The sequence below is a fragment of the Ranitomeya imitator genome, chromosome 1, assembly GCF_032444005.1.
Source record: "Ranitomeya imitator isolate aRanImi1 chromosome 1, aRanImi1.pri, whole genome shotgun sequence".
In the NCBI taxonomy this organism is placed as follows: domain Eukaryota; kingdom Metazoa; phylum Chordata; class Amphibia; order Anura; family Dendrobatidae; genus Ranitomeya; species Ranitomeya imitator.
The window spans coordinates 435309794-435554438 of NC_091282.1; the positions used below are offsets into that span (position 1 = coordinate 435309794).

At 43.8% G+C, this 244645-nt stretch overlaps 1 protein-coding gene and 1 long non-coding RNA gene across 4 annotated transcripts; one reads left to right on the plus strand and one right to left on the minus strand.

Annotated features, from left to right (window-relative positions):
• Positions 1 to 35716: 35716 nt before the first annotated feature.
• On the minus strand, positions 35717 to 216067 carry TJP2 (tight junction protein 2). 3 transcript variants are annotated; one of them, XM_069763654.1, is made up of 24 exons: positions 215860 to 216067; positions 174043 to 174163; positions 120314 to 120367; positions 108965 to 109089; positions 103197 to 103299; positions 99277 to 99877; positions 96420 to 96523; positions 93668 to 93821; positions 91293 to 91398; positions 79532 to 79683; positions 78815 to 78881; positions 77288 to 77438; positions 76848 to 76956; positions 68614 to 68824; positions 57923 to 58113; positions 55373 to 55468; positions 55214 to 55293; positions 53213 to 53423; positions 47454 to 47554; positions 43148 to 43357; positions 41326 to 41433; positions 39571 to 39903; positions 36486 to 36571; positions 35717 to 36387 (listed from the first exon to the last, which is right to left on the minus strand). In XM_069763654.1, the coding sequence occupies exons 3-24, from the start codon at positions 120356 to 120358 to the stop codon at positions 36222 to 36224; spliced, it is 3510 nt and encodes a 1169-aa protein (XP_069619755.1). In that variant the 5' UTR covers positions 120359 to 120367; positions 174043 to 174163; positions 215860 to 216067; the 3' UTR covers positions 35717 to 36221. The 3 variants fall into 3 exon arrangements, with proteins under 3 accessions (XP_069619755.1, XP_069619766.1, XP_069619744.1); XM_069763665.1 differs by lacking the exons at positions 174043 to 174163; positions 215860 to 216067 and adding an exon at positions 166240 to 166409; XM_069763643.1 differs by lacking the exons at positions 174043 to 174163; positions 215860 to 216067 and adding an exon at positions 132076 to 132201.
• A 16334-nt stretch (positions 216068 to 232401) lies between these two features.
• LOC138657856 (uncharacterized) lies at positions 232402 to 240919 on the plus strand. The gene is made up of 3 exons (XR_011317226.1): positions 232402 to 232457; positions 237008 to 237031; positions 240721 to 240919. It is a non-coding gene; the product is annotated as an uncharacterized lncRNA (long non-coding RNA).
• Positions 240920 to 244645: the final 3726 nt, after the last annotated feature.

Here is a 244645-nt window from a genome sequence, read left to right on the forward strand (position 1 = left end):
ATATAAATCCTTCACATTGCATTACGTACCGTAGAGTCACCAGCAGACGTTCCTCGGGGAAATCGATTTACGGAGCTGCGTGTCCTGCCTGGAAATGGTTCCTTCCACCAGACGCAGAAGATATCGGAAGCTGTTTTGTGACATCCTGGTGTATTCAAAGTATTTCTCCAGGTTCTCATTTAATTCGCCAAACAGACAATGGTAGGCTCCACGACTCTCTCGGACTTCCACTATAGGGTGTAGCCAAAAACGCCGACGACTCCTTCTCCGTAGTTTGTCTCTTTTCCTCTGTTCATGACAGGCAATAGCATAAGCAATAGCAAGGGCTAATTCCAGCTCAAAATTGAGGTAGATACTCTCCATGGGACGATCCATCTTGATGCTGTATGGTTGGAAATAATCTATGCCGGGGTATATATACCACTATTACATTAATACCCACCCTCATCTACCCATTGGTGGCATTATCTATTGTCTAGACACTAGACCCACCCTCTTCTATTCATTGGTGGTGTTATCTAGTGTCTAGACACTAAATTGTGTGTAAAGATATAATCATTGTTTGACAACGCATGCGTCGTAAAATGCTGCGTTTTTTGTAAAAACGCAACAAAAACGCACAAAAAACACTGCGTTTTACGACGCATCCGTCCGACGCTTGCGTCAAAAAAGGTGCGTTTTTGCGTGCGTTTCCGATCCGTCGTGCGTTGCGTCGGCGACGCAGCGTCGCATGACGCTAATGTGAACGTAGCCTTACTGCCTCCATCTTCAGTGCCTCTCCCTCACTGTACTGCTTCCGTATTGTACCTACACAATGTCCCTCTTTTTGTATACTGCCTCCCATATTGAGTCTTAAACTCCAGTAAGGAGCCCTTCCCTCTCGTTGTTGCGATCTATCGAACACAAGCTGCACCCCTATGTCCCCACCACACACAGCCAACAGCCCCATGTACACACCATATACAACCTGCACCCCCCACATACAGCCTGCACCCCCATGTATCCACTATGTACAGCTTGCACCTCATGTACTCCCCATATGCAATCTGCACCCCATGTACAGCTTGCACATATGTACCCTCATATACAACCTGCACCCCTATATACAGCCTGCACCACATGTACTCCAATATACAGCATGCACCCCCCATATGCAGAATGCACCACATACCCCTATTAGGGCTGCCACTAGGAATTTCAGGGCCCTATACTGGCAAAATTTTCGGGCCTCCTTGAGATTCTGCCCAGGCTCCACCACCGCCCCCCTCCACCCCTCAAACCTTCCACTGACCCACCACCCACTCTTGGAAAAATCCAACTATTGGAAACTGCAACAATCTGAAGAATGGGGAACTTTTATCCCCATTTTAAAATGCAGCAGCAGGTTTGATATCAGTCTGTAGCTGCATTCATGCTCTTTCAAAATAAAACAATAAATTAAAAATACACATATTTGGTATCGCCGCGTTCAAAATCCCAAAGAATAAAACTGCCTTATCAATTTTACCACACGTGGAACAGAGAAAAAATCCTGAATTGCTGGTTTTTGTTCATTCTGCCTGCCAAAACTCGAAATAGAAAGCGATCAAAAAATGTCATGTGACCAAAAATGGTACCAATAAAAACTTCAACTCGTTTCCCAAAAAACAAGCCCTCACATAACTGTCAGCAGAAATATGGAAAAATTACAGCTCTCAAAATATAATGATGCAAAAACTAGTTTTTGCAATTAAGAGTCTTTAGTGTGTGACAGCAGCCAAACATAAAACTTGATACAAATCTGGTATCGCTGTAATCGCACCGACCTGAAGAATAAAGTCACCTAATTGCTTATACTGCACTAGAAGTGGCACAACAAATAAATAAACCAATTCTTCACCTGCTGCTTCATTCATTCTGCCTCCCAAAGATCGCAGTAAGGCTCGGCGCACATCTATCCTGCCCTCTGCGCTGAACGCTTGCACTGGGGTTTCCAAGTAAATCTCTGAATATATATGACATGAACTGGGGGTGTTTGGTTGCCTCAGTTCTTTCTTCAGTGATTTATTTATATCCCACTTCCCAGTTGGAATTTGCCACTCTCTGGCACCCCCCTTACCCTCAGGTCAGTCAGGGAACCTTTGCTTTGCTGCCTCTGGCACTGGACTGCTTGACCGTGTGCAAGGCATGCAGAAGTGATGGACCCGTACATATTTGTTAAGCTGTTTTAAGTCTAGTATGGGCCGTACGCTGCCTCCTTTCTTGGGAACTACGAATAGATTGGAGTAGAACCCTCGGCCATGGGGACTGGTACTGTGACTCCTGCTTGAAAAAGCAAGGAGACCGCTTGGTGGAAGGCCCGAGCCTTGGCTGGTGGTTTTGGGGGGACAGAGAGGAAGAATCGGTCCGGTGGGTTGGAGGTGAATTCCATCTTGTATCCGGAAGACACTAGTTCCCTTACCAACCTGTCTTATGTAATAGGCAGCCAGACTTGATGAAAAAGCAAAAGTCGGCCGCCTACGGGTGTGGTGTCTTCCGGAGTCCGTGAGTCATGATGAGGAGAAAGTCTGAGATTTTCCTCCTCTGGGCTTAGCCTGGCCTGCTTTTCACTGCCAGGTCTTGTCCGACCTTTACAAAACAGCACGCCCTCATATCCGATGACAGGATCCCTTCATGAACAAATGTATACACACCAATAGAGGACTATGAAGACACTGGATCAGAAGTGTAAATGCTAAAAGCCATACATTTTATTACAAACAGTTAAAAATTCGTACAAACCATATAAACAAACTGGTGAGGTGTTACAATCTACAAGTACAGGGTCAAAACAGAAGCTACAGACTGATGGGACTCCCCTACAGAAACCATATGTAAGGTAATTCACATATGCTGATAGCTCCCTTGTTGTGCTGATAATACAGCTGACACACAGAGTATGTAACAATGAATAGCCTACAGCTTGTAAACATGGGCACAATGATAGATAACTCTATAATGATAGATACAAGCTAAGAGTCATATATACCTGTAGTCATTCTTGAACAAGGGAGAGAGGAGTCATAAAGACTGAGCGCACCTCGACGCGCGTTTCACTGCAAAAGCAGCTTCGTCAGGAGGTACGGTGGCGTTGCTGCTGGAGCCCTTATATAGTGGACCCTGATCCTTAAATGCCCGGCACCTGTACAGCGGTGCCCCGGCGCCATGTTGCGGCGTCACCGAGGGGACCGCGCTCAGTGTGCGCGTCATCCGGTCACATGCTCCGGTCATGTGACCGGGCATGTAACCAAGACGACGGGACACATCGAGAGAGCGCTTCCCCACAGCGGCACCACAGCGCATGCGCGCCATGTGCACACAAGTACCTGCAGGAAACGGTATGTATACAAACAAAATATGAAACTTAAAACAAATCAGGACAGAAACGCTCAACACAATAAAACCCACAACCAAATAGTGAGCCCGCTACCCACACTCCCTATATATGATGCATACCCAGACTAAAACTGGCAATGATAAATACCCCGATCACTATTAACCCCTAGATACCCAACAACAGAACAGAGTAGAGGTATGTTGTATACTGAACATAATGATCCGAGCACATAATATAAAAATACCATTAACTATACAATGTTCGTACAATATATGGACATGGAGTGCTGGGACTATAGATGGCTTAATTCTTTCTTGACATGCCTCCTAGATAGTAGTCGCATCGTCAACATTTTCAAGGTGACCCATAATAAGGCTGGATTTCACAATAACCACCGAGAGATGTTGAGCAAAGCTATGGATGGAGTGGGGAAAAAGAGTGTAATTATTCAAAACATGTATGCATATTCTACCACTAGACACAGTGGTGATGCTTGATTTCCCAGTGTAGAGGAAGGAAGAGGGGGGGGGGGGGGAAGGGGGAGGGGGGAAAAAGAAAGGAGCAAGGATAAGGGCCTAAAAAGTGAAAATAAAAAACTAAAGACTAAAGACTAATATGCAAATAAAATGTTAAAAAAGCAGACAATGTGATTTTCTGGATTTTTTTTTCTCAGTTTGTCTCCCATAGTTGAGGTCTACCTATGATGTAAATTACAGACGCCTCTCATCTTTTTAAGTGGTGGAACTTGCACTATTGCTGACTGACTAAATACTTTTTTGCCCCACTGTATATAAAACATGCATATAAACAACAACAAACGTTATATAAAATTCGCGCTAGCCTAGGAAGGATTTGAAGCTAACATACTCTTTGGGGGCCATCGTGTCCAGATCCACCGTCCATCTCGTTTCTTTTTTCAATAATTCCTTCTTATAATTACCACCCCTAATGCCTAACTGTACCCAATCAATCCCTCTTACTTTAAATGTTTTAGGGTTGCTATTGTGATATTTTCTAAAGTGCTTAGGTATGGTTTTTAAAGCATCTACATCCAATGCCATGGCCCCATTCTTGATATCCCGTACATGCTCCAAAACACGCACACGTAATTCACGTGTGGTCATGCCGATATAGATTAGGTTACATGCGCATTTGGCATAGTATATCACGTTGTCTGTCCTACAGTTAATAAAGTGGGTGATGGAGAAGACCCTGTTGCCACTGCGGTTTTCAAATGTGGAGGTTCTCTCCATAAATTGACATGCAGAACAATCTCCACATTGAAACGATCCCCATCTAGGACCAGTCTCTTCAGAAAAGAATGTTTTTCGGGGTGCCACATAGTGACTGTTGGTCAACATATCTTTCAGATTCCTTGACCTGCGCCACGTCACAGACGGATGGGTAGAGATGTGTGGTGCCACATCCTCGTCTGCCAATAACACAGCCCAATATTTCCTCAAGATACCCGATACTTCTCTCCACTCAGAGTTAAAGGAGGTGATAAAGCGAACAGGTAAATTATCCTGATATTTATTTGAGGTCTTATGTCCAGGTTGGGCTAGGAGTGTGTCCCGTGACGCAAATTTGGCCCTCCTATACCCTGCGCGTATCGCCTTATGGTTGTATCCTCTCTGTTGAAGATTACTCTTGAGGATCTTAGCCTGTTGTTCCAATGTGTGGTCATCAGAACAAATGCGCTTAATTGACTGATAGGTACTGATCTAAATGTCTGGGGATGATGTGATGATGTTGCATGTAGCAAGGTATTAGTGGCGGTAGACTTACGGAATACATTGGTTGAGATGAATCCTTCACTATTCTTCACAAGAGTCACATCCAAAACTTCCACTTTTTCTCTACTGTACTTCCACGTCAGATTAATATTCAATTGATTATCGTTCAGCCTTTTGAGAAAGGAATTAAGAGAGACCTCAGAACCTGGAGCTGTAGGAAGTAGCGGTCCTTAAAAACGAAAAAATGGTGGGTAAGGGAAAAATGTAATAAGTCCAAAATAAAACTACAAAGACGGTCGTCGGTATGGGCCATACTAAGAAAAAATCTGGACGCCGCGATCCCATGGTCATGCCATATTATTATTATTATTATTATTATTATTATTATTTATTGTTATGGCTATTGCACTGTTGGAAATAGAGATCAAAAGATGGGGCAAAGTTTCGTTGGCTTCATAGCTCAGTGGTTAGAGCACTGGACTTGTAAACCGGGGGTCGTGAGTTCAATTCTCACTGGAGCCTTTGTGTTATTTTGAAACTGAATAGTTTAATTCTGGAGCTTATCTATAAAAAATACCTGCTAAGGTGAAGCTTTATTATACTGAGCAAAAAAATGTCCAGATGTAATAATTACATTACTTGGAGAGTTTTCATCCATTTCAGGTTTTCAAAAAAACATGGTGGCAAAGAAAAAAAAAACTTGTTGCTTCTGTGAAGCAGATCCTGAGGAAAACTACTCCAAACTAGGCACATTCAAATCAAAAATCTGCAAAAAAGGCTTTAAGAATGAAAATCTCATTGCAAACTCTGCAAAAAATCCCCAGGAAACACATCATGAACATAAAAACTCTTCCCAGAAGTACCTAATAAAGTGGTGATTTCCTAAGTGGTTTCTGCTTGCAAAACTCATTGTTTTTAAATACCTTAATAAAATTCCATCTGCAAATAACCTAAAGATTCACACTGAGGTTTTCTCAGGAACTTTTGATCAAAACTTTTCCAAACACCACTGGGAGTTCAAAAACCACAAGTTTTGTGCACATAGCCACCTAGTTGAAACTGAGTGGAAACTCTACAAATGCACCTGCAAATCTCATAGCTCCTCAAAAATTTGGAGTTTCTGCCCAGATTCTGCTCTGAAAACTCAGCTAAAAACCTCTGTGCGCACATAGTCTTGTAGAGTTTCTGCCCCGAAAATGCAGGAAAAATAGAACTTAGTGTGAACACACACTCATAGCTATTTTGAGTGATTTATTCCACTTCAGGGTTTGAAAAATGCCAGGTGAAAATAAAAGGGGATATTGCATCTTTGAAGCAGATCCTGAAGGAATTTGCTCCAAAGTAGACACTGTAAATCAAAAGGCTGCAAAGAAAAAGCTTTAGAAAAAAAACTCTTCAAAAACACTTCAAGAACTCTTAAAAAGTGCTTTAGGAGCCACTTTATAAAGCTAAAACTCCTTTAAAAGCTCCCCAATGAAAGGGTGTTTTTGCTTTAAAAAGTCTTCATTTTTGAATGCCTCAATAAATCTCCATCTGCATATTTCCTAATACTGACACAAAAAAAATTCAGACATCATTCTTAAATTTGGCACGATTGAAAATATAAATGAAAATCATGGCCAGAGATCTAATGCCATGTGGAGACAAAAACTTTAGAGCAGATTTGCTTTAAAATTTGCTTTCATAAAAAGTTTCCACTTGAAAAACTCATCTTGTTTGAATGGCTCCATAAAACTCCATTTGCACACAGATTAATACTGAACTGAAAAAAATTTATGAAATCATTCTTAAATTTGGTACAATTATTATTATTATTATTATTATAGATGTGTATATATATATATAGATGTGTAGAGTGACTCAACGTCACATGTCACTAAATACATATTGTCTTCAAGTTGTATACCATTGAGGCGGTTGAGGATGTCTGTTGTGTCTCTTATGAAAGATGGCAATGTCTCCACACATTGTTTGGAGATAAAAGTCAATGTATCTACAGATCCTCTCAGTAAGACTCCCTATGCCTGACACTATAGGACGGCCAGACGGATTGGTTGTATTTTTGTGAATCTTTGGTGTAAGATAGAATGTAGGAACTATGGGAAATTCCACCATCATCTTAGTTGAAATAACACCAGTATCTTTAGCCGACTTGAGTATTAGGTCAAGTTCCATTTTATAACACTCAGAAATGACATGAGAAGCGTTGCCACAATAATAACACAACCTATTTTGACGTCTGAAACCTTGTCGTTCCGTTCTAGACAGAATTCTATCACACTGCATAGGCTCAGGAATTTGCTCTGAGGATAACGCCACAGCGCGCACAGTTCTGCGCTCCCGCAAGCGGCGGTCAATCTGAATGGCCAGAGACATAGAATCACTCAGATTGGAGGGTGTGGGAAACCCCACCATAACATCTTTAACGGATTCAGAAAGCCCCCTTCTGAAAATTGCCGCCAAAGCATCATTATTCCATTTAGTCAACACAGACCATTTTCTGAATTTCTGACAATACAATTCTGCCGCCTCTTGACCCTGAGACAGGGCCAACAAGGTCTTCTCAGCTTGATCCACAGAATTAGGTTCATCATATAATAACCCCAAAGCCTGAAAAAAGGAGTCAATATTAAAGGGAAGGTGCCGCGTTTTAATATTGTAAAAAAAAAAAAACCTCTTTAATTCCTTATTTTCATAAGTTATTTTCAAGTGCATAGTATTTATTGTTTTTTTTTTATTCATTTTTTTTTCTGCCACTGGGCGCCGCCATTTTCATTTGCAGGACTGTAAGTGTAGCTGCACGACACTTACAGTCTTCACATACGGCTGCCCTGGACATAGAGATCAGTAGTCGGGAGTCGACCCCATTGCTAGCATTGTCTTCTCTCTGCTCTGATGTGGCCACGCCCCCTGGGCTGTCTCCACATCACAGCAGAGGCAGGAGATCGGCGCCATCTTGCTTCAGCCTACAGTGGAGTGTACCTGTGAGCTCCACTGTAGAGCCGTGCTGTTGGAGGGGCAGCTCCATCTGTCTCCCCTCACACTCAGCGGCCATTCCCTGTCCTCTGCTGCCTGGTGTGTGGCTGAATCTCTAGAATCGCTAGAGAGTCTGAAGTGCTGGGGTCTGATGTTCTCTTATCAGGAGCTGCAGAGAGGTAACAGAGGGGGATGGGGGAGGCTCTGTGCTGCACGACCTCTCACTGCAGCTCCTCACAGGACATCAGACCCTGCATCTATCACTATACTGTGCTGAGCCATGTATCTAATCCTCTCCTGTGCTGACCTGTGTATCTAATCCTCTCCTGTGTGATACTGTCTGCTGAGCCGTGTATCTAATCCTCTCCTGTGTGATACTGTCTGCTGAGCCGTGTATCTAATCCTATACTGTGTGCTGAGCCGTGTATCTAATCCTCTCCTGTGTGATACTGTCTGCTGAGCCGTGTATCTAATCCTATACTGTGTGCTGAGCCGTGTATCTAATCCTATCCTGTGCTGACCTGTGTATCTAATCCTCTCCTGTGTGATAGTGACTGCTGAGCCGTGTATCTAATCCTATACTGTGTGCTGAGCCGTGTATCTAATCCTCTCCTGTGTGATACTGTCTGCTGAGCCATGTATCTAATCCTCTCCTGTGTGATACTGTCTGCTGAGCCGTGTATCTAATCCTCTGCTGTGTGCTGAGCCGTGTATCTAATCCTCTCCTGTGTGATACTGTCTGCTGAGCCGTGTATCTAATCCTCTGCTGTGTGTTGAGCCGTGTATCTAATCCTCTGCTGTGTGATACTGTCTGCTGAGCCGTGTATCTAATCCTATACTGTGTGCTGAGCCGTGTATCTAATCCTCTCCTGTGTGATACTGTCTGCTGAGCCGTGTATCTAATCCTATACTGTGTGCTGAGCCGTGTATCTAATCCTATCCTGTGCTGACCTGTGTATCTAATCCTCTCCTGTGTGATACTGTCTGCTGAGCCGTATCTAATCCTATACTGTGTGCTGAGCCGTGTATCTAATCCTATCCTGTGCTGACCTGTGTATCTAATCCTCTCCTGTGTGATAGTGACTGCTGAGCCATGTATCTAATCCTATACTGTGTGCTGAGCCGTGTATCTAATCCTATCCTGTGCTGACCTGTGTATCTAATCCTCCTGTGTGATACTGTCTGCTGAGCCGTGTATCTAATCCTCTCCTGTGTAATACTGTCTGCTGAGCCGTGTATCTAATCCTATCCTGTGCTGAGCTGTGTATCTAATCCTCCTGTGGAATACTGACTGCTGAGCCGTGTATCTAATCCTCTCCAGTGTGATACTGTCTGGTGAGCCATGTATCTAATCCTCTCCTGTGTGATACTGTCTGCTGAGCCGTGTATCTAATCCTCTCCTGTGTGATACTGTCTGGTGAACCGTGTATCTAATCCTATCCTGTGCTGACCTGTGTATCTAAGGCTATGTGCACACGTCCGGATTTTTAGCGGTTTTTTTTTTGCGGAATTTCGCCATAAAAACGCTATAAATCCACTTAAAAAACGCTAACATTATGCATCCTATCATTTAGAATGCATTCCGCATTTTTTTGTGCAGATGTTAGCGTTTTTTTCCGCAAAAAAAAACGCATACCGCAAAAAATCCGGACATGCTCTATCTTTTTGCGGATTTCCTATCAAAAAGGACATTCCGGAAAATTAACAAAAAAAAGCAAAAAATCCGCAAAAAATCCGCGCAAATTCCGCAAGAAATCCGCGCAAAAAAAGCACGCGGATTTCTGGCAGAATTCTCAGGATTATGTCAGGAAAAAATCCTGACGTGTGCACATAGCCTAATCCTGTGAAATACTGACTGCTGAGCCGTGTATCTAATCCTCTCCTGTGATATTGTCTGCTGAGCCGTGTATCTAATCCACTTCTATGCACTCCTCTCCCCCCTGCATATCTTTCCCCATTGCACACGCAACTCAATGTGTACGATAACAGGAGCTGCGAGCGTCATGCTGTATTATGGCATTATGTGAGATCTATATGACGGTATTATGTGATCTGTATGGTGGTATGCTTGATCAGTATTGTGAGAATTATATGGTGGTATTGTGTGTGATCTATATGGCGGTATTATGTGAGAACACTGGCAGCATTATGTGTGATCTATATGGCGGTATTATGTGAGAACAATATGGCAGTATTATGTGTGATCTATATGGTGGTATGTGAGAACACTGGCAGTATTATGTGTGATCTATATGGTGGTATGTGAGAACACTGGCGGTATTATGTGTGATCTATATGGTGGTATGTGAGAACACTGGCGGTATTATGTGTGATCTATATGGCGGTATTATGTGAGAACACTATGGCAGTATTATGTGTGATCTATATGGCGGTATGTGAGAACACTGGCGGTATGTGAGAACACTGGCGGTATTATGTGTGATCTATATGGCGGTATGTGAGAACACTGGCGGTATTATGTGTGATCTATATGGTGGTATTATGTGAGAACTGTATGACAGTATTGTGTGATCTATTTGATAGTATTGTGTGTGATCTATATGGCGGTATTATGTGAGAACACTATGGCAGTATTATGTGTGATCTATATGGCGGTATGTGAGAACACTGGCGGTATTATGTTTGATCTATATGGTGGTATTATGTGAGAACTGTATGACAGTATTGTGTGATCTATTTGATAGTATTGTGTATGATCTATATGGCGGTATTATGTGAGAACACTATGGCAGTATTATCTTCAGAAAGCGGACCCATTCTATGCTGGTTCTGGCTGAGCACCTGCACGCGGGTCTGGGGTAATAGAGGGGGCAGCATGACCTCCAGTTAGCTGTAGTCAGGGGAAGGCTGGTGAGGCAGCTGAAGAGAGGGGTCTCATTTTTATTGTTACTATATGGCTACATTTCCTTCCCAGCGTCACCCCGGACTTCGCCTGTCACCTCGCTTTCACATATTGCCAGGACAGGATGGAGAAGACAGGATCTGAGGAGGGGAATGGGGTCTGTATGCAAAGTCTGGATCAGACCAGGCCATCAATCCGCAGAAATGTTTCCTGGATTTCTGTGGAGCAAACAAGCAGACTGCCCATCCATGTGTATAAAAGATAGCTCTCTATGTACAATCCCTGGCTGCTCCGCGCACCAAACAGGGGGCCCCTATAGACCAGCACACTGCTCTCCTGAAATACTCTGTGCTGCTGTCACCCTGCTCCCTCCACCACATATCTCCCAGAATCCTTGCTGCCTGCCATCCTCGGTGACTGTCTACTTGTCAGTATAAGGCTGCTTTCACACTAGCGTCGGTACGAGCCTTTCGCAGTGCGTCGTACCGACGTATGCTGTGAAAGAAATGTCCGATGTGGGCAGCAGAAGCAGTCTTACGACGCTTCCGCTGCCCCATTGTTAGGTCTGGGCATGAGGGGGCGGAGTTTCGGCCGTGCATGCGCGGTCGAAAATGGTGGACTCAACGCACAAATGTTACATGTAACTTTTTTTGTGGCGGCGGTCCACCAAAACATGACGCAACCGTCGCACGACAGTTGTGACGTGTGGCAATACGTCGCAATGCGTCGGTAATGTTAGTCTATGGGGAAAAAACGCATCCTGCAGACAACTTTGCAGGATGCGTTTTTTCTCCTGAATGACTCATTGCAACGTACAGCCAACAACACTAGTGTGAAAGTAGCCTAAGGCTGCCGTCACACTATCAGTATTTGGTCAGTATTTTACCTCAGTATTTGTAAGCCAAAACCAGGAGTGGGTGATAAATACAGAAGTGGTGACGTGTTTCTATTATACTTTTCCTCTAATTGTTCCACTCCTGGTTTTGGCTTACAAATACTGAGGTAAAATACTGACCAAATACTGATAGTGTGACGGCAGCCATACTCTGCAGTCACCAACAAAATGGCTGCTCACTGGGTTCCTGAATATCATCCTCTCTAATCCCTTAGCAAACACCCAGAAGGGAAGGAGAGGAGACATCACACGTCAGCAGACTCCGCCCATAATTACTGCAGTGCTGTAATGTGAGCTATTTCTACACTAGGTTTTTCTGAAATTTCAGCAGCTGCTCCCCCTAGTGTTGAAAAGTGGAAATTCCAAAACTTTTCAAATTATTTTTCATATTTTGCTAAATTATAAACAAATGATAATATTTTTTAAGAAAATGTAATCATTAATTCTTTACATTTTTACAATTTCTGAAAAAATTTTTTTTTTGATGGCACCTTCCCTTTAAGCAAAGCCGGATTCCCAGATTCCAGGGAAAACGCCCAATCCTGCGGGTTGCCACCCAGCAGAGAGATTACGATTTTTACCTGCTGAATGGAGTCACCAGAGGATCGAGGTCTCAGATCAAAAAACAGTTTACAGTTGTTTTTAAAACTCAAAAATTTGGACCTGTCACCAGAAAACAAATCAGGAGTAGGAATCTTCGGTTCTAAAGCAGGAGTCTGAACAATATAATCAGAAATACCCTGCACCCTAGCAGCAAGCTGGTGTACTCGAGAAGCTAATTCCTGAACATTCATGCTTGCACCAGCCACCCAGATATTAAGAGGGAAGAGAACACAAAACAGACTGGAGAAAAAAAATGGCTCAAGAGCTTCCTTCCCTTCTTCTGAGATGCATTTAACTCATAGTTGGCCAGTTGTACTGTTATGATCCAGTGACCTTTGAGCAGCATGAGAACTTTCGCTGGAGAAGGTGGTCACTATACTGACCGCAATCCTGAACTTAATACTGCAACTAGAAGTAGCCGTGGAGTGTACCTAACACACCTAGACACCTCGTCACAGCCGGAGGACTAAATACCCCTAAAGATGGAAATAGGAATACTATCTTGCCTCAGAGAAAAACCCCAAAGGATAGACAGCCCCCCACAAATATTGGCGGCGAGTCGGAGAGGAAAAAACATACACAGGCAGAAAAACAGGATTTAGCACAGGAGGCCACTCTAGCTAGATAGGACAGGATAGGACAGAGTTCTGTGCGATCAGTGTTAAAACCCTTCAAAAACATCCACAGCAGAAAATACAAAAACTTACTACATCTAACTAAAGATGTAGGAGCGTATATCTGCAACTCCAGCGAATCCTACAAACAGAGCAGGAATACAAACAAAAACAAGCACACAGCAGTGTGCCACAGAAACCAAAACCAAACACTTATCTTTGCTGAATTTGGCAGCTAAGCAGGAGAAGCCAGAAAGTGATCCAACACTTCACAAGGAACATTGACAACTGGCAAGGGCTAATGAATCCTGCACACCTAAATATCCCAGTCAGAATTGTAATCAGCAGATACACCTGGCCAGGACTGCGACTCAGAGACAACTGCATTCCCATCTACAACCACTGGAGGGAACCCAAGAGCAGAATTCACAACAGCCCCTGCAGCCTCAAAAATTGAACGAGCCATGCGTTCTACCTGCCGGTCTGCTGCGTCCCTGAGGGTTTAGGTATCTGGCAGTGAAAGGAGGGACTATGCTGCTAGCCTAGAAACTGGGGGGTCCACTTCAGATGGATCTGTCCATTCCTTGGTGTCCTTCTGTGGGAAGGGGTACCTTGCCTCCAGATATTTGCGATTAGCAAATTTTTTCTCAGGCTGTGAGAGCTGATTTTTAAGGATCGCCTTAAACTCTGGGTTGTTAGAGAAAACCTTAGGCAGCTTCAGAGCTCCTTCAAAGGAAATCTTGTGTTCTGGGGCCTCTGGTGGTTGATCAGAAATGTCCAGCACCCGATGGATGGAAAAGATTATGTCCTCAACTAGCGCTGTATTGCTAGGGGGGATTGGAATCAGGGACCCCTCCGTTTCCTTGTATGAGTCAGAGTCACAGATGCCTTCTGAATCCTGTGTATCACTGAGGCATCCCCTGCTGGGTGAGCTGGGGTGGAGGCCTTCTCTGGTCGGGGATTGCGGAAATCTGCATTGTCTGCCCCTGGAAGGGGACAGTCGATGACCTGGAACTACGGTGTCTCTCCCTATATGGGAATGACCGTGTGCTATGGGATGACGCAGATGTCGTCCTCACCTAGACATGGATGTGCCAGGGTCGTCCTGTCCCTGAGTCAAGCTCTCCCTTTGCTGGGTAGCGGTCATAGCGGAGGCATGACTCTGCAGAGCCTGAAGCAATGTGGAGGTTAGGTTATCTATAGACTGCGTCATAGATTGTGACATCTGAGTGACCCATTACGGCGTGGCATCAGACACCGAAGGATTGGTAGGGGCTTGTTGGGGCTGACACAGTAGTCTGGATGCAGTTCCGGCAGTGCGGGTACGTGCTGCCACTGGGGAGATCGGTCCTGCAGGCTGTGCAGAATGCATAATAGCAGTCTTGCCTGGTTCTCTTGGACCTTGAGCCCGACATAGTGCACAGAGTGCAGAAGGGCTGGCTATGCAGAGGACCCTATAGGGGTGGCTATGCAGAGGAACCTACAGGGGAGCCTTATAGGGAACTAGCTATTGAACCCGTTCTACGCCCGGGTGGCGAGCATTTATATTGGTATATGGTCTCCATCCTGGTATGTGCTGCTCCATCCTGCGTCCCCATCCTCTCATGTGCTGCACCCATCCTGCGTCCCCATCCTGTCATGTGCTGCACCCATCCTGCGTCCCCATCCTGTCATGTGCTGCACCCATCCTGCGTCCCCATCCTGTCATGTGCTGCTCCATCCTGCATTCCCATCCTGTCATGTGCTGCACCCATCCTGCGTCCCCATCCTGTCATGTGCTGCACCCATCCTGCGTCCCCATCCTGGTATGTGCTGCACCCATCCTGCGTCCCCATCCTGTCATGTGCTGCACCCATCCTGCGTCCCCAACCTGTCATGTGCTGCACCCATCCTGCGTCCCCATCCTGTCATGTGCTGCACCCATCCTGCGTCCCCATCCTGTCATGTGCTGCACGCATCCTGCGCCCCCATCCTGTCATGTGCTGCACCCATCCTGCGTCCCCATCCTGGTATGTGCTGCACCCATCCTGCGTCCCTATCCTGCGTCCCCATCCTGTCATGTGCTGCACCCATCCTGCGTCCCCATCCTGTCATGTGCTGCACCCATCCTCCGTCCCCATCCTGTCATGTGCTGCACCCATCCGGGGGCCTGAGCAGGCGGGGACACCGGCGCGCTGTGGGGGTCAGGTGCCGGTATCGCCGCCAGCACTTACTATATTCACCTGTCCTCCGTTCCACCGCTGGGTGCCGCCATCTTCCCGGTCTCCTGGCTGTGACTGTTCAGTCAGAGGGCAGCGCCGGCGCGCATTAAGCGCGTCATCGCGCCCTCTGAACCGAAGGTCACAGGCCGAAGACCGGGAAGATGGCAGCGCTCAGCGGTGGAACGGAGGACAGGTGAATATAGGCGATACTCACCCTCCTGGCGGTCCCTGCTTCTCTGTTGGAGATCGCGGTGTGCGTTCAGTGTGAACGCTGTTATGACCTGGTGGTTAGGACAATAATGGACCTGGTGGTTAAGAGCACACGGAAAGACCTGATAGCTACAATAAAACAAGACAAGCTCTGGGAAGTGCTGACCGCAATCCCTAATCCTATCACACACTCTAGAAATAGCCGTGGATTGCTCCTAACGCTCCCTATGCAACTCGTCACAGCCTCAGAACTAGCTAGCCCTAAAGATAGAAAAATAAAGCCTACCTTGCCTCAGAAAAATTCCCCAAAGGAAAAGGCAGCCCCCCACATATAATGACTGTGAGTTAAGATGAAAATCACAAACACAGAGATGAAATAGATTTTAGCAAAGAGAGGCCCGACTTACTGAACAGACAGAGGATAGGAAAGGTAACTTTGCGGTCAGCACAAAAAACTACAAAAAACCACGCAGAGTGCACAAAAAGACCCTCTGCACCGACTCACGGTGCGGAGGCGCCACTCTGCATCCCAGAGCTTCCAGCAAGCAAGACAAAAATCAAAATAGCACGCTGGACAGAAAAATAGCAAACAAGTGAAAAATAAACAGGAACTTAGCTTCTGCTGGAGAAGACAGGTCACCAGAACGATCCAGGAGCGAACTAGACCAATACTAGAACATTGACAGCTGGCATGGAGCAATGATCTAAGTGGAGTTAAATAGAGCAGCCAGCTAACGAATTAACCTCGTCACCTGTGAAAGGAAACTCAGAAGCAGCAGCTCCACTCACAGCCACCAAAGGAAGTCCATGGACAGAACCAGCCGAAGTACCATTCATGACCACAGGAGGGAGCTTGACAACAGAATTCACAACAGAACGCATACCGCGATCTCCCGGGAGCGTCACTCTGTTAGGCCCAGACTGCGCCGGCGCTTGCGCCTGCGCAGTCTATAAAGGCTTCGGACAGAGTGACGCTCCCAGCGTTATATTATAGATATGGATTCACAGCCGAGTAAAACAACCCAGCTGTGATCTTACCCCACCAGTTTGTCCCTAGGTCCAGCGCCGAAGATGCACAGTCCTGTGCCCCCCAGAAACTGGCTGGCCTGGTCCTGCTGACCAGGAAATACAGCGTTAATCCTTGTCCTGCAGCAGAAATGGCCGCCGAGAAAAAGAGGAAGGGGGAGAGGGGGCGGAGAGCTGAAAAAGGGCATCAGAGCTGTGAAAAAACGCACCCTTTCTGTCTCGATCCGCCCCCTCTATGGCACTGTAGAGTGTCATACTTGTCATCCAGGGGGCGGAGGCTTCAGATAGGCTGAAGCTGCGGCCTAAATTAGATGCCTGATGCCCAGGAAGGCTGGCGCGGAAGTCCGGGGGGGAAGTGGATCTGAACCGGACCACCCCAGATTTAAAGGCAGGATAGCGGTGGGGCTATAAGCGGAAGGAGGCCCTGTGAGGGGTCCCCCTGAAGCACTATAGAGCTGTGCTGCCGCAGAAACAGGGGGCGCAGAGAGCCCTGTGTCTCTATTGTGCCATGCCTGCATGCACTCCCCCCGGCCCCGACAGGAGCCCGCAGCTGGGTTGGGGTCCCTGGATGCAGCCACAGTGTGCTGGCTCATGCTGCTGTGAGCTGCAGAGTGCTGCCTATACAGGCCCTACCTGAGGCGTCTCAACCTAATGCCACCAGAGATGGATTAGGGAGGGTGCTGCTGTCACCATCAGGGGGCTTTATCCTCGCCTTGACCTCAACCCAGAAACCAAAAGGAATTGGGGAAGGAGGGGGGTCTCGACTTCGAACCAGCACCCGAGGGACTGGGGAAGGAGCGACATGGGGAATAGCCATCTCAACTTCAACCGGGCACCCCGTAATAGGGGGCCAAGGAAGGAGCCATGCCGGGAGTCTCACAGGAGACCCACTTTTCTTAATCTGTAATCCCGTCGGAAAAAAACGGAGTAAAAAAAACATTCCTATGCGACAGTAAGCGAAAACTGGAGAAGGCTGATGCCGTCCAGGGGTGTATACTGCAGAGGAGGAGCCATGGTTAATCTTTTTCAGATTATGCATAGTGTCGCCTCCTAGTGGACAGCAGCATAACACCCATGGTCCTGTGTCCCCCAATGAGGCGACAGAGTAAACTTGTCAAAAGCCTGTCATCAGCTTTAGATAACAGAACCGACTAAGTCTGTAAGGGATATAGTATTTTAAGAAAATAAATCATTTTTGTCAAATGGGCCTTACCTGCAAAGGACAATTTAAGATATTTTCAAGATTATATTTCCTGCACAACCGCTGAAATGAGGAGTCTAACATTTAGTTTATAAATATCATGGGGGTTTGAGGGGAGACATACCCCAAGATACCGCAAGGATTCCCTCATCCACTGAAAAGCGGAAAGGGAACGGCCAATGTTTTTGGGCAGTTTTGAAGATAGCCAAAGTGTGACATTTGTCATAATTTATACGAAATCCCGAAACTGCTCCAAACTCGTTAAAGGTATCCATTATAGAGGGAATTGATTCCTTAGGATTGGTTATCATGAGTAAAATATCATCAAATGCTAGTGTTTTAAGCATGTGGTGACCGATCTCAATACCCCCCAAAGAAAGGGATCGTCTCCAGATATCTCAGGAGAGGATCAACAGCGATATTAAATAACAAATGTGATAGGAGACATCCCTGCTTCGAACCCCCGAAAATGGAAAGTGAAGATGATTGAATACCATTAGCCAAATAAGTTTGCGGGTTAGTATAAATTGTCCTTAAAAGATTAAAAAAGTGAAGCCAAATAATCTATACTTGAGGGTTCGAATTAGGTGAGACCAAAAAACTCGGTCAAAAGCCTGATCAGCATCAAGGCTGACTAATATATGCTGTTTGGCTTTGGCCTGGTGACTATGTATAATGGCAGCTAGTGCCATCCTAATATTATAAGTGATAGACCGGAAATGGACAAAACCCATTTGAGGTGAGAATATCAGGGAGCATAGACTGAAGTCTATTAGCCAAGATTTTAGTAAGCTGTTTAAAATCGACATTAAGGAGGGGGATCGGACGGTACAAGGCAGGGAGAACCGGGTCCTTGCCTGGCTTAAGCAACAAAGATAAACATGCCTCATTAAATCGGACAAGTATAGAACCCAAATCAAGAATAATGATTAAAAAGAGAAGTTAAGTGGGAAGTGAGTAAAGGTTGTAACATTTTATAGAATTCTACCGAGAACCCCTCCAGGCCAGGTGCTTTGAGCAGCTTTGAGGACTTAATGACTGATCCCACCTCCTCAGAAGAGACCAGCTTATTTAAAGTTTCCCTTTGGGATGTAGAGAGTTTCGGTAGATTAACTTTGGTAGAAATTTGTATCCGTCCTGGGAGTCTAGGGATGGGCCAAAAAGATCTGAATAAAAGTCTCTAAAAACAGCACAGATTTGAGTTGGGTCATGAGTAATAGAACCATCGGGTAGTGTATTATTAGGGATTCTAGTGGACGCATTGAATGGTTTTGTTAGTAACACCAAAAGACAGCCTGGTATTTCCCCACCGAAAATAACGGTTACGTTGATGAGCTGATTGTGTGCCTGTTCGTGACGTAGAATATCCAAGTTTTGTTTAGCTGTAAGATGAGCTTCTCTGAGGAAGGGAGTTTTATGTAACTTAAAATCCCTACATGCCTGAGTAAGTCGGTCTAAGGCTACTTTCACACTAGCGTCGTTCGACGCACGTCACAATGCGTAGTTTTGAAGAAAAACGCATCCTGCAAAGTTGCCTGCAGGATGCATTTTTTCTCCATAGACTTTAATTAGCGATGCACTGCGACGGATTGCCACACAATGCATTCATCGTGCGACGGATGCAACGTGTTTTTCCAGTCCATTGGGACAAAAAAAAACGTTGCTTGCAACTTTTTCTTGTCCGTCGGGTCCGCTTTTTCCGACCGCGCATGTGCGGCCGGAACTCCGCCCCCTCCTCCCCAGACCTTACAATGGGGCAGCAGATGCATTGTAAAACTGCATCCACTGCCCCCGTTGTGATTTTACTTCACAGCATGCATCGGTACGTCGGCCTGACGCACTGCGACGGGCCCGTACCGACGCTAGTGTGAAAGTAACCTAACAGAGGACAATTTTTTTATGAGATAGATGAGATATGTCCCCAAAGCACAGTCTTAGCACTGGCCCAAAATAAATTGATATCTTCCAAGTGTTCTAAGTTGTCCTCCATGAAAGCCTCCCACCAACCGACTAAAGAATGTTTAAAGTCATCTGAAGTGTAGATATATGAAGGGAAGCGCCAACAAAAAGAAATCGTTCTACTAGTGGAGAGTTCTAGAGTAAGTAAAGCTGGAGAGTGATCTGAAATAACCGATGGGAGAATATCAGATGTTTTTAAGAAGGGAAGAAGAGTGGCAGAGAACAACCAATAATCAATACGAGTATGAACATCATGCACTATAGAATAGAAGGTGTATTCTCTCTCCGTGGGGTGGCAGCACCTCCAAACATGAAATAAGTCAAGCCTATCTAGTAGGTTAGAAATCGCTCCAGTTGCAGAATGAGCTACCTGCATGGGTGTAGATCTATCAAGGAATGTGTCATGAACGGTATTTAAATCTCCACCTTATATATTAGTGGTATGCCAGCCATGGACAACTTCAGCCATGGCCAGCCTTAGGTGCATAAACATTAATGAGAGTATTCATGCTGTTTGATAAGAACTCTGACTAGTAAGTATTGTCCCGCCTTATCCCTAACCACATCTTGTATAGAGTAATCAAGATTTTTATGAAACAAAATAGCCACCCCACGCTTCTTCCATGAAAAAGAAGCCTCCAAGCACTCCAAATAATGTCTATTACAGAGCGCTGGGTGACCCCTGCAACGCCAGTGAGTTTCTTGTAGGAAGACGATATGCGGGTATAGGCAGGTAATATAATCTAACACCTTCCTGTGTTTACCGGAGAGTTTAGACCAGCTACATTCCAAGATAAAAGTTTGAGAGAGTCAATATTAATGAGAATTTACATCATTAAATGTGGTCATATTAGCCTAATCCACATGGAGGCCAAAAAGTAGAAATAGTAAGAAGAAAACATATGGGCAAAGGTCCGTCCCAACGAACGAACTCCAATACCAAAATTGACCAAAAAAATTGAATGCAGACTGTGCGCCAGGAAATAAAACCCACCCCCCATTCCCAAACCCCAATTAAACTGAGAAATATCATATATAATATCAGGTTAAATTATCCCTGCCAATAGTATCCCTTTAAAAGGAATTTTACATAATAAAAGCAAACACTGTGAAAGCAAATAAAGGAAAACCTAGGTAATTCTTGTACAACAAAATCACATCACCCAGATCCCAATACTTAAAAGGAAAAAGAACATTTGACCAGGAATCCGTTAAGTAACTGGAGAAGGTGCCCGGGAGGAACGTTCCACCTCCCTTAAGGCTACATCAGGGTTATAAAAAAAAAATCTACTTTCCGTGGAGCATTACCCAAAGGCATGTAGAGTATTAGAAGGGTAAAAGGAATGCTCCTATCATGTAACATTTTACAAACCGGTGAAAAAGCACGGCGCTTGGCTGCTACTAAAGCGGAAAAATCTTGAAACATAAGAAGGGAATGCCCCTTATACTTCAACGTGGAGATGGCTCGAAATGCCCAAAGCAGTTGCAATTCATCTTCGTAATTGAGCAACTTAAAAAGAACAGGGCGTGGGTGAGCTTTTGGGTTGGAACGTTCGGGTTCAGTCCTGTGAGCTCATTCTACTACCGTCAAGCCAGGCAGGTCAGGCAAATTTAGTGCCCGTGGGAGTCATGAGGAGGTAAAGTAATGAAGGTCTTTCACTGTCTCAGGGACGCCAATGATCCAAAGATTGTTTTGGCAACTCCGATTTTCCAAGTCGAGTTTTTCCTGAAGCTGCTCTATTGCATGATCCTTGTCCTTTATTTCAGCAGTGTAGGATTGTACAGTATCCTCCAGATTGAAAATCCGCTGCTTTGCCGCTGAGATTTTATTAGTGTGATCAGTTAACTGAGATGTGATTGTTTCCAAAGAGGATTGAAAAGATTGAAGTCTGGCGTCGATTGCCAGCATAAGATTAGATGTGATAGAAGCGGCGATAGCTTGTAAAGAGTCTTCGGACATGGCGATAGAAGAGTCCGATGTTTTAGGAGGAAATTTAGCAATCTGTGCTCTGGTTTTAATATTTAGAACTACCAGTGTTCACAAATGTTTCCATGGGTGACGATGCGAAGTATGCCGCCACAAGGTATGCATGTAATGGAAGAGTGAGACAATATAGCAGTGATTCAGCTGAAACAACTTACATGACAGTAAGTATGGTTAAGTAACAAGTAGGCACCAAATTGTTCCAAAGAGGGCCGGGGTCAACCGCAATACTGTTGACGAGCCCCAAAAAGAAGAGGGCTTTATCAGTTATCTATCCCAGCATGTATAGGTGGGCGCCATAATAAAAGCACAATAATCATTGCGTAGCATTGACCTCCGGAAAGAGCAAGTAGAAAGCTCACTTCAGTATTTGGAGGGAGAGGTGAAGGCCAGGCTGAAACCAGTAGATGGCGCTGAAAGGATGCAGTATTGAATCTTGTAAAATTCTGGAGATGGTTGCGGGGACAGTAATAGTAACAGTCGCTGCCTAAGTTCTGTATTAATATCTCCAGCAAAGGGGTTGCAAAGCTTTGTAGAAAGATGGGTAGGCTGTGAGTTCCCTGGGTCTTCACAGGTTAATCTTCCCCATACAGGGATCCTCCACGAAGCCTTTCACCTCACCCCCTCCTCATACCTTAGTAGTCCTCCGATTCCTTAACTCCTAGGCAGCTTCTGCTCTCCAGCCTCGTCGCCAGTGAAGCGCAGGGTGGGTCTCCAGAGGGAGATCTGAAATTTCTGCTTCTTGTAGCCTGCCAGCAACTGATAAAGGTGAGTGCGGGGGAGTCCCCCCACCCCAGGAGCCACAGCCAGGCAACAGTGAGGACTACTCCTTCGGGCATCCGGAAGGGGTCGGCGGCAAGGACACAGGCCAAGGATGGGGCTCGCGGACAGAGGGAACCTCCGGGAAAAGCACCTCCACCCCACCTCTCGCAGGTTTAGAGACGCTCAGAGTAGGTGCAGGAGTGCATCTCCAGGCCAGGTAAGGGGTCTTCAGGGTGTGGGGAAGTCCCAGGGGTGTCCGTCCAGCATATTTGAGCTCTGCGATGCATCTCCTGACATTGGCGTGTCCGCGTCATTTGCTACTTTAGGCAGCGGTCGCACTGGAAGTGTAGGCCGCGACGCAGCACAGAGCCCACAGAACTCACCAGCAGCTCCGAGGACGGTCACTGTAGCACCCGGGATGGAGAGCAGGAGAGGTATGTGTCAAGCCTCTCTCTGTCCTGGGTCTACACCGCAGGAGGAAGGCATCCGGAGGTAGGTGAGGAAGCAAGGCCTCGGCAGGCCTCAGGCCCATGTGAAGGCCTCTAACCCAGTCTCCATCAAGCAGGCCAGGCTAAATAAAAAGGAGGCCGGTATCCGCCGCTAGAACCATCCAAGGGTCTTCAAGCTACGCGGGATGTGTGGATGGACCCTCCAGGGTCAGATATAAGCCAGATTGCAGACTCAGTCCCAGGAGCTCCAGATCGTGAGTCCTCCTCATTCAGCAGCTGGCCACGCAACCCCCCCCCACTATCCGATTTTTAGCGCTCCAGGATTTAAATTTTCATGTCGAGCATAGGCCAGGGAAGCTGCAAAGTAATGCAGATGCCCTGTCCAGACTTCTCTGTTTAGCGAGTGAAGGTGCCAAAAAACCCCGGCTATGGTAAAGTGCTGGAGGTGGAGATATGTATTGCTGTAGTTATTGGCTTCAGTGACATAAAAACCCAGAAGTTTTCCTCCAGCACATTAAAGGGAACCTGTCACCCCCGTTTTTTGAGATTGAGCTATAAATACTGTTAAATAGGGCCTGCGCTGTGCGTTACTATAGTGTATGTAGTGTACCCTGATTCCCCATGTATGCTGAGAAATACATTACCAAAGTCGACGTTTTCGCCTGTCAATCAGGCTGGTCTGGTCAGGTGGGCGTGTTCACAGCGCTCTTTTCTTCCCCAGCTTTCCGTTGGTGGTGTAGTGGTGTGCGCATGTCCAGAGTTCCGACTTCCCTGCGCCCACGTGAAGACACAGCGCGCGATCTGCGCTGTAATCCCTTGCATCGGTGGGGGCGGCCATCTTCCTGGGGCCGCGCGTGCGCAGATGGAGTGCTCTGCTGCACGGGGCTTCAGGAAAATGGCCGCGGGATGCCGCGCGTGCGCATTAGAGATCGCGGCGGCCATTTTCCCAAAGCCGAGATGCAAACTCGGCTTTGGGAAAATGGCCGCCGCGATCTCTAATGCGCACGCGCGGCATCCCGCGGCCATTTTCCTGAAGCCCCGTGCAGCAGAGCACTCCATCTGCGCACGCGCGGCCCCAGGAAGATGGCCGCCCCCACCGATGCAAGGGATTACAGCGCAGATCGCGCGCTGTGTCTTCACGTGGGCGCAGGGAAGTCGGAACTCTGGACATGCGCACACCACTACGCCACCAACGGAAAGCTGGGGAAGAAAAGAGCGCTGTGAACACGCCCACCTGACCAGACCAGCCTGATTGACAGGCGAAAACGTCGACTTTGGTAATGTATTTCTCAGCATACATGGGGAATCAGGGTACACTACATACACTATAGTAACACACAGCGCAGGCCCTATTTAACAGTATTTATAGCTCAATCTCAAAAAACGGGGTGACAGGTTCCCTTTAAGTGCTGCAAGTGGTTAACAATTAGTTTAAAAGGTTGGGTTTTGTGGACAACCATAGAGACTGGGAGGTTGTCCAGCTTATCTCCACCCCAGGGAGTGGTCTGGGGCTTAAATACCTGGCCACCAGAGGCAGTCATTGTTCAGTACAGCTGGAGGACCTCCAGTGTTTTGTTTCCCGAGAAGGAAAAACAAACATTTTATGGTTGTCATCCTGAGCAGGTGGGATCCCTGCAGATGCAGAGACTGTACCCAGTTTTGGTTTGCCAGAAGGGATGTGTTTATTTTCACTTCAGGTTTATGCCACCTGTAAATGGCAAAACAGAAGATTTAAAGCAGTGTTTCTCAACTCCAGTCCTCAAAACCCACCAGCAGGTCATGTTTTCAGGATTTCCTTAGTATTGCATAGCCTATGGAATTAATGCTTGAGCAGGTGATGAAATTATCACCTGCGCAATAGTAAGAAAATCCTGAAAATGTGACCTGTTGGTGGATCTTGAGGACTGGAGTTGAGAAACACTGATTTAAAGAGAGTGTACCTGTGTCTACCTCTGTGTGCAGCCAAGTGAGCTGATCTACCGCAATATATATTTCACACAGTCACCATCAATCTTTGATCATACCTATACTGGACATCTTTCTCTTCAGTTTTTAATTTCTCATATATTTCAATATATGCATATTATGTATCTATTCTGTTTGTTTCCATTTTTACATAGGATTTATACTCCTTGTTTAATGATGGGTATATTGTATCAATCTACAAACCTGGATACATTATGCTTTGATATTTTATTTTACTTTGTATACATTATACTCATCTTTTTCAGGCCACAGTCTGCAGACGACCGAAACATTGTCCATTGTTCATTTTGGAGCTTTATTCCGACACTTCGGTAATATATACAGTCATGGCAGAAAATATTGCAACCCTTGAAATTCTTCCAGAAAATGTTTGCAATTACAAATTTTTTGTTATACACAAAGTTCTTGGCAACTTTCAAAATTGTGGGTAAACAACTTTGTTTCAAGCATGTGATGCTCATTCAAACTCACTTGTGGCAAGCAATAGCTGTGGGCACCATTAAAATAACACCTCAACCAGATAAAAAGGTGACAAGCTGACTCAATCTTTGCACTGTGTAACTAAGTGTCGCTCTAAGCACAGAGAACATAAAAAGGAGAAGAGAACTATCTGAAGACTTGAGAACCAAAATTGTTTAAAAATATAAACAATCTCAAGATTACAAGTCCATTTCCAGAGATCTTGATATTCCTTGGAGATGATCAACTCATGGCACAGGAGCTAATCTGCCTGGACTTGGAAGGCAGAGAAAAATAGTTGAAATGTTGCAACTCAAGATCGTCCGGATTGTAGATAAGCAGCCCCAAAGAAATCAAGCTGTTGTGCAGTCTTAGAGTGGATTAGTGTCAGCGCAAACTATTCATCGACATTTGAGTGAAATGAAACGCTATGGCAGGACCTGAGTAGTTGGTGGATCTGACTCACTCTGGGTAGTGGTCAGAATACTAGGAGTAGTGGAGATGAGCACAAACACCACAATGATGACCAAAGGTCTGGCACACCTTGATCCATTCAGCCATAAATTGGGACAAAAACAGCCTCTACAGGAAGGAAGGGGGGCAGCAGAGGAACACTATGTAGGTCATGGGTGAATATGGGCAAGTACAAGCAGCACAGGGCACAAATTGTTGGCTCAACAGAAATTTGCGCTTACATGACGTGCAGGTAACATGTTCCTGGATGGACTGCCATTCTTTGTACTCTCTGGGGGGACAGACATAAAGGAGATAGGGACAGTGTGATAGAGGAAGGATTAGGCACAAGCTGTAGCCCAGAAAGAGAGCATATGTGGGAGCTTAATTGGCTGGGGGAACAGAAGCCAGGGCTAAATTGGAGTCCTGGCTCCAGCAGGAAGTTTTTGCGTTTTTTGTCTGAACCAACGTCAGACTACAGGATTACCAGAGAAGCCAAATTGTAGGACTAGGCCCTCTCAGGAGCACTCAAATATGAGAAAGCACACAGGTTGCGAGCATATGCAATTCTGTTTATTGCCCTGTATGCAGTTTTCTTATACCATTTACAGACAAAAGTAACACTGCATGCAAAGTTCCCATTGGAAGTTGCACCAGCTGCCCTCTTCGCTAAAAGTTATCATGACCTACTTCTGAGATCTTGCTTTTCCCAGTATACTACCCATGTAAAGGAGTACCACCCCCGCCCTGATTTCATAGACCATACTTCATTAACATTTCCTACCCTGCTTCTGGTGGGGGACATTGTGTTCCTTTGTTGCTCTCTGCAGGGGGCTTCTCAGACTGGCTGGGACTGAACATTTGGAGCCTCTTTTGTACTTTCAGCTCCAGGTTACAAATGTTTGAGGGTGGGTGTGAGCCCCTCCACCCATCCAAGGGGCTGATCCCTAGAGGGTGGAACAATAAGCCCATGGATATACTATCATTCTTCTGGGACCTGTGTGGTGTGAGGAGCTAGGATCTGCTGCTGCGGCCAGATCCTGGTTTCTGTCTATGAACTAGTGTTTTGTTTTCCCTGGAGTCGGATTATCGGGTGTCGCCCTGGATTTGTTATTTTGTTGCGGCCTTATTGTAAGTTGAAGAACCTGATCACTGTTTGCCGGAATATTCTCAGTTGGAATAAAGGCTTCTTGGATTATTCATCGGTCTGCTGTCCCTGCTTGCTCTGTAGCACACCCTGTCACAACCCATAGCACACAGACTCCACATTAATGATCTGCATGTTTTTGAGTCTGTGTATTACAGTAATCAATTGAAAGGAGATATGTTCATTATAATAGCAGTGTGGAGTTCAATTAAATGAAGTCAATTATTCTGTGAAGAAACAGGTGAATCAGCTGTTTTGAATAGCTTACGTGTGCCTCTAGCAGCTGCGGGTGAAATCACGCTCCACCAGCAGCTTTTAATTAGTTAAATGCTGCCGCCAATCTCCCACCCATCGGTGATCCTGACACATGATCTGATTATTGTCTGTATGTAGCAGATCAGATTGGATTATGGCAGCTTCTAGTCTCCCACGTAGACTATCAAAAGTTTAAAAAAAAAAAAAGTTTGAAATATTTTTAAAAAAACTAAATAAAAATATATAAAATGTTCAAATCACCCCCTTTTCTCCCCCCCATTCAAAATAAAAAAAATCAAACATGCACATATTTGGTATTGCCGCGTTCAGAATCAACCGATATATTAATATAAATTAGAAAAAAAATAAAAATAACCCGATCGCTAAACCGCGTAACGAGAACAAAAGTCACCAGAATTACGCTTTTTTGGTCGCCACAATATTGCATTAAAATGCAATAACGGGTGATCAAAAGATAGTATTTGCACCAAAATATTAAAAATGTCAGCTCAGCATGCAAAAAAAAACTAGCCCTCACCCAACCCCAGATTACGAAAAATGGAGACGCTATGGGTATCAAAAATGGCACAAATTGTTGTTGTTTTTTTTAACAAACTTTGTTTTTTATTTAAATGGTGAAAAAAAATTCCAAACATGTTTGGTGTCTATGAACTAGTAATGACTGGGAGAATCATAACAGCTGGTCACTTTGACCATTTAGTGGACATAGGAGAAAAAAAAATGTGGGACAGCACTTTTTTTTTTTTGCAATTTCACCACACTTGGAATGTTTTTCCTGTTTTCCAGTAGGCGATATGTAGGGTCGGACTGGGGCACCGGAAAATCCTCTGGTGGGCCCCGCCCCTGCCTCCTTCATTTGTGCCTGCCCTGCATGCTCATAGCTGCGCGGAGCAGTGCACACTTTATTGTATAGCCGGCATCAGCTGGCAGACTGCACAGGTGATGGGAAGTGCAGGCGCAGCTCCTTCACATCACCTGCTGCCGCTGCCATTACTCTGCCAGGAGAGCTGTGTGTGCAGAGTGCCGACCCTCACTCCAGCCAGCAGTCAGAGGAACAGCTGACTGAGGCGGAGTCTGAGAGGAGACGCACACAACAGCTGACCCACAGTCACCTGTTTCCTGTCCCTCTGCAACAAAGCACTGGACAGCAGTGTAAACGCTGATTGGCTGCAATTCAGCCAATCAGCGTTAGATTTGTGTGACCTCACAGCACAGCTCAAGCAAGGAGCTGTGCTGTGATTGGTCAGCAGTCCTGCCCAAGCAGCACACAGCACTGCCAAATATTGTACAGAGGAGCTGAGGGATGGCTGCAGTGTAACTGTAAGTACATAACTATATGATGCCTGCACCCCGAGTAGATCTCCAGCCAGAGGCAGTTAGGGGAGGGGGTCCCGTGTAACCTAAACGTGACACAGGGGAGGGGGCCCACAGTAATATTCTAGTTTTCTTGTGGGCCCCCTTCCCTATTGTGTCAACTGTGGCTCCCCTTTCCCTCTCTGAGCATGCCCATAGGAAATTAGAGGTGAAGTAGTGGGGGAGGGGGCTCACAGAATATTAGGTGACACAGTGGTGAAGGGGGTCCTCAGGTAATTAACACCTTTACGACATCAGCCTTACATGTATGCGCGTGTTAAATGCCAGTGTCAATCTCTGACAGCATATAACACATGCCAGCATGCGTGCGCATCATTCTCTCACCCACTGGCACCCATGATGTGATCGTGGGTCACCTATGGGTTGTCATGACAGCCAGGGGTCTTCTTCCTGTGGCCAGGCTTTAAAGAAGACTGTGATTTCTTCTATATGCAGGGATGCTGTGGCATCACTGTATATAATAGCATATGTGATCGGATGATCACATCTTCATGTCCTTTAAGGGGCCTAACTGTACCAGTGAAAGGTAACAAAAAAATTAATTCCTAAAAGTTCAAATCACCCCTTTTTATCCCATTGAAAATATATATATTTATAAAATAAAAAACAACACATATTTGGTATTGCTGGGTTCAGAAAAGTCCAATCTATCAAACTATAAAAACAATTCACCCGATCAGTAAACACCGTAAACAGAAACAACTCAAGAACGCCAAATGTCCTTCTTTTTCTGTTCGCCACAATTCCACAAAAAAAGCCTCATCTATCCCAAAATCGTACTAATAAAAACAATGTCTCGCCCAAAACAAAAAGCTAACATACAGCTTCCCTGTGTGTAATAAAATACGCAGCAGTCGCCGTCTTCTGCCGCTGTGTCATTGCTTCTTTCTTCTTCATTGCAGTGGAATATGGCCACCGGTAAGTATTTTACTACACACACTGGACCTATATTTCTGCTCTCCTGTGTGGTGTAGTATATAGAGGATCTGTCAGCTCTCCTGTGTGGTGTAGTATATAGAGGATCTGTCAGCTCTCCTGTGTGGTGTAGTATATAGAGGATCTGTCAGCTCTCCTGTGTGGTGTAGTATATAGAGGATCTGTCAGCTCTCCTGTGTGGTGTAGTATATAGAGGATCTGTCAGCTCTCCTGTGTGGTGTAGTATATAGAGGATCTGTCAGCTCTCCTGTGTGGTGCAGTATATAGAGGATCTGTCAGCTCTCCTGTGTGGTGTAGTATATAGAGGATCTGTCGGCTCTCCTGTGTGGTGTAGTATATAGAGGATCTGTCGGCTCTCCTGTGTGGTGTAGTATATAGAGGATCTGTCGGCTCTCCTGTGTGGTGTAGTATATAGAGGATCTGTCAGCTCTCCCGTGTGGTGTAGTATATAGAGGATCTGTCAGCTCTCCCGTGTGGTGCAGTATATAGAGGATCTGTCAGCTCTCCCGTGTGGTGCAGTATATAGAGGATCTGTCAGCTCTCCCGTGTGGTGCAGTATATAGAGGATCTGTCAGCTCTCCCGTGTGGTGTAGTATATAGAGGATCTGTCAGCTCTCCCGTGTGGTGTAGTATATAGAGGATCTGTCAGCTCTCCCGTGTGGTGTAGTATATAGAGGATCTGTCAGCTCTCTTGTGTGGTGTAGTATATAGAGGATCTGTCAGCTCTCCTGTGTGGTGTAGTATATAGAGGATCTGTCAGCTCTCCTGTGTGGTGTAGTATATAGAGGATCTGTCAGCTCTCCTGTGTGGTGTAGTATATAGAGGATCTGTCAGCTCTCCTGTGTGGTGTAGTATATAGAGGATCTGTCAGCTCTCCTGTGTGGTGTAGTATATAGAGGATCTGTCAGCTCTCCTGTGTGGTGTAGTATATAGAGGATCTGTTAGCTCTCCTGTGTGGTGTAGTATATAGAGGATCTGTCAGCTCTCTTGTGTGGTGTAGTATATAGAGGATCTGTCAGCTCTCCTGTGTGGTGTAGTATATAGAGGATCTGTTAGCTCTCCTGTGTGGTGTAGTATATAGAGGATGTGTCAGCTCTCCTGTGTGGTGTAGTATATAGAGGATGTGTCAGCTCTCCTGTGTGGTGTAGTATATAGAGGATGTGTCAGCTCTCCTGTGTGGTGTAGTGTATAGAGGATGTGTCAGCTCTCCTGTGTGGTGTGGTGTGGTAAGATAGTAAAATAGTAACATAGTTAGTAAGGCCGAAAAAAAAAAATTTGTCCATCCAGTTCAGCCTATATTCCATCATAATAAATCCCCAGATCTACGTCCTTCTACAGAACCTAATAATTGTATGATACAATATTGTTCTGCTCCAGGAAGACATCCAGGCCTCTCGAACCCCTCGACTGAGTTCGCCATCACCACCTCCTCAGGCAAGCAATTCCAGATTCTCACTGCTTTAACAGTAAAGAATCCTCTTCTATGTTTGTGGAAAAACCTTCTCTCCTCCAGACGCAAAGAATGCCCCCTTGTGCCCGTCACCTTCCTTGGTATAAACAGATCCTCAGCGAGATATTTGTATTGTCCCCTTATATACTTATACATGGTTATTAGATCGCCCCTCAGTCGTCTTTTTTCTAGACTAAATAATCCTAATTTCGCTAATCTATCTGGGTATTGTAGTTCTCCCATCCCCTTTATTAATTTTGTTGCCCTCCTTTGTACTCTCTCTAGTTCCATTATATCCTTCCTGAGCACCGGTGCCCAAAACTGGACACAGTACTCCATGTGCGGTCTATCTAGGGATTTGTACAGAGGCAGTATAATGCTCTCATCATGTGTATCCAGACCTCTTTTAACCCCTTCAAGTCGCAGTCCTTTTTCATTTTTGCGTTTTCGTTTTTCACTTCCCTCCTTCCCTGAGCCATAACTTTTTTATTTTTCCATCAATATGGTCATGTGAGGGCTTATTTTTTGCGGGACAAGTTGTACTTTTGAACGACACCATTGGTTTTACTATGTCTTTTACTAGAAAACGGGAAAAAAATTCCAAGTGCGGTGAAATTGCAAAAAAAGTGCAATCCCACACTTGTTTTTTGTTTGGCTTTTTTGCTAGGTTCACTAAATGCTAAAACTAACCTGCAATTATGATTCTCTAGGTCATTACGAGTTCATAGACACCTAACATGACTAGGTTATTTTTTATCTCAGTGGTGAAAAAAAATTCCAAACTTTGCTAAAAAAAAAAGAAAAAAAAAAGTGCCATTTTCCGATACCCGTAGCGTCTCCATTTTTCGTGATCTGGGGTCGGGTGAGGGCTTATTTTTTGCGTGCCGAGCTGATGTTTTTAATGATACCATTTTTGCGCAGATACGTTCTTTTGATCGCCCGTTATTGCATTTTAATGCAATGTCGCGGCGACCAAAAAACGTAATTCTGGCGTTTCGGATTTTTTTCTCGCTACAGCGTTTAGTACGGCGCATGTCGTGAAGGGGTTAATGCACCCCATGATCCTGTTTGCCTTGGCAGCTGCTGCCTGGCACTGGCTGCTCCAGGTAAGTTGATCATTAACTAGGATCCCCAAGTCCTTCTCCCTGTCAGATTTACCCAGTGGTTTCCCATTCAGTGTGTAATGGTGATATTGATTCCTTCTTCCCATGTGTATAACCTTACATTTATCATTGTTAAACCTCATCTGCCACCTTTCAGCCCAAGTTTCCAACTTATCCAGATCCATCTGTAGCAGAATACTATCTTCTCTTGTATTAACTGCTTTACATAGTTTTGTATCATCTGCAAATATCGATATTTTACTGTGTAAACCTTCTACCAGATCATTAATGAATATGTTGAAGAGAACAGGTCCCAATACTGACCCCTGCGGTACCCCACTGGTCACAGCGACCCAGTTAGAGACTATACCATTTATAACCACCCTCTGCTTTCTATCACTAAGCCAGTTACTAACCCATTTACACACATTTTCCCCCAGACCAAGCGTTCTCATTTTGTGTACCAACCTCTTGTGCGGCACGGTATCAAACGCTTTGGAAAAATCGAGATATACCACGTCCAATGACTCACCGTGGTCCAGCCTATAGCTTACCTCTTTATAAAAACTGATTAGATTGGTTTGACAGGAGCGATTTCTCATAAACCCATGCTGATATCGAGTTAAACAGTTATTCTCTTTGAGATAATCCAGAATAACATCCCTCAGAAACCCTTCAAATATTTTACCAACAATAGAGGTTAGACTTACTGGCCTATAATTTCCAGGTTCACTTTTAGAGCCCTTTTTGAATATTGGCACCACATTTGCTATGCGCCAGTCCTGCGGAACAGACCCTGTCGCTATAGAGTCCCTACAAATAAGAAATAATGGTTTATCTATTACATTACTTAGTTCTCTTAGTACTCGTAGGTGTATGCCATCCGGACCCGGAGATTTATCTATTTTAATCTTATTTAGCCGGTTTCGCACCTCTTCTTGGGTTAGATTGGTGACCCTTAATATAGGGTTTTCATTGTTTCTTGGGATTTCACCTAGCATTTCCTTTTCCACCGTGAATACCGTGGAGAAGAAGGTGTTTAATATGTTAGCTTTTTCCTCGTCATCTACAATCATTCTTTCCTCACTATTTTTTAAGGGGCCTACATTTTCAGTTTTTATTCTTTTACTATTGATATAGTTGAAGAACAGTTTGGGATTAGTTTTACTCTCCTTAGCAATGTGCTTCTCGGTTTCCTTTTTGGCAGCTTTAATTAGTTTTTTAGATAAAGTATTTTTCTCCCTATAGTTTTTTAGATCTTCAATGGTGCCATCCTGCTTTAGTAGTGCAAATGCTTTCTTTTTACTGTTAATTGCCTGTCTTACTTCTTTGTTTAGCCACATTGGGTTTTTCCTATTTCTAGTCCTTTTATTCCCACAAGGTATAAACCGCTTACACTGCCTATTTAGGATGTTCTTAAACATTTCCCATTTATTATCTGTATTCTTATTTCTGAGAATATTGTCCCAGTCTACCAGATTAAGGGCATCTCTAAGCTGGTCAAACTTTGCCTTCCTAAATTTCAGTGTTTTTGTGACTCCCTGACAAGTCCCCCTAGTGAAAGACAGGTGAAACTGTACAATATTGTGGTAGCCATTTCCTAGATGCCCAACCACCTGCAGATTTGTTATTCTGTCAGGTCTATTAGATAGTTTTAGGTTTAAAAGTGCTGCTCCTCTGGTTGGATTCTGCACCAATTGTGAAAGATAATTTTTCTTGGTTATTAGCAGAAACCTGTTGCCTTTATGGGTTTCACAGGTTTCTGTTTCCCAGTTAATATCCGGGTAGTTAAAGTCCCCCATAACCAGGACCTCATTATGGGTTGCAGCTTCATCTATCTGCTTTAGAAGTAGACTTTCCATGGTTTCTGTTATATTTGGGGGTTTGTAACAGACCCCAATGAGAATTTTGTTACCATTTTTCCCTTCATGAATTTCGACCCATATGGACTCGACATCCTCATTCCCTTGGCTAATATCCTCCCTTAAAGTGGACTTTAGACAAGACTTTACATAGAGACAAACCCCTCCTCCTCTCCGATTTTTACGATCCTTTCTAAACAGACTGTAACCCTGTAAGTTAACTGCCCAGTCATAGCTTTCATCTAACCATGTCTCGGTTATTCCCACTATGTCAAAGTTACCTGTAGATATTTCTGCTTCTAGTTCTTCCATCTTGTTTGTCAGGCTTCTGGCGTTTGCGAGCATGCAGTTTAGAGGATTTTGTTTTGTTCCAATCTCCTCGCTGTGGATTGTTTTAGAAATGTTCTTACCTCCCATCTGAGTATGTTTTCCTGGGTCTTCTTTGTTCAAGTCTAATGTTTTTCTTCCCGTCCCCTTTTCTTCTAGTTTAACGCCCTCCTGATGAGTGTAGCGAGTCTTCTGGCGAGCTAGTGGGTCCCGCCTTGGTGATGCCGGGGTCAGCTTCCAATTCCAATGACATCAGAGGAGATCAGAGGTTGATGCAGACAGGCGTCATGTCAATGGGATGAACAGACAGCAATAGTGCCGCTCACAGGCACATTTGGAAACTCAAGGTATTTGATTTAAAGCTTGGAAATTAGGCTTTCAATCTGCCCTCTACACAATGCAGTGGACAACCTCTAAGTAAAAAAGGAAATGGCAGTAGAGATCGGCAATGTAAATTCTAGGCTTACAATCTTATTTCTCCAAGATAGCTGCTCCCAAACAATTAATTTTCATTTCAGTTGTTCCCATACAATTAATTTTTTCTCAATTCAGACTTCTACCACCAAAAATCTGGTCCTAATATGGGAACCAAGTTTGTACCCAGCTATTTATAAGTGGCATATTGGGAAAACAAGTTTCCTATTGAAAAGTTATGTTGATTAAAGGTCTCAGAACAGGGAGTTCTATCCTAGTTTCATAGCTGTACAGTCATCCAACAAAAATTTCTAGTCTATGGGCAATGAACTAATTTTAAAATTAATTTGTTACCAAGCCTTGCCAATGCCCATGTGCCACTGTACAAATAAAAAGTACATTATAGACTACATTTCCATAATCACAATTATGAAAAACTAGTGTGATCAAATAAAATTCAGGATATATTTGACAGTTGTGCAACCCAGTTCGAATGGACCACTTGTAGGTAGGTGCATCTATTACCATTGTGTATATAAGAGAAGATCAGTAAAAGAAAAACATGTAAAATAATTGAATTGGAAATATTACACTCTATTCATGAGTTTACAACTCAAACAGCTGCAATTTAAATAGTTTATTAATGACAATAAGAGAGAAATAAGGAAAAACAATACACAGGCTAAGCATGTCCAAGCCTGGATGTAACAGGCAAAATTGCCAGCTTTAAGGGTATGTGCCCACGATCAGGAACAGCAGCGCTTTGGATGCAGATGACAAAACGCTGCGTTCTAGTTTACAAGCACAGTGGATGGGATTTATAGAAATTCCATACCCACTGTGCTTCTATTTGACGCTGTGTAAACTCACCCACTGTGTTTCTTCACAAGCTGCAGCATGCCAATTATTTACAGCAAAGACACTGCATAGTCTTACCCATAGCCATTGATTAGATGGTTCAATAAACACATGCGGATGTACCTGCGGGATTAGAACACGTTTTGAAAGCAGTGAATATACGCTGCGTCCAAAACGCTGCTATATCCTGATCGTGGGCATATAGCCTTAGAAGCCCAATCAGTTGAGAAAAGTAACTTTCTTAGTAAGTCCGAATTTTAAGGTGATTTTAAATTAATGTAACAAAAGACATTCTCAAAAAAGGCACTTGTTAAAATTCTTTGTTGAAATGTTGTTATAAAGCAGGATATTTGTGGTCATCCCTCACAAGGACAGGCAAGCCTGACAATGCCTGTCATATACATTTAGTTTTACGAATGCAAATTAGTACAAATTAACAGAAAAAGGAAACTTTGCACCATAATATAACATTTTCTGATATTTGCACTGTACCAAAAACACACAATATAGTTGATTGTGGTTCACTAATACAACAGTCTGCAAATGGAAGGGTCTTTAATATATGACAAACATAGAAACCAAGTAGAACAAAGAGTGCAAAAAAAATCAAACCTGTTTCTACTGAAAAAAAAAAAAACATCAAATTTAATGTAAAAAGATATCTATATTCTTCTATTTACTTAAAAATGGACTGTACATTAACCCGATGGATACACTGTATCGCCAGTTTTGGAGAAGAAGTTCACAATTCAGTATCTCTGTATTTTGTTGGCTGGGCATAAAACCCTCGCCTTGACTGGTCGGACAACTGGCGTCGATATTCTTCTTCCTCTTCGTCACTGCCATAACTTCCTTTCTTGTCCAAGTATGACCAAGCAGGTGGTCTCTGGGGCTCTGGAGTACGGGAACTTTAAGGAAAAAAATATATATATTGATCTTCTACTAAAATACAGAACAGACTTGATACTAAATGCATCTGTTTTGCATTGAATTAAAACTCAGTTACCTCGTTGGTTGAGGTCGATTCTGTTCAGGTTTCTGCGGCTTTATAGGCACAGCATAGATCTCGGGAAGTTTCTGTGCCAGTTCCAGCTGCAGAACCAGAAAAACAATGTTTTAGCTGTCGCACAATAATGGCACTATTACAAAGTCTGCACAAAAGGTTGTTAAAGTACCAGTAATGGAAACAATGACACTGATTAAAAGACATGCATTTATCTATAAAACCTGCAAAAGAATGTACAGGGAGGCCACCAGGTATATATGCTCTGCACTGCCCACCTAAAATTTTAACCCCTTTCTGTCCTTGAATGGAATAGTACGTCCGAGGACAGAACCCCCACTTTGATGTGGGCTCCGGCGGTGAGCCCGCATCAAAGCCGGGACATGTCAGCTGTTTTGTACAGCTGACATGTGCCCGCAATAGCGGACAGTGGAATCGCCGCTGTCAAACGTGGACAATAGGTCACCTGACGACCTCTATGGTTGTTGATGCCAGATTGCTGTGAGCGCCACCCTGTGGTCGGCCCTCAAAGCAATGCTGTAATTCAGCTACATAGGAGCGATCGAGCATCGCTCCTATGTAGCAGAGCTGATCAGGCTATGCCAGCTTCTAGCCTCCCATGGAGGCTATTGAAGCATGGTAAAAGTAAAAAAAAAAAAAAATGTTTTAAAATCTGAAAAAAAATAAATATAAAAAGTTCAAATCACCCCCCTTTCACCCCATTCAAAATAAAACAATAAAAAAAAAAAAAAAAATCAAACACATATTTGGTATCGAGGTATTCAGAGTCGCACGATCAATTAAAAAAAATGATTTACCTGATTGGTAAGTGGCATAGCGAGAAAAAAATTCAAAACGCCAGAATTACGTTTAAAATGGTATCATTAAAAACGTCAGCTCGGCACGCAAAAAATAAGCCCTCAGCCAACCCCAGATCACGAAAAATTGAGATGCTACGGGTATCAGAAAATTGCAAAAAAAATTAATAATTGTGGCAAGTTTGGAATTGTTTTTTTACTTCGATAAAAAGAACCAAGACATGTTTGGTGTCTATGAATTCGTAATGACGTTGAGAATCAAAATAGCAGGTCGGTTTTAGTATTTAGTGAACCTAGCAAAAAAGGAAAACAAAAAACAAGTGTGGGAATGCACTTTTTGCAATTTCACCGCACTTGGAATTTTTCCCCGTTTCTAGTACACAACATGGTGAAACCAATGGTATTGTTCAAAAGCACAACTCGACCTGCAAAAATAAGCCCTCACAAAGGGTGACATGGCCATACTGACGGAAAAATAAGAGTTATGGCTCTGGGAAGAAAGGGAGCGAGAAATGAAAACGCAAAACCGAAAAAGCTCTGGGGGTTAAGGGGTTAATGTAAAATTGGAAGGTGGCTTTAAATAGTGTCAATTATTAACAGGAGCTGCCACTGCTAAAAGGCTATGTCAGGTAGGTAGGTAAGTATACCACACATGCATGCTTTGGCCCCACAGAGAAAAATAAAGAATCTAGTAGTGTCTTGCAAACATCAGGGTGTCAAACATATTAATTAAGACAACTGAATAGAGATGACCAAATGTGAAAAGATTCAAATATGCCATATTGTGCAAATTTTAAAGGGAAATTCAATTCGCAGGGAAGTTAATTTATGCGAGTTCAAAGTTCCTCATTATGCTTTGGGGTCAGAGTATAATAAAATTAAAAAATTAAAAAAAAAAAAAATACGGTAATTCAACGCTAACTTGTCCTGGTAGCCCACCATCCGGTCTTCTGCACCTCTATTTTCTCCTTCCCAAGGATACTCTTTGGCCCCTTCACTCCATGAAGTTGCTTCTGGCTCAAATAGGGTTTGGACGTCACTGAATCACGCGAGTGATGGCAAGGCGCAGAGTGACATCAGTGGTCCGGAGCAAATAGGTCAAAGAGTATGAACATAAGAGGGAAGAAGAGGGAATGAAGAGTTCAGCGGACTGCAGGACAGGCAAGTAATTTTTTTTTTTAATTTAACCATTTGCTTGGCATTCTACAGTACAGCAAAATGGTAACCGCAGCAATTTGTGCGTAGTGAACTGCAAAAAAGAGGTATTCTGTAAAACACAAATTTTACAGAATACCTCATACTACAACACGTACTCTTCATCCAATTTAAATGTAAATTCGCATAGTATTAAAGCTATTAAAGTCTTTCGTTTTTACTGCAATATACTGTGACAAATAATAGAATGGGATTTTATGAAACTGATCGGCTTAGACTCCAAATGTCAAGCTGTTTTAAGGTGGTTGTCCTCTTTAGACACTGGGCAAACACTTACACCTTTTACAGAATGCCTTAAAAAAAATTTTTTTAACACCGAATGATTTGTGAAAATAAGCCATTAAAGTATGAAATAACTATTAATATGGTCATAAAAATACTAGATTTAATTATGTATTAATAATAATATAAAGCTCTGGCAAAAATTAAGAGACCACTGCAAAATGTTCAGATTGTCTGATTTTTCTCTTTATAGGTATATTTGAGTAAAATGTAAATTGTTCTTTTATTCTATAAACTTCTGACAACATGTCTCCGAATTTCCAAGCAATCATTTTTGTATTTTGTTTCTGACAAAGAAAAATGGTCAAAATTAAAAAAACAAACAAACCCAAGTGCTTTCAGACCTCAAATAATGCTAAGAAAACAAGTTCATAATCCATTTAGAAACAACAATACTAATGTTTTAACTCGGGAAGAGTTCAGAAATCAATATTTTGTGGAATAACCATGATTTTTAAATCACAACTTTCATGCGTCTTGACATGCTTTCCACCAGTCTTTCACACTGCTTTTGGTGCAAAAATTTAAGCAGTTCTTTGTTTGCTGGCTTGTGACTATCCATCATCCTGTTGATTACATCCCAGAGGCTTTCAATGGGGTTCAGGTCTGGAGATTGGGCGGCCCATGACAGGGTTTTGATGTGGCGGTCTCTTAATTTTTGCCAGAGCTGTATATATACATAACTAATATTAATATGTTAATTATATATGGAATAACTGTGAATGTGGTCATAAAAATACTATAATTATGTGCTTGTGATAGGCATTACTTACTCGTGCATTTTGTGCCTCATGTAGTTCTTGTATTCTTTGCTGCCTTGCAGAGTGATCCATTTTTTCAAATATTTTCACTTTTCCCAAAACAGACTTGGGCGGATTTAACATTTCATTTTCTTGCGCATCATCTTCAATGCCAGTTGAAGTGGTAACTGTAACAGGAAGTTTCAGTATGGGCTTCCCACCAATTACAGGCTTTACAGCAACAGGAGGAGGAACAGCCTTGGCTGATCCACCTGAAGTTTCACTGCTGGCTACACTGGAACTGCTTCGCTTAGCATCATAATAACGAGGAGAATCGTAAAGCTCATCCTTCCCTTGTGGCTTAACCTGTAAGCAACAATGTTAAAGTGTGGGCTATTACATTACCTCATACATTGTTAGAAGACGGTCAGTGCAGGTCCATGATCTAATACATGTTAGATGACAATTAGTGATGAGCGCAAGTGCTAGTTACTTGAGCTTGCCTAAGGTACTCTGTTATGCACCGACTATCGCGAGTGCTCGGGTGACATGCTCTAGTCCCTGCGCCCACATGTTTTGCGGCTGTTAGACAGCCACAAAACATATGGGGACTGCCAGTATTTGTTATGCAATCCCATCAGGTCCATTATGTCATACCGGCAGCAACTCCTCAAATGAACAAGCTTCAGAATTCTGTATGGAAAGTAGTCAAGAGGTATAAAGAATTGTTTCCACAATGTAATGTTGTGACATTAGAAAGATCCAATTAGAGGAGGAATCTGCCCCTACATCATGCTGCTCTCCGATGGGATAGTAAAACCCTGGTGACAGACCACCCGGATTCCAGTGACGTATCACTTAGGGTATGAGCACACAGAATTTTCCCAGACGAAGCTGCTTAAGGAACACATAAATGGTAATTTTCTGGAAGTGGCTTCACCAGAGGCTTTGCCGTCATTCTTGCGGCAGCTCTACAGCTTGCAGCTTTCGCATTGTTGTCTAGGCGGAATCCACTTGAAAAAGCCTTGTACATGTAACCTTACTGAGCTGCTTGCTTAAGTTTTGATACAAATCACAGTTTTCTCTGCTGCAGACCTACCAGTTCCCTGAAAGCGGAATTCTGCATATCATGGCCCACACCACTTATTGACAACTTTCTGCCTATACACAGTATACACAGAAAGTTGTCAATCAGCGGTGTGGGCATGGTTATAAAGAATTTGGCATTCAAAGAACTGGTAGGGCTGCAGCAGATAAAACTGTGATTTTATCAAAACTGCAGCACCCAGTAAAGGAAGTGGTGCATCAATGGAATCAGAGTCCCTGTCTGTCCCTATAGAATACTCCTCCTTTATACAATAGCAAAAACCTGGAGACAGATTTCCTTTATTATTCAAGAAAAGGGGGCGGCGGGAACCTTTGCAACCTTTTTACCTTTTCCTAAACAAAAATAGTGGAGGTCCACTTGACATTTCGCTCTACAATGCAGCACTCCTGGCTACTAAAGTGAATAGAGCAATGCTGTATTTCCCGATGCAACAAGTGGCCACAAGCCACTAACCAGTGCTGCGGTCCTTTCATTCTCAAGGCTATAGGATGGTGGTGGGGGGAGAGGTTACAGCTGAATGCCTATTGAACATAAAGGGAAGGCTACACTGTAAATATTTGCTTCTGTGTTTATTTTACTTGCAAATGAAAGTGGGCTCGGGAGAAAATTAAGCTTTAAAAATATTTAGATAACCTGAATATTGTGTCTGCTACACTGAACAATACTCTGACTGAATATACCTTTGGAGGTTCTGGTTTAAATGGAGGTGGACTTGACTCTCGCTGAACTTCTCTGCTTCCAGCCGTTTTCATTTGACTTCTTGGTTCAGGAACTGGTTTAACTAGAGGCTAAAAAGTGATTTACAACAAAACTGTTATTTGTTGAAAACTGAGCAGTGTTTCTTAACATTCTAAGCCAAGTATCTCCCTACTCAAAGTACATTACCCCAAGGCTATATTTAGTCATTGTGATCCTTGGTCTTATGAAGATTTTGCCTTCCCCTGCATCAAGCCACACACCAACACATTTCACACACATGAATTCAATGGAACAGTCTTCTGCTGTACTCTACAGTACACTTTAACCTCTTCAAGACATATGACGTATATATTTACATCATATGTTTCCCTGACTTTGATGCGGACTCAAGCTGAGCCCGCATCTTTCTCCGTACAAGATGGCTGATGTAATCAGCCATCATGTGGCTTTAACAGCCATGGGTGGAGCGGTGCGCCGCCTGCAGCTGTTAGCCTGTTAAATGCCGTTGTCAATCTCTGACACAAGCCGACAGGGGCATGCGTGTCATTCCATGTTACATGATCGTGGGGTGCCGATAACGCTCAGGCCTGTCATTACGACCACCATGTGATTTCTGCTATACATTGCAGTGCTGATGCCCCGCTATGTATAGCACAAGTGATTGGACGATCACAGATTTAAGTCCCCTAAGGAAACTATTAAATACAGTAAAAAGTTAAAAGAATAAAAAAGTTTAAAAATATAACCAAAAAGGAAAAAGACAGCAAAACAAGGTAAAAAAAAAAAAATTTAAAAAAAATGGAAAAGCCAAAAGAACGTCTTTTTGGCCACAATGCATTGTATATAGTCCAAAATGGTATTAAGAAAAATTTCAGCTCAGGGCTCAAAAAATAAGTACTCACACATCCCTATATCCCGAAAAATGAAAATGCTAAGAGTCTCGGAAAATGGGGACAAAAGAAAAAAAAATTTAAACCAAAAAAAAAACAACCTATGCATGTTTGGTATCTGCGTACTCATACTGACCAGGAGAAAACACATTACCAGGTCAGTTTTCAAATATAGTGAACATGGTAAATATGGTTTTTCTTTTTCACTGTACTTGGATTTTTTTCCCCATTTTCCAGTACACTATTGGGTAAACTGAATGGTGTCATTCTAAAGTACAACTTGTTCTTCAGAAAAAACAAGCTCTCTTGACTTTGAGAGAAAAATAAAAAATGTTATGGCCCTTGGAAAAAGGAGTGAAAAACGAAAAAACAAAACCGGAAATGGCTGTGGTTGAAGGGGTTAAGACTACAAATGATGCTATCGTAATTGCATTATAGCTTAGAAACCTTATATCCCGACTTACTATGTAAAATTAACCATTAAAGAGTAAAATCTGAGTAAATTGTAATGATGTGCAGCCAGACCAACAAACGAGGTATGCAAATACAGATTGTCGGGTATGATGCACTCCTTAATAATACGGATGATTATCGGAATGCTGCTTTAAGTATTAGCCCATAATTGAGCAGTGGCAATAAAACCATTATCTATACGTACATTAGTATACCAGTTAATAATACAGTTAAAATATCTTAAAAAATATAAAGTGGTCATGTTTTCTATACATAATTGTCCGTTACATTTTTTAAGAGTAAAAACCTACAATAGCTTAAAATTGCTCTCTTCTGGGTAACTGGACCGATTCCCATTTGACACATTTGTAGAAAAAAAAAAATACGTGGAAGATATAAAATACAAATGTTTTCAACAGGGTACTATTATGTCTGTTTCCATTTACATTTACAAATGTACCTCTTCAAGCACAGGCTCAGAAGAGCGGCTGATGGCTGACACTGGTACTGGATCATCTGGAATCTCATCCAGCTCATTGTCTGTGTAAGCCCCACCTTCACCGTCTGTGTCTTCAAAGTCACTTATTAATCTGCTGTCGCAACTCAAGTAGTCAGCTCCCATTGCGGTCAGATATGACATTCGGTCGTCGTCTTCATCAATTCCATCTGTCTATGGGTTTCATAGAAAAAGTTCAAAATTAAAATTTACGGTTTTACGAAGAGAAAAACTTTGTACAGTCTACAACTTAAACATTAAGAGCAGAGTTTAAGCCATAACAGAGAGCCACTTTGCAAGAGTGGCTGCATATGCTAAGGATAAGCCCATCCGTGCATGAAATGGTTGGCCATCATTTGAATACTTCGCATAAAATGATACATTGTGGCCACTGAATGAGAAATGTATGGTTATAATCACACGTAAATATCAAATTATTTAGTTTCGCATTACAGCAAAATACCCAATAAGAAAACATCCTTCAGACACAGGCAATTTAATATTCTGGACATTATTTTAGCTAAACAATCGTTAGGCCAACAGCCATTCCCCTCAACCGCCCCAGACATTTCACAGTTTTTAAGATCCAAAGTAAACACAAGGACATCAGGTTCAACTTCTAACCTAACACTAGGGTTGAGCGACTTTTACTTTTTTAGGGTCGAGTCAGGTTTCGCGAAACCCGACTATCTCTAAAGTCGAGTGAAATCAGCCGATTATGGCGAAAAGTCGGGGATCGACCGAAACACGAAACCCAATGCAAAGTCAATGGGATTTCTCATTCTCTCTCTCTCTCATGAGCTTTATTGGCAGGACTAAGTACATGTTAGCATTGCCAAAGCATATGGTAAAAATACGGGGGTGGGGGTGGGGGGGCATATAGAGGTCGGGGAGGGGGGGCATATAGAGGTCCAGGGAATATCAAATTCCTTTTAGAGGATAGGGGATGTTTCCAGGGTGGGGTATAGGAGTCCATGACATATCAGGCTCTTTAGTCGGGGGATAGGGATTTGTCCAGTGTTGGGATACAGGAGTCCATGACATATCAGGCTCCTCTTAGTCTGTGGCAGGCACTGACATATTCCGCTGCTACGGCCACTGCACTTTCCTCTTCCCCCAGTATTATCGGCAGTTTCTCTTCCTCCTCCTTGGAGGTGAAGTCTGGGAGGAGATCAGACAGTCTCTTGAAGTGAGTGTCCCTCACTGCGGAGTATTTGGGGCACCTCAGCAGGAAGTGGGCCTCATCCTCCACGGCCTCCTGGGGGCACTGCTGGCAGAGTCTGCTCTCTCGGGGCTTGTAGTTCTGTCGGTGCCGCCCGGATTCGATGAGTAGGCTGTGGGCGCTCAGTCTGTACCGGCTCAGGATCTGTCGATCTTTGGGGTTTTCTAGTTTCTCTAGATATGGGGCCAGTTTGTACTCCCTCTGTAGATTCCGGTATATTGTCAGTTTCTGGGATTTGTTTATGTCATTCCTCCAGATGCTGAGATATTCCTCTTTGACTTTGTGTACCATTTTCTGGATTTCACCTTTTGTCAGGCCATGGAGGTTGATGGCTTGGTCAGACTGGCTTTGGGTACTTTTTCTTGGGAGGCTTCCTGGTGTAGGAAGGCTTTGTGATGGTAGGAGCTGGGACTGCTACTTTGTAGATGAGCCTTGAATGACAGCGCCTTCTTCTTTATTGCGATGTGTAGTGGGAATCTGCCCAGCTCTGCTCGGCAGGCGCTATTTGATGTGCTCTGATGGACTTGGAGAAGATGCTTGCAGAACTCTAGGTGGAATATTTCTGTCGGCCCAGCGTCCCACTTTGACCTGTTTGGGTATGAGACTAGGCCCCAGACCTCACTACCGTATAGAAGAATTGGGGCAATGGAGTCAAAATGTTTTAGCTATACGGTTACTGGTGCCTTGAGGTGGTACAGACGCATTCTGATGGCATAGAAGGCTTTAGATGCCTTGTCTTTTAGTGACTCTATGGCTTGCTTGAAGCTCCCTGACTGGCTGAGTTCTAGGCCCAGGTAGGTGTACCTGTTGGTTTCAGTAAGTGGACGGTTGTCTATCATAAAGGTAGGATTGCCAGTGGGTTTCTGCTTTCTTTTCTGGAACACCATGATATTAGTTTTTTTCTCGTTGATTGGCAGTGCCCATGTGCTGCTGAAGGTCTCTAGGATTTTCAGATGATCTTGGAGGCCTTTCTCAGTTGGTGATAACAGCACGAGGTCATCTGCATACAGCAGAAATTTCACCTGGGTGTCATGGAGGGTGAGTCCTGGTGCTGAGGAGGACTCTAGGGCCACTGCCAGCTCATTGATGTAGATGTTAAAGAGCGTTGGACTGAGGCTGCAGCCCTGTCTCACTCCTCGACTCTGTTGGAAATAGGCCGTCCTCCTTCCGTTGACCTTAACACTGCAACTGTTCTCAGTGTAGGAGCTTCGGATGACGTCATATGTTTTGCCTCCTATTCCGCTCCCCAGCAATTTTAGGAATAGTCCTGGGTGCCACACTGAGTCGAAGGCCTTCTTGAAGTCCACAAAACAAGCGTATATCTTCCCGTTCTTTGTATTGTGGACGTGGCTCTTGATGAGGCTGTGCAGAGTGTAGATGTGGTCAGTGGTGCGGTGGTTTGGCATGAACCCTGCTTGGCTCTTGCTGAGGACGTTGTGCTCGGTGAGGAAGGTGAGGATCCTCTTGTCCAGGATGCAGTTGAAGAGTTTACCCAGGTTGCTGCTGACACATATCCCTCGGTAGTTTGCTGGGTCGTACTTGTCCCCATTTTTGTGTATAGGGGTTATGAGGCCTTGGTTCCAGTTTTTGGGGAAGCAGCCGGCCTGCAGTACAATATTAAATAGTTTTGTTATCGCAGCCTGGATGTCTGGAGGGCTGTATTTCAGCATTTCTGGGAGGATCCCATCTGGACCACTGGCTTTTTTACGTTTTATCTGTGTGATCCTTTCTGTTATTTCTGTCAGTGTGATTGGTGTATCCAGAGGATTTTGGAAATCTTTGAACTTTTCCTCCATATCTTTCAGTTTTTTCACAAGCTCTTTTTGTGCCAGGTTCAGGTCTTCACTTGGGATGTCATTGTAGAGGTCCTTGAAGTACTGGAGCCAGATGTTGCCGCTCTGGATGTGGAGGCTGTTGCTTTTCTGGTTGGATCCAAGGCGATTCCACAGTTACCAAAATTTGTTGTCTTCAAGGGCATCTTGGAGTTGGAGGAGTTTGGTAGAGATGTCGTTTTGCTTTTTCTTTCTGAGGATGGCTTTGTAATTTCGTTGTACGATGTGGTAGGCTTCTCTTAGAGTGGGGTTATTGGGGTCTCTGTGTTTTTTATTTGAGGCCATTCTTAGGGCCTTCCGTATGGTTTTGCATTCTTTGTCAAACCAGTTGTTGGGATTTTGTTTACTCGGTCTCTTGTTGATGCTTCTTTTCAGGTCAGACATTTCTGCCATGACATATAGAATGTCGTTAAGGTCTCTTATCGCTAGGTGTACTCCTTCTAGGTTGAGTTCATACACGTTATTATGGAAACATTGGAGCTTCTCCTTGATCTCTGGTATGTTGATGGCATCTTTGTATTTTGGGGCCGACATCTTGGACCATTTGAAGGATGGTGGCAGGCTAAAGAGGCCGGTCTTTTGCGGGGTTTGTGAGGGTGATTTCTTTGTGGATTTGATGTATAGGAGCAGTTGGTTATGGTCTGACAGATGTCTCTCTCTCTCTCTCTCTCTCTCTCTCAGAAAAGCTGGTGTTACACATTTCAAATCGCTACAGCGCACAAGCGACAAGATGACGATAGGCGTCCACGCCCCTAAGACCTATGTCATCACTCTGCCCACGCTCCTTCATTGGCTGAAAAAATGGCGCCAAGCGCGTCATACGAAACGCGACTTTGGCGCAAAAGTCGCGTACCGCATGGCCGACCCCACACAGTCATGAAACCCGACTTTGCCAAAAGTCGGCAACTTTTGAAAATGAACGATCCGTTTCGCTCAACCCTACCTAACACTATGACCCAGCGGAACCTCTGCCAAGCATGGATGTAATCTTATAGCAAGAGAGCCACTGCCTATATCTTGTATGAACAAAAGGACTAGGCATGCTAAAACTCAACAAGCCCAAACCTCTTCCCTGAGATCATTCATCAAGAGTCAGGACACCAACAGGCGACACTCAAATCATCAGATTCGGCCAATATTCAATCTAAAGCGTATAGTCCCCATTAATTAAATCTCCTATACAGAATGCCACCAAAAAAATATTTAAAATAAGTACCTTTCCTTCCGATACCCAAACTGCCTCGGTCTGTTGACCTTTGATCACATCCTTTATGCTTCCATACCAGCTGTCATTTGCGGAATTTAAATTAATAGTGGCTGCGTGGAAATCCAAGAAAACAGTAAGCAAAAAAGTAATAAAACAAAAAAAAAAAAAATAAAGAAGCTTTTATAAGGAAAACATTATACATTTAAAGACCTGTTGGGGAGACATTAACAGTTTGGAAATAAGTTTGAATGAAGGCTGAAGTAAATGTTTTATTTTTCTATCTCTAATATTCACATGAATACTTTTGATATTTCAAAACCCACAAGTACAAATGAAAAAAAATCAAAATCATTTTGGCAGATGACAAGGATTCCTCAAAACTAAAGGACCTTGTGTTTCTCAAAAATCAGCTAGCAGGACTGCAAAGTAAACTGGAGAACGAAGTACAGGCCGGAGTATCTCAGAAGTCTTAGAACTTTGAAAAACGTTGAATGAATAAAACCCACAATTTATATTGATTATACGCCCGGACTTCCAGTTATTCAGCAGCGCAGAGTGAATCCACGTTTGCCCATTTTTTTCCCCCTTCAGATGGTCACCATTGGGGGCCTGTAGATCTGCTGCAGTGAATACTTTAATAAGCTAAATTTTAGCTCCATCTGGTGAGTACAATTCAATCATATGACACCATTTGTAACTCGGATAAGACCCTATTTGCGCTATTTTCTCCAGCAGCACCCATTAAAATAATTTTTATGAAACACTTCTCAATTAAAGGGAACCTGTCACCCCCCAGGGTCTATTAAGGTAAAAGCCACCTTCTGCAGCACTAAGGCTGCATTCTGTGAAGGTGGCTGTTATGTTTTTTTATACCCATTGTCGCAGAAATAATGACTTTTATAAATTTGAATCTGGGGCATGCGCTACACGCAGGCGCGATCTCCGTACATCAGTTGATGCAAGTTCCAGGGCAGCGCGCATTGCACATGCCCGAAAAGTGATTACACAGCTCAGGCGCCGGTTACATGAGGAGCCACAGAGGAGGCGGCGCACGGAGGCAAGACGAGGGATGATGGACGGATGCGAGGCGCTTGAGTCAGGGGGAGAAAACGTACCCCTCGGACTCATTACAGGTATGGAGCCAAATTTATAAAAGTCATTTCTACGGTAATCGGGATAAAAAAAACATAACAGCCACCTTCACAGAATGCAGTCTTAGTGCTGCAGAAGATGGCTCTTTTACCTTAATAAGCCTTGGGGGGGGGGGGGGGGGGGGGTGACAAGTTCCCTTTAAACAAGTCATAATTCACATATATTACTCACGGCAATGCCATGGTTATTTCAGCATCATCTTTAATTCTATACTATACATACATACATACATACATACATACACAGTATATATTAGGTATATTAAAGGATTATTTCCACCATAGTGTAGAATGGGTGATTGCTTAGTGATCACTGGTGGCTCCACTGCTGGGGAATTCCAGAGAACGTGGCTCTCGAATGTCATTGAAATCACTGTGTATGGGACTGCTGGAGAAAGATGAGCACAGTGTTGTTGGGATTGATGGGGGACTCTGCAGTCAGATGCACTGTGATCAGTGATCAGTGATTCATATGGTGAAATCAACAGATCATACCATATGTCGAGGAAGAGTAACACGAAGAAACAGAGGGCAAAGCTCCCAGCTTCAGCTCCTCACTGTGACAACCATATGCTAGCTTCAAACAACTACAAAAAAAAAAAATAAAATAAATCGGAGTCCATAGGACCACTAGTCTCCGCACAGATGGATCCCCATCTTTCGATACACATACATACATACATACAGTGTTTGGACAAAATAATGGAAAAACCTAGCGTTTTAGCATCATAATCTTCGAACATGTGATAAACATGCAAACCGTGACATATGGTAATGTTTTGTAGTTGATTATTTGTGTTATGTGATATGTGTATGTAAATTAACGGTTTGTTTTGCATAATTGTAAGAACATTGACGAGAACATGATACCAATGGCAGACCTCTCGGATTTTCAAAGAGGCCAAATTGTTGGTGCTCGTATGGCAGGCGCTAGTGTAACGGAAAGTGCCCGAATGCTTGGCGTGTCAAGCGGTACTGTCTCCAAAGTAATGACTGCGATTGAAAGAGAAGGAAAAATGTCCGCAGCAAAGCACAGGTCCGGCCGAAAGTCGAAGTTGACTGAGAGACACCGTTGGACTCTAAAGCGAATTGTGAGAGGATCGCAAGACCACGGCTCCGAAAATCACTGCTGAGCTCAATGAACACCTACAGAACCCAGTTTCCACGAAAACGGTTCGTCGGGAGCTGCACAAATCTGGATTTCACGGAAGAGCTGCAATTAGAAAACCGCTGCTCTCAATGACAAATGTTTCCAAGCGTTTAGAGTGGTGTAGAAACCTCCAGAATTGGTCCCTCGAGCAGTGGAAACATGTGATATTCTCAGACAAATCATCGTTTACCCTATTTATTCCATCCAGACTGCCTTCTCCCAACCGTAAAACATGGTGGAAGTTCTGTGATGATTTTGGGTGCTATTTCGTGGAGATCCGCCGGGCCAATGATATCCCTTCATGGAAGAATTAACAGCCGAGATTTAGGCATTTTGGGCAACCAAGTGCATCCAATGGATCAAGCACTGTTCCCGGAGGGGAACGCCATCTTTCAGGATGATAATGCACCAATTCATACAGCTAGAATCGTTGAAGTTGAGCATCTCATCTGGCCCCCATAATCCCCAGACCTCAACATTATTGAGCATTTATGGTCGATTTCAGAGATTCAAGTCAGACGTCGATTTCCGCCGCCATCGTCGCTCAAAGACCTGGAGGATGTTTTAACTGCAGAATGGGCTAAAATTCGTTTGGAAACAATTCACACCTTGTATGAATCCATACCTTGAAGAATTAAGGCTGTAATCACCGCAAAAGGTGGAACTACATCATATTAAACTAACTTTTGTTGAGGTTTCCATTATTTTGTCCAACCCCTGTATACGTACATACACACAGTTGTGCCCAAAAGTTTACATACCCAGGCAGAATTTTTGTTTTCTTAGCCTTTTTTCAGAGAAAAAAAATAACACCAAAACTTTTTCTCCACTCATGAGTAGTGGTTGGGTGAAGCAATTTATTGTCCAACTACTGTGTTTTCTCTTTTTAAATCAGAATGACAACCCAAAACATCCAAATAACCATGAACAAAAGTTCACATACCCTGGAGATTTCGACCTGATAACACATACAGAAGTTGACACATATGGGCTTGAATGGCTACTAAAGGTAACATCCTCACCTGTGACCTGTTTGCTTTTATGCACACACACTGATTACAAGCAGAGTGAGTTTCTGGGATCCAGACAGACTCTTGCATCTTTCATCCAGCCACTGACAAGTTGTGAGTCATGGGGAAAGCAAAAGAATTGTCAACACATCTACGGGAAAGGGTAGTTGAACTGTATAAAACAGTTAAGGGATATAAAAAGATATCCAAGGAATTGATAATGCCAGTCAGCAGCGTTCAAACTGTGATTAACAAATGGAAAATCAGGGGCTCTGTAAAAACCAAACCACAGGTAGACCAACAAAAATTTCGTCCACAACTGCCAGGAAAATTGTTTGGGTTGCAAAGAAATACCCACAAATAACATCAGCTGAAATATAGGACTCTCTGAAAACTAGCCGTGTGGCTGTTTCAAGAAGCACAATAAGGAAATAAGGAGGCACTTAAAGGGAAGATGCCACCAGTTTTCTTGCATTTTGTTTTTTTGTGAAATTAAGCTTAAAATAGTAATTTAAACGTATTAATGCAATGTTTGCACTGTTTGCAAACATTTCTATATGAAAAATATTATATATTTTTCTACAAATATACATATTTATCACTAGGGGGAGCATTTTCCGTTTTAGACCTCAAGCAGCTATAGTAAGATTTAGCAGCTCTGCCCCAGGGATATTAGACCACCCAAAAGGGGAGGGAAATGGTGATGTCAGCAGTTACTGCCCCAATTTTTCTGCTAACAGTAAGAATGAAGAGCAGCATCACAGGGCAGCACTATTTTGTGTGTGATTGCCCTGTGATCTGCTATCACCAGCCGTTACTGCATCAGAGGCACAGCTTGTTTACAGAGGAGCAGAACACAGTGGGCTCAGCAGCATTTTTTGTGAATAACATTCTTGCCATCCCCCTTCCCCCACCTTAATCCCTGTCCTGTCAGCTGCCTTGCTCTCTCTCCAGGTGTCACCTTCCTCTCTGCAGGCTGTGAGTGCAGCTTACTGGAGATCACAGGGACTGTGTGTGAGGGGGAGGGGGAGACATGGCAGGAGAAACACACAGGGCAACCTGTGAGGAGCAGAGGATGTGTGCCTGCTTGGAGTACAGAGGAGCAGTGAGGGCTTCTTCTGTCCTGTGATAGAGAGCACAGGGCTATAATAAAATGGCAGCTAGTCACACCTACAGCAGTGAGTTGTGCAGCCCACAGAGGCGTGCCCAGCTCACTGCTAATGCTGCTGCAATGTTACAGATAGGGTCCGTGCTGGTCTATTATCTCCTATGTCCATGGGGTGCCGTAATCTGACACTGATAGGGCCCTGCTACTGCTGCAAAACCAAGATGTCAGCCCCCAGTGCATTCTTTAAACTCATAACACATGAAATCTGTTTCACATGCATTTCAAACTTGCTTATAGCAGCATGTTATGCTACATTACAGTGATTTATTAATGACCTACAAACGCGGTACCTTCCCTCTAAAGATAAATGGGCTGTATGGTTGAGTCGCCAGAAGTAAGCCATTACTGCGCAAATGCCACAAAGTATCTCGCTTACAATACGCAAAACAACCCAGAGACAAGCCTCAAAACTTCTGGAACAAGGTAATTTGGAGTGATGAGACCAAAATTGAATTTTTTGGCCACAACCATAAACGTTACATTTGGAGAGAGGTCAAGAAGGCCTATGATGAAAGGAACACCATTCCTACTGTAAAGCACAGAGATGGATCGCTGATGTTTTGGGATGTGTGAGCTACAAAGGCACAGGAAACTTGGTCAAAGCACGTTATCAGCAAATACTAGCGGCAAATTTGCAATCATCAGACCAGAATCTGAGCATGCGACGTACTTGGATGATCCAATGTGACAACGATCCAAAACACAAGCCCACGTCGACCTGTCATTGGCTACAGCAGAACAAAGTAAAGGTTCTGGAGTAGCAATCTCAGTCTCCTGACCTCAACATCATTGAGCCACTCTGGGGAGATCTCAAGCGCGCAGTTCATGCTAGACAGCCCAGGAATTTACAGGAACTTGAGGCCTTTTGCTATATATAAAAAAAAAAAAAAAAAAAAGTGGGCACCTTTACCATCTGAGAAAATAAAGAACCTCATCCACAACTACCACAAAAGACTTCAAGCCATCATGGATATTAGAGGGGGCAATACAATGTATTAAGAAATGGGGTATGTGAACTTTTGATCAGGGTCATTTGGATGTTTTGGGTTGTTATTATGATTTAAAAAGACAAAACAAAGTAGTTTGGCAATAAATGGCTTCACGCAACCACTAATCTTGAGTGGAGAAAAATGTTTGGTGTTATCATACATATTCTCTGAAAAAAGGCAAAGAAAGCAAAAATTCTGCCGGGGTATGTAAACTTTTGAGTGTATATAGATAGATAGAGTTGTGTTGTCAACTTCTAAAACTAGGATACATGATATAAAAAGCGATAATGTCCTGCTTACCTGTAATGAGATGACCACAGGTCTTTTTCAGCTTATTTGCCTGGTCGTATAGCTTTCGAGAACTTTTGTTTGATGTTGGGCACAATCTTTGCCTCATAGTTTTTACACCTTGCTTGCTGTCTGGATTAAACAACACCACTATAGGAAACCACTGAGTGTAGTTGAGCAAGTCCACTGCTTTAGGAGTAACATCCATAAGAGCATGTTTATCCTAAACAAAAGTGAAGAGCACAAGCAAGGGAGTTATAACTAGACAGAAAAAAAATGGTTCATTTATTTATCTGTCCGTTAAAGGGAACTTTCACCTGAATAAACTATATTAAACTGCAGATATGGGATTTATCTGCAGGTTAACAGCGTTGTGAACCCGCCCAGCGCCTGAATTCAGACCCACTATGCAGGGGAGGAAATTAACTTTATCCCTCCCACTCTCCTCCTGCCTTGACTGACAGCAGCTCAGGATTAGAGCCGGCTCTCAGTCAGTGTAGGAGGCCTGGGGGGATAAAGTTAATTTGCTCGTGACAGCGTGGGTCTATGTGCGGGCGCCGGTTGATTGGTGGAGACTGCACTACTGGGGACCACGGAAACATTGAGTTCTACAGTTTAGCTTCTGTATGCAAAGCAACTTTGCTATTCATACACTGCAGGTTCAACAACTGGAAACCTCCACAAAGAGGAAGTGATACATTATCCAGGTAATTCGAAATCTTTATCCTTTCAAATTATTTTTCTAACAAAATACAATATTTTGTCTACCGAAAGTATAAAAGAACTGTTACATTAGTGGAGGCCGCTGAAACCAAAAAATATTGATAGCTAAAATAGGCAACTACATAGAGTGGATTGTTATCACCCAGGGCAAGACAGATATTTTGCACCCTCAAACTAATGGACTCCCTGCCACCAGACCAATATTGAGCCTATAATCCCTCTAGCATATATACTCTATTTTAGGAAAATACTGATGTAATTAGAGTTTGATCTTTGATACCCCCTTTTTCTCTGCCGAAATCCACCAATTAAAGTACCTCAAAGAGAGTAGACCATGTCTAGATTCATGGCACTTCCAAACATTACATAAATCAAAGAAATAGACGGGAAGCTAAATGCCATAAAATTACATGAACATTTTTATTGATACAATACTAAAAGATTCAACGTAAAACCAGTTAGTATGGGGACAGCAACATGCAAAAAACAGCCAAAAAAAAGGGGGCATGATAGTAAGGAACAGGGATAGGAAACCTTAGGGATGGAAGTAAAGATAGTGAGTACTGTACCTTTACATGACTGTGGCACCCCTGACGCGCGTTTCGCGTTTAAGCTTTTTCCAAGAGAGAGTGCACACTTTTTTGCTGTATACACCATAATTAGGCACTAATTGAAAACTTTTTCATACTTTTTCTGTGGCTGAATCACGTGGAGGCAATTACCATTATAGGGATTGACAATGGAATATATCTAAGGATATTGCAAACACTGTCATGGGGCTTGTTATATTAGGACTACTTCACTATGTATGATATATAAAAAAGATTTTTGGAAGCTTCATTACTCCACAAATTTATAAATATTTAATCTTCACTCCAATTCTAATAGCCGCTCCATTCTTAAAGATGATGATTCACCTGTAATTTGTGTACCTTTTTTTTTTTTTTTGCATATTGCTGTCCCCATACTAACTGGTTTTACGTTGAATCTTAATATTGTATCAATAAAAATGTTCATGTAATTTTATGGCATATAGCTTCCCGTCTATTTTTTTGATTTATATAAATTATTAAAGTGTTAGTCTAATCTCAGACATTCTAATGACTAAAAAGGGAATAACCTGCATCCAAAATCCGGTTAGGCAAGAGTGTGGCTTCATGTGACTTGTACTTAGATGCTAGAATTCCTACCTCAGCTATGAATGGCCGAGACTGGAATACCCCTTATCTATGTAGGTTAATATAATTGAGGAGTAATGTTATATACTGACAAGCTTGCTGGTGTACTCACCTGTTCGATTATCTGTCGAACTGTATTTAATCGCACTATTCCATTTGACTTCTCAGAGCCAGCATCTTTAGGTTCAGTCTCTGTAAAAGTTAAGAGTATGGTAATATGTTCTAAACATTGGTAACATACACACATGGCTCTGCAAACAAACTAACTTACTGGCTATGTGAAATAAGTCTGGCATATCTGCTGCCAATTTTTCCATGGCTACATCGGCTATTGGACCAAATACCACAACAGGTCTTTTAAAGCCAGCTGTAACAAGAAGAAAACAATATTAGCAATGCCCCAGTAAAATTCCCACTTCTAGAGCAGTTACCTGCACCAACTGAAAAGGTATCTGAAGAACAACTCCCAATGTGCTATACTGTTTCCTTCCCCAAGTCACAGCCTGCTAGGAATATAAGCAAATTACTATCCAGCCATTTCTGCTTAAAGTTTTCACCATAGAAACTATGGCCACCAATTTTACAGCATACTAGAATGTGTATCTAATCATGTGTATGATGCGTCCTAAGTTATCCACACAGTGTCCACATTGCGTTCCTGTGCAGGCACACTTCTCTCTGCCCAGCCGACGGCAGACCAAAGTACCGTATTTTTCAGACTTTAAGACACACAAAGTTGGTGGTTTAATAGGCCTACCATGGGGATACAGCAGTGCTGTAGTACCGTCCCTTCCTCAAGGACCCGACGGCAGAAGTGTGGCGATGCTGAAGCTCGGTGTCAGCGGTGAGAAGTGCGGAACGCCTCATTGGTTTCCCTGCACCCATCTTCCTGAAGTCGTGGGCCGCCAGACGTGGCACGTGCGCGGATTGAGAACTCAGCTGGGTCTCCCGAGCGCCATTTTCCTGAGGCGGTGGGCTTCAGGAAAATGGCCGCCGAAGGCCGCGCTTGCGCCGATTACAGAAAATGGATGCCGAGAAACCAAAGATGCACTCAGCTCTGCTCACCGTTGGCACCGAGCCACAGCATCGCCACATTTCTGCCACCAGGATCCCGAGGAAGGGACCCTGCTCCATGCAACGCACTCTGCTCTGCCTCACCGCTGACACCGGACCTGCAGCATCACACCGCTGGGATACCTCGGGACTGCAGCACTGCCCCACTTCTGCCGCCGCTGGCTTCCTAAGGAAGGCACCATGCCTCCTGTGACCCTGCTCTACCACCGGCAGCCCTCAGGTAACATACCTTAAAATTCGGACGATAAGACAGACCCATATTATAAAACCGTTGTCTTTACTATTTTCCACCCCAAAATTTAGGGTGGGTCTTATAGTCCGAAAAATACAGTATTTTAAAGGGAACCCGTCACACCGTTTTTTGAGATTGAGATATAAATACTGTTAAATAGGGCCTGCGCTGTGTGTTACTATAGTGTATGTAGTGTACCCCGATTCCCCACCTATGCTGAGAAATAACTTACCAAAGTCGCCGTTTTCGCCTGTCAATCAGGCTGGTCAGGTCGGGAGGGCGTGTTCACAGCGCTGGTTCTGCCTCAGCTTTACGTTGGTGGCGTAGTGGTGTCCGCATGTTGAGGTGACTAATCCCCTGCGCCCACGTGAACAAGCAGCGCGCGATCTGCGCTGTCATCCCTTTCGTCGGTGGGGGCGGCCATCTTCCTGGGGCCGCGCGTGCGCAGATCGAGTGCTCTGCTGCACGGGGCTTCAGGAAAATGGCCGCGGGATGCCGCGCGTGCGCATTAGAGATCGCGGCGGCCATTTTCCCAAAGCCGAGTTTGCATCTCGGCTTTGGGAAAATGGCCGCCGCGATCTCTAATGCGCACGCGCGGCATCCCGCGGCCATTTTCCTGAAGCCCCGTGCAGCAGAGCACTCGATCTGCGCACGCGCGGCCCCAGGAAGATGGCCGCCCCCACCGACGAAAGGGATGACAGCGCAGATCGCGCGCTGCTTGTTCACGTGGGCGCAGGGGATTAGTCACCTCAACATGCGGACACCACTACGCCACCAACGTAAAGCTGAGGAAGAACCAGCGCTGTGAACACGCCCTCCCGACCTGACCAGCCTGATTGACAGGCGAAAACGGCGACTTTGGTAAGTTATTTCTCAGCATAGGTGGGGAATCGGGGTACACTACATACACTATAGTAACACACAGCGCAGGCCCTATTTAACAGTATTTATATCTCAAAAAACGGGGTGACAGGTTCCCTTTAATATGTATGTGCAGTTTTCATTTCCAGGTCAACAGCTCTCTTTGGCCTTTCCCTATGCATGCACACTACAGTACTTTGGTCTGCCCTCGGCAGAACAGAGAACTGCGCATGTGCAGGAATGCGATGGGGACACTGTGTGTGGATGATTTAGGACTAGTCATACACACAAAACAAGGAAGCAGGACAGCGATCATAAGAGAGGAGGCACCAGATCAAGACCAGAGACGCTCATCGGATAAGACATTGAGTATCATAAAAGGTCTTTTTTCAGCTCTGCAGAGGGGATTGTGGACTTTTTATTTTTCACATCATTCCAATATGCTGTAAAAGAGGACCTAATGGTGGTGGCCGTACTTTATATGGGGAAAACCTGATGACAGGTTTAATCTTTAAAGTGTTTTTTTTTTCTTCAATGTAAAATCTTGAAAAATAGCATTTAGTAAATTCTATTTAAAATACAAACTATGCTTCAATATGGTTTGACAAATTTATATGCAAAGATGAAGGATGACTAACTAAATACATTTTTTACCTTCTCTCAACATAACCTTTTCATAGGAAGGAAATCTGGTACTTGTCCATGTCACTGAGCTTAGATCATCACGACCCTTCTTGGCATTCTTCTTTGCACCAGCCCTTTGGGCCCGGTTCTTCCAAAAATCTGCACGGTCTCCAGCCGCTCCTGTTCTTTGTGCATTCTGTACACTGGCCAACTGATCCGCTCTGAAATAATATTTATATTCACACAAATCAAAAATTTTTCAAACATCTTATTTGCAAACAACAAATCTAAGTCATTGAGAGCCATATTTAAACAGTTATATGAAAGGCTGTGCTCCTGATAGAAAGACCTGCTGTGGACTCACTTGTCCTCCTCTGGTTTCTAGACTGCTCCACCGGTCTCTCTGCACTGGAAGCAGAGCTATCGTGCACTTTGGTGGTGTGACTACACACGATGGTGCCTCATGTGTGGACGTGGTGAGCGGTATAGAAACAAGGGATGCCGTGCTACCCACATATTTCGCAGCCCAGGAGACTTGGGACTGACTTAAATAGCCAGCGCAAATCTGCTTCAATCCAGTTCCGTGCTGTTTATTCAGATCCCGTGTATAGTGGTATAGTGAGAGCTTCCGGGTTGGGTTCTGCTTGCTTCTCAGTAGTTGCTATTACCGTTATTGGTTCTTCTTTATTAACTCTTGTCCTAGAGTTTTCATTTGGGTTTTATGCTGCTACCTTTGGATTTACTCTTGTACCAGACTTCACGTCGTCCGCGCTACCAGATGCCAGCTATCCTACGACAGTCTGGGAAGGGCTCTGTAAAGCCCTCATAACCTGTGGAAGTGGATGAAGAATATTCCGGCTCTTAAGGACTTGCCTAGCAGTGGTGGCTTGCAAAGATTGAGTCTGTGACTGCGCTTTTGCTTGGTTGATGCGAGTCACTACAGAGTAATTACGGTATTCCTGGACATAACAGCTCCAGAGTCTCACCAAGTTGTGACTTGCACTCTCTCACTCATTTATTCTTGTTAAATAGTGTTGTGCAAGGAAGTCTCACAAATTATTCATAGTTTTTTTCCTAAAAATAGTACTCCAAAAAACAGTTTGTAAAAAGTTTTATACATTAATTTTCATAATGGGGTAATTACCCTACCGTACCTTATGGTAAAAAGTATGAGGTAAAATAAGCTCCCACAATAAACATATAAAACTTATTGTATTTAGAAATGTAAGAAAAATCGAGTATGTATTGATGAGCTGCAGGATCTATTCCTCCTTTCGTCGTGAATATTTAAGTTCATACAAAATATAGATTTAATTTCCACTTGTGGGTCCAATTGTTAATAGGGATAGACATTTTCTAAGTATCTTGTGTTTATATCTGGTTTTCCAGAGTTCTAAATCAATGTAAGGAAATTGCCATGACCTGCCAGCATCATAAATAGCACCCACTCTCACAGTAGGCTTGAGCACTTTTTTTTCCCCTGCATGTAAAAAAAAAGACATTTGAGGAGTCTGGGATTTTTTTTTTATCTCCGTATGACAGTCAATTTTGTGATTAATTACCAGGCCAATTTTTACAATTCTGACCACTGTCAATTTATGAGGTTATAGCTCTAGAACGCTTCAACGTATCCCAATGATTCGGAGACTGTTTATTCGTGACATATTGTACTTCATGTTGGTGGTAAAATTTCTTTGATATTACCTGCCTTTATTTTTGAAAAAAATGGAAATTTGGCAAAAAATTAGAAAATTTGGCAATTTTACAACTTTTAATTTTTGTACCCTTAAATCAAAGTCATATCGCACAAAATTCTTAATAAATAACATTTCCCACATGTCTACATCAGCACAATTTTGGAGACAATTTTTTTTTTGTTAGGACATTATATGGGTTAAAAGTTCACCAGCGATTTCTAATTTTTCCAACAGAATTTAAAAAAATATTTTTTAGGGACCACCTCACATTTGAAGTGAGTTTGGGGGATCAATATAACAAAAAATACCCAAAAGTGACACCATTTCAAAAACTGCACCCCTCAAGGTGTGCAAAATAACATTCAAGAAGTTTATTAACCCTCCAGGTGCTTCACGAGAACTAAAGCAATGTGGAAGGAAACATTTTTCACTTTTTTCACAAAAAATTTACTTTAGAACCAATTTTTTTTTTATTTTCACAAGGGTAACAGGAGGAATTGCACAACAAATTTTGTGGTCCATTTTCTCCCGAGTATGGCAATGTCCCATATGTGGGGGAAAGCCAATGGGCGCATAGCAGGGCTCTGAAGGGAGGGTGTACCGTTTTGACTTTTTGAACGAAAAATTGCCTGGAATCAATAGTGGTGTCGCCATGTCGCGTTTGGAGACCCCCTGATGTACCTAAACAGTGGAGCCTCCCCACTTCTAACTCCAACCCCAACACACCCCTAACTCTAATCCCATTGCTAACCACAACGCTAACCCCAACACGCCCCTAGCCATAACCCTAACCACACCCCTAATCCGAACCATAACCACAACCCTAACTGAACCCTAACTTTAGCCCAACCCTAATTGAATAGGGATTTTTGTGTACTCACCGTAAAATCCTTTTCTCCGAGCCATTCATTGGGGGACACAGACCATGGGTGTATGCTGCTGCCACCAGGAGGCTGACACTAAGTAATACAAAAAAAGTTAGCTCCTCCCCTGCAGTATACACCCTCCTGCTGGCTCCCAGCTAACCAGTTCGGTGCAAAAGCAGTAGGAGATCAATAACGACATCTAAGCGTAAAGCATGTCACATTATATATAAGAGTATAACATATCAAAAGATAAAAACAAAGCATAAGCTAATAACCGGGTGGGAGCTGTGTCCCCCAATGAATGGCTCGGAGAAAAGGATTTTACGGTGAGTACACAAAAATCCCTATTTCTCCTTCGCCTCATTGGGGGACACAGACCATGGGACGTCCCAAAGCAGTCCCTGGGTGGGGACAACATCACCTCAGGCCGTGTAGCCGCTACTTACAAGTGCGCCACCGCGGCCTGCAAAGTCCGCCTGCCCAGACTCACATCTGTGGAAGTGAGTGAATTATAGTGCTTCAAGAATGCATGCGGCCTGGAGGAATTCGCAAGCTTGCGGTCGTGCTTGTCGACGTCTGGCGCCTAGAGCCCACAGACAGGGAGAAAGGCTGACATCTAGCACGGAAGGACTCCTGGATGGAGAAAAGAATCCACCAGGCTAACATGGCCGAAGAAAACGGCTAAACCCTTCCTGCGACCGTCAGGAAGCCTACTTACCATCGAAAAATTCGAGTAAAGTGTCCAACCTTTGGAAGGACGTCGTCCTCGATACGTACCCACTCGGAGCACTCGCTTCTTCCAGATTATGGAGAACCCATTCCGCTTTGTGGACTAGAGCCGAAGGAGATGAGAGGACGATGCCCCTGCAACAGTGGGAATATAATACCCCTTGGCAACGAGGGAAGGGGATGGCTAGAGGGCAACCTTGCCTTGATGGTAATAAGGAAAAAAGATAAAGGACAGAGCGTCGAGATCTGAAGACTCATCAGGAGGACAAGAACGCAGAGAAAGAAGGGGAGAGACCCTCCCTGATAGAAAAGTCTATCTGGATCAAAAAAGGAGTCCACTGTAAGATGCCCAGAACCATTAAGGTCCCACGGATTTAACGGTACGCGGTAGGGAAGAACTACAGGTTAAGGCTCCCTGCGAGATAGACCATATTTCCAGCTTGTCGCAATAAGACTGAAAAATACTAGTACCGTAAGCGAGAAAAACCTGACATGGTCAGTGCGGGTCTCCTGGGATCACTGGGGCCCTACCCGCTTCCGAAAAGATTTCAGACGTAGTGGAAGAGGGGTTATGGAAATTGGTACCATGGAAGAACAGAGCATGAACTGCGATGGACTTGGATCGCGAGGCCAAACCATGAACTGGAGTACATTGGCGTTCAGCTTGGACGCCATCCGAACTACCTCTGGAGTACTCCAGTGAAGGCAGGCCTGATGAAGACTTCCGAGTGAAGTTCCCACTCACTAGAGGAGAAACCCGGACGGCTGAAGATGTCTGCCGCCCAGTGTTCTACTCCAGGGAATGAACTGTTGAGATCACCTGAAGATAGATCTCGGCCCATCAGAGAGTGCGAGGTACCTTAGTCATCGCACTTGACTGTGGGTACTTGCTAGATGGTTAACTTGTGGCACAGCCGTGGCATTATCCAACTGAAGACCCGCCAGAAGGCAGAGGACCTGCTGAAGGAATAGCCGTACCGTTCGGATCTACAGAGAGATGATCGGGAGAAGAAAACTGGCAATGGTATTTCATAATAGCCATTGGGCCAGGAGAAGGCTCTGGAAGAGGAAGGAGCTCAGAGACTACCCTTTGAGAGCCTGATTGACTTGCAGAAAACGAGCGCAGCGAAGGAAACTGCTTCCGTTGACGTCCTTTCCCTCAGAACCCTCCTAGCGAATTGAATGAACCGAGGGAATGAGAGATCAAGTGCGCAAGCTCCCTGTAGAAGGGCCACGACCTAGACTCGAGAGAGAATAACCATCCTACTTGGGCAGGATCATCCTCAAAGAGGATCTGCTGGGCTGGGAATGAAGGAAAAAAACTTGTCTAAGTTTAGCTGCTAGCCCAGTAGAGAGGTAATTGCAAGTGATATAGACGACTCAGTGTAGTCCTAGGAGAGCGGCTACAAAGTCGACCAAATAGGGCAGGACGACCATGCTTCTAAGGTGCAAGAAGCACATGACAGCCGTCATGACCCTTGCGACCACTCTGGTGTGGTAGCCAGGCCGAAGGGCCAGGTCGTGAAAATGCTGTTCGCGAATGGAAAGGCGAAGAGATTAATGTAGAGAGGAGAAATAGGCATGTGAGGGTAAGAATCCCGAAAGACGATGAATGGAAAAAAAAACACCTTTTACTGTTGAAGTAATGGCTGAGCGGAGGAACTCCATCCGAAAAAAGAAAGGGCCTTGTCAAAGGTTGTTAGAAGTTTGAGGTCCAGGAATGGTGATACTTTTCATTCCCTCCATTTTGGAACCAAGATCCCTTAGATCTAGACTGTCCTGGACAATGCTTCCACTGCTGGTTGAGTCTGAAGAAGAGATACGATCCCTTGCTCAGAAGATTTGATTGGCCAGCTATACTGTGGAACGAAGAAGTTAAGGTCTGTGACCCGGAGACTTTCATTCCCTCCCTTTGGTCAAGCAACCCATGAGGTGGCTAAGGAAGGGTAGAGCGCTGTGCCCGAAACCAGAAGACGGAACGAACTAGATTTGCTATCCGACCGTCTGTGGTATATTAATTGATGATACACCGGCCAGGATACTGGTAGGAATACCACAAGAAATTCTGCCCGGTTAGTCTGCCAAGTGGCAGAATGCGGGACTGTAACCAGCAGGTCTCTGCCATCGTCGTGCAGAGAAGAAAATAAGGAAAAACCTCGATCCACCATCTTCTTAACAGGAACGTAGAGAGGAATCGTCCGCTTTCTTGCATCTGATACAAAGGGGGGAAAACCCTCCTTGTTGGGAGGCCACAAATGTGTGCCTCCGTACATCCCCAGAATTGAGGTTTCCGAGTGGACAGGGCAGGTTTTCTGGCGATAGGCCTGGGAGCAGAAGAAGATACATGGAGGCGACACTCCGTGTGCTCGTCTGTTGAAGGTGTGGGGGGAAATCGGAGCCCTTTAAGGGACCCGTCGCCCATAAAATTCCGACCAGGTATGGCATCCTACTTAGAGGTTTCTGTCCAGTGCATCACCCGTCAATTTGTTGATTTTCTAGAACCTGTACGTTTTTCTAGAATACTTGCGGCCCCTGCTGGCCGACGGCTCCCATTGTAGGAGAGGGAGCATGTTGAGTGCTCCAGAGCTCAGTTAGGGTGACCAGCTTAGGATAGATGATGTGCCCTTAAGACCAGTAAATACTGGTCATGCGCCTTTAAGACTAGGGGTTACTGGTCATATGCCTTTAAGACCAGGGAATGCTGGTCTTGTGCCTTTAGTAAGATGACACACTGTTCATGTGCCTTTAAAAGCAGGGCATGCTGGACAAGTGCCTTCAAGGACCAGGGCCTACTGGTCATGAGCCCTTAAGAACCAGGACATACTAGTCATGTACCTTTAAGTCCGGGAGATACTGGTCATGTGCCCTTAAAACCAGGGCATGCTGGTCATTTGCGTTTAAGACCAGGGCGTACTGGTCCTGAGCCTTTAAGTCCAGGGCATAATGGTCACGTGCCTTAAAGACCAGGGCATACTGGTCGTGTACCTTTAAGACCAGGGCATGCTGGTCATGTGCCTCTAAAAGCCAGGGGATACTGGACATGTGCCTTTAAGACCAGGGCATACTGGTCATGTGCCTTGAAAACCAGGACGTACTAGTCATGTGCGTTTAAGACCAGGGCATACTGGTTATTGCGTTTAAGACCAGGGCATACTGGGCACGTGCCTTTAAGACCAGGGCATACTGGTCATGTGAAAAAGGGGGGGTATGTTCCAGCTCCAAAGTTTAAAATTAAGTCCTTTATTGATACATGATAAAAGCGTAAGCTGAATAACTCTCCACAGCACAATAGGAAACGAGCTCGTTTCCTATTGTGCTGTGGAGAGTTATTCAGCTTACGCTTTTATCATGTATCAATAAAGGACTTAATTTTAAACTTTGGAGCTGGAACATACCCCCCTTTTTCGTCTTTCTATTTATACTACGTGGATCAACGTGGAAGTTCCGTGCACCTGCTGTAGCTGCCTGGTGAGCTGGCTTTTTGCTTTTCTTTACATACTGGTCATGTGCCTTTAAGACCAGGAAATACTGGTCGCGTGCCTTTAAGACCAGGGCATACTGGTCATGTGCCTTTAAGATCAGGGTATACTGGTCACGAGTCTTTAAGACCAGGGCATGCTGGTCACGTGCCTTTAAGACCAGGAATACTGGTCATGAGAGGAATGCTGGACATGTACCTTTAAGACCAGCAAGCTGGTCATGTGCCTTTAAGACCAGGAATGCTGGTCATGTGCCTTTAAGACGATGGCATACTTGCTATGTGCCTTTAAGACCAGGGCATACTGGCCATGTGCCTTTAAGACCAGGGCATACTGGCCTGATTAAGTACTAAGGAAAAGGTGACCGGCTTCTGGCAGAGCAGAGAATGCTGGGGATGTGACCCTTTTAAAACTAGGGGACCCTTAAAACCAGGGAATGCTGGTCCTGGGTTTATTAAAAAGGCATGGAAAGCTGGGGATGCACCTATGGGCCCAGCGACTACTGGGCAGAGTATCAAATACCAGGGAATGAGGTCATGAGACCGGAGGTTAAAAATTAACTTTCGTTGCTGGGAACTCACAGCTCTCTGTTTGCAAGCCTGCACACCTTACCACTGTACTATACACTCTGTAGATGCAGGAGCACCAGAGATTGCAGGCCTGAAGTATATAAAAAAACAGGGAAAGCTAGCCCTTAATGCTGCCGGGATGCGTGCCGGGGGGGGGGGGGGGGAGGGAGGGAGATATTGGGCGATTCACCTTACTCAGATTCTGAGTCCCCCGTCTGGAATAGCGCTGACTTCAGCGCTGAAAAACCGCCGGCCGCAGCCCCCTCCAGAAGAACTAGTGACCGGCAATGGAGGAGGAAGAAGATGGCCGCCGAGATCTCGTCTGGAACGAGAAGCGCCTGAATAGGGGGGCGGAGCCGCTAGAAGGCTGCTGGCGGTGGGCGGGGCTTCCCGGGATGCGGCCTAAACAGGACCGAAGCCGGGGACTAAATTTATGGCTTCGGCCGATGCGCACCCGCAGAGAGGGGGAAAAAGGCCGCGAAGTTCTGTGGAGACCCTGCCGCTATGGAGCCCTCCTCTGACCGCCGGAAAGAACGAAATCTCACAGCACTTACCCCAATATTGGCAGATGCTGCAGGTCAGAGCTGTGCCCAGGTAGATGGGACTGCAGGGTTGGGAAGCCTCCATCCACCATCCCTGCAAAAGGGGGGTGGAGAGGAACCGTCTCCCTCCTTCCATCATCCGCTTTTTCAGTGGTGATGCAGTGGGGGCTGCTCGGACGCCACGCTGGAAGGTGCCTCTGTACAGCCGAGGGTAAAACCTGGTGGACAGGGCTGAATGTCCGGCAATAGGCCTGGCTGCAGAAGAGGATACTGAAGGTGAAACTCCAGTGCTCGTCTGATAAGGGAGGGGGGGAGATCGGTGCCCTTGAAGGGGCCCGTCGCCCCTAAAATCAGCTCAGGCAGTGGCTTCCCACGTCGCAGGAGAGGATACGGAGAGGTAAAACTCCCGTGCTCGCCTGTTGTTGGTTCGAGGAGATCGGAACATGAAAGAATCCGTCGCCCCATTCGACCATAGTAAAAAGTAAAAAACGGTAAAAAAGAGTTCTTTGGGTCTGAATAGCAGACCCGTCCGTGTGCCTCCTACGGACACTAAGCAAGAACTGGGTAGCTGGGAGCCAGCAGGAGGGTGTATACTGCAGGGGAGGAGCTAACTTTTTTTGTATTACTTAGTGTCAGCCTCCTGGTGGCAGCAGCATACACCCATGGTCTGTGTCCCCCAATGAGGCGAAGGAGAAAATATTTTTTTTTATTTTATTATTTTTACCTAACTAAGGGGGTGAAAAGGGGGGTTTGCTTTTTTTTTTGATCACTGTGATCAAAATGAACCAATACGAAAAATGTCCCATTATTGCCAGATGCTGGCCGGCACATCTCGGCAGGCGCAATGCACATGCGCCCGCCATTTTCTCCCAATAGAAGACGCGAGGGGGGGAATCGGGAGACCCCATTTCTCTCTCTTATGATGTGCGATCACATCAGAGGAGGGAGAAATTAAATGAGAGATCGGACTCATTCTGCGGTCGCCGTTTTTCTGTTACCGACCCAAATCATGTTCTCTAGAGAATTTCCAACTCTGGAGGGCGCCATACACTTATTTCTCAGCGCCGTTAAAAAGCGGCACGGACACATAAGTACCCTTAACTGCCGCCGTTAAAAGGCGTATCGGTAGTCTTTAACGGGTAAAGCTAGGGAGACTTCTACACATTTTTACGACCATTTATAACCCTTTTACAGTTCACAGTGAATGCTGCTAACGTCTTCTTATATAATTTGTGGTATATAGATAAGCATCACGTATAATCCTAATTTAGTGTGATGGTAAAAAATGTCTATAATTTTTTGAGAAGACTCTACATATATTAAAAAATATATACCATATATACTAAGTCGACCAGAGTATAAGCTGAAGCACCTAATATTGCCTTGGAAAACGTATTGACTCGAGTATAAGCCAGTTATGCATCGTCCCCTAATGCCTATTTTGGTATGCATGGTTCCTCATCCTCATCTGCATGGCTCCTTATTCCCATCCTTGTATGCATGGCTCCGTATTCCCATTCTTGTATGCATGGCTCCTTGTTCCCATCCCATCCCCATCGTTGTATTTATGGACCCCATAAGAAAAGCATTTAAAAAAAAACACCCAAAAAACACATCCTACTTACCGACCCTGCGCACCCTCGCAGCATCTCGTTCCGGCTTCCACAGCTCCTGCGGCCGGACGATCACGTGTCCCTGCTCATTAACGTAATTAATATTCACCTCTCTCCAGCCTATGGGAGTGGAGAGAGGTGAATATTCATTACTGTAATGATCGGGCCCCCGTTAGAGCCCGGCAGCTGCTGGAAGCCGGTGGCTGCAGCTGTAACTGCGCGCGCGCCATAAGAAATTAATATTCATTGCCAGTGCAGTGAATATTCATTTCTCTTTAGCAGTGGGCACAAGCCTTAGCCGCAGCCATCGGCTCCTGCCTCCTGTGAGCCCCGGCTCCCCCTCACCCGCCATAAACTGAGACAATGACTTGTGTATAAGCCGAGGGGGAGCATTTTTAGCACAAAAGAGTGTGCTGAAAAACTCTGCTTATACACGAGTATACTGTATATGGTATATCTAGTTGCCAACCCTGTCTCACAGACTCATCCCTGGATCTCAGAGCCATTGGGAATCACTTGCAAAATCTTTACATTGGTAAACCCTGGAGAAAGAGCAGAAATAAATACTGGGAACAAGTGTAGTTAGTAAGTGATCTATGTACATGTAGTCAATCCCACTTGTTTAAAGAAAAAAAAACGAAAAAAGCTCCACATGACAAAAACAATGTATCGTCCCAATTATAGTTTTAGCCTTTCTATGAATTAAAAGTGTCTTTAATATAGCTTTCTAACCAATACAAATCAATGTGAGGCCCTAAAAGAATGCAGAGCTAACACTATCAACTGTCATCCAGGGTATAAATGGACAATCTGTCTGTGTATATGAGGTTAGCTTTGCTTTATGAAAATTTACTAAAATTTAAATGTTAAGTTACTTACTACTTAATGATTTGTTTAATTCACCTACCCAGGATACCCAATTATGTCCTACTGTCGGAAGCTGAGTGAGATGTTTGATTCAGGCAGGAAGGGAAGCCAAATGTATGTACATCAATGTCATAGGTGAGACAGAAAGCACTGAGTGGCTATGAACACCAGTACAGTTATCTCCATGAAAAGGCAATATGCCTTAATTACCACTTCCAAAGAGAAGTATTACCGTAATTCTAACACAAGAGCAACATAAAAGGGACTTAAAATAAGCTTAAGAAAAGAAATCAAAGATGTGGTGTAGATAAAAGTACAACTAAGATTCAAAAGTCAAACATTTAGGAAATGGAAAATACCTGCTTTTACTTGGTATAAGGCCTTTCTCCAGCTCATTCGCAATCCTAACAGACAGCCAGCTGCCCAGTTTCCCGTCATACAGTGTGTCAACCACCCGAAAAATCTCGCCTCTTGTGAACGCCAGGAACTGTGGCCCTTCCTTTTCATATTCAAAATGAGTTCGTATGAAGAATGAATCCCCTCGACCACAGGCAAGTATGTTTTTATATACTAAAAAAAAAAGAAAAAAAAGACAGAAATTAACATAGTAGCAAACAAAAAAAAACCTAATTGAGGATGTCAAGACTTGTGTAAGAAAGACCTAGACAGTCCCAGATTCATCGTTTGCGGGGGGTTTTAAGTCACTATACTTGTATTTACTGACATTTATTACACCAAATTCATCAAAATGTTGCATGTAGTTCATGAAATTGGTGCAAAGTTTTTTTTTGTTTTTTTTTCTTAAAGGCATCTTACCAGTCTAACCATTTTTGAGACTTTTTGAGCTTAAAGTTACATCATTTTCAAAAACAGATGTGACTTTTCGAAAAAAAAAAATGCATAAAATACTCAGGGAAACTATGGAGTAAAGTTGCACCTTACTTAGCAAATTTTTAAAAAGTCACAATTCATAAATCAAGTGAAACCATCTGGGAATCACCAGCTCTGTCCACAAAGCAGGGAAAAAACCAAAAAGCACATGTAAAACAGACTTCAAATAAGGTGCAACTACAATAATGAATGGCAATGCCAAACACAGATGTGTATATAAAAGAAGGAAGTTTCAGTCATTCCTTTATGCCTTTCCTTCCTTTTCACGAAAATGGTAGGTTTATTCTAATGTTCTTTCCATATTATGGCACCACGTGGAAAGTGGTGCCAATATATATATTTTTTTCTTCTTAAGTACTCCATGTGGATTTTAAGAGAAAAAAAAAAAAATCTACTGCATGGTAACTGTACAATATACAGTGGATATAGTCAACACACACCTGTTAAAAATGTATGTTTTTATTATGTAAAAATAAATAATCCTACGAACAAGAATCATTTCAGAACTTTTTCCACCTTTATCACCACCCATAATCTGATCAAATAATTGAGAAAAATAATTTTGAGCAGAAAAAAACAAAACTAATGTGGTTGCATAAGTGTGAACACCTCCTTGTAAGTTGGGATATGGCTGAGTTCAGAATCAGCTTATCACATTTAGGCCAGGATCACACGATCATATATTCTCTCTGCGCAAGAATTGGATGGCTGATGTTAATGACACTCTGCTCACACACTGCACAAAGTTTTAGCAGCGTCAGCTTAGTGTGAGCCGAGCACAGTTGCGGAGAAGATCGAGAACTTAATTTCTCGATCTTCTTAGTCCGAGTCTGCAGCAATCGGATACGACATCAGAGTACAGTACGGTGTTTAGCACGCACCCATAGACTACTTGTGTGGGTGCGTGTCATCCAATTAGCATATCTACTTGCAGCATGCTGCATTTTTTTTTCTCATGCCAAATCAGCATAAGAAAAAGACAAAAAAACGTTGATCAGCACTGACCCATAGAATACTATTGCTCCGAGTGCTAAACCATAAAACATCGGATAACACTCATCTGATCTACAGTGGGGAAAATAAGTATTTGATACACTGCTGATATTGCAAGCTCTATCACCTACAAAAAAATGGAGAGGTCTGTAATTTTTTATCATAGGTACACCAACTGTGAGACAATCTAAAAATAAACAAAAAGAAAACAAACAAAAAAACAGAAAATCACATTATACGATTATTTAACCCCTTCACCCCCAGAGCTTTTTTCGTTTTTTCTTTTTCTTTTTGCTCCACTTCTTTCTAGAGCCATAACTTTTTTAATTAATTTAATAATATGGCCATGTGAAGACTCATTTTTTGCGGAACAAGTTGTATTTTTGAAAGATACCATTGGTTTTAGCATGTCATGTACTAGAAAACTGGGAAAAAAATTCCAAGTGCAGTGAAATAGCAAAAAAAGTGCAATCCCACACTGTTCTTTTGCCGCAGAGTTCACTAAATGCTAAAACTGACCTGGCATTATGATTCTTCAGGTCATTACGAGTTCATAGACACCAAACATGACTAGGTTCTCTTTTATTAAGTAAAGGGGGGGGGGGGGGGGGGGGAGTGTGGAAACCACAAAAGACGACCAATACTGGGTAAATAATCAAAATAAACTATCTTTATTAACACAATACGAAATATAACAATCATAAAAACTTTGGACAGTAATGGTACACTGTGACTCACTGGTGGCGATAGACCCAACAAGCCGCCGCCATACAAAAAGACGTGCAGACCGGAGAAAACACGCAGGCTACCATAAAAAGGCACACATATACTGATAGATGGGTACACAAGAAAAGCTGGTTAAAGTGTGACTTGTGCATAGTACATTGACACGCTACCTCTGCTCTGAAATGCCAGAGTAAATTTGACCTAGAGTAACTCTCAGTGGAATACAATTATCAGGCGTTAGAGCAGTACTAACTACAATATACCAGCACTATTCCTGTAGAACCGCACTATAAGTGCGTACAAAATGAGCTGGCCCATATGTGTGTCCCTCCCCCATAGCCTCATAGAGCCGTCAGACCCCTGATAGAACTGCTCGGGAATAACACGGGCTAGCCGCCGCAAGTGCAGCTGGACTTTACCTGTCACAGGGGGGCACTCAAGGATAGCCTGGGTCCGGTCCCGCACGCCCACCCGACGCGCGTTTCGGAGCGGAAGCTCCTTCGTCAGGGGGCGTGTAGGTAAACTCCAAAAGCCGGGGTTTAAGAACAAGCAGGCTCATGACTGCCGGGACGATACCCGGAAGTGACGCAGGCGTAGCCATGACACCGGCAACGCTGGGCGGCGGCGGCATGCAGAGGCGTCGCCATATCCATGGCAACCAACACCACATAAAGACGCCACTAGCCGCCCAGGGTAGCCAGCCCAAAGCACGCATGCGTACAGGCAGCGCCGCAGCAGTCAGAGCTTTAGCCCAAAGTGAAACCAAAATGTTGAAAGTTCCGATACCCATCAAGGACAATAACTGACACATAAAAACGTAAGTAAATATATAACAAAACATAGCATTACGAGGGAAAAGGGAAAAGAGGAGGGGAGGGGAGAGAATACCAGACTGAAGAGTCCTAAGCTATATACAATATAAAAAATATATATATAAGCTATAGGGTCGTATCTGCCAACCCTAGAGTTGGCTGTCGCACTTGTGGCCGTTGCGTGGCTTGTCGTAATATATCTAGAGAGGATACATTTGTGGATTCGTCTGGACTAAGGAGCTTTAAAATTACAAAATCCATCACATGTACATCCAGGAACGTCGTGTACTATGCGGTCTGTCCTTGTCCCTTAATTTATATAGGGCTGACGACTCGACAGCTTAAGACAAGAGTGCGTGAGCATGTGCTTGGGATTGAAGCGGCAGCTAATGTCATGGATCCAAATATGCTTAAAACGATACCCAGGCTCTTTAAGTCCCACCATAGCTGTGATAGCAGTGTCTTGCGGGTCAAGGGGATTGACATGATTGAGCCAGGCATTAGGGGGGTAACATCTCCCAACGGTTGGCACGGCTCGAGACGAGGTGGATGTGGACCTTGAACACGGTCCACCCCCATGGATTAAATGAAACTATTAGTTTTGCGCCTTTTTTGTGATCCTTGGCTTTGGTGCGATTGGTGGCGGTCGGTCATCGAGCTGTTGCTATACTTGTTTTTAACTTATCTTTTTTATTTTTAGATTGTTACAGATTTGGTTGTGTCCTACGACTCTGTGATGGGGTTTAGTCCTTTCCTTTCATCGGATTCTCCAGCAGGATGTCAGAAGATGTGGATCCAATTAAGAGTGCGGCTTTACATTGTTATTATGCCCATTGTATTCATATATGTATGGTTATATGTTTTTGCTTTATATTTTCTTTTTTATTGTCTATATTTCTATTTTTTTCTACCTGTGTGTCATCTCTCCTGTATATAGTATATATCTGTGTGTCATCTCCCCTGTATATAGTATATACCTGTGTGTCATCTCCTCCTGTATTAGACCTCGTCCACACGTTATTTGCTCAGTATTTTTACCTCAGTATTTGTAAGCTAAATTGGCAGCCTGATAAATCCCCAGCCAACAGGAAGCCCTCCTCCTGGCAGTATATATTAGCTCACACATACACATAATAGACAGGTCATGTGACTGACAGCTGGTGTATTTCCTATATGGTACATTTGTTGCTCTTGTAGTTTGTCTGCTTATTAATCAGATTTTTATTTTTGAAGGATAATACCAGACTTGTGTGTGTTTTAGGGCGAGTTTCGTTTGTCAAGTTGTGTGTGTTGAGTTGCGTGTGGCAATATGCGTGTAGCAACTTTTTGTGTGTCGAGTTGCATGTGACAGGTTAGTGTAGCAAGTTGTGTGCAGCAAGTTTTGCGCATGGCGAGTTTTGCGCGTGGCGAGTTTTATGTGTGGTGCCTTTTGAGTATGTGCAAGTTTTGTGTGAGGCAACTTTTGCATGTGTTGCAACTTTTGTGCATGTGGCAATTTTTCCGCGTGTGCAAGTTTTGCGTGTGGCGAGTTTTCCATGAGGTGAGTTTTGCACTTGTGGCGAGTTTTGCGTGAGCCTAGTTTTTGCATGTGGCGAGTTTTGCACGTGGCGAGTTTTGAGCGGCGACTTTTGTGTTTCGACTTTTATGTGGCGAGGTTGGTGTATGTGTGGTGAAATGTGTGCTGAGGGTGGTATATGTGTTCAAGCACGTGGCAGTGTGTGGCGCCTTTTGTGTGTGTTCATATCCCCGTGTGTGGTGAGTATCCCATGTTGGGGCCCCACCTTAGCAACTGTACGGTATATACTCTTTGGCGCCATCGCTCTCACTCTTTAAGTCCCCCTTGTTCATATCAGGCAGCTGTCAATTTGCCTACAACACTTTTCCTTTCACTTTTCCCCATTATGTAGATAGGGGCAAAATTGTTTGAATTGGAAAGCGCGGGGTTAAAATTTCACCTCACAACATAGCCTATGACGCTCTCGGGGTCCAGACATGTGACTGTGCAAAATTTTGTGGCTGTAGCTGCGATGGTGCAGATGCCAATCCCGGACATACACACATACATACATACATACATACATACATACATACATACATACATATATATATATATACATACACACACACACACATTCAGCTTTATATATTAGATGGGTAACGTGTGAACCAATATGCAAATTCGTAGATCGTTTTTTACAATAGATTGCTGAGAGACTCCCTTCATACTTACAGGACACTAAATTCAAGGTAATGGACCACACTCAGCAAATCAGGTGGTGCAGGCTGTACTTGGGAAGAACCCAATACTAGTCAAATAAGCGAGAAAACAGCCGCACTCTCTCGGGTTATAGCTTGCAAAGTGGTGTATTTATTCACATGTGTTTGACATTCAAATATATGTACACATACAGCAGGATAAGAAAAAAAAAGTGACGTTTCGACCAAATTCCGGGTCTTTCTCAAATTGCAAGTAAACATAAAATACAATTAGTGTTTATGTACACAGAGCATGATGCGTGATATTAATATTTACAACTATATATACAACTGTAATCACTAATAAAAATACCCATTACTTTATTTCCATTCTTTTCACACAGTCTATGTATATTTATTCCCATTTTTCCATTTTTATTGTTTATTGTTATTTTTAATTTTAATTTTTTTATTTTAATATATTTTTTTAATTTTTTCAATATATATTTCCTATGGGTTTTCACATTAGCAGTTTACCCAGGTGGACTCCCGACATACTCTGGGCCTTTCTTATAAGTATGAGCAGCATTATGTAGGCAATCCAGCCATTGCATCACATCTGACTCCTAGACACAATCCATGCAGCTCGCACTCTGCGCTCCACATCTCGCCCTGACATGACCTCACTTTATGGCCAGCAGGCATTATAAATGGAGCTACAATGCTCACATTAGCCCACACACTTCCAGGAAGCAGGATACCCCAGCGCCACACCGAGAGGAGGTTGGTAACTTGCCCACAATCTACATTTCCTTCCATACCACACAGACCTCATTTCTCCTTACTTAGGATTCCCCCTTTTATTCCCTCTTTTTTCTACCCGCAGCCCTTTTTGGGACCTAATTTCAAATTTTCAAACAGTATCAGCTACTCAGGTCAGTGCACTATGTTTTCATCCATTTCATCCACTATATACCATTATACATTTAGTTCACCACTGGGCAACCTAGATTATTCATTTTGACCACACATACTCTCTCCAATATTGTGTCTCTGGTCCTAAATCTCGCGGTACAAAACCATCCATATACTGTGTATATCCACTGGCAACCAGGGAAAGGACTTGCAGTGCATCTATTGTACCTTCAAAATGATCCTTCACCTTAAGGGGACTCATGGAATTTTTATTAGTGATTACAGTCGTATATATAGTTGTAAATATTAATTTCACGCATTATGCTCTATGTACATAAACACTAATTGTACTTTACAGGACACTAAAGACATGCTTAGGAAAATGAAAGAACCCCACCTAGAATCCGACATCATTTTTGTTCATGTAGAATCCCTATATACACCAATACGCCATGAGGACGGACTACAGGCAATAAGCTCATTAATTTTACAACTTCTTGACTTCCTATTGACTTTATCCTTGCTCAGGAAAACATTACGTAGAGCTCCAGAGAACTGCAATGGGCACCACTTATACAGCTTCTTATGCCAATTTTTTCATGGGGCTGTGGGAGAGACAAGTGTTCCTGACGGATCACAAACATCTGGCCGACAAGGTCCACCAGATATATTGATGATGTCATATTTATACGTCAGGATGGCATGGAAAATCTCGATATCTTCATGAAGTCACTTAACCAGAACAAATTAAACCTTAAAGGGAACCTGTCACTCCCAAAATCGAAGGTGAGCTAAGCCCACCAGCATCAGGGGCTTATCTACAGCATTCTGTAATGCTGTAGATAAGCCCCCGATGTTACCTGAAAGAGGAGAAAAAGACGCTAGATTATACTCACCCACTGCGCTATAAAATCCTACTTGTATTGTTAATGAGCTTCCCCCTACTCTGGTTTATCCTCCCAGGTTCTGTGTATTTATATACGTCATTTGGCTATACTTCTTTATTGGTAATTTGTTTCCATGTCATCACCTATTATCATGCTATTTTACCAGTTTGTTTTTTCAATAAAGCTAATATTTTAAGTACAGCACAATCAATTCTTATGTAGGTTTCGTATTTAAATGCTATATAAGTTACTGGGCTTTCTCCTTTCTTATTACTATGATTACACTGGCCCTTTGGCTAGCTGCCATACCCTTGTAGATTTTATATATCAAGTATGCCAAAACCATGTGAGAAAACTGAAGGGACCAAGGTTGAACTTTCTGAACAAATTCCAAAAAGGTATGTTAAACGCAAATCCAACAATGTGCATCACCAGGAATACCATACCCACAGTGAAGCATGGCAAAACAAACATTATGCTTTGGGGCTGTTTTTGGCAGCTGGAACTGGGGCATTATCCATATTATGGAATTAGTCAAAGTGGAGGGAATTACTACCAGTTCAACATTTCCATCAATTTTTCAACAAAACCTTCAGGTCTCTGCTAAAAAGATGAAGACGGATTTCACATTTCAGCACAAGAAGGACCCTAAGAATACTTCTCAGTTAACAAAAGAAAGGCTTTGCCAAAAGAAAAAGTCTAAAGTTTTGGAATGGCTCATCCAGAGCCCAGACCTGAATCTAACTGAAAATCTGTGGGTTGACCTGAAGAGGGCTGTACACAAGAGGTATCCCCTCACAATCTGACAAATTTGGAGCAGTACTGCAAAGAAGAGTTGGCAAAAATTGCCCATTATAGATGTGCCGTGCTGATAGACTGCCTTTACAAATTCAAATTGTACTTCAACAAAGTATTAGTTTAAAGGTGTGCCTATTTATGCACCCGTTTTCATATTTTTTTTTTCCACCCAAAAAGTTTGTTTTTCCAATTGAATTCTGCAGATTATAGGTGGTAAAAGTGGAAAAAGTTCTGAAATGATTCTTCTAGGTTTATTTTTTTTACATGACAAATACCTGGCATTTTAACAGGTGTGTGTGGACTTTTTAAATATAAAAGACTAGTGTTACTTAGACAAGTTTAGGTTTTTATAAGCTATATTTAAATGACACTTACCATCATATTTACTCTGGACTAAAATGGTCACTTCTTCGCCTTTAGGGATTTCCAACAAATAAAGAACAGCATCTTCTCGAACAATGCAACGGAAATCTTGTGCGTTTACCTAACAGTTATGAAAAGTACAGCAAAAATGCCAAAGATTATGAACAAAATAAAGCTGTCTATCCAGACTTCCCTTCTTTGTACTACAATTATTAAATGTTAATCCAAGGCATGCTTTAAAATTTGAGGTTATCTTTTGTTTGTACCCCTCTGAACTTTACATAAAGCCTTAACACAAAAATGTAATAATGTCTCCACCTTTTAATCTTTCCTCATACAGTACATGATAAATTGGTCAATTCATCCAAGAGAAATCTTGTGTGTAAGATTTGGTCTTTGCTAACTATAAGGTTCCCTACACAAGAACAGCAGAGCCCATTGACTGTACATACCTTAAGCAGTTGATCACCTTCTTTAAGGCCTTCCTGCTCAGCAGCAGTTCCCTCCTGCACACCAGCAATAAATATACCTACGTCATTGCCACCTGCAAGACGCATGCCAACACTATCGCCTTTATGAAACCTGATCATTTTTGTATTGGGTCTGCGAAAAAGAAAATGCATTGTGTATGGTTAGGGTGAAAGTAAGTAATAGATTCTCATTCTACAGATCCTATAAAAAAGTTAAAAATTTCAATTTACCATTGTGCAGTAATCAAATATAAATTAACCACTTCACGGCCAATAAATTACAAGTACGTGATTGGTTACGACCCAGCCTTTGATGCGGGCTCACACATTGAGCCTCCATTTAATCAGCCATCAAGTGCCTCTAACAGCCGCGAATGGATTGGAGAACCACCCACGGCCGTTAATCAGTTAAAAGCTGCTGTCAATCACTGACAGCGGAATTTAAGAAGCACAGAAAGAAAATGCATCATTGGTCACGTGATTGCAGGCCGCAGATGAGTTGTCATGACAGCCAGGGGTCTGCTGAAGACACTCGTGCCTGTCATCACAATCTGTGTGTGGCCGGCGTTCATAGGAGATTGTGATGGAGCTCTGCTATGTGTGGCACAGGCAATCAGACGATCAAAGCTTCAAGTCTCCTAAGGGGACTAATAACTACAATAAAAAGTTAAATAAAATAAAAAAAAGTTCAAGTTACCTCCCTTTTGCTCCATTAAATATGAAACGATTAAAATAAAAATAAAAAATTATGCATGTTATTGCTGCATTCAGAAATGTCCAGTCTATCAAAATTATAAAATAAATTAATCCCATTGGTAAATGGTGTAACAAAAAAAAAAAAACCTGCTAGGATTAAGTTTATTGGTCACCACAACATTGAAATAAAATGCAATGGGGCAATCAAAACATTGTATCTATCTGAAAAAGGTATCTGGGTAAAAAAAAAATAAAAAAAATCTCATACAGCCCCAGATCTTGAAAAAAATAGAACGTTACAGGTCTCGGCAAACTGAAACAAACAAACCTTTTTATTTAATTATTTTTTTAACAAATGTCAATTTTTTTCACCACTTAAGGAACAACAAAAACTATATGTTTGGATTCTGCGCACTGACGTGCGGAATCATATTGCCAGGTCAGTTTTACCATATATTGAACATGGTAAATAATAAAAAAAATAAAAAAAACACTGTAATATTGCACTTTTTTTTTGCAGTTTTACTGCACTTTGAGGATTTTTTTTTTACCTTTTTTCCAGTACACTATGTGGCAAAATGAATGATGTCACTCAGAAGTACAATTCATCCATCAAAAAACAAGCCCTCATACGGCTGTAAAATTTAATAGTTATGGCTCAAAAACTAAAACAAAAATGGAAAGTCACCCGGGGGTGAAGATGTTAAGTTTAACACTATGCTCTTTTGCATGGCAATAATATGAGCACCTCATACTATCTGGTGTTATGCTATTGCTAGGTCTACTCACAGTCCTAATATTTTTTCTACTTACCCATAAGTCTCTAGATCTTCAGGACTTGGTTGCAAAAAAATCTTGGGGACTACTATTGGTTTTTCTTCTGTAGGAATTATAAACATTTACAAGTACAAATTATCAGTCAGTGTTCAGCCAAAAACCTCTAAAGAGGCTGTCAAATAAATGTAACAACTAAGCTAATTCGGGAATCCTTCTAAGCTCTACTTAGAAACAGGAAGTCTCTTTTCCCTGCATGAGTCATAATCAGAACTTCAATTCTACCTCCCTGTCAGGAGGAAAGAGCGGAGCAGCTGGGTCAGGAGTGGAAGATGGGGGGGGGGGGATGATTCATGCAGAGATAATATACCTGTTTCTACATAGATCTTAGAAGGATTCAGATAGTCAGTTTTTAATCAGGTGATGCTATAAGCCAATTGAAAAAGAGAAGAATTAGCTGGGTAGAAAGGCAAAATGAGCAATTGTAAGTACACAGTGCTGCTATACGATAGGATGACTGCAATATATTAAGTGGATAAAAACTTTGATGAGGGTACTTTTTTAAAAATTAAAAATAAGTTACATGTTCAAACATGTTGGTCAAAAATCATTGCATAAAGCAATAATTTCTGTGCACTAAAAGATAAAATAGCTATAAGTAAATGTAAACTGCAAAGATCAATTACAAATAAAAATAAATACGAATTTTACATTTGATAGAAATTAAGACAATGCATCTAATTAAATTGGGCTAACCTGGAACTTCTTGTAAATATACAGCCTCTGTGATGGGATCTGGCACTGGGCTTACAGAAACCGGAGCTGGCGTTTCAGCGGTATTCAACACCTTAAAAGGAGTGGGCATGGCCCCCATTTTAGCAAGTCTGTTGGGCGGCTCTTCTTTGGTGCTAAATGGAAGCAAGAAGAAAAAAAAAAAATAATCAATTCAGTTACAGGTCCTTCTCAAAAAATTAGCATATAGTGTTAAATTTCATTATTTACCATAATGTAATGATTACAATTAAACTTTCATATATTATAGATTCATTATCCACCATCTGAAATTTGTCAGGTCTTTTATTGTTTTAATACTGATGATTTTGGCATACAACTCCTGATAACCCAAAAAACCTGTCTCAATAAATTAGCATATTTCACCCATCCAATCAAATAAAAGTGTTTTTTAATAACAAACAAAAAAACCCAACAAATAATAATGTTCAGTTATGCACTCAATACTTGGTCGGGAATCCTTTGGCAGAAATGACTGCTTCAATGCGGCGTGGCATGGAGGCAATCAGCCTGTGACACTGCTGAGATGTTATGGAGGCCCAGGATGCTTCAATAGCGGCCTTAAGCTCATCCAGAGTGTTGGGTCTTGCGTCTCTCAACTTTCTCTTCACAATATCCCACAGATTCTCTATGGGGTTCAGGTCAGGAGAGTTGGCAGGCCAATTGAGCACAGTAATACCATGGTCAGTAAACCATTTACCAGTGGTTTTGGCACTGTGAGCAGGTGCCAGGTCGTGCTGAAAAATGAAATCTTCATCTCCATAAAGCATTTCAGCCGATGGAAGCATGAAGTGCTCCAAAATCTCCTGATAGCTAGCTGCATTGACCCTGCCCTTGATGAAACACAGTGGACCAACACCAGCAGCTGACATGGCACCCCACACCATCACTGACTGTGGGTACTTGACACTGGACTTCAGGCATTTTGGCATTTCCTTCTCCCCAGTCTTCCTCCAGACTCTGGCACCTTGATTTCCGAATGACATGCAAAATTTGCTTTCATCAGAAAAAAGTACTTGGGACCACTTAGCAACAGTCCAGTGCTGCTTCTCTGTAGCTCAAAAGTGGCTTTACCTGGGGAATGCGGCACCTGTAGCCCATTTCCTGCACACGCCTGTGCACGGTGGCTCTGGATGTTTCCACACCAGACTCAGTCCACTGCTTCCTCAGGTTCCCCAAGGTCTGGAATCGGTCCTTCTCCACAATCTTCCTCAGGGTCCGGTCTCCTCTTCTCGTTGTACAGCGTTTTCTGCCACATTGTTTCCTTCCAACAGACTTACCATTGAGGTGCCTTGATACAGCACTCTGGGAACAGCCTATTTGTTGAGAAATTTCTTTCTGGGTCTTAGCCTCTTGCTTGAGGGTGTCAATGATGGCCTTCTTGACATCTGTCAGGTCGCTAGTCTTACCCATGATGGGGGTTTTGAGTAATGAACCAGGCAGGGAGTTTATAAAAGCCTCAGGTATCTTTTGCATGTGTTTAGAGTTAATTAGTTGATTCAGAAGATTAGGGTAATAGGTCGTTTAGAGAACCTTTTCTTGATATGCTAATTTATTGAGACAGGTTTTTTGGGTTATCAGGAGTTGTATGCCAAAATCATCAGTATTAAAACAATAAAAGACCTGACAAATTTCAGTTGGTGGATAATGAATCTATAATATATGAAAGTTTAATTGTAATCATTACATTATGGTAAATAATGAAATTTAACACTATATGCTAATTTTTTGAGAAGGACCTGTAATTATATTAAGGTTATGGAAATAAAAAACACAAGAACCTAAATTTGCATTAACCAATTTTAATAGTGACGATAACTGGGAAAAAGAAAAACAACACATCAACTTTAACCTAAGGTGTATTAGTGATATTTAAGGTAATTACATCTTAAACCATTCCCACAATAAAACGTGAATTTATGTCCTTAGCAGGGGTACACAAGTGGAGGTATTTAAAGGGGAGCCGAGCTCCCTCTACATGCAGTAGATATGACTAGATTATACTAGCTATTGAACCCGTTCTACGCCCGGGTGGCGAGCATCTATATTGGTATATGGTCTCCATCCTGTCATGTGCTGCTCCATCCTGCGTCCCCATCCTGTCATGAGCTGCACCCATCTTGCGCCCCCATTCTGACATGTGCTGCTCCCATCCTGCGCCCCCATTGTGACATGTGCTGCTCCCATCCTGCGCCCCCATTCTGACATGTGCTGCTCCCATCCTGCGCCTCCATTCTGACATGTTCTGCACCCATCCTGCGCCTCCATTCTGTCATTTGCTGCTCCCATCCTGTCATGTGCTGCTGCCATCCTGCGCCCCCGTTTTTTCATGTGCTGCTCCCATCCTGCGTCCCCATTTTGTCATGTGCTGCTGCCATCCTGCGCCCGTTCTGTCATGTGCTGCTGCCATCCTGCGCCCGTTCTGTCATGTGCTGCTCCCATCCTGCGCCCGTTCTGTCATGTGCTGCTCCCATCCTGCGCCACCATTGTATTATATGCCCCCCATAAGATGCTCCATTGTATATGCCCCGTATGCTGCTGCCATATAAAAAAAAAAAAAAATACCATACTCCCCTATCGTCGCTGGGCGCCGAGTGCTGGGGGGCCTGAGCAGGCGGGGACACCGGCGCGCTGTGGGGGTCAGGTGCCGGTATCGCTGCTAGCTCAGGCCCCCAGCACTTGCTATACTCACCTGTCTGTCCCGTTCCAGCGCTGCGCGCCGCCATCTTCCGGCTCCTCTAGCTGTGACTGTTCAGTCAGGGGGCGGCGCCGGCGCGCATTAAGCGCGTCATCGCGCCCTCTGAACTGTGAACTTCGGAGACGGAGCCGCACGCAGCGCTGGAACGGAGGACAGGTGAATATAGCCGATACTCACCCTACTGGAGGTCCCTGACTCTCCGGTGGAGATCGCGGTGTGCGTTCAGTGTTTACGCATACCGCGATCTCCTGGGAGCGTCACACTGTGGGGGCCAGACTGCGCCGGCGCTTGCGCAGTCTATAAAGGCTTCGGACAGAGTGACGCTCCCAGTGTTATATTATAGATAGCCAAAAATCAATCTTGGACAGTGGCATTAACAGTGCGCCAACATGGTGGGGAGTCATATTTGCCCATTAGTGTGCCCGTAACGTGATATCTGCTAAACCTCTGTGCCTGTAATTACGGAGTTCCCTTGAAACTGTGCTTCAAAAGGAGACGGTGAATTTTACTATATGCATAGTGCACAATATTGTGAGGTAATTTTCCCACCAGAAAATTCACAAATTTACCACAATTGGAATTTCTTTCCTATACACTATATGGCAAAATGAATGGTGTCATTTAAAGTGTATAACTTGTTCCCTCAAGAAAACAAGTCTTCATAGGTCTATGTGGACAGACATCAAAAATATGAAAGAGGAGGAAAAAAAACAACAAAAAAAAAAAAGAAATTGCGTAGGGAATGGGGTTAAAAAATAAATCTAAGCTATATAAGCTGGTCATGGAACAATCATTGCAACTCATACCCATCTAAATGATAAGAAGGTGACAGTTTGCCCTAGTCTACACAGGACAGGTAAAAAAATCTTTGTAATACAGGTAACCAGCCAGTGAGAAGAAAACCACATGTACCATGTCAACCTACTTAAGCAGCGGCAAAACAGGAAACCGGTGAAATCTACGTGCCTGGGGGCCCAATCCCAAAGCCCAGATCAAGGATGTCACGGTGGCAGAGATACCATTACCAGCCCAGAAACAACAATGCCAAGAACTGCTTCCATGGAACAGAACGCAGGTCGTCAAGCACAAAATTTTGACAGAACTGCATATGCACAAACACCTAAAGCCATATTAAAATTTCGGAAGCAAGGTGACATCCAAGGTGATGAGGAGTATGTTGAGCGTGGGCGTTATTGAGGAGTCAAAGTGCGGCAGGTCCAATCCTATTGTACTTGTGCCCAAGCAAGATTGAGAATGGTGCTTTTGTAATGATTATAGGAAGCTGAATGAGGTGTTCAAATTCGATCCCCCTTGCCGATATACACATTGAGAGGCTAGGGTCAGCCAGATACATCACTACACTTGACCTAACGAAAGGGTACTGGCAAATTCCCATGTCTCAAAGTGCCAAGGAGAAGACTGCAGCCAAAAGAAATTTGTAGAGAAAGCAGAGAGGCCCAGCCACCTTTGTGAGGGTCTAGGATCTGATCCATGGCCCTCTCGAAGAGTACACTGCAGCTTACCGAGACGATATTGTGCTCTTACGCTATATCATCGGAAGGGGCAAAATAATACTGCAAGAGAACAGAAGTAAAGGCGATCCAAAATTGGCCGCAACCGATCTCCAACAGGTTAGGGCATTTATGGGAATTGTGGGACACGATCGGCGGTTTATCCAGAATTTCGCCATGATAGCAGCACCCCTAACTGACCTCTTTAAGGGCACAAAGACATCGATGGCCAAGTGGTCTTCCGAACCGGAGCTTGCGTTCAAGAGTTGAAGCTCGCCCTGTGTCAACAGCCGGTCTTGGTCGTACCTGACTTCAATAAGGAGTTTGTGACCCAGGCAGATGCTTCAGAGGTCAGGTTGGGAGCTTTGTTGTTCTAGGAAATAAATGGGGAGGAACATCCAATCCTATACCCAAGTAGGAAACTCTCCTCCTGTGAAAAGATTTTTGCTATTGTGGAAATAGAATGCTTGACCATTGACATTCTCTGGTGCTACCTGCTAGGCCGAAAGTTCGGACTAGTGTCAGACCATGCGCCCCTGAGATGGATGAGGGAAATGGGGGAAAGAATGCCCGGGTGACTAGGTGGTTTCTAGCACTCCAGGACTTCAGCCTCCATGTGAAGTATAGGCCTAGGAAACTATACGGAAACGCATATGACCTGTCACGGCTTCCCTGTCTAGTGACTGAATGTGCCAAAAAAAAAAAAAAAAAAAACAGCTTCGGGCAGAGGGTAAAGGAAGGGGAATATGTGAGGTCACTGGTAAAACACTGGAAGAATGATGTGTGTGTCACTGAGTATGTTAGCCTCAGTAATATGAACCCAATAGTATGCTCCAGCATGTTATGAGCTGAATAAGGTTTAACGGCCATAATAGGATTGTTTTTTGTTAACACCTGAAGAGCTAGATGGAAGGCTGCTCACCATTTCTTCTGTGGTTCAGAAGGTAAAAAAGTGATGACTTTGGACTCACTAGTTTTGAGTGCGTCTGGAGAGGAGATCTCCGGATTTGTGCTTGTGTTAAAGAGATGAACCCTGCAGCCACACAGACTGTACTATATGCCATTTTGTTTTTCCTGTTATGCCTGAAGGACGGTGTATGTTTACCTAATTTAGGACTAGTTTATACAGCACATTTTTAATAAACCAGTTGAAGACTTGAAAGGAAAGTAACTGACTACCTCTTTCAGCAGCCGAATGAGCCGATCTATGCATGTGCTCGTGATTGCGTAATAAAATTGAATTGCCCACTTTTTGACCCATTAAAAATAAATAAAATAAGTAAAACACGCTTGGTTTCTCTACATCTGTAAACGTCTGATCTATGACAGTAACGAAGAAAAAAAAAACCTGCAGTTTTTTTGGTCACCACAACAAAAAAAAAAAAAAAAAGTAATAAAAACGTATATCTACCACAAAATGGTTTCATGAAACGCATTCCCTCACTCTGCTCCATGGAGGTCTCAGAAAATAGTAACAAAATAAAAAAAAAAATTTTTTACCAATTTACAAATTATTTTTTTGCCACTTAAAAAAAAAAAATAAAGACAAAAACACAATTGTGCGCTTTTAAAGCAGTTTCAAAGAAACTGGATTTTCCTTTTCCTATTTTATAGTACATTGAATACTGTATGCCATACGGGTCCGGATGGCATACACCCACGAGTACTAAGAGAACTAAGTAATGTAATAGATAAACCATTATTTCTTATTTTTAGTGACTCTATAGCGACAGGGTCTGTTCCGCAGGACTGGCGCATAGCAAATGTGGTGCCAATATTCAAAAAGGGCTCTAAAAGTGAACCTGGAAATTATAGGCCAGCAAGTCTAACCTCTATTGTTGGTAAAATATTTGAAGGGTTTCTGAGGGATGTTATTCTGGATTATCTCAATGAGAATAACTGTTTAACTCCATATCAGCATGGGTTTATGAGAAATCGCTCCTGTCAAACCAATCTAATCAGTTTTTATGAAGAGGTAAGCTATAGACTGGACCACGGTGAGTCATTGGACGTGGTATATCTCGATTTTTCCAAAGCGTTTGATACCGTGCCGCACAAGAGGTTGGTACACAAAATGAGAATGCTTGGTCTGGGGGAAAATGTGTGTAAATGGGTTAGTAACTGGCTTAGTGATAGAAAGCAGAGGGTGGTTATAAATGGTATAGTCTCTAACTGGGTCGCTGTGACCAGTGGGGTACCGCAGGGGTCAGTATTGGGACCTGTTCTCTTCAACATATTCATTAATGATCTGGTAGAAGGTTTACACAGTAAAATATCGATATTTGCAGATGATACAAAACTATGTAAAGCAGTTAATACAAGAGAAGATAGTATTCTGCTACAGATGGATCTGGATAAGTTGGAAACTTGGGCTGAAAGGTGGCAGATGAGGTTTAACAATGATAAATGTAAGGTTATACACATGGGAAGAGGGAATCAATATCACCATTACACACTGAACGGGAAACCACTGGGTAAATCTGACAGGGAGAAGGACTTGGGGATCCTAGTTAATGATAAACTTACTTGGAGCAGCCAGTGCCAGGCAGCAGCTGCCAAGGCAAACAGGATCATGGGGTGCATTAAAAGAGGTCTGGATACACATGATGAGAGCATTATACTGCCTCTGTACAAATCCCTAGTTAGACCGCACATGGAGTACTGTGTCCAGTTTTGGGCACCGGTGCTCAGGAAGGATATAATGGAACTAGAGAGAGTACAAAGGAGGGCAACAAAATTAATAAAGGGGATGGGAGAACTACAATACCCAGATAGATTAGCGAAATTAGGATTATTTAGTCTAGAAAAAAGACGACTGAGGGGCGATCTAATAACCATGTATAAGTATATAAGGGGACAATACAAATATCTCGCTGAGGATCTGTTTATACCAAGGAAGGTGACGGGCACAAGGGGGCATTCTTTGCGTCTGGAGGAGAGAAGGTTTTTCCACCAACATAGAAGAGGATTCTTTACTGTTAGGGCAGTGAGAATCTGGAATTGCTTGCCTGAGGAGGTGGTGATGGCGAACTCAGTCGAGGGGTTCAAGAGAGGCCTGGATGTCTTCCTGGAGCAGAACAATATTGTATCATACAATTATTAGGTTCTGTAGAAGGACGTAGATCTGGGGATTTATTATGATGGAATATAGGCTGAACTGGATGGACAAATGTCTTTTTTTCGGCCTTACTAACTATGTTACTATGTTACTATGAATAGGAACATGAATAGTACTATTCAAAACTGCAAAATATATATACAGTGGGGCAAAAAAGTATTTAGTCAGTCAGCAATAGTGCAAGTTCCACCACTTAAAAAGATGAGAGGCGTCTGTAATTTACATCATAGGTAGACCTCAACTATGGGAGACAAACTGAGAAAAAAAAAATCCAGAAAATCACATTGTCTGTTTTTTTATCATTTTATTTGCATATTATGGTGGAAAATAAGTATTTGGTCAGAAACAAACAATCAAGATTTCTGGCTCTCACAGACCTGTAACTTCTTCTTTAAGAGTCTCCTCTTTCCTCCACTCATTACCTGTAGTAATGGCACCTGTTTAAACTTGTTATCAGTATAAAAAGACACATGTGCACACCCTCAAACAGTCTGACTCCAAACTCCACTATGTTGAAGACCAAAGAGCTGTCAAAGGACACCAGAAACAAAATTGTAGCCCTGCACCAGGCTGGGAAGACTGAATCTGCAATAGTCAACCAGCTTGGAGTGAAGAAATCAACAGTGGGAGCAATAATTAGAAAATGGAAGACATACAAGACCACTGATAATCTCCCTCGATCTGGGGCTCCACGCAAAATCCCACCCCGTGGGGTCAGAATGATCACAAGAACGGTGAGCAAAAATCCCAGAACCACGCGGGGGGACCTAGTGAATGAACTGCAGAGAGCTGGGACCAATGTAACAAGGCCTACCATAAGTAACACACTACGCCACCATGGACTCAGATCCTGCAGTGCCAGACGTGTCCCACTGCTTAAGCCAGTACATGTCCGGGCCCGTCTGAAGTTTGCTAGAGAGCATTTGGATGATCCAGAGGAGTTTTGGGAGAATGTCCTATGGTCTGATGAAACCAAACTGGAACTGTTTGGTAGAAACACAACTTGTCGTGTTTGGAGGAAAAAGAATACTGAGTTGCATCCATCAAACACCATACCTACTGTAAAGCATGGTGGTGGAAACATCATGCTTTGGGGCTGTTTCTCTGCAAAGGGGCCAGGACGACTGATCCGGGTACATGAAAGAATGAATGGGGCCATGTATCGTGAGATTTTGAGTGCAAACCTCCTTCCATCAGCAAGGGCATTGAAGATGAAACGTGGCTGGGTCTTTCAACATGACAATGATCCAAAGCACACCGCCAGGGCAACGAAGGAGTGGCTTCGTAAGAAGCATTTCAAGGTCCTGGAGTGGCCTAGCCAGTCTCCAGATCTCAACCCTATAGAAAACCTTTGGAGGGAGTTGAAAGTCCGTGTTGCCAAGCGAAAAGCCAAAAACATCACTGCTCTAGAGGAGATCTGCATGGAGGAATGGGCCAACATACCAACAACAGTGTGTGGCAACCTTGTGAAGACTTACAGAAAACGTTTGACCTCTGTCATTGCCAACAAAGGATATATTACAAAGTATTGAGATGAAATTTTGTTTCTGACCAAATACTTATTTTCCACCATAATATGCAAATAAAATGTTAAAAAAACAGACAATGTGATTTTCTGGATTTTTTTTTCTCAGTTTGTCTCCCATAGTTGAGGTCTACCTATGATGTAAATTACAGACGCCTCTCATCTTTTTAAGTGGTGGAACTTGCACTATTGCTGACTGACTAAATACTGTTTTGCCCCACTGTGTATGTATATATATATATATGTGTGTGTGTGTGTGTGTGTGTGTGTGTGTGTGTGTGTGTGTGTGTGTGTGTGTGTGTGTGTATATATATATATATATATACACACACATACACACACACATACATATATATATACACATACACAATATATATATGTATATATATATAATTGTCTAAGGGTTTTTCCGTCTGTCTGTCTGTCCTGGAAATCCCGGCTCTCTGATTGGTCGAGGCCGCCAGGCCTCGACCAATCAGCAACGGGCACAGCGACGATGATGTCATAATGGTTGCCATGGCGACGATGATGTCATAAAGGTTGCCTCGACCAATCAGCGACGGGCACAGTCTGCCGCGAATTCTGGAATCATCATTGTCCATATATTACGGGGACATGCATATTCTAGAATACCCGAATACACACACACACACACACACACACACACGCATATATATACACACACACACACAATAAAATCCCACATCCTAGATATCACTGAATGAAGTGTTCCAGTTCTTTATTTATTACATAGTGGAATGTGTGGAGAACAATAAAACCTAAAAATTATCAACGTAAGTCACAATTAATATCCCACGGAGGTCTTGAGTTGGAATGATGCTCAAAATCAAAGTGGAAAATTAAGTTACAGGCTGATCAAACTTCAATGCAAATTCCTCAAGACAAGGAAATCATGCTCAGTAGTGTGTGGCCTCCACGTGCCTGTATGACCTCCCTACAACGCCTGGGCATGCTCCTGATGAGGCGGCGGATGATCTCCTGAGGGATCTCCTCCCTCCCAGACCTGGACTAAAGCATCCGCCAACTCCTGGACAGTCTGTGATGCAACGTGACGTTGGTGGATGGTGAGAGACATGATGTCCCAGATGTGTTCAATCATATTCAGGTCTGGGGAACAGGAGGGCCAGTCCATAGTTTCAATGCCTTCATCTTGCAGGAACTGCTGACACACGCCAGCCACATGAGGTCTGGCATTGTCCTGCATTAGGAGGAACCCAGGGCCAACCGCACCATTATATGATGTCACAATGGCTCTGAGGATCTCATCTTGGTACCTAATGGCAGTCAGGTTTCCTCTGGTGAGCACATGGAGAGCTGTGCGGCCCTCCAAAGAAATGCCACTCCACACCATTACTGACCCACTGCCAAACCGGCCATGCTGAAGGATGTTGCAGGCAGCAGATCGCTTTCCACTGAGTCTCCAGACTCTGTCACGACTGTTACATGTGTTCAGTGGGAACCTGCTTTCATCTGTGAAGAGCACAAGGTGCCAGTGGTGAATTTGCCAATCCGGGTGTTCTGTGGCAAATGCTAAGCATCCTGCATGGTGTTGGGCTGTGAGCACAACCCCCATCTGTGTACGTTGGGCACTCAGACCATCCTCATGGAGTCGGTTTCTAACCGTTTGTGCAGACACATGCACATTTGTGACCTGCTGGAGGTCATTTTGCAGGGCTCTGGCAGTGCTCCTCCTGTTCCTCCTTGCACAAAGGCTGAGGTAGCGGTCCTGCTGCTGGGTTTTTGCCCTCCTACGGGCCCCCTCCACGTCTCCTAGTGTACTGGCCTGTCTTCTTGTAGTGCCTCAAGCCTCTGGACGCAAACTGACAGACACAGCAAACCTTCTTGCCACAGCTCGCATTAATGTGCCATCCTGGATGAGCTGCACTACCTGAGCCACTTGTGTGGGTTGTAGAATTCGTCTCATGCTACCACGAGTGTGAAAGCACAACCAACATTAAAAAATGACCAAAACATCAGCCAGAAAGCATTAGTACTGAGATGTGCTCTGTGGTCCCCACCTGCAGAACCACTTCTTTAGGCTAGTTTCACACTAGCGTTTCCCTGATGTGCGGAGGGCTGCGGACTTCCTCCGTGAAGCCCCGCCCTCAGCCGCACCTCCGCTTGTAGCTCCGCCTACATCTGCATGCAGCCCGCATGCGGCCTGCGTACCTATATTTAACATTAGGTACGCAGGTCGTGCGGCTGTATGCGGATGGTGCCGTATGCGTCGTTTTGATGATGCGGCGACCAGCGGAGACGCAGCCACGTAGCATTTTTTTTTTCGCATCGTCAAAACGACGCATGCGGCACCATCCGCATACAGCCGCACGACCTGCGTACCGAATGTTAAATATAGGCACGCAGGCCGCATGCAAATGTAGGCGGAACTACAAGCGGAGGTGCGGCTGAGGGCGGGGCTTCACGGAGGAAGTCCGCAGCCCTCCGCACATCAGGGAAACGCTAGTGTGAAACTAGCCTTATTGAGTGTATCTTGATAATTGCCCATAATCTCCATCTGTTGTCTATTCCATTTGCACAATAGCATGTGAAATTGATTGTCAAACAGTGATGATTGATAGTTTGAAATTTTGATATTCTGTTTAAGTGTTGCCTTTATTTTTTTTATTTTTTTTTTATAGAGATAGAGAGATAGAGGAGATAGATAGATAGATAGATAGATAGATAGATAGATAGATAGATAGATAGATAGATAGAGAAAGAGAGAGATATATATATATATTCTCCACACATACACTATCTCTTGGAAGAGAGTTTTTTTCAGAATGGTCTATCTGAGCTTTCCACAACAATAGCCAATTCTCCATGTAATATATTATAGCTTTGTCTCTTACATTGGCTTTTCTTTCAATTTCTCAGTGGATGAATGAGAGTCCGAAAACTGTAATCTCCTGTCATCCTGAGGGGAGCTCGAACGGTTAGATTCGATTTCAGATATATCTGTATAACGAAACACAAAACATTTTTAAATTTGAAGATTGTAAATAACTTTTTAAAATGAAGCAAAAAATTTTAAGCAAGTCAATGAAAAAAATAAAACAATAGCCATCTTCGATTGTCAATTTTAAAGAGGTTGTCCACTACTTTTACATTGATGGCCTATCCTTAGGAAAGGTCATCAATGTCAGACACCCGTTGGTCAGCTGCTATTGGTGTCCGGAAGTACTCACCGAGCTGCTCTGTGTTCTTGTAGCTCATGCCGCAGGGTACTGCATATCCTCCTCCTATTAATTTAAATAGGAGGCAGATGTGCAGTACCAAGCAGAGCTGTGGAGTCAGTAAGCCCAATCACCAACTCCTCAATTTCATTGACCTCCGACTTCGAATCCATAGCCTTGCCTCGCTACGGAGCATGTACATAAAGTGCAGAACAGATTCATCTCCACTAAAAGCCAAGATCCTTAGATCAGGAACAGAACATACATTTATAGGACATTTCATAACTTTACCAAATTATTATGAACACACTTACAGCACAACCTGCTGAACTCCGTTTATTATATTTCAAACCATTTGAAACCAACTCCAACTTAGATAAAATGGATTCCAACTCAATGACTGACTCCACAGCCCTGGTACTAAGTGTCGACCACTACAAACAGATGGAGCAGTACTGCGGCCACCGACCCAGTTAACAGCTTATCGGCGGTGGTGCATTGACCAATCCTAAGATTTGGGCATCAATTTTAAAATAGTGGAAACCTCTAAGGGTACCGTCACACTATAACATTTCGATCGCTACGACGGTACGATTCGTGACGTTCCAGCGATATCGTTACGATATCGCTGTGTCTGACACGCAGCAGCGATCAGGGATCCTGCTGAGAATCGTACGTCGTAGCAGAGCGTTTAGAACTTTCTTTCATCGCTGGATCTCCCGCTGTCATCGCTAGATCGGTGTGTGTGACACCGATCTAGCGATGCGATCCAGCGATGCGTTCGCTTGTAACCAGGGTAAACATCGGGTAACTAAGCGCAGGACCGCGCTTAGTTACCCAATGTTTACCCTGGTTACAAGCGTTAAACTAAAAAAAAACAAACAGCACATACTTACATTCTGGTGTCCGTCAGGTCCCTTGCCGTCTGCTTCCAGCACTGTGACTGCCGGCCGTAAAGTGAAAGCAGAGCACAGCGGCTGTGCTTTCACTTTCACTTTACGGCCGGCAGTCACTGAGTGCGGGAAGCAGAGACTGCAAGGGACCTGACGGACACCAGAATGTAAGTATGTGCTGTTTGTTTTTTTTTAGTTTAACGCTTGTAACCAGGGTAAACATCGGGTAACTAAGCGCGGTCCTGCGCTTAGTTACCCGATGTTTACCCTGGTTACCCAGGGACCTCGGCATCTTGGTCGCTGGAGAGCGGTCTGTGTGACAGCTCCCCAGCGACCACACTACGATTTACCTACGATCACGGCCAGGTCATATCGCTGGTCGTGATCGTAGGTAAATCGTATAGTGTGACGGTACCCTAAGTCCACACTGGTTCTTGTTTTTTCACACTATCACTATGTTGTATTTTTTATGTAACTACAACTTGTACTTCAGAAACAAGGGTTCAGAAAAGACAAATTCAGACAGACTGTTTTTTTTATAAAAATATTGTATGGGTACAATATAAAATGTATTTTTTTTATTTTGTGATTTTTTTAAATAAAATATTTTTACTTTTTTTTATTTTTAACGTTTTTACTTAGTCCTACTATTGGACTTTCACTTTCAGAAGTCTGATCGCACCTCAAACATTGCAATGCACCAGAAGTGACAGTCTGCCCTCACACAAACTTGTTAGATCACGCACGGATCATGATCAAACAAGTTTTAGAGCCTGGTGACCCGGACGTCATCATGACATCGTGTCACCATGGCAACGATTGCCCCCCCACGATGACATTGTGGGGTCGGCAATTGGAGGGCAGAGGAGGTCCCTTCCCTCAGCCTGCCTTCCAAATGCTGTGATCTCAGCATTTAGGGGGGTTAAAGTGCTGGTAACCCCTGGCACTGAGTGACGGGTGTCAGCGGCCAGACTCAGCTGACACCCGGTGGCAATTGCTGGGATATATTGACACATTCCAGAGTTATTGCCACAAAGTGTCATGTCAGACTTGAAAAATGTTGTTTGGTCACTAAGTGGTTACGTGTTTTGGGATGCAAAACAAAAAACAAACAAAAAAAACAGAGCTCAGAAGAGAAAATGTGCTATATATACTCACCTCCAATATCGGAGTCACTGTCGTGCAAGGACGGAACATTAATGAGTGTCTGGCTGGCATCTCTCTGCACAACCAATTGCAGTTTCCCTCGAGACCTCTCAATTAGTTTCCGGGCATCACCTAAGGACATGTTTTCTGTTACTGTACCATTTATCTGTGGCAAAGAGGGAGTGTAAAGGGTTAGAGAACGACATTACTAAACAATTATATTCCATTAACACTTAGTGCTTTTTAATTAAGATGCAATACTAATCATGTTTATTTACTATGAAACTGTAAAAATGAATAAAAAAAAAAGCAATAGAAATTGCATGTTACCTAAAAGAGGTTTTCCTTTGTTGGAAAACTTTCTGCCATAGACAGAAACTGAATAATACTAACCCTCCTCGGGTTCGGCGCTGGCTCTCCAACGCTGTCCCAGTCTTTGTTAGGCTGCAGCAATAGACGACACAAGCACCCGAGTTCAGTGGTTGGCTGCAGCGCTGTCAACAAGACATCACTACTGCATCCAAACAACAAAAACAGGGGCATCAATGGAGAGCCCACACTGGACCTGGGAAGGGCGAGTTATACTCAAGTTTGTTTACTTTTTCTAACTATTTCAGCATACTATAGAAAGTTTTCTAACAGAGGACAACTATTAATCCCAAGGTTATTGCAATCTATAGTGAACAATAGTATTTATTGTGTAGCCTTATCAAACTGTTATTCTGCATTAGAACATACCTCTGACAACATGCTGTTCCAGTCACATGACTGCTGCAGCCAATCACAGTACTCAGCGGTCAAATGACGAAAGAATGACATGTCATCGCGCTCAGGGGTCAACAGGTAAGAATGTTCGAATTTACTATTTTTAAACACATCGGATCATTGCATTTGATTTCGGGGCCACACAACTCAACTCATTTTGCAGTTTTCCATTACATAGCTTTTGCCACAAGCACCACATTACCAGACTCAATAGGTGGTTTTACATATCAATTCCTTTGCGACATGCACCATACATGTACTGCCCAGGTCATGTCTCCCCTTTGATGTGGGCTCCAGCGCTCCCAGCACATATCAGCTGTTTTGAACAGCTGACATGTGCCTCTAACAGCCGCGGGTGGAATCACAATCCCCCCACAGCTGTTAACCCATTAAATGCTGCTGTCAATCTCTGACAGCAGTATTTAATGTGATCGTGCAGGAAGCACGTCACTAATCCCGCCTATGGTTATCGTTGCCGGACGGCTATAAGCGCCGCCCAGTGGTCAGCACTCATAGCAAGTGAGCATTTATGCTACGCACAGGAGATCTGATCATCGCATCTTGTATAGCAGAGGTGATCAGACAACTGTAGCTTCTAGTCTCCCATGAAGACCATTGAAGCATGCAAAAAGTAAGAAAAAGTGTTTTTAAAAATATTAAATAGAAAAAAAATATAAAAGTTCAAATCACCTCCCCATTCAAAAACAAAACAAAAAAAAAAATAATAATGTATCGCTGCTTTCAGGATCGCCCGATCTATCAAGCTATAAAAAGAATTAATCCGATTGGTAAACGGAGTAGTGAAATAAAGTCAAAATACCATAATTAAATTTTTTTGGTTGCTGCATCAAGGCATTAAAATGCAATAATGGGTGATCAAAAGATTGTAACCACACCAAAATGGTATCAATAAAAATGTCAGCTCGGCGCGCAAAAAAAATAAACTCTCACCCGGCCCCAGATCACTAAAAATGGAGACTCTACGGGTCTTGGAAACTTTGGAATTTCTTTTTCACCGTTTAAATAAAAAAACCAACCTATACATGTTTGGTATCTACAAACTTGTAATGACCTGGAAAATCATAATGGCAGGTCAGTTTTAGCATTTGGTGAACATGGTAAAAAAAAAAAAAAAAAATCCAAAACACCGTTGTGGAGTTGCACTTTTTTGTAATTTCACCGCACTTGGAATTTTTTTCTCGTTTTCTAGTACAAGACATGGTAAAACCAATGGTGTCGTTCAAAAGTACAACTCGTCCCATAAAAAAAAAAAAAAAAAGCCCTCAAATGGCCATATTGACTGAAAAAAAAAAAAAAAAGATAAAGCTCTGGGAAGAAGGGGAACGAAAAAAAAAAGAAATGCAAGAACAAAAAAGGGCTGCGGCTTGAACTAGTTAAAGGTGTTTTGTGCCCCAGGGAAAACTTTCTTCAAGCAGTGCAACTTGCTGAGTTCTAGCAGTGTCTAATATATACAATACTTAGGATTTGGCTCTATAGCCAGCTTCAGTGGTCATTATTGACCGCAAATTCAAAATGTGCCAACTTTCAGTTCCCAATAAAACATTTATACCTGTGGTCACGCGATAACCAGTCCAACAGAGCCAAATGCTACCAGTGTGTGCAGTATACTTTGTTAGTATTCGGCAAGCTGCACTGCTTGCTTACAGTTTACCTGGGATGGAAATCCTATAAAACCATACTACCCACTAGCAATGTATTTTATGCTGCATAAAAATTCATTTCACCCAAGTCAACGGGTGATCGACAGCCTGATTATACGGCTCATTCACTTATCTTGCAGTGTAAATGCCCCTTCTTATGTACTTATGCATGAGTCATAGGTGGTTTTACAGCTTAGACAGCCATCAGTGAACTATAGTTATTCCTCCAAACATGGGCAGCTGTGACAACTATGAGAGCGCACATAGACGTTCATTGAGGGTACTGTATATGGGCACTATCCGTAAACCAGAGAGCTAAAAAGAATAAAACTATTCACCTTAAGAACAATGTCTCCTTCGTGTAAGTTGCCATCTCTCATTGCCAATCCAATATCTGTCATCTCTTTAATAAATATTTGGCTACCCAGTCGTAATCCATACTCTGTGATAAATAAAAGACATAACAGGATAAATATTTCTTAGTAAAATTAACACTGATAATACCCGTCAGGTGTAGACCTAAAACATGAAAAGAACCCAAGAGTGTGCGCCAACACGACAAAGGTGATTCACGAATGCGCCACCTTCACATATATTATATTAGTACAGTAGTTCACAATCTCCAACTAACTATTGGTGGATAGTAGTGTGAGCACTATATCTATATATCTATATATCTATATCTACATATATATATCTTTATCTATATATATCTATATATATATATATATATATCTACATATATCTATATATATATATATATATATCTACATATATCTATATATATATATATATATATATATATATATATATATATATATATATATATATATATATATATATATATATATATATATACACACACACATTATATATATATATTTAGTGTGTGTGTGTGTGTGTGTGTGTGTGTGTGTGTGTGTGTGTGTGTGTGTGTGTGTGTGTGTGTGTGTGTATATATATATATAGTAGTATAGTAGGAATCAGCCTATTCACGGGCTCAGCATCCAGTGTGAAAACAGTTACATTACAAAATATTTTAAGTAGATACTTGGAATGGACTATACCACCCAGACAATTTAAAATCAAGTTTTAGAAGAAAAATATTTTGTTGAAAAAATAGGTACGGTAGTTTTTTTTTTTACCATACATTTGTCTAATGTTAATGTAGGTCATATGGATACAAGAAACTGATACATGCACAGAAGTCAAGGCATCTTCTATGGAACGTTATATACATGTTATTCATTGTAGAACAAGCACAAAGCTGTCACAATTTTAAAATCGATGGAAAAAATTCCTGTTGGAAGTTGTAGTTTACCAATAATTGTATCAAAATAATAGAAATATGGGGTAACTCCAGACCCAAACTTAAACTGTCTACGTTGCAGGGTCAGAAACGGGGTGGAGGGGCGGCGTTGCCAGACTTTTATCTTTATTACCTGGCCGGTCAGGCTAAAGCCCTTAATAAATGGATGCCTGATAGGTCACCTCCCAACTCCGAGAATCATCTATTTCATTCGGCCCAAATTGATTGCCCACTAAACTTTCTAGAGATGGAGAGAACTAACGTCCCACGCTTGCTGCCTTTGCTCCGTTTGGCGCACTCAGTTTGGAAGCAGATTAAAAAAACTATTAAATTCACAGCTATTATAGCGGAGATGCCTCTATGGAACAATGGTTACTTTCCAGCACTATCCAACCACCCGTCCGCTGATTTTTGGGTGACACATGGTGTCTCCTCAATAGGTGATCTATATAACGAGGGAATCTTTATGTCTTTTGAGCAATTACAAACGAAACATAGTATACCAAGGTCCCAATTTTTTCGATATCTTCAATTGATTCTTTACTGTTAGGGCAGTGAGAATCTGGAATTGCTTGCCTGAGGAGGTGGTGATGGCGAACTCAGTCGAGGGGTTCAAGAGAGGCCTGGATGTCTTCCTGGAGCAGAACAATATTGTATCATACAATTATTAGGTTCTGTAGAAGGACGTAGATCTGGGTATTTATTATGATGGAATATAGGCTGAACTGGATGGACAAATGTCTTTTTTCGGCCTTACTAACTATGTTACTATGTTACTATGTAATTGAGATCAGCTGTTCAATCGTATATGAGACATTTAGGTGCGGGCCGTGCTATCTCCTCCTTGCCTTTGATTGGGATCCTCAATTCTCAGGGTCCTCAAGGACTCATCTCCTCCCTATATACTTATCTGCTATCTTCGGGAGCTACATCTATTCTTGATTCTGTTAAGGGAAAATGGGGGGGACTCCTCTCCAATATACAGGACGAGGATTGGGATGATGTCCTTGAATCTTCAATTAATGTATCTCCATCAGTTAACAACAGGATGACCCAACTATACATAATACACCAAACATATCTAACTCCGATTCGGCTTCATAAAATGGGCCGATTCCAAACGTCAGAGTGTCCGCGATGTCATTCGTCAGACGCAGATTTTATCCATATGATATGGAGTTGTCCGGTCACTTCTCACTATTGGAAAGAGGTAACATCCTTGCTAACACTGTTGTTGTCATTCCCTATTCCCCCTGATCCACTACTTTGTATATTTGGAGTGTGGGAGGAGGAGACTTGGGATCATTATACTGTGATCCTCTTGCGAGAGACCCTTTTTATGGCAAGGAAAGCACTGGCGCTGCGATGGATGGGTAACCTATGCCCCTCTCGGAGAACTTGGATTGACCTCGTGAACTCAATTATCCCGTATGAACGTACACTATACCAGAACAGGGGGTGTCCGGGAAAATTCGAAAAAATCTGGGGTAGATGGAATTCATCCCATCTTACTCTATAGCCATTGTATGACTGGTTTTGGTACTGGGTGGGGATGCCACATGGGCAGAGGACAAGTGGTAATTGCGGCGTATTAGTAGTTAAAGTAAGGTTAAATACAATTCAAATGTCACTTCTCTACATGTTACAAGCAACTTAACTCCTTTACTTTACAGTTTTGAGAGTACATTGTTATGCATGAGACAGTACTCTGTAATATACTTGTTGATACATACTTTCATTGTACTGTTTATTAAGTTTAAATTTTTTTGAAACAAATGTTTATGTAACATGATCCATTTTGTTAATAATAAACGAATTTAAAAAAAAAAAATAATAGAAATAATCTACAAGCTACAATATGCAAGTCATTTACAGACTAGTCCTACCTTCACTTTGCTTCTTTTTAGAAAGCAAGACACTAGTGGGCTTCTCTTGGCCTTTTCGGGCAGAATATCGTACTGGTTCAGGAGTTGGGCTATGGGACTGAAGCCTATCCCGACTATGGGGAAGCACTTCTTTTTCACTCCTGTAATCGAGTTGAGATCTTCGGTTACCACCTCGATCTGGACTATAATCTCCACTGTAGCTCCGTTCAAAGGACTCATCCCTGTCCACACTTTTTCCTCGATCTCTCCTATATTTCCGTTCTTCACTCAAATCTTGGTCAATGCTTCTGCCTTGGCTTCTCTCTCTCTTGTATTCTCGGTCATCATCTAGGTTTCGTTCTTTACTCCTTCCACGATCGTGACCTGGGTCTCGGTCATATGAGCGACCTCTTTCTTGCTCCTTGCTATAGCCTCTGTCCGGACTAGAATCTCTACTGCGTCGACCAATGCCACTCTGCAAGCTTTCACTGTAACCGCTGTATGCACTTCTGTTATCAAGATGTCCATCATCATCCATGATATCAAATACCCTAGAGTCAACTTCAGGAGATGGAGTTTGCCTTAGTGCTGATACCTGCACTTTACGAGGTCTTTTCACCACCTTTTTCCACAACAGAAAAAAAAAAAGGGGGAAAATATAGAGTGAAAAATTTTAATTCATCACACATCTCATTGAAAGCAATACTGGAGACAGGGACTGATGTGCTGGTTAAGATTTCCTTTACTGTGCAGTGGAGTGTGCTATATAAATGACCAAAACACATTAAAGGGGGATTCCCGGAATTACAACATCTCCTATCCATACGACAGTGAAAAACGCTGGGAGTCTCATCACGTATGGGACGCTGGGAGCCTGAACGCGTATAGATCGCTGGGAGCCTGAACGCGTATAGATCGCTGGGAGCCTGAACGCGTATAGATCGCTGGGAGCCTGAACGCGTATAGATCGCTGGGAGCCTGAACGCGTATAGATCGCTGGGAGCCTGAACGCGTATAGATCGCTGGGAGCCTGAACGCGTATAGATCGCTGGGAGCCTGAACGCGTATAGATCGCTGGGAGCCTGAACGCGTATAGATCGCTGGGAGCCTGAACGCGTATAGATCGCTGGGAGCATGAACGCGTATAGATCGCTGGGAGCCTGAACGCGTATAGATCGCTGGGAGCATGAACGCGTATAGATCGCTGGGAGCATGAACGCGTATAGATCGCTGGGAGCCTGAACGCGTATAGATCGCTGGGAGCCTGAACGCGTATAGATCGCTGGGAGCATGAACGCGTATAGATCGCTGGGAGCATGAACGCATATAGATCGCTGGGAGCCTGAACGCGTATAGATCGCTGGGAGCCTGAACGCGTATAGATCGCTGGGAGCCTGAACACGTATAGATCGCTGGGAGCCTGATCGCGCACAGATCGCTGGGAGCCTGAACGTCCCCAGATCGCTGTGAGCCTGAACGCGTATAGATCGCTGGGAGCCTGAACGCGTATAGATCGCTGGGAGCCTGAACGCGTATAGATCGCTGGGAGCCTGAACGCGTATAGATCGCTGGGAGCCTGAACGCGTATAGATCGCTGGGAGCCTGAACGCGTATAGATCGCTGGGAGCATGAACGCGTATAGATCGCTGGGAGCATGAACGCGTATAGATCGCTGGGAGCCTGAACGCGTATAGATCGCTGGGAGCCTGAACGCGTATAGATCGCTGGGAGCATGAACGCGTATAGATCGCTGGGAGCATGAACGCGTATAGATCGCTGGGAGCATGAACGCATATAGATCGCTGGGAGCCTGAACGCGTATAGATCGCTGGGAGCCTGAACGCGTATAGATCGCTGGGAGCCTGAACACGTATAGATCGCTGGGAGCCTGATCGCGCACAGATCGCTGGGAGCCTGAACGTCCCCAGATCGCTGTGAGCCTGATCGCGCATGGATCGCTGGGAGCCCAATTAGTGGGACCCCATTGATCAAGAGACTGAGGCAAAAGTGAGACTAGGCAGCAGCTGGACTTCTGGAAATCAGCAGTTTTTCATCTATCCTTGGATTGCAGATAATTTTCTATTCAGGGAAAGACCCTTTAAAAATAAATAAATAAATAAATAAATAAATAATCGAGCTGTTTTCTCCTGACTTCTATCATTAACAGGGGTTCTTCGATTATTAGTAGTTAGAATGTGACTAATGAAGATTCCTCAGCTGTATAGACAAAAACCCAATCCCCATCTTAGAGCTAGGCTAGTTACCAACCTTTCAGAGGACGACATAGGACAAACACTGCTTAACAACCTAAGCCTTTTCAAAGTGATCTTTAACAACCCACAAAAGAGAGGTCCCTTTGTTATTCTTGAGAAACAAGCCTCAAAGACAGGATTTCATTTTCTGATCATTCAAAAGTTCACTTTGAAAGTCTAGAGCAGGATTTTTTTTTTTAGCAGTGCCCCCTCCCCCCACCCCCCCCAAAAAAAAAAACTTCAGTTAAAATACTTTGATTAAAAACTAAATGTCTTAAATGTTGTGGTGAATTTTAATTTGATTATAAAACAAACTTCTTAGGCCACGTTCACATTGGCGTTCCGCCAATGTGCGTCGCTGTTGCGTCGGCGACGCGCCCCTATGTTTAACATAGGGGACGCGTGCGTTTTTTGGGTGGCGTTTTTCGACACTTGCGTCGTTTCTGACGCTAGCGTCGGACGCAAGAAAATGCAACAAGTTGCATTTTCTGTGCGTCCGATTTTGGTCAAAAAACGACGCACGCGTCGCAAAACGCGCGCGTTTTTGCGCGCGTTTTTCCGTGCGTCGCGTGGCCGGCGCAGGGCGGCGCAACGCTAGTGTGAACGTAGCCTTAGAAGAAATTTCTGAAATCCACTGTATCTTATAGGAAGAAAGGGAAAACTGAACCAGGGCAAACCTATTTTTGGATTTGAAGGGCATTTTCAGCATCACTAGATTGATGGCTTATCTCTGAGATAGGACATCAATATCAGATCAGTACCCACGCCGATCTGCTGCTTGTAAAGACAGATGTTTGAGTATTTACTGTACATTGCTCCTTCTTAGCAGCCATGCTGAGAATTGCAGCATTGTAACATTCACAAGATTCATGGTCAATGCTGCAATACCCTGCACTAGATACTCACTGATGTGCAGTTGATGGACTATCATAAGGATATGCCATCAATATTGCCGTTCCTGAAAATAAGTAATTTTTATAACTGAAGTATTTCAAAAGCCATGCTGATTTAAATGACACAAGCCTTGAGCCCAGTGATTGTCTGCAGCGTTCACATGTACTTCAGTAGTGATGTCACTGCTGTGCCTGCTTGCAAAGACCTGTCGCTGGCGTAGTTGAGGAACAGCAGAGATTATTACCTTCACCCAGCACAATGCAGGGAGTATAAAAATATTATTCCTTTTAAAAGTATACCATATTCTTTTTCTCTATCAGTTTTAAACTGAGTAGGTTGTATCTTTGGCAAGAAATAATAATCTGTAATTTTATATAGCGCTAACATATTCTGCAGCGCTTTACAGACATTATTATCGCTGTCCCCAAAGGGGCTCACAATCTAAATTCCCTATAAGTAGGTCTTTGGAGTGGCATGGCAGTCCATCACAGAACTGTAAGGAGCCAATTAGGTCATAGAACTAACCCCTGCCTATTATCTGACGTCCTAGTTTCTGGAGTTCATACTGGCCAATGCATCTAGGGGTTAATCAGCAGGTATCCGTTATTTCTGACCTCGAACATTACAACACAAGTCTGGCTGTCAATCGCCAGGCTGCAGTAATGACCACATGGGCACAGCTTCTAAGCGTGAATGGTCATGGTGTCATAGTAGTATGGGCACGGGGACATTTACCTACTATTACGTCAAGGGGAAAGCGGTCAAATAGAAATTAATCTAGCCTTGTAATCTTACAATCACAGCAGTTTTTCCACACTTCCGTAACTGTTGCACTGCAAATGAATGCAAAACGTTATCCATAGATGTTCCATTAACCATGACCACACGATCATTTTCTCTGCAAAACAAAAGCAGAAAGATCATTCCTTAGAGGTATAGCATACGGCAAACAATGTACACCCGACACAAAAGCTGCATACCGGAGAATTATTTAGCACATAATATTTTAGCATATGGAATAACAAAACATTGTAGACGTCCCCTAACTTGGCAGGCGATCTGGTCTGTATTTCCTCTAGGAGTAAATGTTGGGAAAAGTGGTATCCACATTGAAAAATGCAATCAGAGCTGAGCATAGCTTTATGGAACTAACTGGTGGCAGGCCGTCATCATTGATATCTAGACTGTACCTCATGCCATGTTTGTACTGATTGTGTAGTAGTATAGAATTGTATTTATGGGGTTATATTAACCCCTTTACCCCCAAGGGTGGTTTGCACGTTAATGACCAGGCCAATTTTTACAATTCTGACCACTGTCCCTTTATGAGGTTATAACTCCGAAACGCTTCAACGGATCCTGGTGATTCTGACATTGTTTTCTCGTGACATATTGTACTTCATGATAGTGGTAAAATTTCTTTGATAGTACCTGCGTTTATTTGTGAAAAAAACGGAAATTTGGCGAAAATTTTGAAAATTTCGCAATTTTCAAACTTTGAATTTTTATGCAATTAAATCACAGAGATATGTCACACAAAATACTTAATAAGTAACATTTCCCACATGTCTCCTTTACATCAGCATAATTTTGGAACCAATTTTTTTTTTTGTTAGGGAGTTATAAGGGTTAAAAGTTGACCAGCAATTTCTCATTTTTACAACACCATTTTTTTTTAGGGACCACGTCTCATTTGAAGTCATTTTGAGGTGTCTATATGATAGAAAATGCCCAAGTGTGACACCATTCTAAAAACTGCACCCCTCAAGGTGCTCAAAACCACATTCAAGAAGTTTATTAACCCTTCAGGTGTTTAATAGGAATTTTTGGAATGTTTAAATAAAAATGAACATTTAACTTTTTTACACAAAAAATTTACTTCAGCTCCAATTTGTTTTATTTTACCAAGGGTAACAGGAGAAATTGGACCCAAAAAGTTGTTGTCCAATTTGTCCTGAGTACGCTGATACCCCATATGTGGCAGTAAACCACTGTTTGGGCGCATGGGAGAGCTCGGAAGGGAAGGAGCGCAGTTTGACTTTTCAATGCAAAATTGACAGAAATTGAGATGGGACGCCATGTTGCGTTTGGAGAGCCACTGATGTGCCTAAACATTGCAACCCCCCACAAGTGACACCATTTCGGAAAGTAGACCCCCTAAGGAACTTATCTAGAGGTGTGGTGAGCACTTTGACCCACCAAGTGCTTCACAGAAGTTTATAATGCAGAACCGTAAAAATAAAAAATCATATTTTTTCACAAAAATTATATTTTTGCCCCCAATTTTTTATTTTACCAAGGGTAAGAGAAGAAATTGGACCTCAAAAGTTGTTGTCCAATTTGTCCTGAGTACGCTGATACCCCATATGTGGGGGGGAACCACCGTTTGGGCGCATGGGAGGGTTCGGAAGGGAAGGAGCGCCATTTGGAATGCAGACTTAGATGGAATGGTCTGCAGGCGTCACATTGCGTTTGCAGAGCCCCTAATGTACCTAAACAGTAGAAACCCCCCACAAGTGACACCATTTTGGAAAGTAGACCCCCTAAGGAACTCATCTTGATGTGTTGTGAGAGCCTTGAACCCCCAAGTATTTCACTACAGTTTATAACGCAGAGCCATGCAAATAAAAAATATTTTTTTTTCCACAAAAATTATATTTTAGCCCCCAGTTTTGTATTTTTTCAAGGTTAGCAGGAGAAATTGGACCCTAAATGTTGTTGTCCAATTTGTTTTGAGTACGCTGATACCCGATATGTGGGGGGGAACCACCGTTTGGGCGCATGGGAGGGCTCGGAAGGGAAGGAGCATCATTTGGAATGCAGACTTAGATGGAATGGTCTGCAGGCGTCACATTGCGTTTGCAGAGCCCCTAATGTACCTAAACAGTAGAAACCCCCCACAAGTGACCCCATATTGGAAACTAGACCCCTCAATGAACTTATCTAGATGTGTTGTGAGAACTTTTAACCCCCAAGTGTTTCACTACAGTTTATAACGCAGAGCCGTGAAAATAAAAAATCTTTTTGTTTTCCCACAAAAATTATTTTTTAGCCCCCAGTTTTGTATTTTCCCAAGGGTAACAGGAGAAATTGGTCCACAAAAGTTGTTGTCCAATTTGTCCTGAGTACGCTGATACCCCATATGTTGGGGTAAACCCCTGTTTGGGCACACAGGAGAGCTCGGAAGGGAAGGAGCACTGTTTTACTTTTTCAACGCAGAATTGGCTGGAATTGAGATCGGACACCATGTCGTGTTTGGAGAGCCCCTGATGTGCCGAAACAGTGGAAACCCCCCAATTATAACTGAAACCCTAATGTAAACACACCCCTAACCCTAATTCCAACGGTAACCCTAACCACACCTCTAACCCTGACACACCCCTAACCCTAATCCCAACCCTATTCCCAACTGTAAATGTAATCTAAACCCTAACCCTAACTGTAGCCCCAACCCTAACTGTAGCCCCAACCCTAACCCTAGCCCTAACCCTAACCCTAGCCCTAACCCTAGCCCTAACCCTAGCCCTAACCCTAACCCTAACCCTAGCCCTAACCCTAGCCCTAACCCTAGCCCTAACCCTAGCCCTAACCCTAGCCCTAACCCTAACCCTAATCCTAGCCCTAACCCTAGCCCTAATGGGAAAATGGAAATAAATACATTTTTTTTTATTTTTCCCTAACTAAGGGGGTGATGAAGGGGGGTTTGATTTACTTTTATAGCGAGTTTTTTAGCGGATTTTTATGATTGGCAGCCGTCACACACTGAAAGACCCTTTTTATTGCAAAAAATATTTTTTGCAATACCACATTTTGAGAGCTATAATTTTTCCATATTTTGGTCCACAGAGTCATGTGAGGTCTTGTTTTTTGCGGGACGAGTTGACGATTTTATTGAAAACATTTTTGGGCACGTGACATTTTTTTATCGCTTTTTATTCCGATTTTTGTGAGGAAGAATGACCAAAAGCCAGCTATTCATGAATTTCTATTGGGGGAGGCGTTTATACCGTTCCGCGTTTGGTAAAATTGATAAATCAGTTTTATTCTTCGGGTCAGTACGATTACAGCGATACCTCATTTATATCATTTTTTTATGGTTTGGTGCTTTTATACGATAAAAACTATTTTACAGAAAAAATAATTATTTTTGCATCGCTTTATTCTCAGGACTATAACTTTTTTATTTTTTTGCTGATGCTGTATGGCGGCTCTTTTTTTGCGGGACAATATGACGCTTTCAGCGGTACCATGGTTATTTATATCTGTCCTTTTGATCGAGTGTTATTCCACTTTTTGTTCGGCGGTATGATAATAAAGCGTTGTTTTTTGCCTCTTTTTTTTTTTTTTCTTACGGTGTTTACTGAAGGGGTTAACTAGTGGGACAGTTTTATAGGTCGGGTCGTTACGGACGCGGCGATACTAAATATGTGTACTTTTATTGGTTTTTTTTTTTTTATTTAGATGAAGAAATGTATTTATGGGAATAATTTTTTTTTTTTTTCATTATTTTGGAATATTTTTTTTTATTTTTTTTACACATTTGGAAAATTTTTTTTTTACTTTTTTACTTTGTCCCAGGGGGGGACATCACAGATCAGTGATCTGACAGTTTGCACAGCACTCTGTCAGATCACTGATCTGACATGCAGCGCTGCAGGCTTCACAGTGCCTGCTCTGAGCAGGCTCTGTGAAGCCACCTCCCTCCCTGCAGGACCCGGATCCGCGGCCATCTTGGATACGGGGCTCGAGCAGGGAGGGAGGTGAGGAGACCCTCGCAGCAACGCGATCACATCGCGTTGCTGCGGGGGGGCTCAGGGAAGCCCGCAGGGAGCCCCCTCCCTGCGCGGTGCTTCCCTGCACCGCCGGCACATCGCGATCATCTTTGATCGCGGTGTGCCAGGGGTTAATGTGCCGGGGGCGGTCCGTGACCGCTCCTGGCACATAGTGCCGGATGTCAGCTGCGATAAGCAGCTGACACCCGGCCGCGATCGGCCGCGCTCCCCCCGTGAGCGCGGCCGATCGGCTATGACGTACTATCCCGTCCAGGGTCAGATAAGCCCAGGGCACCTCGACGGGATAGTACGTCTAAGGTCACAGAGGGGTTAAAAAAAAAAAAAAAAAAGTAATATTTGAATACTGTATTCTATCAGGTCAAAAAAAGGTAGCATGCCAGACTTTTCTGCCCTACAAAAGAAACGAACCCCCCCAATAAAACAGTATCAAGACAAAACCATGGCAACATAATGCTTTAGTTTGCTGCCAATACAAGGAAACAAAAATAAAATCAGCATCATGCCCTCTTCAGAGGTGTTTGACAGATGCCCAACAATGTCATTAGTCAGGCATAGACTATAATCGCACTCATTTAATGAATAAGTTCTAAAAACATATTGAAAAGCTTGTGATGTATCAATTAAATGAATACTATATAGTCTATCGGTGAGAGATGACACTTAGGATGCCTGTGATGGATGCTTTACAGTGGAATCACTAACCAATAGGTTAAAAAAAATATTAGTATCAATGTATTCACTCCTACTATATTTCAAAGGATGAAACATACAGACACACACACACACAAAAAAAAAAAAAAAGAAGTTTAGTCCCGTTTCATCAAAGCGCTTAGGCCAGAAAAGTGGTGTTAAACAGGTTGAAAAGTTGTCACATTTTTGGTAATGTAGTAATGTTTCATGCCACTTTTGGACAACTCTGCCAAAATGGGCAGAGCTGGGGAGGGGTTGAGCTGGGGCATGGCTACATCCACTAGTCAAATTCATCAAAAGTGGGAGAGTTTCTTAGGCTTCTTTAACACTTGCGTCGGTACGGGGCCGTCGCAATGCGTCGGCCCGACGTACCAACGCGCGTTGTGAAAACTATGCACGACGTGGGCAGCGGATGCAGTTTTTCTACGCATACGCTGCCCATTCTAAAGTCCGGGGAGGAGGGGGCGGAGTTCCGGCCACGCATGCGCGGTAGAAAATGGCAGACGCGATGTACGAAAAAAATGTTACATTGAATGTTTTTCGTGCCGATGGTCCGCCAAATACCGACGTATCCAGTGCACGACGGACGCGACATGTGGCCATCCATCACTAATACAAGTCTATGGGAAAATGCAGGATCCTGCATTCTCGAAAAGCGATGGATTGTGATGGATTAAAAAAAAAAAAACGCAAGTGTGAAAGTAGCCTTACACCAGAAATGTTAAACCAGTCAGAAGTCACACATGCTAAGTGTAGGACAAAAATGTGATATGAATAAGGACATAAATGTACGGAAATTGGGGTGTGAATCAAGAGACTTACAAGTGTGAAATTGTTGGCTACTTAATGTCAACATGTTCAGTTGTGTACTGCTTATTAAAACAAGGTGTGTACACTCAAATTGGCAATGTCAAGCAAAAATAAAGAAGATTGAAAGCGCGCAACACAAATTATGTTCTTATGGGATTATGAAAGCAGCAAAAATAAAATTTATAAAAGACTCAAATCAAAAGAAAAAACAAACAATAATCGGTAAACAATTTTATTTTAGTTGGTTTACTTTCATACTGCAGTACTTACTGTAAGAAGCCATCAGCAGGACCACCAGGAAGAACATCAGAGATGGCGATGGATGGTTCCCCGTTATCAAAATGTGGATTATCTTTTCCTCCAGACACTGCTATGCCAAAACCTTTTTTGCTATCCTGTAAAGCACAAATTTACATTACTTGAATTGTTGGGTTCTGAGAGCACTTATGTGAATAAGTAAGAAAACAAAAGATATAACAGGCGAGTTAAAGGGAGCTGAAACAAACATTCTGCAGTTACTTTATGTGATTATAGACTTCCGGATCATGTGTGATGTGCACAGTGTCACAATTCCACTGTATTCCCGATGCATGTGGAATTACTTCATAAAACAGAATTGAAAGCAGCAGCATGCTCTGCTCACCAGGACCCAGGGGCAGGGGTGGGTTGCGGTGCACATCTTGGCGAATTGAGCTTTCGTGGCGATATACGGCCGTCAGAACAGCCGCGCAGCGCCAATTGAGCTCCCTCCGACTATGACATGCTGGTGTCAGGCCACAGCACCTCGCCGGCTTTGGAGGGACACTAAATGTAACGAGGGTGCAGTGGGGGAGTGCAAATTATTACTTGACTGGGGGTGGGGAATAGAGATGGGCGGACACATGGATGTTCGGGTCTGGCCGAACAGTTAGAAAAAGTTCGGGCTCTGGTACCAGAACAGGACCCGATCCCAAACACTTGAATGGGGGGCCAGAGCATCCAGTGTTTGCTGCGCTGTAATGTGCAAGACAGTGTGGCAAACACCACTTCTGATCGGCGGTGACATCATCCCCACAGGTCAGAGAGCCGCGGTTCCCACGCTGTCAGAAGACAGCATGAGCGCTCAGCTGTGATCAGAGTATAAAGTTTACCTCCGGTCACTGGTATCAGCTGATGGGACTACGGATCCCAGCATCTGACACCTACAGCTGCTAACAACAGCAAGAGCAGGAGTGGCGGATGGGAGTATTCAGCAGCAGCTCCTGCACTATAAATACATAAAAAAAAAAAAATTTTAAAAAGCGTGGGTTCCCCTGTATTTTTGTTAACCAGCCAGGCAAAACTCACAACTGGTGGCTGCAATCCTCAGCTGTCAGCCAGGCTAGCTATGAAGAATAGAGGGGTCCTCATGCAGAATTTTTTAATTATTTAACCCCTTTCTACCATTGGACGTACTATACCGTCCATGTGGGGTGGGCCCTACTTCCCAAGAACAGAATAGTACGTCCAGAGCGATCAGAGCTGACTATCGCAGCTGACATCCGGCACTATGTGCCAGGAGCGGTCACAGACCGCCCCCGACACACTGTGATCAAATATGATCACAGTGTTCCGGCGGTATAGGGAAGCATCGCGCAGGGAGGGGGCTCCCTGCGTGCTTCTCTGAGACCCTCGGAGCAATGCGATGTGATCGCGTTGCTGCGAGGGTCTCTTACCTCCCTGCAGACCCGAATCCAGGTCAGAGCAGGCACCGGGAAGCCTCCCTGCTGTGCATGTCAGATCCCTGTCAGATAAAAAAGTTATAGTCCTCAGAAAAAAGCGATGCAAAAATAATTCTTTTCTATAAAATAGTTTTGATTATATAAAAGCGCCAAAACATAAAAAAATGATATAAATGAGGTATCGTTGTAATCGTACTGACCCGAAGAATAAAACTGCTTTATCCATTTTACCAGACGCGGAACGGTATAAATGCCTCCCCCAAAAGAAATTCATGAATAGCTGGCTTTTGGTCATTCTGCCTCTCAAAAATCGGAATAATTAGCGATCAAAAAATGTCACGCGCCCGAAAATGTTACCAATAAAAACGTCAACTCGTCTCGCAAAAAACGAGACCTCACATGACTCAAATATGGAAAAATTATAGCTCTCAAAATGTGGAGACGCAAAAAAATATTTTTTGCAATAAAAAGCGTCTTTTAGTGTGTGACTACACCTAGGGCTACAGCTAGGGCTAGGGTTGGGGCTAAAGTTAGGGTTAGGGGTGTGTCAGGGTTAGGGGTGTGGTTAGGGCTACCGTTGAGATTAGGGTTATGGGTGTGTTTGGATTAGGGTTTCATTTAGAATTGGGGGGTTTCCACTGTTTAGGCACATCAGGGGCTCTCCAAACGCGACATGGCGTCCAATCTCAACTCCAGCCAATTCTGCGTTGACAAAGTAAAACAGTGCTCCTTCCCTTCCGAGCTCTCCCTTGCGCCCAAACAGTGGTTTACCCCCACATATGGGGTATCAGCGTACTCAGGACAAATTGTACAACAAGTTTTGGGGTCCAATTTCTTCTTACCCTTGGGAGAATAAAAAATTGGGCAAAAAGATCATTTTTGTGAAAAAATATGATTTTTTTTTTTTTACGGCTCTGCATTATAATCTTCTGTGAAGCCCTTGGTGGGTCAAAGTGCTCACCACACATCTAGATAAGTTCCTTAAGGGGTGTACTTTCCATAATGCTGTCACATGTGGGGGGTTTCAATGTTTAGGCACATCAGGAGCTCTCCAAACTCAACATGGCGTCCCATCTCAATTCCAGCCAATTTGGCATTGAAAAACTCTGCCATGCGCCCAAACAGTGGTTTACCCCCACATATGGGGTATCGGCGTACTCAGGACAAATTGTACAACAACTTTTGGGGTCCATTTTCTCCTGTTAGCCTTGGTAAAATAAAACAAATTGGAGCTAAAGTAAATTTTTTGTGAAAAAGTTAAATATTCATTTTTATTTAAACATTCCAAAAATTCCTGTGAAACCCCTGAAGGGTTAATAAACTTCTTGAATGTGGTTTTGAGCACCTTGAGGGGTGCAGTTTTTAGAATGGTGTCACACTTGGGTATTTTCTATCATATCGACCCCTAAAAATGACTTCAAATGAGATGTGGTCCCTAAAAAAAATGGTGTTATAAAAATGAGAAATTGCTGGTCAACTTTTAACCCTAATAACTCCCTAACAAAAAAAAAATGTTGGTTCCAAAATTGTGCTGATGTAAAGTAGACATGTAGGAAATGTTACTTATTAAGTATTTTGCGTGACAGGTCTCTGTGATTTAATTGCATAAAAATTCAAAGTTGGAAAATTGCGAAATTTTCAATATTTTCGCCAAATTTCCGTTTTTTTCATAAATAAACGCAGGTACTATCAAAGAAATTTTACTACTATCATGAAGTACAATATGTCACGAGAAAATGTCAGAATCACCGGGATCCGTTGAAGCATTCCAGAGTTATAACCTCAAAGGGACAGTAGTCAGAATTGTAAAAATTGGCCCTGTCATTAACCCCTTCATGACCCAGCCTATTTTGACCTTAATGACCTGGCCGTTTTTTGCAATTCTGACCAGTGTCCCTTTATGAGGTAATAACTCAGGAACGCTTCAACGGATCCTAGCGGTTCTGAGATTGTTTTTTCGTGACATATTGGGCTTCATGTTAGTGGTAAATTTAGGTCAATAAATTCTGCGTTTATTTGTGATAAAAACGGAAATTTGGCGAAAATTTTGAAAATTTCGCAATTTTCACATTTTGAATTTTTATTCTGTTAAACCAGAGAGTTATGTGACACAAAATAGTTAATAAATAACATTTCCCACATGTCTACTTTACACCAGCACAATTTTGGAAACAACATTTTTTTTTGCTAGGAAGTTATAAGAGTTAAAATTTGACCAGCGATTTCTCATTTTTACAACGAAATTTACAAAACCATTTTTTTTAGGGACCACCTCACATTTGAAGTCAGTTTGAGGGGTCTATATGGATGAAAATACCCAAAAGTGACACCATTCTAAAAAATGCACCCCTCAAGGTGCTCAAAACCACATTCAAGAAGTTTTTTAACCCTTCAGGTGCTTCACAGCAGCAGAAGCAACATGGAAGGAAAAAATGAACATTTAACTTTTTAGTCACAAAAATTATCTTTTAGCAACATTTTTTTTATTTTCCCAATGGTACAAGGAGAAACTGAACCACGAAAGTTGTTGTCCAATTTGTCCTGAGTACGCTGATACCTCATATGTGGGGGTAAACCACTGTTTGGGCGCACGGCAGGGCTTGGAAGGGAAGGAGCGCCATTTGACTTTTTGAATGAAAAATTGGCTCCACTCTTTAGCGGACACCATGTCACGTTTGGAGAGCCCCCGTGTGCCTAAAAATTGGAGCTCCCCCACACGTGACCCCATTTTGGAAACTAGACGCCCCAAGGAACTTATCTAGATGCATAGTGAGAACTTTGAACCCCCGGGGGCTTCACAAATTGATCCGTAAAAATGAAAAAGTACTTTTTTTTCACAAAAAAATTCTTTTAGCCTCAATTTTTTTCATTTTCACATGGGCAACAGGATAAAATGGATCCTAAAATTTGTTGGGCAATTTCTCATGAGTACACCGATACCTCACATGTGGAGGTAAACCACTGTTTGGGCACATGGTAAGGTTCGGAAGGGAAGGAGCGCCATTTGACTCTTTGAATGAAAAATTATCTCCATCGTTAGCGGACACCATGTCGTGTTTGGAGAGCCCCCGTGTGCCTAAACATTGGAGCTCCCCCACAAATGACCCCATTTTGGAAACTAGACCCCCCAAGGAACTTATCTAGATGCATATTGAGCACTTTAAACCCTCAGGTGCTTCACAAATTGATCTGTAAAAATGAAAAAGTACTTTTTTTTTCACAAAAAAATTCTTTTCGCCTCAGTTTTTCATTTTCACATGGGCAATAGGATAAAATGAATCCTAAAATTTGTTGGGCAATTTCTCCCGAGTACGCCGATACCTCATATGTGGGGGTAAACCACTGTTTGGGCACACGGCAGGGCTCGGAAGGGAAGGCGCGCCATTTGACTTTTTGAATGGAAAATTAGCTCCAATTGTTAGCGGACACCATGTCGCGTTTAGAGAGCCCCTGTGTGCCTATGCATTGGAGCTCCCCCACAAGTGACCCCATTTTGGAAACTAGACCCCCCAAGGAACTTATCTAGATGCATATTGAGCACTTTAAACCCCCAGGTGCTTCACAGAAGTTTATAATGCAGAGCCATGAAAATAAAAAATAATTTTTCTTTCCTCAAAAATGATTTTTAGCCTGGAATTTCCTATTTTGCCAAGGGTAATAGGAGAAATTGGACCGCAAATGTTGTTGTCCAGTTTGTCCTGAGTACGCTGATACCCCATATGTGGGGGTAAACCACTGTTTGGGCGCACGGCAGGGCTCGGAAGGGAAGGCACGCCAATTGGCTTTTTAAATGGAAAATTAGCTCCAATCATTAGCGGACACCATGTCACGTTTGGAGAGCCCCTGTGTGCCTAAACATTGGAGATCCCCCACATATGACCCCATTTTGGAAACTAGACCCCCAAAGGAACTAATCTAGATGTGTGGTGAGGACTTTGAACTTCCAAGTGCTTCACAGAAGTTTATAACGCAGAGCCATGAAAATAAAATAAAAATTTTATTTTCTCTAAAATGATTTTTTAGCCTGCAATTTATTATTTTCCCAAGGGTAACAGGAGAAATTTGACCCCAAAAGTTGTTGTACAGTTTCTCCTGAGTACGCTGATACCCCATATGTGGGGGTAAACCACAGTTTGGGCACATGTCGGGGCTCGGAAGTCAAGTAGTGACATTTTGAAATGCAGACTTTGATGGAATGCTCTGCGGGCGTTACGTTGCGTTTGCAGAGCCCCTGATGTGGCTAAACAGTAGAAACCCCCCACAAGTGACCCCATTTTAGAAACTAGACCCCGAAAGGAACTTATCTAGATGTGAGGTGAGCACTTTGAACCCCCAAGTGCTTCACAGAAGTTTATAACACAGAGCAGTGAAAATAATAAATACGTTTTCTTTCCTCAAAAATAATTTTTTAGCCCAGAATTTTTTATTTTCCCAAGGGTTACAGGAGAAATTGGACCCCAAAAGTTGTTGTCCAGTTTCTCCTGAGTACGCTGATACCCCATATGTGGGGGTAAACCACTGTTTGGGCACACGTCGGGGCTCAGAAGGGAAGTAGTGACTTTTGAAATGCAGACTTTGATGGAATGGTCTGCGGGCGTCACGTTGCGTTTGCAGAGCCCCTGGTGTGCCTAAACAGTAGAAACCCCCCACAAGTGACCCCATTTTGGAAACTAGACCCCCCAAGGAACTTATCTAGATATGTGGTGAGCACTTTGAACCCCCAAGTGCTTCACAGACGTTTACAACGCAGAGCCGTGAAAATAAAAAATCATTTTTCTTTCCTCAAAAATGATGTTTTAGCAAGCAATTTTTTATTTTCTCAAGGGTAACAGGAGAAATTGGACCCCAGTAATTGTTGCCCAGTTTGTCCTGAGTACGCTGATACCCCATATGTGGGGGTAAACCACTGTTTGGGCGCACGTCGGGGCTCGGAAGTCAAGTAGTGACGTTTTGAAATGCAGACTTTGATGGAATGGTCTGCGGGCGTCACGTTGCGTTTGCAGAGCCCCTGGTGTGCCTAAACAGTAGAAACCCCCCACAAGTGACCCCATTTTGGAAACTAGACCCCCCAAGGAACTTATCTAGATATGTGGTGAGCACTTTGAACCCCCAAGTGCTTCACAGACGTTTACAACGCAGAGCCGTGAAAATAAAAAATCATTTTACTTTCCTCAAAAATGATGTTTTAGCAAGCAATTTTTTATTTTCTCAAGGGTAACAGGAGAAATTGGACCCCAGTAATTGTTGCCCAGTTTGTCCTGAGTACACTGATACCCCATATGTGGGGGTAAACCACTGTTTGGGCACACGTCGGGGCTCGGAAGGGAAGGAGCACCATTTGACTTTTTGAATAAAAGATTGGCTGGAATCAATGGTGGCGCCATGTTGCGTTTGGAGACCCCCTGATGTGCCTAAACAGTGGAAACCCCTCAATTCTTACGCCAACACACCCCTAACCCTTATCCCAACTGTAGCCGTAACCCTAACCACAACCCTAACCGCAACACACCCCTAACCACAACCCTAACCCCAACACACCCCTAACCCTAACCACAACCCTAATTCCAACCCAACCCTAACCCTAAGGCTATGTACCCACGTTGCGGATTCGTGTGAGATTTTTCCGCACCATTTTTGAAAAATCCGCGGGTAAAAGGCACTGCGTTTTACCTGCGGATTTCACCTGCGGATTCCACCTGCGGATTCCTATTGAGGAATAGGTGTAAAACGCTGCGGAATCCGCACAAAGAATTGACATGCTGCGGAAAATACAACGCAGCGTTTCCGTGCGGTATTTTCCGCACCATGGGCACAGCGGATTTGGTTTTCCATAGGTTTACATGGTACTGTAAACCTGATGGAACACTGCTGCGGATCCGCAGCGGCCAATCCGCTGCGGATCCGCAGCCAAATCCGCACCGTGTGCACATAGCCTAATTCTAAAGGTATGTGCACACGCTTTGGAAAACGCTGCGGATCCGCAGCAGTTTCCCATGAGTGTACAGTTCAATGTAAACCTATGGGAAACAAAAATCGCTGTACACATGCTGCGGAAAAACTGCACGGAAACGCAGCGGTTTACATTCCGCAGCATGTCACTTCTTTCTGCGGATTCCACAGCGGTTTTACAACTGCTCCAATAGAAAATCGCAGTTGTAAAACCGCAGTGAAATGCGCAGAAAAACCGCGGTAAATCTGCCATAAATCCGCAGCGGTTTAGCACTGCGGATTTATCAAATCCGCTGCAGAAAAATCCGCAGAGGACCAGAATACGTGTGCACATACCGAAACCCTAACCCTACCCCTACCCCTAACCCTACCCCTAACCCTAACCCTACCCCTACCCCTACCCCTACCCCTACCCCTACCCCTAACCCTACCCCTAACCCTACCCCTACCCCTACCCCTAACCCTACCCCTAACCCTAACCCTACCCCTACCCCTAACCCTAGTTCTAACTCCAACCTTAGTGAAAAAAAAAAAAAATTCTTTATTTTATTATTGTCCCTATCTATGGGGGACAAATGGGGGGGGTCATTTACTGTTTTTTTATTTTGACCACTGTGATAGATTATATCACAGTGATCAAAATTCACATTGGAACGAATCTGCCGGCCGGCAGATTCGGCGGGCGCACTGCGCATGCGCCCGCCATTTTGGAACATGGCGGCGCTCGGGGAAGAAGACTGACGGACCCCGCCAGGATCGGTAAGTATAAGGGGGGGAGATCAGGGCACAGGGGGGGGAGATCAGGGCACGGGGGGGCGTCGGAGCACGGGGGGGGAGGGATCGGAGCATGGGGGAGAGTGATCGGTGTGCGGGCGGGTGGATCGGTGTGCAGGGGGGGGGGATCGGTGTGCAGGGGGGGTGGTTCGGAGCACGGGGGGGGATCGGAGTGCGGGGGGGTTTGATTGGAGCACGGGGGGGTGTGATTGGAGCACGGGGGAGCGGACAGGAGGACGGGGGAGCGGAGCACAGGACGGAGGGGAGCGGACCACAGATCGGGGGGCTGGGGGGGCGATCGGAGGGGTGGGGTGGGGGCACATTAGTATTTCCAGCCATGGCCGATGATATTGCAGCATCGGCCATGGCTGGATTGTAATATTTCACCATTTTTTTAGGTGAAATATTACAAATCGCTCTGATTGGCAGTTTCACTTTCAACAGCCAATCAGAGCGATCGTAGCCACGAGGGGGTGAAGCCACCCCCCCTGGGCTAAACTACCACTCCCCCTGTCCCTGCAGATCGGGTGAAATGGGAGTTAACCCTTTCACCCGATCTGCAGGGACGCGATCTTTCTGTGACACAGCATATGCGTCACAGGTCGGATTGGCACCGACTTTCATGACGCATACGCTGTGTCACAGGTCGGGAAGGGGTTAACGTGCAAACCACCCTCGGGGGTAAAGGGGTTACATTTTTTTTTTTTTTTTTTTTTTTTTTTAAATGGCATAGGGTCCCCCCATTTTCTGACAACCAACCTTGCTAAAGCAGCTAGCTGGAGGCTGGTAAGGGGCCATGGATACTGCCCCCTAGTATAAAAATAGCAGCCCGCAGCTTACCAGAAAAGGAACATCTATTAGATGCGCCAATTCTGGCACTTTGCTCGGCCCTTCGTTCCGGACATGGCGATACCAAATTTGTGTATTTTACTGTTTTAATTTTTTTTATTTACATAAATACATTTTTATTGGAAATATCTTTTGCTTATTTTGTTCTTTATTTGGAGATTTTCTTTAAAAAAAATTTTTAGGGTAAGTTCACACAGGACATTTTTGCTGCGTATTTTTGCTGCTTTTTTTATGCTAATTTTCAGCTGCTTTTTACAGTACCAGCAAAGCCTATGCAACTTCAGATATCTCATGCACACACATTGGTTTTTGTGTGATCAGTATTTTGTGCTTTGCTGCCTTTTGACAGAGCATGTCACTTCTTTGAACATTTTTGCTGCGTTTTTTCACCCATTGAATTGAATGGGTGTTGAAAAAAGCGCAGTAAAAACAATGGTATCATTATTTGCTGCGTTTTTGCTGCTGAAAATCCAAGGACAGTCTGGACAAAGAAAAGAAAAAAAAAAAACAACGCACCTTAAACCTGCGTTTTTGACGCAGCTTCTTTCCTGCCAAGATGATCAGGTTTTGCTGCAGAAAAAAAATATGCAGCAAGAACATCTTGTGTGAACTTACCCTTACACTTTTACATTTTTGTTTTACCTTTTAACATTGTCCCAGGATGGAACATCACTGTATAGTAACAGGTTGCTGATCTAATTCTCTACAATGCTTCTGCACTGCAGAGTATCACATAAGCATCTGACAGGCAGGGAAGGAGGCGTCTCAGGTCCTGCTCTGAGCAGGCACTGACACGCCACCTTCCCTGAAGGACCCAGTGGCTGGGGATCTCCATGGAGACCATCAAGACTACGCGATCTCATCATCATCATCATGCCGGCGCGATGCTCCTCTATGTCGCTATCACTACTGACAGTGGCATCAGAGGGATGGACCTGAGACGCCTCCTTCCCTACCTGTCAGACGCTTATGTGAGGCCGCGCTGTACCTGTTCTGCTATTTGCAGGAACGCAGCTCCCACAGAGCAGTATATGTGGTAAAGAGAATCTGTTAGCAGGTTTTTGCTATGTAATCTGAAATCAGCAGGAGATAGAGGCTGAAATGCAGAAATCAAAGATGGGTCACTTGTCAAAGTGCGTGCTCTTTACTAACTGAAGGATTTATCACTAAGATTAACATTGCCAGATTACATTAGTACGGCAACGCCCATTCCCATAACGAGCAGCTCACTGACTATAGTCTTTGTATAGGGTGGGCCTGACGTGGGCGGGGGAAGCTTTCTCCACTCTGCTTTATTCTAAAACCTCCGATTGTGTCAGAACTGCTGCACCCAGTAATCTAAGGGTATGTTCCCACGGTCAGTATTGGCAGCGCTTTGGATGCAGTACATGTCCGCTCCGTCCAAAGCGCTGCCAGCTTTTGTACGGGTGCTTCATTGCGCACGTGTTCAATCACCGCATCCTATACATTGGACGGATGATATTTAGCTTGTGGAGATGGAGCGTCTCCAAAAGATAAATAGACATGCTGCCGTCTAGAAAGACACGCCACATGTGCGTATACACGGGTGAGCCGGAGGCGTCCCTGCCCACATAAAATCCCATCCACTACGCTGTAACATCTAGCCGCTGCGGATGTACACAGCGTCCAGTCCGCAGCATTTACTGACCATAGAAACATAGCCGAAGTGATGACAGATTCCCTTTAAGCAAGCTGTTATTCAAGGACTAGGATATTCCAGCAAGGACCATACATCATGGCTAAACCCTTTGGTGTTGCATAGTTGGTAGATTATTAAACAAAATTATTAAACAAAATTATTACAGGCGAAATACCATTTACTGATGTAGCATTCTCTATTTCCATAGAGCCACATTATGGGATGAAAAAAAACATCTTTACATAAAAGTGGAGTACATAAAGTGGCCTGTGCTCAGTTACCGTATATCAATATAAAAGAAAAAAAAACAGCTTGTGACCAATGGGAGGCAGAAGATGCGTTATGGGAAAAAGAAAAAAAGATTAAAAAAATATATATACACATAGAAAAAGAGACATACAAATGCCTAATGATAATGAAGGTTGGCCCTGTTTGCCATGCAGTTACGGTATATACAAATTCATGCTAAACTCATGTTATAACAACCCCACTTGGATCCAACTAAAGGCTCAGAAAATGACCCATGCATACTTTATGGTTTACTAGTCGAGAAGCTCCCTAGTTGAATCTGCAACTTACTGAACATTTCACTAGCCCAGGAAAAAATACCGTAATTGGCCTCTAAATATTAAGAGCAGGCAATGGACATTTTGGAATGCTCTACAGAACAGACTTTTAGGTACCTACCTTTTGCAAGGTCACAGTGAATTGCTCCCATATGAGCTCTTCCATGCTGGAAGCCTAGATCAAAGCAGAAAGTAAACAATTATTAGGGCTAATTTTATCTGTGTACACAAATAGTAATATTACATGGTAATGGGCTATTACGGGCTGGAGGATTTGGGATTTACTGAAAAGAACAGTTGTTCAGAGGCAAAATGCAGTGCATACGAAACCAGAAGCTAAACAGGTCATTCATACTGTAAGCATCACTGATAAACATGGGCCCTACCTGTAACCCCATTGTCGTCCATCCTATACAAGAGCATATTGCAGGTATAGCGTAAAAGTAAACAGGGGTTATTGTTGACCTGTACATTTTTTCAACAATTAGAGAAACGTGATTTGTAAGGGGATTCTCCATTTTTTTGTTATTAATATTATTATTATTACTACTACTATATGATTGAAGACATAGAAAATAACAGAGCAATACGCACTCTCCCCAGAGCCAGCGCTACCGCTCTGCCACAGCTTTGTTGACAGGTTGCAGGACTGATATCACAACTACAAGCACACTTGATTGGTGCAACTAATCACTGAGCTCCGAAGCTCTGCCGATGTAAATGGCATACGCTTTAAGCCCAGTGATTGGCTATCAATAGCTACAACACCGGCACCGTGCTATTCTGGCACTGTCATTGCTGCCATTGGGCTGACTATTGAACTGAAAAAAAGCTGATCAGTCTGGGTATGCAACTTGATTCATGCATGGCTCAGACGGAAATACCCATGAAAAAGGGGAATTCATATGTGTAGCTACTCTGTTCCCTTAACGCCCAATTCCCTTCTACATGAGTAACGGCAACAGCTCGGTTGCCTCCTAATCATGTCCACCTTTAGCCAATGCAAAGACAGACATTTCCATCCTAGGCATGAAAGGCAAAATGGGAAGACACCATTAAAGCACCACTCCAGCAGGTTTTTTGTTTGTTTGTTTTTCATTTCAGTGCTGGAGTGGTGCTACTAATCTCCATTCCCTAGTATTGTACTCATCAGCCAAAGTCTTCAACTGTTCCTAAAGCTGCTCCGGTCCCACACCACTGTCTTGTCACCGCCATTACTGACCAGAAGTCAGAGGTAACAGCCACTAGTTCTCAATGCACTGTATTATTCGGACTATAAGATGCATAGGACCATAAGACGCACCCCAAATTTAGATGAGAAAAATAGGGAAAAAAATTTCAATGTGAAAATAGGGGTCTGTCTTATAGTTCAAACTTAGCTTACTGGGTGGGGGATGGGGGTGGCGGTGGAGCAGAGGTCACAGGGGGCAGTGTCGCCGCTGCAAGAAGACAAGCCAAGATCCGAATCGGTGTATGCCCTGCCTCCGATGGCCATTTTCCTGAAGCCCACCACCAGGAGATGAATGGCTCATGAGCCACCCCACCAGGACATGCTCTCCACCCAACCCAGGAATGGCAGCATTGTCCTACTTCTGCAGCCAACGATTCCCTGCAGCAGCGGCCCCACTCCACCGCTCCCCCATCCCAAAAGCTACAATTGGACTAGAACACACCCCCATTTTCCGCCCAAATTGGGGGGGAGGGGGGCAAATTTGGGGAAGTGCATCTTATAGTACAAAAAAACAAAAACAAAAGGTTTATCTACAAGAGCCTCGTTCTGGCTTTCAATACTTGCATTGAATTTTTACTTCCGAATCAACCAGCAAACACAGGAATGATCTGGCATGTCAGAAACAGCTGGAGACCGCTCGGAACGGCAGAGAAAAGATGAAGACGGCGGATGGCAAGTATAAGATTAGGGCCAAGGAACTTGGCGACACCACTCGACCACTGCGACTTTAAAATAAAAAAAAAGCTGGAGTGGTGTTTAACCTTGCAATTAGTAATTGTAGATCTTCTTGGCAAACATTCTAGAGAGTTTTAGGAGTCAGCAGCAACATGCCATGAATAGAATAGTGTATTTTGTTGTGAGGGCAGATTTTTGCATAACATTCAGGTGCAGACACCATCATTACAAGAACTAGATCGAAATGGGGTAAAAAGGTATCCCAGTAACAGCTGAATACAGATAAAAATATCAACTACACCGGACAGTAAGAGGAGTAGAGGGAGAACACACAGCTGAGCCGAAAACAGGCTTTCTTCATATTTTTCTCAGTTGATATTGAGAGTTGAGACAAAACGTGTAAAAAAAAAAAAAAAAAAAAAAAAGTCGTGTTTTTTTATTCCTTTTAAATGGTCACAAAGCAAAAGATGCAATATATATGAAAATAACTATTATGCGCCCTGTAAATACCAAGCAACTCCAGTGCTGTGACACAGTTGCTCCTGCTGGTCTGCCCCGCGACTGCTGCAGCCAATCACTGGCCTTAGCAATGTAAAGGCGCATTTACACTGTTAGATTATGGTGAACAAGAATACTCATATCACGATAATCGTGTAGTGTATACAGGCTGCCAATAACCCAATGAATGAGAAAAACACTCATTCGTCAGGTGAAATGATTTTTAAGCAGGCTTAAAACATTTTCTCAGCAGCACATCTTCCTGTGTAAACAGGACCTGTGCTGCAGAGAACAATGGCAGCCTATGTTCACTGAATGATTACAAATCGTTCAGTGAACAGCGGAAGTGCGGTCTAGGTGAATAAATAGGCAACTAAGCATCGGCTGATCAGCAGGGCTGTGGAGTTGGTAACCAAACCTCCGACTCCTCAATTTCCCTGACTCCTGGCTAAGGGTATGTGCACACGTAATTTTGAGCTCTACGGATTTTTCCGCAGCGGATTCAAGAAATCCGCAGGTAAAAGGCACTGCGTTTTACCTGCGGATTTTGTGCGGATTCCACCTGCGGTTTTACACCTGCGGATTCCTATTATGGAGCAGGTGTAAACCGCAGCGGAACCGCACAAAGAATTGACATGCTGCGGAATCTAACCCGCAGCATTTCCGCACGTTTTTTTCCGCAGCATGGGCACTGCGGATTGCGTTTTCCATAGGCTTACATTGTAATGTAAATGCACGGAAAGCTGCTGTGGACCCGCAACTGCAGATCCGCTGTGGATCCGCAGCAAAACCTGCAACGTGTGCACATAGAGTGCACCACAAACTCAGCTCAACTAAAAGCCGAGACCCTTGGATGAGGAATAAGACAGATATTTATGTCACAACTTTCCCAAATTCTTATGAAAACATTTACAGCACAACCTGCATTGTACTACTGCACGCAATTTATTATATATTTTAGGAGTTGGAGTCTGCCCATTTTATGCTGACAGACTCCGCAGCCCTGCTGATCAGCAAATGAGTTGCTGACAGGCGGTCGTTAAGTGCTGTGCAACGACTAATGTAAACCAACCCTTCATAGTATGGTGGGCACATGACAACTGAGGCCAGTGACTGCTAGCAGTGGTCACATGCACATGTTCATCAGGTATTGACGGCATGGAAGTGAACAGGCAGGACCGCCAGGGTGGAGAGTGCTGAAATGGTATAGTATTGACAAGGTATTTAACTGCTTTGTGTCCTTTTTTACATCCCTAAATAAGCACTTAAAGAATAAAGAATTGCTATTTTTTCTATTTGAACATTTTCTTTGCTTGGTGTTCCTTTAATATTACAGTATAGCAGAGATGGAAACCTTTAAAGCTACTGCATAATTTTGGTGAAAAAAAAAATAAGAGATTAAAAACAACCCAAACTAATGTCTACAGGCATAATCTGACTACTACATCAAATCACAACGCATGCACAATATACTGTACACACGAGTCCATTCACTACTATTAAGAACTACAATTTATACACATTAAACAGGCTCTTGTAAAGCTTCCACAATGGCATGTTTCATGCACATAATTGAAGGCTTCTTTGAAGTTCATGGTGGTTATGTCTATAGCATATATTTAAAAAAGCCATTTACAATGTACCACCGCCAGCAAAAGAGCATTTTAGAAAATTGCCTGTATACTGGTGCTTTTTTGTTTAGAATAGTGGAGGTCTTTCCTCTTATGGTGTTTTTTTAGATTAGGACTGCCAATATGTAAGGACCCTTGACGCGGGTTGGCAGCTTAAATATTTTGGCCATAATATCGACCAATACCTTGCATACATTGTTATGTTTTTGGTGCACTGTATTTTTTCCGGGGTGCGGCTGGGCCCTAGATGGCTCTGCACACTGTGGCCTCTGTTCATACGGGATGCATTATGGTGAGCCCGCTATATGGCGTCATTAATAGGCTTTGAGCCATATACTTTGCATTCCTGTGTGAACACGCCACATACAGACTATTTGTTTGCACAGGTGCACCAAGCGGCCAATTCCTGATCGTAGGGTGGCTGCATTATCGGTATTATTGCACCTGTGCATTTGCCATCTTAATTTGGGTCCGCTGCACCCTGGTTAGTGCAATTGTTGGAGGCCTTGAACAGGTAAGCATCTTTGCCTGTATACTGGTGTTTTGTTTTGTTTTTTTCATTTTAGAAAATCACAACAATCTAATCTACTGTATGTTTACGAAGTTTCCTGCTAGTACAAAATGGCCTTACATTGAAAACCTCATTGATGATGAAATATCTAATTAAAAGCGGAATGGAAGAGCCGGAAAGCACAAGAACAACATGTAATAGAAGATAGAAACAAACAAATAAGACACACGTGCAGCAGCCATACAAAAAGGCATGGGACTAAACAGAGGTAACTAATATTCTGCTACACTACAGTCTGCTGATCAGAATAAAGTTGTGCCTAACACAAATAACTTGGATATGAACAAATAACATTTATTATTAATGGACTGGAGTTTTAAAGGTGTATTCTAGCCAGATGCATTTTACCTATTGATTGAACAGTGATAAATTGGAGGAGACTGTCTGCTCAGACCCTCCTACTAATCACCAGAAGGAGGTCCGAGCAGAGATGACAAAGAGCTCTGCTCCTGCATGTAAAGACAGTCGTAGCAATTTCCAACCTTATTACTGCAGGGACACCATTAAAAACTGTGTATTTCTGAGCTATTGATCCTGGGATGGGAAAAGCACATTATAATTCCTGCTGCAAAGTATCATCAAGCAGGCTGAAATCTAGTGGCAAGACAGGAATTGTTGTGGTGTTAACATGTACATCTCAGGATTCCTGAGAACTCTTGTTGGGAAATGCTAGTGTATGGCACAGTGCATGTTTGATGCGGCTCCATTCAAATGCCATCCAGTTAGTGATGAGCGAACGTGCTCAGATAACGTGTCATCAGAGTATCTTGGGCATGCTCAGATAATATGTTCGAGTGCCTGCATGTCTCACGGCTGTTAGAGAGCCTCAACACATGGAAGGATTGCCTAACAAACAGGCATCCCCGAATGTGTTGCAGCTGTCTAACAGCCGTGAGACATGCACGCGAACATATTATCTGAGTATGCCCAAGATACTCTGATGACACGTTATCCGAGCATGTTCGCTCATCACTACATCTAGCCATTGTTTTATAATTTGTGGTTCTGGGACTCCCCATTCTGGTGATCAGTAAGGGTACCATCAGTGAGATTGACCTTTAACCCCTTTCTGCCATTAGACGTACTATTCCGTCCATGTGGGGTGGGCCCTACTTCCCAAGGACGGAATAGTACGTCCAGCGCGATTGGACGCGCTCACGGGGGGAGCACGGCCGGGTGTCAGCTGCTTATCGCAGCTGACATCCAGCTCTATGTGCCAGGAGCGGTCACGGACCGCCCCCGGCACATTAACCCCCGGCACACCACGATCAAACATGATCGCGATGTGCCGGCGGTGCAAGGAAGCATCGCGCAGGGAGGGGGCTTCCTGCGGGCTTCCCTGAGCCCCCCGCAGCAACGCGATGTGATCGCGTTGCTGCGAGGGTCTCCTACCTTCCTCCCTGCAGCAAGGCCCGGATCCAAGATGGCCGCGGCATCCGGGTCCTGCAGGGAGGGAGGTGGCTTCACAGAGCCTGCTCAGAGCAGGCACTTGGTAACGCTGCAGCGCTCTTTGACAGATCGGTGATCTGACAGAGTGCTGTGCAAACTGTCAGATCAGCGATCTGTATTGTCCCCCCCTGGGACAAAGTAAAAAAGTTAAAAAAAAAAAATTTCCAAGTGTGTAAAAAAAAATTAAAAAAAAAAATCCTAAATAATGAAAAAAAAAATTATTATTCCCATAAATACATTTCTTTATCTAAATAAAAAAAAAAAAAAAATAATAAAAGTAAACATATTTAGTATTGCCGTGTCCGTAACGACCCGACCTATAAAGCTGTACCACTAGTTAACCCCTTCAGTAAACACCGTAAGAAAAAAAAAACGAGGCAAAAAACAACGCTTTATTATCATACCGCCGAACAAAAAGTGGAATAACACGCGATGAAAAAGCAGGATATAAATAACCATGGTACCGCTGAAAGCGTCATCTTTTCCCGCAAAAAAACGAGCCGCCATACAGCATCATCAGCAAAAAAATTAAAAAGTTATAGTCCTCAGAATAAAGCGATGCAAAAATAATTTTTTTCTATAAAATAGTTTTTATCGTATAAAAGCGCCAAAACATAAAAAAAAAAAAAAGATATAAATGAGGTGTCGCTGTAATCGTACTGACCCGAAGAATGAAACTGCTTTATCAATTTTACCAAACGCGGAACGGTATAAACGCCTTCCCCAAAAGAAATTCATGAATAGCTGGTTTTTGGTCATTCAGCCTCACAAAAATCTGAATAAAAAGCGATCAAAAAATGTCACGTGCTCGAAAAGGTTACCAATAAAAACGTCAACTCGTCCCGCAAAAAACAAGACCTCACATGACTCTGTGGACTCAAATATGGAAAAATTATAGCTCTCAAAATGTGGTAACGCAAAAAATATTTTTTGCAATAAAATGCGTCTTTCAGTGTGTGACGGCTGCCAATCATAAAAATCCGCTAAAAAACCCGCTATAAAAGTAAATCAAACCCCCCTTCATCACCCCCTTAGTTAGGGAAAAATTAAAAAATTAAAAATGTATTTATTTCCATTTTCCCATTAGGGCTAGGGTTAAGGCTACAGTTAGGGTTGGGGCAAAAGTTAGGTTTATGGTTTGGATTACATTTGCGGTTGGGAATAGGGTTGGGATTATGGTTAGGGCTGTGTCTGGGTTAGAGGTGTGGTTAGGGTTACCGTTGGGATTAGGGTTAGGGGTGTGTTTGGATTAGGGTTTCAGTTATAATTGGGGGGTTTCCACTGTTTAGGCACATCAGGGGCTCTCCAAACGCGACATGGCGTCCGATCTCAATTCCAGCCAATTCTGCGTTGAAAAAGTAAAACAGTGCTTCTTCCCTTCCGAGCTCTCCCGTGTGCCCAAACAGGAGTTTACCCCAACATTTGGGGTATCAGCGTACTCAGGGCAAATTGGACAACAACTTTTGGGGTCCAATTTCTCCTTTTACCCTCGAGAAAATACAAAACTGGGGGCTAAAAAATAATTTTGAGGGGAAATTATTTTTTTATTTTCACGGCTCTGCGTTATAAACTGTAGTAAAATACTTGGGGGCTCAAAGTTCTCACAACACATCTAGATAAGTTCCTTGGGGGGTCTAGTTTCCAATATGGGGTCACTTGTGGGGGGTTTCTACTGTGTAGGTACATTAGGGGCTCTGCAAACACAATGTGACGCCTGCAGACCATTCCATCTAAGTCTGTATTCCAAATGGCGCTCCTTCCCTTCCGAGCCCTCCCATGCGCCCAAACGCTGGTTCCCCCCCACATATAGTGTATCAGCGCACTCAGGACAAATTGCACAACAACTTTTGGGGTCCAATTTCTCCTGCTACCCTCAGGAAAATACAAAACTGGGGGCTAAAAAATAATTTTTGTGGGAAAAAAATTTGTTTTATTTTTACGGCTCTGCATTATAAACTTCTGTGAAGCTCTTGGTGGGTCAAAGTGCTTACCACACATCTAGATAAGTTCCTTAGTGGGTCTACTTTTCAAAATGGTGTCACTTGTGAGGGGGTTTCAATGTTTAGGCACATCAGTGGCTCTCCAAACGCAACATGGCGTCCCATCTCAATTCCTGTCAATTTTGCATTGAAAAGTAAACGGCGCTCCTTCCCTTCCGAACTCTCCCATGCGCCCAAACAGTAGTTTACCCCCACATATGGGGTATCGGCGTACTCAGGACAAATTGTACAACAACCTTTGAGGTCCATTTTCTCCTGTAACCCTTGGTAAAATAAAACAAATTGGAGCTGAAGTAAATTTTTTGTGGAAAAAAAGTTAAATGTTCATTTTTATTTAAACATTCCAAAAATTCCTGTGAAGCACCAGAAGGGTTAATAAACTTCTTGAATGTGGTTTTGAGAACCTTGAGGGGTGCAGTTTTTAGAATGGTGTCACACTTGGGTATTTTCTATCATATAGACCCCTCAAAATGACTTCAAATGAGATGTGGTTCCTAAAATAAAATGGTGTTGTAAAAATGAGAAATTGCTGGTCAACTTTTAACCCTTATAACTCCCTAACAAAAAAAATTTTGGTTCCAAAATTGTGCTGATGTAAAGTAGACATGTGGGAAATGTTACTCATTAAGTATTTTGTGTGACATATCTCTGTGATTTAGTTGCATAAAAATTCAAAGTTGGAAAATTGCGAAATTTTCAAAAGTTTCGCCAAATTTCCATTTTTTTCACAAATAAACGCAGGTAATATCAAATAAATTTTACCACCATCATGAAGTACAATATGTCACGAGAAAACAATGTCAGAATCACTGGGATCCGTTGAAGCCAGAGTTATAAACTCATAAATGGGACAGTGGTCAGAATTGTAAAAATTGGCCCGGTCCATAACGTGCAAACCACCCTTGGGGTAAAGGGGTTAATATTTATCACCTATCCTAAAAAAAATTTAATAAAATATATTATATATATATATATATATATATATATATATATATATATATATATATGTATATATATATATATATATATATATATATATATATATATATACATACATATACATACACACACATATATATATATATATATATATATATATATATATATATATATATATGTGTGTGTATGTATATGTATGTATATGTATATATATATATATATATATATATATATATATATATATATATATATATATATATATATACACACACACACATACACATAGATACACACCTCGTTTAGAGATTTTTCTGTATATTGTACATTCACACTGAAGGCATCAAAACTATGAATTAACACATGTGGAATTATATACTTAATTACATACTTAAAAAAGTGTGAAACAACTGAAATGATGTCTTATATTCTAGGTTCTTCAAAGTAGCCACCTTTTGTTTTGATGACTGCTTTGCACACTCTTGGCATTCTCTTGATGAGCTTCAAGACGTAGTCACCGGGAATGGTCTTCCAACAATCTTTGGGCTATGTGCACACGTTCAGGTTTTTTTGCGCTAAAAACGCTATAAAAACTCATTAAAAACACATACATTATGCATCCTATCATTTAAAATGCATTCTGCATGTTTTGTGCACATGATGCGTTTTTTTTTGCAGAAAAAGAACGCATCGCGGTAAAAAAAAGCAGCATGTTTATTAATTTTGCGGATTTTCTGCGTTTTTCCCACTATTCTATGCATTTGGGAAAAACGCACACAAAAAACGCACCAAAAACGCGGATTTCTGGCAGAAATGTCCGGTTATTGTCAGGAAAATTTCTGCAAGAAATCCTGACGTGTGCACATACCCTTAAGGATTTCCCAGAGATGCTTAGCACTTGTTGGACCTTTTGCCTTCACTCTGCGGTCCAGCTCACCCCCAAACCATCTCGATTGGGTTCAGGTCTGGTGACTGGAGGCCAGGTCATCTGGCGTAGCACCCATCACTCTCCTTCTTGGTAAAATAGCCCTTACACAGCCTCGAGGTGTGATTGGGGTCATTGTCCTGTTGAAAAATAAATGATGGTACAACTAAACGCAAACCGGATGGAATAGCATGCCACTGCAAGATGCTGTGGTAGCCATGCTGGTTCAGTATGCCTTCAATTTTGAATAAATCCCCAACAGTCTCACCAGCAAAGCACCCCCACACCTCCTCATCCATGCTTCACGGTGGGAACCAGGCATGTAGAGTCCATCCATTCACCTTTTCTGCGATGCACAAAGACACGGTGGTTGGAACCAAAGATCTCAAATTTGGAGTCATCAGACTAAAGCACAGATTTCCACTGGTCTAATGTCCATTCTTTGTGTTCTTTAGCCCAAACAAGTCTCTTCTTCTTGTTGCCTGTCCTTAGCAGTGGTTTCCTAGCAGCTTTTTTTTACCATGAAGGCCTGCTGCACAAAGTCTCCTCTTAGCAGTTGTTGTAGAGAGGTGTCTGCTGCTAGAACTCTGTGTGGCATTGACCTGGTCTCTAATCTGAGCTGCTGTTAACCTGCGATTTCTTAGGCTGGTGACTAAACTTATCCTCAGAAGCAGAGGTGACTCTTGGTCTTCCTTTCCTGGGGCGGTCCTCATGTGAGCCAGTTTCTTTGTAGAGCTTGATGGTTTTTGCCACTGCACTTGGGGACACTTTCAAAGATTTCCCAATTTTTCGGACTGACTGACCTTCATTTCTTAAAGTAATGATGGCCACTCGTTTTTCTTTACTTAGAATTTGTATTATGGCAGGAAAAAAGCAGCTAACAATCTATTCAGTAGGACTATCAGCTGTGTATCCACCAGACTTCTGCTCAACACAACTGATGGTCCCAACCCCATTTATAAGGCAAGAAATCCTACTTATTAAACCTGACAGGGCACACCTGTGAAGTGAAAACCATTCCCGATGACTACCTCTTGAAGCTCATCAAGAGAATGCCAAGAGTGTGCAAAGCAGTCATCAAAGCAAAAGGTGGCTACTTTGATGAACCTAGAATATAGACATAGTTTCAGTTGTTTTACACTTTTTGAAACTTTTCCACGTGTCAATTCATATTTTTGATGCCTTCAGTGTGAATGTACAATTTTCATAGTCACGAAAACACCAAAAAAATCCGGTCTGTACTAATAAAATATATATATATATATATATATATATATATATATATATATATATATATATATATATATATATATTAGACATACTTGGTATCATATCTCTATCAGACATACTTGGTATCAGCACGTTCAGAATCTCCTGTACTATTAAAAAACCCGATCGCTTAACGGCATTATGAGAATAAAAAAAAAAAATAAAAAAATAAAAATCAGAATTACATTTTTTGGTCGCCGCAACATTGCATTAAAATGGAATAACGGGCGATCAAAAGAACGTATCTGCACCAAAATGATAGAATTAAAAACGTCAGCTCGGCACGCAAAAAATAAGCCCTCACCCAACCCGACATCGAAAAATAGAGACACTACGGGTATCGGCTTTTTCATTTGAGAATCTCTCCCAATTTAGAGGAAAGAAGGGGAACGGATGACAAAAATGTACCCAGAGCTTAATACTAGGCAGATCGCATTTTCACTTTAAATAGCAGACTATAGCGCGCTAGAATTTCTCACTTGATTTTGAAAGCAGAGGGCAGGAAAAAGAATAGATTACGAAGTGCTATACTAAAACAAGCTGATTAAATAGTAACAGAGAAAACTCGCCATACTACTAAAAGAAATCAGCTAGAAAGCCTGTGAAACATACAATACACAGTGCACCTTGTGGTGAAACAGACAATGCCTCCTATTACCACACATACACCCAAATGATTCATAGAGCTCTACCTTTACCTGTGTTATCTGATCTTGAAATCTGACCGTCAGCTTTCCTGGCCATGTGTATGTGCGGCCCCTGTTTCGCTTGATCACTGAGGAAAGTTTGCGGCCAGGCTGCCTGTCTACCTGCATTGCATGGTGTGTCATGGACAGTGGTAAAGGAGTACATCATCCCATAAGTCAGAAGATCTCATGTTAATAATTGCCTTAGACGCCCCGCCTCTGGTATGCTGCACTCCAGCTAGTAATCTGACTGCCTGCCCAACAGGTCAATAGGGTGGTTTATACCCGCTTTAAAACCTGAAGCACTTCTACAATGGTAGATAGTAAAAACTGAAAAGAATGGCTAAAGATTGCCAATTCTAGATGTGCCATGCTGATCGGCTCCGACCCAAAAAGACTGAATGCGGTCATAAATTCAAAGAGAACGTCTACACAATTTTAGTGTAAGGCGGTGCATATTTAGGGTTAGACTGGAATTAGATAATCATTTGCCAGTAAACTAATTTCTATCTAATGAAAGCCCCAGATAGTTGGCTTTTTTATGCTAGTTTTCAGCGGCATTTGGCAGCACCAGCTTTGTCTAAGATTTCAGAAATCTCATACACTCAGCTTGTCATCAGTATTTTGTGCTTTGTTTCTTTTCTGGACATAGAGCAGGCCACTTTTAGCATTTTTCATCCATTGAATGGAAAAAAAACGTACGAAGAAAACGCAGCAAAAACACTGTAAAACTTGTGTTTTTGCCACAGCTTTTTTTTCTGCAAGCACTCCAGTTTTGCTGCAGAAAAAATAAGCAGCAAAAACACCCAGTGTGAACTTAGCCTTAAACTCCAGCTGTGGCCAGTTGAAAACACCAAATGGGGCTGTACAGTCCAACGCTCTTCAATGTTTAGCAGCTACTGAGGATCAGCCCTTATTTTGGAGAATAGGAGAGGAGCTGCAATCCCCAGCTATGGCGCTATACACCAAAAGGGGCCGTTCTGTCCTGCTCCATTCAGCGTTTACATCCGGCCACCAAAAAAAAAAAAAATAAGCTGATCAGTGAGGGTGCTGGGCGTCAGACAACCTACATATCAGATTTTGATGACGTATCCTTTGGATAGGTTTTAACGAGGTTATCCAGGGTTGAGGTTAAATTCTGCAGTCACTGTATGAGACTGGAGACTTGAATACGCACAAAGCACGACCGCGAGCTGTAGGGATTCTCCAGTGCCAGTAGTCACGTGACCACAAGTATGCGATTTCAAAACTTCAGGCCACATTCCCACTTGACATACCCAGACTAACTCAATTTACTTGAATTGAGGGAGGCCGTGCACGTCTTGTCGGCACGTGACTACGTATAGGCAAATCGCATACTTCATACTTGTGGTCAAGTGACTGTCGGGCACCAGAGAATCCCCACAGCATATGGCACGCACGCTATGAGGATTCGAAAGTGAGCAGTCAAATAAAGTGACTGTGGACTTTAACCTCAAGCCTGGACAACTCCTTTAATATTACATTCCTGGATAATCCCTTTAACTTCCACAACTATCCTATTCAACGTTTAGTCTTTATTTTTTCATCAGATAATGGAACTAATCCATAATAAAAGCAGTAATATTTAAGAACACGGTAATATGATCGTTTTACCATAATACATACGGTAAATCCGCTGCTCACTCCGGAAAGGTCTTAATATTTTGTCTGGTGTGAATCTACGATTCGTTTTCCTTCTATAAGGATTCTAATTAGGCTACGGCTGTTAACTTCAATCAGCAAACTCAGAACATGAACCAATAACCAGAAGCAGCATAAAATACTAAGATCATTGTCTAGCTTCCAGCGTACAAGCCTGTTCACAACAAACAAAACTGACAAGCAGAATAGGACGTCTACCCAGCATTTACCCACCCGCCACCGTACACCAAACAATACAGCTATTCTTACCAGACAAACACTGCTGCTCTTGACCAAGACACAATTCATTCCTGGCATAGTTGATATCTCATTAATATGGCAAGCGTGACTGAAAGAATGTTAGGTCTCTAAACTACACAGAAATAAATGTTTTTACTGGCAAATTAACATTTTCACTGTATTACACAGCGGTCTTTTTCATATAAAATAACATTCATCAGGCTGGACCGTTCTGACAGCTTACAATTATTTTCTTTAGTCATTTTCCCTAACTTTTAAAAAGGTTCATAAACAACTGAAGTCATGTAAAGTAACAGACTGCCCTCATCCATCCTTCCTGGGTCCATTGCCTGCTCACCCACACTGCTTCAGTCTTTGTGTTTTGCCTGCTGTGGTGACGTCACAACTACAGCACACATTACCGCTGCAGACAATCATTGATCTAAGTGGATTGTCCCGTATATATCAGCAGAGCTCTGATTGGCTGACGTGTCAATGTACGCTGTAGTCATGACAGCACTGCTGCAGCCAACACAGAGAATAGAGCAGCAGTGAGGAGCCGGCGCTCTACTTGGAGGAGATGACTACTATCTCCCTGTTATTTAAAATAAAAGTGTTTTAGCAGAAAAATACTAAATGTGAAGTTACTACAGTTTAATGAATTGGTACACGTGTCAGAAGATCACTATGCCTCATGTACTTCACCATATATGAGGCATATGGGGCCTCTAGTGTACCGCCTCCGTATATCTCCAGTTTCAAAGGGTGTTCTTAAAGTTTAAAAGTTACCCCTATCTACTTTCCGATTGCTGGAAGCGGCTCCCACTGATCCAGAGACCTGGGTCTCTGAAAAGCTGGAGTACCCCTTCATTCATTCTTAATGGGAGCACTGGAAATTGCAGAGCACAGCGCTCAGCTGATATTCCGTCCTCCTATTAGAATGAATGGAGAGACAGTACATATAATTGACAGCCACTTCAGTCAAGGCTCATCAAAGCCCCTGTTCTTGGGATCGGTAGGGGCCACAGTGGTTGAAAGCCCAGCAATCACAAAGTTATGCCCTTTCTTTAGGATAGAAGGTCACTTTCAAACATGAGGACACCCGTTTACACTTTTTGAGATCAGGATACGAATTGGATGCCAATCTGGTCAATATTTTACATCAGTATTTATAAGTCCAAACATACAATGAATACAAAATATATCTTTCCATTGTGCATTTTCTCTGTATGAATAGATATAAAAACAATAGCCATGTGAAAGTCGGATTAGTGTGGATTAACTCTTAGCATATCAAAGCAACTGGTGCTTTTAACGTGCACACCAGGTATATTTAGACAAGAGTGTTCAGCATTTCTAGCAATGCACTGTGAAGCACTAGTACACATAATATATGTATATATAAAAATGTCTATTAAATAAACGAATTAAAAGGGAACCTGTTATTTTTGTTGGAAAAAAAGTTAAAAAGGGCTTTCCCACAAAGTTCAAATTGGAATATTATTAAAATTACACAATTAGAGGCGTAAAAAAAAAAAATGTTCCTATGCTGAGATAATCTTATAAATGTGCCCCTTCTGTGTACTGTGTAATGGCGGTGTCTGACTGTGCAGGAACATGGTCTGATCATACCACAGCTCCTGGGCAGGGGAGGAAGAAAATGAGGATACAAAAAGGAGGACAGCCGGGATCACAGCCAATTTTTTCTTTGAGGCAAAACATTGCCTAATAAACAGGCAACCCCCACATTTATTCAAGCTGTCAAGCAGTCGCTTACACCTGTTCCTCAATAGGAATCCGCAGGTGAAATTCACACAAAAAAACACTGGAAATCCGAGGTAAATCCGCAGGTAAAACGCAGTGCCTTTTACCTGCGGATTTTTCAAAAATGCTGCGGAAAAATCTCACACGAATCCACAACTTGGGCACATAGCCTTAGGGTTAAGGTTGGAATTAGGGTTAAGATTAGGCATGTGGTTAGGGTTATGGTTAGGGGTGAGTTGTGGTTAGGGTTGGGATTAGAGTTACGGGTGTGTTGGGGTTAGGGTTGTGATTAGGGTTATGGGCGTGTTGGTGTTAGTGTTGGAGTTAGAATTGAGGGGTTTCCACTATTTAGGCACATCAGGGGTCTCCAAACGCAACATGGCGCCACCACTGATTCCAGCCAATCTTGTATTCAAAAAGTCAAATGGTGCTCCCTCCCTTCCGAGTCCTGTCGTGCGCCCAAACAGTGGTTCCCCCCCACATATGGGGTATCGGCGTACTCAGGACAAATTGTACAATAACTTTTGTGGTCCAGTTTCTGTTTTTACCCTTGGGAAAATGAAAAAAAATTGTTGCTAAAAGATCATTTTTGTGACTAAAGTTAAAAGTTCATTTTTTCCTTCCATGTTGCTTCTGCTGCTGTGAAGCACCTGAAGGGTTAATAAACTTTTTGAATGTGGTTTTGAGCACCTTGAGGGGTGCAGTTTTTAGAATCGTGTCACTTTTGGGTATTTTCAGCCATACAGACCCCTCCAACTGATTTCAAGTGTGAGGTGGTGCCTAAAACAAATGGTTTTGTAAATTTCGTTGTAAAAATGAGAACTCGCTGGTCAAATTTTAACCCTTATAACTTCCTAGCAACAAAAAAAAAAGGTTTCCAAAATTGTGCTGATGTAAAGTAGGCATGTGAGTAATGTTATTTATTAACTATTGTGTCACATAACTCTCTCGTTTAACAGAATAAAAATTAAAAATTTAAAAGTAGCGAAATTTTCAAAATTTTCGCCAAATTTCCATTTTTTTCACAAATAAAAGCAAAAATTATCGACCTAAATTTACCACTAACATGAAGCCCAATATGTCACGAAAAAACAGTCTCAGAACCGCTAGGATCCGTTGAAGCGGTCCTGAGTTATTACCTCATAAAGGGACACTGGTCAGAATTGCAAGAAACAGCCAGGTTAAGGTCAAAATAGGCTGGGTCATGGAGGGGTTAATCATCGGGACCAGTTGTTTCCCCCAGCACTGGATTCTGGGCAGCTGGGACATTTATCTGCCTCCTGCAAGTGGGATCCCAGTGTGATCCCACTCTGCTGCTGCCCCCTCCCCACATGCTACATCTGACGATAAGACGCACCCACACTTTCCTTCCAAATTTGGAGGAAAATAAGTGAGTCTTATGGTCAGAAAAATACGGTAGGCTACGTCCCAACGGTCAGTAATTGACAGCGTTTTGGACGCAGCACATGTCCGCTGCATCCAAAGTGCTGTCTGCTTTTGAATGCAGCAGATTCCACATGCGTTCATTGAACTGTGCGGAATCACCGCGTCAACATTAACAGAAATAAACACTTGAAATAGATCACTCTGTTTGTAATGACTTTATATTATATATGAGTTTCACTTTTTGTATTGAAGAACTGAAATAAATTAACTTTTTGATGATATTCTAATTTTGTATATAGTTTGGTTTGTGTGAGCATTACCAGAAGTCTTCTAGCAACTTGTTCTTGAAAAACAGTCAGAACAGAGATAGCATCAATGTGCTAGTCATTGGTATTCTGGACTCATAACCTTAAATAGGTGACTTTGGCACCACAAATGAGACCATGAAGAGAACAGGACTCCAATTTTTTTCTGAGATATCCTGAAAATCAAACACCTGAATAGTGCCACAGACTATAAGGGTATGTTCCCACGATCAGTAAATAATGCGGGCTCGACGCTACGTACATCTGCAGCGTCCAAAAGTTACAGCATAGTGGATGGGATTTCATGAAATCCCATCTCCACTATGCGTGCAGGGACACTCGTGGCTTCCCTGCATAGACGGACATGCAGCACGTCTTTCCAGACCGCAGCATGTCAATTTCCATCTCCGCAAGATAAATATCACCGTTCCATGAACACATGCTGAATTACTGGCGTTCAAAAGCCGGCAGCGATTTGGACGGTGCGGATAGGTGCTGCGTCCAAAGCGATGCCGTATACGGAACGTGGGAACATACCCGAATGGGTCCACAGCTGTCTGTGGAATATAGGGACAATGCACATATGATGAAGGCTGGCATCTGAACAAATCATTAAAACACTGACAAATTTCCAGGCACATAGCCACCTCCATAGAACAGAGGCTTATACAATGAATAGATATAAACAAGAAGAACTAGCCCGCTCAAATTTTAATCCTGCTTTAAATACAGACATAAAACTAGATCAGACAGAAAGGTAAACTTGAAGAAGAGACTTGTGAGTTCAGAAAACACCATATAGCTGCCACATATTTAATTTAGACCAAGCAACAGGTCAGGTAGTGTTGTTCAAGTTAAAGAAAATCTCATCATCATTTTTATATCGGCTTCAGTCTGCCCCCCTTGTGTGAAAGCATGTAACTATGATAATTCCAAAAATGCTTCCGAGAACAAAACAGAGGCCAAGTAACGACTGACAACAGACTGATCCCTGATACTGCAATGCCGTGAAAAGAATCTCCCCCTGCAGTCTCACAGACTCTGCATAATTCATGTTACATGTCTAAGTATATACACTAAAAGTGAGCAGTTACATTCACATACCGTATAAAAAGGGTAAACAAAACAAATTAATTTATTGCAAAATTAAATTGAAATTTAAAGAGCCTCCTCCAGCCTCAACCATGCCAATAATGCTGACAGCCAATTATAACAGGAAGTCATCACTGGCATATATAGATAATATGCATTTACCCATGTTTCTGCCATGAGTAGGCACTGAATGTCTTTACTAAATAATTATAGGATTCCAAAAATATTCTATAGGATCCAGAACCTGAAATCTGGGGCCTTAAATGTGTTGTCCCACGAACAAAGTACATCATCAATAGACCTAATAATAATTATTATTATTATTATTACACAACTGGATGTGTTTAAAAAGAAATGTTCTCGTGCCGAGATAGTCTCATAAATATGCCCCTGCTATGTACTGTGTAATGGCTGTGTCCAATCGTGCACAGCTGCTCCAGTTCATGGTCAGCACATACCAAAACTGCTGGTTTGGGGAGCGAGCATAAATTATTTACCATATTTTTTGGACTATAAGACGCACCAGACCATGAGACGCACCCCAAATTTTCAGAAGCAAAATAGGGAAAAAATATTAATGCGTCACATGGGGTCCATCTTACAGTCCGAATTCAGCTCCTCAATTTTCAATTCAGCTTACAGGGGGAGAGGGAATCTGAAGAGCTGGTGGAGCGTGGTCACAGGGAGTGTTCGGTGGTCAGGCGGTATGACTCCCATCCCAGATTGGTGCGGCAGGTTCGACGGTGCAAGTGGTGCGGGGCTCAGCCGACATTTTTTGAAACCCCAGAGCCCCCGCACATCCATTGCGATGAGCGGTGGCCTCCGGGAAATCCCATACCAGGCTGGTGCGGCAGGTTCAGCGGTGCTCAGTGGTGCGTGGGCTCCACCGGCATTTTGTGAAAGCCCGGAGGCCCCGCACCTCCATTGCGATGGTGCAGTGGCCTCCGGGAAAATGGCCCCCGGGGGCGGCGCATGCTCAGATTGAGATCTTGGCGACGGACTTTCACAAAATACTGGCTGAGACCCCGCACCACAGAGCACCGCCGAACCTGCCGCACCAGTCTGGGAAGGGAGTGTGATCATCGCCCTGCAGCGTCAGACGGGGACCGCCGCAGAATTGCCTGACTCCTGCTGCTGCCACACTACTTGTAAGTATATTCCGACTATAAGACGCACCCCCATTTTCCCCAAAAAATTTTTGGGAAAAAAGCGAGTCTTATAGCACAAAAGATACGGTATGATGAGAGTGTACAGACAAAAGCTGTGGTATGGCTCCTGCACGGTCAGACACCTCCATTACACAGTACATATAACATTTATCTCAGCACATGAACCTTTCAATTTAACACCTTCAATTGTGGAAATTAGTGTAAATCCAATATATGATTAAAATGTATTTTGTGCGTGGGACAACCCCGTTAAGTATCAAAACTCAGAAAATAAAAGTGTCCTTGTTGCCAATAGCAACAAATTTCAGTAAGAAATCTTCTAAATGCTTTGGAGCAGGCAACACACATAAATTAGTCAATGACAAAAACACAGCAATGTGGCATTAAATTAGTGCCCAAAGCCTAAGGCCGGATTCACAGTGTGTCGCGTTCAGGTCAGAAGACATACATACATCTGGCCCGCATTGTGGTCCAAACTCTGACCATGAAACACGGATGTATCGAATCTACCCTGTAGCACTCAGCTTTACAGCAAATAACTGAAGCTCAGAAGATAGATACTTGCAGGCAGCGAATATGTGGGCTAGGCTGTTGTATGGACCTTCTACCGGGCCAGCTGAGATGCTGCTGACTGGCCTGAAGCAAAGTAAATGAATGCCTATAGGTTATAATGGATGGTTGTGAGAAAAACACAGATGTCTGAATAAGGCTTAAAGAGGACTCACCAATTTAAAAAGTGTCCAGCCGTTATTTTACTCCCGATGCTCTCCTGAGTATTCCATTTTATTTTACTTTACATCTGCCGTATGTTTCTAGAGACCTGGTCCCTTTTTATTTACTGCCGATTTTTATTGTCTTTACCGAGGGGACGTTGCTCACAAGGTTCTTTAGGTGAGTGTTTTTAAGCTACTCTGCATAATGATCCAGTGAGTAACACCCCCTTGGAAAAGGCCATAAAAAGCAATAGTATGGAAAAAGGCCAATACCTCTGGAACCATATGTTGAATTAAAAAAATAAATAAAATTAGCCAGGAGCAGCAGTAATAAAATGAGGAAAAACTGTCTATTTTTAACCTTGCAATAGGTCCTCTTCAGGGGCTTTAGAGTATCATCTGCTGATATCGATAGGCTAGGGAAAAGTAAAAAATGTGTGTGGTAGCCTACCAACTCTTCCTGACAAATGAGGACTAGTGAGAGAAGGATACAGCATATCCGAATGTCCAATATCAGACTGCCTATAATTTTGTTCTTGATGTCAGGCAGCAACGCTCTCAGAGAACACAAGAGAAGTAGGTAGAGATAGCTGTCAGCTAAACAATGGTTCGGCAAACAGCTATTTATTCTATATGGGTAGATTTAAAAGGGAATCTTGTCATATGGATCAACCCTCCTAAACCATCTACCTGAACATGCAATTCATAGAAAGTTGAATACAATGATACCTTGATATCTGCGATTCGATGTGTTATTCCAAAGAAATGCATGTTTTTCTTAGATCATTACCGCTCAATTACATATATGGGCCAGACACTGATCTCCCCAAGAATCTACCTCCAGAGCTTATATTAAATGAGAGAGTTACCAGTGTGAGACATGTAGATCTGTCAGTCATTACATGTCTCACACGGATAACTCCCTTTTCATTTAACCCCTTAGTGACAGAGCCAATTTGGTACTTAATGACCGGGCTGTTGTGAATTCTGTGGCTGAGTTCACTTCTGTGGTCACAAGTGGTATTGCAGTCTCTGGGCTTCCTCCCTCAGGTGTTTTGGTGAGCTCGTTGGCTGCCTTGCTATTTAGCTCCACCTGAGTCTGTCTTCTTGCTCCTTGTCAATGTTCCAGTGTTGGATCTGAGCTACTGCATCTTTCCTTGGGCCTGCTGCTCTGCTAGATAAGTGCTTCTAGTTTGTTTTCTGTTTTTTCTGTCCAGCTTGCTATTAACTTTTGCTGGAAGCTCTGAGAAGCAAAGGGGTGCACCGCCGTGCTGTTAGTTCGGCACGGTGGGTCTTTTTGCCCCTTTGCGTGGTTTTCGTTTTAGGGTTTTTTGTAGACTGCATAGTTCTCTTTGCTATCCTCGCTCTGTCTAGAATATCGGGCCTCACTTTGCTGAATCTATTTCATTCCTACGTTTGTCTTTTCATCTTGCTAACAGTCATTATATGTGGGGGGCTGCCTATTCCTTTGGGGTATTTCTCTGAGGTAAGTCAGGCTTGTATTTCTATCTTCAGGCTAGTCAGCTCCTCAGGCAGTGCCGAGTTGCATAGGTAGTGATAGGTGCAATCCACTGCTGCTTATAGTTGTGTGAGGATAGATCAGGTACTGCAGTCTACAGAGATTCCACGTCTCAGAGCTCGTCCTATTGTTTTTGGTTATTGCCAGATCTCTGTATGTGCGCTGATTACTGCACGCTGTGTTGCCTGATTGCCAGCCATAACACCGGGCCAATTTTTGCAATTCTGACCACTGTCACTTTGTGAGGTTATAACTCTGGAACGCTTCAATGGATCCAGCTGATTCTGAGATTGTTTTTTCGTGACATATTGTACTTCAGGATAGTGGTAACATTTCTTCAATATTACTTGCGATTATTTATGAAAAAAACGGAAATATGGCGAAAATTTTTAAAATTTTGCAATTTTCAAACTTTGTATATTTATGCCCTTAAATCAGAGAGATATGTCACGAAAAATAGTTGATAAATAACATTTCCCACATGTCTACTTTACATCAGCACAATTTTGGAAACAAAATTTTTTTTTGTTATAACTCCCTAAGGGTTAAAAGTTGACCAGCAATTTCTCATTTTTACAACACCATTTTGTTTTTAGGGACCACATCACATTTGAAGACATTTTGAAGGGTCTATATGATAGAAAATAATGAAGTGTGACACCATTCTAAAAACTACACCCCTCAAGGTTCTCAAAACCACATTCAAGAAGTTTATTAACCATTTACGTGCTTCACAGGAACTGAAACAATGTGGAAGGAAAAAATGAACATTTAACTTTTTTTTGCAAACATCTTAATTCAGAACCATTTTTTTTTTATTTTCACAAGTGTAAAAACAGAAATGTAACCATAAATTTTGTTATGCAATTTCTCCTGAATACGCCAATACCCCATATGTGGGGGTAAACCACTTTTTGGGCGCACCGCAGAACTTAGAAGTGAAGGAGCGCCGTTTGACTTTTTCAATGCAGAATTGGCTGGAATTGAGATCGGACACCATGTCACGTTTAGAGAGCCCCTGATGTGCCTAAACAGTGGAAACACCCCACAAGTGACACCATTTTGGAAACTAGACCCCTTAAGGAACTTATCTAGATGTGTGGTGAGCACTTTGAACCCCCATGTGCTTCACAGAAGTTTATAACGTAGAGCCGTGAAAATAAAAAAAATCGCTTTTGTTTACACAAAAATGATCTTTTCGCCCACAAATTCTTATTTTCACAAGGGTAACAGGAGAAATTAGACCACAAAAGTTGTTGTGCGATTTCTCCTGAATACGTCGATATCCCATATGTGAGGGTAAACCACTGTTTGGGCGCACCGCAGAGCTTGGAAGTGAAGGAGCGCCATTTTACTTTTTCAATGTAGAATTGGCTGGAATTGAGATTGGACGCCATGTCGCGTTTGGAGAGCCCCTGATGTGCCTAAACAGTAGAAACCCCCCACAAGTGACCCCATTTTGGAAACTAGACCCCTTAAGGAACTTATCTAGATGTGTGGTGAGCACTTTGAACCCCCATGTGCTTCACAGAAGTTTATAAATGTAGAGCCGTGAAAATAAAAAATATTTTTTTTTCCCACAAAAACGATTTGTTAGCCCCCAAGTTTTTATTTTCACAAGGGTAACAAGAGAAATTGGACACCAAAAGTTGTTGTCCAATTTGTCCTGAGTATGCTGGTACCCAATATGGGGGGGTAAACCACTGTTTGGGCGCACGGCAGAGCTCGGAAGGAAGGAGTGCCGTTTTGGAATGCAGACTTTGATAGAATGGTCTGCGGGCATTATGTTGCGTTTGCAGAGCCCCTGATGTACCTAACCAGTAGAAACCCTCCACAAGTGACCCCAGTTTGGAAACTAGACCCCCCAAGGAACTTATCTAGATGTGTGGTGAGAACTTTGAATGCCCAAGTGCTTCACAGAAGTTTAGAATGCAGAGTCGTGAAAATAAAAAATATTTTTTTTTTCCACAAAAGAGATATTGCAGCCCCCAAGTTTTTATTTTCACAAGGGTAACAGGAGAAATTGGACTGCAATAGTTGTTGCACAATTTATCCCGAGTACGCTGATGCACCATATGTGGGGGTAAACCACTGTTTGGGCGCACGGCAGAGCTCGGAAGGGAAGGAGCGCCTTTTTGGAATGCAGACTTTGATAGAATGGTCTGTGGGCATTATGTTGCGATTGCAGAGCCCCTGATGTACCTAAACTGTAGTAACCCTCCACAAGTGACCCCATTTTGGAAACTAGACCCCCCAAGGAACTTATCTAGATGTGTGGTGAGAACTTTAAATGCCCAATTGCTTCACAGAAGTTTATAATGCAGAGTCATAAAAAAAATATATATATATATTTTTCCACAAAAAGGATTTTGTAGCCCCCAAGTTTTTATTTTCACAAGGGTAACAAGAGAAATTGGACCCCAGAAGTTGTTGTCCAATTTATCCCGAGTATGCTGATGCCAAATATGTGGGGGTAACCCACTGTTTGGGCGCACGGCAGAGCTCAGAAGGGAGGGAGCACCATTTGACTTTTTGAGCGCAATATTGGCTGTCGTGTTTGGAGACCCCCTGATGTACCTAAACAGTGGAAACCCCCCAATTCTAGCTTCAACCCAACTCCAACACACCCCTAACCCTAATCCCAACCCGATCCATAATCCTAATCACTAACCCTAACGATAATCCCAACCCTTACCCCAAAACAACCCTAACCATAACCCTAATCAAAACCCTAAATCCAACACCCCTAATCCTAATCTCAACCCTAACCTCAAACCTAACCCTAATCCCAATACACCCCTAATCACAACCCTAACCTTAACCCTAATCCCAAACCTAACCCTAATCCCAAGCGTAACCCTAATGCCAACCCTAACCCTAATAACAACCCTAATCCAAACCCTAACCCTAATCCCAACTCTAACCCTAACTTTAGCCCCAACCCTAACCCTAAGGCTACTTTCACACTTGCGTCGTTTGGCATCCGTCACAATCCGTCATTTTGGACAAGAAACGGATCCTGCAAATGTGCCCGCAGGATGCGTTTTTTGCCCATAGACTTGTATTGCCTACGGATCGTGACGGATGGCCACACGTCGCGTCCGTAGTGCACTGGATCAGTGTTTTGGCGGACCGTCAGCACAAAAAAAACCTTCAATGTAACGTTTTTTTGTACGTCGCATCTGCCATTTCTGACCGCGCATGCGTGGCCGTAACTCCGCCCCCTCCTCCCCAGGACATAAATTGGGCAGCGGATGCGTTGAAAAACTACATCCGCTGCCCACGTTGTGCACAATTTTCACAACGTGCGTCGGTATGTCGGGCCGATGCATTGCGACGGCCCCGTACCGACGTAAGTGTGAAAGAAGCCTAACCCTAAATTTAGCGCCAACCCTAACCCTAAATTTAGCCCTAACCCTAACCCTACCCCTACCCCTAGACCTAACCCTAGACCTAACCCCTAACCCTACCCCTAACCCTAATTTTAGCCTCAACTGCTCTTCTCCTGCCGGCCGGCAGATGGAGACAGATGGCGGGCGCACTGCACATGCGCCCGCCATTTTCTTTTGCCCAGAAGATGCCGGCGGCCAGGAGGAGCAGCAGGAGGATCCAGGGACACAGGTGAGTATGATAGGGTCCCCGAATCCCCCTATTTCTCTGTCCTCTGATGTGCGATCACATCAGAGGACAGAGAATTACACTTAGCTTTTTTTTTTTTTGTGGTCGCCGGTAAACAGTTAATTACCGGCGATCGCAAAACAGGGGTCGCTAAAACCGACCCCCGATCATGCTCTTTGGGGTCTCGGCTACCCCCGGCAGCCGAGACCCCAAAGATTTTCACGGGGCCGGCCGGCAGACGCACTGCGCATGCGCCCGCCATTTTCAAGATGGCGGCGCCCACCGGGAGCCACGAGGAGCATCGGGGGAGATAGGCAAGTATTGGGGGGCTACCTGGGACCCCTTTTCTCTATCCTCCGATGTGCGATCACATCGGAGGATAGAGAAATTAAAAAGAGATCGCGTTTTTTGGGGGTTTTTTTGCGATCGCCGGTAAACGGTTAATTACCGGCGATCGCAAATGCGGGGTGGGTTAAAAAAACCCCGAATCATGTTCTCTGGGGTCTCGGCTACCCCCGGCAGCCGAGACCCCGGAGAAAATCTGACTCTGGGGGGCGCTATTTACTTTTTCCACAGCGCCGTTAATTAACGGCGCTGTGGTTTAAGTACCCTTAGCGGCCGCCGTTAAAAGGCGTATCGGCGGTTGCTAAGGGGTTAAAAGATCTGTGTCCTGCCCATAGATCTTAACAGCTTATTTACATATTGAGAGAAATGGGTATTATTACCTACCGATAATTCGGTTTCCAGGAGTCCATCCTGACAGCACATTGGAGGACGTCCTCCTCCTCCTTGCAGGGACAGGAAACACAACACGAGAGGTTAAAAGGTCCCACTCCACCCCCTTTTCCTCAGTGTTTTGACAAGTACCACACCATGGATAGATATACTTTTGAAAACTTTATTTGACCAAACATATTACAGCATATGAACTGGCATGCATAGGGGGGGAAATAACGGTGCTGTCAGGATGGACTCCTGGAAACCGAATTATCGGTAGGTAATAATACCCATTTTCCAGGACGTCCCCCTGACAGCACATTGGAGAATACCAAAGAAAACTACGTTTAGGGTGGGACAACTGCTTGGAGAACTTTCCTCCCATAAGACATCTGCTGAGCTGCTACTACGTCTAGCTTATAGTGCTTACAGAACGTGTTTACTCTGGCCCAAGTTGCTGCCTTGCAAATCTGATCTAGTGACGCTCCTGCTCGCTCAGCCCATGATGCTGAAACAGCCCTAGTAGAGTGAGCTTTAATCCCTGTTGGGCACGCTATCCCTTCTGATGCGTAGGCTTTTGAAATTATAGTAGTAATCCATCTAGCTATAGATGCCTTGGAAGCTTTTTTACCTTTATTCTTACCTCCAAATAGGATAAAAAGATTAGAATCCTTCCTCCAGGAGCTAGTGGCCTCTAGATAGTTTAATACTGCATGCCTAACATCCAGGGAGTGTAAAGCCTGTTCTTTTTCATTAGAAGGGTTCTCACAAAAGGAAGGTAAAATTATTTCCTGATCTCGATTTTTTGCTGAAGCTATTTTTGGGATAAAAGCTGGGTCTAATTTTAGGATTATATGATCCTCTCTGACTTGAAGATATGGATCCTTAATTGATAGAGCCTGAATTTCCCCTACGCGTTTAGCTGTTGTAATCGCTACTAGGAAGGCCGTCTTCCAGGTACGAACTGAAATAGGCATGTCCTCCTCTAGAGAATAGGGATCTTTACATAGAGCCCTAAGGACTAAATTTAAGTCCCATGTGGGAGCTAGCTGTCTCAAGGTAGGCCGTAATCTTTGGATAGCCCTCACAAATCTGATTATCCAGGGGTGGGAAGCTAATGGATAATCCAGAAAAGTACTAGGGGCCGAGATCTGGACTTTAATTGTACCTGGCCTGAGCCCCAAGTCAAAGCCTGCCTGTAAGAATTTTAAGACTCTAGGAACATCTAAGACCCCCGGAATCACAGCTGACCCGCCACTTCCCATACAAAATTTTTTCCAGATTTTGTGGTAGATGGCTGAGGTGACAGGCTTCCTACTAGCCTGGATGGTTGTAATTACTTCATCTGAAAGACCTCTGGATTTCAAGATGTCCCTCTCAGGATCCATGCTGATAGATGCAGTCTCTCCGGGTTTTGGTGTAAAACAGGCCCTTGATGAATTATATCCTTCCATAACGGGAGTATGATAGGGTCTTCCGTTGCCATGGCCCCCAACAATGGGAACCAACTTCTCTTTGGCCAGAATGGTACAATCGTCAGCACTGTTGCCTGGTCTTCCTGAATCTTCCTGAGCACTACTGGAATTAGTGCTATTGGTGGAAATGCGTAAGACAGAGGTTCGCTCCATGCTTGACTTAAGGCGTCGACTGCTTCCGGCATGTCTAGAGGGTTGAGGGAATAAAATCTGGGAACCTTTGAATTTTTCCTTGTGGCGAATAAATCTATCCTGGGCGTTCCCCAACGGTGGCAAAGAATTTGGAACATTTCTTGACTTAGTTCCCATTCGGTTGGAGAAACTTTCTTTCTGCTTAGATAGTCGGCTAGTATGTTCTGTGACCCTTCTAGATGCACTGCTGTTATAGATAAGACAACGTCTTCTGCCCAGGCAAATATTCTCTGCGCTAGACCTTGAAGCGCTTTGTGTTTGGAACCTCCCTGATGCCTCAAAAAGGATACCGCTGTTACATTGTCGGATAGGATTTTTACATGTTTGTCCTTTAGGCGTGAACGGTTTCTTCTGAGAGCTTCCCAGACTGCGTATAATTCTCTGTAATTTGACGACATCTGACTGATCTCCTCGGGCCACTTGTCCTGAAAGAATTTTCCTTCCAGGTGCGCTCCCCATCCCCACTGACTTGCATCTGTGGTGATTATCACACAAGGGGTTGATATCCAAGGGATGCCCTTTTTTAGATTGTAGTCCTGGATCCACCATCGTAGTGATCTTCTTGTCTTCATTGATAGCTCTAGCCTCTTGTCTAATGTGGAACGACGTCGATCCCATACCATGAGTATCTGTTCTTGTAAAGGCCTTGAGTGAGCCTGAGCCCATCTGACACACGGAATGCATGCTGTCATCTTCCCCAAGACTTTCATAGCTGCTCTTATCGTCACTGGACTTCTTTGGAATTCTAAGATCATCTTTTTTAATGAGGTTCGTTTGTCCCTTGGTAAGAAGGACTGCCTGGTTGTAGAATCCAAGAGTACTCCTAGAAATATCTTCTGGGATTCTGGCTTTAAATGTGACTTTTTCCTGTTGACCACCCATCCTATTTCCTCTAATACTGCTATGACCCGATCTCTGTGTTGTAGCAGAATGGCCCTTGGACGATTTTCTGGTTGTGGCACGATCAAGTATGGAATTATTGTTATTCCTTGGTTTCTTAAGAAAGCCACCACCTCTGCTACCAATTTGGTGAAAATTCTTGGGGCGGATGCTAGACCGAAAGGGAGGCATTGAAATTGGAAGTGGCAGGTCATGTCCGAGAAACTTACCGAGAATCTCAGAAGCTCCTGAGAAGAGAGATGTATCGGGACCTGATAATACGCACTCTTCAGATCGAGAGTGCACATTACCGAATCTTTGTTTATAAGATGAATGATGGACCTGATCGACTCCATTCTGAACCGTTTGGATTTGACGAAAACGTTCAGAGGTTTTAAATTTATTATTGTACGGGATTCCCCTGACGGTTTTGGAATAGAAAAAAGAGAGGAATAGTGACCTGCACCTATTTCTGGAGTAGGAACCCGAACTATAACCCCGGAGTCGAACAGTTTTTGTAGGTCTAGAAACATAGGGGAATCTTTGGCTAACATTGTTGGTAAGATACACCTTTGAGGTACGCGGGATGTTAACTCTATTCTCTAACCCTCTGAGATTATCTTGAGGACATAATCGTTGTCTGAGATCTGACTCCATTGTTTGAGGAAGAAACTTAATCTCCCGCCTATCCCTATGGCGTCATTGTTTCCTTGGTCTATAGCCAGAACCGAACAAGGAATTCCTACCCCTTCTATTCTGAGCGTAGGAACTCCTAAAAGATCCTCTACCTGATCTCCATTGTTCTCTATACTCTGGAAATCTGCGGGGGGGAGGGGGAGGGGGGAGAGGCCTCCTCCGAAAGGGCTGAAACTTCTTGGGTTTATCCTCGGGAAACCCTCTTTTACTATCAGCTGCTGACTCTAGGATGTCATCTAAAGCCTGACCAAATATTCTGGAACCTGAAAATGGAATGGCGCATAATTTATTTTTGGATGCATTATCCCCCGACCAAGATCTAAGCCAAATAGCCCTTCGTGTTGCATTGGACAAGGAGCTATTCCTAGCCGCAAATCTCACAGATTCAGCTGATGTATCTGCCATAAAGGCCGTGGCTGACTTAATGATAGGCAGAGAAGCAATTATATCCGCCCGTGAAGTCTTATTAATTAAATGTTCTTCCAGCTGTTCCATCCACAGGAACATGGATCTCGCTACAGAAGTAGCTGCGATGTTAGTTTTTATTAAAGCTGCTGAAGTCTCCCAGGCTCGACGTAAAAGGATATCCGCCTTGCGATCCATTGCATCCTTAAGACTAGATGAATCTTCGAAAGGTATGGATGTTTTCTTTGCCACCTTGGCTAAAGGGACATCTACCTTCGGAATCTCTTCCCATGTCTTGATCTCTTCTGAATCAAACGGAAGACGGTTTTTAAACTCTCTGGACATCACCAATCTTCGCTCCGCATCTTTCCATTCTTGCGAGATCATCTTACGTATGTGTTCACTCACCGGGAACACCGTCCGTTCCTGATATGTGAGCCCTCCGAACATCTGATCTTGTCTAGATCTCGGCTGTGGATCTTCTTTCACCTGCATAGTACGTCTGACCGCCTGGACCAGTTCTTCTGTTTCTTCAACTGGAAAGTAGTACCTCTTCCCTTCTTGTTCTTCTACTGGCAGTTCTTCTTCTTGATCAGAACCTCTATATTCTGATTCCGCCTCCGACGAACCATCCTGAACCTCCTGTTCTGGATCTTTCCTTGGTCTTTTACGAGCCGGGCCCGGACTGTACACTTCCCGTTGTGACATTGAAGCTAAGGAATTCTGGACCTCCTCCCGGATTATATTCCTCATTTCGGACAACATTGATGGTTGTTCTTCTCTGACAATTTTCTTAATACAAGAGCTGCACAGATCCTTCTTGTATGTTTCTGACAGTTTTGTGTTACAAAGAGAGCACCTCTTAGATTTAGTCAATACCTTGCCAGACTTTTTAGACTGAGGGAGGGGAGCTTGACTGGCCTCTTTATCCTAAATGTAAGAATAAGGACAAGAACGGCTCAGTGTGTGCAGGCGTATATTTGAGTACTCTGCGCATTGCGCACTTACCCCTATCTCCTCATTCCTGTTCTCCATATCTTCTGTGGAGAAATACTACTATAAGTACATGATCTCATATGATCCCATATGTATAAAAGGGATATAGCAGCGTCTGCTGCACTCACCCTTGGTCTCCGGCATGTCTGCAGCAGACTGCTCGCACGTCTGTCCTGCAGCAAATATTCTCCAGGGATTCACTCCGGCGCTCTCCTACCACCAGAGGAAGCGCTGGATAACCATCTGCGAGTGCCCTGAGCCTTGCGCCCTTAAAGCTGCATACTTCCGCGTTCCACCAGGTGGAACGCACGCCGAGATGGCCCCGTCCCCGGATGTGACGTCACCTTACCTGCGCCTGACACCGGACGTACTGCACTCGGTCTAACAATCCTACTTCCGCGTTCCACTCAGTGGAACGCACGCTGCTGCCGCTGGCGCCGGACCTCTTGCGGCGCCTCTTCTCCTGGCGCCCGAACCGAGAGCCCCCCACCGGGAGGAAGCGGTTCGACCCAGGAGCTCGTCCGCTCGACTGGTCTTTTGGCAGAGGGACTCCCCACCGGGAAGTTTCTGCCTGGGGCTTAGTGATGCGGGGAAAGGATATTGGCGTTAGCCGCACGATCCCCCGAGCCCTCCGGACTGGTGAGTCTTCCCGCTTGTATAGCGCTGTATCCTCTCGTGTGTCCCTCCATGCAGGGACAGGAAAAACACTGAGGAAAAGGGGGTGGAGTGGGACCTTTTAACCTCTCGTGTTGTGTTTCCTGTCCCTGCAAGGAGGAGGAGGACGTCCTCCAATGTGCTATAGTCCAAAGGAAGATGAACAGCGCTCCAGCCGGGTGTCGCGGTATCAAAAAAGGAAACTTTATTGGTCCATGTAAAAGCTTCCTTTTTTGATACCACGACACCCGGCTGGAGCGCTGTTCATCTTCCTTTGGACTATTGTACATATCCAGGTTGGTTCCCTGGACAAGGAACGAGCGCCCGTTTGTGTGAGTGCTGTCAGCCCGATCTTTTGTCCTCCAATGTGCTGTCAGGGGGACGTCCTGGAAAATGTGGCTTTGTCTGGAGTAAAACATTGGATCACAGATATCAAAATTTCATTTTATTCAGCTTCCTACGACTTACATGCCCTTACAGAAGGCTTAGGAGGGGTGTCATACTGACAGATTCCCTTTAAAGTGGATTTTTCATGGAACATTTATGTGAGACAGTCAAACACGCAGCGTCCAGATGTTACAGCATAGTGGAGGGGATTTAATGAAATCCTGTCTCCACTATGTGTGGTAACACGCACGCGGCGGCCCTGTGACTCCGGACATGCGGCGCGTCTTTTAAGATCGCAGCATGTCCGTATACCTTGCGGTGATGCTGCGGCGACGCAAGGTATAACACAGGGCCCTATGCATGGGGTGCGATGAACCCGGATGTGTGCTATGAACACATCCGGCATCATCGCGTCCCAGAAGGGGGCAGAGCTTAGCGCAGAGCGGGTTTGCCGCTCCGACGAAACCACCGGCCATCCTGATCTTGGACACATACCCTAATACTTTCCCATTTGGGCAGAGGGGACTGAGCTTGCACTGTATGCTAATCACCTGGTTAGCACTACAATAGAATAGTGTTCAGTGATTGCATTAGCACAATAACAACAAAGCAGAGCATCTTAGGGTACCATGATGTCGATCGCTGCAGCGTCGCTGTTTGGTCGCTAGAGAGCTGTCACACAGACAGCTCTCCTGCGACCAACGATCCCGAAGTCTCCTCGTAACCAGGGTAAACATCGGGTTACTAAGCGCAGGGCCGCGCTTAGTAACCCGATGTTTACCCTGGTTACCAGCATAAACGTAAAAAAAAAAAATTACATACTTACATTCCATGTCTGTCCCCCGGCGCTGTGCTTTCCTCTGCACTGTCAGCGCCGGTCAGCCGTAAAGCAGAGCGGTGACGTCACCGCTGTGCTTTCTGGCTGGCCGGCGCTGACACAGGATGCAGGAGGAGTGCAGAGAAGCACAGCGCTGGGGACAGACAGCTGAAGGCAAGTATGTAGTGTTTTTTTTTTTTTACGTTTACGCTGGTAACCAGGGTAAATATCGGGTTACTAAGCGTGGCCCTGCGCTAAGTAACCCGATGTTTACCCTGGTTACCAGTGAAGACATCGCTGAATCGGCATCACACACGCCGATTCAGCGATGTCAGCGGGAGATCCAGCGACGAAATAAAGTTTCAGACGATCTGCTACGACGTACGATTCTCAGGGTCCCTGATCGCAGTAGCGTGTCAGACACAGCGAGATCGTAACGATATCGCTGGAACGTCACGGATCGTGCCGTCCTAGCGATCAAAGTGCCACTGTGTGACGGTACCCTAATATATGATGTCTGAAAGGTGGCCCCCTATGGGCCTAACCCGGGGCCCTTGCAAACTTATATGGTTTAGTTGCCTTCCTCAGAATATTACATCAGGAATTACAGTACAACCATAAAATAAAAAATACAAATTAATTCCTTTCTTTCCCTCCTCTATGAGGCACTGCAAGATCTTGACCATCTCCATATATTTTAAATATAACAAACCATGGAAGAGGTTTAAGATTTTTTTGCATTAGAATCTGTTACGGCTACATTTATACATCTGTCAAAAATTACTTTTGTTTTTTCGAGTGCATCATTGATTTTTGTCAGTTTTAAAAACAGAAAGCACATTGATGGGAGAAATGGATGTGTAAGTAAAGGTCTTGGCCGGATTCACGCACCCGTGCTTTGCGATATCCCAACTTGTACTTTAAAAAGTCTCATGTACTCATGCCCAGGTCAGGACGCCCATGGCTGCTCTGGGTGTGTGAATCTGGCCTAAGTAAAAAGATAAATACGGTGTTTCTCACAAAATTAGAATATCATCAAAAAGTTAATTTATTTCAGTTCTTCAAGACAAAAAGTGAAACCCATATTATATGGAGTGATTACAGAGTGATCTATTTCAAGTGTTTTTTGTTATTGTTGATGATTTATGGCTTACAGCCAATGAAAACCCAAAAGTCATTATCTCAGTAAATCACAGTAATTAACAAAAAAAAACACCTGCAAAGGCTTCCTAAGCATTTAAAAACTTACCTTCGGCTAGGTTTACACAGTATTTGCTGCTGATAGGACCCTGCGTACAGCTGCGGCCAATCCGCAGCGGCCAGATGTTACAGCATAGTGGATGGGATTTTATGAATACGCAGGTGGCAAATCTGCGTATATACACATGCGGCGCATGCTTATAGACCACAGCATGCCTATTTATCTTGCGGAGACGCTCGGTCTCCACAAGATAAATTACACAGTCTATGTATAGGATGAGGTGATTCCACACGTACAAAAGTCGACGGTGCTTTGGACAGATCTGCGTCCAAAGTGCTGCAAACACTGAACGTAGAAACAGCCTTAGTCTGCTTAAGTAGGCTCCACAATCATGGCGAAGACTGCTGACAGATGTCCAGAAGGCAGTCATTGACACACACCACAAGGAGGGTAAGCCACAAAAGGTCATTGCTAAAGAAGCTGGCTGTTCACAGAGTGCTGTATCCAAGTTGGAAAGTTGAGTGGAAGGAAAAAGTGTGGTAGAAAAAGGTGCACAAGCAACTGGGATAAAAGCAGCCTTGAAAGGATTGTTAAGAAAAGACCTTTCAAACATTTTGGGGAGATTCACAAGCAGTGGACTGCTGCTGGAGTCATTACTTTTAGAACCACCACACACAGACGTATCCAGGACATTTCTTGCGTCACGCCACTCATGACCAATAGACAACGCCAGAAGCGTCTTACCTGGGCAAAGGAGAAAAAGAACTGGACTGTTGCTCGGTGGTCCAAGGTTTTGTTTACAGATGGAAGTAAATTTTGCATTTCATATGGAAAATTAAGGTCCCAGAGTCTGGAGGAAGAGTGGAGAGGCACACAATCCAAGCTGCTTGAGGTCTAGTGTCAAGTTTCCATAATCAGTGATGGTTTGGGGAGCCATGTCATCTGCTGGTGTAGGTCCACAGTGTTTTATCAAGACCACAGTCAGCTCAGCAGTCTACCAGGATATTTTAGAGCACTTCATGCTTCCCTCTGCCAACAAGCTTTTTGGCGATGGAAATTTAATTCTCCAGCAAGACTTGGCACCTGTCCCCGCTGCCAAAAGTACAAATACTTGGATTAAAAACAACAGTATCACTGTGCTTGAGTGGCCAGCAAAACTTGCCTGATCTTAACCCCATAGAATCTATAGGGTATGGTCAAGAGGAAGATGAGAGACACCAGACCCAACAATGCAGACGTGCTGAAGACTGCTATCAAAGTAACCTGGGCTTCCATAACACCTCAGCAGTGCCACAGGCTTATCTCCATGCCACGCAGAAATTGATGCAGTAATTGATTCACAATGAGCCCCGAGCAAGTATTGAGTGCATTTACTAAACATACATTTCAGATTTTAAAACAGTTTTTCAAGCTGGTGTTATAAAGTATTCTAAATTACTGAGATAATGACTTTTGGGTTTTCATTGGCTGTAAGCCATAATAATCAACATTAACAGAAAAACTATTTTTGTATTGATCAACTGAAATAAATTAACTTTTTGATGATATTCTAATTTTGTGAGAAGCACCTGTAGAAATGAATGGCGAAAACAACAGCCACAGATACAAGCACCTGTAGAAATTAAAGGGAACCTGTCACCCCCCAAAATTGATGGTGATGTAAGCTCACCGTCATCAGGGGCTTATCTACAGCATTCTGTAATGCTGTAGATAAGCCGCCGATGTTGCCTGAAAGAGGAGAAAAATAGTTTATATTATACTCACCCAGGGGCGGTCCCGCTGCGGTCTGGTCAAATGGGTGTCTCAGGTCCGCTCCGGCGCCTCCTATCTTCATTCCATGACGTCCTCTTCTGGTCTTCACGCCGCGGCTCCTGCGCAGGCGTACTTTGTCTGCCCTGTTGAGGGCAGAGCAAAGTACTGCAGTGTGCAGGCGCCGGAAAGGTCAGAGAGGCCAAGTACCTGCAGCATATAAGAGCTACACTTAAATAAATACAGGTTTTATTCAGTTAGGCAATGGCTAAACATCCAAAAGTATCCTTAAACTCAACTACAAGCTTTGGAGCGTGTTCACACAAGCTAGGTTTGTTTAACCCCTTAATGACAGCTAATACGCCTTTTAACTGACCTTACATATAATAGAATAGCCTCCCCATACAGGTAACAATCCTGCATCTGTCAGTTGTACACTATAGCTGACAACTTTCTGTATCAGCCACGATCAGTGTTTGCACCGTCCAAATCTGTTTAACCCCTTAGATGCTGCTGTCAATAGTGACTACATCATTATAAATGGTTAACAGAGTGTGGGGGCTTCCTCTTTATCCAAATTGGTGCCCTCAGATCATGATTGTGTGGTCCTGATGTTTGCCATGGCAGTTCATGACCAAATAGCGGCCTTAGAGTCTGTCGGCTGTTGTAACCTGTTCAGAAGTTAGAGACATTTAGGTGGTAAATATACACATTTTCATTTCTATCATGCCACTTTGCATTAATTCCTGTAAAGCACCTGAAGGGTTAATAAACTACCTGACAGCAGTTTTTGATATGTCAGGGGGTGCTGTTTTTAAAATGGTATCACATTTGGGGGTTTCCCAATATATGAGACCCCTAAAGGCACTTCAAACATGGATAAGTCCCTAAAAAAATAAATTTAGTAAATTTCCTTGAAAAAATGAAAAATTGCTGCTACATTTTTAATCCTCCTAAAATGCTAAAAAAATAAAATAACATTTTACAAATGGTGCTGATGTAAAGCAGACATGTGGGAAATGTTATTTATTAATGGTTTGCTGTGGTATGACTATCTGGATTAAAGGGATAATCATTCAAATTTTGAAAATTGCTAATTTTTTAACATTTTTCTCAAATTTTTGATATTTTTTATAAATAAACACAAAACATATTGACCTAAATTTACCATTATCATAAAGTATAATGTGTCACGAAAAAAACATTCTCAAAATCACTGGGATTTGTTGAAGCGTTGCAGAGTTATTACCACATAAAGTGACACTGGTCAGATTTCAAAAATTTGGCTCCGTCACTAAGGGGTTAAATTTCTGCTATTTAGAATTTACTCAGTTTATCTGAATTTATCAGCTTTTAGAAGAATGCATATACTGTCAGTGAGATGTCTGTATCCAGGATGGACTCCACACTGACCAATGTAAGTTAATATGGTGGTGAACAAGTGATTATCCAAAATGGGGTGTGGGGGGGGGGGGGGGGATTACAGCATTCACTAGCCAGGTCCATTTTGCAGCCGAAACAATATTCATTTCAATAGGAGTAAGCACTGGGCAATGAAGTGGATGAGTACACAGAACTGTATCTCCGGACCCGACCACTCTAAGAATGTAAGTTTTTTTCCAAGTTTTTGTTGGCTTGTAAAAAAAGTGTGGCTTTTTTTTGATAAAGAAAAACCAAGACAAAAAAAAAAAAGACACTTTTTATTCTGTGTTTTTTTACTTTAGGCAATTTCTTCCTATAAAGAAGTCTATGGGAACTGTTAAAACAAGACACACTCAGAGCATGCAGAATTTTGAAAAAAAAAATGATAAATCACTATGGACCCAAAGAAACGTACCAAAAGAAAAAAAAGAAAAAAAAAAAAAAAAGTACAATAGAACATATGCACTGTCAGTAGTGGGTATCATGTTTCCCCTTTGACTTCCAGCTAACTTCTATAAAACTCGCCAGGTTGTGGAAATGAATGAGGCAGCCACGAAAAATTCTGCAATGTGAACATACTCTAAAGGCAAATAGACATAATACTTGCTAGCATATGGTGGCTGCTGCCCAAATACAAAGCGCGGAGCTAATGGGTGAAATGACTGTAGGGATCTGGTGTTAGGACTCACAGAGAAGACACACTACTAGCTGTCAGAGAAAAGAGCTGGGGACAGAAACCTAAGCAGGATCATGGATTACTTGGCAATTACTTGTACTACTGCACATGTAGGTTTCTGGTCTCCTCATTCAGAGTCCATAGGGCGGCACATTCTGATAGCAGCGGACACATCTCCTAATCCGGCTGGTAAACACAGGCTTGTACACAATGGGGCACAAGAAACCCATTATACATCTCCATATTTTTGGACTAATAAGTAATTATGATTTCTTTTTAGTCCTTTTCTTCATTCTTTTTAGTACATACCGCACTAAATAACCGTGGTATAGTGTCATAAATGGCTCCATCCACCTCTGGCAAGGACAGATAATATTTACCTCCTCCTGCCAGGTTCATATACAATTAAATTGCTCTACGCCACTGTTACATTGTAACGTGATGCGAGTGAATGAGGCCACCGTGCAGAAAGTGAGTCCCAAAAATGTAGAACCAGTTGGATTTTTCACAACTTGCTTGTCACAGTCCCAACACCTCGTGGGTCACAATGGGATTCTATTTACCTGGATGAAGATGTGGCATCGGATCTATGGCCTTGCACTTTGTAGCACCTGCTTTAGGGCACACCATCGCCATTCCCCAATATTAGGCTACTAGCTATTGAACCCGTTCTACGCCCAGGTGGCGAGCATTTATATTGGTATATGGTCTCCATCCTGGTATGTGCTGCTCCATCCTGCGCCCCCATTCTGACATGTGCTGCACCCATCCTGCGTCCCCATCCTGCGTCCCCATCCTGCGTCCCCATCCTGTCATGTGCAGCTCCCATCCTGCGCCCCCATCCTGACATGTGCTGCTCCCATCCTGACATGTGCTGCTCCCATTCTGACATGTGCTGCTCCCATCCTGCGCCCCCATTCTGACATGTGCTGCACCCATCCTGCATCCCCATCCTGCGTCCCCATCCTGTCATGTGCTGCTCCCATCCTGCGCCCCCATTCTGACATGTGCTGCTCCCATCCTGCGCCCCCATTCTGACATGTGCTGCTCCCATCCTGCGCCCCCATTCTGACATGTGCTGCCCCCATCCTGCGCCCCCATTCTGACATGTGCTGCCCCCATCCTGCGCCCCCATTCTGACATGTGCTGCTCCCATCCTGCGCCCCCATTCTGACATGTGCTGCTCCCATCCTGCGCCCCCATTCTGACATGTGCTTTTCCCATCCTGCGCCCCCATTCTGACATGTGCTGCTCCCATCCTGCGCCCCCATTCTGACATGTGCTGCTCCCATCCTGCGCCCCCATTCTGACATGTGCTGCTCCCATCCTGCGCCCCCATTCTGACATGTGCTGCACCCATCCTGCGTCCCCATCCTGTCATGTGCTGCTCCCATCCTGCGTCCCCATCCTGTCATGTGCTGCACCCATCCTGCATCCACATCCTGTCATGTGCTACTCCCATCCTGCGTCCCCATCCTGTCATGTGCTGCTCCCATCCTGCGCCCCCATCCTGTCATGTGCTGCTCCCATCCTGCGCCCCCATTCTGACATGTGCTGCTCCCATCCTGCGCCCCCATTCTGACATGTGCTGCACCCATCCTGCGTCCCCATCCTGTCATGTGCTGCTCCCATCCTGCGTCCCCATCCTGCGTCCCCATCCTGTCATGTGCTGCTCCCATCCTGTCATGTGCTGCTCCCATCCTGTCATGTGCTGCTCCCATCCTGCGCCCCCATTCTGACATGTGCTGCTCCCAACCTGTGCCACCGTTCTTTAATTTGCTGCTCCCATCCATATGCCCCATACGCTGCTCCATTATGGTTTATGGCCCCCATAAGATGCTCCATAGTATATGCCCCCGTACACTGCTCCATAAAGGTTTATGGCCCCCATAAGATGCTCCATAGTGTATGCCCCCGTACACTGCTTCATAAAGGTTTATGGCCCCCATAAGATGCTCCATACTATATGCCCCCGTACACTGCTCCATTATGGTTTATGGCCCCATAAGATGCTCCATTGTATTATATGCCCCGTATGCTGCTGCAATATATAAAAAAAAAAAAAATACCATACTCACCTATCATCGCTGGGCGCCGAGTGCTGGGGGGCCTGAGCAGGCGGGGACACCGGCGCGCTGTGGGGGTCAGGTGCCGGTATCACCGCCAGCTCAGGCCCCCCAGCACTTACTATATTCACCTGGCCCCGTTCCACCGCTGCGCGCCGGCATCTTCCCGGTCCTCTGGCTGTGACTGGTCAGTCAGAGGGCGGCGCCGGCGCGCATTAAGCGCGTCATCGCGCCCTCTGAACTGAAGGTCACAGGCCGAGGACCGGGAAGATGGCGGCGCGCAGCGGTGGAACGGGGACAGGCGAATAAAGCCGATACTTACCCTCCTGGCGGTCCCTGCTTCTCTGTTGGAGATCGCGGTGTGCGTTCAGTTTACGCATACCGCGATCTCCTGGGAGCGTCACTCTGAGGCCCAGACTGCGCCGGCGCTTGCGCAGTCTATAAAGGCTTCGGACAGAGTGACGCTCCCAGCGTTATATTATAGATGTGCACACGTTGCAGATTTCCTGCGGATCCGCAGTGTTTTTTTCTGCGCAGAAACGCTGCAGATCCGCAAGTGATTTACAGTACAATGTAAATCAATGGCAAAAAAAAATGCTGTGCACACTTTACGGAAAATTACACAAGGAAAACGCAGCGGATTAAAAGAAGGAGCATGTCAATTATATAAGTATATATAAGTATATAAGGGGACAATACAAATATCTCGCTGAGGATCTGTTTATACCAAGGAAGGTGACGGGCACAAGGGGGCATTCTTTGCGTCTGGAGGAGAGAAGGTTTTTCCACCAACATAGAAGAGGATTCTTTACTGTTAGGGCAGTGAGAATCTGGAATTGCTTGCCTGAGGAGGTGGTGATGGCGAACTCAGTCGAGGGGTTCAAGAGAGGCCTGGATGTCTTCCTGGAGCAGAACAATATTGTATCATACAATTAGGTTCTGTAGAAGGACGTAGATCTGGGGATTTATTATGATGGAATATAGGCTGAACTGGATGGACAAATGTCTGTTTTCGGCCTTACTAACTATGTTACTATGTAATTCTTTGTGCCAAACTGCAGCGTTTCTGCACCCATTCCATAAGAGAAATCTGCAGGGGTAAAAACGCATGAAAGCCGCAGGGGTAAAAACGCATGAAATCCGCACAGAATCCACAGCAAATCAGCAACAAAAACACGCAGATTTTGACCTGCGTTTTCTGCCAAGAGATGCAGAATCCGCACAGAAGATTCCACAGGCAAATCCGCAACGTGTGCACATAGCCTTCCTGGTACGAGCAGGATGGCTATGTCACGGCATAACTGATTTGCATACTTGCCGTCACATGCTGACTAGTGAATTGAGAGAAGACTAGTCTAGTCAGTACTTGTCTGCAAGTGTACAAATCACATTTATGCGGAAACTTAGCCATTCTGTTCCTACCAGGAATACTGGGGAATCCCAACAGTGTGTTCACCACTCACTGTCAGGATTGACCAAGTCAGCAGTCAGAGTGACTGCAAACTTTTATTCTGACCCTGGAGAACCCCTTTAAATCAAATTCAAATTTTACATTCTCAAAATACAGAGCTGTGTTTTGAATGACCATTTCTCTGTACTTATTTCTTTTAAGGATATTTAAAGGGGTTGTCCACTACTAGGACAACCCCTTCTTAAATTAAATGTTCGGCCTCATTCAAATAATAAAGCCTATACTCACCTCCAGTGCCAGCTCAGTTCCAGCGGTGTCGATACTTGCGGTCCCGGGGCTGTGATGTGGTGTTATGACACATCACGTAAACACATCATGTCTGGTAAATTGGCGCTAGTGTCACTGTTTCTGCCTTCCGACAAACTGAACACGAAGAGGAAGTCCGGGAACAGCTGCAGCCCCAGCTTCCTCTTCATGTTCAGTTTGTCCGAAGGCCGAGACAGCGACACTAGCGCTGATTGGGACAAAGCCCCGTGGAGAGCGAGAGCCGACAGCGCGGAAATGGTGCTGGCATGGGAGGGAAATATAGGCTTTATTATTATTATTATTATTATCGGGGCTGAACATTTAGTTTAAGAAGGGGTTGTCCTAGAAGTGAACAACCCCTTTATCCGAGCATGCTCGTGTGCTAACTGAGCGTCTTCAGTGTGCTCTAAAAATATGTTCAAGTCCCTGGGACAGCATGTCTTGCGTCTGTCGAACAGCCATGTGACATGCAGCCGTGGGACTCGAACATAGTTTTGAAGTCAATCGGTTAGTACCGGAGCATGCTGGATATGAGTGAGAGAGACCTAGTTAGCAAGCAGAATGTGCACAAGGTATTACAGTGGCACGGAAGTTACCGTAATTTTATGAAATGTCATCAGTCCCCAGAGGAACACAATGGGTGCAGATTTGACATTTCTAGGTTGGAATGAAACCTATGCTTATCTGCTAGATTGCGCCGTATATGAGAATCGCAGGAACATCTAGACCATGTGGTGCCAGCTCCTAGAATAAAGCAGAACCTCTGACCTGAGCGGCGGCTGCCAGCACCTACCCTACAGCAGAACCTCTGCCCTAAGCGGCAGCTACCAGCACCTACCATACAGCAGAATCTCTGCCCTGAGTGGTGGCTGCCAACACCTACCCTACAGCAGAACCTCTGCCCTGAGCGGTGGCTGCCAGCACCTACCATACAGCAGAACCTATGCCCTGAGTGGTGGCTGCCAGCACCTACCCTACAGCAGAACCTCTGCCCTGAGCGGTGGCTGCCAGCACCTACCATACAGCAGAACCTATGCCCTGACAGGTTGCCAGCACCTACCCTACAACAGAACCTCTGCCCTGAGCGGTGGCTACCAGCACCTACCCTACAGCAGAACCTCTGCCCTGACAGGAGGCGGCCAGCACCTACCATACAACAGAACCTCTGCCCTGAGCGGCGGCTACCAGCACCTAGTGTACAGCAGAACCTCTGCCCTGAGCGGCGGCTACCAGCACCTAGTGTACAGCAGAACCTCTGCCCTGAGCGGTGGCTACCAGCACCTAGTGTACAGCAGAACCTCTGCCCTGAGCGGTGGCTACCAGCACCTAGTGTACAGCAGAACCTGTGCCCTGAGCGGTGGCTACCAGCACCTAGTGTACAGCAGAACCTCTGCCCTGAGCGGTGGCTACCAGCACCTATCATACAGCAGAACCTCTGTCCTGAGCGGTGGCTACCAGCACCTACCATACAGCGGAACCTCTGTCCTGAGCGGTGGCTACCAGCACCTACCATACAGCGGAACCTCTGCCCTGAGCGGTGGCTATCAGCACCTACCCTACAGCAGAACCTCTGCCCTGAGCGGTGGCTATCAGCACCTACCCTACAGCAGAACCTGTGCCCTGACAGGAGGCTGCCAGCACCTAGTATACAGCAGAACCTCTGCCCTGAGCGGTGGCTATCAGCACCTACCCTACAGCAGAACCTCTGCCCTGAGCGGTGGCTATCAGCACCTACCCTACAGCAGAACCTCTGCCCTGAGCGGTGGCTATCAGCACCTACCCTACAGCAGAACCTGTGCCCTGACAGGAGGCTGCCAGCACCTAGTGTACAGCAGAACCTCTGCCCTGAGCGGTGGCTATCAGCACCTAGTGTACAGCAGAACCTCTGCCCTGAGCGGTGGCTACCAGCACCTAGTGTACAGCAGAACCTCTGCCCTGAGCGGTGGCTATCAGCACCTAGTGTACAGCAGAACCTCTGCCCTGAGCGGTGGCTACCAGCACCTACCCTACAGCGGAACCTCTGCCCTGAGCGGTGGCAATCAGCACCTACCATACAACGGAACCTCTGCCCTGAGCGGTGGCTATCAGCACCTACCCTACAGCAGAACCTCTGCCCTGAGCGGTGGCTATCAGCACCTACCCTACAGCAGAACCTCTGCCCTGAGCGGTGGCAATCAGCACCTACCATACAGCGGAACCTCTGCCCTGAGCGGTGGCAATCAGCACCTACCATACAGCAGAACCTCTGCCCTGAGCGGTGGCTACCAGCACCTACCATACAGCAGAACCTCTGCCCTGAGCGGTGGCTATCAGCACCTAGTGTACAGCAGAACCTCTGCCCTGAGCGGTGGCTATCAGCACCTACCCTACAGCAGAACCTGTGCCCTGACAGGAGGCTGCCAGCACCTAGTGTACAGCAGAACCTCTGCCCTGAGCGGTGGCTATCAGCACCTACCCTACAGCAGAACCTCTGCCCTGAGCGGTGGCTATCAGCACCTACCCTACAGCAGAACCTCTGCCCTGAGCGGTGGCTATCAGCACCTACCCTACAGCAGAACCTGTGCCCTGACAGGAGGCTGCCAGCACCTAGTGTACAGCAGAACCTCTGCCCTGAGCGGTGGCTACCAGCACCTAGTGTACAGCAGAACCTCTGCCCTGAGCGGTGGCTATCAGCACCTAGTGTACAGCAGAACCTCTGCCCTGAGCGGTGGCTACCAGCACCTACCCTACAGCGGAACCTCTGCCCTGAGCGGTGGCAATCAGCACCTACCATACAACGGAACCTCTGCCCTGAGCGGTGGCTATCAGCACCTACCCTACAGCAGAACCTCTGCCCTGAGCGGTGGCTATCAGCACCTAGTGTACAGCAGAACCTCTGCCCTGAGCGGTGGCTACCAGCACCTACCCTACAGCAGAACCTCTGCCCTGAGCGGTGGCAATCAGCACCTACCATACAGCAGAACCTCTGCCCTGAGCGGTGGCAATCAGCACCTACCATACAGCAGAACCTCTGCCCTGAGTGGCGGCTACCAGCACCTACCCTACAGCAGAACCTCTGCCCTGAGCGGTGGCAATCAGCACCTACCCTACAGCAGAACCTCTGCCCTGAGCGGTGGCAATCAGCACCTACCATACAGCAGAACCTCTGCCCTGAGCGGTGGCTACCAGCACCTACCATACAGCAGAACCTCTGCCCTGAGCGGTGGCTACCAGCACCTACCCTACAGCAGAACCTCTGCCCTGAGCGCTGGCAATCAGCACCTACCATACAGCAGAACCTCTGCCCTGAGCGGTGGCTACCAGCACCTACCATACAGCAGAACCTCTGCCCTGAGCGGTGGCTACCAGCACCTACCATACAGCAGAACCTCTGCCCTGAGCGGTGGCTACCAGCACCTACCCTACAGCAGAACCTCTGCCCTGAGCGCTGGCAATCAGCACCTACCATACAGCAGAACCTCTGCCCTGAGCGGTGGCTACCAGCACCTACCATACAGCAGAACCTCTGCCCTGAGCGGTGGCTACCAGCACCTACCCTACAGCAGAACCTCTGCCCTGAGCGGTGGCAATCAGCACCTACCATACAGCAGAACCTCTGCCCTGAGTGGCGGCTACCAGCACCTACCCTACAGCAGAACCTCTGCCCTGAGCGGTGGCAATCAGCACCTACCCTACAGCAGAACCTCTGCCCTGAGCGGTGGCAATCAGCACCTACCATACAGCAGAACCTCTGCCCTGAGCGGTGGCTACCAGCACCTACCATACAGCAGAACCTCTGCCCTGAGCGGTGGCTACCAGCACCTACCCTACAGCAGAACCTCTGCCCTGAGCGCTGGCAATCAGCACCTACCATACAGCAGAACCTCTGCCCTGAGCGGTGGCTACCAGCACCTACCATACAGCAGAACCTCTGCCCTGAGCGGTGGCTACCAGCACCTACCATACAGCAGAACCTCTGCCCTGAGCGGTGGCTACCAGCACCTACCCTACAGCAGAACCTCTGCCCTGAGCGCTGGCAATCAGCACCTACCATACAGCAGAACCTCTGCCCTGAGCGGTGGCTACCAGCACCTACCATACAGCAGAACCTCTGCCCTGAGCGGTGGCTACCAGCACCTACCCTACAGCAGAACCTCTGCCCTGAGCGCTGGCAATCAGCACCTACCATACAGCAGAACCTCTGCCCTGAGCGGTGGCTACCAGCACCTACCATACAGCAGAACCTCTGCCCTGAGCGGTGGCTACCAGCACCTACCATACAGCAGAACCTCTGCCCTGAGCGGTGGCTATCAGCACCTACCCTACAGCAGAACCTCTGCCCTGACAGGCGGCTATCAGCACCTACCATACAGCAGAACCTCTGCCCTGAGCGGTGGCTATCAGCACCTACCATACAGCAGAACCTCTGCCCTGACAGGCGGCTATCAGCACCTACCATACAGCAGAACCTCTGCCCTGAGCGGTGGCTATCAGCACCTACCATACAGCAGAACCTCTGCCCTGACAGGCGGCTATCAGCACCTCCAGCCATCCTTCCACCAGGTCACCTGGGATCAGCAGTTTCCAGAGCTGGCTCCCTGCGGAGGGCTGGAAAGTTTCGCCAAGTTTCAGCCCCCACCCCCTCCTGCCGGCTGACACCTGCGGGCACGGGCTGCTCACCTCACTCCTTGCCATCCGGGTACTCACTCCCAGCCATGCGGACAGGTTCTTGCTGTGGCTCTGTGGCGGCTGCTGAAGGAACCGGTCTCCTCTCATGTTCAGTGCTGCATGTGCCGCAGTCCTCCTCACAGCACAACCTGTCCCCGTGCACCGCACACAGCACTGCCGACCCCTCGCAGCCAAGTGTAGACTCCCCTGGGGCAAGCTTCCAGTGGCCCCTACCATTACCTACAGGGGGGAAAGGTCGCAGCCACTGCGCATGGTGTGAGCGCTGCTTGCGCTGTAGCTCTCGGCTCACACTGCCACTCCAGCGCCACAAGCTGCACCTGAGCTCAGGCTGGGGCTGCAGGCAAACTATAGGAAACGTGTGAGGATCATCCAAAGTGTGCTCACCTGTCCGGAGGAATGGTTTATTCGAAGTGCTGCAACTACAAGCTGGAAGTTTCAAAGCAAACAAGGAGGGAGGGGAGATTGCACCCTGCAGTGTCCTGGGCACAGGGTCCATTCATCAGCAGCACTAGCCCCACAGCTAGCTGAGCAGAAGAACTGGGCCACACTGTGACGGGGCAGTGTCTGCTATGTATCCGTGCCAGGGCTTGTTCTCTGCCTGGCGGGCTGGCATTTTGGGGGATATGCGGCATTTTGATTTGTTTGTTTTTTTCCCCAATGGAAGGTGGCAATTACGGCATTTCTTTTTCGGGTTTTACAGGGTAAGTTCACACAGGGCGTTTTTGTTGCGTTTGATGCTAATTTTCAGCCGCTTTTTACAGTACCAGCAAAGCCTATGAGAGTTCAGTAATCTCACGCGCACACATTGGGTTTTGTGTCAGCAGTCTTTTATGTAGTGTATGTTTTTTGCACAATGGAGCATGTCACTTCTTTCAGCGGTTTTTTTTCAGCATTTTTCACCCATTACTTGAATGGGTGATGAAAAAACGCAGGTATCAGGTTTTAGCACAAAAAATACAGCGACACCCGATGCTATAGAATAGGAGTTTTATTATTTTATAAAACACTAAACTTCATCAGTATGCACGAGAGACAAATCTAGCGTGCCAAAACCGCAAGAAAAAAAAATCGGATTTTATCTCTACAGCTTCTTTCCCACCAAGACATCAGGTTTTGCCTGCAGAAAAAAAAAAGCAGCAAAAACGCAATGTGTGAATACAGCCTTAGGTTGTAGGCCCGTAGGAAAAAATATCTAATAGTGCTGGACAAGCCCTTAGGCAGAAACCATGCTGATCCATAGTTGTCCATCAAGTGTCCTGGTGGCATGGCTGCAATCATTGAGGGTTAATAACCCTTCAGGCTCCAGAATGGGTGAATGGTCGGTTGGTCTTCTATTGTTAGAGTAGATACGACTACAATGTATCAACGCTACAGTCAAGCAATGAGGGAAAGTAAAAGAATTTTCCAGAAGTCGCTGGCAGGGGTTGCCAGTCTGGAGGTCTGAGTGTGTCGTGATACCCTGTGTTTCAATGGTTTGAATAAAGATGCATTGTAAACTGCCTAGACAGTGTATCCTTGCATCCTAGGTGTAATATGGACTGTGATATAGTCTATTAGTCTCCTACTTCCTGTTGGACACATGGTCATTAGCAGCAATAGACTGACTCACACCCTATTTGTTTGTATGTAAGCGTATTCTTAGAACGCTTTAGTCTGGCAAAACAAGGGAGGAAGTGACCTGTGATCACCAACTATTGTGAATGGTGGATTTTGTCCGCTATCTATAGATGTATTACCTCTCATTGTAATCTCTGTGACGATAATGAGACTGCTGAAAAGTTTCATGTAAACAGTAAGGCCGGGGTCACACGTGCGCAATGCGAGAAACTCGCGCATCAATACCCGGCACTCGGGACCGGAGTGTGCGTCTGCGTTGTATTTCTATGCAGCTGCACGCTCCGGTCCCGAGTGCCGGGTATTGATGTGAGAGACTCGTGCGAGTTTCTAGCATTCCACACACAAGTGTGACCCCGGCCTAAGTGTAAGTATAGCATAGGGCCCAGTGGCCACTATCTATTAAAAATATATATTTAAAGGGAATCTGTCACCGGGTTGTTATCTGGGAGTACCATGGTCTAGTGACAGAGACTTTGATTCCAGCGATGTATCACATACTGGGCTGCTTGCTGTTCTTTTGATAAAATAGTCATATTCTCTGCTGCAGATTTAGCAGTTCTTTGAATGCTGATTGCTGTAAAACTCCACGCACACTGTACATTGGCGGAAAGCTGCTAATCAGTGGTGGGGATGAGGTTCCACTGAGCAGGAGGACTACATGGCATGGGACAGCTAGTGATAATCTCCTGCTGATAAAAGTGATTTTTATCAAAACTACAGCAAGCAGCCTAGTAAGTGACACATCAATGGAATAAGGATTTCTGCTCCTACATTATGCTGCTCTCAAATTAAATATCAAAAACCTGGTGACAGTGGCTTTAACATATAAAACTAATATACACAATGGCTCATTTTCTGATGACACATTCCCTTTAGCATGAAAATACTATAATAGAGCTAGCCTGTTTTCTTACTGAGAGGTGGATCGGCCATTAGACTGAAGCATGACCTACTAACCCCAAGCTATCCAACTGTGTGGAAAATAAGATATTTTACGATTCTTTAGTTCCCAGCAGTCAGACAGTAATCAGTTTTGAAAGTCTATTGATTTAATCAGTGCGTGCCAATGTGCAGATTAAGTAAGCCCGCCCTACATGGCCTACATCGGCATTAATCTTCCGAGATCTCTAGATTATGCTTTAGATTCCATTTAAAATCCAGAGGTTTCCTGTATGTAAGGCTATGCTTTACAGTGGATGAAGCACGTCTGGATTTTTATTAATGCTAGTCTTAGCTTTATAATGTTAATTGACCTACTATCAAACTATCAGAAGGGATGGTCATTCATTTCAAATACAGTGATGGGATTACTATTGCATTTAAGGAATTTGCAGTTTGAGCCTCAGTACTCTTTTATAACCTCTTATGTTAAAATATGTCCGAACATTTCACAACCCTCGAGCTGTAGTGTTAAGAAAGTAGACTACAGCCTCATTCACATTGGAAAGCCATATGGTGCCCCCGAGAGGCGCTGTATTAAGCATTAACGGGAGTCTGACGTCAGAATTCTAAGCATATTAAGCTGACCCCTAGTGTCCATAATAAAGACCTATAAAAAGAGCATAATTGTATGAAAATACATTGTCGATAGTCATTTGGGTGTTACAGCTTTCCTTATGGTCATCCTGTTGAAATCCTGTGCATGCTGTGTCGCTGGAGCCACAGGTGTATACTTTTACACACCTCGGCCTTCAGACGCTTACGCTATGTGCACACGTTGCGGATTAGGCTTAGGAATTTCTGGTGCGGTTTCTGCCTCTCCTGGCAGAAAACGCACCTGCGGATTTGTCGCGTTTTTTTGTGCGGTTCCGCAGCATTTTTTGTGCGTTTTTGCTGCGGTTTTCTTGCGGATTTGCTGCGGTTTTTACCCCTGCGGTTTTCTATAATGGAATGGGTACAAAAACGCTGCAGATTCACAAAAAAGAAGTTACATGCTACTTCTTTTAAACCGCAGCGTTTCCGCAGCGAATTTTCCGCAAAGTGTGCACAGCATTTTTTTTCTCTCATTGATTTACATTGTACTGTAAATCAATTGCGCATCTGCAGCGTTTCTGCACCGCAAAAAACGCAGAGAATCCGCAACGTGTGCACATACCCTTACTGCGCACGTAAGAGGCGTTTTGCCCAAATCCAGCAACAGAGAATGCATCGGATTTCAGCGACATCGCCTCTGAGCTCACAGGCTCATGGAGAAAATGTTACCCAAATGTTGCATCATTTTGTGAAACATGCGACTTTTTGTGTTTAAAAAGTCTCAAAAAACATCAAAGCATTTCTTTAACTTTCGTGAGCCATGTGTGCCATTTTGAAGATTTTTGCACAAAGAAAAAGCGAATATCACAAGGCAAAAAAAAAGTGATTTAAAAAAAAAAACACAAATGACGAATCAGGCCCTGAGTGTTTTTTTTTTTTTTTTTTAAATAATTTTGGGTATTGTTGAATTTTAATTTTTAATATTCTTTGGACTTGTGGATTTTGCTGTAGATCCATGAACATTCTGCAGCCAAATAAGCAACAAATGAGTTTTGTTTTGTTTTTTTGCAGATTTTAGCTTTAGCCCAATGGTGAAAATCTGCAAAAAAGTTGAGAGGCTCATTTACGTGATGTAATATGAAGTGTTAAATGACCATCAATCGCTCTCATGTTTGCAGGCAGACTCTGCTTCAGATGTGCACTGAACTATCAGTAATAGATCATTCCGTTCGCTCTTAAGGTACCTTCACACTGAACGATATCGCTAGCGATCCGTGACGTTGCAGCGTCCTGGCTAGCGATATCGTTCAGTTTGACACGCAGCAGCGATCAGGATCCTGCTGTGATGTCGTTGGTCGCTGCAGAAAGTCCAGAACTTTATTTGGTCGCTGGACTCCCTGCAGACATCGCTGAATCGGCGTGTGTGACGCCAATCCAGCGATGTCTTCACTGGTAACCAGGGTAAACATCGGGTTACTAAGCGCAGGGCCGCGCTTAGTAACCCGATGTTTACCCTGGTTACCAGCGTAAAAGTTAAAAAAAACAAACACTACATACTTACCTTCCGCTGTCTGTCCCCGGCGCTGTGCTCTGCACTCCTCCTGCACTGGCTGTGAGCGCCGGCCAGCCGGAAAGCAGAGTGGTGACGTCACCGCTCTGCTTTCCGGCCGCTGTGCTCACAGCCAGTGCAGAGTAGCACAGCGCCGGGGACAGACAGCGGAAGGTAAGTATGTAGTGTTTGTTTTTTTTACTTTTACCATGGTAACCAGGGTAAACATCGAGTTACTAAGCGCGGCCCTGTGCTTAGTAACCCGATGTTTACCCTGGTTACCGGCATCGTTGGTCGCTGTAGAGCTGTCTGTGTGACAGCTCTCCAGCAACCAAACAGCGACGCTGCAGCGATCGACATCGTTGTCGGTATCGCTGCAGCGTCGCTGAGTGTGAAGGTACCTTTAGCAGCACACAGGTCCTGTTTATACACAATGATGCACTGCTGAAAATAATGATCCTAAAAGGGATTATGTCAGCAGGTTTTTGCTATGTAATCTGAGGGCAGCATGAGGTAGGGGCTGATACTCAGATTTCAGGGATGCGTCACTTTATTAGGCTGTGTGCTGTTATTTCCATATAATGAATGTTTTATCACCAGGAGATTATCACTGCCTAAACTGATGCTCTTCTGAGTCCTGGTCTAACCACTCCCCCTTGTCTGATAAGCATCTTACTGTCAATAGACAATGTACACAGAAAGCGGTGGTGTGGGCAAGGTTAGCTTTCTGAGCTCTGCTGCATGCTTCATCTAAAAACTCTGATTGTGTCACTACTGCTGCACCCAGTAAATTAAGTGATACATCGTTGGAATCAGTGTAATTTTTTCCTACATTATGATTCTCTCAGATGAAAGTAGAAAAAACTTGATGTCAGATTCCTTTTAATCCAAACCAAAAGACCATTTCACTAAACAAACTAGTGTTTAGCTTGTTCTTTGGGTGATTGCCCGCCCTGTTTAGTCTAGGATAAAGGGGTGGTCCAGCACCTAAAATGTATTTTCATACTATCTATACTTGCATCATAACCATGTTTATTACACAGCACCCCACACTTCTCCCTTTTTACCTAATCTCTAAATGTGTTTTTTTTTTTACTGTACTTCCTGTGACGTTTCATTTGAGAGAAGTCTCATAAGTGACATCACCGGAAGATAGGGCTGCACTCACTCCCCGCAGCGTCCATCGCCTGAGAGATATACAATCATGACCAAAAGTGTTGGCACCCTTGAAATTGTTCCAGAAAATTAAGTATTTCCCCCAGAAATTCTTGCAATTACACATGTTTTGTTACACACGTTAAATTATTTTGTTTGTATTGGAACAACATAAAAAAACAGAGAAAAAAAGGCAAATTGGACATAATTTCACATGAAACCCCCAAAATGGTCTTGAAAAATTGTTGACACCTTTCTAAAATTGTGGGTAAACAATTATTACTTGAAGCATGTGATGCTTTTTCAAACTCACATGTGGCAAGTAACAGTTGTGGACAATATGAAAATCTCATCTGGAGCTAGATAAAGGGGAGAAGTTGACTCAATCTTTGCATTGTGTGTGCCTCACTAAGCATGGAGAAAAGAAAGAGAAGAGACATGTCTGAGGACTTGAGAACCAAAATCCACGTGAACTATCAGTCGACATTTCAATGAAATGAAACACTATTGCAGAAGACCCAGGAGGACAACACTGCTGACACAGAGACATAAAAAAGCTAGACTGAAGTTTGCCAAAATGTACGTGTGTAAGCCAGAATCCTAAAAGGAAAACGTCTTGTGGATAGATGAGACTAAGGTAGAGCATTTTGGTAAAGCATGTAATTCTACTGAATACCGAAAACCGAATGAGGCCTACAAAGAAAAAAAAAACACAGAACCTACAGTCAAATATGGTGGAGGTTCAAAGATATTTTGCGGTTTGTCTTGCTGTCTCTGGCGCTGGGTGACTTGACTATCTACAAGGCATCATGAAATCTGAAAATTACCAAAGGATTTGCGGTCGCAATGTAGTGACCAACGTCAGAAAGTTGGTGTTTCATCCTAGGTTATGGGTCTTCCAGCAGGACAATGACCCCATATTATACTTCAAGAAGCACCCAAAAATGGATGGAAACAAAGCATTGGAGAGTTCTGAGGTGGTCAGCAATGACTCCAGTTCTAAATCCCATTGAACACCTGTGGAGAGATCTTAGAATTGCTGATGGGAGAAGGCACCCTTCAAATATGAGAGACCTGGAGCAGTTTGCCAAAGAAGAGTGGTCCTAAATTCCAGGTTCGAGGTGTAAGAAGCGATTGATTGCAGATATTTATTCCAAAGGGTGTGCAACCAAATATTAGGTTGAGGGTGCCAACAATTTATTTTGTCTGGACCATTTTTGGGGTTTGATGTGAAATTATGTCCAATTTGCCTTTTTTCCCCTCTTTTTGTTGTTGTTCCAATACAAACAAAGGAAATAAAAGTGTATAACAAAACATGTATAAATGCAATAATTTTCTGTGAGAAATACTTAATTTTCTGGAATAATTTCAAGGGTGCCAACACTTTCGGCCATGACTGTACATATAGATGTCCAGGTATTCCCACCTTCTGCCTTACTGTTTGCTGCCTCATTTTTTGTACATGTTTTTACGTTTGTGATATATGTTTCAATAAAGATTATTTACTGCTGTCTACTTGGTCTTTGGTCATTTTTATTGCTGGTATATCTGCTATAAAAATACATATCCTGCTGATTTGAAAAAAAGTGCAATGCAGGTCAATTTCTGAGTGAAAAATTTCCGGAGTACATGGATGAGCTTTATTCAAATGTCATCCAATTTGTTGCTGCTGTATGCCACTGTGGATTTTCCTTATGAAAACCAACAAGAATTCTGATATGTATGAATGCATCCTCATACTTCCTGTTTAATAAAGAACACTTTTCAATAGTAGTCATTATTATTATTATGACCTGTGAGAATATAATAAGACACAGCATCTTTATTCAAATAATACAGAACTGTAGCAGTCACAGTTGTCACAGCTCGCCTCCTCCCCTTCCTGTTCGCTGACCTTTGCCCAGGTCACAGAGCATGCTCATATAACACCTTTTCCGAGCACGTTCGCTCATCACTAATTACTACACCATTTTCAGCCCAATTTCCAAGCTGTCACATACCTGGTGAAGTGATCTACTGTGCAATATCTTGTGCCTTGACCTAGTGGCCTTCTTCGGTGGAGGGTTCCAGTGTGGGTTTGCGTACCACTCACAAGCACTAGGTAGTACAGTGCTTCTTTGCCTGCAGAGAAAGAAATGTGTCTGTTTATAAAAGTACAACCCATTATTGGATGAAGTGGAGTCATTTTTCTTGCAAGATGCATTGTAGCTTCTCGTTAATGAAATTATTGTCACATTAGATTTATTTTTGTGTGTGACATTGACGCCAAAATGCACATTGCTGACTGATTTGGAGTGATAAGGAAATATTCTTAGGATTCAATTACATGAAGGTCAATCGAAACACATACTAGAAATCATTTCAGGCATTAAATATATTTTACACTATTTTAAATAAATGTACTATATTAATTTACTTATATAGCACCATTAATCCCACAGCTCTTTACAGACATTATGATTAGTGATGAGCGAGTATACTTGTTGCTCGGGTGGTCTCCGAGTATTTATGAGTGCTTGGAGATTTAGGGTATGTGCACACTTTGCGGATTCTCTGCGGATCTGCAGCGTTTTTTGAGGTGCAGAAACGCTGCAGATCTGCAACTGATTTACAGTACAATGAAATCAATGAGAAAAAAAAAACTTTGCGGAAAATCCGCTGCGGAAACGCTGCGGTTTAAAAGAAGTAGCATGTCACTTCTTTTTTGTGAATCTGCAGCGTTTTTGTACCCATTCTATTATAGAAAACCGCAGGGGTAAAAAACGCAGCAAATCCGCAAGAAAACCTCAGCAAAAACGCACAAAAAACGCTGCGGAACAGCACAAAAAAACGCGACAAATCCGCAGATGCGTTTTCTGCCAGGAGAGGCAGAATCCGCACCAGAAATTCCTAAGCCTAATCCGCAACGTGTGCACATAGCCTTAGTTTTCATTCTGGCAGCTGAATGATTTACAGCTACTAGCCTGCTTGATTACATGTGGGGATTCCCTAGCAACCAGGCAACCCCCACATGTACTCAGCCTGGCTAATAGCTGTAAATCATTCAGCTGCGGCGATGAAAACTAAATCTCCGAGCACTAAAAAAATACTCGGAGGACCCCTGAGCAACGAGTATATTCGCTCATCTCTAATTATGATCATTGTCCCCATTGGGGCTCATAATCTAAATTCCCTATCACATGTCTAAAGAGAGTGGGAGGAAACCCACACAAACACGGGGATGGTGGGATTTGAACCCAGGACCTTAGGGCTGCAAGACTATAGTGCTAACCACTGAGCTATAACTATGTAAAAATATGAAAAGTGTGCCCAGCCCAAAAAAATAAATTTTTTATGACATATTGAAACCATTTAATTTGTTGATCAATCAAAATCACCCAATTTTAACATTTTATGTTTTTCTAAAGTAGCTATAATAATATTTTTTACTTCTATAGCGACAACATATTACGCAGCATTTTAAAGCTGTAAAATATTTGTATTCTGTTTTATCCATTTTATATAGTAGCCTCGTAAATGAGGAAACAATAATAGTGCCATTGTTTAAAAAGGTTATTCTCATATCTGCGTTTCATGGCTGAAACCGCAAGTGCTATTATGTCCCCGTCACGAAAGGCGAGGGTTATGAAAGCAACCGAGCACAACTGTTTGCATATCTCCCATAGAAATAAATGATAGTTAAGGCCCCCATACACATAAGACTGAAGCAGCCAATCCCAATAGCTTTAGCCAACAGTAAAATGATGTAAGGACCCTCGACTCTCCCCCAACAGAAGGATTCGGCATGTCTATTTCAAACTGCTGATACAATTGTTCCTAAGGCTATTTTACCTCAGTATTTGTAAGCCAAAACCAGGAGTGGAACAATTAGAGGAAAAATATAATAGAAACATATGCACCACTTCTGTATTTATCACCCACTCCTGGTTTTGGCTTACAAATACTGCTGTAAAATACTGACCAAATACTGATAGTGTGACGGCAGCCTTAGGCTACTTTCACACTAGCGTTGTGCACTGCACGTCGCAATACGTCGTTTAGGAGAAAAAACGCATCCTGCAAAATTGCTTGCAGGATGCGTTTTTTCTCCATTGACTAACATTAGCGACGCATTGCGACGCTTTGCCACACATCGCAACCGTCGTGCGACGGTCGCGCCGTGTTGTGGTGGACCGTCGGCAGCAAAAAAGTTACATGTAACGTTTTTTGCTCCGTTGTGTCCGCCATTTCCGACCGCGCATGCGCGGCTGGAACTCCACCCCCTCCTCCCCGCAACTCACAATGGGGCAGCAGATGCGCTGGAAAAATGAATCCGCTGCCCCCGTTGTGCGGTGCTTGCACAGGATGCGTCGGTACGTCAGGCCGACGCAGCACGACGGCCCCGTACCGACGCTAATGTGAAAGTAGCCTTAGAGAGAGCCACTGCCAGAGACGTCTGATAGCGGCTCTCTCATTGAGGACACAGAAGTCCTTCATGAAGCGAGTGCTTCTGTGTATAGGAGAATCCAGCAACATAGCTGCCGGCCAAACGGAAAGCTATTAAAAGTGTATTCAGGAACAAGCATCCATATAACTAAGTGAGCTGCGCTGTGGGCGCTACGCCAGAGTTGCAGAGACAACATACCTCGTTGTACAACAGCGTTACCCTAACGCCCATTAACTTCTTTGGGCGTTAAAGAGAACTTGACAACTGATACATTCTACCCGATCCACAGGCAGTATGTATCAGGAATTGGCTGTATGAACTTAGCCAGATATGTTTGACTGTGAAACGCTGCAGTGATTTATAGAGAAACATACTTTCAGGGCCACTGGGAAACTAGTCAGAAAGGCGGGTCCGTAATGGCTTCTTCCCACCCGTTTACCTGCAGTGACAGGTCCCTGCCTTTACGCAGGCAGCATGTATCAGCTGTCAGATTCTCTTTAAAGAGGACCTTCTGACCAAAATTTTGCATCTTGAACTGGACACCCAATGTAATAGTAACTGCAGAGCAGAATGACATTTTTATTTTGCCTCTCTGTGGAGATATTAACAATCAGTATTTGGCACCTAAGGAGTTAATTTCTGCTAAATTTAAGTGGGCGTTATTAGAGAGCGCATTCACTGGGGGCTCATACATCTTCCCAATCTAAGACTTTGCCCAATCAGAAGCATCCCATAAACATGTTTCTCAGGTTGTGGGATCTAATGACAGCCCTGATCTCTTGGTCTTAACTAGCCTATGATTAGAAATTGCTAGGAGTAGAGCACAGATGATAACACCTTTCAGATAAAGTCAGGGTAGTGAGTGTGTTTGTGGAAGGAGGGGAAGCACAGCTGAATTTAGCTATGTCACATTACAAACCCATCTATCCGCTCTGCTCTATTGCCCACCTCCCACACACAAACTGCCTGTCCTGAGATAAGAACTCAAGGGAGACAGTAATCACACTTACGGTATGTCTGTTGTGCCCTGAAGGGTGAGAGCAGAGCAGACACTGAGAACCCGCTTAATTATGGGGTCCGTGTCTCCAGAAGCATGAGCTTGGCACAATGTATGGGCACTACAACGGCAAATTTGCAGTTTTCATTCAGCAATATCCATTGCAGCTTGTTTCTGGAAAACACCCATGCAGTCAAAATTGTCACTATTGTTCATAAATTCCCAGACGGGTGTAATTTCTAAAATGTGGGGGGAATTCTGCTCTTCTTGCACTTAGGGGCTCAATAAATGGAGTCTATTCTACCTATGAAAATTTGTTCTCTAATAGTCAAATGGAGCTCCTTCCCTCCCAAGTCTCACCCTCTGGCCAAGCAATACTTTGCAGCCACATATGGGGCACTGCTTTGTTCAGCAGAAATTATGTGACAAATTTGGATGCCTCTTTCCCCATGTGAAAATGTAAAATCTGGGGCTAAAACTAAATTTTTGAGGTAAAAATGTAATTATTTTTTCTTCACTGCACAATGGTATAAAATTCTGTGTCTGAGCTTTCCACTGTGTATGAATAGTATTTCCCGATTACATGTAGGGTATTGACACGATAAAAATTGCACAACAAATTGAGGTCTATTTTCTCCAATTGGCATTTATAAAATGCTTTGCTACTGAGCAAAATGGGTTCCCTTATGGGGGAATTCTGCTGTACTAGCACTTCAGAGGCTCTTGAGACTAACATAAGAAAACCCTCCCAAAAAAGGATAAATTATTAAAAATTAACTTTAAGTAATTTAAAAAGAGTATCAACAATAATAAACACACAGAGACAACAAACAAAAGGGTGCACACTAGGTAACCCTGTAGATCAATGCCTATCCTGCTGCCTGCCTACCAATGGAGTTTGGCACCTTTTGCTAGCGTAACTGGTGCCCCCGCTCAACGACGGCTGTCCCTTACTGCCCTATACAGCCCTAGATGTGTGTTTACAACACTCAGACACAACCATTCCCAGATAAGAATCTAACTGGCTGCACCTCCGAGGCTCTTCCAGTGGATCATGGCATCTGCAAGTCATAATAACAGCAAAATCTGCACTACAATATGACTTTGCTTTCCTTTTGAGCTTTCGACCATGCCTGAAAAGTATTTCCTCACAACATGTAGGTATTGGCACACTCAGGAGATATTGTGAGGTCCTTTTTTTTCCTGTTAGCCCTTAAAAATAAAAAAAACCTGTGACTAAAACTTTTTAGTGGTAAAATTGTAATTATTCTTTCTTCAACACCCAATGGTATAAAATTCTGTGAGGCACGTGGTGTCAACATGCTCACTGCACCCCTAGATGATTTCATTAAGGGGTGTAGTTTATAAAATGGGGTCACTTATGGAGGGGTTTCGCTGTTAAGGCACTTCAGGGGCTCTGCCTATGTGACATGGCACCCACAAACCATAAGAGCAAAATGTGCATAATAATATGGCGCTCCTTCCCTTCTGAGCTTTCCACTGTGTCTGAAAAGTATTTCCCGATTACATGTATTGGAAACCTCAGGACAAATTGCTCAACAAACTGAGGTCCATTTTTTCCTATTAACCTTTATAGCATTTAAAAACTTCAGGCTAAAACTACATTTTAGTGGTAAACATGTAATTAGTCTTTCTTCATCACCTAATTGTATAAAATTCTGTGAGGCACATGTGGTATCAGTATGCTGACTGCTCCCCTAGATGAATTCATTGAGGGGTGTAGTTTGTAAAGTGGGGTCACTTATGGGGATTCTGTTGTTCTGGCACCTCAGGGCCTCTGCCAATGTGACATGGCACCCTCAAACCATTCCAGCAAAATGTGCACTCCATTATGGAGCTCTTTCCCTTTTGAGCTTTGCACTCTGCCTGAAAAGTAGTTTTCAACCTCATTATTGGCTTTGGTGTACTCAGGAGAAATTCGTAATAAACTATAGAATTTGTTTTCACCTATTGCCTTGAGAAAATTAAAGACTTGGGGCCAAAGCAACATTTTAGTGAAAAAAATTGTAATTTTCCAATTACTCAACTCAATCTTACACAATTCTGTGACCCGCCTTAGGTTTAAACATGCTCACTACACACAATGTAGATGAAATTTCTTGAGGGGTATAGTTTCCAAAATTGGGTCACTTGTGGGGATTTCTGCTGATTTGGCATCTCTGGGTCTCTTCAAATGTGACATGGTGTACACAATCTATTCCAGCCTAAAATTAAAAATGCACGCCTTCCCTTCCGAGCCCTGCTGTGCGCCCAAACAGTAGTTTTCCATTACAAATGGGGTATCAGTGTACCCAGGAGAAATTGCACAACAAATTGTATGGTCCATTTTCACCTACTACACTTGTGAAAAATGAAACATTTGGGGCAAAGACAACACTTTAGTGGGAAAAATGTACAGTTTCATTACCACGGAACAACATTATTTCTGTTTCCAAAATGGAGTCACTGATGGGGTGTTCCCTGTTTAGGCACATCAGGTACAAAATTGCAGCCAATTTTGCCTCAAAAAGACAAATGGCGCTACTTCCCTTACGAGCTCTGCCATCCACCCAAACAGTTGTTTTCCACCACATATGGGGTATCGGTGTGCTCAGAAGAAATTACTCATCAAATTTTTGGGTCCATTTTTTTCTGTTACCCTTGTGAAAATGCAAAATTTGGGGCTAAAGTAACATTTTTGTGGGAAAAAGTAAATTTTAATTTTTCTTATTTCCAAATGGCTTTAATTCCTGTAAAGCACCTGAAGAGTTAATACACTTATTGAATGTGGTTTTGAGCACTTTGAGGGGTGCAGTTTTTAAAATGATGTGAAAAAAAGTCATGATGTAAAAAAACGCAGTTACTTTTTTAAATGCTTTTCTGAACTATATAAAAAAAAAATATTAAAAATACAGCTTCACATCTGCACCAGACATGCATCAAATAGGGGGGACAAGATTGTTATTGTGTAGTTTGGTGCGGACATCTGCAGAGAACAAAAAACACAGTGTTTCTGCAATGTATGAACACGGCCTTACAGACACAAAAAAGCTGGATGTCGTGTAATGAAGCTGCATAAAGATGAGAAAGTTCTGGCGGCTCTGACTGTGAATGAAGGAACAAAAAATAAATCCACCGGTCCCATTTAGAGATGAGCAGGACGCACAGATGATGTCCCGCCAGCTCTGGCTAATCATCAAAAGCCGCGTCTGGAACTTAGGAAGGTTAGAGATTTGCAGGCCTCCTGTCAAGCTGCCAGGTACAGTAGCACAGACTTGCATGATAGTCAGTGCTACCTCATGTACTAAGTTTTAACCGTTTCCTACACGACTTTTCTACATGTACGTTAAAAATTACTGTCTGAACATTGGCTTAGCGCAGACCGCGGGCTTGGAGAATCTACCTCACCTAGTGAACCCTTGACAGTGCCAATATAGATCATGTATTAAAGCTATCCATATACAATTAATTAGTTTGCATCCTTCCAGTTAGATGATATACAGCCACCTTCTGCCTCTAATGTCCGTGGGTGGAGCTCCATCCGCGGCTGTTAACCTGTTGAATGCCACGGTCAATCTGTGACAGGAGCATTTAATGCACCCGAGACGCCGATGTGTGCCTGGCGTTCATCGGAGACCGTGATTTCTGCTATATGCAGGAATATTGTGGCATTGCTGTACATAGCACAACTGACCAGATAATCAAGTCCCCTAGAGGAGACTAACAAATACATTACATTGAAAAGATTTGTTAAAAAAAATGTTAAAACACGAAAAACGATTTGAAAAGTTCAAATCACCCCTCTTCTCATCCATTATCCATGTGGATTACGGTAATTAAAAATTAAGAAATAAAATGAATACACTTATTTGGTTCGTAAAAGTTTCACCTATTAAAATATAAAATGTTGTAATGAAAAAAAAGGCTAAACGCATAATTGCAGTTTTGCGGCCACTGGAACAACAGAAAAACAACAACAGAAAAAAAAATGTAATAACAGGTAATGATCAAAACATCATATATACCGTACCCCAAAATGTCAATAAAAACATCAGCTCTGAGCACAAAAAACATTTTTACAAATTCCTAACGACAAAAATCACCACATGAATAAATAAAACTATACATGGCATCTGCATAATTGCACTGACCGGGAGAATCATATAAACAGGTAAACTTTTTTACCATAAAATCAAAGCTGTGAACAAAAAAACAATAGAAAAAATTGCATTTTTTTGCTACTCTGCTACACTTTGAATTTTTTTTCCTGCTTTCCAATACAATCATATAATGATGGTGTCATTCAAAAGTACAACTCATCCTGCAAAAAAAAAACAACCCTCACATGGCTATATTGACTGAAAAATAAAATAGTTATGGTTCTTGGGATAAGGGAAGGAAAAAATGAATGCGCAAAACGAAAAATAAAATCGCTCTAGGGGTTCAACAACTCACATATTTTTCTTTATAAATGTGGTGATAGTGAATTATCTTTTTTTTTCTGCATTGAATAATTTGATAACGTGTGAAATATACATAAGGATTCAAAAAGTTCTACAAATTGCTTTTGTCTAAAGCAGTTAGTCTGTTGGGCATCAATGTTGTTCCGTAGACAATGATATAAAAACACAGAAAGAAATGAGGCAAAGTTAAAAGGACAAAGTGCAAACACAAGAGGGCAGTTCCGTTCTGCCACAGTCATCTTACCCTGAAAACTGCCACAAGTTTGCATGTCTTCCCCCTGGCAGGAGTTCTCTTTTGTTCAGTGGGGTGATGCCAATGGCCGCCTCTAGAATAGTGAAATATTTCTTGTACCTCATGCTGCCTGTGTCATGTAGTGGTGTAACCTTTCCTCTTCCAGCAGTTATGTGATCTTGTCATTGAATAGCCGTGCCATACATGATAGTAAAATCTGGCTCTAACGTTACCGCGCCATACACGTGCCAGATATCAAATCAATGCATTGAGTGGGTTGTCTGTAGCCTCACTCTTATATAATTCTAGTGATCTTGTAATAAAGCCGTAATGAAAATTCTCTGCAGTTACAATCGCGTTGTAAGCCTTTACGGGCAGAATCGAACTCCGGTTCACTAATCCCTAGATAAATCTTTTAGGTCAGCAATCAACCAAGTGCAAAGTGTTTCTGGCAAAAGAGCACTTTGCAAATTTCGTAACTGATAATAGATTAAAATAACCGTAATGTATTATTCTAACAAATAGTGATTAAGTCTCTAAAACTAATCCCTTAAATCCCTAAAAATAATAAAAAAAGAAATGTGGATTTTGTCCTATTGATACTGACTTATTACAAGTCATTTTACATAGTAAATGACCCTAAATTATGGTTTCAGAGGCATAACTTGAAGCTCCTGAGTCCCTATACAAAACCTATAACAGATTATTTCTCTAACCAAACATCATTTATATTATTGGTGTCCTACTATGAGGAAAAGAGACTTTGACCCCACCTGGGCAAAAGGGCCTGAGAACAATTGCGACCTCTGCAGACCATCTAGCTATTGGCCTTGCATTGTCTACTACTGATGCTCTAACTTCCATATTTAGAAGAGCTGTTTAAAGGGAACCTGTCACTTGATTCATGCTGCCCATACTACAGTCAGCCTGAAGCAGAGTCTGACTGCACAATTGCAGCCATATATGTTTTTCTCTGTTGGATAGGGGATAACTTCCCGATCGCTGGATTTCGACTGATGGGATCCCCACCAATCTCAAAAACCGAGGATCTCAATAGCTCCGTATGAATGGAGTGATGGTTGATTATGTGCACTGCCACTCCATTCATTCATAATAAGACCACTGGAGATAGCAAAGCGCTGAGCTCGACAAGTTTTTGGCACTCTCGTAAGAATGAGTGGAGTGGCAGAGCATATGTTCAACCACCGATCCATTCCCATGGGGCTCTTTAAATCCCCGATTCTTTGGGATTGGATAGGGATAACTTCCAAAATTGAAAATACCCCCTTGAGGTTGGCATTTTGTAAACCAAATGTTAATAAAGGGAATGCTTGAGTAGGATGTAAAAAAATCATTGAAGGTGCACCTGTTAATGAATTTGGTTATCACTGTCCTATTCCTATTCAAGAAATCTTATATCAGTCAGCCTGGTACATTTCTGGCATGATTTACAACACTTTTGTTCAGGGCAGTGGAGTTGGAGTCGTGGAGTCGTGGAGTCGGAGCCCATTTTGGTGGAGTCGGAGTCGGTGTCATGGAAATTAAGGAGTCTGAGTCGGAGGTTAGGCTTACTGACTCCACAGCCCTGCTTTTGTTTTGTGCAAGTTTTAATGATTGGTCAGGAACATTTGGCCATGCCCATTCTGCCCCTGCTCCTCCCACATTTCAAAATGTTGCCAAAACTGGTCAGTACTGATGTAAAAATAGGCTCTTCAATGTACTGTGTTTGTTTTCAACAGTAATTTTGTGCTGACAGACGACCTTTAAGCCCTTAGTGACCAAGCAAATTTTGACCTTAATGACCAGGCCAAATTTTAGAAATCCACCGTCACTTTATGTGGTAATAACTCTGGAATGCTTTAACGGATCCCATTGATTCTAAGATTGCTTGTACTTCATGACTGATATAAATTTTTTCGATATGACTTGCATTTATTTGTATATATATATATATATATATATATATATATATATCTACTATATAATTGTCAAGGGTTACTTCCGTCTGTCTGTCTGTCACAGATATTCATTGGTCACGGCCTCTGTCTGTCATGGAATCCAAGTCGCTGATTGGTCTCGCCAGCTGCCTGTCATGGCCAATCAGCGACGGCCACAGTCCGATTAGTCCCTCCCTACACCCCTGCCGTCAGTGCCCGCTCCATACTCCCCGCAGTCACCGCTCACACAGGGTTCATGCCAGTGGTAATGGACCGCGTTATGCCACGGGTATCTCACTCCGTTACCGCCGCTATTAACCCTGTGTGACCAAGTTTTTACTATTGATGCTGTCTATGCAGCGTCAATAGTAAAAAGATCTAATGTTAAAAATAATTTAAAAAATAAAAAAATCATCATATACTCACCCTCCGGCGCCTTTCCCGCACCTCCCGACGCTCCGGTGCTAAAGATGGTATGCAACAAGGACCTTCCATGACGTCATGGTCATGTGACCGCGATGTCATCACAGGGCCTGCGCGAGAAGGACCTTCCATGACGTCACAGTCATGTGACCGCGACGTCATCACAGGTCCTGCGCGCCTGCGCGAGAAGGACCTTCCATGACGTCACGGTCATGTGACCGCAACGTCATCACAGGTCCTGCGCGAGAAGGACCTGCCATGACGTCACGGTCATGTGACCGCAACGTCATCACACCCTGGGACCGGAAGCTGGCAAACAGGCGACAGAATTACAAGGGGCCCTCGGATCGGAAGGTGAGTATGTTTATTTTTAATTTTTTAACCTGCTGGGCAATTTACTACGTGGCTGTGTGCTGTATACGACGTCACTGGGCAATATACTACATGGCTGGGCAATATACTACGTGGCTGTGCAATATACTACGTGACTTGGCAATATACTACGTAACTGGGCAATATGCTCTGTGCTGTATACTATGTCACTGGGCAATATACTACGTGGCTGTGCAATATACTACGTGGCTGTGCAATATACTACGTGACTGGGCAATATACTACGTGACTGGGCAATATACTACGTGACTGGGCAATATACTACGTGACTAGGCAAAATACTACGTAACTGGGCAATATGCTCTGTGCTGTATACTACGTGGCTGGGCAATATACTACGTGGCTGGGCAATATACTACGTGACTGGGCAATATACTACGTGGCTCTGTGTTGTATACTACGTCGCTGGGCAATATACTACATGGCTGGGCAATATACTACGTGGACATGTATATTCTAGAATACCCGATGCGTTAGAATCGAGCTACCATCTAGTATATATACAGTGGGGCAAAAAAGTATTTAGTCAGTCAGCAATAGTGCAAGTTCCACCATTTAAAAAGATGAGAGGCGTCTGTAATTTACATCATAGGTAGACCTCAACTATGGGAGACAAACTGAGAAAAAAAAATCCAGAAAATCACATTGTCTGTTTTTTTAACATTTTATTTGCATATTATGGTGGAAAATAAGTATTTGGTCAGAAACAAACAATCAAGATTTCTGGCTCTCACAGACCTGTAACTTCTTCTTTAAGAGTCTCCTCTTTCCTCCACTCATTACCTGTAGTAATGGCACCTGTTTAAACTTGTTATCAGTATAAAAAGACACCTGTGCACACCCTCAAACAGTCTGACTCCAAACTCCACTATGGTGAAGACCAAAGAGCTGTCAAATGACACCAGAAACAAAATTGTAGCCCTGCACCAGGCTGGGAAGACTGAATCTGCAATTGCCAACCAGCTTGGAGTGAAGAAATCAACAGTGGGAGCAATAATTAGAAAATGGAAGACATACAAGACCACTGATAATCTCCCTCGATCCGGGGCTCCACACAAAATCCCACCCCGTGGGGTCAGAATGATCACAAGAACGGTAAGCAAAAATCCCAGAACCACGCGGGGGGACCTAGTGAATGAACTGCAGAGAGCTGGGACCAATGTAACAAGGCCTACCATAAGTAACACACTACGCCACCATGGACTCAGATCCTGCAGTGCCAGACGTGTCCCACTGCTTAAGCCAGTACATGTCCGGGCCCGTCTGAAGTTTGCTAGAGAGCATTTGGATGATCCAGAGGAGTTTTGGGAGAATGTCCTATGGTCTGATGAAACCAAACTGGAACTGTTTGGTAGAAACACAACTTGTCGTGTTTGGAGGAAAAAGAATACTGAGTTGCATCCATCAAACACCATACCTACTGTAAAGCATGGTGGTGGAAACATCATGCTTTGGGGCTGTTTCTCTGCAAAGGGGCCAGGACGACTGATCCGGGTACATGAAAGAATGAATGGGGCCATGTATCGTGAGATTTTGAGTGCAAACCTCCTTCCATCAGCAAGGGCATTGAAGATGAAACGTGGTTGGGTCTTTCAACATGACAATGATCCAAAGCACACAGCCAGGGCAACGAAGGAGTGGCTTCGTAAAAAGCATTTCAAGGTCCTGGAGTGGCCTAGCCAGTCTCCAGATCTCAACCCTATAGAAAACCTTTGGAGGGAGTTGAAAGTCCGTGTTGCCAAGCGAAAAGCCAAAAACATCACTGCTCTAGAGGAGATCTGCATGGAGGAATGGGCCAACATACCAACAACAGTGTGTGGCAACCTTGTGAAGACTTACAGAAAACGTTTGACCTCTGTCATTGCCAACAAAGGATATATTACAAAGTATTGAGATGAAATTTTGTTTCTGACCAAATACTTATTTTCCACCATAATATGCAAATAAATTGTTAAAAAAACAGACAATGTGATTTTCTGGATTTTTTTTTCTCAGTTTGTCTCCCATAGTTGAGGTCTACCTATGATGTAAATTACAGACGCCTCTCATCTTTTTAAGTGGTGGAACTTGCACTATTGCTGACTGACTAAATACTTTTTTGCCCCACTGTATATATATATATACAGTGGGGCAAAAAAGTATTTAGTCAGTCAGCAATAGTGCAAGTTCCACCACTTAAAAGGATGAGAGGCGTCTGTAATTTACATCATAGGTAGACCTCAACTATGGGAGACAAACTGAGAAAAAAAAATCCAGAAAATCACATTGTCTGTTTTTTTATCATTTTTTTTGCATATTATGGTGGAAAATAAGTATTTGGTCAGAAACAAACAATCAAGATTTCTGGCTCTCACAGACCTGTAACTTCTTCTTTAAGAGTCTCCTCTTTCCTCCACTCATTACCTGTAGTAATGGCACCTGTTTAAACTTGTTATCAGTATAAAAAGACACCTGTGCACACCCTCAAACAGTCTGACTCCAAACTCCACTATGGTGAAGACCAAAGAGCTGTCAAAGGACACCAGAAACAAAATTGTAGCCCTGCACCAGGCTGGGAAGACTGAATCTGCAATAGACAACAAGCTTGGAGTGAAGAAATCAACAGTGGGAGCAATAATTAGAAAATGGAAGACATACAAGACCACTGATAATCTCCCTCGATCTGGGGCTCCACGCAAAATCCCACCCCGTGGGGTCAGAATGATCACAAGAACGGTGAGCAAAAATCCCAGAACCACGCGGGGGGACCTAGTGAATGAACTGCAGAGAGCTGGGACCAATGTAACAAGGCCTACCATAAGTAACACACTACGCCACCATGGACTCAGATCCTGCAGTGCCAGACGTGTCCCACTGCTTAAGCCAGTATATGTCCAGGCCCGTCTGAAGTTTGCTAGAGAGCATTTGGATGATCCAGAGGAGTTTTGGGAGAATGTCCTATGGTCTGATGAAACCAAACTGGAACTGTTTGGTAGAAACACAACTTGTCGTGTTTGGAGGAAAAAGAATACTGAGTTGCATCCATCAAACACCATACCTACTGTAAAGCATGGTGGTGGAAACATCATGCTTTGGGGCTGTTTCTCTGCAAAGGGGCCAGGATGACTGATCCGGGTACATGAAAGAATGAATGGGTCCATGTATCGTGAGATTTTGAGTGCAAACCTCCTTCCATCAGCAAGGGCATTGAAGATGAAACGTGGCTGGCTCTTTCAACATGACAATGATCCAAAGCACACCGCCAGGGCAACGAAGGAGTGGCTTTGTAAGAAGCATTTCAAGGTCCTGGAGTGGCCTAGCCAGTCTCCAGATCTCAACCCTATAGAAAACCTTTGGAGGGAGTTGAAAGTTCGTGTTGCCAAGCGAAAAGCCAAAAACATCACTGCTCTAGAGCAGATCTGCATGGAGGAATGGGCCAACATACCAACAACAGTGTGTGGCAACCTTGTGAAGACTTACAGAAAACGTTTGACCTCTGTCATTGCCAACAAAGGATATATTACAAAGTATTGAGATGAAATTTTGTTTCTGACCAAATACTTATTTTCCACCATAATATGCGGTGGTGGAACTTGCACTATTGCTGACTGACTAAATACTTTTTTGCCCCACTGTATATATATATATATATATATATATATATATATATATATATATATATATAGGAGAAATGTTTTTAAAAATATTGCAATTTTCAAACTTTCAATCTTTATGTCCTTAAACTATTTAGTCAAGCTGCACAAAATAATTAATAAATAATAACATTTCCCATATATATTTTACATCTGCATTATTTTTCAAACTTCATTTTATTTTGTTAGAATGATAGAGGGGATAAAAGTTTAGCAGCAATTTCTCATTTTTCCAACATATTTACAAAATTTCTTTAGGGACCTATTCAGATTTCAATGGACCTTGAGGGGCCTATATATTGTGTGACAAAGTCACTGGTAAAGTGCTGGAGGGGAGATATGTTTCATTATTCTTAATGGCGTCAGTGATATAAAATCCAGAGTTTTTTCCTCTAGTACATTAACTGTTGTGAGGCCTAAGATAAGTTGCATAATGGGCTGGTTTTTATGTGGACAACCATAGAGTGGGTGGAAGGTTGTCCATTTTATCTCCACCTGCAGAGCCAGCACCGCCGTGCTCTGACAGGACCTGTGTGATGTCACAGTCATGTGATCAGTCACATGGGTGAGGAGTCACATGGTCTGGACTTAAATAGCTGAGCTCGAGGGGCAGTCATGGTTGTTGAGTGCCTGGAGAGGAAGACTTCAGGAAAGTGTTTGTGCCTGTTAAAGGACATTGCTAACCCTGGGTGGGCTGATCTCCTCTAATGCAAGGACTGCAGGTAGTGCTATCGGTTCTTGTTTTGCTGTTTTGCCCAGAGGGCCCTGTTTATTTTGTGCTTAGAACTTGATTTATGCTGTATCCAATAAAGCAAGTGCATTTTTAAAGACAGTGTTCTCGTGACTATCTCCATGTGCAGTCGAGTGAGGCGATATACCCCAATTGGAAACTCCCCAAAAGTGATACCATTTTAAAAACCGCACCCCTCAAATACTTCTAAACTGTTGTTAGGATTTGATTTGTTAACCCTTCACATGCTGCACAGCAATTAATGCAAAGTGGAATGAAAAAAAATAAAATCTTACCTTTAAAATGTTATTTTAGCCCTAATTTTTTCACTTTTGCAAGACATAACACAGAAAAGTGGACCCACAGTTTGTTACCCACTTTCTTACAAGCGCGACGATACCCCACATATAGTCAAAAACTTCTGTTTGGACAAATGGCAGAGCTTGGAGCAAAATGAGCAATATTTGAATTTTTTGAACCAAAATTAACTGAAAGAGATTGCGGGCATCAAGTCGCATTTGCAGGGCCCCTAATGTGCCGAAACCCCAACAAGTGACCCCATGTTGGAAACTACACCTGTCAATAATTTTATCCAGGGGTGTAGCGAGCATTTTCAACCCAAAGGAACTACACTGTTACATACAGTACTTAGGCCAATAACCAGTTCATGCAGCTTTACATGAACACCCGAATCTTACACTATGGCTGGTCCGAACAACTAAAGCAATTGTTACCATCCACCTTTCGTGTCTCCCTTTTTTCTCATAGATTGTAAGCTTGCGAAAAGGGCCCTCATTCCTCGTATCTGTTTTGATCTATGTGTTCATTGTTATGCTGTAATGTCTATTGTCTATACAAGCCCCCTCTAAAATGTAAAGTGCTGAGGAATATGTTGGCGCTATAGAAATAAAATTATTTTTATTATTATTACTACACAGATTTTGATAACATTAGGCCGTCATATTGAATATTTCATCAGTTGTGTTGAGCGCAAGTGCTCACTACTCATGTTTGCATCAGGTGCACGAGTACGCATTGAGTATCACGGGTGCTCAAGTGACATGCTCAAGTCCACTTGTGTGCTGTTAGACACCCGACACCCGGGTGACGGCCGGAAGATCTAGACGGACACCCTGCTCAAGCGCCATTTTTCTTAATGAACAGGAAGTGGAGGCTCGGGGGATGGCAAAGGTACAGCGTGTGCTTGACACCATTTCTCTCTCCTCTGGCATGTTATATCATGTCAGTAGAGAAATTATTTTTATAGCGGACACACTTTTTTTTCCGTGATTGCCGTTATTCATTGAATAACAAAGATCACATGATCAGGGCTGAACAACCAGCCCTAATCATGATTTCCAGGGTCTCAGCTACCCCCAGGACTTGAGACCCCGGAGAATTTTGGTCTCTGTGGGGTGCTTTAGGCTTATTCTCAATCACCATTTTAAAACGGCAATGAGGGCATAAGGCCCCTTAGCAGCTGACGTTTTAATGCTGTGGAGCAGTGACCCATGTTACAACCAGGGGGCGCTGTATGTGCTCCTCAGGATACGCATGGAGGCGTATCTGTAATGGTGGTAATGAAAATGTATCCGACATGATTGTAAATGGCTGGTATGTGTCTCAGAGGGTGTCTGCGCTGTAAGCCTGAAGTAATGTTGTTGTTCTGGGATCTGTAGTCCCACAAGTATTTGTATAGTTGTAAAGGGAGGCTTGCAGGGTTGGTCGGAGAGCTCTGCAGGTCTGGCCAACCACACACCTCCCATCCAGGGGAGGGGTTACAGGTACATAATGTGACCTGTTATGATTCGGTGACCTTGGAGCAGCATGAAAACTTTCACTGGAGTAGGTGGTAACTATACTGACCGCAAATCCTGATCTTAACACCGCAACTAGAAGTAGCCGTGGGGTGTACCTAACAAACCCTAGACACCTCGACACAGCCGGAAGACTAGATACCCCTATAGATGGAAATAGGAATACTACCTTGCCTCAGAGCAGAACCCCAAAGGATAGGCAGCCCCCCACAAATATTGGCTGTGAGTAGGAGAGGAAAGACAAACACAGGCAGAAAACAGGATTTAGCACAAGAGGCCACTCTAGCTAAAATAGGAAAGGATAGAACAGAGTCCTGTGCGGTCAGTATTAAAACCATTCCAAAAATATCCACAGCAGATTATACAAAAAATTCCTACATCTATCTAAAGACGTGGAACGTATATCTGCAACTCCAGAGACTCCTACACTCAGAGCAGGAATACAATCAAAAAACAAGCACACAGCTTGTGTGCCAAAGAAAAAGAAACATACACTTATCTTTGCTGAATTGGCAGCTAAGCAGGAGAAGCCAGACAGAGATCCAACACTTCCCAAGAAACATTGACAACTGGCAAGGACTAATGAGTCCTGCAAACCTAAATACCCCAGTCAGAATTGCAATCAGCAGATACACCTGTCCAGGACTGCAGGCCAGGGACAACTGCATTACCACCTACAACCACCGGAGGGAGCCCAAAAGCAGAATTCACAACAGTGACCATGGTGTGCTCACATGGTTGAGAGAGTATGGCCCTGAATGGTCAGAGTGTGAGGTCCTGTGAATGGCCTGTGTTTTGGAATGTCCTGGAGTTGACTGTATTCCTGGAAGCACCTGGTGAGGCTATGGACTGAAGGCCTATGTTTTGGAAGTGCCTGGGACTGGACTTCCTGAATAGCGCACAGAGAGGCCATAACTGCAGAGCCTGTCATGGCTGCTGTGTTGGGGAAGCTACAGTTCCGTCTGTGGGTCTGGACTATCTAAAGTGCCCTGTTCACAAGGACAGTGACCGCAGTTCGGCAGCTCCCCTGGAAACCAGAACTGACAGGAGTCAGTGTGTGGAACAGGAGCTCCTGTAAGGTAACTCCAGATAAAGGGTGTTACGAGCAGAGAAGTATCTGCTATTGGAACAGACTGTCGGCGGTTTATGTGTTCCTTTGGCGTTAATGAACTGTTTGCCGAGTTAAAGTGCTATGGACTTTGTGTAGGCCTGTGATGTGCAACATGGCCTACGTTGCGGATCTACGGTGCGATTTATGATGTTTAATAAACCGAATAGACTGTTTTTGTGAGAAACCATGCCTGAGTGCTTTAATCCCGTTGCCAAGTCAGGTGTCCCCAACCCATTTACGTAGCGCTATCTCACATGCGTTATCAGCAGTCGTTAAGAAGTTAAGCCCACCGTACATTCCAGATAGTTGTTGGCCAAATAATGGTTCAGCCAATCGTTTAGCTAGCAGTTATCTTGCTCAACTTTCCCATACTGTCGAACCTTCCTGTGCTCTCTGACAGAGCTGCTGCCAGACATCTCTGGTGATTTTAATGATTTACTAGGCAGCTTATCTCACCAAGAACAAAAGGATTGTCAGTGTGAAGTTGGACATGCTGGCAGGACTGTGGAGTCGGAGTCGGTGTCCAGTTTGGTGGAGTCTGTATACAATGGCCCGACTCTGACTCCTAAAATATACAATACATTGGGTACAGCTGTATAATGCAGGATATGTTTTCATAATAATTTGGGAAAGTTGTGAAATATCCTATAAATGTCTGTTCTCTTCCTGATCTAAGGATCTCGGTTTTTAGTTGAGATGAATCTGTGCTGCACTTTTTGTACATGCTCAGCAGTGAGACATTGAATCACCCTCAATTCGATCAATTTCAACAAAAACAGAAATGAGTGAAAATATTCTCTGACGAACCTAATTTTATTTTGACTATCCTAATGTTCCTCGACAGTTTTCTTTAATTGCCGTGTAAAATAATAAAGGACGTAGATCTGGGGATTTATTCTGACGGAATATAGGCTGAACTGGATGGACAAATGCCTTTTTTTTTCGGCCTTACTAGCTATATTACTATGTACTGTATATTACTACATCATTTTCAATTTAACAGGGAACATGTAAGATTTTTACAGGGAACATGTGTATTGCTGAAAATTCTCCCAGACAAACCTCAAGGCCTCACAGACAATATCGGCACAGTGTCATCAATGCCCTCATACTGATGTAGCTTGACCAGGATACCCATGCCACATAAATGAAGGTTCCCTTCAAGTGTAATTGAAAGGCCAGAATGACATTGTATGATATTGACACAAAATGCAACCACTTTAGTAAGGCAGAACTGGATTTTCTGCTTATTGACAGTACAGTAAACCATAGCCATCTCATATAATCTGATAATCTGCTGTTTCGAATTTTATGTTTTTCTCTTCTACTTACACTAAGTGCATAATCAGACTATTGACAGAGCAACGAAGGCTGTCACCTAAATCTGAAATGCATGAAAGTAACTAACATTTATATTATTGTGGACGCTTCAAGTGCAAAACTATTCTGCATCATTCCGAGTAAAAGTTGTGTTTTAGTAATATTTCCGCGGCATAGGTATTTCACGCTGCTCTAAATTTGTTTCCGGATGCCACCTCTGTGCATCTCTGTTTCAGAAGCACCGAATTTCACAAACAGTGCAACTGAAATAATTCTATTTGATATATCCAAGGCCTCATCCAGATATCCATGAACCATGTAAATGTTCTATGTATGTTTTCCACCAATAGAAAACGTATCCTTTGGGGTGCGTGTCCACGGTCCGTAATGACGGTGCTTTGGACAGAGCGGAAAACCCGCTCCGCCCAAAGCGCCGCCCCCTTCTGTATGCGTGGCGATTCTGGATGTGTTCATTAGTAAAAACACACTGGTTACACTGAGGTACCATAAAATAGTAAAATAATAAATATATAGATATATAAAACCCAAAGTCACGATACCCAGGATCACCGAAGTGTGTCAACAATGTAGTACAACACTACAAAAGAACTGAAAAGAGTCGTGCTTATAACATGTTTAAGCCCAAGAAATCATTCACAGCAACGAATGTAAATAATTCATATTTTATTTATTGCATGGTATACAAAAAAATATATTTAATTATTAAAAACAGAAATTAATATTATTTAATATATTTGTATGTAATATCAATTTGTGCCCATACCTATTGGCTGACCTATTATATAATTGTATTAGTACCCATAAGGACTTATTATGAAAAAAAGGGGGGTAAGTGAAAAAAAAGGTAAATTTTTTTTTATAAAATTTATGTGTATAAAACTTCGTAGTAAAGTGCAGCAATGTGCTTCCAAAAATACAAGCAGTAAATGTGCAAACTAAAGAGAAAGTGCCACTGCATAAAGTGCAAAAAAAGAAAGAGAGACTCTCTTAAATAAGGTGCAGTAGTTCACATATAAAGCCACTTACTTTAGGGTATATAGACTGGATGGACTGGTCGCCAGATAGTGTATGGTGCACCCCGACGCGCGTTTCGGACGCTAAACTCCTTCGTCATGGGGTGTGTCTGACGAAGGAGTTTAGCACAATTATATGTGTTTGATAGGATTACCTTATTAATCAAACATTAATCATACATCTGCCTCCTAGGAAAGAAGTTTACGAATAGGAGGTCCATGTGAAACCATCACAAGCAATAAAGCTTTTCAGGTAACTGATTAGCATAAGCTGTCATGTGTGTAAATAGGAAATAATATCATTACTCGTTTTCCTCTCTGATGGCTCTGCAAGGGACCGCTTAAAGGGAACCTGTCATGTCCGCAATCACTGTTAATCTGTAGATGTGGAGTTAATATGCAGGTTAATAGCTTCCTAAAGCTGCCCAGCCGCCACACTGATAGCCCAGCTACTGGGAGAAAATGATTTTTGTTCCTCCCAGCAGCCGCCAGCTTTCAGGGGGGTGGGAGGGCGGGGGGAACATAGATCTTTATTTTAAACACTATTATTCATATCTTCTATGCAGCAAACGCTGCTGCAGGGAAGATATGAATCGCGGATTCAGCACCAGTGTTTGGCACACAGAGACACGGTCCGCAAAAAATCACTGACATCTGAACAGATGCAGTGATTTTTATGTGTCTATGTGTGTCAGTGTCTCCGGTACATGAGGAAACTGTCACCTCACGTACCGGAGACACTGACGTGTGAAACAGGCCTAAGACATTATTTGCTAGAAAAGATTGCGTTCCCCGTATTTTATCAGTATTTTTCATTAGTATTTAAAAGCCAAAGACAGGAATGGGTGAAAAATGCTTTCCTTTATACTTTTTTTTTCATTGTTCTACTTGTGCTTTTAGCTTACAAGCAATGAAACGTGAATGTGGCCTTTGCCAGTGGCTTTCCCTGCTTTTCATTCCCCTTCCCCTGCATAGAATAAAATTTAGCCTGACACCTCACCAAGTTAACTGATTAGATACCAAATTCTTTGAGTGCTAATATTTCCACAACTGAGACACAACAAAAAAAAAAAAATATATTTTATTCCGCCTACCAGCCACTACTACACCATGTGTCCAGTTAAGGCTACTTTCACACTAGCGTCGGAATCTCCCCGTCGCAATGCGTCAGGCAGAGATTCCGACGCTAGCGTTTAAAGCACTGCACAACGGAGGCAGCGGATGCATTTCTCCGGCGCATCCGCTGCCCCATTGTGAGGTGCGGGGAGGTGGGGGCGGAGTTCCGGCCACGCATGCGCGGTCGGAAAAAGCGGTCCGTCAGGAGCAAAAAACGTTACATGTAGCGTTTTTTGCTCCCGACGGTCCGCCAAAGCACGACGCATCCGTCGCACGACGGATGCGACGTGTGGCAATCCGTCGCAATGCGTCGTCAATACAAGTCTATGGGGAAAAAAACGCATTGGATGCGTTTTTTTCTGCAAAACGACGCATTGTGACATATTGCAGTTAACGCTAGTGTGAAAGTAGCCTAACATGAAAAATTTGAAGAAAGGTCGCTTTAAAAATGATTGCTTGTATAAAATGATATATTAGTCAAATGCAACAAGAGCTATGGGATGCAAAATAGTTCAAGGCCATAAAAGAGGCATTATACTTTATTGGTCTCAGTTGTTCTTAGTAATGTATTATAGCATGGATGGTTTGGTGAACATTTGTACACATGTAGAAATGATGGTATAAAACATCCACATTCGAGTCTTTAGACAGAATTTAATGCACCAATGAAACATGGAGTTATTGATGTGGTGTGAGGAAGTAACGTCTTTATTCCTATAGGGAGAAGTTGGCTATAAGTACAATAGTGACTTTCTGTGGATCTAACAAATTTAAGAAATGGTGCATATTATTACTATTGTATAGCATATTGTATGAATTTGCATGCTTTCCTCTTTTAACTTATAGTAAACTATATGATATTTATAACATGTTGAATTGGCACATTACTCCATACCAGGGGTGTCAAACTGCATTCCTCGAGGGCTGCAAACAGGTCATGTTTTCAGGATTTCCTTGTACTGCACAGGGGATAATTTAATCACCTACACAAATAATGAGTTGGTGATTAAATTATCACCTGTGCAGTACAAGGAAATCCTGAAAACATGACCTGTTTGCAGCCCTCGAGGAATGCAGTTTAATACCCCTGCCCCTACTATTGAGTTAAAATGTATTATCTTTAGCATAAAAATCTATTTGTTCCATCATCTGTACAACTTTTTCTTATTAGGTTGTATGTAGGTTCCCTTTGCCAAGAGGCGAGATCAGGATCTTGCCTCAGTCAATGGTTTAACATAAATTTTGCCGCAACCTAAGCTTCCTGCCTTTAATTCATCCTAAGTATCATCGCATGATAGATACATCCGTAATTGACTGGGCCTAGGTGTGTGGAGCAGGCTCAAAAGCCGAGCCCGATTCAAACCTGGTAGATGCCGGCTGTATTACGTAGCCAGCATCTGAGTTTAACAGTAGTAACTGGAGCTGAGCTCCGATTACTGCTGTAAACCATTTAGGTCACGATGCCATTCTCTGTCAATGGCAATTTAAATGGCGTTATCATTGGTGCCTGCATTAGTTTACACTGACCTCCTGTAATGCAATCGTGGGGTATAACATTGTTAACATGGCAGCCAAAAGCATTCTGCTGAACATCTTCATCAATGTCATTTTGGTGCTCCGTTGAAGCTCAGCCACAGGCAATACCATTATATTGCAATATATGATAAAAGCGATCAGACAATTAGCCCCTTAAGGGGATGTAAATATGCACACAAAAAATGCAAATTTGTAACATCCCCTTTTTTTCTTTGTTTAAAAACAAATTTAAAAAAAATAGACTACACTTTAACAGATTCAGTTATATCAAAATACAAAATTTAGCCATATGGTAAGTGCTGTAATGGGGAAAAAAATTAACCAGCAAACTTACTTTTTCTTTGTTATCTCACCTCCCTAAGAAAAAATGACATTTTGCTCACTCTTTTTTGCATAAGTACCTCCAATAGCTGTCAAAAACGTCAGCTCGTCACCACACAAAACACAAGCCTACACACAGTCCCATAGACAGCATAATAAAAACGTCTTGGAGAATGGTTATACAAACTATTATTTTGTTTGCTTTTATAATGCAAATACTTTTATGCCCAAAAAAGACAAGAGTATTCTAGGAGTGATATCTTTATTGGCTAACCGGAAAAATAATATTTCCAGAGCACAGAGGCTTCTTCATCATTTTTTTACAAATTTTTTTTTTCATTACTAAAATAAAAAATAAATCTATACAAGTTTGGTATCGCTGTAGTAATACTGACCAGGAGAATTAGGTTTCCATGTTACTTTTACAATACAAAGATTGTCGTGAAAATAAAACTCCAAAAACTAAAACATTGCAGTAAGGGTCACCATTTCAATTTGTGCCTCAAACAGCAAGAAAGCTAGAATCGGCTCTGGTTTAATGGCACAGTGTTAGGCCCCCTTCACATATATGCTTAAAAACATATAAGTGAGACAGTCCATTTAACTATCCGTGTGGTTTTCTGTTGGCTGTCAATGTGTACCATCCATGTGTCGTCTGTATGACACGTACTGGAATAGAATGCAGAATAGAAATTACAGATTGTTATGTGTTAAAGATGTGCAAAGACAGATAAATATCTGTCACATATAGAATTTGTGCCTTGCATGTGTAACTCACTGTATATCTATTAACCTAATAATTGAAAAAAACGACTTGGGGTCCCCAACATTTTTTTAAACCAGCAAATGTAAAGCAGGCAGCTGAGAGCTGACATTATTAGGTTGGGAAAGTCTCTGGTTATTTGCCCCTTCCCAGCCTATAAACACCAGCCTGCAGCTGCCCTAGAAGTGGAGCATTACAATTCTGGCATTTTACCTTTGCTCTTCCTGATGCCCTGGTGCGTTCGATATGTAATGCAAGTCTGTGGGAAAAATCTACACACACAACTCAGCTATTTCACAGGAGAAATTGACATGTTGCGAATTTGAAACATGCACCACTGGTCAGTTTATGCGGCTTCACTCAATACAAGGATTGTGAGGATTCACAAGTTTGCAGTCGCACTGAGTGACTGTAGACTTTTCATTTTATCCCAGACTACCCCTTTAAGTATTTGAATCCTATCATTTGGATAATTGGTGTAGATGTGTTCAGTAGAAGATTGATAATAAATTTGTAGTAATAAAAGCAACTCTACAACTGGAACAATGCCCAGCTGTAATCAGTCACCTTCTCTTTTCGCCTTGACTTTTCAAAATGTCTCATTGCTCAAAGGTCATAATAAATTTTAATAATGCTTTAAGAATTTCACGTAATTATCCTAAAGTAAAGAAAACGAAAACAACCTAGAATTCTGTATACATAGTATCCATTATTATTAATTGAATCTTACCCTTTTACTCAGTTAACTATTCTCTTTTCTCTACTGTATGTAGAAACAGGAAATACAGTTGTGTGAAAAAGTGTTTGCCCCCTTCCTGATTTCCTATTCTTTGGCATGTCTGTCACACTGAGGGGCAGATTATAATAGGGTCAATCTGGGCGGTAGCCCAGGGCCCAGTGGTGTTGGGGGGCCCTGGGCTACCACTCAGATTGCCCGCCACCATCAGGGAATTACTGCCCTAACTGGCGTATGGCCCCGGTGGGGAGAGGGGGCCCGCATCGGGCCCTGTCTCATCTGTTCACCTGGCCCCTACCGGCGCTGTGGCAGTTAAATGCTATTGATGTGCGGGCGCGTGCACGCACATCAATAGTTAACAGCCGCCAGCCAATCGGAGGCTGGCAGCTGACGTCAGCCGCAGAGCGCACGTCGCCGGCGTCTGACGTCATTGTCGGTCGCCGGCGAGTGCGCGCTGCTGGAGGGAGCTGCTTCGCCGAAGGAGCCTGGACAGGTGAGGAGAATTTATTTATTTTTTTAATTGCGAACGGCAATCCGGGGGGCCCGGGCCAGTATGCTGGAGACACTGGGGGCAGAGATGCTGGACACTCTGGGGGCAATATGCTAGACACACTGGGGGGCAATATGCTGGACACACTGGGGCAATATGCTGGACAAACTGGGGCAGATTGCTGGACACATTGGGGGCAATATGCTGGACACACTGGGGGCAGAATGCTGGACACACTGGGGGCAATATGCTGGACACACTGGGGGCAATATGCTGGACAAACTGGGGCAGATTGCTGGACACACTGGGGGCAATATGCTGGAGCACTGGAGGCAGAAGGCTGGACACACTGGGGCAATATGCTGGACACACTGGGGGCAATATGCTGGACACACTGGGGGCAATATGCTGGACACACTGGGGGCAATATGCTGGACACACTGGGAGCAATATGCTGGACACTGGGGGCAGGATGGTGGACACACTGGGGGCAGGATGCTGGACACACTGGGGGCAGGATGCTGGACACACTGGGGGCAGGATGCTGGACACACTGGGGGCAATATGCTGGACACTCTGGGGGCAATATGCTGGACACATTGGGGGCAGTATGCTGGAAACACTGGGGGCAATATGCTGGACACACTGGGGCAGATTGCTGGACACACTGGGGGAAATATGCTGGACACACTGGGGCAGGATGCTGGACACACTGGGGTGAGGATGCTGGACACACTGGGGGCAATATGCTGGACACACTGGGAGCAATATGCTGGACACACTGGGAGCAGGATGCTGGACACACTGGGGGCAGGATGCTGGACACACGGGGGGCAGGATGCTGGACACACTGGGGGCAGGATGCTGGACACACTGGGGGCAATATGCTGGACACTGGGGGCAATATGCTGGACACACTGTGGGCAGTATGCTGGACACACTGGGGGCAATATGCTGGACACACTGGGGGCAATATGCTGGACACACTGGGGCAGATTGCTGGACACACTGGGGGCAGGATGCTGGACACACTGGGGCAATATGCTGGACACACTGGGGGCAATATGCTGGACACACTGGGGGCAATATACTGGACACACTGGGGTGAGGATGCTGGACACACTGGGGGCAGGATGCTGGACACACTGGGGGCAATATGCTGCACACACTGGGGCAATATGCTGGACATACTGGGGGCAGTATGCTGGAAACACTGGGGGCAATATGCTGGACACACTGGGGCAGATTGCTGGACACACTGGGGGAAATATGCTGGACACACTGGGGCAGGATGCTGGACACACTGGGGGCAGGATGCTGGACACACTGGGGGCAGGATGCTGGACACACTGGGGGCAGGATGCTGGACACACTGGGGTGAGGATGCTGGACACACTGGGGGCAATATGCTGGACACACTGGGAGCAGGATGCTGGACACACTGGGTGCAGGATGCTGGACACACTGGGTGCAGGATGCTGGACACACTGGGGGCAGGATGCTGGACTCACTGGGGGCAATATGCTGGACACACTGGGGGCAATATGCTGGACACACTGTGGGCAGTATGCTGGACACACTGGGGGCAATATGCTGGACACACGGGGCAATATGCTGGACACACTGGGGCAGATTGCTGGACACACTGGGGGCAATATGCTGGACACACTGGGGCAGGATGCTGGACACACTGGGGGCAGGATGCTGGACACACTGGGGGCAGAGATGCTGGACACATTGGGGCAGAGATGCTGACACATGGGGGGCAGAGATGCTGGACACATTGGGGGCAGAGATGATGGACATTGGGGCAGAGATGATGGACACTGGGGGCAGATATGCTGGACACACTGGGGGCAGGACTGGAGACAGATGGGGCAGGATTGGAGACATGGGCAGAATGTAGATACGGGGCATGATTGGAGACATGGGGCAGAATGAAAGACATGGGGCAGGATTGGAGACAGATCATGCAGGATCATGGGGCAGGATGGATACGATGGAGACTGATGGCGAGATGATATGGGGCAGGATGAGGAGATCATATGGGGCAGAATGGATACTCATGAGGGCAGGATGGGAGAACATATGGCTGAAGCCAGGAAAGAGATACATGGGGCCAGGATGGGGGATATTATAATTACCATAGAATTAAGGGATATTATTACTGCAGTGATGTATTTATTTTATTTTTTGAGGACACTGTTTTAAATGGGGGGGCGGTCCTATTACTGTGCAAAGAGTGACACTGTTACCTCTTTTTCTTCATGTGGTGTAATGTAGAAGTTGGGAAAAATTATATTTTACCTATACACTGACAGTATACACTGTATACTATATACAGAGCTCCTGTGTATAATGTCACCGGTGATCACTGTATTACCTCTACACAGACACTGCATACTAAGTACAGATCTCCTGTCAATACTGGCACTTATGGTGATAGTATTGTGTTTTTTTTCATTTCTTCCTAACTGAAGGGTAAATTGACTAGATCAATGGATATTTGACAGGTTATAGTTTCACACAGCAACTATTTTTCTGGAATAATCTGGTTCAGGTATATGATGACCCTGTCGCATGACCCCGTCACATGACACCGTCACATGATTGGGGGGCCCACAGTGTCTGACCAGCCTGGGGCCCTGGCTACCCTTAATCCACCCCTGGTCACAATTAAATGTTTCAGATCACCATCAAATTTAAATAATAATAAAGATAACACAAGTAAACACAAAATGTAACTAATCTAATCTAATCTAATAACTGGTTGGGCCACCTGTAATATAGTGCTTACTGCATCTGTTGGGGGACACTCGCTTAGCAAAAGGGTTCAGTCACACAGGCACATTTTTCTCACAAAAACAGTCCATGCGGTTTATTTAGGCATCATAAACCACACCGCAGGCCATGTTGCACATCACAGACCTAACACATAGTTCATAGCACTTCACATTAAGTTGCAGTCTCTAAACACGCCAGACCTCACTTTGTCCAGTTACCGTGGGAGACCACACAGTTCATAAACTGACCCTTGTCAGTGCACACTGTTCCCCAACTCAGAGTTACCTTCCTCGAGCTCCTGCTCCACACGCTGACTCCTCGTCAGTCCTTGTTCCCAGGGAAGCTGCCTAACTGGGATCACCATCCTGGATGATGCCTTGCTCACCAGGCCACCCGACAGTCTCAGACCCACAGAAGGACGGTAGCTTCCCCATCACAGGCTCTGCAGGACCATGGCCTCACCCCGTGCTCTTCAGGACTCCGGTCCTACTCCCAGGACCTTCCAACACAGAGGCCATCCAGGTCCATGGCCTCTCAGTGTGCTATTCAGGGATCCGGTCCACACACAGGACCTCCCAACACACAAACCTTTCAGGACCTTACACAACAACCATGTGACCAGACCTCAGCCACATTATATCACAGTAGCCACTCCCATAGGTGGGAGGTGTGTGTGGTTAGTGAGACCCGCCCAGCTCTCCGACTAACCCTGTAAACATCCCTTATTATAAACTGCACAAAACACTTGTGGGACTACAAGTCTCAGAGCAACACTACTGGCTTACTGAGCAAAGGATCTCCTCTGCGACACATACCAGCCATTCACAATGACGCTGGTCACCATCTCATTATCACCATTACGCCTAAAAGCATATCCTGAGGAGCACATGCAGCGCCCCTAGATGTAATAGGGGTCACTGCATCACACACCCTTAGCATTAACAACTGCAATCCAGCATTTACGATTACTGGTAATGAGTCTTTCACAACGCTCCGGAGGGATTTTGGCCCACTCGTCTTTCTAGAATTGTTGTAATTCAGCCACATTGGAGGGTTTCCAAGCTTGAACCACCTTTTTAAAGTCAAGCCACAGCATGTGAATAGGATTAAGGTCAGGACTTTGACTAGGCCACTCCAAAGTATTAATTTTGCTTTTCTTAAGCCATTTAGAGGTGGACTTGCTGGTGTGTTTTGGATCATTGTCTTGCTACATAACCCAAGTGCGCTTCAGCTTGAGGTAACAAACAGCTGGCCAGACATTCTCCTTCAGGATTTTTGGTAGGACAGAATTCTTGGATACATTTACCACAGCAAGTCTTCCAGGTCCTGAAACAGCGAAACAGACACAGACCACCACACTACCACCACTATATTTTACTGTTGGTATGATGTTCCTTTTCTTAAATGCAGTGTTACTTCTACGTTAGATGTAATGGGACATACACCCTCCAAAAAATTCATCTTTTGTCTTGCCAGTCCACAGAGTATTCTCGCAAAAATCATCAAGATGTGTCAGACTTGCGCACAGATGCTTTGCAGCACCCATACACTTGGTGGTGTCCAAGATCGCTCTACCAGAGAGTGTTCTGGTTCACTGCGTTGAGAAACACATGATGGTGTCTCTGGTGTTGGATGTTTTGATCTCCACGAGGTCATTCATCCTTCTATTTATAGTCCTTTTACTAGGCACTGCTCCTAATAGCCAGTTTCCTACTCCACACTGATGAGGGGCAAATACCCCGAAACAGTTGTCTGTGGATGGATACCATGTTTTGGCATAGGTGGTTTTCCTTTTTAGATGCTGCCCTTCCCGTGGTTGTTCCTTCCCGGTGAAAGACCTGGCTATTTATTGCATGCGTTGAGAAACACGTGATGGTGTCTCCGCGGCTTTTCCACATGCATTTGCATATTTCCCATAAGGGATGGGAGCAGTGTTCTGGATCACTGCATTGAGAAACACGTGATGGTGTCTCCGCAGTGTTGGATGTTTTGATCTCCCCGAGGTCATTCATCCTTATGTTTATAGTCCTTTTACTAGTCACTGCTCCTAATAGCCAGTTTCCTATTCCACACTGATGAGGGGCAAATAACCCGAAACAGCTGTCTGTGGATGGATACCATGTTTTGGCATAGGTGGTTTTCCTTTTTGGATAATGCCCTTCCCGTTGTTGTTCCTTCCCAGTGAAAAACCTGGCTATTTATTGCTTGCATTGAGAAACACGTGATGGTGTCTCCGCTGCTTTTCTACATGCATTTGCATATTTCCCATAAGGGATGGGAGCAGTGTTCTGGATCACTGCGTTGAGAAACACGTGATGGTGTCTCCGTGGTGTTGGATGTTTTGATCTCCCCGAGGTCATTCATCCTTATGTTTATAGTCCTTTTACTAGGCACTGCTCCTAATAGCCAGTTTCCTACTCCACACTGATGAGGGGCAAATACCCCGAAACAGCAGTCTGTGGATGGATACCATGTTTTGGCATAGGTGGTTTTCTTTTTTGGATGCTGCCCTTCCCGTGGTTGTTCGTTCCCGGTGAAAGACCTGGCTATTTATTGCTTGCATTGAGAAACACATGATGGTGTCTCCGAGGCTTTTCTACATGCATTTGCATATTTCCCATAAGGGATGGGAGCAGTGTTCTGGATTACTTGGTTGAGAAACACGTGATGGTCTCTCCGCGGTGTTGGATGTTTTGATCTCCCCAAGGTCATTCATCCTTATGTTTATAGTCCTTTTACTAGGCACTGCTCCTAATAGCCAGCTTCCTACTCCACACTGATGAGGGGCAAATACCCCGAAACAGCAGTCTGTGGATGGATACCATGTTTTGGCATAGGTGGTTTTCCTTTTTGGATGCTGCCCTTCCCGTGGTTGTTCCTTCCCGGTGAAAGACCTGGCTATTTATTGCTTGCCTTGAGAAACACGTGATGGTGTCTCCGTGGCTTTTCTACATGCATTTTCCCTGTATGAGACCCCAGTTTCCCATGTCTCTAGCTATCCATGTGGACCACCGTCTTCATCAGAGATATAGAGAGGTCCCAATTTTGGGGGCGTCTGGGGTCAATTGAACCTAGGGCTGAGTCAACCGAGGAACCCATGCGGTTGGCGGGATGATTTGTTTTATTGATTCTCCTGCAGTTTGGCGCAATGAGAGTGTGTTCTTTTTCTGTGGTGTGAAGGGTCATTTTGTGGGTATTTGTCCATAAATCAATAACTGCAAACAAGCCGCCATAAAACTAATGAGTCCGGGTTGCAGGGAAGTTAGCAACAAGGGTGTACATATTTCCTCTGTGGGTAGGTCACAATTATTTTTATCGGCCGAGATCCATTTTGGCAAAAGTAAGGTGGTTATTTCAGCCTGTTTAGACTGTGGGGCAGGGTTTAATTTGATTGACGTCCGGTTATTCCAGCACAATGGTCTCAATCCACATAAACTGTCTAGACCAATACCCATAATCATTAAAAATTCTGCACCCTTGAGCCAGGGGTATTTTACTCTGATTCTGAGTGCATGGCCCATAACTGCAGATGTATCTCTCGAACGAGCAATCAATTGTTATGTGCTAGAGGGATTTCCCACTCCTGTGGTTCTTGGACTCACTTGACTTAAGGTACCTTCACACATAACGATATCGTTAATAATATCGTTGCTTTTGGTGACGTTGCAACGATATCGTTAAGGAAATCGTTATGTGTGACAGCGACCAACGATCAGGCCCCTGCTGGGAGATCGTTGGTCGCTGAGGAAAGTCCAGAACTTTATTTTGTCGCTGGACTCCCTGCTGACATCGCTGGATCGGCGTGTGTGACACCGATCCAGCGATGTCTTCACTGGTAACCAGGGTAAACATCGGGTAACTAAGCGCAGGGCCGCACTTAGTAACCCGATGTTTACCCTGGTTACCAGCGTAAAAGTAAAAAAAACAAACACTACATACTTACCTACCACTGTCTGTCCCCGGCGCTCTGCTCTGCACTCCTCCTGTACTGGCTGTGAGCGTCGGTCAGCCGGAAAGCAGAGCGGTGATGTCACCGCTCTGCTTTCCGGCCGCTGTGCTCACAGCCAGTACAGGAGGAGTGCAGAGAAGCAGAGCGCAGGGGACAGACAGCGGTAGGTAAGTATGTAGTGTTTGTTTTTTTTACTTTTAGGATGGTAACCAGGGTAAACATCGGGTTACTAAGCGCGGCCCTGCGCTTAGTTACACGATGTTTACCCTGGTTACCGGCATCGTTGGTCACTGGAGAGCTGTCTGTGTGACAGCTCTCCAGCGACCAAACAGCGACGCTGCAGCGATCCGGATCGTTGTCGGTATCGCTGCAGCGTCGCTTAATGTGAAGGGGCCTTTACATTGCACAATCCATATTGGACTGGCAGACTCAGTAGGAAGTAAGGTGGAGCAAGTACTGTCATGGATACTGCTTGGGCACCTGGTTAGCCAGGGTTGATACCCGGTCTCTGCCAAAATACCTGTTTGACTTTGGGCATGCGTTTTCAGAATACAGGTGTCAAGAACTTCACTGTCCTTATGATTGCACTGTTAATCTAATTGCTGGTGCCAAATTGCCTAAGGGCAAGTTGTACAATATGTCAGGTCTGAAGAGGCAAGCTATGAAGGACTATATTGCAGGAAGTCTAGCTGAGGGTCATATCAGATCTTTCTCATCTCAAGTTATAGCAGGTTTTTTCTCTGTTAAAAACTAGTGAACTAAATTGGATCACTGTCCAGGATCCATAGCCTCTCTCTCTCATTCAGACCTCTTTAACCAGATCGTTGGGGCAAAATGTTTTTCTAAACTGGACCTCAGTTGGTATATAATTTCATTCGTATTAAGGATGAGGATGAGTGGAAGACTTCTTTTAATACACCTGAGGGACACTATGAAAACCTTGCAATGCGATTTGGGTTGACTAATGCTCCTGCCTTCTTTCAGTACTTTGTAAATTACATTTTTTGTCACCAGACAGGTAGATTTGTTGTAGTCTATAATGATCATATAATGATTTATTCGCCAGACCTCGGGTCACATCAGGTACATGTCAGGCAGGTCTTATAAATATTCAGGGACAATAAATTATATGTTAAACCAGGGAAATGTATGTTTTTGGTTCAAGGGATCCTTTTTCTGGGTTATCATCCACTGGTCTTTGCATGGATCTAGCAAAAGTTTGGGCGGTGCTGGATTGGGATAGTTGTGAAGACTTAAAAGCTTTACAAAGGGCAGAATGACCAAAAACCAGCTATTCATGAATTTCTTTTGGGGGAGGTGTTTATATCGTTCCACGTTTGGTAAAATTGATAAAGCAGTTTTATTCTTCGGGTCAGTATGATTACAGCGATACCTCATTTATTTCATTTTTTTATGTTTTGGCGCTTTTATACGGTAAAAACTATTTTATAGAAAAAATAATTATTTTTGCATCGCTTTATTCTGAGGACTATAAGTTTTTTATTTTTTCGCTGATGATGCTGTATTGCGGGTCGTTTTTTGCGGGACAAGATGACGTTTTCAGCGGTACCATGGTTATTTATATCGATCTTTTTGATCGCGTGTTATTCCACTTTTTGTTTGGCGGTATGAGAATAAAGCTTTGTTTTTTGCCTTTTTTTTTATTTTTACGGTGTTCACTGAAGGGGTTAACTCAGTGGTCCCCAACTCCAGGCCTCGAGGGCCGCCAACAGTGCAGGTTTTCAGGATTTCCTTAGTATTGCACAGGGGTTGGAATCATCACCTGTGCAGATGATCACATTACCACCGATGCAATACTAAAGAAATCCTGAAAACCTGCACTGTTGGCGGCCCTCGAGGCCTGGAGTTGGGGACCCCTGGGTTAACTAGTGATATAGTTTTATAGGTGGGGTCGTTACGGACGTGGCGATACTAAATATGTGTACTTTTATTGTTTTTTTTAGATAAGGAAAAGTATTTATAGGAAGAATTTTTTTAGGGGGGGGGAATTTTTTTTACACATGTGAATTTTTCTTTGTTTACATTATAACATTGCCCCAGGGGGGGCATCATGTTATAGTGTAAGATCCCTGATCTGACACTGCTGTGCACTGTCAGATCAGCGATCTGATGTGCATTTCTCCTGGCTTCCCGGCGCCTGCTCTGAGCAGGCGCAGTGAAGCCACCTCCCTGCAGGACCCGGATGCCGCAGCCATCTTGGATCTGGGCCTGCAAGGAGGAGGAGGAGGTAAGAGACCCTCGCAGCAACGCGATCACATCCTTGCGCGATGCTTCCCTATACCGCCAGCACACCGTGATCATGTTTGATCGCTGTGTGCCTGGGGTTAATGTGCCGGGGGCGGTGCGTGACCGCTCTTGGCACATAGTGCCGGATGTCAGCTGCAATAGTTAGCTGACACCCGGCCGCGATCAGCCGCGCTCCCCCCGTGAGCGCGGCCGATCGCTATGACGTACTATCCCGTCGGTGGTCATACAGGCCTACCCCACCTCGATGGGATAGTACGTCATATGTCAGAAAGGGGTTAATCAGCTCAGTTGATGGCTCCTGGATGCTTTCCTGCATTAAGGCTTAGCTGTTCACTGTTAGCCACTCCCATCTCCAATATAATCTGGGCACTGGCAAGCAATCATTGTCAGAGTAGCTTTTGCTGCTTGGCTGAAGGTTGTTGTTGTTGTTTGAGAAGGCATTTCATGGATTTATCTGTGACTGTTGCTAGGTTTTTGGTGTGTGCTAATTCCCATTCTTCTCCTACTTTGGTTTTACCCCATCCTCCTCCACTCCCCGATGTATACAGCTGTTGTATGTGTGAATATATATGATTGGTATTTTCCTTTATCCCTGTTCGTATTACCTTGTTAGTCTGGTTGGTTTATTATGGTACACTACTACTCCCCTCTTCCCCTGGGTGGGGGAAAGTTACAGACAGAGGGCGGATTAAGGAGCTAAGGCAAGGTCTGTGTCCCCGGCATCTTCACTATCAGAATCTGGGGAACAGGGAGAGCAAGGCCGCCCCTAGCAACTGGGACAGGGAAGGAGCCTGTGGTCCCAGGACACCTGACAACAGATTCGTGGCACAGTTTTCTTGGAAGACAACACTTTTCAAAGAAACTATGACACTGATAATAGGGAACTCTTGACAATTAAGTGGGCTTTTGAGGAGTGACAACACTTTTTAGAGGGGGCAGTTCATCTGATCATGGTAATTGCCAATCATAAAAAAAAAAATTGTATTTGGAATTTGCAAAACGTCTGACACCTAGACAGGCAAGATGGTCATTGTTCTTTACATATTAAACTTTTTTGTGATGCATAGGTCGGGAATAAGAACATTACAGAAAAGGGTAATTATTGGAACTATAAGTTCTGATCTGGAGAGGGATGCCGTAGATGCTCAGAGGGATGCCCCTGCTGTCTGTTCTTCAGGTAAACTGTTTGCTCCTGTGACCCTCCGAATTAAAATTTTGAGTTTACATCTTGATTCTGTCATGGCTGAACATCCTGGTAGTAAAGCTGCCACATATCTTCTTACTTGTCGTTTTTGGTGGGCTGGGGTTCACCAGGATATTTGGGAGTAGGTAGCTGTCCCTTAAGACCTTGGGCTCATTTGTAGGTAGATTTCATCACTGATCTACCCGTATTTGCAGGTAATACTGTAATATTGGTGGTGGTGGACAGATTCAGCAAGATGACTCATTTCAATGCGCTACCTGCTTTACCTAATGCCAAGACCTTGGCACAAATTTTTATTAAATACGCGTAAATCATGAAATTATATGGGATTCCATTTGCTATTGTTTTGGACCGAGGGGTGCAATTTATTTCCAAATCTTGGAAAGCATTTTGTGATCACTTTGGGGATTTATATTTCATTTTATTCTGCCTTTAATACACAGTCTAATGGGTAAACTAAAGGTGTGAACCAGAATCTTATCATATCATAGGTATTTTGTGTCCAATAATCACTGTAAATAACCGTTGTCATGAATCTACTGGGAAATCCCTATTCTTGAAGGCATACAGATTTCATCCCCAATTCTGCTCCTTCAATAGGAATTTTTCTTCATGAGTACCTGAGGAGGAATGGTTTTACATAAGTGTGACAAGATGTTCTTGATAATTTGAAGATGGGGTTCAAATATAAGAATATGGCTGATCGGAGACTTTTTATGGGTCCACACCTGTATGTTGGTGATTTGGTGTAGCTGTCCTCAAAAGACATTGAGTTGAAGGTTCCTTCTTGGAAATTGGGATCCATGTTAATCTGTCCATATAAGATAGTGGCCTTCATCAATCCAGTAGCATTTTGCCTTGCTTTGTCACACACTTAAGATTCATAGTGTGTTTCAAATATCTCTTCTCAAAAAATACATTGCTTCCTCTGAACTATCCCCACCCCCACCTTCCCCAGTCATTGTCTATCCAGAACTCCAGATAGCTGAGAATAGCAATTTTCGCTTGGTACGCCAGTCTCTTCATTATCTGGTAGACTGGAAAGGTTACGGTCCTAAGAGAATGTTGGTCTGCTCCTTTCATGCTGATACCCAGATAAACCTGGCCCTGACATTCCGTAGGTCCCATTTAGAAGGGGGCTACTGTCACGGGGATACTACGACAGAGAGGGGCCAGGAGATGGTGGCGTCTGATTACCCAAACTCCTACACTGGTTAGAACTGCTTCACCAACCAGCATCTCCACCTCCAAGGGAAATCTGGGGGACAGGGATAGGCTAGGGCACCCCCTAGAGCAGTGTTCCCCAACTCCGGTCCTCAAGAGCCACCAACAGGTCATGTTTTCAGGATTTCCGTAGTATTGCACAGGTGATAATTGCATCACCTGGACAGGCAAGCATTCAATCACCTGTGCAATACTAAGGAAATCCTGAAAACATGACCTGTTGGTGGCTCTTGAGGACCGGAGTTGGGGAACACTGCCCTAGAGTGAGGGATAGGGAAGAAGCCCTTTTCTCCGAGAAACCCTGCAACAGTACCGTGACAGCTATACTGTATAATATGATGACTGCAATATATTAAGAGGATAAAAACTTTGATGGGAGTGTATCTTTAAGCCTTTGAAAACTAGCTTTTTATTCGAAAAAGCTTTTTTTTATGCTAATTGTTTGTTAATTAAAGAGGTTGTCAACTGTCTGATCAACTGGGGTCCGACACCCGGTGCCCCCACAAATCAGCTGTTACCGTGTTGGGGGCAGCCGAAAGTATTCACTTGCCGAGCTCCTCCGTCTTTTGGTCATGACCGATACCTGATTCTGCACATCCATCTCGTACTCAAAGCAATAGGAGGTGGATGTACAGTACCCTGCGATGACCACTATCAGAGTATGGCCAGCTCCGCAAATGAGTTTTGTCCAGCGGCCGCCAACACTGATAACAGCTGATCGGAGGGTGTACTCAGTGTCATACCTCCTGATGACTAAACATTGATGACCTATTCATCAATGTAAAAGTAGTGGACAACCTCTGTAAAGGGATGTTGCATACTTTCTGCCACAGTCCAATTAGATGTGATCAGCCTCTCTAGAGGGCACATAAAAATATGTATTCAAATGGAATATAGTTGTGCCCATGTAACTGCCCGCTTTCCGGCAAAACTGGAGCATCCTGGCAGTGTACGGATTGTTCACTGTAAGGATTCAGGAGTCTGTAAGCACAGAGCGACTGCAGACTTATCAGAAGACCGGACAACCCCTTTAAGCCTCTTAGAAAGCCAGTACATATTTTAATCTTTACAACAATGACATACAAAATCTCTATATGAAATAATTATATACACAAATACATAATTTTGATTTATCTAAGAAAAAATTTTAAAAAGACAGAATCCCAATAAAAAAGTGTTTCAAAAAAGAAATCTTAAAATTATTTAGAAAGCAAATATCAATGTTTAGGACAACCTTTTCTTAAACTAAATGTTCGGCCTCGATAAAATAATAAAGCTTCTACTCACCTCCCGTGCTGGCGCCATCCCGCGGTGTCGGCACTCGCTCTCCTCGGGGCTGTGATTCAGTGTTGTCACACGTGACACCAGCGCCCAATCAGCGCTGGCTTGACTGTCTCCGCCTTCAGACAAACTGAACATGAAGAGGAAGCCAGGGATCAGCTGCAGCCCGGACTTCCTCTTCATGTTCAGTTTGTCCGAAGGCGGAGACAGTCACGCCAGCGCTGATTGGGCGCCGGACATCACTTGTCATTCCACTTGTCATTCCACTGCATCATAGCCCCGGGACAGCGAGTGCCATCACTGCTGGAACTGAGCCGGCAGTGGACAACCCCTTTAAAGGGAATTTGTCACCAGGTTTTTGCTACCTCGTTTGAGAGCAGCATAATGTAGGGCAGAGACCCTGATTACAGCGATGTGTCACTTATTGGGCTTCTTTTGTCTGCTGCACTTCTAGCATTTCTCTGAATCTTGAGCTCTTTATAACCCTGCCCACACCACTCATTGGCAGCTTTCATGTACACTGTACAGAGGCTGAAAGCTGCCAATCAGTGGTGTGGGTGGGGTTATACAGAGCACATGAGCACAGGGGTTTGCAAAAGTATTTTTCATGCCCACAACTGTGAACATTTGGTTTTTTTTATTGTAAAGCAAAAATCAAATAGGCCACAATAACTGAAAACTTCAATGGCATAACTATTCACCCCCTTACGTCAGTACTTTGTAGCCCTCCTTTTGCAGCAATTACAGCTGCAAATCACTTTGGATAAATCTCTATGAGCTTTCCACATCCTGCCATTGGGATTTTTGCCCATTCCTCAAGGCAAAACTACTCCACTCCTTCAAGTTAGATGGCTTCCACTGGTGAACAGCAATCTTTAATACAGACCACAGATTGAATTAAAGTCTGGGCTTTGACTAGTTCACTCCAAAACATTTGCATGTTTCCAACCGTGCGAGTGTTGCTTTAGCAGTATGCTTTGGGTCATTTTCTTATTGTAAAGTGAACCTCTGTCCCAGTCTCAAATCACTGACCGACTGAAACAACAGGTTTTGCCCAAGAATATCCCTGTATTTCGCACCATCCAACTTCCCTCGACATGTACCATATTCCCTGTCCCTGCTGCCGAAATAATTACCCACAGCATGATGCTGCCACCACTATGTTTCACTGTGGAGATGGTGTTCTTGACGTGATGAGCTGTGTTGGTTTGGCAAAAATCACTGACTTCGGTGGACAAAATAATAAATAAAATGATATTCTAATAAAAAGAAAAAGAAATCTTTTAAGCTATGTGACCACAGTATAGTGTGTGCAGTCTATCCACATTTGGTCCTCACAACCAGAGATAGATCCAATCGTGGATACTAAAAATAAATGAAAAAACACTGGTGTATAAAGAAAAGATGGATATCAATTATCCAAAGGAGATATTTTTATATCAGTCCTCTCTTGAAAAAAGCTATCCCATCTTAGTCACAGAGAGGGGGAATAGGTATAAATTAGATTGCACTGTGTTGGTTTGGCGCCAGACATAGTGTTTACTTGGTGGTCAAAAAGTTCAATTTTGGTCTCATCTGAGCACAGCACCTTCCTCCATACATTTGAGGAGTCTCCCACGTGTTTTTTGGCAAACTCAAAACCAGCGTTACAATTTTTGTGTGTAAGTAAATGATTTTTTTCTGCTCCATCTTCCATAAAGGCCACCTCTATGGAGTGTACAGCTTATAAGGGTCGTATGGACAGATACTCCAGTCCCTGCTTAGGAACCCTGCAGGGTTATCTTTGGTCTCTGTGCTGCCTGTCTGATTAATGACCTCCTTGCCCTGGCTGAGAGTTTTGGTGGGCGGCCCTCTCTTGGCATGTTTATTGTGGTACCATGTTTTTTCCATTTGATGACAATGGATTTGGTGGTGATCTGGGGGATCATCAGAGATTAGGATGCTTTATTAGAACCCAACCCTGACTTGTACTTCTCAACAACTTTGTCCCTCACTTGTTAGAAGATCTCCTGGGTCTTCATGGTGGTGTTTGGTTAGTGGTGCCTCTTACTTAATGGTGTTGCAGCCTCTGTGACCTTTCAGAAAAGGTGTGTATATACTGACAGAGCATGTGACACTGAGATTGCACACAGGTGGACTTCCTTTTACTAAGCTCTGTGACTTATGAAGGTAATTGCTTGCACTAGAAATTTTTAGGGGCTTCATTGCAAAAGGATGGAATACATATTTTAGTTATTTGATCCCATAAATTTAATTTATGCCTATGTTTTTATCACTTCACTTCACCAACTTTGACTATTTAGTGCTGATGAATCACACACAAATCAGATTATAAAAATACTGAACCCAGGGTGTAATGTAGCAAAAGAGGTAACAAGCCACTGTATAGTTGGATACCTGGCGACCAGATGTATTAGTCCTCCAGTGATAATCTCCTGATCCTGCTGATAGAACAGTGATTTTATCAAAACTACACTAAGCAGCCCAGTAAGTGATACATGGCTGGAATCGGGTCTCTATGTCTACATTATGCTTCTCTCAGATTAGGTATCAAAAACCTGGGGACAGATTTACTTTAAACAACGGCTCAGAGGGAAAGGCTAGGTGACTTTTTTAACAAAGTTTGTCTTCCTTGGTTTTTTCCTATCAGTAAACTCTTGGAGTGCACTAGAGAAGGAGCTGGAAAGAGTATGTGCAATTTCTATAGAATCCATCCATTAAATGTCTTCAATTTTGGAGAGGAAGGGGGGGTTGTAACAAACACCTAGGTCTGATGTATTGATATATTCTTGTATACTATTAATTTGAATGGCAACAGTCTATTTTGAAATATTATATAGAGAAAATCTATACTGCTAACACACGATCTCCTGACCCGAGCGTGAAAGCTTCATGTATTTCTCTGAGGCTGTCCAGCTCGGGTCGGCCAGTCCGTGGACTGCTGTCCGATCTTGGACCAATTTGCACGGACATGAATGAATGAGCTTTAAGACGTTGGAAGTTAAAGGTAGACCAGGCAAAAGCTTTACCGCGAGACTTTACGGGCATTGTTTAGTGAATGCAAATATGTAACACTTAGGTACGGAAGTGTTCATATAATGCTATATACCAAATTGTACGCAGCTGTTCTCATAAATGCTACTGTATATCTGTTTAGCTAGCAAGGTTCATCAATACTAAGCCCAATGTGTAATTAATGTAATTAAGATAGGCCTGTTCTTAAATATTCCTGTTCCAACCGTAGCATATCCCTCAGGGAAGCAAAGGAGACTGCATGCTGCAACCTGTTCAGTTATGTAGCTAGACCAGTTGTGTGCAGCACATACTAAACTACATGAATTTTAATAACACAAAATAATAATGAATAATATTAAAAAATATAAAAGTACGGACCAGAAAACAATGACTTAAATTATCTATGAAAAGCAAAAGTCATTGTAACTTCCTGTTGTGATTTATCCTATAGATTATAACATTTCATACTTTCCACAGAAAGCTGACGATAACACTCACTTGTGATATTACCTGTTATAAATGATCATCCGGGGCAATAATTTACCGATCCAATGCCATTGTCACATCAATGGATCCTGTTCGAACATGAAGCCATGTCGACAGGTATGTACTCACCTTGCAGTTCCTGAAAGTGTTGGCGGTCTATGTTATAGCATGAAATACACAATCCAAAGTATAAGGGATGGACAGGGAGCAAAGACTGAGGAATGTCCAAAGAATTTTTTTTTCCTCAAGAAAAGTTTCCTTAGGGAACCTTGTGATTTAAGGTTAGACTGGAAAGGGTGTGTGCTGGCTGTGGCGGCCAGGGTGGAGAATGAGAGTCAGGAAGCTTCCTGTTTGCAGAACAGTGTATAGGAGTGAGCCCACAGCTTGTGTAAGGGGAGGTGTTTATGGGTCATAGGTATCACTGAGCCCTGCAGTCAGGCAAGCGCTTGGTAATTAGTTAACTTCATAACAAAAGGCTGAGTCAAATCTTGTTCTGTACTACACACAATAAATATACTGTTCCGGTTTGTAGCAATCACTAAGTAACTCACAGGGAACGTAATGACCATACACCGGACGACTCCCTTACCTCATTTTCCTGCACATGGGTGTCATCTATTCATGCCATAATGGCAAAAATGCTTAGATTCAGGGGCAAACATTTCATTGGTGCAACCTGTGCGGCCGCACAGGGGCCCACAAGGTAGTGAGGCCCTTTTCTACCTCGAAAGTAATTTTGCATTTTTAGGCCAATATATTTTTCTTCCACATGGGCCCTTTTACTGTCTGTGTCCGCCAGTATTTAGATCCGACATTGTTAGAGATAATATGGTTTCAAGCATGACTAAATAATAGAATTTCTTAATTTCTTCAAAGACGTTTTCAGAATTTGCATTTTCTAGGACCCTATTTCTTTGAGGATCAGGGGGTTGTGTAATGCTCCTCATAAACATTACATAAGTGAGCCATACCCGTTGATTTCAGTTGCATTGACTGTCCATCTATTGCATATGCGTAAGCGTTTTTCCCGCCTTTTTCCGCTGCGGAAACGCTTAAAAAATGCTTACAAAATGCATCCCATTATTTTTAATGGCATTCTGCAATTGTTGTGCCCATGCTGCATTTTTTTCCACAGCGGAAACGCATCGCAGAAAAAAACGCAGCATGTTCATTAATTTTGCGGAATCGCTGCAATTTCGCCGCTATAGAATTGTATTGGGACGGATGAAAAAAAACGCATGAAAAACGCGAGAAAAATGCAACGAAGGCGATAGAAAACCGCAAGAAAAATGCGAGCTGATTTCCTGGGAAGGAAATCCGGTTTTGATGAGGAAAATTCTGCTTAGATTCTGCTACCTGGGCACATAGCCTGACTGTCCCCCGACAGATTATTTTGAGGGTCATAAATATAGGGCAGCTGGAATTCAATCGTCTGATCCTTTTGTTAGACATGTCATACAGAATACAGGAACACTTGGCTGAGTTGTCCTGAGGGTGTGGAGAGCGATAACAGTTGGCCAAACAGTTGTCTGACATCCATCTAATGTGTATGATTAATTTACGGTTGCCTTGAATTTTTAAAGGTAGTCTGTCAGCCCAAACTGACAGTCTAAACCAGAGCTGCAAAACGGTGGTCCACATGTCTGACTATGCTCTCAATCACTAACTATTACTGCTATTATCTGCATCTGCCGACCGCAGTGAATACAGTGGTAATTCTTCCACCAATCGGCGTGTGCAACTGAACCAGCAGATGCGATGACGTCACTTCATTGCGTCTGTTACACAGAGAGTCAGTGCATCGGAGACAGGAGCAGAGCTCTGGGGGAACTGGAGCGAGGTGAGTATGTGCTGTTTTTTTCATTTTTATGGGATGTTTGCATATATATAGTAGGCTATGTGGGGATTTATACTGTATATAGGAGGCTTTTTGAGGGTTCACACTGTACATAGGGTCCTATGTGGGAGCTCACACTGTATATAGAGAAGCTATGTGGGGGCTCATAGGGTCTATGTGATGGCTCATATAGGGGCTATTTGAGGGCTCACACTATGTTGGGGGATATGTTGGGTCTCACAATATATGTAGTGTCATGATCCGTGTCAGGGTTTAATCCTGTCTGCCCTTTTTCTGGGCAGATCATGCCAAAGGTTAACTTTGCTCTGCCTCATTCTGGTTTTCAGGTGTGCTATTTAGCTCCGATGCATCCTGCTGGCGGTGTCAGCTATAGTCCTGCCTTCGGCGTGTTAACCTGACTCTGGTAGCTCTTGATATGTCCTGCTCTGATCCCTGACTTGCATCGGGTCTGTTGTCTCCCTCTGTCTGCCCTTTTCCTAGTGTTTCCCTGTTTGTTAGCTTGATTCTCTGTTTTTTGACTTGGCTCGTATTCGGACTCGCTTCTGCCTTCTGTCTTTGTCTTATCCGCTTCTGACTGTTGCTGAACCCCCTGGCTTGTTCTTGACCATGTATACTGCTGCTACTATTGGTACTTTTGCTTCTAACGGTTTTTTTACTTGCCAATTGGTGGCGACTGTGCTGCTGTTCTGTGTGTGCAGTCTCACTTCCCTCTCAAGCTCCCCCTGGTGAAGGTTGCACTATACTGCACTGCAGCAACATGACATTACAGCTAACCCATACATTTAAAGGGATTTCTGCATTTTTTTTCCTCTGCTCTGTTTGCTATGGATCCGCTCCATACCTTGGCAGATCAAATGGACAATTTGAGAATGTTGATACAAGACCTGTTTGTGGAACAGAGTGCCTTGGCTTAGTCTCATAACCACCTGCAAAGGGAGCTTTCTGACACAGTAAAATTGTTGCAGACTGACAAAGCAATCTAAGGCCAGCATCACACTAGCGAGTTTTACGGACGTATGAGAGGCGCATAAAATACGGATTGCATACGGTACAATGATTCTCTATGGCCCAGCTCCTATCTGCCGTATTTTACGGATCTGTATTATACGGTCTTGTACGGCCGTAGAAAATCGCAGCATGCTGCGTTTGTCAGCGTATTGCACAAAAAATCCACCAATGAAAGTCAATGGGGGCGAGAAAAATACGGATTACACACGGACCAGCAGTGTGACTTGCGAGAAATACGCCAGACATCTCCAGGTGCCAGGAAATGTGCCAAGCCCTCAATCATGAAGCTCAGACATGCTAATTAGCTCAAAAAGCCAGACAGACATCCCGGAAGTCTGGCGCTCGCCTCCACGGAGTTGCAAGCAGCATGGCAAGCATCATCAATGTTGATCAGCTCCTAATCCTGGTCCAAGAAAGGCCAGAAATCTGGGACCAGCGTGATCCAAATTATTCAAACCGGGCCAGGAAAGAGGCAGCTTAGAGGACCATCTGTGGGATCCTATTCCCAGATTATGCCGAACGGCCACGTGCGGAGCAGACACAACTTTGTAAGTACACTCATGTTGCGACATTAATTGACATTGAAAAATGCATTACCTACATGATTTCTTCTTTTTTTTTGCTTAGTCAGGTATGTTTTTTTAAAATTTTTGTCCAAAAACAAAGATGCTGAACATGAGAAAGGGTTTACATACATACATAATCTAGATGTTGCGTTGGGTCCTATTTTTGTAAACGCCAGACTGGTACAGAGTGGAGTGTACCCTATCCTTGTGTTTTTTTATTTTATTGTGTATAATGTTTTTTTTTTTTTTGGTTTAAGCAATTTAAACTTTAGGAAATTCCTTTAAGAAGGCATTTTATTAGCATCGTTAAAATATGATCAATCAATGCCAACTGTTTTAAGCAATGTGCAGAATGAGCTTATGCAATATTTTTTACCATGTCATTGCAGTGGAAGATGTTATGACACAATGGCGCAGCATCAGGGACCAATACCGCCAGGAAAGGCAGCAGTGGGCAAGAAGTGGGTCAGCAGATCCACCCAAAAAGCGCAAATACATATATTACGATAGACTTTCTTTTTTGGATCCTAGTATGGATCTTAAGGTACCGTCACACTGAATGATATCGTTAACGATATCGTTGCTTTTTGTGACGTAGCAACAATATCGTTAACGAAATCGTTGTGTGTGACAGCGACCAACGATCAGGCCCCTGCTGGGAGATCGTTGGTCGCTGGGGAAAGTCCAGAACTTTATTTCGTCGCTGGATCTCCCGCTAACATCGCTGGATCGGCGTGTGTGACGCCGATCCAGCGATGTCTTCACTGGTAACCAGGGTAAATATCGGGTTACTAAGCGCAGGGCCGCGCTTAGTAACCCGATGTTTACCCTCGTTACCAGCGTAAAAGTAAAAAAAAACAAACACTACATACTTACCTTCCGCTGTCTGTCCCCGGCGCTAACCATAATAAAAACAAGTACAAAAATCTTAAACAATACAAGTCAGAACTGGTACAGGAGGAGAGAGGACCCTGCCCGCGAAGCCTCACAATCTACAAGGGGTGGGTGAGAATACAGTAGGCAAGTGTAGAGCTGGTCATGCAGTGGTTTGGTTGATAGGTGGTTTCTGCAGGTTATATGCTTGTCGGAAGAGGTGGGTCTTCAGCCTCTTTTAGAAGGTTTCAATGGTAGGCGAGAGTCTGATGTGTTGTGGTATAGGGTTCCAGAGTAGGGGTCAGACACGAGATAAATCTTGTATACAATTGTGGGAAGAGGACATAAGAGGGGAGTAGAGAAGGAGATCTTGTGAGTATCGGAGGTTGCGTGTAGGTAATTACCGGGAGACGAGGTCACAGATGTATAATAAACTTATGTTAGCAAATGACTCAACTTTTTATATATATATTTTTTTTTAATACCAGAACACAGTCCAACCTCACTGAGAGGGAGACCGGGTTGGACTCGGAGGCTGTGATCGATCCCGTTGGTGTTGAAGAAAAGGTGGCAGGCCCATCTTTGGCCTCTTCTACCTCCATCCTTCCTGGTCCATTGGCTTCTGCATCACAAGAGACAGAAGCAAGTGTCCAAGAAGCAGCACCACCACCCTCATCAGCACCTGATCCTGGAAGCCAGGAAGAGCATGGTCACAGCAGCAGCCCTACTGGCCCACTGGTGTCCTCCCCACAGGCAGCTGGGCCTTTACGCAGAGGCCGAAGAAGGAGAGAGCTGCAAGCCAGTAGGAGGGATGTGGATGCTGGTGTCCTCAATTATTTGGCCAGGGCAGCCACAGATGATGGAGAGGAGGCCTTTGCTCGTAGCCTTGCCCGGTACCTTCGTCCCCTTCCCCGTGAGGGGAGGCTACGTGTGAGAGGGTGTATTCAAATCCTGATTGATTTATGCACCTCCCAAAATGACCCCTATGAGGTTTTGGAATTTATTGAAAGAAGGCAGCTTTCACCACATAACCTCTTGCGCCTTCCACGACCTCAACAGGTGCATGATCAATCAGGATTGGAAGCACCTCCACGTGTGCCTACACCTCAACCCCTCCCCACTCAAAATCAACCGAGGCCAGCACCATACCATATGGCATCCAACAACCAACCTTCCCAATATAGCCACTTTTCCAGACCAAGTGCTGGAGGCTGGTCCCAACCTGGATTTGGATGACATGGCCATATTGGGGGTGGCTATGAATCCAGCCAATATGTTCCGCAGCATGAGGGCCAGAGACAATTCCCTTATGGCCAATACCCAACTGGCCAATATGAGCAAGGCCTCTATTTTGATCCGCCACACTCAGCATCCACACAGGGTGAAGGACAATTGGACCAACAAAGGCCACCTGAGCAGGACCCTGATCTGCCGCCATCACCTCCACCAACTTACAGGAATCTGTAACACAAAATTATTTTGGTTTATATTTGTTACGCGTAACCATGTTTTGTTTCACTTTGTGCTGTAATTGCAGTTTGTTCTGTTATGGATCACAAAAAAAAGAGAAACAAAAAAAAAACCATCTGAAAAAAATATGGTTTCAGGTTTACAACAAAAGGCTTTTGCTGTAAGTAAAAAATGTTGTGAAAAGCCAATTGACGTTTGTGGGACAATCATTCTTACATCACACACATATGCTCTGTTCATAAGCATCTGGTAAATAAGTAAATACAACACACAGAGTACAGTTTCTCTATAAAACAAATTTATAATGTTGATAATATTTTTGGAAAATAAGTAAATCACAACTGAGAAACAGCATAATCTTGCCAGGGAGTAGCACCCTGAGGAGAAACAAAATAATTTGTGAAAATATGTTTCACTTTGATTCCAGAAAGGGGACGGCGCAGAGGAGGGCCATGTGGTGTAGGGCTACTCACATTGGGCAACATTTCTTCACCAAGAACAGATGCCGGACAGTCATGAAGTCTCATAAAATTGTGCAAAACAACACACGCTTTAATAACTTCATTAATAGTAGCCTCACTCAGCTGAATTGCAGACTGGAGGAGACGCCATTTAGAACACAGAATCCCGAAGGCACACTCCACCAGTCTACGCGCCCTGGAAAGCCTCAAATTAAAAACACACCGCCGGTGATCCAGATTGCGCCTGAGATAAGGCCTCATGACATTCCTTGTCAATTGGAAGGCCTCATCTCCCACAAGAACATATGGCACTGTTCAGCATTTGAGCCTGGGAGTTGTTGTGGTGGTGGGAGTTCTAACTGTTTTTGATGTAGCCGCCGACCCATAATGGACGAAACTGGGTTTCGCCAATTATTATCGAAAATTCATCAAGGGGTTTTCTCAGGTGGTCAAGCCACTCACCGATCTCACTCGCAAGGGGGCTGATCTCAAAATTTGGTCACCCTTGGCAGTTGAAGCATTTGCTACTTTAAAGAAGTGTTTTATGTCAGCTCCTGTATTGGTTCAGCCCGATCCATCTGAACCGTTCATTGTAGAGGTAGATGCATCAGAGGGGGGAGTAGGGTCGGTGTTGTCTCAGGGACCCGTTACTTTGACAATTTAAGACCATGTGCCTTTTTTTCCCGGGAGTTTTCTTCTGCAGAGAGGAACTATGACATTGGTAACTGGGAGTTATTGGCCATAAAATTGGCTTTTGAAGAATGGAAGCATTTTTGGAGGGGCCGGTTCATCCGATCATGGTGATTACAGACCACAAGAACTTGTCTTATATTATATGAACTGTTCCTCCACATACAATCCTTTTCCTCCAAACACACACGGCCCCATTATGTCCTATCCTGCTCCCACCTTCTAACGCTCTGTCTGCTACTCCTCCTCCTGCCACCTTCTAACGCTCTGTCTGCTGCTCCTCCTCCTCCTCCTCAACACATCCCCACACATTTCTAACCCCCTGCCATGATCCTCTACACGTTTCCCCAACCATGATAACCTCATACCCATTCATCCAGCCCCCACTCCCCTAGCCCCCCTACCTAGAGCACTATGGAACACACGCTCTGTCTGCAATAATCTGCCATTAATCCATAACCTCTTCATCACCAACAAACTCTCCTTCCTTGCCATCACTGAAACCTGGCTCACCCTCTCTGACTCAGCCTCTCCAGCTGCACTTTCCTACGGCGGATTCCACCTCTCTCACACCTCTCGCCCCAGCAACAAACGTGGTAGAGGGGTTGGCTTAGTCCTGACACCTGCTCCTTTACTCCAATTCTGCTATCACCCACCGATACTCTTCCCTCGTTTGAGGTGCACTCCGTCCGCATCTTTTCCCCCTCCAACCTCCAGCTGGCTGTCATCTACCGCCCCCAGAACTAACCATCTCCACCTTTCTCGACCACTGCACCACCTGGCTACTTGATTTCCTCTCTGCTGACATCCTCGCTATCATCATGAGTGACTTCAATATCCCCATTGACACTTCCACCTCAGCTGCCTCAACTTTTATCGCTCACTGCCTTCTTCGGCCTCAGTCAATGGTCCTCTGAGGCCACTCACAAAGATGGCCACAAGTTGGACCTCATTTTCACCCTCCTCTGCTCCCTTACTAATCTCACTAACTCACCCCTCCCCCTGTCTGACTACAACCTACTGACATTCTCTTCCCTCTCCTCTCCTAGAGTGCAACCCCCACTCCACAAACTCACTCACCTTCACAGAAATCTCAAACACCTCAACTTACAATAACTTTCTGAGTCCCTTCTCCCTCTTACAGACATAGCCTCCCTTCATGACACAGATGCTGCTGCCACTTTTTATAACACAACAATAACAGCAACACGTGATTCGGCCGCCCGCTCATGCATAGCAAAACTCGTACACTCAAAAGGCAGCCCTGGCTGACCAGCCTGACCAAAGAACTGAGAAGGGCCTCCAGAATCGCTGAGCGGAGATGGAAGCGATCCCACTCTGCCGACCACTTCAGTGCATACAAGCAGTCACTCACCATCTTCAAGTCTATGCTCAATGCCGCAAAACAAACTTACTTCTCATCTTTCATATTCTCCCTGTCTCACAACCCTAATCAGCTTTTCAACACTTTCAATTCTCTACTCCGTCCTCCCACACCCCCTCCCTCCCCTTTCATTTTTGCTGAAGACTTTGCCTCCTTTTTTAAACAGAAGATCGATACGATCAGAGAAAGCTTTGGCCCACAGCGCCCAACGCCCCTCTTAGCTGCTCAACCCTGTTCTTCCAAAACCAGGTTCTCCACCATGGCAGAAGATCATCTCTCCACCCTCCTGTCAAGATCACTCCTCACCACCTGCACGCTTGACCCGCACCCTTCCCACCTCATCCATAACCTTGCCATGGTCTTCATCCCAACACTAACACACCTCTTCAACCTCTCACTCACAATAGGCGTCTTCCCCTCAGCCTTCAACATGCTAAGATCACACCCACCATCAAAAATCCCTCCCTCGACCCATCACCTGTGTCTAGCTATCGCCCAATATCTATTCTCCCTTATGCCTCAAAATTACTGAAACAACCAGTCCATCTTGAATTGTCCTCCCACCTCTCTTCCTGCTCCCTCTTTGACCGGTTACAATCTGGCTTCCGACCCCATCACTCAACTGAAACTGCCCTATCTAAAGTCACCAGTGACCTACTAACTGCCAAGAGCAAGCGACACTACTCTGTCCTCCTTCTCCTGGACCTGTCTTCTGCCTTTGACACTGTGGACCACTCCCTTCTGCTACAGATCCTCTCATCTCTTGGCATCACAGACTTGGCCCTATCCTGGATCTTGTCATATCTGACAGACCTAACATTCAGTTTCTCCCTCCCCCAAGCCACCTCCTCACTTCGCCCCCTGTCTGTCGGTGTTCCTCAAGGCTCTGTTCTAGGACCCCTACTCTTCTCCATCTACACCTTCGGCCTGGGACAACTCATAGAATCCCACTGGATGCAGTATCATCTCTACGTCGATGACACACAGATCTACCTATCCAGACTTGACCTCACCTCCTTACTCGCCAAAATCCCACAATGTCTGTCTGCTATCTCAGTCTTCTTTTCTGCTTGCTTTCTAAATCTGAACATGGACAAAACAGAATTCATCATCTTTCCCCCATCTCACTCTACCCCTCCACCAGACCTATCCATCAATGTCAATGGCTGCTCACTTTCTCCAGTCCCACATGCCGATGCCTCGACGTGATCCTCGACTCTGCCCTCTCTTTCAAGCCACATATCTAAGCCCTTGCCTCCTCCTGCCATCTAAAACTCAAAAATATTTCCCTTTTCCACGTATTACTTGACCGCAACACCACAAAAACATTAGTGCATGCCCTTATCTCCCACCTTGACTACTGCAATCTCCTACTCTCTGCTCTCCCCTCTAGCACTCTGGCACCACTCCAATCCATCCTACACTCTGCTGCCCGACTAATCTACCTATCTTACCGCTATTCCCCAGCCTCTCCCCTATGCTAAGCCCTTCACTGGCTTCCTATTGCCCAGAGACTCCAGTTTAAAACCCATACAATGACATGCAAAGCCATCCACAACCTGTCTCCTCCATAGATCTGTGACCTCGTCTCCCGGGACTTACCTGCACGCAACCTCCGATCCTCTCAAGATTGCCTTCTCTACTCCCCTCATCTCTTCTTCCCACAACTGCCTCCAAGACTTTTCCTGTGCTTCCCCCATACTCTGGAACTCTCTACCCCAACATATCAGATTCTCGCCTACCATTGAAACCTTCAAAAAGAACCTGAAGACTCACCTCTTCCGACAAGCCTACAGCCTGCAATTATCCTCAACCTACTGAACTACACTAATCCTAGTGTATCCTCACCCATCCCATGCAGACTGTGAGCCCTCGCGGGCAGTTGTCCTCCCTCCTTATGTACCTGTGTACCTTGTTTTTGCTCATGTTTATTGTACTTGTCTATATTTGCCCCCTTTGTCACATGTAAAGGGCCATGGAATAAATGGCGCTATAAAAATGTATAATAATAAAATAATAATATTAAATCTGCCAAACCGTTAACTCCTAGACAGGCTAGGTGGTCGCTTTTTTTTTTTCTCGTTTTCATTTTTCAATCACTTTTCAGCCTGGTTCCAAGAATGTCAAGGCGGATGCCTTATCTCACAGTTTTGATCCGATATCACCCCCCCTGAACCTCCTTCATCCATTTTTCAGCACGGGGTGGTTGTTGCAATGGTATCCTTTGAATTGGAGCAGGAGATTTCGAAGGCTCAGTCTCTTGCTCCTCCCTCATTGCCTGACAATAAGCTCTTTGTCTTGGTTCAGTACCGGTTGAGGGTTCTCTGGGAGTTCCACGATTCTGCTCTCAGTGGACACCCGGGGATCACAGCCACCCAGAAAGCCTTTGCTAGGCTGTTTTGGTGGCCCTCCATGACCTTTGATATCACTGTGTTTGTGTCTGCTTGTGATACCTATACCCGTGCTAAGAGGTCCCATAACCGGCCGGCCGGGGAATTGGTGCCATTGCCAATTCCGGATAGACCTTGGACTCATTTGTTCATGGATTTTATCACTGATCTCCCTCCTTCTAAGGGCCTCTTTCCACTTGTGTGAGAAAAAAACGGTCCGATTTACGGACCGAAAAAACGGATGTAACGTGTGCGATTGTCATGCGAGTGTCATGCGAGTGTAATGCGATTTTTTAATCGCATCATCCGTTTTTACATCCGTATGCAATCCGTTTTTTTTCTCTGCAACTATTTTTATACAGTCATTTACAGGACTATTTACAGTGTTCTGTGCCACAGAATGGTAAGGTATCCGTAAAAAACGGATGGAATACGGATGGTCCGTATTCCATGCGTTTTTTTTCTCGCACCCATTGACTTGCATTGGCGAGTCTCGTCCGAGAATCTCAGCAATACGCAGCATGCTGCGATTTTTTTCTCAGCCGACACAGATTTTTCTCAGTCCGATTTCGGCTGGGAAAAAAATCGCAAATGGAATGTCACCTATTGAAAAACATTGGTCCGAGTGCAATCCGATTTTTTATCGGATTGCACTCGTCCGTTTTTCTCACAAGTGGAAAGGGGCCCTAATGGCAAAACTGTTATCTGGGTAGTGGTTGACAGATTCAGTAAACAAGCTCATTTTGTACCTCTGGCAGGATTGCCTAATGCTGAAACACTATCTAAGCTCTTTGTTGAGCACATTGTAGGGCTGCATGGCGTGCCTTTGAATGTGGTTTCTGATAGAGGGGTACAATTTGTGTCCAAATTTTGGAGGGCATTTTGTAAAAGATTGGGTATTTGCTTGACCTTCTCTGCTTACCATCCTGAGCCAACAGTCAGACAGAGAAGATCAATCAGTCACTTGAACAGATTTTGAGGTGTCTCGCTATGTCTCAGCAGGATGATTGGTGTTCTTTGTTACCCGTGGCTGAGTTTGCATTTAACAATCGGATTAACCAGTCCATGGGCACCTCTCCATTCTTCTGTAACTATGGTTTTCACCCCCATTTTGGTGAATTTTCTAGGCTGGATTCAGGACGTCCAGGGACTGATACAGCAGTGCAACGATTTGGGAAGGTGTGGAGGGAGGTCCAGAAGAACATTGGGGAGGCTCAGGGCAAACAAACTTTTTGCAGATAAGCAACGGTCTGTAGGACCTATATTCCTGGTAGGAGATAAAGTGTGGTTGTCTACCAAGAACATTCATCTTAAAGGTACCGTCATATTTAGCGACACTGCAGCGATATAGACAACGATGCCGATCGCTGCAGCGTCGCTGTTTAGGTCGTTGTTTGGTCGCTGGAGAGCTGTCACACAGACAGCTCTCCAGTGACCAACGATGCCGAAGTCCCCGGGTAACCAGGGTAAACATCGGGTTACTAAGCGCAGGGCCGCGCTTAGTAACCCGATGTTTACCCTGGTTACCATTGTAAAAGTTAAAAAAAACAAACAGTACATACTCACATTCCGGTGTCTGTCACGTCTCCCGGCGTCAGCTTCCCTGCACTGTGTCAGCGCCGGCTGGCCGTAAAGCAGAGCACAGCGGTGACGTCACCGCTGTGCTCTGCTTTACGGCCGGCCGGCGCTGACAGTCAGTGACGTCACCGCTGTGTTCTGCTTTACGGCTGGCCGGCGCTGACAGTCAGTGCAGGGAAGCTGACGCCGGGGGACGTGACAGACACCGGAATGTGAGTATGTACTTTTTGTTTGTTTTTTAACTTTTACAATGGTAACCAGGGTAAACATCGGGTTACTAAGCGCGGCCCTGCGCTTAGTAACCCGATATTTACCCTGGTTACCAGTGAACACATCGCTGGATCGGCGTCACACACGCCGATCCAGCGATGACAGCGGGTGATCAGCGACCAAAAAAAAGGTCCTGATCATTCCCAGCGACCAACGATCTCCCAGCAGGGGCCTGATCGTTGGTCGCTGTCACGCATAACGATTTCGTTAATGATATCGTTGCTACGTCACAAAAAGCAACGATATCGTTAACGAAATCGTTATGTGTGAAGGTTCCTTCTGTTAAGTTAGGTCCCAGGTTTATTGGTCCTTATGAGATCATCGAAGTTGTTAATCCAGTTGCCTTTTACTTGCAGCTTCCTCCGTCGCTTTGGATCCCCAATGTGTTCCATAAGTCTTTTCTTAAGTCATTTGTACCTTCCTCTGCTGGGCCTCCATCCCCTCCGCCTCCTGTCTCTGTGGATGGTCAGACCAAGTATGAAGTGGAGCGGATTGTGGATTCTCGCATGGTCCATAGTTCACTTCAGTATTTGGTCCATTGGAGGGGTTACGGTCCTGAGGATCGATCTTGGGTCCCGGCGCAATCTGTCCATGCTGATCGATTGGTTCAGGCATTTCACGCACGTTATCCTGGGAAACCTGGGGGTCTGGTGGCCCCCCCTTGTGAGGAGGGTACTGTCATGATCCGTTCCATGGTTTAACCCCTTCCCGCCGAGGCCCTTTTTCGTTTTTGTGTTTTCGTTTTTCGCTCCCCTCCTTCCCAGAGCCATAACTTTTTTATTTTTCCGTCAATATGGTCTTGTGAGGGCTTATTTTTTGTGGAATGAGCTTTACTTTTGAACAACATCATTGGTTTTACCATGTCTTGTACGAGAAAACGGGAAAAAAATTCCAAGTGTGGTGAAATTGCAAAAAAAAGTGCAATCCCACACATGTTTTTTGATTGCCTTTTTGCTAGCTTCACTAAATGCTAAAACTGACCTGCCATTATGATTCTCCAGGTCATTACGAGTTCATAGACACCTAACATGTCTATTTTTTATCTAAGAGGTGAAAAAAAATTCAAAACTTTGCTAAAAAAAAAAAGCGCCATCTTCCGATACCCGTAGCGTCTCCATTTTTCATGATCTGGGGTCGGGTGAGGGCTTATTTTTTTGCGTGCAGAGCTGATGTTTTTAATGATACCACTTTGTGCAGATACGTTCTTTTGATCGCCCGTTATTGCATTTTAATGCAATGTTGCAGCGACCAAAAAAAGTAATTCTGGCGTTTCAAATTTTTTTTTTTGCTACGCCGCTTAACGACCAGGTTAATGCTTTTTTTTATTTATAGATCAGGCGATTCTGAATGCGGTGATACCAAATATGTGTAGGTTTGATTTTTTTTATTGTTTTATTTTGGATGGGGTGAAAGGGGGGTGATTTAAACTTTTATATTTTTTTTATTTATTTAATATTTTTAAAAACTTTTTTTTAAACTTTTGCCATGCTTCCTTGGGAGGCTAGAAGCTGGCACCACTCGATCGGCTCAGCTTCATAGCAGCGATCATCAGATCGCTGCTATGTAGCTGAAATGCAGGCTTGCTATGAGCGCCGACCACAGGGGGCGCTCACAGCAGGCTGGCATCAGTAACCATAGAGGTCTCAAGGACCTCTATAGTTACCATCCTGATGCATCGCCGATCCCCGATCATGTGACGGCGGTCGGCGATGCGCTCATTTCCGGCCGTGCGGCCGGAAGCGGTAGTTAATTGCTGCTGTCAGCGTTTGACAGCGGCATTTAACAGGTTAATAGCGATGGGTGAATCGCGATTTCACCCACCGCTATTGCGCGCATATGTCAGCTGTACAAAACAGCTGACATGTTGTGACTTTGATGTGGGCTCAGTGCCGGAGCCCACATCAAAGCAGGGGACCCGACATGCGCAGTACTAGTACGGCGCATGTCGGGAAGGGGTTAATCCTGTCTGCTCTTTTCCCGGGTGAATCACGTCAAGGGTTAACTTTGCTCTGCCTCATTCTGTGTTCAGGTGTGCTATTTAGCTCCGATGCATCCTGCTGGCGGTGTCAGCTATAGTTCTGCCTTCGGCATGTGAACCTGACTCTGGTAGCTCTTGGTATGTCCTGCTGTGATCCCTGACTTGCCCCGTGTCTGTTGTCTCCATCTGTCTGCCCTTTTCCCAGTGTTTCCCTCTTTGTTGGCTTGATTCTCTGGTTTTTGCCTTGGCTCGTATTCAGACTCGCTTCTGCCTTTGTCTTATCCGCTTCTGACCGCTGCTGAACCCCCTGGCTTGTTTTTGACCATGTATACTGCTGCTACTATTGGTACTTCTGCTTCTAATGTTTTTTTGACTCAGCTTGTCTGACCACTCTCTCGCCACTTGGTGGCGTCTGTGCTGCTGCTCTGTGTGTGCAGTCTCACTTCCCTCTCAGGCTACCCCTGGTAGAGGTTGCGCATGACATGTAGGAGGCTATATGAGAGCTCACTCTGTATATAGGTGGATATGTGGGGGCTCATACTGTATATAGTAGGTTATGTGAGAGCTCACACTGTATATAGAGAGGCTTTATGAAGGCTTGTACTGTATATAGGGGCTATGTGAGGGCTCACATTATACACAGTCCTGCTTATCGTTATTGGCACCCATGAAGTATAAGTACATAATATGGAATATCTCCTGAAAAAAATGAATCAAGTGAAATATTTTTTTCTTGCATAGAGTACTCATGTTAAATACAAAAGAGCAAATGATAAACAATAATTTTAAACAAAAACAATGGGAGGGAAAAACAGAAAAACCTAAAGCTTGCTGTGACACTGGTATTGGCAATCTTTACATTACATTAATATGGAAAAACATTTTGCCTCGCCTGTGGTAAATCACAAATGAGAATCACCTATGATTAATTGTCGGTGCCCATGTGACATGAATTAGCCAATGAATGATGACTTCAGGGTTTTAAAAAGCCACATGGTAAGCCCTGTTCCTTTGCCACAAGACAAAGGAGCTGTCTGAGGACATCAGAACTGTTATTGTTAGCAAACACAAGACTTCCAAGAGTATAAGGCCATCTCCAAAGACCCTGGTATCCCAGCTTCAACGTGCACAATTTTATTAAGAAGTATGGAACCGTCAAGAACCTCCCTGGATGTGGGTGAAAGTTGACAAGAGACGTCATCGAAGGTTGGTGCGAATTGTGGAAAAAACACCACGTCAAACATCCACAGACCTGAAGTTCAACCTGGAACAGTCTGGGGTCATGGTTTCAACAAGTACCATATGTCACACATAATATATGAAAAAAGGGGAATAGGGAACGGGTGAAGTCAGCTTGTAAGGGGTCTACCAGGACCATGTAATACTCCACTCCCTTCTTTAGTGTCAATATCTCCTTTGCCTATATTTGTATAAATGTTCATACTTGTCTTGCTATATATAATAGTTTTTACATAGGGAAAGTGCAGTACCCCTGTAGTCCTCAAGATGGAGTGCTGACAGACTCTAGTTAGTTCATACGCTGTACATAGTTTACTATAGGAGGGGCCACTGTGGGATAAGGCAGGGAGCTTCCTGTTTTTAGCCTAGAGTAGCCTGGGAGCTGAACAGCATAGGAGGGCCTGAGTGCCCTGACAGTCCAGACGGGCTTAATGCCCAGGACAACACAGTGGCCATGTAACATTGCCAAGAAAGAACCCCAGGCATTCAGGGCCAGCAGACTAGACCAGCAGCAGGCCAGAGAAAAGGCAGAACAGCAGCAGTGACAGCGTTTAGTGAGAACTGGAGCTGAAAGGAATAACACGGCAGTACAGACGTGCAGGTCGCTCAGCATGTGGAGTATTGCTTCGTGGGCTGATGCCCTCGTGTCTGTGTGAAATGGATGAGGGAACCCCCAAATGAGGGAGAGCAAAACAGGAACGATGCTGAGGAGCCGTATGATACGGTCTGACCAGGAAATGTGCTATGTGACAAAGGTAAGAGTACAGGAAAAGATAAAGACGTGTGCAGCTTGAAACGTGATATCAATGCTAAAACAGAACTGACTGTGCTGTGTCCTAAAGTCAGTAAAGTTGTTCAGTTGAAAGTTGCAATGGACTGTGTCTCAATTATTTTGAAACCGATTACAAAGCATCTCTTGCAACAGAGAAGAGATCCTGACGGTGCTGCACCTGGAGTCACAGGTATGATGAGTAATGGACACTGTATATATGTGATGGGAGGTCATGGCACTGATATACTGCAATCCTCGGCTATGACTACGGCCGTGACTACTTCTCACACTTAAGCAGGCAAATCAGCTAGGAGAACAACTAATATAAATACATAGACCTAAAACGTAACTTTTAATAACCAACGTTTAAAATACAGAATATCAAATGGATAATAGCGGAACATGTGATAAAGTGCAAAAACGTGCTCGTATAACCAGTGCTCTATTAAAAAAATGGTTTTATCTCACCAAATCGTCCTTTTTCTTTGCGGGAGCATCCAACAATATTCTTAGGGGGAGGGGAAGAGAAATTCTATACTACCCCAGTCGTGCCCCTGTATAGCTCCCGCCCTGACAAGGGCAGTCCCCAAGTCAGTCTATTATATTGTACCCACCAGCACAAAGGTTACATTGTGCTGGTGGGTACAATATAATAGACTGACTTGGGGACTGCCCTTGTCAGGGCGGGAGCTATACAGGGGCACGACTGGGGTAGTATAGAATTTCTCTTCCCCTTCCCCTAAGAATATTGTTGGATGCTCCCGCAAAGAAAAAGGACGATTTGGTGAGATAAAACCATTTTTTTAATAGAGCACTGGTTATACGAGCACGTTTTTGCACTTTATCACATGTTCCGCTATTATCCATTTGATATTCTGTATTTTAAACGTTGGTTATTAAAAGTTACGTTTTAGGTCTATGTATTTATATTAGTTGTTCTCCTAGCTGATTTGCCTACTGTCTTATGAGGACCTCTAGGGGTATCATACCTGGATACACCTTACACGTGGTTTATCTTTCTCACACTTAAATAAGTAAGGCAGCACTCTGTAGCGCCAAAACTTGCAAACATGAAATATTAAAATTGAATTGCATTACTTCACTAGAAATATGAAAAATTGAGAGTTTAGTGCATAAATTGGCCAATTCATGTGTACTAGCCACGATATGAATTTGAAAATTTATGCGCTAAGTTTTCTAAATTTTTCATATTACCAGTGTAGTAATGCAATTCAATTTTCATATTTCATGTTTGCAAGCTGTGGCGCTACAGAATGCTGCATATTTGTTTGATTGTATATGAATTGGTGACTCTAGGATCAGCACCTGTTCACACTTAGTCTATGTTTGGATGTGGCGGTCAGTTTTTTGAAATTTGTATTCTCTCTCACACTTGGAGTGGTCAGCAGGATCCCACAACCGTGAAGCGTGGGAATGCCGTGGAAGATGTTATTGACGTGCCCAGAAAGAGTGAAGATGAGGAAATTGTGAATGTTGCCAAAATGCTGGATGTGACTGATATTATGTTTATGTCTTAAACCTTAAATGTGACTGACACTGTGATGACACAGAAGGCGGCTATGAAGATGGCAGAGGATGGCTCCAAAAAGGAGAATGATGACAGTGATCCCACCCTTCGTGGGCGTTACAGCCCCGAGATGGCGAGAAAAGTTGTCTGGCGACATCCCCCAGTCCGCCCATGGTGGGCATGCCAGAGAAGTTAGAGACCTCATCCTCCTTCATCGAATTCTGCAAGATGGGTGGAGTGGCTGGAAGCGATCCCACCTTGGAATGGGTGGGGCCCAGAAGAAAACCCTGTGTACAGCTGCAGCGGTATAATCTGTGTCTAGAGGAAATGGAGACAAGAAGAGAAGACCCAACCAGGATGACAGAGAGGAGTCACCGACGAGTTCTGGACTTATCGGTCACAATTACGACTGCCTTATCTTTTTCCGCCTCTCCCCTTGATTCCAAGAGTCATGAAAAGATAAAGGCAGAAGGGATAACCGTAATCTTGATAGCTCTGGGCTGGTCAAGACGGGCCTGGTACACGGAGCTGATGAACATGCTCATGGACGCCCCCTGGAGTCTTCCAGACCGTCCAGATCTTCTCTCACAAGGCTCCCTCTTCCACCATAGTTCTCTTTCTCTGAGTTTAACAGCATAGCCGCTGAGGCCATAGTCCTGAGGGAGGCTGTTTTGTTTTTTCGCACCACGTCATTCAGACCATGATTAAGGCGAGAAAACCAGCATCTTTGTGTGTCTCCCACAGCTACTGGAAGTCCTTCTACCGATAGAGTGATAACAACAGTTTGGTCCCTATGTCCTTTTCTCTTCCTTCCATCCTTGGTTTTCTACAGTGGGTCTTTACTCGGGTACTCTTAAGGGGCAGGTTTCCGCTCAGTCAATTCTTTTCCAGCGAAATCTGGCTTCTCTTTCCCAGGTAAAGACCTTTTTTCAAGGAGTCGCCCACCTGGCACCTCCTTTTCGTCCTCCGATAGACCCATGGGATCTTAACCTTGTTCTTGGCACTCTCCAGCACGCTCCTTTTGATCTCATTCAAGATATTTTGTTTTCTCTCCTGTCATGGAAAGTTGCCATTACGTCCACCAGGAGAGTTTCTGAGTTAGTGGCATTATCCTGCCGTTTCTCTTCCTGATTCTACATCAGAACAAGGTAGTTCTCAGACCTGTTCCTTCCTTCCTACCTAAGTTGGTCTCTTCATTTCACATCAATGAAGACATTGGCCTTCCTTCTCTTTGTCCCTCTCTGGTCCATCCCCTGGAGAATTCCCTCCACAAGCTGGATCTGGTCAGAGCTATCCAAGTCTACCTTTCAAGGACTGCTTCTTTTAGTCAATCCAATGCCCTATTCTTCATCTCTGAAGGTCATCATAAGGGGCTCCCAGCTTCTGAGTCCACTATTTCCTGTTGAATTCGTTCGGCAATATTGGAGGCATACCGCGTTAAGGACAAACAGCCTCCTCCAGGGGTGAAGGCTCACTCCACTTGGCCCGTGGGTGCTTCCTGGGCTGTTAGTCACCGGCCTTGGCTTTACAGATTTGTAAGGCTGTGACCTGGTCATCCTTGCACACCTGTGTGAGGTTTTACAGAGTTCATACCCATGCCTCATCTGATGCCGGCCTGGTTAGGAAGGTGCTGCAGGCGGCGGTTGCGCATCAGCAGGCCTAAGTCTGTTTTTTTGCATTGTTTCTGTTCCCACCCTTGGGACTGCTTTGGGACGTTCTATGGTTACCGGTGTCTCCCAATGAAGCAATAAAGAAAGAGGGATTTTTTGCACTCACCGTAAAATCTCTTTCTTTGAGCCTTCATTGGGGGACACAGCACCCTCCCTATGTGCCTTTATGGTTGGGTTGGTACATATTTTGAGTTTTTTGGTTGCTTCTCCTACTGCTTTAACACTAACTGAGGTTCTTTGTGCCAGTCAGTGGGTGTATACTGCTGAGGAGGAGCTATTTTCCTCCTTTTTTGCCCAGTGTCCGCTTCCTAGCGACAGCAGCATACACCCCATGGCTACCTGTGTTCCCCAATGAAGGCTCCAAAAAAGATTTCACAGTGAGTACCAAAAATCACTCTTTCTGCATTGCTATATTTAGACCGCTATAATTTTTCCATATTTCAGCTGAAATGTGAAGGCTTATTTTTTGCCGGACGAGTTGTCGTTTTTATTGGTACCATTTTCAGGCACATGACATTTTTTTGATCTCTTTCTATTCTGATTTTTGGGAGGTAGGACTAAAAAAATACCAAGTCAGTTATTGATTTTTATTTTTTTTTATTTTTACTTTTTTAATACCGTTCCTTGTGTGGTAAAATTGATAAAGCAGCTGTTTTTCTTCGGGTCAGTACGATTACATCGATGCTCCATTTATATTGTTGTTTTCATATTTTGTCACTTTCACACATGAAAAACTATTTTATAGAAAAAAAATAATTGTTTTTGCATCGCTTTGTTCTGAGAGCTATAACTTTTTTATTTTTCCGCTGACTGAGCTTTATGGCTGTTTTCAGCCACACCATTTTTATTTACATTTGTCTTTTTGATCGCGTTTTATTGCACTTCTTGTTCGGCGGTATGATAAAGCATTTCTTTGCCACTTTTTTTTTTATGGTATTCACTAAAGGGGTTAACTAATGGGACAGTTTTATAGAGCGGGTCGTGTATTTTTTTTTTTTTTTTTTTTTTTGGATTAGTATTTTTTCCCTCTTTTTTTTTTTGTTCTTTATTTGGGGATTTTTACTTTTTTACATTGTCCCACTATGGGACATCACTATGTTTTAACAGATCACTGGTCTGATACTGTGCAATGCTTCTGCATTGTAGGGCATAAGATCAGCTCCTAGCAGGCATTGAAGCCATCTTCCCTGAAGGACCCCATGGCCATCTTGGTCTTGGAGACCATGAGCAAAACGCGATCGCATCGTGTTGTGCTAATGGGAGCACACAGGGAGCCCACTCCCTGTGCTATGCTCCTCGATATCACTATTGACAGAGGCATCAGAGGGGTTAAATGCCCGCGATCGGTGCTAGCACTGATCATGGGCTTTGCTGCACAGTGTCAGCTCTCACGTACAGCTGACACCTGCACCCGATCGCCATGTTTATACTTCTCTTTGCGGGAACGCAGCTAACGCAGAGCATTATATGTAAGGTGCATGTTGGGAAGGGGTTAAAATATATTGCTAAACACATTTTTCTCTCCACTTTCATTTGTTACAGCATGTGAACATGAAGAAAATTGAGGTAAAAGCTACATTTTATTTGAAAGAATGTAATTTTTAATTTTTTAATTACACTTTGCAATAGTTTCTGTGAATCAACTGAAGGGTTAATAAACTTCCTGAATGCAATTTTTAATACTTCCAGGGATGCAGTTTTTAAAAGAGCGAATTTGTAAAGAATGGGCAAAACTTTCAGCCTCTAGATATGCAAAGCTGGTAGAGACATACAGTTAGGGCCAGAAATATTTGGACAGTGACACAATTTTCGCGAGTTGGGCTCTGCATGCCACCACATTGGATTTGAAATGAAACCTCTACAACAGAATTCAAGTGCAGATTGTAACGTTTAATTTGAAGGGTTGAACAAAAATATCTGATAGAAAATGTAGGAATTGTACACATTTCTTTACAAACACTCCACATTTTAGGAGGTCAAAAGTAATTGGACAAATAAACATAACCCAAACAAAATATTTTTATTTTCAATATTTTGTTGCAAATCCTTTGGAGGCAATCACTGCCTTAAGTCTGGAACCCATGGACATCACCAAACGCTGGGTTTCCTCCTTCTTAATGCTTTGACAGGCCTTTACAGCCGCAGCCTTCAGGTCTTGCTTGTTTGTGGGTCTTTCCATCTTAAGTCTGGATTTGAGCAAGTGAAATGCATGCTCAATTGGGTTTAGATCTGGAGATCGACTTGGCCATTGCAGAATGTGCCACTTTTTGGCACTCATGAACTCCTGGGTAGCTTTGGCTGTATGCTTGGGGTCATTGTCCATCTGTACTATGAAGCGCCGTCCAATCAACTTTGCAGCATTTGGCTGAATCTGGGCTGAAAGTATATCCCGGTACACTTCAGAATTCATCCGGCTACTCTTGTCTGCTCTTATGTCATCAATAAACACAAGTGACCCAGTGCCATTGAAAGCCATGCATGCCCATGCCATCACGTTGCCTCCACCATGTTTTACAGAGGATGTGGTGTGCCTTGGATCATGTGCCGTTCCCTTTCTTCTCCAAACTTTTTTCTTCCCATCATTCTGGTACAGGTTGATCTTTGTCTCATCTGTCCATAGAATACTTTTCCAGAACTGAGCTGGCTTCTTGAGGTGTTTTTCTGCAAATTTAACTCTGGCCTGTCTATTTTTGGTATTGATGAATGGTTTGCATCTAGATGTGAACCCTTTGTATTTACTGTCATGGAGTCTTCTCTTTACTGTTGACTTAGAGACAGATACACCTACTTCACTGAGAGTGTTCTGGACTTCAGTTGATGTTGTGAACGGGTTCTTCTTCACCAAATTAAGTATGCGGCGATCATCCACCACTGTTGTCATCTGTGGACGCCCAGGCCTTTTTGAGTTCCCAAGCTCACCAGTCAATTCCTTTTTTCTCAGAATGTACCCAACTGTTGATTTTGCTACTCCAAGCATGTCTGCTATCTCTCTGATAGATTTTTTCTTTTTTTTCAGCCTCAGGATGTTCTGCTTCACCTCAATTGAGAGTTCCTTTGACCGCATGTTGTCTGCTCACAGCAACAGCTTCCAAATGCAAAACCACACACCTGGAATCCACCCCTGACCTTTTAACTACTTCATTGATTACAGGTTAACGAGGGAGACGCCTTCAGAGTTAATTGCAGCCCTTAGAGTCCATTGTCCAATTACTTTTGGTCCCTTGAAAAAGAGGACGCTATGCATTACAGAGCTGTGATTCCTAAACCCTTTCTCCGATTTGGATGTGGAAACTATCATATTGCAGCTGGGAGTGTGCACTTTCAGCCCATATTATATATATATAATTGTATTTCTGAACATGTTTTTGTAAACAGCTAAAATAACAAAACTTGTGTCACTGTCCAAATATTTCTGGCCCTAACTATCTGGAAAGACTTGCAGCAGTAATTGCAGTGAAAGATGATCCTACAAAGTATTGACTCAGGGGGGGCTCAATACAAGTGCACGGAACGATTTTCAGATTTATATTTTTAAAATAATTAGAAAACCATGTATCATTTACATTACACTTTACAAATTCTTGCTATGTTGTGTCGGTAAATCACATAAAACCAAATAAAATACATTTAAGTTTGTGAGTGTCATGTGATAAAATACTTGAATGCTAATATGAATGTTTTCAAGGCATTGTATATATTCTAATAAAAATAATTGGATCACCACACACAATACTTGCAACATTGAGTTGTACATATGTATAACCACAAGAGGGCGCAGTATAACAGTATTGTACTTGGATGATGAGGAAAGTAAAGGACATTACAGGAAAAGAAGTACAGTATGTTTAGATGTATGTACCATTTCAGCTGGGGCTACACAGAGCCCATGTGTCAGATAACAGTAAGGCTATGTGCACACGTTGCAGAAACGCTCCGGAAATGTCCGCAGCATTTCTGCGACTCCCTGCCACGGGTAAAACGCAAGCGTTTTTAGCTTGCAGAATGCTAGCGTTTTCCAAGCGATTTGAAGCATCGCATGGAAAAATGATTGACAGCTTGGTCACACAAGCATAGTGCTTGACAAGTGTGACCAACTTTTTGCTATTGATGCTGCCTATGCATTCCGATATGTGTCCCATTGACTTATATTGGTATCGGCGAGATCCGATATTTTGCCGTTATCGGACGATACCATCCGATACCGATACTTTCAAATATCGGAAAGTATCGCTCAACACTAGTGCTCACCCATTATGCACGAGAAAAAGCATTCCATACAGCCCGATGGTTCGTCGCAGAAAAATTAACAATAATGATGCAGTTCTTAGAGAGCAACTAACTGAGCTGAAATCGGGATTTCTGAAGAGAAATTATCCCCTTAATATTTTAACAGAAGCCGAATTTAGGGTTAGTAAACTATCACAAAATGCTTTGTTAAAGAATCGTAAAAGAATTAAAGCATCGGGACAAAAAGAACAGAGATTCACTTTTGCCTTTACACATAGCCAAATGGATAAGGAAATATATTCCGCGATCAGAAAAAATTGGCATGTCTTGCAAAAGGATAGGGATCTTTCCAAGATCACGTCCACACCACCACAATTTGCTTACAAACGCACTAAAAATATCGGAGATCTCCTGGTCCACAACCAATTATTGTCAGAAAGCCAAAATTGGTTAGAGAAGTCCCTGCCTGAAGGAAATCATGTGTGGGAACTGTAATTATTGCCACCTCCATCTAACACAAAATCCTTTACGTATAGGCTCCATAACACATACGGTTCGGGATTTCATTTTATGCAAGAGCAAATATGTGGTTTATACAATTTATTGTCCGTGTCTTTTCTTTTACATCGGCAAAACTATCCGCCCGCTGATTACTAGGTTCAGGGAACACTATAGATCAATTTTGACAGGAAAAGGTTCCCTACGATTGATCGAACACATAAAAAATAAGCACAACGCAAATCCTGACATCTTGCGCTTCGCCGGATTAGAAATTGTGAAAATTCCACCTTATGGTGGTGATCACAATAAAATTTTGCTTCAACATGAAGCTAGGTGGATCCTGGATACTAATGCCCAAGGCCCTATTGGCATTAACGATAAACTCGATATGGCGGTATTTTTATAAATGGTGTTCTTATAAATTCAAATATTAGCTATACAGCGTATTTAGCATTAAAATAGTAATATTATGTCTTTGTATACATTTCTATTGCAAATTGAATGTTTTTATTTCCCCTACAATTTAGCACGTTCATTCACAGGATTGTCCATCCCCTCAAAAGTGACATGTGTGTTGTTTGCACTTGGACCTGTTGAAGTGCATCGCGCAAAACTGCCGTTGTCCTCACCTGTTTCCCCGCACCCTCTCCTGTTCATTCCCTGCCGCCTCTCCATGTACACCTGAGCGCTGATCACAGCGAATAAAGGACTTTTTACTACAGCATCGCTGGGGTGAGTACCATATTTCTTCTTATATATTACTGCCAGTGAAGTCTCCGGTCCACTGTTTTGTGTGCACCACCCGAGTGCGTTAATCTGGTCAGTGTTAGAAGTCTGTATACCGCAGCTTGTTGAATAGCCTGTGAAGATTGACTTACCTGGTGTCGCACGATTTCTGTGTCTTGGCTTGTCTCATATTCCTGCTTATATTGATGATATTTTGAATTTGTTTTTCAATTTTGTTCCAAAGTTATTTTCAGTTTTCTGTGTTTGGGACTCTCCTGACCCCATAGTACCTTTATTGTCTGACTTTTTTAAAAATATATTCTGTTTATTCACAAGTTTTGTAATATAATTGTAAATAAACAATGGCTAGTTCCAAGAGACACCAGCAGTGTTACAGGACAGCGCAAACAGTGCTATGTTTGTCCTCGGTCGAGGACTGTGATGACACTTTTTAACATCTCTTATAGACGTATTCTTATAACAACGTACCGTATATACTAGAGTATAAGCCGACCCGAGTATAAGCCGACCCCCCTAATTTTTCCACAAAAAACTGGGAAAACTTAATGACTCGAGTATAAGCCTAGCTTGGAAAATGCAGCAGCTACCGGTAAAAGTCAAAAGTAAAAATAGATACCAATAAAAGTAAAATTAATTGAGACATCAGTAGGTTAAGTGTTTTTGAATATCCAGATTGAATCAGGAGCCCCATATAATGCTCCATACAGTTTATGATGGCCCCATAAGATGCTCCATATTAAAATACGCCCCATATAATGCTCCATAAAGGTTAATAATGGCCCCATAAGATGCTCCATAGACATATTTGCCCAATATAATGCTGCACAAATGTTGATTATGGACCCATAAGATGCTCCATAAAGATATTTGCCCCATATAGTGCTGCACAAACGTTGATTATGGCCCCATACAGACACTTGCCCCATATAGTGCTGCACAAACGTTATGGCCCCATATAGTGCTGCACAAATGTTATGGCCCCATATAATGCTGTACAAACGTTATGGCCCCATAAGATGCTCCATACAGACACTTGCCCCATTTGCTGTTGCTACGATAAAAAAAAAAAAATCACATACTCACCTCTCTGTCGCTCAGGACCCCGACACTTTCAGTATTCACCTACTCCTTGTTCCGGCGCAGCTCCATGTTCAGCGGCTCAGCATCTTCAGCACTGACGTTCAGGTAGAGGCGCGCACTAACCACATCACCGCACCCTCTGACCTGAGCGTCACTGCAGAAGACAGAGCGGCGGCCGGAACGGGGAGAAGGTGAATATCGCGCAGAGCAGCGCTCCCCTCCCCGTTATACTCACTTGCTCCTGGCGCGGTGCAGTCCCTGCTTCCCGGCAGCCTCTTCCTGTATTGAGCGGTCACCGTTACCGCTCATTACAGTAATGAATATGTGGCTCCACCCCTATGGAAGGTGGAGCCGCATATTCATTACTGTAATGAGCGGTACCATATGACCGCTCAGTACAGGAAGAAGCTGGGGCGCCGCAGAAAAGACGTGCAGGGACAGCGCCAGGAGTAGATGAGTATAATTAGACAGTCCCCGATACTCCTCCCTTGCCGACCCCTGGGTATGACTCGAGTATAAGCCGAGAGGGGGACTTTCAGCACAAAAAAAACGGGCTGAAAAATCTCGGCTTATACTCGAGTATATAAGGTATATTCTATAGCATATGGGCATATAGCCACTATCGGCAATATTTTACTCCATATTCTTACCCCTTAACCCCATACCTCATTATTATCCCCTGATCATTATTTATACCAATATTTTTACATTATAGACTACCCTTCTTTCTGGCTGATACCCCACATCTTCAATAACTTTCTTATGAACCCACAGTACAGGTGAGCACAATATGTAATTGATTTTACCATGGTCCATTACTGACATACTTACCCACTCGTTTTACACATTTTAAGGTTATTATTCCTGCCATCCCCGAATTTTTTTGTCCCCTCTTCCATTGGCATATTTCCGGCCATTCTTTGGTAAGTAGGACCATTGACTTTTTTTTCTTAGCATCCTTATATACCGCTTTCGTATAATGCCAATTTCATTTTTATTGTCTCCACTCTCCAGCACTTCTATACCTGTGTTCTCAAATATGGACATTTCCCTTATACTGGTGATATCTACCTCTAACAGGTATCACCTTTCTAAGTAATATAAGACATTATTCACATATGAAACTTCTAATTACTCTTTGTATTGTTGGACCCAACACTTACAGTACCATTCTAACTTTTGTAGGTTTATATCCATTTAGTGTTCTCTATATACCGAATTTGAGCAGTCGGGTAGGTAACCCTTTATTCTTTTTCCTCATTTAACCACCTCCCTCACAATTATGGTGATTAATCAGTTCAGTTTTTTCTTGTAGAGAGACATTAGAGTAAATAATGTTTCCTTAACTTTATTAGTGTTCTTTCCTTATATCTAATCATGATGTAAAATAAGTTTGTATTGTTTACTTTGAAGGTTACTGATGAAGGTCCATTTATGACCGAAACGCCTGTACCTGATTTGTGACTGTATTCAAATTTTCTTTTAAACAGATTCCTTCGAGTTGAGTGCCAAGTTTTATTTATTTATTTTTTTTAGACAAAACTTTAGGCAGAAAGACCCACAAACAAGCAACAACTGAAGTCAGCTGTGGTAACGGCCTGGCAAGCATCCCAAAGGAGGAACCCCAGCATTTGGTGATGTCCATGGCTTCCAGACCTCTGGCAATCATTGCCTGCAAAGGATTCTCTACAAAAGTACCATAAATAAAATGTTCAGTTTTAATAAAGTTAATTTATCACACTACTTTTGAGCCACTAAAATGAGGAGGCTTTGTAGAGAAATAATTACAATTTCTAAACGTTTCATGGGATATTTTTGTTCAACCCTTTAACTCTTTCACCACCTTGGGTTTTTCGGTTTGCGTTTATTTGCTTCTCTTCTTCCCAGAGCCATAACTTTATATTTTTCCATCAATATGGCCAAGTGAGGGCTTGTTTTTTTGTGGGACAAGTTGTACTTTTGAATACCACCATTGGTTTTGACATATATTGTACTGGAAAACGGGAGAAAAAAAAAAATCAAATTGCGGTGAAATGGCAGAAAAGTGCAATTCCACAATTGTATTTTGTTTTGCCATTTTACCATGTTCACTAAATGTTAAAACTGATCTCCCATTATGATTCTCCGGGTCATTACGAGTCCGTAGATACCAAAAATGTCTAGGTTATTTTTTAAGTGGTGAAAAAAAAATCCAAAATTTCTTTAAAAAAAAAAAAAGTCTGCATTTTCCGAGACCCGTAGCGTCTCCATTTTTCATGATCAGGGTGAGGGCTTATTTTTTGCGTGCAGAGCTGTTTTAATTGATACCATTTTGGTGTAGACACGATTTTTTGATCACCTGTTATTGCATTTTAAAGCAATGTTCCGGCGACAAAAAAAACGTAATTCAGGCGTCTTTGTTACGCCGTTTACCCATCTTTTTATATTGATAGATTGAGCCATTCTAAATATGGTGATATCTAATGTGTGTTTTCTTTTTTCTTTATTGTTTTATTTTGAATGGGGGGCTACTTGAACTTTTACTTAATATTTTTAAAAACTTTACTTGCTTCAACAGTCTTCATGGGAGACTCTAGAAACTGATCATCTGATCGCCTGTGCTACGCACAGTAGGGCTTCAGCTCT

What these genes read in the sequence shown, in the direction of transcription:
- TJP2 (XM_069763643.1), bottom strand. Translation starts at nt 132,192, where the DNA reads ATGCAGGTAGACAGGCAGCCTGGCCGCAAACTTTCCTCAGTGATCAAG. An exon ending in CTTATACCAAGTAAAAGCAG is followed by an intron (nt 58,114 to 68,613) that starts GTATTTTCCATT and finishes ATATTATTTCAG; the next exon opens with AGCGGATCAGTTGGCCAGTG. An exon ending in TTCGACAGATAATCGAACAG is followed by an intron (nt 53,424 to 55,213) that starts GTGAGTACACCA and finishes ACTTTTGTTTAG; the next exon opens with GATAAACATGCTCTTATGGA.